This window comes from Balearica regulorum, chromosome 3, assembly GCF_011004875.1.
Source record: "Balearica regulorum gibbericeps isolate bBalReg1 chromosome 3, bBalReg1.pri, whole genome shotgun sequence".
Taxonomy (NCBI): Eukaryota; Metazoa; Chordata; class Aves; order Gruiformes; family Gruidae; genus Balearica; species Balearica regulorum.
Genome location: NC_046186.1, coordinates 42822286 through 43110643, shown reverse-complemented (window position 1 = coordinate 43110643; position 288358 = coordinate 42822286). Strand labels below are relative to the sequence as shown.

Below are 288358 nucleotides of genomic sequence, written 5' to 3'. Positions count from 1 at the left end.
CTTTGATTGCTTAAGCATTCTGTAGACCTTCTGTATGTAAGACAGTATATTATTTTATTAATCATTAGCATTAATATAGGATTAGATCCAACAAAGGACCAAGGCACCAAATGTTGCCTAATCACCCCCTCTTCTCCAGATGAAACAAATTGAGTTCAAATAGGCAAGGTGTTACAACTAATTGTGACCAGGAAAGAAACCATCATTTAGCCTAATCATTGCAAAAGAAACATACAGAAAGAAATAAACAGAAGTTTTTCTGAAGGAGGTAGAAGTATGAAGCAAGGATAATGAATGTGGAAATGGATATGATTTGCATTCTGAATTAACAGCCCATGTTAAGAGTATGCTTGCAGTTTGTTCAAGGAGGTTTAATCAGAAAAGCAAACTGTAAGCAAACCATGAAGAAATTTATTTCTGTGTTCCCTCTAAGAATCAAAACCTTTTGTTTATGAAACAGGTTTTTAAAAAGAAAAAGGGGAAAATCTAGATTTTAAAGAAAAGAGGGACATCTGAAGTGTTGCATGTTGAGGAATAGCTAATAAAAGAGATGTAAAAAGGACCTCTGAATTGTTTTCAATTTACAAGGAAGATAACTCAATCAAGTGATCTTGGCCTAGAAACTTCAGTTATGTTAATTTATCCTTTAGCTTGGGAACATCTCATGAATTAAAATATTTAATATTCCTGTTTCAGATTGATTCAAATCAGATACTCATTGGCAATAAAAATACATAAATTGAATACTTTTTTATTCTACTGCCCCCATAAAGAAACTACATCACAAACATTTCAGTATTTTTAAAAAATAAGGTAATCAATATATTCTAAACTTTATGAATTCTAAAAACCATTAATTCATTACAAACATGTTTCAATATTGATGTGATTTTTAATCAGATAAAAAATGCTGTACACTTTAAATATTATACTTTTTAAGTTTTCCTTCATTTTTAAGAAAGAATGAGAATGTAAATAGGAGTGAGCATTTGTGCATATGCTTACCTTTTACTTCAGTCTAAAAAGCAGCTCTTTCTCATTGGACTTTTTGGTTGAACATTGTTTAAGAATAAAATACAAGCTTTATTATCAAGGGGAAAATAATGCACATTTCAAAAGTCTTTATAGGTTAATACCTTATTTGACAAGAAGATAAAGGTTATTTCATCATGTACAAAAAAATACCCTCCCTTATTGTACTGTAAATTTCAGGTATTATGAAGTTTTCATATTCAGAAATCAAAGGAACATTAAAGTATAAATTTGCTAGCCAGTGAAAACTGTATTAAGTTTTGGGCTCTCAATGACTTTAAATGGAAAGTTAAGACTAAAATATCACATAATACTTTTCAATTTACTTTATGGAATAGGATTTCTGATAGTTATTTTATTACAAAGACGTTTTGTCAGTCTTCTGTCCTTAGTTGCTTTCCTGCACTGTCCCGGAAGCTAGAAATTTTGCACTTCCTCCAAACAAGTTATATTTTAGGGAGCAAAATAGAGACTTAAGTATCCAGTGAAAACACTTAGACATCTAGGAGATGGTCAAAGTGCACAAATGGAAATACAGAAAACTCCACTTAAAAGAAAGAAAAAAACCCACAACAAAACAACCCACCATTGTGAGGGTCATCAAACACTGGAACAGGCTGTCCAGAGATGTGCTTGTGGAGTCTACATCCTTGCACATATATAGATAAATTCCCCTTGCTACTGTACAAATCAATTCTTTACTTTTTAATCCCTATGGACACAGAGAACAGGCTATTTCCTTAAGCAATTTTATTACATATTTGTCTGTTGTCATTCCTCCTCTCATATCAAGACTTAATGATTCCCTCCCTTCAGGTTTTCTTCCTGTACCTTGTCTTTTCTAAACTTCTGATCATTCTCACAATCCTCTGGATTATGCCTAATTAAGACCATTTGTGGGCAGTGGAAGGATTATTTTATTTCTTACATATAACTGGCCTATTTATATATCACCGAGTAATATTGGTTTTCGCAACCGTGTGACATTGTACCTCCCAGATTACATTCTGCAGAACTATCTGGACAATGATTCCAGATTACAGGTGCAGATTATTCTTACTAGATGTAGTACCTTGCCCTGTTACTTACTAATTTGTTTCCTGTTTTTCAAGCATGTGTACAGCTTGTCATGATCATTTTGAATGATATTCCTGCCCTCCAAAGTACTTGTAACTTTTCCAGCTTGTTATCATTAAATAAATGTACTCCCAATTATTGTTAAAAAAAGAAATGGTATAAAACCCAGAACAGACATCTGCACAATCCAGCTTCATAAAGTCTTTGATAGCAAACAACACACAACTATACTTTCTTTTCTGGTGCTCTGTCCACCCACTTAACAATAGTTTCATCCATACCATATTTAACCTACTTTGATTATGATGTCAATTAAAACTGTATTAGGAACCTTAGAGCAGCCAAGAAAAACTATATATTTCACTTTTTTTCTCTTCCACAAGGAATAGTTGGAAATTGTATTGATTTAACATGATGGTTCTTAACAAATCTATGTTGGCTGTTAGTTACTGCCTTATTATCTTCTAAATGCTTACAAATAGATTGTTTGATTTTTATTCTTAAGACTGGAATTCAGTATATACATTTCATTTTACCATCTGAGGTTAGGCACCATATCTTTTTCCAGTTCTCTGATGTTTCAGTTGTCCTTCTTCATTTCCCAAAGATGACTATTAACTAGTCTGAAATTATTTCAAGTAATTCCCTAAAGGCAAAGTCAACTCAAACTCTAGTTTATCTAAGATGACTTTAACCTATAATTTTTCCTATTATAACCTGAATTTTCACCTTTATGTAATAGGTGCAAATTGTTAGTCGGATGCCACGGTTAAACTTTATGAGAGAAAAAATTTCAAAAGACAACAGCACTTCTGGTGTTCTCAGTATTTTTTTTCTTATTAGCTTTCCAACCTTCTAATTGACCAATTGCCCTTACTGCTGATGTACTGACTCAAAATATTTTTATCTTCCTTTAAAATTCTGGTAAGCTGTAACTTGCAATTTCCAAGTGCATTTCCATTTTTGATTTGAGCTTTTCCTCCTCCTGGATAAAAGACCCCCTGGAGTCCACAGTTCTGTGTTGCTCCATTAAAATCAGTGAAAGGATGCAGATTTAGTCCATAACATCATATTAATGTCACCTAACATTAGCTTTTGAGAAAGTCAGGCTACTCTAGGATAGTTCCATATGTTCTTCCTACAATAAATGATGAGAAGTAGATTGAGATGAGGAGATAATCTTATGACACATCCTGTCCTAAATTTGTTCTCCGAAATAGGGAGGATAAATTGTCCTTTGGAAATATTCATCACTGTTGCTAGTCACAAACTGTGCTCATCACACCCACGACATGGTTTTGAACTTCAGGAAATGTGAGGGATCCAAATCCAGTGTTTTATTTCTGCACTAGCCGTGTAACTCTCATGAAATTATCTTAAACTGCCTTACAAATATTAGTTAACTTAGGTCACAATATCTCTGTGTAAGAAGGAAATAAAGACTAAAGAACCCATCTGTTCTCCATCATAAAACAATGCTATTCAGCACTTTAGGACAAGAAATATTTTGCATCTGACTCAATATGTAAACAGAATACAGAATAAGGAGAGATGGTCAGAAAACGAGAGCACAAGTCTTATGGGGAGTAGCTGAGGGACCTGGGGTTGTTTAGCCTGGAGAAAAGGAGTCCGAGGGGAGACTTGATCGCTCTCTGCAACTACCTGAAAAGGGGTTGTAGCCAGGTGGGTGTTGGTCTCTTCTCCCAAGTAACAAGTGACAGGACAAGAGGAAATGACCTCAAGTTGTGCCAGGGGAGGTTTAGATTGGATATTAGGAAAAGTTTCTTCACCAAAAGGGTCGTCAAGCACTGGAACAGGCTGCCAAAGGAAGTGGTGGAGTCACCATCCGTGGAAGTATTTAAAAGATACGTAGATGTGCTTAGGGACATGGTTTAGTGGTGGATTTGGCAGTATTAGGTTAATGGTTGGACTCGTTGACCTTAAAGGTCTTTTCCAACCTAAATGATTCTATGATTCTATGATTCTATGGCTTGAAATAAAATGAGAAAAGCCTGAAATAAAAAGTAATTAAGATTTAAACCTTAACTACTCTGTTCTGAAATATGTAGTCTGTGATTTCTAATGCAAAACTACTTTTGGGAGTTTGTTTTTCTGCTGCTTCTTCAGCTAAGCAGTTCTAGCACTCCACAAGTACCTGGTATTCTTTTTAAAAAGTATTTTTATTTTAATGCCTGTATTTTCATAGTTACTGACTCTACATCACTAGTAAAGTGGTTAGAAATTAACTGCTTTGGTGAATGTCTCTTCTTGGTTCATGAAGATATGGGAAGATGTGCATACTATACCAACAGTATAAATTTTTGCCATGCATGGATGACCTTTATGGGACCTTCACTCTTCAGACATCACATTTTACTTTTTCATAAACAAAGAAACAGAAAAACGAAAGATTATATGTCTGTTCCCACCATTTCTGAATGGTCACTAGTAAAGATACATGACACATAATTCCCTAAACAGGTAATTACAAAGTGTGGCAGAGTACAAAATCAGTGGTTTCCAAGTGTAGAACAATGTATTTTCTGCTGAGTGCTATGATGAAACTTGTGATATGAGGACCTCGTTGTTGACATAGCTGTCTTATCTAAACTAAGGCTTTATTAAAATATGTTACTTTTGTCAGTTCTACTGATTAATGATGTTTTTGAAGGCTTCATGCTTAGGAACTGGATATTTACAATCGAAAGATGTGCATATATAATCTATAAGCTATACAAAATTCTATAACCTATTTAAAATATTTCACGGCAGAGGCCTCTGGCTATTTTCTCACGACATATCCAAATCCCTTCTTCTCCTCCAGATACCTGAGTCCAAGGACAGTTGGTGGGAAGGAAGGGTAAGCATCTGATATTGTTGAAAGCACAACTCTGGCTGTAGGATGTCTTAGAAAAAGAGAACCTTGAGACGTTATGAAGGGTAACTCAGCTCAGTCCAAATGCAGATCAAATCCACAAAAATTTGTATTGTTTTCAGGAGGATGGTGAGATTAAGGAAGAGGAAAATGGTCTTACAATCTCCTGGACTTCATCCTCAGTTAGGAAAAAGAAAATTCTTCATGTTGTCAGCTTGGGGCACAATTTAGTAGGGTGGGTATCTTCCATAGTGTACAGAACAGTCCTAGCCTTTGAATTATCCATACAAGGGGACCAACTGTAGCTTACTCTAGCTTTCCCCACCCCTTGCCCATGTACCTTGGTTTCATTTGCTGATATTTCACCCAGGCACAAGGCAGAAGCAGACACATACAACGGCCACTGGCACTGACTGTATATATTTATTTAGGTATTAGCACAAATCAACAGTGAATATCTGAATTACTGTAGATAAATGCATTAGAACTCATGAGTCAAAACTTTCCATTTCCACTCTGTAAAATGAGACTATAAAACTTTTGTTTCTGATATCTTATATGAGGCTCAGTTGGTGTTTGCAAAGTGGTTTGAGATACTATGATCTCAGTGAATTTTCTTTAGTTTTATGTATAGGAATATTTTCTTACAGTCCTGGCACAAAATATAAAGAAAAACCCAGATCAGATATAATAAACTTTTAAAAATATAAACTGCAGTGGGTGTTCAGAACATCAAATGATGACAGAAGTTAGACTCTTCAGCTTGAAGCTGATAAACATATGTACAGATTTTTAGAACGAGGCTTCATATATCAGAAAGAAATGCTTATATATCAAGCCCAAACAAACAGAAAACACAGTTAAGTGATCCACATGCTGCAATGGTGGATCTGAAATGGTATGTGTCTGTCCACCCACTATTGTACAGGCACTCAAGATACTAGTCATGAAACTATTTTTGCCATCATGAGCTTGGTCTTTTAACCACCCACATTTGTCTTTTAGGTTCTCACCTGTCAAGGATGTAATTCACACCTTTACTTATAGCCCTGACCTAAAGCCAAGAATAATATGAAAGTAACAACATTTTTTTATTTCATTATTTCTCCTTATGATTTATTAAATGATTCTCCTGTGTATTTTTCTAGATTGTTTATATGAAATTATTCTTGTAACAGCATTCTTAAGAAAACCCAGAATTCTGAGAAAAAGAAGAAGTAGTTATATTTAAAATATTCCTTAGGAAGTAAACTGAGTAAACTTTCTTTTGCGTTGCAGAATGAAAGCAAGCAGATCATTTTTTATTCCTGTTTACAGCATGGTTCCTACTTTGCGCTGATTCTGCATGGGGACTCTTCAAGAATGAAAGTAGCTGCTTTGCCCTGAAGAGTGTCCATCTACTTTTCAGTGCATGGTAACTACCAGGATCCTTTGTTCACCTGTCCAAATTAATTTGCTTTCCAACTGATCCATTTTCCAAGTCTCTAGAGAACCTTTTATAATTCTGTATGTTCAGTCATCCTTTTCATAGCTCTTCATCTATCCTTCAAGTGGATCAAATCCATTAGCTCAGGGGTAGGAAATTTTGTTAACATTTACACAAAGGGATCATTAATTAGGACAGAGTTTTCTTGGAGAAAAGGCTACTTGACAACTGCCCCCTAATTATACTCTTGAACTTTATCCTAGCCTTTCTGTCCTTAGCACTGATATTCACAGATTATGATACCATAAAGAACCACTGAGATTATACAGTCTGGCCTTAAGGCAGGAGTCTTCCATGAGTTAATTTTTGAACTAGGACAGCAGGAAGTAACTGTAGTCTGAAAAGTGGTAATGGTCAACAAGGCTAAATCACGCCATTTAAAGATGATTCTCAGGCCATATACAGTATATGCAGAAAAATAAATTTATATATAGTAACATACTATAATAGAAAAAAAGACCTGTTACTTGGCTATAAAAGCTCACTAACTTCTGAAGGACAGTTAAAAAAAAAAAAAAAAAAAAAGCCTTGCTTTAAAAATTCAGTCATGCAGCATCTACCCTAAAATTGAGAAAGTTAATGCACTAGTCAGTTACTGCATTGATTATTCTGCCGCTGTCACTGTTAAAAAACTTTGTCTTGTTTCTAGTATAAATGCACATAGTTTAAACTTCCAACCATAGGCAAAAATCCCTAGTGATTTTTAATTATGTTAAATGTAGCAATCAGCTATGAGTATGTTCTTATATCTCAAAGGAGTTAATTCAGGTGTTCCAACTGAGTATGTGCCATCTTCATTTTTGCTGAGTACATGGGTAGCTTGTGTAGAACTCTTACATTTATCTCATTAATTTCTCTTACTATAAAACATTCGTAAGAGATTCTTTTCAGCTACTGTGAAGATACAGAATTGTGACTGCTACAAACTGCTTCAGAAAAGCATATTACAGAAGAAGTTGTCATCAGGATTAACAGTCTGCGCTGTGGGTTCATAGCCTTCACAATGGGTTGTAGGCTCCATTGCTTGGTTAAATACATGCATAACAAGCATTACATATCTTTGCCCTCCTATCCAATGTGTGCTAATTCTATGGTGAATTCAAGCCATTATGATCACTTTCCACATTGTACAAGATGTCCTCTTACCATGCCTAGCCTTGGGTTGAGTGACACCTATGAGAAACAACTCTTAACTATATTATTTAGGCAGGAAACAACTCAGTTGCAATCCTGCAATTGCCAGGCACATCATCGCTTTAAGAGTGGACAGCAATGTGTCATAATACTAAGGCATTTCTGATAATACCTGTGCAGCCATTGAAGAGCTACATTTACTAATAGCAGCACAAGCACTTTGTCAATCACTGCACACAGAGCCATCCACAAATCTTGATGGTTCCATGTCAACAACGCTCCTTCAGGAAGGACACGTACAGATTTGCTGTCACCATAAAAACACTTTTGCATGAATTACAAGCTATATGCTTACTTACCAGTCATTCAATGTTGTCAGGTGATTTGAGAAGTCTGTCCTTTAAGTCTGACATGTGAAATATGAATACAGAAGGGAATAGCCCTAGAGAGAGTGTACAAACATGAATCTCACATGCTGTGAGTCCTCTACATGAGGGGTTTTGATCTCGATCCATGCATGCTTATGTTATAGATAATGTAGTGCAGGTGAAATGTGATGTGTTGGATTCAGTGCCTCAATAGCCTGATATTTTTGGCTTTTAAAAGTAAGAAGCAAGTTCAATATCCCATTGGAAAAATTAACATTTCCACATTTTACAACCACACAACAATCCACTTCTAACACCACAAAATGACAAGACACTGAAATGACATGTTACACTTTTTCCACAAGCCATACCTCACCTAGCACACAATCTTATTCAGGTCTAAGGACAGTGCAAGCAAGTTGCATTTAAAACCTCATGAAAATATGTCCAAATATTTTAAATATGCCCGCTTACTCTATAAATGGGAGCTCTAATAATATACAATTATCTTGACGTATATAGTTACTTATTTTGATTTCCTCCAAGCCTATTAATTACCTCTCAGCTTTCAAATGCCTCACAGCTTCCCACGAAACTTTGCAGTCTCTCTATAGCACACTGCAGCATGAATGTCTCCTTTGGCACTTTCTTCATCTTCACCCTGGAGCTCCTAGCCTGCTGCTGCTGAGATTTCTGCTGGAAAACACTCCTCTTTCTTCATGGTCTGCCTCTGCCAGGAACTCAGCCTAGGATTTAGTTCACCGACCTTTGACTAAAGTAACATCTACTCTAACTTAGTCAATAAAGATCCTTCTAAAGTCAATGGGTCATGTAATCTTTCTAATTAAGACAGTGATATTAAGTCAGCTTGAACCACCTACTGGCAATGCCTAGCTCTATTGACATGAGAAAGAGACTAGATGAGGAAGTTAAGACTACATGTATGTCAGTAAAAAAACCAGGACATGGACTGTTTTCTGGCCCAACTGGTATGGCACAGTTTTGAGTCCTCCATTCAATTACACACAACCTCTTGCCTGCCAAAACAGGGGGGCTACACCCAAGCTGCTGCTGGAATGATACCTCACATAGGCTGTCCTCCAGCAATGCCTGGATATTGTCTGGGAAAGCAACAGTCAGCATGGGAAAAAACTGCCAGGATCTGTGCTTACAGCCAGATGCTATGGATGATTGATTGCATGTCGGTGGCAAGGTCTTCTATGGTTTACCAGTATAGGTGTAACCTCAGTACATGTAAGTAGCTAACTTCTACACAGCTAAAAATGAATCAACCTAATATACATTTTGGTCTTGAATATCTTCTGTATTAAAAGAGTGAATTATGGTAAAGGTAGCAATTTTTTTGGCATGTAAGAAAAAGAATTATTGGAACCTCACTAACCAATTCAGCCACTGTGCTAAAGACATCACTTACAGTGCATTTAGCCAAAAGCTACAATCCTGAGTACTGTCTACACCAGAAGAGCCTCTGCCACTGTAATCATGCCAGCTACCAAGATCGACACTGGTGCTACAGTAACTCTTTAATGTAGACCTGGCTTTACTGACAGGCAAGCACTAAAAATAAAATGCTATATCCCAGACAAAATCAAGAAAGTTCCTCTTATAGATGATCAAACAGAAGTAGGCTGTTTGAATCTGCATAGGGATTCTTACTTGAAAAATTAAAATAAATTTGAAGATAGATGTGCATGCAAAGGACAATTAAGATACACCACGGTTTATTTATATGTTGTAACAAAATAAATGGGTTTATTATATGATTTAAATTTTTCTCATACACACCTACAGTTTGAATCTTTTATCTTTTCTTCTTGACACCGTTATAGATCCTTTTTTGAATAACTATTATGAAAATGATATTGTCTGATTAACAGCTGTGTAGCTTCCCAATAACCTAAGAGCTCATTCTGTAATCACAGAAATAGTCTTTCTGAGTGCAATGGGGCTATTTGCATGAATAAAGACTTGCAGCCTCAGTCCCTAAATTTGTATTTATAGTATCTTTAAGTATAATAAAATTAAATTACAAATGAGTCACTGATTAAGTGTCCTTTCAAGTACTATAAAATCTTGCATTGAGCTGGAGCTCCCTACTGTTCCTGTGATAAATAAGTGTTCAGAAAGATAACACTGGAGGGTTTGGTAGGCATGCAGATCGTGAGATCTGCTTTATCCCAGTTTTTGATAGAAAATGGCTTTTCAGGTTTACATATCATCTGAAAAGATATCCAGGGGCACCAAACCTCATTCCAGTTCCTCTTCAGACACTGCAACTACAGCTTTGGAAATGGAGGCTGGAAGTATTTGAAGAGATGAATTCTCCTCTGGCACTAAACAAGAGACAGTTGGCCAAGCCACCAGCCCCACATAAACAACAGGCTTTTGTCAGGACACTTTAGTTACAATTAGTTACAAAGAAATCTGGTAAGAAAAGAAAACTCCAAGGAGATTTGAATGCTGTTGTGAAAACATCCAAACAGAAAAACATGAAGTAGGCAGCAAGGACCATGATGTTATGCTGGAAGAGCTGCTGTCAGTAGTGGATTTGGTTAAAGCACAGGTGCTCCTTAGTTTCATCGTTCCGTCCTATCAACTTTCTCCCTTCTAGTATCTCTGTAGTTCCTGCTCTGAAAATAGTCACCCGTTCATCCCATGTCTGAGACACTGCATGTCTCTCATTTCTTTTGTCCCACTCCAAAATATCTTTCTTTTCCCTCTCACCTAGTGGAAGGTATGGAGAGATGGGTTTCCCAGCTGCACCCGCCATTACCACCCACCTTTTTTCCCTGGCCTCCATCCAAAGCAGACTTTGGAGAGGAAGCATGCTTGAAGAGAAGGAGGAATGAAGTGTGTTTCATTCTTTTTACCCCCTGCCTTCTCCTGATGGTTGAACGTCTGTCCCACACCCTCTAGATAGTTCCCAGCTGAGAAAACACTGATCAGTTTTTTAAGTGGTACTTTTTTAAGTAATTTAACCAAAACCTGTACGGTTCTAATTTTTGTAACCTTAAACTGCGTATCTGATTTGATCTTGTGTTCAAAATGTATCATGTTCTATATAGGAAAATGGAAAAATGCCAGTTGCTCAGGGTCTCAGTTTGTCCATAAGACGACAAAAAAAAAACCCCAAAAAAAACCACACCCACAACTTTTTTCAGTGAATTATGAAAAAACAAAAATCAATATCAGAAAAGTTTCTCATATTAATTGAAATGTTGAATGTTTCTCATATTAATTGAAAAAACAAACACAAACAAACACACAACCTGTTTCAAAGGTTGAATGTTGAGGAAAATATTTCCACAATATAGAAAGTATACACAATGCATGCATAGGAAACATGCATAAATCAAGATAGAATCTTCTCCCCCTTCTGTTTGGAATCTTGCAGCTTGAAAAACATACTATCCTGAAATCTGTAACTGTGATTTCTGGTTGGAGAGGAAGGCATTAGGCACACAAAAACTTATGAAGCTCTTTAGTAAGAATCTGATTCAAGGCCTGTCATTACCTTTCAGAGCCTGTCAGGAATTTCAGTGGTATTCATGCTACAAGAACAAAAATACTGTATTTACTTAGTTCATTCAGGTTGTTGTGGAAGATCACTCCTTGGATTGTACTAATTCTGCTAGATAAATATATATATGTGTGTGTGTGTGTATATAAAACCATCTTATCTCAGAAAAGATCATGCAAGTGAATAGTCATTACTTGCTGAAGAAGTCTGACTGCCTTAAAAATGCCTTCTGTAGTAGCAAAACCCTGAGATATGAAGGGGCTACTCTCTAAGGCTAGCAGGACTTAGCACTTTGCCATTTTTTAACTGGAAAAGGTAAGCAGGGAAGTTTCAAAAATTACTTTCCTGTGACTGATAAGTGCTTTGCACTCCCAAAACTGAAGCAAGGTAAAAATTAGAGTGAAGGCTGGTCAACATCTCACCTTAAATTTTACCTTAAATCTCACCTCACTCCATCTTGGGGTTGACATATGAGCACAAGTAGATTGAATTTGTCTGGCTGAAGCAGCTATTTCCTGTTGTTATTCACTTTGCCTCTTGCAGAGGTGGCCACTCGCAGCTGGGAAAGCTGGTCCAACTCTAATGTTATTTCTCGAACAGCTTACCACTAGCGCAGTAAGGCAAAAGGCCAGCTGTAAAATGATGCCATTCAGGAGCAGCCCCATGTGGAGCCAGCTGTCCTAGCCATGGGGACAGCACCCACAGGGAAAAGGGTAAGGCACTCCAGAGAGCTCCTAGATGCTTCAGCCACCTGAGTTTAATCGTCCTGTGAGTCAACACCCTCGATCACCCTGAATATCCTTTGGAGTTGCTGCTCTTATTACTTCATTTACACACTAAGCCATTTTCTATGTCCTGCTCTGAAACCCCTTGCACATGCAATTTCTCTGGTGTTTCCACTTTCAGGCTTAGCAGAGACCACAAAATTTACTCTCTGTTATTTAGCACCTCAAGCTAGACAGCAACTTGGCCGTAGAAAGGAACAGTCAGTGTTTTATTCACCATTAAACACAGACACCTCTTAAACTGTTCACAGTGCATTTTTATTAAACAAAAGGCATATTATTGGCCTAGAGCCATTTCACATAAATATTTCTTGCTCAAGATCTAATAATGTAAAACATCCTGAAAAACATTAAAAGAATCATATAACAAGATTTGTATGTCAGATCACATAAAACTGAGAAATTTAAGGTTGATTAGTTGGAAATTATTGTACTGTATGAACTGAATGTTGCTGAAATCTATAAAAAATATAACATGAAGGTCTGATATCTATTCCAGAGGTATCATTTTAGTCTGGTTTCTTGGTGTAGTAAGGCTTATGCTACCATGCTGTCTGTCCTACAAATAACTTTTGAAGTCATTCACCAATTTCAACCAATTTAATAAAAAATTTAACTTTTCAAAATGCATATGATAATTGAAATCTGGATAGAGGAAAGAGCCCCAAATTATGGTCTTTCCTGAGGGAAAAGCAAATACAACTTATCCCTTTGCCTCCTTTGAGAGGAATTGAACATCTGCCCATTCAGCATCTGTGTATTGGCAAGCAATCATCACAAACATGACATCAAATCAGCTATAACAAGTAATAAAAAGCTGCCTAAATGAAATTGAGGAGGAGGGAAATTCTGTTTGTGGCAAGAAGAAAGGATAAGATTCACAGGACAAAATTCAAAGAAAAGAAGGCTTTGCTACTTCCACTATCTGTTGAATAACCTTTTCCTTCAAAACATTTTTGTCTTTTTTTTTTCTTTTGTTAAGCCCCATTAGCATCTCTCACATTTTTTGTGAGGATAAAGAGTTTTCATTTACAGGCTAGTAAACAGCAACCATCAAATAAGATGTACAAGATTAGGGCTTTTTTGTGTGTGTGTGTTTATATGGCTTGCTATGAGTTATGGAAGATCTTAACATATTAAATTACACAGTATTAGAGATGCAAGCTAGAATGAGGTTCAGGATGTATATATGGATATGATGGATATATGGAAACAGAATTTTAACTTGATTGAATCTATCATGGTTTGCTGGATCAAAATGTCAGGTTGACCAAGTTAAATTATGGAATATTTTTCTCATAAAGATTAAGAAAGGGCCAGCCTTTTCAGTCTTTTGAGGACAAACACTGAAAATGTTTGTTCCAGGTTTGGGATACTTCCATGAATCACTCTTTGAAGTGATTAACAGCAGTCTCCATCTCTTCAGTGGCACAGGTATTTAGTTGCTTTCTATATTCGCCAGAAAATATTGGGTACTTACTGGGTTTCATATGCTTCTAGCAATAGCTGATCTCCTCCATCTCCAGTCCTAGTAAAAGGCCTCAATAGAAAAGGAAGTGAAATGGGCTGCAAAGCAGGAAGTGAGTCACTGGCCACCAAATGACTTGATTTTCCTCAAGGGCTATGCTCCAAGGTAAAAATAATGCTGGAAGCTGTGCTGGAGAACAGAATGAAGTAGGTACTGTGTGTACCTACACGTAGACAGTTAGGGAAGTTAAGAGAAATAATTAACTGCATAGTAGGATGTGAATTTAAAACACATCAGCATGTCACACAAACATTCAGTGTAGACCTTTAAACTATATCTATATTATTAAATTCAGCCATGCCTGGGAATGTTTCCAGATGCTGGAACACAATTGTGTCTATGAGTAAATGCTTCACTGTTCCTTGGCACTAATTTGGCTCATGCCAACTAGCACGGTCCAGACCATGCCCAGAGACAATTCATGAGCTTGTACAGGCTAGCTCAGTTCCAATAAACAGTTTACATGCAACACCCTGTTCTGCAGCAAAGAGAGTTTGCTACCAGAGACGTGGGTAGCATCATGCCCGTTGGCTTCAGTACCCAAAAGTGTTCTCATATATATGTAATTCACTAGTATAAACACAGCATTAGTGAGAACTACGAATAATGTGTGTAGTAGCTACACCGTCTTGAATAGTGAATAGTTGGTCCCAGACAGAGAACCATTGTGTATATCCATAGTAGGAATTAATGAAGAACAAATATTATTCCCGTGCTTGATTCTTGCTCTGTGACTCTTCTGTGTGTACAGGCCCTAAATAGTGATGTCAGTGTACACAATTTAAAGCATACATTGCTATGCAATTTCTCATATTTCAAGAGAAAAGTGGTAATCAAGGAATTCTACAGTAGCTTTTTAATGAAAACTGGAATATTCATTTAAAAATGTTCTTCTCACTAGCAATCAGTAAACATGAAAAAATAAGGTTCATCCAGTAAATTAGTCAGTACAAATTATTCTTCCACTCTGGTATTAATGACTCAACATCAGCTTGGCAGAGGATATTAAGCTGGGTCTCTCAGGGATCTATTCTGGCTTCAATATCATTCAATATTTTCATTAATGACTTGGAGGCTAAAGTTGGGAATATGTTAATTGCATTTGTAGATAAATACACTGCTGAAAGTAATCAAAATATCGCAGTGGTGCAAGTCAGATGTAAATGGCAGAGCCTGTGTCTACCTCATCAGTATAGAGTATGGCAGAAGCCTGATAAGCATGACCAGGGATTCTGGATATGACCATCCTACCAATAATAAAAAATCATTTTAATGATGCTAAATAGGATATAATTCCTGAAAAAGAATACAGAATCCAATGAGATTACATAAAGTATTCCTGATAAGAAGAAACACCCAGATGCACACATATAAAATATGAGAATCAGTATCTTCACAGTTAGAGAGAAGGATCTAGGTACTTTAGCAGATGATGAATTAAATGAGTCAACAACATGACATATTTCAAATACCGTAAATGCTATCTGGGTTGTATTATTAGGAGTGTCATGTTAAACAAGCTAGGCAATTATGCTGCATTGCTTAGCAGTACATCAGTGCACTTTAGAGTACTATTTTCAGTTCCAGTTACTCCTCAGAAAAATGCAGGAAAAAAAAGGAGAAAAATTGCAGCAGTTTTCCTAAGCAACGATTTAATCAAATTTGGAAGAAAGTCTCAAGTGGAAGAGTTTGAAAAACAGTAAAATATGCATATTTTATAAATGTTAAGTTAAATAAATTGATTCTGTAAATACTATATGGCTTAACTATCTTTGCATATTAACCAGAACTAAACATAATGTTATAGGATTAAATTTAAGGATTAAGATAGAAATCTGAGCATAAATATTTTGCAAAGCTTTGGTTGGCAATGAAAACAACTGCCATTTGAGTCAATGAAAACACCAATCGGTGTGAGAAAATAGGCACATTATGTGGGGTTAATGGGAAAATTATTCCTTTTCTACAGGGTTTGGGAATGCCAGGACCATCAGCCAGATATATGTCTTTTGTGAAGAAGCCACAGCCGTTCCCAGCAAAAGGGCTAGAAACTGTATTACCCATGAATCTCATTGCTACTGGAAGTGTCCCTGGAGGAAGTGTATTAAGTGGTATAGTGAAAGAGATTTCCAGCCAAAACGCATAGAGAAAATGTTTACATGACCAGCAAAGAAGGTGGAACGGAGGCCGAGCAACCCAGAGGACCACAAATAAATAAATAGATAAATAAATAAGAACAGTTTCAGGAAATTTAATCCACAGTATAGAAGCAGATTAGTGCTTCATGTAGGATCAGAAGAAAGCGTAGATGATAAACAGGGATAAGAGGCAGTTTGAGAGAGGTGGCTGAATACACCAAATCCTATGAGAAATTCCACTGACGTGAGTTTCAGGAGCAGGGGCTATGGGGAAGGGAAGAGATAGTGCAGCACTGCAGGACTGGAGACGATCCCTAGCACAGGAAAAAAAAAAAAAATTGCATGAGGAACCTAAGTGTAATGTTGCCATATGACAGATACTTCAAGTCGGGACATGGGGAAGGATTCAGATAGTGTGCCTGTGTATTATATTTCTACGGGGCTATGTGACCCATTGCAATTACAAATCTTTCTACCTCACTATATAGAACAAGGAGCTGCAGAACAAATGATCATGTGGTCTATTGCAATGCAAAATAATGGGTGTAAGTTCACTTCTTTTATCTTGCATCTGTTTTGAACACTATTCCACTAAGACTGAAATCTCTCTCTTTTTTTTTTGCTGTCTACCAATTAGTTATCTATTGTTAGTCAATTGTTTGAATCTCTCTCTAGTCAGCAAAGGAAAATATATTCTCAGAGGACCTTCCCTTTCTCAGTCTCTTTTTCTCTCTTTCCCTCCTCCCTTCTTTACTGCTTTTCTCTCTTTCTTTTCTTTCTTCCTTTCTACCTTTCTGTCTTTCTTATTTGGAATAGTTTTCTGCAAACTTTTTGTATTGAACTGGCTCCAGAGGGATCTGATGAACGCCATAGTTGGGTGCAGTTGCTGAGTGAGAGGTGAAGAAAAATGGATATGCATCTGTCAGTGGTGTCGAGCTGTCAAGAGTCCACTGATAGCTACCCAACAGAAACTAATGTCTAAGTAAAAGCTACTGGGTTTTTTCTTCAAATACTTACTGAACACTTCCCAAAACCACAACATACCCCACCACGCTGTCTCCTCATTAATGAGAAAAGCCCATTCATTGTTTTTTTCTAATAAATAGCTTCATTATGCTTTCTCTCTTTTTTTTTTTTTTTTTTTCCATGCTGTCCTCTGCATATCATTCTCCCTAGACTGGAAACTTGCTATCATAGACAGTTCACTAGGTTGCACATGGGAAAGTCTTGCACACATAATTATATGTTTTAATTAGTACTAAAGGGAATTACATGTCTAAATACCACATACTTTTGGAACTCTGTTTAATGCAAAGCTGGAAGGTTACTGAACTTCTCCTCTATTAAAACAAATGAACTATTTCAAGAGCAAAAGGAAGACATGTTTTACTTTAATGTTAACAATTTTTACCTCTTGGTTACAGCCCCTAATCTAACAATCTGTACTAAAGTAACGATTCTATGAGAAGAAAGGGACTCAGCTTCTCTCAAGAACAGGTTATATTTTTGCATTTCTTATCAAATGATGAATGATTTCTTTATATCCATTTCAAAAAAGCCATAGAAAAAATCTGATTTACGAAGTGAATAAACATGTACTTGAAAAATCCTTACGCTTTCTGAGAATTTTTATTGTTCTTATTCATTGCAATCAGAAACATCATTTATTGCTCATAGTATTTAGAGGTCATGATATGGGAGAAGGAGACAAAAGCAAGTTGACAGAAACACCAATGTATCCAGAACACAATGGCAGTCTTGTGTACCATACACTAACAGAAATGATTAATTAATTATCCCATACCATTTGAAATCTTGTTTGCTCTACATAGAAAAGCATAATAATAACAGGAAGAAAAATATAACTGTAAACAACGTATGTGATGAATAATAGGAAGCAATTTAGTTCTTCAGTGATATGTGATCACTCATTTGGAAAAAACTGTTAAAATTCCCAAAGGAAAAAGAATCCTTATATCTTTTGTGGTTGTTTTTTTACAGTTAGAAATTGAATATTAATCAGAAACATAAGTATCTTTAATAATTGGCAAATTCAGATGCTTAACAGAACTTTCATGAACAATCTGAATAGAGGAAAATACTTATATGATTTAGGAACAAAACTTACAAAATCTCCTCTTACAAGTTTCTGAAAGAAAACAAGTCCTTTCATGACTTATTATACCTTGGGATCTCTTAACAAGCAGCTACTGAAAGTAATTGATGTTGTAAACTAACTTTTTTGCATGTATCCCATAATCTGCAAAAGGAAGTGCTTGGATATATCACAAAAAGATCAAATCTACCAAGCTGTAGATGCATTGTTAACTTTAATCACAGTACTTAAATACACAAATGTTTGCAAGATCAACACTCAATTAAATATTTAAGACTACAAGGACTGAAGCCATACGATTTTCAAACACTAATTACTTTTCCATTTACAACTGCGGAATCCACACGCAATATTTTCTCAATTAATGTGGATAACTCATTACACTAGGAAAAAAAAAAAAAGAATTTATTTGAAATGTCTTTCTCTTGTTGAAAGAAATATGAAGGAATTCAGCCCTGGAATTTCACTGAGCTTAATAGATAAGTGACTTGGTTAACTCACACCTGTCATTTTACAGACGAAAGGATTTGCCAGTATGTGAATTGCAACTATAAATCTTCTATATATGAATAGGATAGTAGACAGTCTCAGGTTCGGTTTTTTAAGCCATGATTTGTTGACAGTAATGGCCCTGATAATTAGCAGCAAGTTTTTATAATATTTAAGCAGCAAACTTTGAGGGTCACTGCTTTTAAATCAAACCTCAGGGTTATTTGAGTTACCTTGTGTTGCAGAATCAGAAGGCCGGCACCTCATAAATCGTCTTGTATTCTTAACTGGTATTGACAGGTCTCTGTTGCAGCATTACATGACTTCTGATTTATTTTGTATGGGAAATGCAGTACTTGCTGTGGAAGTATTGCAATACTGGAAATTCTCAGAGGGTGGCTTTACTGTATTAATAGAGCAATACAAATAGATTTTAAATTGTCTGTTGTTCCATAACCTGCAAAAAAGGAGCCTGAAAGGGTACTAAATGTTTCTTTATGCCAAACACGGAAGAAAGCTTATTTTTATGACTACAATCTGACAGCTAGATCCTGCATTATGAAAGCTACCCTTACAGTAGATCAGTACCAAGTCAGGCAATAAGAACTTTTTTCCTTCGATGTTCGATCTGCCAGGAACTGCTTCCTCCTACAGTCTTCTCACAGGGGCCTAGGTTCATCCATCTTAGCCTCAGAGAGAAAGCAGCCATTTCCAGAATGAAATAAATAGCTCTTTGATGATGCCTCTTCCTACACTGGGTATAAAGGGAGCCTGGATTTACTTTATAAAAGTAGGATAAGATGACCTCAAGCAAAAATGTAAGGGCTGCCAGGCTTAGACTGAAGCTTTATCTAACTGACATTGTCATTCCCAACAGTATATGCTAATAAGACCTATAAAATATTTGGAGTAACTATGCTACCAATTGCCACCGAAGAGGGAAATCTTATTGAACTTCTGATGTACATGTGTAGGTGGCAGAGGTCCTCCTGGTATATGGAAGAATGGCGCTGGCAACATTGGCGACACCTGGACTAGGTAGTGGGTACGTGTGGGCCCATACTGCCTGATGTCTGACACACAACATTCCTCATCCTCTGTTCCAGAAAATGAGCAACACCTTGAATCTCTTGATCCCTTCCTCCCTCAGGCAAGCCTTGCAGGAGAGTGGCCTCCAGGCACACGTGACTCTTGGCTACGCAGGTGTCCTTATTGGCTTTCTGCCCTTGTATACCTTTCCAGACAGCATGAGCGCAGCACAACCCTACATGAGCAGGTCTGATGACATGTAGCTGCTCCGTCACTGTCTCTGCACTGTGAAAACACTTCCTTACACACGTAATCCTTTCACTCTGTTTCATTGATTTTGTGCCCCATTAGACACTAATTGATGGGCTTGTTAACTATCAATGGGGTAAGATATGCCTGTGGGACAGCATACTCCACATTTCACTGCAAATAAATGGAAAACTGTCCACACGTGAACATCTTCATGGACACGGAGCAATTCTTGGTGTCCCATGTGTTTCTTGCAGTGAGAGGACCTCCTGGCGCAAAAGTACACCATGTACACCAGCTGCAGTCCCTCTCCCACCTCCTCAAGAACCCCTTACTGATATTACCTTTTTATCCTTTTCCTTTTATTTATACCTGTGAGGCTTGAGGCCCCGCTATGTCCCAGGGGGCCACCTCACCTTCCTGCTGGCCATGGCCATTCCTGGCACCAGGAAAAGGAAGGTGCACAGCGAAAGAGGACAACTGCAGACTCTATTTCTGTTGCCTTATCCTGTCACAGCTCCACACATCACATCAGTGGGCAGCACCCATCTGCTCCTTGGAGGATACTTTCAAAGAGCAATGAGTGCTTTTGGAGGACTCTGGTTGGTGTCCCCAGCCATTTTCCTGCCGTTATGTTTGTAACCTTTTAATTTTTACCCTTCTCCCTTTTCCATTTATTATTTTCCTGCAGTCATTTTTCTCACTCCAGAGGAGTTTTTTTTCACTGTCTTCCCTTTGGGAACAGGATGTGGGTTTTGGTGGAAGATCTTTTGGCTGAGCATGACCCTGTCCATAACAAAAAGAACCAATAAGAGCACCAGCTGCTAATTTATGTTAAAGGAAGAACATAAGAATAAGGTATACATCAGCTTTCTTCTGGTGCTCTTATTTTCCTCTTTTCATACAATCCTAGAATGGGCTAGGTTGGAAGGGACCTCAAAGATCATCTAGTTCCAACCCTCCTGCCATGGGCAGGGACACCCTCCACTAGACCACATTGCCCAAAGCCCCATCCAACCTGGTCTTAAACACTTCCAGGGATGGGGCAGCCACAACCTCTCTGGGCAACCTGTGCCAGTGCCTCACCACTCTCACAGTAAAGAATTTCTTCCTAATATCTAATCTAAATCGACCCTCCTTCAGCTTGAACCCATTATCCCTTGTCCTGTCACTACACTCCCTGATAAACAGTCCCTCTCCATCTTTCCTGTAGGCTCCCTTCAGAAACTGGAAAGCTGCAATTAGATCTCCCTGGAGCCACCTTTTCTCCAGACTGAACAACTCCGACTCTCTCAGCCTGTCCTCATAGGAGAGGTGCTCCAGCCCTCTGATCAGCTTCGTGGCCCTCCTCTGGACTGTCTCCAACCTTTCTCCCTAAGTTGCCTCTTCTACCTCCTACCTGGATTCTGGCAGCCATCAGTTAGGGATTTTCAGATTTAACATCTATGCCAACGGGATGAAAACTGTCACTTGACCTCTTCTCCATTAACTTGTCTTAACCCCATTTTGACCAACCTTACACTTCAGCTGTACAACTCTATATTACAAAAACTAATGCAATGTAACAATATTTCATGTGGAAAACAATCAGTCTTCCTATTCTTTGCTTTATACTTGCTATTTGATAATTTCATTGGATTGTCCTTAGCTGCTGCATTGTGAGACTCAGTGAATAATAGTTCCTGATTTGCTTTTCCTATACCATGTATGATTTTATAGGCCTCTTTTACTTATATTTCTTTATATACCATCCTCAGTTCCCATAATTTGCCTTGCAAATGAGAAGTTAAAAAGTATTTATTTTATTTCATACGTTATTGATAGCTCAGATGGAACATTTATTTTTTGTTTTTCTTTATTTTTTTCCAGATGGGATGATGCTAGAAATGAATGTGGTGTTCAGTTTGGAGTCTTGTTATTCATTTTTGCAATACATGATGTTTCCTGTTTATTTTCTTCCCTTCTCTGAATAATTACCCCCTTCTCATTCTAGCCTTTTCCCGAATCATTTCAATCACTGTTAACTCCTTGATTAATGTGAAGAGAGATGACCTTTGCGTATAATCACTGTCCTATTGGTAGTGGTGGGCTAACTCTCCTCTGTAATTATGGTAAAATTATAAACAAAATAATTCTGTGCCAGTGAGATATACTTCTTTGCCTTTCGAGGCATTACCAAAAATCTTTTTTACCTTCTTGTTGGTATTTTTTCTTCTTCCATTCACTTCTTTATGTTCTTATTTCATATATTATCTCATTTGTTTCTATTTGCTTATGGCCATATTTTGCACATTTGCTCATAGTGAGTACTTGTACTGAGTAAAAAGTTATTTCTCAATACTGCTAATTTGTTTCATTGGAGCACACAGGTGAGCATTCAAATAATGTCATTTGGTCCCTGCATTGTAAGTTCATAGACTCAAAGAAAATATCTTACTCTATTTTTATTAAGTATTTAATCAGTTGTCAGGACTGTAAGAAATAATAAACAGTATAGTTTTAAAAAATCACATCATTTTATAAATAGAAATAAAAGCCAATAGAATCATTAGTCCTTATCCTGATGGTCTAAAGAAAACAGCTTAAAACAAAACCATGATTTCTTTCTCTCACAAACCAAAAATTCATGAAGCAGTATGCTGCATCTCCTGAAAGAGTTTAGGAACGGTTGCTTTCCTCTGGGGCATTGCAACTTCATACCACTTTCTTCCTCTGAGCTGTGCCTAAGTGGAATAATTGAACCCATAATTTGCAGTTACACTAGCGGGAATACAATTATAAAGATTCTCACTCCTAAAACATGTCTTTTTTTCATTTGATTTAGGCACTTAGGAGTCTAATTTCTATTGACTTTCAAATGTGATTTAGCCTCTTGTGCCAGATTTGTAAAGGTATTTAGGTTCCTAATTCCTGTAATCAATGGAAGATAGTAGCCTTTAAAAATCTGGCCCTGAGGTGCATAATTTCTATTGACTTTCCTAAGTGTCTAAGCCACTTTCAAACTTCTGAGTCACGCAGGTGTTTTTGAAAAGTCACTAAATAGTGTCTACCAGAACACCCTCTCCAGTCACTGGGTGAGTAGTAACTGCAGTTACAGTGTGAATACTCTTAGCCTTTTATGGAGGGAGCTGACACTGCCTGCAGTTGGAGAGATGGCACAGAAATAAGTGATTCATTGATTGGATGCAATTACTATATAAGGCACGACTCCCAGACTTATCTTGCTCACATACCATGATCACCATTATTGCTATGGCAGCTAATGGCATTCATGTAAGCAACAACTTTTACCCTTGTCTATACAGGAAACAGAACTGGACTTTTAAGGCATCAGTCATATTTTGCTCTGGTAAATTTAGTTCTTTGTCAGCAGTTTATTTGATGCAAAAATGTTAGTTATTATTCTCTCTGAATGCTCAGTTAAAACACAACTAAATCTTTCTCAGTAGTGATCCAGATTAAAATAAAGAATATAAAAAAAGACATTTGGTAATTAAATTTATTACATTTTGCAGCTGGTGGAAGTAAAAAGCATAGGCTCTGTGTGTGTGTGTGTGTGTGTGTTATGAAAAGTGTGGGCGGAACACTTATTTTCCCCAAACTGTGGACCATATGCTAGTTTTAGTGCGTGTACTTCCACTGATGTCAAGCGGATTTTCTGATTCATATCTGAAGATATGTCTGGCTCTTTATATGCAAATAAGGATACACATTGTCCATTTTTTATATAAATTATGCCCAGATTGAGTCGGTATGCTTTGAAACCATATGTGTCTTCAGGCATTGATGTACAGGCACATATTCCATAGCAATATGTTGGCAGGGGTCTATACAGAGTGGTGGCATGGATGGAAGGTGAGGCTATAAGGCTTAATAGGCTTTAACTGATTGTGTTAAACATTTTATCATAAATGTGTCTCTGAAACCTGAATAAAAATTTTATGTTTCAGGCACATATTTCTCTTTTCTCAAATGAATAAAAAACAAACAAACAAACAAACAAAACCCCATGCACACATGCACCAGAAAACAGCTGTGATTTTTATAATGAAATTTTGCAGGCAATTAGCCTGGAATGTAGAATAATCAGTTTAAGTAATTTAAATTGGGCAAGATGTTGTGGTTTTAAACCAACTACTGCGCATTCTCAGAAGCTACTTGCCATTGGGATGTTTACTTTGCATTGAGTACTGCAAGTTCATAATACACAATCTGTACTATTGTTACAACACAGTGTGTCCATGTTCACAGGAGCCATTACCTTAGTGCTGCAAAGTAACAAAAGTAGTGTTTGCTTTTTGTATATATAAAACAAAAGATACTGATGTTGGAAAAGTGTTCAGTGAGCTTGCTTTGTAACTGTGGTAGGAGCTTCAGAGCCCCTATAACTATTTTAAATTATTGTGCATACACGTTGATACTACATGTGATAACGACCCTTGGGAAGAGCATGAAAGATATAGCTCCATGTTATATTGAAGAAGCCTGCAAACCCAATGCATTGTAACAGAACATCGTTGCGTCTTTTTTTTTTTTTTTTAAATTTCCATGATAAAATAGATAAAATAAACAATAAGGAATTACCGTAAAACCACATTGACACGTATGATACATTTCCAGCACAAGACGGAAAATAAAAAAGACACAATTTATTTTAATTGGCTGCTTTCATAGTTAACTATTCTGATTATACTAAGGCTGCCATATGTACAGGTTTTTCCTGCCATGTCTTCTTTTTCCTCCCGGAAATGGTGTCCAGGTGGAATTTGAGTATTTTAGACATTTTTTTGAGAATTCCAGATGCCTGGCAGCTCAGTTGGAGGAGCAGCACAGACATATCGGCTACATATGGGCAGGTCAATGCATCTGATTTTATGCGCACATGCAGACCATCTGTACAGCTCAGGTGCAGCAAGCCCAGTGCTTTCTGGATGTATTTCTTCTGGGAAATCCTGCAAATAAATAAGGTAAACCTATAAACTATTCAGGCTGAAAGCATGTCTCCATTTATACTCAGGTAGAGAACTTCAGAATGAAGGACTCAGTCCCAAGCAATGCTCGGGACCACTGCCATACTATGGAGATCTTCATAAAATAAAGTTGCAATTGTCGTCTCCTGCAGTGCTGTCTCTGCAGCGCTGTTGAGGTGCTTACAAAAAGATGAAGAGCGTAGTGCAGGGACAAAAAAGTTGACCTGTGTAAAGCAATGGATGCCCTTTGAAAGCCATCACATCACAAGGACACAGCTCAGATAGCACCCTATCAGACACACCTGAGAGCATATCCTTAACTGGTAATTCACTGGTTAGCTGTTTCGCTGTACTGAGGCATTATAGCAAAGACTGAATACAACATACTACTATTCAAGACCACTCCAGCACTCAGTCACAACAGTGTGAGACAATTCTTTATAAAATATAGTATCTTCTGCCCCAAAGAAATCTAAGTCAGGTTATAGATAAAGCTAGGAATGTCTTTATTCACCACTGACACCCTCTCCCAAATCTAATCTGAACTTTAACGTTCCTCACTGTAGTGGGTTAAGTTAACACCAGCTTAACACAACTTTTTTAACTTAGTGATTTAATAATGCATGGGGTCTTCAGCTCCAAAATTAGTAACAGATGGTGAGGCGGGATTCATTCCCAGTCCTGAGGAGCACTTTGCTGTACTTTCTTTTGCTCCAAAATGTTTGAGAATGCAGCCCAGAAATGTAGGTGTGCAGATTGCTTCTCACGGGGAAAGTCTGGTTTGTGCAGAATCCCCTTAACCATTGCTGTGCCTCACTGTTTTCTAATATGTAAATCCAAGCTCAGTAAAGTTATGGATGAAAATTAATGAGATGATTTCAAGAAATGTTATACACTCCAATATTTCTAGCTACTTCTGTGTCAGTAACATACATTCTCAGGGCAGCCACAGCGCTCTGAAAAATGTTTTAGCACATTGCTATGAGTAAATCTTTTTTTTAAGAATTACCTGGCTGTGTGTTATATATAAATGAGTGGGAAGTAAAATTTAGTATTTTTTACTTTTTTTTTTCTTTTTTTGCAGAATTTCTCCAAAACACTTCATACAAGAAAATTGTTACAACCCAAGACAATATTTTAAGGTAATCTGTGTTTGAAGAAAAAATAAATATATATACATAATTTTGAACTAGTATCCATATGGAATATTATCTGATAAAACACAACATGACTTCCTACCTACCCTTCTTTCCACTATCCTGTCTCAGAAGCCCCTTTCTTCTGTTCACCTTTGGAATGATAGGTACCCTCCAATCCCATAAGCCTGTTGTTCATTTTTATTCCTTCCTGTTATCCACAAGCTCTCAATTCCATTTTATTTTTCTCCTAATGACACAAACATTAATCTTTCTACTATTAAAAAAAAAAATCAATCATCTCACTTTCTTCTGCTTTTGAGTTAATTGATCACTGTTTATAAAATTTTTCTTAATTTTTTCTCTAACTTATACTATTTTCCAGCTTTTCTTTTTATGTACAGTGAAGCAATTCTTACTCTAGTTTCTAATTACTCTTCTTTTGCCAGACCTCGTTCTATCTTAATCTGTCAGCTGTGTTTGATACTACTGACCTTTCCTCAAATCTTGTCTCACTTTGCTTCCGTGATGTTTTCCTGGGTCCTCTCCTAACAGCTGTCCTTTCGGTATGTTAGTCAAAGGAGAAACCTCAGTATGGTGGATCTACACACCGTGTTCTAGACCACCTTCTTTTTCTTTTTCATTCTCTCTCTACAAGTAATTTTATCTTCAGATGCAAACTGGTTTTATTCTTTCTCTGCTATGACAAATCACAGTTCTACTTTGGCCAAACCTGTCTTCCGTAGAAATCAAAATACTGTTTAATTTCTCATACATTCTTGAAGAAATCTAGTCATCAGCTCAGACTCCATATGCCTAAAATAGGATCTTGTTCTTCCTCTTAAAGACTTCCTCCATTTTTTTTCCTTTCTGATGAAAAAAGTAACCAAAGACCTATCTGTCAATCAGATCTATCTCCTAACCATCACAGACACCAGTATGAACAATTAAAGCTGATCAGTCATTTAGACTCTAGATCTTTGTTTGCAGACTGTGTCCAAATATTTTGAAATATCTCATGGTTGTAGCCTTTTCTATCCTTTCTATCTGAGCTGATTCCTGTCATGTGGCATTTCAGTTAGCATAACATCCTTCTCCCAGGCCTGAAGACAGGTAATCTTTCTCTTTCGATACATTCGAAATTGTTCTGTAAAGATCTTTTTGATAACTTGGCACTTTTTGACTAACTCAACCCATCCCTTTGTGTCTTTCTCTTGGCTTTCCCTTCTTGCACTGAACTCTGGCTACCTGCTTTCACATTCCAGTAAGGGCCTTTCATGGCTTACCTTAGCCTTTGTCATTCTGCTAAATGCAGTTTTTTAATTTTGCTGTCAGGTCTTTTATGGTTTTTTCTCTCTTTTTTTTTTTTTTTCCTTTACTCACATTTGGAAAGGTACCCTTGTGAACATCTGCAATCCTAATTCACTATCTTTAAATCTTAAACCTCTTCTTTTTCTTGATGCCTTCAAAACCCTCCAACTATCTGTCTGCTCTTGCTGAGCCAACTGCCTCCAATGCTGACCAGTATGCCTTATTGTTTCTTTAATTTTCTATTGTAAAAATCCAAGCCTGAATATTTTCCTTAATGGTGAGTTCATTTGTTCAAAGTGGTCAAAAATTCATAAAACAATATAACCACTGTTTGAGGGAAGTGGTATGAAAGTGGGGAAAAAATTATTCAAATTACAAGGAATTTTAATAAAGCTTAGCCCCTATGTGAAGATTTGGCTTATTCAATACACAAATTATAAGACTGATAAATCAATGAAGTTCAACTAATATTACAAAAAAAACCCCAAAACCAAGGTGTCAATATTGAATTAAATAGTCTGGAATAGTATATTCCATCTGTAACCTCACTTCTCAAATCTTTGAAAAACCAATCTTTTCCTGTTGAATGGACTCAGTAGTGAGACTGGGGAAAAAAAAAAGATACTATTACTGTTGTTATTGTTATTGTTATTGTTATCACCATTGTGATCAGGACTCTTCCATTAAGCACTCAAGATCAGCAGGATATCCACACTAAGGACACCTGACCAGTGGTCCACATAGTTACAAACACAGAAAAAGAGAGATATTCATCCTCTTTCATTCCTTCAGCATATTTCTGTGTTTTCCTCAGATTATATTTATTGCTGTCCTTCCTTTTCTCACTTTCTTCCTTTCTGCTTCTCAATCCTGAGAGCAATCATGATGGCAACAGAAGTGGAATGGCCCAGATGTTTCAGCCTAGCCTCAGCAAGAGCAATGAAGGAGATGGACCTGGCTAGATCAGTCATACAATATCCTTGAGTAGCTAATGAGAGTCTGGAGCAGAAACTGTGCTATTAGAACTGATTGATCCTCTTGAAAATATCTTGTGAAGACAGACCTCTAAAAGATCTATTACACCCAATTTTTACTGTCTCATCTCTATTTTCATGTGTGTCTTTTTAAAATGGGAAAACAGGAATTATCACACTGATTAATTCAAAATTCACCAGCAGAGGTAGTACTATGTTTTCCACCATGAGAGAATGAGGTAACATCTAACTTGCTGAAGGTATTCACCCCAGAGAGCAATTCATGACCTGCAAGCCAAGTCATGCAGAGTGCCTCACGTCCACCCTGCTCAAAGCTAGCTTCCTCTAGCATAAACTAGTCTTGTTCACATAGCATAACACTTAGCCTGAATTTCCTGTGGGTCCTATTTGGTATACCTCAGAATGAACAGTGAAAAAGGCCTTTTTTTTTTTTTTTTTTTTCTGTGGGGTTGGGTTGCTCTTTGTTGTTCGGAGTTTTTGATTTTGGTTTTGCTTATTTTTCTGGCTCAAAGAGCTTCAAACAATGTAAAAGCCGTATGGCACTTGTGATTTTAATAATATAAACAAACACTGTGTTAGGTCTTTCCTAAACATTAGCTGCTTGTTAGTGACTGGATTATGTTAAAATACTTGATTTTCTGAGCCCATTCATTCCTTTGAAATGAAACCAATTACTCCAGTGGGTATTATTTGCTCTTCCTTGGTTCTAGAATATAGACTATAGGTCTTTGAGGCACAGACTTTCACATATGAACATGCAGTGCCTTCCCATGGATGTCTTGCTCCACAATAATAATAATAATGATTGTTACAAATAGCAGTTAACGCTAGTGTCCAGGCTTGTTTATTCTGCTACAGGATTAATGTTATTGGCATTGTGGGAACGACTTTCAATTACAATCATAGTCTGTGTGTTTTGTTCTTTACAAACAGCCCCAAATCTCACCACAGAGAGCCAATGCCTTCTTCCCTGATGGAAAGGTCCCTCGACCTCTCCCCAACAGGCAGAGACACATATACAAAGCCAAGGCTACAAAGGAATGAGCTGAAATAACTCTCGAGTTAAGCAGCCCCAGGTTAAGGAACAGGTGTTTCCAGGAATTAGGAGTTTGGGAATGGAGGAAGAGGTGAGCTCATTTCCATGAAGAGAGCTTGCCCCAGGCAGTCCTGTAACTCACTGTTGAAGGCTTTCTCAGGGACTTGCCATCTGTCTAAGGTTGACCTACAGACTGAATAAGTCAGTCTGCCACTGAGCCATGTCTGTAGCCGTTGAGGGCTTGCTTGTATAACCCGAAATATATTGCTGCATTTGACTCATCGGATTCCTTTTCCACAGGAAAAGTGAAATTTTAGTTTCCAGATCACTTTGAAGCGAAATAATAGAAAAGGCCATCATTATTTCATGTATTGCCAAAGGCAGATAAATCTATTAAGCAGCTCTCAAACATGTGATTATGTTGCTATGTTTATTATATATCTTGATTTTATAACATTGAGAATAATGTTAGGTAGTTTGTATAGTTAATTCAGTGATAGTATAATCACATTTCAGAGACAAATTAACACTTAGTGTTCTCTAAAAGCACAAATATTACCTTTAGGGCTCTTGGTAGTCTTTTCCTCTTACCATCTTCATTGTTCTAGAAGAATGTAAGTTCCCCAGTCACTTAGAGCTATCTTTTTCTACAGCTTTTTTAAATTATTGCACATTGTATAAATAATTAGCTGCTCACTAGGCCACAGAGAAAAAATGGAAGTAAGTCCAGGACCTGCTAGAAGAGGAGACACCCCGGCAGGGATTTCTATCACCCATCTTTGGCCTACTTCCATAAAGACTAGTTTTAGGTAATAATCTAAACCTCCTTTACCATCAGCAGAGAAAGACTCACAGCCCAAACTAATCCTTAGATAGGTCTTAAAACTGCTTTTCTGACCTGACTGACTATAGAAGGATCCTAGAAGATGATTTAAACAAAATGACTAGTGTTTAGCTGTTTAAAACTAAGCCACATAAAACTTGCTCTTAAATTTTAGCTTGTGCCTTGATAATTTCAGTGCTATACACAAAACAGAAAAACTATAATGTGGGAGACTGGAGGAAGAGCAGTGCATTCCCAATATCCACAGAATTTGTGGTTCTGCTTCAATTCAAAGAGAAAATACACCAAAATTGTGGCCTCCTAGGTCCCAGAGAGTGCTTCAGCAGTAGGGTTACCAGAAGCAACTATCACAACTTCTGCCTTGAAGGGCATCTTCTTGATTTTCTGAATAGTGCTCACACCAAAAAAATTTAGCGTCAGGAATGCTGAACTGGACTATTATGGTGTCTCTTTTTCTCCTTTTATTCTTTTTTCATTTTTTTGCTTCAGCAAAAACTATTTGTTAAACTTAATCCCAGTTCAAATGTTTTCCAATGCCCTAAAGTTTTACCTTTTTGTTAGAAAAATGATCCACTAAAATATTTTACCTAGCTCTGAAAATAAGTGTGCTGAATATAGCTGAAAGAGGACCAAAAATATGTTCTGTCTTGGAGACCTTCCACTGTCCAAGTAAAAATTGGAGATAATATCTAAGGTTGTATCTCTGTTCCCCTCCCCTTAGCAAAAATTATTTCCCCTTAGTCTGATGCAAACTGGTAGCATTTTGTTGGTTTGTACTCTTCCTTACCTTTTGACCCATAGGAGCTTTTAAAACCCTTTGATTCCCTTGTCTCTTGTCCATGAAAGAGCTTGAATTATTCCCTATGACTTCTTCCTTGGACAAAAGGCTTGCTGATGGCATATCTGATAGATGGACTAAAACGCTGGACAGTGCTAATAGAAAGTGCAGTCTGAACACAAGTCAGTTTAATCATCCTCAGGAGAAGCAGACCATGCTTTGAGCCCTGCTCAGTGACCATTAGCTCAGCAATCCCAAATTTGGAATACCTTCTAAACTGTAGGCCTCCATCCTAATGTTCTCATGATCCTGCCATAATCCATCACAGCTAATTATATTAACTTTCTCAATTTCATGCCATATGCTTCACTATTTCTGTGAGAGAAGTTGAGATTTCCAAAGGACAGCCTCTTATTTAAGGTTGAATGTACTCAAATTTTTTTATTATTATTTTATCATTGTATCCCACTTAGCTTATCCATTTAATGACATAGGCACATTACCATCAGCAGATAACAAGAAAACTATTTTTCTCTGGCTTTTTCTTTGTCTTCCTTCTGTAAAACTCAGTTAAACAGTGCTCTCCCTTTCATAGCTGAGAACCCTGTCCAATGACACGGCTGAAGTTAAAACTAGTTGAAAGGGAGTGCGAGCTTTTGTTGGGATCTGGCTGGAAATTGTCGCTTAGTGGAAGGCAAAAGTGTTCCTACTTTTTCCACAAACACTTTACAAGGCATGGAACTTTAAAGAGGAATGACAGCAAAAACTATTGGAAGATTAATGAGGATCCCTGCAGCCTGGTCTTTTATGGATCACCAGCTTTTCTTTCATCAGCTATATTTACTCAGCAAGTAAATCTACTGCTAAAAAATATGAAAAGCTCTTCCACAAGCCTGCTTTAAAGGTAAGAGACCCTAAACAAAAGAGTTAACAGCATTCTACCAACAAAGAAAGCCCTGAGGGCGGGGAGGGGGGGAAAAAAACCCTTAGGGAAACCTTCATTTTGCCTGTCAATTAGTCATTTTGCTATTCACTGCCGTGCAGCTCCTGAACTATCTTTTCTCACAAATGGAAAGAAAGCAACACAGGGTGGTTAATCATATTACTGCATTGATCTTTTATTAAGCAATATGCTGAACCTCTTGGATTGTTATTAAAACCAAAATGCATTTATGGCATACAGCATGTATATCTAGCTTTTTGGATCAAAGTGTCTCCTGGCACTGTCACATACTAATGAGGGGAGTCGAGCCTAGCAAACTTTACATTTATCAGGGGAAACAAAACTGTGTGTATTATACATTTTTAATGACTTGTCTCAGTCCTGATGTTAACTCATAATAAATTACATTTGTAACTTATTACAGCTAATGCAATTTGTAATGATACAAAATAGTCCATGGAAATAGCATTCTATTGACAGAATTTTCTCATGCGTTTTTGCTATATTCTTGATGACATAGTGGTGATTCACACCCTATTAAAAATGATCATTCAAAACAGACCACTCCTATTTCAGGCCAAAAGCTCTTTCCTGTGTTCTGCTCATTAGCAGTGAAGCTCCCCAAGATGAGAAAAGCTCTCTAATCGCTGAGGATCAAGACCAGCAGGTAAATTAAGCTCCTACAAAAATTTTAGCAGAAAGCTAGTCCCTTTGCTACATCTTTTCTAAGGAACTAAGCAGGACCAGGACACGGCTTTAGGCAGGGAGCTGTGACCATCTACACTCTATCCCATCTGCACTCATAATTAATTGCCAGGTGGGCTCTGAGATGGGGCCGCTCGGGGTGGCCAGCGCTACCTCCGGTGGGTGACAAGGTGGTAAGGGCTGTTTGCAGGAGCCACTAAGGACTCCTTCTTTTAGGAGGGAGGGCATGCAAACCATAATGTGCCACTTGATTTCAGGAGTAAAGAACAGGCCGTGGCCCGTTTTATTTATTAGTGTGGATGTAGCTTTTGTTTGTTTTCTGCCATTCCTAGAAGTTACATATATATTTGGTGATGTTGCCTCACTGTTTAAATAATGTTTATACCTATTTAGCCATTCCTTTTGCAATATTTTCCCCATAATAATGCTCAATATATAATTAGAATTGGTTAGGGGATTTTTTTAAATAAAACTTCTTTATAAAAGTAAATAAATAAACAGATAAAGAGTTTCTACCTATGGTATTTCTCTGAGAAAAAAAAAAATATCTGATTTTATTGTTCTCATTTCATCTTGAAAGAAAACAAAATCCCACCCATCAAAACCTTTCAAATATAAAAATATTTTCATTTTTACTTTTGAGTTTTCCTACAGAAAATATGAGAAAACCAAAAATTGAAGTTTTCAACACAAACCAAAGCTTCATTTTTATGCACAACCATCAGCCAGGTGTCTTACGAGGCAGAAAATCCTGCAGAGTACCACGTTCCCTACAAATATACCACCAGAAGATACAAAAGCTATGTTTGTGTTTAGGTCCCATGGTCTGTTACGGAGCACAGGCTATGATACTAGCAGAAAATCAGACAATGTGAGGTAATCAAACCAGCAGAGTTTATACTGTAACATTTTCGTTTTCATCGTGTGGCTGGTGAGATGCATGGAAAAGCTGTGGCGATTTAAACATTTTTTGTTGTTCAAAACATGCAACAGAATGTACAATTGGAGAATCTTCTGTATTTTCTTCAAAGGCACGTCAGAGCTTCTATCTCTTTTTTTTTTTAAACTGCCTTCAGCCTGCACCGTACAGCACTGTATCCACAGATAGGCACAAGTGTGCATACAGGAGAAGAGTGGCAAATCAAGCACAGCCTGCTAGTTACGCATCAAAATCAGCTGAAACCCAACAACCGCACAAGCCAATATCATGCTTTCCTATCATCCCGAGCTACCCTATAGGGCTGTTTCCATTCGTTTTGCTCCTAACTTCAGTCCTATTCACAGGCAAGAAATCCTTTCACATACATTCATTGATGCTTTCAGTTTGAGGCAGCGAGCCTGAGAAATAATACAGGCAAAAATTCAAATGAAGACAAGTCAGCAGCTACTCATACAACCAGGCTGGGGACAACACACTCAAATGTGGTCAAGTCTGCTGAATCTCCAGGGTCTTGTAATTTTTTTCTGTATGTCTATAAGAAAAAAAGCAATTTCTACATCAATATTTTGAGTGTGCTTACGTTTCCATCCCCAAAGACTTACTTACTATCACAGACACTGAGTACTGGGCCAGCCCTGACAACTTGCATGCTATTGCTATATAATATACACCTTCAGTCAAGCTAGGCTGATACAAAAAGAGTAGTTCAAATGCAGTATATTCAAATGAACTCTGCAGTGAAAGAATGAGCCAACTGACCTTTTTGATAACATTTGTGGGTGAGTCATTAAGCAGCTGCAATGCTTAGGAGGAACATTGCTCAGTAATTCCTCTTCATTTCTGCTGATTAGTCTGTTGGTTAACAATACTCCACAAACAGTGAGGTATGTTTTGACTAATGAATCACTGACCGCTTTTGTTAAAGTTTGGGTGGATCAATAATTTTCAGGCCAGAAGTGATGTGTGTGAACCTCACCCGTGTTATGAAGTTATTTCTATTAGTCAATATTGTCAGTAAGTAAGTGGCTGGTCACCTATGTCCCACAGTATTGATTCTAGTCCATGACAGACACAGTTGAACTAACAGAATAAAAGGAAATAATCCTCTTTTTAGGAATACTTATATATGTTAAAATATATGTAACTTTTGAAATCAGTAAGGATCTGCACAAATAACCTTTACATTTTTCACATATCACATCTTCCAGTCTCAGAAATCATCAACAATCACAAGTTAGTATACATTTACCTGTGAATGTTTATGAAAATTTAGTAGTTTGACTACTCTACTTCTGGTTAGCCCCAAAAACACAGAAGACATCCACTGCATACTGCAGACAGGCCTGTACTCCAATTTTAACTTTTACAGATGTTCCGCAAGTTTATCTTCCTAATAAAATACCACTGTTTAAATGTCCAGAAAAGAAGAGAATACTCGCTAAAGAACATTCTATTAAATACTTATTGGTCTGTTCACTTGACCCACTTCCCCTTATCGCCATTTTATTTGCTTTCACCCTTTTTCGATTTAGTTTTCATATTCTCAGATGACAGCATCATATTTTAGTTTCTACTGTCCTCAGATGGCCAATGTTGTATAAATACAATGAAACAGCAAATGAGAAAAAAATAACACAACATAATTACTCTCCACTTGCAAAGAAACTGAAATATGAAGTAACTTACTCCTGAACAAAATAGAAAGTTTTATTTTCTATTTCTTCACAATATCTTAAGCCTCAACTGTCCAAATGAACCAAGTTATCAGCCTAGTCTTTAGCTGTCACAAATACTGTTCCATAAATAAAGTAAAAAGCAAGATCATACACTTTGTTCTTCACATCTTCTGTCTTCTACAAAAGCAATAGGTTTGCAATTTTCAGCACAACAATAATGCCATCAATAATAATGTCATTGTATTTTTAATATCTTCCTTCTGTGAGCATTCTTTTTTTTTTTTTTTTAATTACTTATTCAATTTTAGTTTCTTGGTAGTTCAGCTTGAGTTTTGGCTCTACAGTTCCTATTTCTCATCAGCCAGGCAAATTTGCCAAGGAAGAGGAAGCAAGGGGTGTGTTTAGTGGAAGCATGTGACATATTGCTGTACACATAAATCACACAGGCCAGCCTCTTGGTCACTGAAAGGACTGTTGGGTTCACTTCCAGTAGTTGGTGGGTTCGTTTGCTAGGTGGTAGGCAGTGATCTTTAGCATGTGCCTATTCCAAGGCTACTACTGCAAAAACCCACAAATTTTCAGCAGTAGTGGATGAAAGAGTGTCTTATTCTTATCTTACGAAAGCACATCCAGGACAGCCAGAGAAATAATGAAGCTCTCCCGAAACAGTGTCTTTGCCTGTTAATATTCCAGGAATTTGTTAGGAATACGATGTGCTGATATCAGTGTATGTCTATGCACTGGTCATTCAAGGTTACCAGCTCCAGAGGTAACGTGGCCTTTGTCAACTTGAAGGTCTGGCCCTCTGAAGCTGGATTCCCCCATTTGGTACTGGCAAACTTCACCTTGATTGCAGATTTCAGTTCAGTCTAAATCAACCGCTAGCTGTCTTGTCAGTTTGAATGGCCTCAAAGTCTATGCCTGTAGTAGTAAATAAAACAGCATTGGGGAATGTTGCCAAACACTGATTATTTGTGCTGTTAGAGCAGAATCTGACCAGACCAACTAGCACTTTCTGAAATGATTCCTAGGCATGGGCAGGTGCAATTTCCCATGGGCAGCCTGAATGTGGCTGCCTGAGTTGGTGATTCAGCCAGCTGAGGAGTGTGATACAGAAACTCCTCTACCAGACAACCAGTGGCAGACAACAGTCACAGACATGTCTTACCAAGAGAGGCTCGGTCAAAGTGGCTAAAAAACCTGCCAGACCCCAGAAAACTAGGATCTCCTTATTGTTTTCTCCATTTTGTAGAATCATAGAATAGTTTGTGTTGGAAGGGACCCTTAAAGGTCAACTAGTCCAACACCAATGCAATAGACAGGGACATCTTCTATTAGGTTAGGTTGCTCAGAGCCCCATCCAATCTGACCTTGAATGTTTCCATAGATGGGGCATCTACCACGTCTCTGGGCAGTCTGTTCCATTGTTTCACCACCCACATCATAAAAAATTTCTTCCTCCCCTCCTCAGCAGGACAAGGAGGGGAGAAATATAAGATGGAAAAAACTCATGTGTCAAGATAAAGGCACTTAAATAAAGCAAAAGGTCCCACACAGAAGCAAAGGAAAACAAAAGATTTCTTCTCTATGTCCCATCAGCAGGTGATATCCGGCCACTTCCTGGGAAGCAGGGCTTCAGTATGTGTAGTGGTTGCTCCGGAAGACAAACATCATATATAATGAATGCCCCACCTTCCTCCTCCTTTCCCTTAGCTTTTATTGCTGAGCAGACGTCACATGGTATGGAATATCCCTTTGGTCAGTTTGGGTCAGCTGTCCTGGCTGTGTCCCCTCCCAAGATCTTGCCCACCCCCAGCCTACTGGTGGGGAGGTGGAATGTTGGAGAGACAGCCTTGGTGCTGTGCCGGCACTGCTCAGCAGCAGCCCAAACCCTGGTGTGTTACCAACACCTTGCTAGCGACCGATACACAGCACAGCACTGTGAGGGCGGCTGTGGGGAGAATTAACTCCACCTCAGCCAGAGCCAATACAGATAAAAAAAGTTAATTTAATCAAACCATCAAGGACTGCTAACCTTAGTTCTGATCATCAGTTCTGCAGAAATAATAGACTCTGCTTCAAAGTCCAATGCAATCCCAGTGGCAGAACGTGTTCTGGGCTAACATAAATTTGGGTCAGCTGGAAAACAGGTGTCAAATCCTTGATTAATAATGAAATTGGAAGAAATAACCCAAAGAAGTTAGAAGGCTGAGCAGAGAATTTCAGCAGCCCTATTACAAGCTGAACTTACACTAAAATGAGTGATCCTTTCAGGGACAGAAGAAAAACCAAACCAAACCAAACCAAAACAAACAAGTTAGACCGTTTATGCCTTTGAATCATAGTTCTCCTGATCTATTACACTGTGTCCTTTTTAAAAGTTATACTAACAAGTCATTCCAAACTTCTCACTTCTGGTCCCTTTGCAGCCATCCAACTCAAAAAAGGTAAAATGGATTTTCTTAAAGTTTTGTAAGGAAAATGTGATCCCATAGTGGACCATGTGAACACCAAATATCATCCCAGACTTAATTTTTATAGCCCATTTATAAATCTTTGAAATATAGGTTTGTAATGGAAATACTGACAGACCCTTAGCAATAGTGCTGCTATAATAAGATTTGTCATTTGTGATTAATTGAGGACAGTCTTAAAACATCTTTTTTCTAAAAGCATCTTCTTTCCATCTGCTTTATTTCCCATAGAGCTTTATCATAAAAATAAGTTCCCCAATTTTGTCAAGTGCCAGAGACATTCTGCTTATTTATCCTTAATGATAATAAAAGCTTCTGACATGTAATAATTTCCTGTGTGTCACTTCAATCAAACTGATTTTACTGAAAACCTACAAAAGCAGGGTCTAAGAATCTGCAGTGTTTTTAATAATGTATTTCAAATTGCCATATTGTTTTTAAATGTGTGAAATACAAATGGATTTAAAATAGATGTGTGCCTAATTATATGATTGAACTAAGAATATAAACCAAAAAAGAATGGCTAGCCAAAGACTATTTAAAAAAATGTTTCATTCTAAATGTTTCACTTAGTGCATTAATACCACTTTGTGAACGCAGTTCGTTTACTCTAGTGCAATTGAATTTGCTTGTTAATCTGTTTCCAAAAGGTGTTTAGAGATACAGCTGTACAAGCAAATGGAATCTTACAAAAATGAATATTGATGAAGATCCAGATTTCCTTATTCCCTAAGGAATGTTAAAATTTTACTCTAAATCTTTAAAAAGATTTTTTATCTTGCTTCTTGCGTATATTAGTGATGTGGGCTGCTTATTAATCAATGTTTAACAATGTAATTACAGCTGGTTTTAGTCTTACCAGATAACACAGATTAATAAATGACCTGCAACTAGTGAAGTGTGTAGAAAGGGTAATGAATTCCTTCCATCAGCACATTAATTTATTAGTAATAAACAAAGAGTATGATGAATTAGAAGAATTTGTTGAGTTTCTGAATATTGCAATGAAATTTCCAGATGAAAACATTTAATCATGCAGTTTTCATTCATTTATTTCACTTTGTGTGCTATACTGTGCTGGGATTTGCTTTTCCGAGCTGCATTAAGCAGTCCATTGAAAGCTAAGTTTCCAGATTTTTATATCAGTTCACATTGATTCAGTTCATACTGCTACACACCAACTTTACCTGCTGTAACTTTGACGTGAACAAATTAAATTCTTTCCATATAGCAAAACAATGCAGCTGAGCAAAGTTCTGTTGAATTATCCATGTCTCGACACTGGCCGTAACTGTGTGAAACTCCTTTGGAGAATGATATGCAGTTACGGGTAGAAAGAAGCAGTTGTAGAAGTAGCCTGATTAATGTGACCTAACTGTCAGTTAAGTGAGGTTATCACACATATCTCCATGCTAGGGAGACATAACAGTTAAAACCATAAGCAAACGTCTTTTTAAAATAATCTTGTTATTTTAGCCTCCTTATGAACTCTTCTGGCTTTCCATCATTTGGATACAGACAGACACCTTTTGAAATCAGTTACACCTTTCTGAGAATTGGATAATTCCCCTAGGAATAGCAAAACTGAAGGTAAGAAAAGAAGGTAAGGCATGGGTAATACACCATACTCGATGGCATCATCAGAAATTACATCAAACAGTAACAAAACTGTTCAGGTGACTATCACAGTATCCACAGTGATAACCCAGTACATCCCTCTGCACGGCACAGCACAGCAGCCTCCCCTTTTTGTGGCTTTACTCCTGTTACTCTCCTTCCTTGAGCTGTCCCTCTCCTCAATTCAGCAGAGAGAAGGTGGAGGTGGAGGCAAGCTGTACTCTTCATCTACTCTCACTCCTTGTTTCTCCAGCAGTCTTGAAATAAAACCAGAACAGTAAGCAAGTGGAGTCACGTAGATCTGCCGTGCCCTTAGGTGAGAGAAGCTGCTTCACAGGAACGGGCAGTACTATACATCTGAAGAAGGATGTGCAGAAGGCAGCTAACATCTCCAATCCCACTGTAGGATACTGTCTCAGCTGCATGGCAGATTTCCTCAGGAACAAGTCCCAGCCTCCTAGCAAAATCAGACCAGTGGGGGAAGCTAATGGGAGAAGAGGTGGAGAGAGTTTTCCATTCCCACAAAACCCAACAGAATTCTTGTTCAAAAACCCCCCTAATATTACCCAGATACTTGATATTATAGTTCTATATATATATACACACACATACACACACAAAAAACCACAATTTGAAAGCTTTAAATGGTACAAGTCATCATAAGGTAGAAATCTTAACAGGTGCATAAAAACATTAACTCCAGGGGCTCGCATCAGGTGAGGCTCAGGCTCAGAGTGCTTGGAAGCATATGCAGAAGACTATTAGAAGAGCTCAGAATCTACCGTGCTTTGACCAACATCCAGCCCTATTACCTATGTGCATCTAAATGCTGCACTGACTTCTATGAGAACTGCATAGATGGAAGAATTGCAGCGGTGACTCTCAAAGTGACACAGTGACAGGAGCATATCCAGGGGGAATCTGAGAGCATGTCTAAAGGGAATTCGCAAGCAGAAATCACTGGGACTGTACAAGCTATGCCTAAAAATATGCATAGATTTCAGTGGGTTAGAATATGCTGTAATGAATTATGTAACTGGCATGAATTCTTGCCAAAAGTCCCCAACTAGCATAATGTTGTTGCAATTATGTCAATTCACAGGAGATAAGGGACTGGCCCTCTGTATACACTATTGCGTGCATAAAACTATATTATCTCTACATTCCATTTACCTATGACGAATTTATGAGGAAATTATGTATGTAGACACATACATATGCATATTTGACAAATAAATGTACTGAAAAGTCTCAGTCTGAGCAGATACAGTACAGTACTTGTTTTGAAAGAAAAGTATCTTAAATTAATCTAGCGAATCCAAATTCAGATGAAGCTTTTGCTAGCTGACAGCAGTTACTCACAGGTACAGTAGAGGCAGTGCAGACTTGAAGCTATGCACTGATTTCAGCTGGAAGGAATGTGACCAACTATGTTATTTTGCTGAGCCTGATTAAGCACCTAAAATCTAGCTTAATTATGCTACAGCTGGTCCTATGCGAGACACATTATAGGGCTGGACAAAGAGGCTGGAATAGCATTAAAGCCCTACAAATCACTGTCTGAGAGAGGAAAGCCTTTGCACAGGCATGCTAGAAGACAGCCTTCAAAGCACTGTCTTGCAAATCGTAGCAAGGGGCAAAGCTAGGGGCAAGCTGGGGGGAAGGAAGAGTGGGCTGCAGAAAGCAGAGATTGAAACTGGTCCTGCAGCGTACCAGGCAGTCTTAGGAGTGTGCCATAATTTTACAGGCCCCCAGAGCACTTCTGGATACACTGAGGACATTTTCAGCTTGCCAGATCTGAAGGGCAGGAAGGTGACTTAATGCTCTCTCAGCCTGCCATGCCCCTTGACTGTAAATTGCAAGAGGCGCACTATGGTTTTGTTGGGGGTTTTTTTGTGTGGCAACATTCATTGAGAACTCTGTGCCCATTTTGGGGAAAAACAAACTCCCACTACCCATATGGGATGATTAGGAAGATATATGTTAGCACTGAAGAAAGAAAAAGTAGTGCAGAGGTTTTTTTCCTAGATTCAGGAAGCTGATTTCTGCCGAAATGTCCTTGGCAGATGGTCTGATCTGGAAGACTACCTATTTTCTTTTTTTTTCTTAACACTGGAAGTTCAATTAGGTAAGTTGATTTCTTACTGTGGGGCTTACTACTGTAAAACAGCAATTATAGAAATTTGCCTGGTAGTTTGTGTACTAATAAAATACGTGAAAAAAAGTACAAAATCATATTACCTCACAGAAAGCATAAATCTGAATTTTTTGTTTTTAAAGTTCAGTCTGCCAGCTATACTAATTCATTTCCTTTTATGTAATGTTATTTGAATATTTGGTTATATTTGAAAATGGGATAAAGAACAAAATTAAAACACAAAGGGAAACAGAGGATGTTGTTAATTCATGTATTACAGTTGCCTTTTATTTTAATGTTTTGGATCATATTATTAAAAAGAGGAAAAAAAATAAATAAAATTATACAAGATAGTCTGTTGAGTGTCCCCTAAGATGACTGTTAAGACCTAAATAATTACAGAGTGCGAGGCAGATATCTGTCAAGAATTGCAGTCTAGCTATGAGATGAAAAACAAAGTGCATTAACAAATAAATGGTTGATTTCATCATAAACCCAAGCAAATTATAGGATGCTGTAAGATACGTACTATAAGTAGCACAGTTTAATATATTTATTACCTATTGTATGAGTCGTAGACAGTGATGTGGCAAAAAGATTATTCAAGTTACCCAGGATTAAGAAAAGTTATGCAGTGGATTAGAAACCCTACCTCTAAGCAACTGGGCAACGCAATGACAGATGAATTACTGTAGACAGATGCCATGTTATTCACCAGAAAGAAGGAAAAAAAAAAAAAAAAACCAAACATTCAATCACATTGATGGGCTTTAAATTTATTGCAACCACTTAAGAGAAAGATGTAGACATCACTGGCAACACTACAGCTCAGTGACAACTGCTTATTGTGCCATCATTGGGGAAAAAAATAAAAAAAAAACCCAACAAACAAAACAATCACAAACAAACAAAAAAACCCAAGAAAGCCCTACGCCAACAAAAAAAAAAAAATCAAAGTTATTGTTTTGAAAAAAATTAATGTGCAAAAAAGCACCTCCCTCTGCATCAGTTAACTCTGCTTACAGTTAAAATCACCTCCTCAAGAAAAACATGTACAAAAGGACAAATAAAGGATTTCTTGAAATGAAGTGTTTTCCATCTGAAGGAGCTTTAAAGATACTTAGTGTTTCCCTAAGAGTGTCACTCTCATTCAGCTGGAGTAGCACCTAACTCTCACCTAGATCAATGGAACCACTTACAAGAGGAAAACATTATCTCAACAGAGGCTTTAGACAGGAGACAACTAAGAAATTGCTTGGTAAATGTACATGAAATAACAATAATTAAAAGAAAAGAACCCACTCAGTGGCGACTGGGGTGAAATTATCCATTTTGTGGTGCACATTATCGTGGGGACAGAGATAGCTAATCTGGTGGCATGAGGGACAGGAGGGGTCCAGAGGCAGTGCTGCAATACTGTAGTTTATATCTCAGTCTGCATTCAGGCAGGTGTTAGCTTGCCCTTTAGGGTCAAATATAGCAAAACCTTCTTTCTTCATTGTACAGTCATATTGCTTAATTTTACAGAGGATTTGCATCATCCTTGCATTTCTATTACAAGACTATTACTCTAGATAAACCAGAGTTGACTATATAAAGACAGTTTGTTAGGTACTTCTATTAACCTTTGTCACAGTAAAGTAAACACTAAAGAAATCACATCCTGAAACTACAGTTAGAAAATTCAAGCCAAACGTAAACGTGTTCTGAATAAAGCATTACTTACCCTTGAAACTCACTATCATCACATGAACTTCCACATTTGAAGGAGATAAAGTATGTAAGGTCGTGTGATTTAACATCTCTGCTAAGCATCAACTATCTCAGGGTAAAACAAACTTCTACAAATTGATATTACTTGTCAGAAATCTGTTTTACCTGCAGTGGATAATGAGAGATCAGTTTTGGGGGGAGGTAGATCTGCAGACCAGGATAGAAGTGGCAGTATATGGGCATGGAAACTTGACAGAGTAGGAGAATATGTGAAAGATGGCAAAGAGGGAAATCTGCAGAGAGTTGTACTCCTGAAGGATGCAATTCTTAAATTATTCTACTTCAAAGAACACCTTCTCCCATACACTTTGGCAGCTTTCCTGTCAGTAGTGATGCTCCACATCACTACGCTTCCTGGATCTAGAGGTGAAAGCACTGGAACTCCTGCCATTGCAATCTGTAGTTTATCTTTCAGAACTAAATAAGGGTTATTGCATCTGTTCTTTTATCCTTCCCCCCTCCTACCTCCTAACACAGAAGAGGGATTGAGAACAGAGACTTTTTAATTATTTTTTTTCACTTCCATCCTCTTTCACAGAACCATAAGGAAATTGCGAGATTGAGACTGACTGTAAGAGGAGGTAATATATGGAAACAGGAAATCTACTGGGTCTGATTTTTCACCTCAGCTGGGCTGAAAGAGGAATCTAGGACTGTCACAGATGGAAGTGATCAGATGTCACTTCTACTGAGGAAGAACAGGAAGATACTAGCCTCAGTGGAGCATATTGCTAGAGTTTATCTACTACTTACAACTAATTAACTAAAATAAGAATTAGCTACCCTTATGATCAGACTCTTCTGTGTGCAATTTTTAGTATGACAAACATCCTAGGAAAATTGAAACTTTGAATCTTATAGAGTATTGAAGTCAACAATGTGCTTATGTATGTCGTTACTTCTTGTTGCACCTGGGCACAAAGGCATTTCCTTAATTCATAGGTGAGCTGTGGAAATCATCTCCTTTCAGAATATCTCCAGATGCTATTGCAGGATAATAGCACTGGCTTGCCCTGCTCGGGCTTCCCAGGGGAAAGTCCACAGCACAATGAGATATACTAACAGACTCTGAGGAGTGATCAACATAGAGACAGTATATTCTCCACAGGCTCTTGTTCCTCAGTAAAACAGTTTTCAAATTCAGATTTATCAGGGGAAGCAGTCTTACAGGACCCAGATGCAGCATATTTTTAGACCCTGTACAATTCTTTGCTACTGTTCCTTGGGAAAGGCAGAGGCATTTCATGTTCAAATATATATTTAATGTGAATTGAATTTGTATTGTTCTATAGAATGTATTTCATTTCCATTAAATGGCAAGATGGCACACTATCTTACCTCTATTTCTGGACAGTGTTTTTCAAGTGTATTGAAAATTCATAGATTTGGAAAACAGAATCTAAGTATCTATTTAGCACAGTGTATACCTTTAAATCTCTCAAGAGAAAATTTGACAGTGAATTGTTATTACCATTCTGATGTATGTGAAGACTTTCAAGTGTGAAGCTTTATAGCACTATTTTTGATTTGTGCTAACTAAAATAGTTTTAAAAAACCCTAAACAACTGAAATTTCAACTATAGAAAGGACTTTTTGTATAAGCATGCTTGTCAAACAAGCCAGTCCCAATTCTCTACAATTTCTTTATGAACCAGTAATATTTATTTAATGCATTGCCTTCTTTACGATAATAGAGCTACTTTGACTTATAAATCCACCAGAAGATCTGAAATTGACACCATACGGAGAATTCATCTCAGGTCCAGATTTGGAATGTAAGTGCCATTACATCTGGAATACGAAATGAAAAGTCTAATATAATGATTTATTATGCACATATTACTTTAAAATAAAATTTCATTAACTCACTGATTTTTATATTAGAAATTCTACAAAAATTCAACAAAAATTGTACAAAAATCTGTACTGCATATTTCATAGAAAAACTTGTGCATAGGTAAAGGATTGCTCAGGGATTGCTTAGATTATGACCACAAATGACCAAATTCAGGGTTTAAAAAATCATCTTCTGTTACTTAAGCCTAATTTCTAGTTTTACTACTGTAAAACACAGTTCAATTTTATTTTTTTTTCTTTCATCAAAAAAACAGTTTTAAGGATCATTCTTGTGTGGACAGAACCAAGACTCAATATCATTTTCATAAACTATGTCTGAAGCTGACCTTCAACACCTTTTTGAAGGTATTGAAATTTTGCCTCAGCCCTGCACTGAGTAGCCAACAAAGAATGTTTGAAGCCTGCAAAACAGTAATTTGTGAAAACAGAATTTTATAATTACTTTCAAACCACGCTCACTTCCTTACCTATATTTGTATAGCCTTAGAATTCATCCCATATTTCTTGTATCACAATTTCAGATTGAGTTTTGTGGTGAAGATAGAGTTAGCCAATTTTAAGGAGAAAATTCTTTAAATATTTCTCCAAAGTCTGCTTAGACCATTGCAACTCATTCATTATAGGGAAGCTCAGCTAGTGTCAAGCTAGTATCAGTATATGGAAGCTAGGTAACATCAAGAAAACCATTCTAACTACACACAAGTTTAAATAAAAGGCAGAATCTGGCCTACAGATTTTGAGTAAGAAAAAAGGACAAAACAGAATGAAGCAAAAAAGCAACATTAATATCTTTGATTAGATTGCTCCGTTCCAGTTAACCATTTACTTTGATGGTGTCTGAATTGTAATACATTGAGTTGAATTAAGTTGCCAGTAGCTTGCTTCTTTCTTTTTCTTTCTTTCTTTCTCTCTTTCTCTCTTTCTCTCTTTTTTTTTTCTTCTTCTCTCAGAGATTTTCATCCCAAATCTGAGGGTTTCAGTCCATCTAGCTTGAGTATTTTGGTTCAGTTGTAATATTTCTGGTTTTGTTCACAGAAGATCCAACGCTCAGCTGGATGACATGCGATACAGGCTATGCACCCTACAGAATACAATGAAGTATTAGAAAACACTACAAAGAGCAGAGGAAAAGGAAAAATTCACTAAAAAGGATTTCCAATTCTGAATCAATTTCACAAAGATTTAATGTGTAAGAAGCACAATTAAAAAAAAAATATACAGTGGATATGGATTGTTTTGGTGTAACTGTGAATATATCCAATTAAGGAAGCTGTACATATAATATGTCATCTTTAGCTCAGTTTACAACTATCAGGAAGACAGGGCATTTAAAATGAGTTGATCAGGAAGAGAAATATACAGCTTTTTTAAAAAAAAAAATCTCTTAATTTCTTTATACATTCAGTCATGTGCAGATATATCCTTTGTCTGGTTAATATATTTACATATTTTTAAGTATCCTTATATGTGTGCAGACCCTATACACATATTATACACATACAACATTAGATTGCTACAATATAGTACCATATAGACTGTATAAATGCAGGTAATGAGGAAAATAAGTGTCTGGCCTAATACTGTATGCTGGACATGTATATATCTCATTACCATTTGAGCTTTTCTCCCGTCAATTTGCTCATTTAGTAAGTTCCTGCGTATTAATGAACATAGTCATTCAAAGTATCAATACAAATAACTTTTTTTTTTTAATACATTTTGTAGGTTAAAAATTGTCTTTTTGGGTTAATGATGTTGTAGTGAAATGCCTGCACTTAATGCTAGGAAACTGTAGAGGACTAACTAGCTTAAGGACTTCCTACATCTGCTTTAATCACTGTTATAACATATGCCACATGAAAACTAATTTTACCTATGAAAATTTGCAAGGAAATTACAAAATACTTGCATGTAAGTATCTAAAACAAAATAGTCTTTTTAAAAGAAGATAAGCAAACTCACTGTTCCGTACAGCTCCCCTTCCCAAGTACGCATGTATGAGGATGGGAATGACAGATGAGAGAGGACAAGAGAATCAAGAGCACGTACTTTGCCTACACTCATCGTGATATCCAGAGTATCAAAAGAGCATTCTGAATGAAACGCAAACAGTGTCATATTCTAAGCTGTGAGTATTAATTATTCAGCAAGTGAAAGGAATACAGTGCATTTTTGAGGCTACCTTCACATCATTCTCAGAAGTAATGAGGAGACCGCAGGGAAAGTGCTCAAAGCCCAGAGTATGGTGGCTGTTTATCCGACAATGCTGAGCATATTACGATGATTATTATTATGTTATTATGATTATTATTATTTTATAATATTTTTTCTTTATCTACCTAAAGATCCCCCTCACAATTTACATTTCTTGTATCAGCGTCCCCATTTGCGCAAGGATTGTTTCAGATTCTTGCATCATCTTGCCACCGAATTGCAATTACACCCCCTGCGCTTCTCTTCGCCTCCTTCCAAGACAATAATCACTTATCCCGTTTACACGGCATTTGTATCCTCCGAAAGCACACGGCGATGCACTTTTAACAGAGCTGTACAAAACCCGTTCCGAGCCGCACAGCATCAGCCCCGGCAAAGGTGCGTTGGGAAGAGTTAGAGGTAGGGACCGGCCAGGGGCTCCGCTGGGGTCGCGGAACGGGGAGCGCGGAACCGGGAGCGCAGCCGGGGCCGCCGCCTCCGGCCACGGGGGGCTGCGCGGTCCCGGCCCCGGCCCCGGCCCCGGCCCCTGCCCCAGCCCCGCCGCCGCCGGGGAGAGGAGCGGTCCCACCGTGCCCGTCGCACCAGCCTCCGCTCTGCAGCGTCGCTGAGGGCACGGTAAGTTTTTGTGTCGCCCCGTTGTTTCACTCACGGAAGGGCCAAGGGTGCGTCTGGGGAAGGGAAAACGGAGCGGTGGGGGCACGACGCATCCCCAGGAAAAGCACTCCCGGCCCGTAAGGTGAGCGCTGACTAAAGAGATTTGGCAAGTTCCAATCCCCCTTCGGTTTTGCTTTTTTTTTTACTTTTCTTTTTTTCCTTTTTTTTTTTTTTGGTCTTTTCTCCCCCTCCTATTTAAATTGTCTCATTGTTAGCGGATTACCCGCGCTTCAGGTTACGCCCGACGGGGAGGGGGGGAAACAACCGCCTCTTCCCCTCCAAAATAAGATCTACATCGTCATTAACCTGTTCTTCGTATTTGGGGAAAATCGGAGACGGAGGAGGGAAAACCCAAACAAAACAAAGGGAAGGGAGCCCAGCTGATGTCAGCCCTCAGGAACTTCACTTTTGGCAGAGGACTGTCTCGGGGCACCATCCCGCAGCTCCTCCCGAAGTTTCCCTTTCGGTGGCAGCAGCCCAGGTGCACGCTCGGCCCGGCCACGGCCGGGCACCGCGCCCGGGGCAGCGCCGGGACCCGCCGGCGGCAGCTGGGGCTGGGGCTGGGCCCTGGCCGGGACCCCCCTCCTTCCCTCCCTACCCTAGCAGCCGCGGCACGGGGCGAGTAGACGGAGCACCGGGGGCCAGCCGCCCCGCTCGCTCGGAGAATAAGCCGGCCGGCCGCCTCCAGGCGTGCGGGGCAGCCCCCAGGTGCCGTCCGGGCCCTGCGCCCCGCTCCCGGCTCGGCCCCTCCGTCCCGCCGCCTTCGCCCCGCTCACAGCCCGCGGCTCCCCAGCACCGGCGGCAACCCGACACCGCCGCACGCTCATTGGGCGGCACCGCCGACCCCGCCCCCCCAGCCGCGACGACTCAGGCGCCGGCTCGGCCCGCTGGGCGCCGAGAATCGTTGCCGTTTGGTCAGCGGTGGCCGTCAGTCAGGTTGAGGGACGGGCCGCCCTGCCGCTGCGGTCCCGCCCCCTCGCCCCGATTGATATTATCGGAGCGCGGCGCGGGCGGCCGGGCTGCAGTCGGGGCTGGCGGGCGGCCGGCCCGGTGCGGGAGCCGGGCAGCGGCGCGGAGGAGGCGAAGGAGAAGGAAAAGGAGGAGGAGAAAGAGAAAGGCAAAGGCAGCCGGGAGGGAGGGAGCGCCGAGCCAGAGACTAGCAGAGCAAATTCTCCACCGTCCTCTAGCACCCACCAAGCGGCGGCAGCGGCAGTGTCTAGAAATATATAGCTAGAAATATAAAATCACCCCGCTCCTGCACCATGGTTTTCCAAAGTAGGCTCCCTTCTTGGATTATTTTGTGCTCCGTCTGGCTGTTCCGCTTTGCACACACGGGGGAGGCACAGGCTGCGAAAGAAGGTAAGGTGATGCGGAAAACAAAAGTTTGGGCTTATTTATTGCTTTTGCACACGAAGTCTGTGCGGTGGCTTAGCGGAGGACCTGCCTGCCACTGCGAGCTGCTTGTCAGCCCCCCCTTTAAAAAAAAATTAAAAAAGAGATTTTTTTTAGTCGAGGTGGGAGGGAGAAAAGAGCAAGGCATTCACTGGGGGGTGTGCGTGTGTACGTGTGAGAGACCGGGACAACTGCCTTCGCTCTCCGGATTGAGGTTTGCGAGGCATTTGCACGTGATGAAAAGGCATGGGGCTGGGGAGACAGCCCCCGGCCCGGCGCTCCGTGCGGGGGAGCCTCATGCCTTCATCCTCCCGGCGAGGTGCGGGGAGGGCGGGTTACCTCGCTGCACCCCGGGCGGGGGATGCAGGGGCTGGGGGCCGAGATTCAAGGCTTGGGACGTTTCGGGGAAGGCACGGCGCGGGGCTGAGGCTGCGGGGCAGCTCCGCGCCACTGCCCGTCGGGGGCCTGCAGCGCTCCGGCTCCCCGGGGCCGTGCACAGACCGTGGGAAGGAGCATCGGGGTGCAGTTTTGCACCTCCCGGCCATACAGGCTGGGCATGCACGTAGAGGGTACATACATCCTGGCGTCATGTCGGTAAAACGTGTGTGCTCTCCCCCAGCTTCGCTGGAAAGAAGGAGAGGTTTAGGGATGGATGTTGTACGCGATGTATGTATCACAACGGGGCTTCCCGATTCCCATCCATCCAACACTGGTATCTGTGTAAGGCGAACCCCGGACATTTGTTTCCCCCACGCACAGACAGAAAACAGGCGGTTTTCTCGCAGAGACTGGTGAAGGTGTATGAAATCAATTCGCAAAGTCCATTTGGGAATCTCTTTTTCTCACGCTGAGAAAATCCTAAATGATTCAAAGGAGCGCCCTGCTCGCGTTTGACAGCCAAAGGCGAAGGTCCGTCTCCATCTTCGGGGGGGGGGGGGGAAGAGGGGTGAACGACAGAGAAGAGGGAGTCAGGGGCTTTTTCGGTATGTCTGCATATGTATGCGTTTGAAGGTTCCCCCCCGCTCATCTGGATACGTCAATATTTTTCATCAAACCGTTGGCATGCAGTAAAATACCATTTCGAGGTTGTAACTGGAGCTTAAAAAAATCCTTCAATTAAAATGTTCTTTGCCCCTAAGAGAAGGCGGCGATGGCGAGGTTAGAGAGGGAAAGAGGAGAGAGCCTTTCCCTAGCAGCATTTGGAAAGTTTATCTGGAGGGGTTGTAAAGCACAGAGACCCCCACAAAGGGAGTACTAATGCGTGGCCGTGGGGTGGGGAGAGGAGAAGGGCCGGGCAGGCAGGGAAGCAGGCAGGGAGGGTGCGGGCTGCCTGTCCCGCTCTGCCCTGCGGATTGCGCCGCGATCGGGGCTGCGCCGGTGCCTCCCGGTGGTATCCTGCCTCGTGCTTGTGTGTGTAATACGTGTATGGATGTGCACATATATATATATGCATCTATACATATAAGTGTGTGTGTATAACGTGCGTATGTGGGCAAAATCAACCTAGCCAAAGGAGGGTCAGGAGGGGGCGAGCGGCAGACAGGGATTGATAGCGGCTACCTGCTGCAAGCGCAGAAAGCTCCCGCGGAAGAAAGAAAGAGTGGGGGAAAAAAAAAAAAAAAAAGTAACTTTGCAGCTTCACCCCCGGCCTCGCCGAAGGGCCGGTGGCGGCAGCAGCCCCGCGGGGTTTCCCACCGCTCCCCGCTGGGTACAGAAGAGGGATGAGAGTGTGAGAGACTGAAAAGTTTTCCGAGTTTCCTTTCTGTAGCTAAATAAAAGCCGCGATGAGATGCCGAAGAAGAGCGGGGCAGGGTCCGCCTGGCTCTCCAAGCGAGGGGGTGACCGAGTTACCTGCGGACCCCCCTGCCAGCGCCGCGGCCGGGACCCTCGCGGCGAGCAAAGGCGCGGGGGCGCTGCGCACCGCTGCCCCCGGGGGGGAGGTCCTCGCTTTCCGCCCTGTGGCTACGAGTCCTCGGGGCTCCGTCCCGGGGCTGCAGTCCCGGGCGCTGCCTCCCCAAGCCGGCGGCTGCCTGGCTGGGGGGGGGGGGTGGGGGGTGTGGGGTGTGGCGGGGCCGACCGCGGTACCAATGTTCCGCTGCTGCTCGGCCGCCAAGTCCCGCTCCTCGGCGCGGAGGGGCGGCCGCCTGCGCGCAGCCCCGCGTAGTACCCGGGGCGGGTGAGCGGCTGCGGGTCCCCGCGGAGGCGAGAGGCCGCTGCTCCCCGTCTGCGCGGCACCCCGCGGAGCCCCTTCCAGGCGGCCGCGCTCCCGCGCTTCGCCCGCCGGTTTTACGCCTCCTTTCGCTCTCTGTCCCGCCGCGCAGCCGAGAGGGGCCCCCGGCGGCGTCTCCCTCCGCGCTCGGAGCGCTGCCCACTGCGCCCCCGCGGAGGGTCCGTGACCGGGGTCTCCGTGTGCTCCGTGCGCGGGAGGCTGCGCATCCTTGCGCGGCTGCTGGCGGAGTGCGCGGAGCACCGCGCAGTCGTCCCCGTCCGTCCGTTCCCCCCCCCCTCCATCGCTTCCCAGCGCTGCACGACCCGGGCTGGGAGCAGCGCAGCAGCCGCTCGCCTGGAAATCTCTTCCCCAGTAACTTTCGGTACCACACGGAAATGCACCGTTTTCTTTGCAAGGGGTGTTTGCGGAGCAGGGCTTTATGCTTGTTTGTTTGTTTGCTTGTTGTCTTTTCTTTCTGGGATGTGCCCGCCCGTTGCTATGTGATGGAGCATTGCTGCCAAGTAAAAAGTATAATGAATGGCAGCCATGGGACGCTGTGCTGGTGCTGAAATGGTTAAATTTTTCGTGGTACCTTTTTTTCCAGGACCATTATAAATGCTCTTGTTTAACAAACCACCACATACACCACCTGCTTTTCTATAGAAAGTGTTACAAAGTAAAGCCCCTTGAATCCAAGCTTAATGAAATAAGCAGATAATCTTTCTAGAGAGAGACTATCAAACTTCCTTAATGAGTAGCTCCACTTTATTACTGAAATAAAGGCCTGGAAGCTACCATTTTGTGTTCAGCTAACTTTCCAGATATTACTCTATGAACCTTTAAATAGTTTTTAAAGTCACATCATCTTTCTAGTAATTCATTGAAATTTTGTGTTAAATTCTACTAGGACAAAGGGCCGAAGCTAGAATTATAATCGTTTCAAAAGACCCGACAGAAGTTGCTTCAAGTTATAGCCTTAAATCATGTATTGAAATATCAGTACTTAAATGCTGCATATAAAGTTATAAATAGCTTTATAGCTAAAAATATACTGAATAGTTTTAAATTAGAAATGTTACTTTTTATTTAATCAAATAGAAGCATGAACTTAAACGTGCAGCTTTGAAAAAGTAATCTTCAAAGTGTATCAAACCTAGATATATGGTTGATCACTCTACAGCTTTGCTGTTTGAAAGAAGGTATTACAGCAAATTATTTCTTTTTTTTTTTTTTTTTTGACATGATAGGTTAACATGTGTATCATTTGAAGGTATTACGGAAACTTATATGCTAAGAAAGAAGCTTATAGCTATAATTGAAATATAAAATATATAGAGAAATGTATGTTTGGAGGTAACAGAACATCCATAATACAACCTCCAATATGTACTGTAAAATATGAAGAGTTGGTTTATTAGGCTGTGATTAACTGCTTTTGGAGACGGGGTTACCTTTAGCTGAAAATAAGTGTGGTGCTACAAGAACTCATGTCTTTTTGTACAGAAGTGTCACTGGGGTATATTTTGTGTATACAAAGTGTGAGGTAATTGCAGAGTCCTTTATTTTCTGTATTCCTGGTTGTCATTTGTTTATAGAATTACTGCTTTATCACCTAAGGGACATATTTTTTTTCTTTCAAACTCAAAAAGACCATTGCTTTTGCAGTGCAACTCCTGGTAAGGTGTAGACTATTCCTGTCTAAATCAGTTTGGAAAAGCGTTGAAATGTTGGTGTATGTTTGTTTGTTTGTTTAAAGCTCATTGTAATAATGAGCATATGGGAAATGTCCTTCTTATGACAAAGGAGATGAAGGGAGCATGCATCTTAATCACTGATTAGTAACACTTTAAAGCACTAAGAAAAACAATAGACTTTGATTTAAGCAATGAAATTGTTAAGATTAATGGATATCTGCTTATATGTGGTTGGTACATAATCATTTAATCATCTCTTTGCAAGTAAATGCATGGTTGTTGTTGCAGATTTTTTTTTAATAGTATGAAGAAAAAAATTCTTTTTTACAAAAATATATTATTTTTATCACTTTTTTATTCAGACTTTGTTCTTTGGTTTTATACTGCCACTTACTATATTTAACAAACAGTGGAAATTCTTTTTCTTTTTCTTTTTTAGTAATATTGCTGGACTCTAAAGCACAACAGACAGAGTTGGAATGGATTTCCTCTCCTCCCAATGGGGTAAGTACTCCAGGCAAAAATTAAGTTCGTAAAGATGAGTAGTTATTTTACCAAAGCAATTGAAAGGCTTACTTTAAACTAGCTCCCCCTCATATTTCTCTCAGTAATCGTACCAAGTGTTTACAGCTTTTTCATTTTTAGAATGGCAAGAAGCGTACCTCAGGTTACAGCGTACAAATGTACAAGCTGATTAAAAGGAAGAGTCTCTTTAGAAACTCACCTAAATGTTCTCAGTAGTTTTATGTTTTGTAGTATAATCCTTTATGCTGTACCAGAAAGCTCTGTATATTTATAACATGGTATTTTAAGTCACTTTTTCTTTCTTCTTTTAGAAACAGCAGATTTACTTCTGTGTGGAAACTTTCTAAAAATATGTTTTTAATTTTCTGTATAATGGGTGATCATAAATTTGTTTACGATGTTTTCTTTGTAATTGAATAGCACAGATTGAAGTGCTCTAAAATAAAAACATTTATACTGCAGATGTGTTTGAAATGACATTCCAAACTTGAAACATCCCCGGTCTTGAGGAGCTTGATATCTGGAACTAGGCACGAATTATGTGGTTAGGGCCATCTCCAGCTTGCTTACAAATTAATCTCATGGTACTCCATGAAATGTACCATTGTATCATTATAAAAAATGAGAGGTTTAGAAACATCAGTGTTATTGTCTTATTTATTATATACGTAAAGTTGAGAAATGCTGCTTTCAATCTGACTGAAAAGTGGTATAAACCCCCTTCTTCCTCAAGCCTTGAGAAAGAACATTTTCAGAAGGATATTATGGGTATATTGTCCTACCTTAGCTCAGTCCTACCTTAACTCAATCTGACAAATCATAAATTATATGGACAGTTCTTACTCATGGAAGCAGTCTTGCTGAACTCGTTGTGACTCCTTGCATGAACAAGGACTTGGGGGATCAGGCCCTTAATCTTCAGCGTATTAAGAAATCTGGAGCCAGAAGAGCGTGAAGTGTGAGTGGGGATATAAAAGTGTAACAAATCCTTTAAATAAGAAGAATGAAAATCTGAAAGTGTCTTTCTTTGAAAGCAAGATCGTAAAATCAATACAAGCATAAACTGGAAACGAAGCTGAGGACTTCAGAAAGAATGTAACGCGAGCTCAACACGTATGATGGCTAATAACCTCGGCATTAGCGTTTTGCACTGATTGAAGCTTTTACCAGAGGTGTTTGAAAGATTAGCTTGGTGGCAATTATATTAGGCTAACCTGTAGATAATGAAAGACATGTCAACACATGTTACACATGTCAGCATACGGAAAGATGAAAGTAGAGTCAAATTCAACAAATAGTAAAAGGCGACTTTCAGAGGTAGAAGCCAATTTTAATCAGGAATTAAAAATGAATCAAAACTAATGGCTGGATTTGTATGCGTGAAAATGTTCAGAAATAGTTGCTTGTAAATTAACATAAAAGTACCATTTTAATAATGTAATTTTGAAAATAAATGTTTTTCTAGTTTTAATTACTAGATTTTCTACTATGCAATAAAGACTTCATCGGAATAAACACAGAAAATCTTGTGGAGAGAAACTACTGCATCATCACAGTACAGAATATATCACCCAGCCACTCGTTAAATGCCTCATTCAACTGCAAATGTTACATCTAACAACGATCTCGAACATTGTTAAGATAACTAAGAAGTTAAAATACCATACATTCAAACCAATAGAACAGGATGCATTCAAATGGAATTACATGTGTATCACCATATGTTGCAGCAGGACAAAAAAAAGTTGAATTTTCTTGCTGTAAAAACTATCGTGGAACTGATCACTTTAAAAAGACTTAAATGAAACATGACCTCAGATGGCATAGGTGAAAATATATCCTGAAGTACTGATGTATTTTTTTTTTCCTCTCGGAGAAGCAGGTACATCTCCAATTGACTATTTGAAATAATAGCTCTGTGACTACATAATTGAATCATAAGTCATGTTATCTTAATTTTTTAGGAAAATCATATTCCGTGGCTTTGGGAAAATATGGAAAGATAGATTTCAGTGTTTAATGCTAGGGATACTGTAAAGTAGGATTTCTTATCTGAATTTAGTGTTTTGTATTGTTTTCCTCGACTGTAGCGTAAGAATCTCTCTGATACTAGCTAGTCTCATGTAGTGGGTTTTTGACTCCAAGAAGGCTCATTTGTGTTGTATTCCAGAAAAATGGTTTGATTTTGTTAAATGTAGTTTGTTTGTTTGTTTTGCTTTCTGGTTTTTTGTTTGTTTGTTTTAGGGGGTGGGGATTTGTTTTGATGGAGCAGTCCACATCAAAACCTGAGGAGTCAGATTCTGTTGTGTGGTGCATTAGAGTTACTTTCACTTCAAAGATACAATACGTCATCTAAGTGGAATATCTCATTGCAGAACTTGGCTTGGTGTTTTGAGGGAGGACTGCTTACACAAGATAAAAAATAAAACGAAGAAAAAATCCAAACCAGCTAAAACCAAAAAAATCCCAACACTACCTGAGTGAAACTGAGAATATAAAAATTAGTAAAATCTTAGACTTCATGCCTTTTTTGTCATTTTTGTGGTGTTTGATTTTTTTTGTCTTTGTTTGTTTGTTTTGGGGTGTTTCTGGTTTTGTTTTTGTTTGTGGGGGCTTTTTCGTTTGTTTTTGGTTTTTTCCCAATGTGGCAGAGCCAAAAGCCTCAGTCCAGGGGCCCTTTTTTACTTTTCCTTGTTTGTACTAGTTCTTATGGGGGGGGGGGGGGGGGGGATCTTACTCATTCAGATCTAATAAATCTATTATTAAGATAGACTTTCTTCTGATATTAATACAGTTCCACATGCAATCAGTTCACTTAACTCCATGAGCATTTAATAATACATTTCAATCATTTAATACCAGATGCATATATAATACCATTCATACCACATCTATATTAACTGTAGGTCTTTGAAATGCGCTTTGATATTTACAACTTCTGTGCATTTCAGCATCTGCAGCCGTGATATATTTTGTGGTGATAACTTCCAGCATCAATTCAGCCACATCTGCTTTTTCTTGGAGCAGTACACCAACATGAAAATGTTCTCATTTGCTGTCAAACAGGCTTGCGAAGTACTGTATACTGCGTGGCTCCTAGTCTGGGAAACCAATGCCTTCCGTACTTGGTTACGAGTGTAGGGAAAGTCAGTGGTTGCTCCATCCTGCAGAGGTGCCCTAGTCCCATAAAGCACTTAAGCACATGCTTACCATTAAGCTCATAAGTACTGTCATTGATCTTAAGCGTGAGCTTAAGTGCATTATTGACACAGGGCCAGAGGGCTAAGTGCCATACAGAGAAGTCATGGTTGCCTGTATCGTCGGGTGAGGATAGCTCACCCCCCTGCCCCTAATTTATTACAGCTGCAGTTTCTGCAGTGAATTAAATGTTACAAGAAATGTGAAAAAAGGTGAGGCAGATATTGTTTAGGTTACACCTGGGCAGATCCGCCCAGTTGCTTTCAGTGGAAGGTTTGCCATTGCGGGAGGTGCGAATTCCCACGCCACTAAAGGCTGTTAAAGACTGCTGGGCTGTTACAGGCTTACTGGTTTGTTACATAGTTGGTGTCCTAAAGAGGGAACAACAACAAAAACCAGGCTTTGAACCCGTGAACTTTCGGTCATGTGGGTTGTTCTTAATTACATATGTAATCTCATGGTTCATTTGAACTCCCAACTAAATGAAGTTTGCTCCTTTAAACATGGATGCAGCCACTGAACAAAATGTGAGGTGAGGAGCTCCCGCTTACCTTCTTTGATTTGTAAGTAGAACAGGAGGCAGACGGAACAAAAAGAGGACCACCAAAATGTTTTCATGCTTTCAGATCTTTAATTCTGTCTGTTTTCTCTTGCCCTCTCTCTCTCTGCCACTTTCATCGTATAGGAGTCTGACTCACGAGTTTCAGGACCTGGTCCCGTGCTTTCCGTACAACTGAAAGTTCCGCTGGAGGTTTTATGTACACAAGTTTTATGTACTGTAACTCTAGGCACTTTCAGTCTCTAAGACTTCACCGATTTTAGGTTTCTCTGGAAGCGAAGCTGCCTCCCTCCTTTTGGTCTTTGCTTACCCAAAACTGTCATGACTTTAATGAAATGTGGGAGAGCCCAATGTGTACTCAGAACTCGGTGTGTTGAACAGCCTTCTCTGAAGCTTCCCCTTTACAACGCTGCCCATGATATGACGATGATTTTTAGAAGTTATTTATATGTGGGAAAGACGTTGAGGGAGAGAGAGCCTGCAGCTGCATTAATATGTATTTTCTTCATTTGGGTGTTTATAACCTGTTTTTTGTGAAGCCATACTGTTAAAAAGGAGGGAGACTCGAGCTGTGTGAAGCCTTTTAAAATACACAGTAGTTACATCTGGTGGCATACTTGTTTTGTATTACTAACTGTTTGTTATTGTTTTAGTGGGAAGAAATTAGTGGACTGGATGAAAACTACACTCCTATACGAACATACCAGGTATGCCAGGTGATGGAATCAAACCAAAACAACTGGCTTCGGACTAACTGGATTGCAAAAAGCAATGCACAAAGGATTTTTGTAGAACTGAAATTCACTCTGAGGGATTGTAACAGTCTTCCTGGAGTTCTGGGGACTTGTAAAGAAACTTTTAACTTGTATTATTATGAAACAGACTACGACACTGGCAGGAATATCCGAGAAAACCAATATGTAAAAATAGACACTATTGCAGCAGATGAAAGTTTTACCCAGGGTGATCTTGGGGAGAGAAAAATGAAACTTAACACAGAGGTGAGAGAAATTGGACCTTTGTCCAAGAAAGGATTCTATCTTGCGTTTCAGGATGTAGGGGCCTGCATTGCTTTGGTCTCTGTCAAAGTCTACTACAAGAAGTGCTGGTCCATCATTGAGAACTTAGCTATTTTTCCTGACACAGTGACTGGCTCAGAGTTTTCCTCTTTAGTTGAAGTACGAGGAACTTGCGTCAGCAGTGCGGAAGAGGAGGCGGAGAACTCGCCGAAGATGCACTGCAGTGCGGAGGGAGAATGGTTAGTGCCTATTGGAAAATGTATCTGCAAAGCAGGATACCAGCAAAAAGGAGACACGTGTGAACGTAAGTAAACATACAACTTGCTGTAATATGTACATCATAGGTCATTGTCTACCAGCTTTTTTTTCTTCCCACCCCAAAAAAAAGAAATACATCATGAGTCTGCTTTTAAAGTTTTCAGATCCTCAGTCTGTAAACTTCACACTGGCTAATCTAAAGCACTCTCAGCCCTTCTGGATATGGAAATCAGTGGATGCATGCTGCATTTTTAAATTTAAACAGGAAAAGTTAAAGTTGTATGAAGTGTAAATATAGATTCAGGACTAGCATTTTAAACTGGTTAAGGTGATGTTCCTTGTACCTCTTGGTCACGCTCAGCAAGTAATACCTATCACAGAACATTGTATCGATAATCTCAGGTATTAAACAATTTGTTCTTTCACATGATCTGTGACAGAGTTATAAGGAAACTAAAACTGAGGAAGTAAACTTAGAATGAGGTGCGGTTAATAACGTGAAGAATACACACACAATAAAAACCGAGTTAGAGGTTTGTGTTGAGTGTGTAAAAAATCAAACACAAGATAGATCTTTCAAACAGAATATCAAGTTTTCAGAATAAAGTATGTTTTCCTTTCTACAATATCTTTTTGCACAAAACTAACTCTAAACTTTTGGCTTTCCATGGGATCATGATGATTAGTTTAAAATACTAGCAAATCAGAGACTAGTGAGTTTTACTTTCTAATTCACACTGATTTAGTTACCCTTATTCTTAGAATGATACTTAACCTTAGCATTGCTGTCACTGAGGCTACATGTGCAAGACATTTCTGCTTAGTGCGAGAAAGGACATTTCATTGTCTTTGCTTACAGTAAAAGAAGAGGTGGTTTGTTTGAAGACAGGTATTTTCGTGTACATTTAACACAAGGTGTATCATTTTTATCATGGGATAACACGAGTTATATATCACCATATTTTTATTGTAAAATAGGTGAGAAATGCTGTAAGTCAAAAACTGGGAAAAACCCCACAAATCTGCACAGAGAATCTCAAAAACAAAGCTGGCAGCAGTCACTAAGTCTGAGATGTCTGTTTGAGGACTTCAACATCTGTAGAGGATTAGGAACACCCTAAAACAAAATAAATGAGTCTTCTTATTAATAATTTGTCCTCAGGAAAAAAAAAAAAACATGATTGTGTTCTTGATGAGTTTTTATGAAGAAATTTGGTACAAGGTGAAGTGAGTGGAGTTGATCTGAGGCCTTTGTAGCCTTACACAAATCTTTCATTGTTCTGTTGGGAAGGGATGAGGGCTTATACACTGCAGAGGGTGATCTCATTAGGAGTAATTGTAATGTGAAAAACTGCCCCCACGAAACCATTCAGCAGACTGTATTAAGGCTCTGTTAAAAAAATTAAGCGCTGTGTCCCATAGAAGCCTATTTTGAGGTTTTTGAGAGGGGTTTTTTTTGAGCGACTGACTTTTTTCCTTTTCTTAGTTAACTTACTCTTGATTACAGACCTAGCCATGGCTGATATAATTAATATACTAATTTTATTTGACTTTCAGTAAAGGAGAGAAAGTATCTGAAAAAGAAAGCAGTGTATGTTGGGAAGTGGGTGGGGGACAGGAGCTAAGTGAGTGTGGGGAGGATGGATAGAGAAGAAATTGGTTGTTTGGTAACTGGAATTCAAGTAACCTGTTTATTAAACAGGCTTCTTAATTTCTAACTGTGCTGATGTTGACAAAAGAATTAAATGATAACTTGTACTTGAGTATAGTAGCGTGCTCATTTGCAAGAACACTTCCCATTTTTGGCTTGCTTCCAAAGCAATCGCTATGAGAATACGCTACTCTGGAAACAGTCCAGAGGATCATTTATGGTATTTTTCCTCTTTTCTTTCAGTGATCCTGTTAAGAGTTTCAAAACAAACTCTGGCTCCATATTGAGGCAAGTTAATGTATTTGAGAGGGAAAAGGTGGGAGGCAGGCACTCGCCGAACGCGCGCCGTTGGCAGCTCTGAGTCAGAACGATCCGGGCGACTGCGGCGCACAATAGTAATTGCCGTCTGTGATACTTGTTAGCCGTGTCTGTGCTCGAGGATGTTATTAAGTATGATCAACTATGTAGTGACCGATAATACAGCTGGCACACTGATACGGCGTCTGTTTTTTGTGACAGATATTGAGAGAAACTTATCTGAACATTGACACTAATGCAACTGGCTATCTGTTACTGTCAAGCTGTGTAACAGATCAAGCAGAAGCAAGTTGGCGTGTGCTTCCTTAACCCAGAGCTTTTATAGCCCTGTCTGAGGGCTCACTTCTGCAAATACTTTGTACCTGGCATGCTGCGTGACTTCTTTGGGACTACTCATGGCAGAAAGCATTGTGCTCTGGATGGGCAGAAGTCTGTGATTCCTCTCTCGCACTTGCTATAGCTCAGCTGAATTAACTTAACACAATAGGAAGGTCTTTTAAAGATACAGAATAATACCTTATCTGGCTGCGTTGTAGCAAAGGTAGGAGTAGATGGCCACATTGTAGTTCCAAATAGCTCTTCAGCCTGTAACTCAGTGGGGATTTTCATTTGTGTTATGCTAGCTTGATTGGCTGGCTGTGATTGAAGAATGTGTGCCTTTTGCATACAGCTTCTCTCCTGTGTGTGAAATTTATTGAGTTCAGGTACTAAAACAATTGAATTTTGATTTATACACAACTCTGCACTGGAAGTGTTGCCAGAAGATTTTTTTGCTGCATGAACGTAAGTGGTAATGCTGGGAAGGATAAGGAAGAAACAGTTATGAGCAGTGAAACACATAACCTGGAAAATGAGCTCCCATGTGTTCCTTCTTCAGTGCTCAATCTTTCAAGCTGATTTTTTTTTTTCCCCCCTTTTCTTGGATGTACACTGATTACTTCTCACTATAGGTGTGCCAAGGAGTCCATGCCACCTCAGTGATCTATCATGATAACACACATACATAAGAAAGCCGAATTCCAGAGAGCTCACAATCGTCATTTAAAACAAAATCTTAAAGCTTGGTGAAACAAACATGAGAAAACTAGATGAGCCTCTGAACTTTGAATTGCAGATTCTTTTGCTGATGTGCAAGGACACTATCTTCTCAGTGTTGCTCTTATGCCTGCTGGTGTGTGGCACTAGGCTTAGGTGTGGAAGTCGTGCATTTTAAAGGATCGTATAGAAAGGTACCTAGCAAAGGTACTAGAAAGGTACTTAGAAACAGTCACTTCTTCCAACATCATTTATTGCATCTGTTCTGGCCAAAAAAAAACTCAAACAGAAAAAAACAATTAAATTCTCACTAACTGAAGTGGACTCCCAATAGGTCTAACTTCAATTTTTTTTCTCACAGTGGAGTCCAGTCGATATGTTGTGCGTGTAAGGATCACACTGCGATCTGTGATTGGTATTTGAAGGAGAAAATAATTCTTTGAGAACTTGTAGTGTAATGTATTTTCCATCTGTTTCATGATAGTTGGAGTTGGGGAGGGAGAGAATTACATTTATTCAGTCAGAGCAGTAGAGTGATATTTCAGAAGGTAAGCAGCATCTCTTAATATTACTGCACTGAGAAATTACATAGTTGATTTGGCATGAAGTCCAAAAAAATCAGAATTCTAGGGAAAGCCAAATGGGTGCATTTTACTGTTAAACATTTTACAATACCATATGCATTAACAGTTGTTTTATTGACCCCCAAATGGGGAGGGGATTACAGCTATTTGTATATTTTGTCTTGGTGAGGTAAAAAGGGAGATACAGGCTTTTCCTTCCAAACTTTGTCACGTGCTGTATGCTGTTCCAGACTGCAAGCTGCATCTGTTCCTTCTTTTTTTCTTCCTGGGATAAACTTTTATCTCTTGACTTTTTGAAATATTACTTGATAACAGATCCAGAAACCAAATTTTCCTTATGCTTGGCATATTTGTGGTAAAGTATGTATGGTTGTGTTTTTTGTTTGGTATTTTTTTGTTTTGTTCTTCAATATTACTTCACTTAGGAGTTGATGTGCCACAAGTTTACTAGTAGAGGGCAATGAATTAAGGGGGGAATGTGAATAAGTTGTCATTAAAAAAATATTACCATGCTTCTAAAAAGCCCAGGTTGCACATATAGTGAATCGACTGTCGAGTTTAGCCCAGGTAGTGTGTCCCAAAAGCTGTGGGTGACCTGCAGCTTGAGTGACCTATGCTGACATTCATGGGTTTTCAACTTGATTTTTTTTGCTTTGTGGAGAAGGGACAAAATGGTAGAAAACTTTCTCAATGGCGTTTTTATCATCAAGAATTTAAATGTTTACTTTTTTTGAAGAAGACTTACCTTTCTTCCATTTGCCTCCAAAATTACTCTAGGGGAGAGAATGTAATTATTCTCAGCAAACTGAAACAGAGCAGAGAATGAGGATATCTCTGTCAGTCTTGCCATTTTCTCTGAAGCCAGTGGAAGTTCAACAGGAGAGTGTCTACCTCCTTCCCTTTTTATCCCCTTAACATATTAAATAATTTTTCTGATCCTTTTTAAATAAATGTCAATGTGATCTGGTATCAGGTCCCAGATACAGCTGCACGGGATATATTTGATTTAAAAAAAAAAAAAAAAATCATATAATTATCTTACCAAAGGACCCTAGCAGGGTTCAGAAAAATATATCAGATACTTTTAAGGTGAAAGTAAGACCTTCTAGCTAGATAGTCAAGAATACTGAAGGTGTTTCTATTATGCAATGCAGAGCTATGATTTCTGCTTCCAGCCCCCTTCGGAGTTTCTAGAAAGTTGAATGTCTTGGCTCTCTCTCGCCCTGGAGTCTTCTGACTGCCCTTCTTGTCAGAGAGATGTGGTAGCAAGATATATTTTCTTGCTATATCTTTCTTTCAGAACAGCCCAGTGTTCATCAAGAGGATGATTTTCATAAATTTGTCAGTGTCCCTAAGTTATTCTGGTTTCTTTGATCTACTTTGTGTCCCTCGGCCTTTTGGATGTGTCAACACAGAGAAGAGAAGGGGAGAGGAACTACATCTACTGTTAAACACCTCCTTTTTGAAGAGTGTTTTCCAGATTAAATTATAGAAAATTGCTTGTGTCCTCAGTGGTCAGGGCTAGCCATCACCTGAAGAAACTAGTGTCTTTACGCTTCACAGCATTTGTTCCAGGTCTCCTCAGGGCTGCCTTCTGGCCCTAAAAAACAATTTTTTTTTTGGGTCATGTTCCTTTGCCTGAAGTGTCTGAATTAGTTTGATTAGTATGATTACAGACCATCATAGTTTTGGTGATACAGCAGCCTCTCTCAAGTGTGACATGAAGATATATGAGATGTAACGTGTTGTTAAGTTGAAGTGATCAAGAACCAGTCAAAACTGGCTCATCCATAATGCCATCAGAGTGATCCCTGAAATTAACTGCAGAGCTCCTGACTGGTTTAGTTTCCAATGAACTAGTTGTTTTCTCCAGAAGAGTTGTCAGGAGTGAAATAGCACATGCAGGTGGGCAATCAAAAGCCCAGATCCTAGAACTGAAATTGTTGGATAGAGTAGTTGAATGTAGAGCTCTTTCCCTTCTCTGACCTTTCTTCTTTCCACTGCTCTGTTCCTCTTCCCAGATTCTTTCTCTCCAGGAATTAATTTTATTTTTGCATTTTGCTAGCGTTTTGCTTAATATCAATTTCTTAAACTAAATTTGTTGTACTTTTTTTTTTTTTTTGTCAGATTCATTACTGTGCAGAGATTTTGAAAACAAAACAAAGCCAGCAGTGAAATCTAGCAGAATCTTAGTAATTTCTCCTTTAGTTACAGAGGAAGCACTAAAGCTGTCTTTTTACGGGTCTGGGATGCCACTGCTGAATTAGCTACGATTGCTCAACAGCTGGGCTGTTAACTCCTTAGCCATAAAGTCTAACTTCTGTTTGTTCTAAATGAAGCTTTAGTTGGTATTTAGAAATGGAATCTCATAATGTCATCTGTTGCCCAAAACCATACATCTTGCTTCTGAAACAAACTTTTCTGCCCAGAAAACTTTTGTGAACGGTGCAAAAGGCATGTAATAATTTTGTTATCATTTTCTAAGTATGAAAGATATTCATCTATGAAAAAGCAACTGGCTTGCTGGGAAATTCTGTGGGGTTTTGTTGGTTTGTTTGTGTTTGTTTGTGGGTTTGATTGTTTGTTTGTTTGGTTTTTTCCCCTGGTTTGTGTTAACCTCTGAGAATTAAGCCAATAAAAATAAATCAAAATATTCTTTAATTTATGAGTACAAATAGGAGAAGTAACACATATAACCATTGTTAGGAGAATCTCAAGTGTACATGCCTTCCATTAAATATGAATTAGTTTAAAAAACCAAACAAACAAACAAAAAACCCCAACAAAAAAACCAACAAAAAACCCAGAAAAGAACCAACTAGAAAACAAGGTTCCAGGAACTGGGAAAAAAAAAGGAGAGTTGGTAGGTTACGGAGAAACTGAAAGCAGAGATTTTTGAATGGAAAAACTAATCACAGAGAAGAGAGGAACATGTAAATAAACATGTTTAACTAATCTACTTTATGTATCCGTAAGACATCTATTATATGGATGGTGAAATGCTGTTCAAAGTTATTGAAGCAAACTGTGCAGTTTGAAGCAGAAATTGTTCTCTGAAAACAAAAAGAGCCTCAGAGTGGAGGTTCTTATTCGAGAAGTGAGACAAACATACAGAGAGCTCCATGTTTGGTACTGAAGTTGAAAGAAAATAAAAATTATGTGAACAAAATGTTTGCTTAACTAGATTAGCTTTTGACTTTTGCTGCATCCCAAACTTCCTCTGTTATCATGAAAATATGCGCCCCCTGTGCCCCCAACAGGTCATATATATTAAGCAGTATTAAATCTTTAAGAATATCTGTCTGTTTTTACTTGGGAAACTTTTGGGTTTTCAGTTAGTATCATGCTTATTACCACTTGAACTACAGTATAAAAATTAATTGTCCTTTCTTGACTTCTTGGCGTTAAATCTCGGTGTTTTCCCTGTACTGTGCAAGCTCTGTCTGCAATACTAATTTAGTTATTAAAAAAAAATTAGCTGTACACAGCTTGTGGGTTAACACTTTTTAAATTGAAAACAGGTAAAAAGTTTTCAGATTAGTATCTGGAAAGACAAAATAGATCTTCCAAAGTGTACTTAATACATATACTTCGTTTACATCATGATTTTATATTTGGTTCTCCTCCCCCTGCCCCAGCCCCAGAAATACTGTAAGTACTACTTTGTTAATAAAAGCTTAAGGCTGGAACCAAGTTAAGAATAGAACAATTTCTAAGGGGTTTCCTTAAAAGAATTAGAAAAGTATGTTCAAGAAGCTTATTAAAAGCCAAACATGGTTCACATGACAGGAAAAGTAAATGTTTTCTACTGCAAAAAAGTTTACAGTAAAAAAGTTTACTGTAAAAAAGTAAATGTTTTCTACTTGCGGTGCCAAGAAGAAAAAAAAAAAAAAACAAACAAACAGGTTCACTGTTTAATTCATCTTTAATTTCTTAAAAAATAACCTTTCTTTACAGGATTATGTATCTAATTTCTTTTATAACCTTGCATTATTGAGAAAACAACATCAATAGCAAATATATTTATAACATTTTTATGAACAGTATTCTCCTTACTTACAGAAGCTTTTGTCTCTACACACTTCCTATTCTTTCTGTTGCCTGTATCTGTCACTGTGTCCCTAATGTTAATGAAAGCTATATTTTATATGTGAAAGTGAATAGTATCCTAGTTAAGAGTTCACAGCAGAAACTTTCTTTTCTGTGGGAATCTCGTATTTCATTTCTTGTTCTCAGACATATCAGCAGTATGTCCAGTGTCTCTGGTGAAGGAGTGCTCTTGTATTGTTTTCCATTAATGACTGTTTCTGACTTCATCAAGTCTCCCTAATAAACACAGCATACCAACATACTGGAGAGTGACTGTTCAGGATTTAATGCTTTTTTACTTCTATTTTTCTTCATTAAGAAGAGATTTTTTCTTTTAGGAAAAAATATTTTTTAGAAGTTATATACATTTCAGGGAATTTGGCTTAATATTGAGCTAATTTGTAAGAATAATACAGAGTAGCAGAGGCTACCAAGTATAAAACTTGTATGAGAGAAGAATTGGGCTCAATTATTATACCTCTAGAGTTCTGGTCCCATCAATGCATGTACCTGTATAGCTTTATTTAGCTGGGTGGCCCTGCTGCCTGTCCTAAGGAAGATAAAGTTACTCACATCTGTAAGAAACATCAGGGGGTTTTACCCAAGGTAAATTGATACTTTAACTTCTTATTTTTTATGGTTCGGATTAGTTACATGTGACTCTTGGCAAGACATGGCTCTCCTACAATAATAATATCAAGCATTTTTCTAATAAAAGTCTATTTAACTGCAGTTAGTAGTATTTTCTGACACCTGACATACCTCAAATGTGTGTGATTGGTGGATAAAAAGGAAGTACATGATTAAGAAATATAATTACTATTATTATTTTGCAATGTATTTAATATATATAAATGCAAAGATTATTTCTTGCTGTAATTGTGAAATAAGTTAAGGGTTCAGTTTTGAGAAGCTGGTGCAAATCTAGAGTCCTGGCTTGCTGGTTGGCTACTGACTTTTTCTTTTGGGACAAAAAAATTTCTGATAGTATGTATTACCATAAATAAACATGCTGTGGAAAGTGTAAAAATGGGGCTCTTACTTTTCAGTAAACAAGTTATGACTATTGAAGGAAGTAATGCCTAACACAGAAAACTGTAGGATTGTGGGCTGAGGCATCATCCCTAGAACTTAATGGCAAAAACGCCATTAACTCAATGTGGTAATATTTTCCTACTGAGGGAAGTGTTAAAGTTTTAAGTAACTGTAGGCATATACATAAACTGAAAACTTTTATGTTGATGAAACATATTTAAATGCATGTTTGATTAGATGTCTTTTTCTGACTTGTGGGTATTGTGCTGGTATAAATGTGTACAGAGAAGTGAATATAAATGTGACTCAAAAATTCCACTGATGGTATAGGAGATGTATAATCTCTAGCATAATTAGTGGCTATAACTTGTTATTATTCTTTCCTTACATTTAGTGATTGTGAAATATCACTCAGCCTAGATGACTGATGTTCATTTTTCCAGTAGATTGAACACAGTGGATTAAACTAGGGTAGCCCTTGAAAATGATACTTGGAGATCTTCTGGCAGGTAACTAATATGGAAGCCTCAGGTAACCATATCCCTGTGACTTGCTGTGTGTTGCCTTCACCTTACTGGATATGTCCTCATGATGTGACTAAATTGCAAGTGTTCCCTGATGCTTGATAGAGCTTATTTTTCTCAAATGACCATGTATATGCTTTTGTTCTAATCTTATGACATAGCGTACATCCTCATATTTCTCTATAGAAGTCTAACCCCCTGTGTAGGAGAGGGACAGGATGTCAGAGTTCTCCATCCACTTTTGATGGACAATCAAGGAAAAACTCAGGAGTTGTGTGGAGCTTGGATTAATGACCTGATCCACTTCACCTGAAAAGCTAGTACTGCCTGTGGCCTCCAACCCTCCAAATCCCTCAGTTTCTCAGCTCACTACCTAATCTTCATTAATGAGTAGTAAACATAGTATTCTTTGAACCTCCTGAATGTACCATCTTTTTTTACACTAAACTATTGTATGGGTAGAATTTGAGAACAAATGATACATTTCATGAATGTCTATGTGAAGAATGTTGGCAACTGAGATTCTGTAAGTAAAGTTTATTGTATTCCTAAAAGTTTGGCAGTTTGTGTGCCAAACAGCTCAGCTCTGTTGATGCTGGAACAAATTACATGTTCAAAAATTTGTCTGTGGAACACAGTCTGAGTGGGCAACATGTGGCTGTGATCACTGATCATATTTACATGATCTCATTCAACTCAAGTTTTCCAGACTTAGGTCAATTATTTTTCTTGCTGAGGAGAATTTGAACTCAGATCTCTTGCTCCAAATAGGGCATGCCTATTAACCAACATGCAGTCACTGTTAGAAGGTTTTATTAGCCCCTGCTGAAACTTGCTCTTCCCATAGTCTAGCAGTTAGAACCATTCATATAAAGTGATGGGTTCCAGTTTCTTAAGTTCTGAGCTTACATATATATATTAAAAATATATAAAATACACACACATATATAAAATAGAAAACATTTAATCTTGTATGTTTGAGCTCTTGTGTTTCACAGTGTTAACATATTTTTGTCTTGATCAATTTATTTGCACTATATGTATGTATATGTTTCTGAGGTGAATGATAGAACTGGAGAAAATGTTCTACTGATTTTTCATTTGTTTATAAGGGTGATTTGTTTCTATGTCAAAGCAAATGGAGACGTATTGATCTTTTTTCTTGTTTCTGTTAGACCATAAAGTTTTGTTTGAAGTCTTAAAATATCAAATAAGAAAACATAATTAGAAAGAAAAGGATTGCATGAAACAGATTTTTTTTTTTTTTTTAAGATCATCTTTGGTATTTCTTTTTTAATTGCTGCATAGAGATAACTTGGGAATGTGATTGGAATCCTATTGAAGAGACGGTATTCTTACTTGATTTTGTTGTGTTGGATCAGGCCCATGTTACAGTCACTTAGATGAAATAAACACCGAATTTTGGATGTTTGATTTCTCATGTTTCAAAATGTCAACATATTTTTTTATTAATTTATTTGCACAGTAAATAAATTAGATAACTCTCCTTTTTCATTTTTGTCCAACTTATTGAAAAGTTTTGTTTCATATCAGTAACTCTTCAGTAAAAATTCACATTCATTATTTCTTTCTTGAAATTATAATTGTGACATTGTTTTGTGCTGATGGTGTAAGGACAATATGTTTATACAGACAAATGGACAACTTTCAAAATATGGGCAGATTTATTGGCACTAACTAGAGAAAAAAGTACTGATAAAGTTTCCCCAAATGATACCTAAAGGAAATGGACATTGTTATAACTATTAGCAAATCCCAAGGCTCCACATTGTCACCTAATTATCTCACCTATGGAAGTCTCAGCCAGATTTAATCTGCGGCCTGCTGCTGGAAAATGTAAAAGTATCGTGTACTTAAAATCGTAAGCAGGGTTGAAAATCATGTCCTCCAGTGCAGATTGAGTAGAATATTCAGTCTGTGATCTGTGACTGTCTCTTCTGTTCACTTTCACTTATCATTAGTTGCGTATCACTTACTTACTTAATTTTCTGATTAAAAGGGGCAATTCTTTGGCTTTACAATGCGTATGCTTGTCTGTCTTCTTTAGTTTGTCAGTTGAAACAAGTCTCTATTTGGCCTATTATTAAAAAAAGTCTTGTCAGTGGAATTGCTAGTGAATAATTCCAGTAAACAAGGGAGAGAAATAACATCTTTTTAAAACACACCTTTTCTTTTTCCTGGATGAGTGTGACAGAGAAAGAGACAATGACATGCCTACTTTTGGTCTTTTATCTTAAAGATATGTCAAATGTCGAGCTACACAGTCACTGTATTGTGTATTCCTGCTGTAAAAATCATGTATCCAGGAACATAAGATTCAGAATTGCATGACACAAGTAGACGAGTGGTTTTTAGAAAATAAAGCACATGTCGATAGTACAAATAATGTGCAATCTCTAAATGAGGAATTCTATTTCTCTCCTTCATACATGGACTAAATGAAAATACAATCCCTGTTCTCACAGAACAAACCCCATTTTTTAAATTCCACCATTTAAAGACATTTTGTTTATTTAAGCAGTGACAAGGGTATTCATTATTAATTAACATTCAGGAGATAACTGACTGTCAGTTGCCAGTCAAAGTGGAGCTTGGAAGAATGTTGACATTGATTGATGGACGTGTTCTGGGACTATGCACAAACAGGCTGCTCAGGTCATCTGAACACATAAAAACATTACAGATCAGCTCCACATACATAAAAAGATCTTTTGCTTGGGCTGTCCTTTTTAAAAGGAGGATATCCTTCCATGTATCCTAGGTTTAATTGATTTGTAAGTTAAACCTTAGCTTTCTAGCACTGTGGTCATCAGTGAAGAAGAATCTCGTTTGATCTGGTAAATATGGGTAACATCATCATGCTGTTTCTAGCTGTGAGTGGTTGAGGTGCTTAAGCATTCAGGTTGAAACAATATTTCTGGATGGTGCTATATGCACTTACCTAATGGATATATACTGATGTAATTTCTTCTTTAGGAGGAAGAAAATCCCCAAACCCTAATTTATATTACATTGAAATGCAGAGATGGAAGAGGCTTTTCAATCTCGCAATCCCTACAATCTCTTCAGAAGTGAGTTTTAAATATATGCGGTCATACCAGTTGTCCCCAGTTTCCTGAGTCAGTAGTGTATTTATACTCAGTGAAATGAGGATCTAGCTTGTGGCACCGTCACACCTCCTTTTCAAGGAGATCATAACAAGACCTTTGTGTGTCACATACAAATTACACTTACCCTAGACTGGGTAGCCTTTGCCCCATGGGAACAGTGGCTCAGCTCCTCCTGCTTCTTGTGGTGGGCACCTGATTGTACAACAGTGGTAGCAGTTAGCTAAAGAAACACAATATGGTGGTTTATGGACAGTATAGCCCGTATAGAGAGATGGTATTTTCCTGTATAGGTGAACAGCCTGGTCACCTTCAGCATATGATAAGCGCCTGCTTCACAGGTACTTATTTCTCATAATTTGTCTTCATTTCAATTTTCAGAACATGCTTACAAATGTATCATGCTTGACTTGGATTTGTTAACTAAAAGAGTTGGAGGGCTGTTCATTCGGGTGATGGAAAAGGAGAATATCTTCTGACTGGAGCCCTTTTCCTGTGATTATCCATGGGGGTAAAACCTCCTGTGCTGTATTACAAGTCTCTGTAGGTTAACAAATGTATTTGTCTTGTCCTCTTTAAAATTCCCCTAGCTTTCTGCTCTGGGAGACACTATAATTCCACCTAGTCCAGATGGAAGTAGCATGCTGCTGGGGATCCCTTGCCAATCTTCATCCCTGATAGCAGTTTCTGAAGCATATTGGGGAAATCTGTTGAGAGCTGTCACCATTTCATACTTATGTGACAGTTCTCCCTCTCCTTGTTCTTTCCAAGTACCTTCAACTGGAGTAGTTCCTCAACGCTTCCTTCAGGGCTGGCAGGGTGCGCCAAAGAGGCAGAGCTCCCTACTTTTACCCAGTGGAAAACAGGACCACAAACGTTTTTGTTGCAAAACTGCTTATTTTCCCTTGGGTAAATCTTGCTTGCTTTATTCATTAAAAAAAAAAAAAATTAAAAAAAATTAGTCCCTTGGGACTGCTTGTGAGTGTAAGAAAAACAGGAATTGGCCCCATGTCATAACCATCTGTTATTAACACAAAGAGCAAGGGCCCAGTCTTGCAGCCCTTGCTAAAAGCAGTTTGTTTAATAGGAGTTACTACAAATATGAAAAATGTGTGTTTTCCTCATTACTGTGGCAATATTCCCTACCAGTAGTGTAAAAAAAGAAAAAAAAATAATCATGAGCCTTGGTGTACAATCGCACAATTGCGTTATTTTATATTGCAGTAGGCTGTATGCAATAAACATCTCATTCTAAGAAATATATGTATTGCTATATTTTCAAAAATCACTTCAGCTACTTTCACGTATATTTTTTCACAGTACATCTTTTCATTTTATGAGTGAATTATGACTGGTTTTTCTTTTCTACTGTTTTTATGACTGAGGTAAACTTCCTTTTTGATTTCAACTAGTTTGAAAATGGTGCCATTTTTCCCTTTCCTCCAGCAGAATATATTTGCCTTTTTATTTGATGACTCCCCCTATTCCTTCCAACACCCTCCCTCAATTATAACTACAAGCATTATTGGAAAACTGGAATTATTTGATCCATCCTGCCACACTACGTCATGGCGGAGAGGTAGTTTTGGTGTCTGATACTTCCATTCACTTTTATAGGCTGAACTGCCAGGTTGGATTACCTTTTTTTCCCCACCTTTGTGACCTCCCCTGTATTTGGCATTTCTACCTTAATATTTGAGAGAATTACTTCATAATATTTACTACAAACCCCATAGCTCTGTAAAAAAACCTGTTTTGGTGCCCCTCTGCTCTTTTTTTTTTTTTTTAGTCAGTTTTTATGTGCATGGTTTTTAGATCATCCTTAGTTCTGAGAGTTGTGCCAGTCCCTGCTAGATAACTTGAGCCATGGGTTTTAATAGGGGCGTTTAATCCACGCTCCCTCGCTGCTGGCTATAAACCTATGTCAGGCAGAGCAAGGGTTGTTATAATCCTGTTGATTGTACCTCAGTAGGAGACCAGTCCTCTGGCTAGCTATAATGCCTTTAAGGGTGGCTTTGCACAATCAGTCTGGCATAGAGCACATGCAGTGCCGCCCAGAATCTGGGAAAATACATAAATTATGATAGGACGCTGGGTGTTTCCATGGTGTATGCGAAAAGCAGGAATTGCTGTATTGCATCAAACAAGTGGCTTGTCAAATCCATTACTCTTTTGCCAGCAATGTCCGGTAGCAGATGTTTTAAAAAAAAAAAGATAAAAGAACATCAATTTTGTTTTTCTTCAACCCGAAAACATTCTATACAGCTCTGTTACATTTCCTTTATGCCCTTTCTCCAGTCATTCTGTCATTCAAATTTTAAAAGATGTCTGATTGTTTTCATTCTGTGTAATAGATATGTTCTAATCCATTTAAGCTCTTAATGTATTTTTGTGATTTTTATTAAGTTTGTGGCTTAGACTGGAAATTCTACAGATGCTTACATTATTAACTATTCCAGCCTTGTTATTTATAAGATGTATACTTTGAACTTGACTAAAAAGCCCCTTGAGGATCTGACATAGAAGCATACACAGTAACAACACTAAACTGATTTCTGTTTGTATTTCAAATAGTTTGATCGGAAAAAGTAATTCATCATTTATGAACTATGTGCAGGACAAACGTGCTAGAATTTTAGTACAGCAAGGTTACAGCAACTTCTTTTCCCGCATGTATAGACACTTGGAGCCATTGAAGGGTTAAATCCCCCCAGGCAAAAAGCGTATCACTTTCCTTAAAATGCCATTGGGAAACTGAGATAAATGGTGAAGCATTTTCTGTGTTGACATGATGTTCGCCTGTCCGACTGCATCCTTCCCAACAGACAGCAGAGAAGCAATTACAAAAAAAGACATCTGTGCCAAGGTTTGGCTAGCCAGGGAGGGCAAGCTCTTGTGTTTAAGAGGTAGAGAATCCAATCGATGAAAATGTCTGGGCCTGTTAGCACCAATAAAGCTGAAGGCCACTGGGAAGCTCGGAGAGGGTCTTTTGTTGTGGAGATAGAAAAGAGGCCGAAGCTGTGACACTTGGGGAGGAATAGGGTCAGCTAGTACGATCATCCATCTTCCTCAATGGCAGCTTTCTGTCAGTTTTTAACCCTGCTCAGCAGAGGATCTAAACCTCTATTGTTGGCACCAGCCAATTCTCAGCCAAGTGTAAATGAAGTTAATATTCACTGACCTTATGCATAGCCAATGAAGGCCCTTGATGTCATCCTGGAAATAATGTTATCTGACACTTCAAAAAGCAGATGTTGGCAGGTTGTTTGTGTTTTTTTTGCTGAGCCAGTACGCAAAGACGCATTGTTTAGCCACCTCACATTTAAACTGATTTCCATAATAACCACAAATAGGCCTTTTTGACCTTAAATTGACATAGTTATGGTTTTAGTTTGCATATCATTATACGCTGCTCACAAAGCCTGGCTAACCTGCACTAAATGATCTGGGAGAAGTAGCTTCGTTCACTTAGATAAAAAATATATGGGTCAGTGAGCAAATTTTATTTATGCTGATAAAACAGTGAGTAATTAAAATAGTTTAAATAGTTCAAAGCAGACATTTTTAGAACACAATGAAGAATGGTGTCTATTTTGCAACATACCTTCATGAAAGGAAATACATTACAGAAGTGAAAAAAAAAATTATTAGTTTCATGGGTATGGTTTTCATTTTGAAAGGCATATTACAAGCAATGGTTAAGGTCTTCCTTTGTCTCCAGTAATATTTTGTCATGGTGAAACATGATTATTCTTATATTGTTTTAATTACAGAAAGTTAAACAGTTTTCATAGGTTCCACGTTGCCAGAAGTTTATCTAAGACAGAAGAGTACTGATGATAACTGCATATTTACACAGTGCATTTCATCCAGATAGATCCCTCAACCTGCCACAGACTTTCACTAACAGAACGCATCCGCACTCCTGTTGCGTAAAAGCCAGTGTCAAGCATCTGTTATAGCTCTGGGGAGACACACTATGGCTCTTTTTAAGGCACAGTGGGGTTTCTCAGCAGCCTGTGGTTCTGATTCAAGGAAGCACATAAGCATGTACCACGCATGGGAGGTGAAAAGTAGTTTGACTTGGATTTTTTTTTTTTCTTCTAGATTAGCTGTAATTCTGGCTCACGTGCCCTTACCTTATGCGAGATGAGCATAATGGCTTATGGTAATAAAGTGCAGATGCAGGATGAGTAGTCATTATTAATTAAAATTTTCAGCTGTAGCCAGCAATGAACTTCGCACAACCATGTTTTTCCCTGCTGTGTACAGAACACAGCAGCAGGTAATAGAAAACTAGAAAGCTCTCTCTTATGCCACAGTAGTGGTTTTAGAAATATGTTTGAATGATGATTGTAGTATAGTTAGCACCTCTCAGGCTGCAATCCATACCTGTCCTTTTGAAAAAGAACGCAGTGCCATGTTTTTTTGTTTGTGGGTTTTTTTTTTTTGGTTTTTTTTTTTGGTCAAAGAATGAGTTAATTGTTGAAATGAGAAAGTCTGATCACTGGAGTTGCTTGGGAGGCAATTATGTGACAAGCTGGCAAAGATGAGAAATACCAGAACAGATCTGCATCTAATTGAAATCACTCAGATCTGATCTTAAGATAAACAGTCCTAGGATTTTTGGAAACTATTTTATTGATTGTGTTCTTCCCATCAGTTGTGTTTGTTTGTACCTGTTAAAGATGTGAACATGTTTCCTGTAGTAACAGATTTACTTAGCAATTCATCAGCTAGAGATTTCTCTGTATGCCTTTGCTTGATATTAACTCACATCAGATGTGATTTAAAAAAAAGAGAAATAAATTCACTAGGTTTCTGGATGAAATTTTAAAAAATCAGTGATTGATTTTGTTTGAAGTATAGCACCGTATTTCATCAGCTTCTGGTTATTTGTGTGCTGGCTGTGACATATGACAGCTCAGTCATGTAGCTCAGGTGATTAAAAGGCTACTTTTAGTTTGGACCTATTTTAATGGGGTATGTGATAGGTCTAATTTGTCCAGATAGATTAACTCAGATTCCCCCTCCTGTCCATATTCAGTCCATTCTACAATCATTCTGAAATTAAAAGAAAATTTCTGAAATATAGAATTACAGCCAGCTACTGAACGGTGTGGAAAGAGCAATGAGCCAGAGAGCATTGAAAGCAATGAGGCACCTTAGTGGGCCTTCAACAAGCCCTCAGTCTGCTACGCAAGCAAATTAATTTGTTTAAGACTTTACAAAGACCCATTTCTTCTGTAAGTTATATTGAGTAATAACCAGATTGAGTCACATTTTTATTTTACTACACTGCTGTAAATCGATTCATTTCTGGCTCAGTTTTGATAGTCTGTCCCTTTGTCAGGCTTTATCCTATCAAAAGTATAGAATGGCAAAAAAACTCACCAAACTGACCCAACTCTGCCCTCTCCTCCAGCAGAAATGGATACTGGAGTACAGAAGTTTATTTCCCATTTCTGGGATGAGACTGAAAGAGAAATTTGGCTTTGTGAATTAAGCCATGGGCAGATTGATTCATTTCATGCTGTCGGTATTGAATATTGTTCCTCTTTTAGTTGAAAGTTTGTAAAATGCTAGCTTTCCATGGGCAGACCACTGAGGAATTGATCCAAAAATAATATAAATTGAAAGTGTTTGGTTTAATGTACTTTTCTGTTTGTTTGTGGGTTGTTTTGGTTTGGGGTTTTTTGTTTGTTTGTTTGTTTCTGTTTTTTTTTTTTCCCTTTAAACACAACAGAACAGAACAAAAGGTGCTTTGGACTAAATGTCAGCAGAAGATTCATTGGGGGGTAGTGACACAGCTAGCTGTGAGCTATGAGGTGATGGGGAGATGGCTGGTGGTGTCTCTCTTGCTGTCTGAAGGCAGGAATAAACCTGGCAGTACCAACAGCCGGTTTGCTGGTGACATCGTTGCCGTGTCTGGCTGCTCGTGTGGAGGAAGCCTAGCAGGTACTGGGAGTCTGATGTTCTTGCTTGGAGCTAGGCTGATGTTGCTCCTGATTAATGCGTAAGAGAAGAGGTCTTAAACAGCAGATTTTTTTTCACCAATTCTGTTGTTTAGAATAATAGATAATTTTCACCTCTGGACTCTGGGCCTCTGCAGAAATTGTATGGATCCGAGTTCATTCTGTATTGCATTGTCAGCATAGCTGTGATTTTCTTTGACAGTTACATCAGTAGGGAAGAGAAGAATGGAATTAGGTATGAAAAATCACTTTGTTTTCCAGAGTTTCTAGAAAAGGTCTTTGAAGCTGCAGCGTGAAATCTCTAGCACATCTGCAGATGATTTATACTAATAAAGACTAGCCAGCAAAACTGTGTTGGAGAAAATAATATTAGAAGAAAAAAGCACAAAAAATCAATTGTATGAGGAGATAGAATATTTACTACTGAGTCATCTTCCCTAATCAGTAGAAAAATGGATTATATGACTAATAAATAATCAACTCAAAGAGAACAGTTAAACCATGTACCATTTTGTTGGACTGATCAGAAATACTGTAAATAACCTACCAGTAATGAAATATGTGATTTTACAACAAACAAAATTTGCCATATGGGGAAATAAAATCTCAATTAAATGTACCACTTTATTCTTTTGTATACTAACAAGGCTATCCATTTGGCTTTTTTTTTTTTTTTATGTCAGTAATATAATTTACTCCACCCACGCAAAGCATTGAAATGCTTAAAGCACCTGCTGTCAAACTGGAGCCTGGGGATGTATCCTCTAGGAGAGGGAAGGGGAAGGTATGTTGGTGAGGAGGGACAGCGGGAAGGTGAGGAGATACAATCTGAGGCATGATTTTGGGCAGGGTCTGAGCTTGAGGATGGGCAGGCGCTGATCTCCTCCCTCTGGTGACCAGTGATAGAACCCGTGGGAACAGAATGAAGCTGCGACAGGGGAGGTTTAGGTTGGATATTAGGAAAAGGCTCTTCACTGAGAGGGTGGTTGGGCACTGGAACAGGCTCCCCAGGGAAGCGGTCACAGCACCGAGCTTGACTGAGTTCAAGAAGCGTCAGGACAACGCTCTCAGTCATATGCTCTGATTCGGCTGGTCCTGTGTGGGGCCAGGAGTTGGACTCGATAATCCTTATGGGTCCCTTCCAACTCAGGATATCCTACGATCCTATGATTCTAGGTGTTTCTCAGCCTCTACCTTGTATTTTAGAGTGCCAGGCAATGTCAACAGGTGACTACAAGTATAAAGCAGGAGTTTTCATCACTGTGGTAGACCTATCATTTAATGGTTTGCATACCACAGCAAAGTGGTATCTGAATGCTGTGCAAACAGCCAGTGTCTCTGCCAGCGTGTGGGGCTGGGAGCTGCCATCGCTAATGGCACAGGATCACGCAGGCATCCTTGGTTTGCACAGCAGAGTTCTTTACATAGGGCTTTGCTTTTGTTTCATAAAGTCAATAATGCAAATGCATGAGAATAAAGGTGAGGCCTGACCTTGTCCCCTTGAAGTGACTGGGGGATTCTTTGTCTTTCATAAGAGCTAAGGCCTACTTCCTGCTTCTGTATTGTTTTTTTCATAATAGTTTTCAAAGTGCCTTTCACACACACAAAAATAACCATTTTAATAGATTAAATACCAATGGTAAATGTTGTGGAAATAACTTTCATGAAAAATAAAAACAGAAGGGCCCATTTGTAAGTGTTGCCATATTCTTATTTAGTGGAGGAGGATAAGGTGTGTTCTTCCTCTTCCCTGCTGCGTGCTGCTCCCCTTTCTCCTCGAAGGGCAGAGGGTGTGACAGAGGTTAGATTTTTGTACTACCCGTACAAAAGGCTTCACTGTGGTTTTTCCACACAGCAAGAGAGGCAGAAACTGAGTAATATCACCTCTCTTCTCCTACGAAAACAGGCTGAGTTGGAATTGTTCAGCCCGGAGAAGAGAAGGCTCTGAGGAGACCTTATAGCAGCCTTCCAGTACCTGAAGGGGCCTACAGGAAAGCTGGAGAGGGACTGTTTACCAGGGCATATAGGGATAGGACAAGGGGTGATGGGTTTAAACTAAAAGAGGGTAGATTTAGATTAGATATAAGGAAGGAATTCTTTACTGTGAGGGTGGTGACGCACTGGAACAGGTTGTCCAGAGAGGTTGTGGATGTCCCATCCCTGGAAATGTTCAAGGCCAGGTTGGATGAGGCTTTGGGCAACGTGGTCTAGTGGAGGGTGTCCCTGCCCATGGCAGGGGGGTTGGAACTAGATGATCTTTGAGGTCCCTTCCAACCCAAACCAGTCTATGATTCTTGATTCTATGAATTTATTTAAAAAAAAATAAAATAAAAGAGAATTTAAATTTATGATCTCAACCTAAAGCAATTGAGTTCTGTTCTTCTCATTAAGCAAGTTGAAATGTGTCTTTTCTCTCTCCACCATCCCTAAGAGCCTGCAAAACTGGAAATCAAAAGATGAGTTCAGTAAAAGAAGAAGGGTTCTGAATCTGAGAATTTACTGGGTTGGTGGTTTTAGTTTCTTAACCTTTAGACAGGCTTGCATAGGTCATGTAGCTGAAATTAATTGGGTCCCCACAAAATCAGGAATGTCTGAAATCATTGTTCTTTAATCTCTGTGTATGCAGCTGTTCAGTCTCTGAAATGTAGTCGGTTCATCTTTTCAAACTATCTTCCACAACTACAAGAACTAGAAGTCATATTTTCCTTAAGCTAGAGTTTAGATGGTCATTCAGAAACAACAATAGCAACAAAACCATGTGATTCTTAGAACTTGAATTTAAAATATATTATCAATTGCTTTAGGATTAAGATTTTTTTTTTTTTTTAAAGGAATTGGCAACTTTACATACTCAAGCATACTTTCATTGTGAAGCCCACGTTAAAACCCTCAGTTAAAACAACTGCAAAGTTTTTTGTTCATATTCAGTCAGGTCAGTTTGGGATTCTTTTGCTGTATTTTTTAAAACATGCTTTTAGTTCTGATGAATCGATGTATCTCAAAAGAGTAAACCAAAGACCCTAGTTCACCTCATCCACCAGTGACAGGACTGCTTAGGAAGTTGTGATAGCATAATCATAATGACTTTGAGTAGCTTTTACCTGGATAAAACCATCAAAGGCAAAGTGTCTCAAAGTGTGGGAGAATGTATATTTGTTGCATAGGTGTAATCAGGGATGTAATTTAACTTGTGGAAACACTGTTACCATCAGTGCAGAATGGGAAGGAGGGAAGCCCCTTGGGGCTCTGAAAGTCAATAAGTAAAGACTGAGTTTGTGTGGATGGCAAAGAGCAAAAATATCCTTTTTCTTGTGAACTGTTATTTGCTGCATAACTCACCAAGCAGACCATAAGCATGGACTGCTGTCTGTCTCCCAGATGACTGTTTGTAGAGGCCCTTTTGGAGTGAAATCTTGCTACAGCCTGTGTCTGAAAATACCCTCAATGGCCAGACTGCAGAGGACATTGAGCACATGAGGTCCGACTCTTTTATAGCTCCTTGCATGCAGCGCATCAGGGAGCACAGGACTTGCATTCCAATGTCTGTGTAATTGGAGTCTCCCTATGGGCAAAATTTAGGTTAAGAGCAAGGAAATATTGTTCTACACTGAGCAGCAAAAGGTTTCTAGTCAGGGCACACCTGTTCCTTCATGCTGAAGAGTGCAGGATAAAATGGGAATTGTTGGTGAAGAACAAGCGTGTCAAGGGGAATCTAGGTTTAAAGGCGATCTAAAGTGAACAGGAGCAAGTCTTATTCTGTTTGCACGGATTTAATCAGGAACAACTGCATGTGAAGACTGCAGCGATCCTCAGCTTGCAAATCAGATGTTTAGCTATGAGTTGCCACGTCTGGTCTCTTTACCACTGACTGCTAAATGGGAATAAATTGTTGGATATGCAATCCAATCTCATTATTGCAGAACTATATTCCACTGCATTTTCTACTTTGCATGTAATTTTTCCTCCACATAAGTAACACACAGTGTTCTCAGTATACAGCCCTAGAAGTTTACAGCCTTGCTGCTGCTGCTCATTTATGTTATGACATCTAACCTTCCTGGAATGATCAACTCCTGCTCTGCTGTATGACCTAAAATGCTCTATCCTGATGATGTTCCATCATTCACTGAATTCCTTCGCAACACTGGGGAAAAATAGAGAGAGTAACTTTTAATTCTGTGCTAAAAAATAAAGTGCAGGAATTCAGTCAAGTTATGCTGGACAATAAAATAAGTCTGAATTTGCCTCATTGTGTGAAGTGCCTCTTGCCAGCTCTTGTAGTGTTATCACGAGCTTTATGCCTACTTGCTGCTGTACAGTATCAGCTCCTGCAGAAATATATTTCAGTTTTCATTTCTTGAATTTTTTAAAGGGTAAGCTGTCAAACACAAGAAGTGTTTGACAAATGCTATGTAGTTCAGGATACTAAAAGAAGATAATAAGTGATAAGGCATAATAAAAAAAGGAAAATGGAAATGGTCATATTTTAAAGTCTCCAGCACAAATAAGCAGAGATCAACCTCCTGTTGTTAAGCTTTCTGTGTGGCCATCGTTCATTAGGCAGGGAGTTTAAAGTTTTTTGTTGAGAGGTGTTTTTTAGATGTGGGCTATTTGTTTGGGGCTGTGCGAGAGTCCGAAGTAATCTGCTTGCTCTGGAGGAAGAAAGTAATGCCTTCTAGGGAGTATTCTTTTAGGACCGAGAGAATGTCTTTCTATTTTTGTCACAAAGCTATCACCTACAGTGCACTTCAGGCCTGAAGGGGATCATCTTGATGGAGGAAAAAATGGTTACTCTTTTATTAATAAAACACAGAGTATTATGTTTGTGCCTGTCCTTGCTGCTGCATAGAGGCATCCCATTTAAAGTCATTAAAAACTCGTTGATACATTTATTCTCGCCACAATGCACTAATAGCATTCAAAGCCATTAGTAGCTGGCTATTGTGTATTTGCAAAAAGTTGCAGTGCTAGGTCAGCACACATGCTACTTTTCTGTGATAAATGAGCAATATTAACATATCAGGCCAGAAACAGATTAAAAATATTTATAGCGTCAGCTTTCTGTCTTACATTTCACTTTTTTTTCCCTCTTGTTACAATTCTGAGATAGGTGCTAATTAGTGTATCATATGGGTATAGTAATTTTACATTATTATTTTCAATTTGAACTAATGATTAAACATAGTTTGACAAACTTACAAAATGAAGTAATGTAGTAAAAAATAACATTGCCTCAACATGAGCCGGCAGTGTGCGCTTGCAGCCCAGAAAGCCAACCGTGTCCTGGGCTGCATCAAAAGAAGTGTTGCCAGCAGGTCAAGGGAGGTGATTCTCCCCCCCTCTACTCTGCTCTTGTGAGACCCCACCTGGAGTACTGCGTCCAGCTCTGTACAGGAGTACAGGAGAGACATGGAGCTGTTGGAGGGAGTCCAGAGGAGGGCCACGAAGCTGATTGGAGGGATGGAGCACCTCTCCTATGAGGACAGGCTGAGGGAGTTGGGGTTGTTCAGCCTGGAGAAGAGAAGGCTCCAGGGAGACATTATAGCAGCCTTCCAGTACCTAAAGGGCCCCTCTGGAGAGGGACTGTTTATAAGGGCATGTAGTGACAGGATAAGGGGTCATGGGTTTAAACTGAAGAAGAGTAGATTTAGATTAGGTATTAGGAAGCAATTCTCCACTGTGAGGGTGGTGATGCACTGGCACAGGTTGGATGGGGCTTTGGGCAATGTGGTCTAGTGGAGGGTGTCCCTGCCCACAGCAGGGGGGTTGGAACTAGATGATCTTTGAGGTCCCTTCCAACCCAGACCATTCTGTGATTCTATGATTCTAACATGTTCAAAAGTTTCATACTCCTCCTTTCTGCCTCAATAAGCACAAAGAGTTAATATAATTGTACAGCGCATTGCTAGAAATTCAGAACAAAACAAAATTATGTGTAATTTGGTGACAAACAAAATACTTTTCTGCCTATTTGTAGAATGACCCCTTTTAATTTGGCCATGGGGACAACTAATAAGTTCTAAAATCATAAGCTTTCTCTGGAAAACATCCCTTTCTACAAAATATTCCAATGTATGCATGTTTTTCTGCCCCCACAGCTTATTTGCATGAGATAGGTTCATCCATGTTTCCATGAGAATGAATGCCAAGCCTCCTGCTGAATTTATTTATCAAATGTTGCATAAAAACTGGATGCCATGTTCTGTTCAGCTCTTCCCACTGGGTTTTTGTTGGCGGAATTTAAAAGGTAAAATTTTCGCCTTGCTGAAATGAATGGCATGAATCTTAGTTCAATTCAACCAGGAGTTGGCCCAAAGTTTTTTGCTTATTATCTCATATTCATTTCCATGACAGCTAATTGTGATGTCACAAAGCAGAAATATTTTGGGCAAGACAGATATCAAGAGGAAGTACATTTCTAAGCAACATAGATAATAATTTATTTTGAAGATGTCCTATAGTAAAAGAAAATAATTGGTGGAAAATCAGTGATGTTTAAAGGTATTTCACAACTTGCTATTAGAAAACATTGATATTTTTATTAGGTAGAGGTGAAAATGAGAAGGAAGATGATCAATTTCTTCATGAATTTTAGCATTATTGTCATGAATATCTATCTTTGCTATACTAAATTTTGATCTGAACAATGTGTAGAACACTGACCAATACAGGATCGAGGTTTCTCTTTCTATTTTGATTCCAAAAGTATTGTCCACTGTCACAGGAGAAGTGAAGTTAATCAGACGTGACTTGACTTTACATCTGAGCAGGAGGTTATCACATGTAAAAGGGTAGACTTGTGAATGAAACCTTTGTCTTCAGCTTCCTTGTAATCCTGCAGTACAGTTGAGCGTGTTAGCTCAGTTGGAATAATGTGCTGATTTTCTAAAGACGAAAAAGAATTTTAACCCCTTTCCTTTTTTTAAATTCTCAATTCCATACTTCCTTAGATTTCACGCTACCTGCTTTGATTTTAGCAACTCTGCTTTCAGTCTGTCACCTTCCCTGGCTAAATATAAAAAATGATACGCTCCTCTCCTTGAAGGAGAATATTCAAGAAATGCAATCCCGGTGAGAGAGCTGTTTTGTAGCAGCAGGGATTCTTTTTTCCTGTCATTTTCTTAATTCGGTCTCTGTTTCAAATCTTATCAGCACCTGTCTTTTTAAGGAAACAGATTAAAATGTCTGAGGGTAAATGGAGGATTGATTTGGTGTGAATGTACAGCTTCTGTGTTTTTACAATACATGCAGTTATGAACAGGGATACCACATGCTTTAACATTCTTACTGACTCTAACTGCTTTGCTTCCTTGCTTTTGTGCACACTGATTTTAGATCTCCTTGCACCATATTAGGCATAAATTAAATGTACTTTTGAAAAGAAATTTTTTTATTTTTATTTTGAAAAGGTAGCATGTGAGGCTGTTGTATGAAATGTTGGATCTGCCAGTCAGTGCTGGAGAGGGGTTATCTGTTAGGAAACCATGGAGGTATACAAGGAGTAAATACTAAAGATATTTGGTTTAATAAAATGATAACAATATTCTGAAATATTACAGAATATATTGCTGTAGCTCAAATATATTGATGACTGTCTGACTAGGTTAGAGATAAAAGCAGTAGACATGCATTTGCTCTGTTTGCTCTCATTTAATTTCATCATAGTGAGTCACATAGGCATCAAGATTTATATGCGTCTGATAAGTAGTCGGGATAGAGAGTGCTAATGATGGTTGTAATGCTTTCTAGAATTCTATTTCTTCTGACTTTGGTTGACATTGTGACTCTAAATACTGCAGACTCTGTAAATTAGAAAGTGGAAGACAGAGGAGGGGAGAACCTGCCTCAGAATTCACACCATATTCATCAATATTTAGTCATCCATAGGTTGATTTTTTTAAATTTTTTTTTCTCTTTTTTTCCCCTGTGTGTCTGGACAGGCAGACTGCATGGAGCTCCTCAGGGAATATTTATCAGATTGGAGTGTGCATTTATCAGGAGAAATTCAGGGAAAGTAAGGCATAAAATATGCTGTGGGCTTTTTTGTACATACAAGGAATTTATAACATTTATCCTTCAACTGAAAGAAAATCCTTTTCATCAGTGATCAGTGCAGAATGGAGAGAATTGGCTGAGTCTTACTGATTCACATGGGACAACTGTCTCTAACACAATCTGTTTATGCTGATGGCCCTAGCACTGACACGACAGATGCTTGGAAAGCTGCTGTCTCTGCTGCCGCTGTTGTTGACACCATTGCAAATTCTTAAAGGAAAGTTGCAATGAGTCTTACTCTGGTTGAAAAAAAGACCCACAGTGAAAACAAAGCAGTCTTTTACAGCCTGATCCTATGGGATCTCTCTTGTCATCATGTGCTTTTGGATTGTCTTAACTGTAGGTGTTGTGGGTTGAAGGTCTTCACCTCTTAAGGTGACTGTGGTGTTGATTAATAGGAGAATTTTGGAATATACACATCTCTTACCATCTTCATTTATATGACTTCAGCGTCTGCTGCTGTTGTAGCAGTGGCCCTTGGAGGAACTGCTTTTCCAGGACATGAACAAAGACAGGAGTGACAGTATTGCAGCCAGAAAACACATGGAAAAAGATAGCTATGGGCAATTTCCACAGCTCTTAATAAGTACCAGGAGGAAGTATAGCACACAAAATCAATAAAAGACCCTTGTCTATCTACTCTCTTACCTCCACAACCTTCTCCTAAAATCCACAAGCAAAAAGATGCAGGAATAAAGCGTTTATCTTGAATGTGCCTGTCTGTTAGGTATATCCTATGGCTGACAGCAAGGTTCTTTTCCACTTTGTCATTTCATGCTTGTTTGAATGGAGGTGTAGAGAAGATAGTCAGTTCTTCCATTTAATTCTATTGGCTGTTAGAAAGTATTCTCTACCCTAGTCATATTTTTCTTTGAGCAGTTTAAAATCTTCCGAAATTGCACAGATTTTACTGAAGGCTATTGTCACTGTTTAGTGTATTAATGCCTACATGTTTCAACCAGACTCAAGAGACGAATCAGTTGAATCTGAGGTGCTGCTGTCTGTACACTGAACTGTATCCTCCTTTGCTCCTATTGTTCATTATTTAACCAGAGAAGATAGAGAAAAGAAGATAAATGAAGTGAGCTGGCTATGGTCACAAAGCTTTTAAGTGCCAATGTGGGCAATGGATCTCAAATGCAAATTTCAACTTAGTACTTTTGTTACTGAGCAATGCTACTTCTAAATAATTTTCTTCTGTGGAATCGGGTGTGGATTTAGTCCACTTCCACTTCTACTTTATACCTCTGTGTAGAACAGATCAGAGGCCATAAAACCTAAATTTTCAGGCTGTACCGTACCTTATCATGACTAATGAGAGTTGAAACAGAGTAGGGTATCCACCTTTCTGCAGCTCTTCCTATGAAATCTACTTCTAGTTTGATGGTTATCATTGCAGAGAGAAGTATATAAAAATGGACATTAGGCTTATAGACATTTGAATAAATAAATTTTGAAGAAAAGCCAGTATTTTGAGTTTTGCTCTTATTTAAACATACGCAACCAGCTGGAACAATGTGTGAAAAGAGTGACTAAACTTCTCTTTTTAAACACTTTTCATGATGTGACATAAGGGCATTGTACATATCTTGTTGTGAACTCAGTCGCTTCAGAGTAAGGGCCTACGGTGAAGACTGACCCAGTGAAAAAGTTTGTTATGTTCCCTACTGAGAGAATAGTCATTTAAAATTGGCAGACAGGGTCAGTGTACTCAGTGCCGGGATGTCAGGCTGAAGAAGACAAGGCAGTAAGATGCTGGAAAGCCTGGAAGAACAGTATACAGATTCTCTGATATAAAAATGAGAAGCTAGAACTAAGATGAACTATCATGATGATGAGTTACTGTGGTCATCTTCTTTCAAGGAATAAGTACTTCAATGGAAAATTCACCCAAGTTCATTGAAAATGTAAAATAATTTTATTTAAAGAAATGGAGAATAAAGAAAATTACTGCAGTTTTAATCTGGTTTTGATGCAAAGGGAAAATTAAGGAGATAATGCAGATGTATAGGTTGCCAAATGTTACGTTTTTCTTTTATGCAGAAAAATTGCCTTTTCCCATCCCACGGAAGTATTTAAGTCTTTACTTAATAAAGTAAACCTCAAAACCACTGAATTAAGGTAACTCTCCAGAAATTTAGGAACTAAAAGCAGCAGAAGTTTGCATCACCTGTTTGACCTTCGTGAGAACGGCAGTGCAATTAATCTTCTAAGCTTAACAGAACCGGTATAAAGCTTGAGAAGGAGACATAAATTTTGCTGCATATGCAAAGAGCTGCATGTAAATGGACTATATACCTGTCGAATCTTTAGCTGAACAATATAGATTGAGATAATACCAAAAGGCAATCCCTTCCTCAAGTTTTGTGTTATTGGATTTGATTTACTGGTAAAACCACACAAACCCTACCTAATATTCTTGCATTCCGAGTCTGTCTGAGTTTTTTCTTTGTCCCCTGTTCTCTTCTGATTTTCTCATCTGAAAGAGGTGCTTCACTTTTTTATATTGGTGGGAGCTATTCATCTACCAGCATGACTTGGCATTTGTTGTCTTCGTAAGGTTATGATATTTTGGGGGTTTTTTGGGGGGGTTGTTTTGTTGGGGTTTTTTTAAGCAGGGCTGAAAACATGAACTCTTTTATTTCCACGCAAAATCTTAAGTCTGCCAACTTGTTTCAGAGTGTTACAAAGAGAAAAAGGAGTATTTTATTTTCATATGTCAGTGGACGTAAATAAAATGCTATGTGCTTAAGCACTGTCAGGAACAATTTATATTAAGTTTTAGGACAATTACTATACGATCGATTAGACTACAGGCTTTGCTGCCAAAGAATGTTGCAGAAATATCATCATGGAAAAGGTCAAGAATCTGTATTTTTAAATTGTACAGTGGTAGCCCTTAATTCTGCAAACCAGCTATGGCTGACGGAAGATTTTATAGCAGCTTCACTGCAAATAAAAAGCAGAAACTAAGTGAATTCAGTATTAAATAAAAAAAAAGAAGGGAAAAAAAAGGGAAAAAAAAGAAAAAGCAATCAGTACAGCAACCCTAGCATTACCTATTTTCACATTAAATTCTATTTCTTCTTCCACTAGCTCCCATTTTCACACTTTGATGAAACAGTTTTTTTGATTGCTAATCCACAATACGTGTTATGTTCGGGACTGAAGGAGGATGAGTGAAAATCCGACACTAAGTACAGGCTGTTTGAAACCTCTGGTACTACTGGAAAAGCATAAGTGCAGAGGACAGATGAGAGGATATATTTGTTTAAGTCCATCCAGAGGTACTTGTTGGGAACCTTACTGGTGGAAACCCAGTATGCCTGCAGTGATACACATTTGGGTTCATTTTTGAAAATAGTCACCCTATGTGACACTGATTGTCAAATGTGTGGGGTACACATAGTCAAAAGCTCTCCCTGCATTTGAGGAAGATTCCAGTGAGCTTTGTGTTCCTTTTACATCTTGGAACTCTTTGCTCTGAACAGAATTTTGTTTTATTTTGACAAAGTTCTCAGTAATTATCAAATATCTTAAAAGCTGCAGGTTAAATACAGAATAGAGTTTTGACCACTTATGGGCCTTATACGACAAGGAAACCAAAAGGGCACAAAAATGTAGAAAAGTGCATTATTAATTCAACATAAGAATTAGTGGATGGGCAATGGTGTGGGAAGTAGAATGTTAATTAAGGATTCCGTAGTGTCCGTAACTAACGCTTGTTGTAGCTTCATGCATATAGTGGCAAAAAGCCCAATATATGGCTTTTGCATCTGCTTATTTTAGTGATGTCATATGTTAGTTTGTTCTCAAAGTTTGAAGAAAGAATGAGATACGGAAAGACAAATAGAGGATTTTTTTCTTCTTTTAAGAATCAATGTATACTTGATAAAGTCGTTAATAACTCAGCTTTCCGCAGTCACTAAAAATGGAGCATGTTTACTTGTTCTTGGCTTCACCCAAAGTATTTGCTACTCCTACCATTTATTTTTGGATGCATAATAGGCCAGTAGAGAGGGTTATTTCATTGACATGTGAATGCTCGTGAAGCATGCACATGTATACACACATGCCCGCAAACATAGACATGCTCACGTTGTTCGTGTAGAATTAAGATTCTTCAAATGTGTGTTCTATCTACACTGCTGCTGTAATGCAGTTAAATTGCCAGCTAACATTTGCATTCATATCAAATTAATTTTCCTCATCTTGCACATAAATGTCGTAGTAGCCTAAGATAATCATAAACAACTTAACTTCATCACTATTTTATTTTTAATTTAGATAACTAGCTACAGTACACCAGTTCTCTAAGGCTCAGATATGCCAGCCTCAGCTTGATATCTCATTCCCTGTAGGCATACATTACTCATTTCAGTTCAGTCACTGAGACTTTGTGTGACAAGCTATAAAAAGCTCTACAACGCTATGTGTATGGATCTATTTGGTACTTGATAGAGGCAGATCTGATAGTGAATTGTGGATAATCTACTGTTCTCATTTCTCATCACTACTCACCTATCACAGGATGCTAGATAAACTGCTTGCATATGAAAACAGGAGATATTTTATGAGGCTATGCAGTTGGGTGCCATTTGAGAATTACTAGTAATTCTTATGACTAGATGCTTTGTATGTTGGCATGCCAGGACAAGTAACTGAGAGCAGGATTTATTTTGAAGCTGTTGCCTGGAGAGCCATTCCACTGACCATTTGCAAGAGGCTGGGGTTGGGTTCATAAACATTGTTTGTCTGGTCTTGTTTGAGACAGTATATGGTATTAAAGATGTCTGTATGGTGTGGCAGGCATGATACAGGAGTCACAGAAGACCTAGACTCTTTTGGACCATTAGCTGGGGAACTGGCAGGACAGTCCTTCTCAGACTGAACTGGGCAATTGCATTTAGGCAGCTCAGAATAGAGCCCTGGGTCTCCATAGACTCCAGTGAGAACTTAGCAACTCATTACACATGTAAGCACTAACATACTGACACTGAAATTTAGGTATTGTAATCCTGGGAGAAATCACAACCTGAATATTTAATCTGTGGCCTGTTGTCAGCTAGACAGTGGAGATCAAGAGATTAATTTAGACGACGACTTCACTAAAAATATTCCCGGTTTGTATCACATTGCTGCAGTTTCTGTTGATGTTTCCCTCCCAACAATCCCTTTTTTCCTGCTGAAGTCCTCAAGGCAGACTAAGGACGCCCAGGTCCTGATCTAACTTTGAATTGAAATCCAGTGTCAGAGTTGGCCAACCTTTTTCCTTTGTGTAGCTTTCCTGTCACTGTCTCAGAGGAGACCCATTTGAGATCAGTAGGTCTGTTGGACTAGTGTGCTTGCTGGTGATAAGGAGCTGGTTTATGTAATGGAAATTCATCTGGCTGAGCAATTAGAAAAAGCTGGGAAGAGAAGGGGAGGAACTGAGCCCCGAGTGAGGACTGCATGCCTGTTTTGTTTCCTATTGCTCAGCCCCATTCCTTGATTCCTGGTGGACCTCCACAGCCACTCTACTCTCTGACTTTGTTCCACTTTTGTTTTTCTTATAAAATTAACTTTAATTAAAGTTTAACTATATTTGTGTTTTTATCATTCAAAAAAACTATTAATGTTTAACACAGAAAATTGCAAGAATGGGGAAGAAGGACAGTGGTACTGGAGGACCAGTATGCTTTTGGGTAACGTAGCAGAACTGAAGATGGAAATGTATTAGAGCCCAGGGAGATACCAGGGAATGCTTTCTATCAGTGACAATACCTGCTGTCCCCTGGGCCACTGCCATGACTTTCACGCCTTCTTGAGATATGTTTTATTTCTTCCTTGGCAGTCCATCCTTTTGAGAATGAATGAATGATTTTTGAATAGAGCTACCTAATTGAAAGTCTTAAATTCCATCCTAAGTGGAAAACAGAATTCTGCCATGGGCTGTGAGAACACTTCCCTAACATGGAGAGTATTTCTTCTGGAAGCTGCATACACATTATGTGAGAATAAACAGATCCCCATTGCCTGTTATTGAACTACATATAAATTTATTTTTTGTTCCTTACATTTCTGTAAACTAGCTTTTATTTTCTTTGGTTTTCTTTCTTTTTTTTTTTTTTTTCCTGATTTCTTTTTATGTTTGTGACAATAACAACTTGATTCCTCCATTGTTTCTCTTTCAGTATCTTGCTCTTTTTCAAAGAATTGTGTAGTTTTCTGAGCACTGAGGAACCCACATCTATAAATTCGTCTTTCTAACAAGCTGCACAAAGCTGTTTGAAGAATTACTTGCACAGAAAAAAAATCATTTGAGTTACAAATTGTTCACAATTAGGACGCTGAGTCAGTTCTACGTGTGTTAGATAATTTATGTGCTGATTTGTCAATCAAAGTTAACAATTAAAGCTTCTCCAAATAAAGAATTCATGTTTTCCCCTCATGATGGTGTCACTAGCAAGGAGCATGAACAATAGGAGTGAACCTGTAAAGCAAAGCAGTTAGTCCTGAGGACTTGATGTCCACACTAAATAAAATTCTGGGGTTTTTTTTGGGGGGGGGTAGGTCTAGTCTGATCCAATTGTGATTGAAGTGCATTAGTTTCATTCTTGGAGCACATCTTCTGGTTATTTTCCTCTGAAAGTAAACGAGTTTCACATGCTCTGAGATTACTATGATGTGAAACCAAAATATGGTAAGCAGGGATTGACCGTGGAAATTACTTCAAAGGTGCGCTCTGGATCCAAACAAAGTGCTAACGTGGACACATTCATGTTATATTAAGCATTGTTTCTATTCCCTTTCCATTTTTAAAAGTTGAACCAAGACACAAATAAATAGTGATAATAAAAAAACAGAAGTAGGAATTCTAAGTTTCCAAATCCTTAAAAGTTTTGTAAATGCCTTGGAATATGGTATTTCTTGGAAATACACTTGACAGACTGGTGAGATGCAATGGAGATTGTTCACGTGTCCGTACTGCAGTCTTTGCTATGACATATCTGAGCTGGCTATGTAGTCAGTGACACCTGCACATAGCCCCTGTAATGGTCCATGTTTAGAACATGCTATTTATGCAGCTTCTGGGGCTTTTGAAAGCCACACAGAGTGATCTGCTGCTGTCACATTACTGTCAGCATTACCCAGATTCAGTGTTGGTGTGGCTGTATCTGTGCAAGCTACAGCTATGGAAGGAATTGTGTGGAAACATGCACTGCGTATACTTTCTTCTAAGAAATAGAACATGCTTTAACATTCAAGTAAGTAGTCACTTGGATGAACTCTGGTAGTTTATGAAAATAGTTTGATAAATTCTGGAAAGCAAAGTTTATCAGGGTTTTTTTTAAGCAAAGAGATGGAGATGGCTGATAGCTCATGATTTGCTAGCACATGGTGTTGGATGCAGGTCCTCTCTGCCCTGCTCATGCTTTCCTTTTGTAAAGATCTGGCATAGGTCACAGCCAGAAACAAGCCAGTGATCTAAGTGGACCATCGATCTTCTTCATTTGCCTTTATTGCATGATTCAGGCATATATTGTTCAAGACACCACATTACTTCAGTGGGTTTGGATCAAGCCCCTGAGGAGTGTAATTGCTCAGCTGAGTAATGCCACTAAGTGTTCAGAAATTGCAGAGAACTATGATTGCACACAGCTCCAGTGACCCTGGGCATTGTACGTGCAAGCAGAGCTGTGTTCTCTTTAGGGGGTTTAAAGGATTAAATGTAATAGTAGTGTACACTGAAACAGAAAGTGTGATAATCTTAGTTAAAGAGCTTGATTAGGTGGCAGAAGCAGCGTGGAGTTCACAGCGGTTTTCAGTGAAAAAAAATCTTTTGTATGGTTAGATGAATGTCCTCTTGTCTTCTCTAACAAAAAGCAAGTTCATGTTTTAAGATTACTCCATGCTGGCTCCCATAAAGCTTCCTCGGGTATCTAGCTCCTTTGTTTTTGCAGTGGGTGGTTTAATCACTTGCAGAAAATGCTTGTTGTATCATACACTCTTCAACCATGCACATTATCCCTTAATTATATACGACTAAGCCCCTCTTGACTATAAGACATGTTGTTTGTTCAAACGCACTTACAAATCCATTTTCTTATCAGTTCTTTACTGAACATTTACACAACGGGGTACTGTTTAAATATGAAAATAAACCTTTTTTTTAAAAAAAAAATGTTTGACACCACCCCCTGGCCTCCATCTGTGATAGTTCTGTCTCTGCAATCTGTTGTCTGCTTTTCCTCAGGTGTTCTTTATCTTTTTGGATGGCTGCTATCTTTGAGCGGCTTTATTGCCCCTCCCTATTTTCTCTGTGCTTAGTAGAAAGTGACATTTCCAAATCATAAGGATCAGCCAGGCAGATTTTGATACGCTCTCTGCTATAAAACACACTTCTGCTCAGAGTATGCAATTAGTAAAGACAACTTCATTTCACAGTATCACAACTCATGCTATACTATTTGGAATTAAAGCATTGTGTGAATCTGGGAAGTTTTCTCATAAAAACTTGTAGCAGATAAATCTGTCAGAGTTAGCAATGTTTTTTCTTACCATGGACTTACTGAAGCAAATCCAGAAAAAGTTTCTTCATGTTTTATTCCAGTTCAGTTTCATATCAATGAATTGCTATGGTAATGCTTTTCCTTTATATTTTTATTTTTATTTTATCATTAAAGGGAGCTGTGTGTTGTAATCTCTTAATAAACAGATACTCTAATCTTTAGCTAAAAAGGTTAAATCCATTTTTATTTTGAAGATTATAGTTAAATACTTACACAGACAGTTTTAAATTTCCAGTCTATGCACTGATAAAAATTTTATTGGCTTCAGTGAACCTGGAAGGGAATCCCTTTTTAAAGAAATTAGAGTGTATTTTTTGTTTCCTTTTCAGAAGTATTTCTATTTCTTCCCATTCCAAGCCAAATGTAACGGTGGAGAACAGTTGCTTTTCTTGCTCTAAAAGCACAACAATGGATTGATAGGCATAAGCATATTTTTCTGAGTAAGTAGGACAATCAACATTAAACATAGGAATATCTGAGACCAGGATATGCAACTAAGGTTATTTTTAGACTCTGTAGCCACTGTTGTGCAGAAGTGGAGTAATTTCTCTCTTGTGGATTCTTAGAAGCTGGTCTTTGTTTGGATGTATAATGATGGCCTTGAGAAATGTGTTACAGAAACCTGTGGAAAAATTTCTTCTGGATTGAGGCCTGGAATGATAATGGTAGGTCATTGTCCAAAGGAAACCAAAATGTGTTATTAAGTTATTTTAATTTCATTTGAATTGGGAAAGCTTATAGAGATGCCTGCTTCTGTTCTATTTTATGAGTAAGACCTCCAGATTCATTTCTTGCCAGCCAATTATTAAGCACCATTACAGTTAAATTAAATTAAACATCCGCATCAAGTTGTCTCAAAGCTTCAGGAAGTCTACAGCAACAGATCTATTTGCACTTCCTTTACAGAGAACTTTATCCTTCAACCATATGATCTAAGATTCCACCAAAAGACCTCTGTTATTTCACAGGGGACAAAATGATTTTATGAAAGGATTTATAAATCTGAGGCCTTCACAGGAAACTCTCCCATTATATTTGTATCTGGACAGTTGTTGTAAGGCAGGAGTTTGGGGCATCAGGAGGGAGTCATCTGTGTGAAGAGGGAATCTATGACATAAAGATAGACAGAATGAGTAAACCTAGTACTGTTCTCTCCACAGAAGTACTAGAAGCTACTCTAGTTATATTTTTACTAACTTTAAATTTTATTACTGCATCAATTAAGCATTGCTGCTGAAAGAAGTGGATCTACTATTTCTCAGCCCCCTGCTCCTATACGGTGCCTTTACAGACATTTAGTGGCTGTAGAGTGAACTGGATTGAGGAACCAATAAAACTAACAGCACAAAGTTAGTTTTACAATAGTACATCAGAAAGTTCTGTAAATAAGGCTTTAGTGACATGTGAATGATCGTGCCTGTATAATAAAATATTTTTTATGTCTTGCAGAAGTAGATTGCTGTTGGGGTTGCTTTGTCAGCATAAGTGCATCTACCTTATATTTTGGACATCAGTGTTGAGCCTTTAAGCAAAACCAGACTGGCTGAGTGTCCAGGCTTTGAGAGACAAGTGTTAGGTGAACTTCGTGGCATCCTGGGAAGGAAAACTTGGCCTGGTATCCTCCAGCTGGCCTGAGCCAACACTCTCCCACCCATGCTTGCCTATGGTTGGGGTAAGGCAGGCAGGTCAACATACAGACTGTCCAGGAAAGTCTGAGAGGCAGATGCACTCTGTAGGCAGCCTGAGAAGTACCTAGCTGCAAGCATCTGCTCTTCCTAGGCAGTGTAAGCCATCTGTCCCCCAGGGCCATGGGACTTGTCCCCTGAGGAATGGCTGTGAAGGATGAAAGTCAGATTAGAAACTTCAGTCTCTGCATACCTAGATCTCTTCGGCTGGCAGATCTGGCTGACATGTCTATGATAGACCAAAACTTACCGTATGTCCATTCTCCCTCTGATGATAATTTAGAAACAACTCTACCAGAAAAGTTATCACTAGTCTTCTCTTCACCAGTTCAAGTTTCTTCTCCTAGAAGTTTCTTGATATTTCTCCCAGGAAGGGAGAAAAGGGACAGCCAGGGAGCAAGAGGGTTTTTGCAGGTATTTGGAAACTGCTTTTGTGGGTTTGGTGAAAAAAAAAAAGTGACTTCCTGATCAGAGAACTCTGACAGCCAAACTGGCAAGACTACGGCTGTTCATTTGGCAAGGGAGATGAGAGCCCTTTGGGGGACTTAATAGGCATTAGAGATGTTCATGTCAGGGAACAGTCCACTGCTCTGTATAAAAGGTCATCGTCTCATAGTTGTGTTGCAGTGGTGCTGTGTAGTTGAGGTTGCTATTTTGAGTAAGAAGGTCTTTTTTGTTTGTTTGATTTTAGGTAATGAGGGTAAAAGATTCTAAAACAATGGAGTTGCTTAAAAAAAATCAGTAAAAGAGAAAAAAATCCAAGTCTGACCTAGTAACCGATACTTTCGGATTCCACTGTACATTTCTACCTTTAATATCATAGAATCATAGAATCATTTTGGTTGGAAAAGACCTTTAAGATCAGTCGAGTCCAACCATAAACCTAGCACTGCCAAGTCCACCACTAAACCATGTCCCTAAGCACCACATTCTGTGGGTCTTTTAATACCTCCAGGGATAGTGACTTCATCGCTTCCCTGGGCAGGCTGTTCCAATGATCGACAACCCTTTCAGTGAAGAAATTTTTCCTAATATCTAATCTAAAACCTCCCCTGGTGCAAACTTGAGGCCATTTCCTCTTGTCCTATCACTTGTTACTTGGGAGAAAAGACCAACACCCACCTGGCTACAAACCTCCTTTCAGGTAGCTGTAGAGTGTGATAGTGTCTCCGTCAGCCTCCTTTTCTCCAGGCTAAACAACCCCAGTTCCCTCAGCCGCTCCTCATAAGACTTGTGCTCCAGACACTTCACCAGCTTTGTTGTTCTTCTCTGGACACGCTCCAGCACCTCAATGTCTTTCTGGTAGTGAGGGGCCCAAAACTGAAACACAGTATTCAAGCTTAAAGATTTTTTTCATTAAACTCTACATTGGAAGTCAGGTAAGAAGACCATGGGTATCCTCATTGGCTTTAAATTCAAAGATATTTTTTCAAATTATTTTTATTTTTCCCAAATGATTTATCAATGATCAGTTTTTACTGTATTTTATTTAGAAAACAAACAAACCCAAAATACACCACGCACACCCACCCTTCCTAATTACATTATTTTCATTAATGCTTGAAGCTTTTTTGATGTATGCTGCTATCTCTAGAAAACAACAGGAAACCTTCCCTAAGACATGTTGGCAATCACAAAACCCAAACGTGCATTAAACACCACAAAGGAGTTATTTGTGTATGGCTGTACAGAACCTGTATGACATCAGAGGAGCTGAATCATAACATTGCCACTGTCAGAGTCCCTACTGAACTCAGTAATCTCAGTTTTTTATTTAAGTGGCAACACTGTATAAGGCAAGCTAGCTACATTGTAGACTATAAGGAAATTTTTGGTGCTTCATTGTTTGAGCAACACCCCAAGAACAGGGAAGAAAAAAGTTGAAGAAAAAGCTCATTAAAACAATCTATTATATTAATTTAATCACCAGTATTTTTTTCCTTATGGCTGTTAGAGTTGAATTTGTAAGTTTGGTTTTTTTTTAAAAAATAAAGGAGAGACGAAGACATTAATACAGGAATGTGACAAATTTAGCATAATTTTTTCATGCATCTGTTTAGAAACAAAAACACCACTTACGCTGTAGTTTACATAGCAATTTCTTTTTGTTGCAACAATGTTTGTTGTCTGCTGATGTATCTAAAAGTGATGTGTTATTCCTCTCAGTTAGATAATCATACAACTTTCCTATCAGAACATCATAACTTCCATAACGGGTTGGTGAATTAGATTTGCTGAAGTAGAAGATTTTTACTGTAGTAAAAATTAGTAAAAATTAAAAAAGGTTTATAATTAAATATTACCAAGTCAATAAAAGAGGAGAAAACAAAACCCAAAACCCAAAGATGCAGAAGCTGTGAGCAAATCAAGTGCATTTTCCCCCTTAATTCTCCGATGAGGAAGACAGATAAAATTTCTACTGCTGACAAAACTTCAGGCATGGATTCTTTTTTTTTTTTTTTGGTGATGAACCTACACCATGTCCTGCAAAGTGTGGAGTGTTTGCTCCCAATCTGGCTAATCAGTCGAGCCGCCACTCAACTCTGTGAAGAAGCTACTCAAGCACCTTGCAAACCTAATCTTGAAGGAAGGGCATGGTGGAAGAAAAGGAAAGAAAAAAAAAAAAAAAAAAGAAAAGAACATGCCCAAGTCCTTGCAAAGTCTGAAAATGTAGAGAAACATTATGTCATAGCCTCAATGTGCAAATTTCAAATTACCCAGTTAATTAATTCTGCTCAGACTATGCTAGAGTTTCTTTAATTGCCATTTAAACACAGTCTTTTATGTACTTATTCAGAATCATTAGATTCAAAGTATTTTGCTGTTACAGTATTGGGTATTCTTTGATTTGTGGGATATGTTCTTCAACCTGATTACCTTGTCCTTGTGTATAAATTAGCCAGGAAAACACCAGAGTATTTCTTTGTGCCTGTGATAAAAAGGCATACATGATGACATGCTCCGTAATTTTTTAAGCAGATTTGTAGAGAGGTAAAGGTTTCACTTAATTCAGTGGTAAAATCTGAATAAGTTGCTATTACTAGCAAGCAGTCTATTTCTGGATCCCTATTTGTGTGAACAGCATTCTGTGAACATCTCTCAAAAGACATTAGCAGGACTTTGGACAACAAGGGCATATTAGGCTTGGGAAATTAATACGAGGTCTGAGAGATTCCTGACAAGCAACAGCAAACATTCACTGGATGATGGTATGCAGCCACGGGACAGCCCTATTTAGATATGTCATTCACACTATAGCTGAGGCACCATTAAGAGTCTTAAGTTTACTCTGGCTAAACCATACAACATAATTCCTTAGTTGAAACATGAATAATCTTTAGATGCTATTGCAGTTGAAAAATCAAGCTAAAATAAACATCTTTTTCAGCTAGACATTTATCATTGCATAGTAGTTAGACAAATAAAATACTACAGTCTAAGCTCCTTATAAAACAATATATATTAGGTGCCAGAGAAGGCATAACAGATGCCATCTCTCACTATAAAAGTAATTTACAGTTTCAAACATAGTCATGACTTGTACGTACACAAATTATTGGAAAAGGGGATCAGAGGTTATAAAGTCTCCTTTTGTTACTGGATTTCTTATGTCTAATATTTCACATTGAAATCCACATTTGGGAATTATTTTATAATGGTCTGCTTTCAGTTTATCTAAACTTTTCAGATATGTTGGCTAAAAAGTGCGTGTGGATGATGTTGTGATCTACCAGCCAAGTATCTCGTAAGAGAACAATGCCCCCCTAAATTATTTCGAAAATTTTATTTTTGATACTGTGGAAGATTAAACATTCTGGATTTCTGGTGTCTCCTATGCCAAATTGTCATATGTTTGTAGCAGGTTAATACAGAAGGGAGTTGACAAATCTTGCTATAATCACTACCCCATGTTGTTTTCATCCTCCTTGTCTGCTGCTCATTTTCGTTGTGAAAAACCCTAATATATCGGTGACAGGAGGTCTGGATTTGTGGCCGACTGTTATAATTACTCCCACTGAGGCACTGTCAATAGGATTAAAATAAAGATTCTGGATCTGTCCATCGTAGATGAGGTCAGCAACACTAGCAGTGGGAGTACTGTTTCTGCAAGCTGTGCTTTCAGTCCTGAGTTATGGAACCATAGACATTAATATGAAGCAAATATTTGAAAGCTCCAGTGGAGAAAGACCAGCCTTATTTCTGCATTAGCTAAAATATCCATCTGTAATAAATAATCTAACAGCATCCATCTATGTCCTGACCATACATATATGTATGTTAATTTCCAAATGTATCAGAGCCCCAGAGAGTTTCAATTACAAAACAATCCATTTTGCATTTTATAATTAATAAAGTCTTTGCAGCTGCATAACTTCATCCAGGAAACATCTGCACAAACTCCTTGTGTATATATAATTTCTGTGAAAAGGGGGTTAGCTGAATTGTCTTTAATGTTCGCAGGCTTGGGGAGGGTAGAAATGTAGGGAGTTGATTAAGATAACACAAAACAAATCACAAGAATGGAGGCTTATGTCCACACAGATATAAAACAAATTCTAGCCACCGCCTGTAGGAAAAAATACAATGTATAGGTCAACTTACTTTATTCAAGTGAAGAGGAGGGAGGAACCCAGGGGAAAACTTGAGCTCTCCTGAGGTGGGCAGTCATTTTGCTGTGGTTCTCAGTGGGAGCAGGCTGTTACCCCAAGTTCATAAGTAATACGCTGTCATTGAAACTTTGTGATTACTCCTTTGCCATCCTTCGACACTGACTTTGAAAAAGTATTGATTTTTAAATGTTAGTTTCATCTTCTTCAGTGTACATGAAACTATGGCATGTACACCACTAAAATGTACTCATGGTGGCAAACTCAGGGAAAGATGAGCAAACCAGAATAAACAGACATGTTCCCTTGCTCTACTAGCACAGTATGTCATCTTTATTTTTCTCCCCTCACACCAGTCTACTTTTTATAATGGGATCAAACAGTAATTAGTGCAGTCACCTCCTTGCAACTAATTATGTTTCATTATTTTCATATAAACTCAAAAATTATTATCAAAAGCCATGTTCAATCAAGTGTCTAACATGCTGAAACAATTGCGTGCCCTTTCGGTCTTAAGCTGATATGCCACCTGGAAGCCTTGCACTTCTCAAAGTGGAGATTTCTTTCCTTTTAATTTGTTTGTAATATTGTAGTAGCAGATACTTTTCTTGATTAATATGTCACTGCCTTGCAATGTTTACTCTTTCTCCTTTGGTTATATAAACGTTGGTTGCTACACATGTCACTCATAGCCCTTACCATATTTCCATCATCCCTCCCAGTGTAAGTTTCCTAGCTCTCCTAGAAGCAAAATGAATCTCTACAGTGTTTATAGTCAAAAGATGACATCAAAATGAACAGTACTTAACACATCCCTTTTTTCCTTTTTCCTGTCCCACAAGTGGGACTCCAGACTGCTGTGTGCTGCTGTCTACATCTGCCTTCATTCCCCCTTCCAAAGTTTCCTGGGATTTTTTTTTTTTTTATAAATATGAAAAGAAAAATATACATTATTTGATCTCTACCAGGCCGCTAAGGCATGTGATGAGCTCACAGCAGAGAAGCTGTTATTTTTCTACATAAGCTACAGTCAGCACCTCTAGTTAAGACCAGCTAATGCTTTGTCGTGCCACAGATGTGGCGTTATAGTTCTTAGCAGTGTGTGTTAATTCCTCAGTATTTACTTGTGGCTTTGCAATATTCCATTATTTACAGTATTTGTACAGGCCCTTAAAAGATACCAAACACATTGGCTCAAAGTGTTTGTGATTGCACTGACCGCAGTGGCATATGCTAAATGCGTATTCGAATAAGTACCATGCACTGACGCTGCAGCCTTGCCCAGCCATCTACCAGACCCTACTGTCACCATACATCCTTGTTATGGCTAAGTGCTACTGGATGTACAAGAAGAAAGCAACTCAGTCCAGTCCAAGAAAGACTGCTAGTGTCATCTTCACCAGGGTCTTGCATTATATACAGACAGAATAGTGTACCACTTTATCTAGGGCTTCCAGGCAAGGAAGTTTAAATATGAAATGACAATACCCTGCTCAGTTTCAAACTGCAGCTTCACGGCGTAAGGAGGATATCTCATCCGAGGACTGTTTGCATCGCCTTTGTATTTCGCAGTGGAACTCTGCCAGCTTCCCAAGAAGAGAAACCTCCTTGCTTTGCAGAGGAGATGAGAAGATTTGCTCTGAGGAGCAGCCATAGCTATCGCAGACAAGTAAACAAATCCAAGGTGCTGGGCAGCCCTGGGGGCATCACTGATGGTCAGTCCCTAACAGTTTTGAGGCTAAGATACTAAGCAGAGAATTGTGCCTTGGCTGAAGCATAGCTTTCTTCTGTACTTATTGTTAATTTTGTAGTAAATGGGGGAAGAATTAGCAACTAATTTTTGTGTTATTTGAAGACTGGTTTAGGTTAGGCTGGTTGGTGTTATTCTGTGTCTTTGTGCTGTCAGTAAAGTTGACTGCTCTTGGTTTGAAACCCTTTCCTGGAACGTATAAGGCTTTGGAGCAGCTGTTTGAACAAAATAGGAGCTTCATCTGGGAAGAACTGTTCTATTAAATTACCAGCTGTAAATGACACACCACAGTGAATGGAAGTAAATTTATTCTGTGCTGGCTTTCTTCCCTTTTCCCCCCACCCTGCCATCTTTTCCAGTACCCCAGAAGCCCTTCAGTAGCAAAATTGCTCCTGGATCTTAGTAAGATCAAATGAGGTCACATTTTATTCACATCAACAATAATGAAGATTATGGCTACAACATCAGACTGCTGCCTTGCCAGTTATACCCTCCTCCATATCTCCCATCATTGCTTGAGTTCTATGCCTTGATTTACAGTATAGGCTCCCTTTATAGGGAAGAAGTGCTGCACTGATGAATTGAAATATGAAAATGGATGTGATCAAATGCAATTTGAGTTGTCTCAAGCTTTGCCATGAGATTCTTTTGTGGGACAGTACCTGTATTTATCACCTTTAGATTTACATGTATAGAGCTCCAAGTAATATTTAGTTAATGTGTTGGAGGTTTTTTTACAATCAGCATCTTTTCACTGTTGCTCATGGAGGTAGTGTCAGTGGGGATCTTATACCACCTGTCCCTGTGATCTTAAAAATATTGCATAAAGAACTAAATTGAATCAAAATAGGTGGATTTAGAATAGATCAGAACAAAACAATGTATTTAAGTTACTTTTAATATTAAAAAAAAAAAAATCACCATGGCAATTTCATGAGATAGAACAAAAGAGAGAGAAAAGGGAGTCAAAAAGTATTTTTGAATGGTTCTTTCCCATCTGTGATAAGTAATAGATCACTGGCAAGTCATCACACCTTGGTAAGTGGTGCATGCAACAGCCTGTCTTGGTAGAGATTTTAGTTGGAAGTTTCTTGGCAAAGACAATGATATATGTTAAAACAGATAAAGATTCATAGCTCCCAGATTTTTGAGCAATAGCAGTATTCCACTGCTTGGCTGAAAAAAGAAGAGATTTTTTGACAAATTTAAATTTATGAATAAAAATGGGAAAATAATATAGTTGTATTACTCCAATGAGTACTATTAATTATGATATATACCACTCCATACCCTGCTTTCTAAAGAATTAAAAAGTTTTAAAAAATCCTTTTTAAAAGCACTCTTTCCATACTGTTAAAAATTTCATTGCTGGAATATTCTGCCCTTTATATTTATGGGGTGTATATGTTGAAGGGATGGTTATTAAATGCCATCACAAGCCTCTTATTGGAAAAAAAGCTAATGGAATGGTAGCATGGTATGAGCGCCCGAACTTGCTGCCTGTGGTAAGCTGTGCAGGAGAATAAATGGCTTTCAGTCATGTAAACTAGTCACAGACATTCAGATCCTTTGAACTCTAATAAGAAATGCACACTTACTTTAAATGGTAAGTGACTAGGCATACAAATGCCTTGATCAAGTCATCAGAAAAAAATGGAAAGGGGTTTTCTGTTTACGTTTTGTTATTTCTGTCTGAAATCTCTATTTTACCCTCTGCGTCTTTGCTTTGTAATGTTCCCTGCTGAGAAGGACAGACTGGAAACACAGTAGGGATCTTTGCCTTTCAAGTTGCTCTTTGCTTTGCAGAGGGCTGCGTGCTGGAAGACCCAGCGTATTTGTCCAGTGTTTTGCTCGGTATGAGAGGAACATGACTATTTAAGAAAGGCAGGAAACTATTATCTGGTAATTTTAGCTACATTTCACTTGCAAGTACTGAAAGAGCAGACAAAAGTTTAAATATATGTCTTAAGGTACAGGCATACAAATCAGTTCAGCTTTTGTGCTCTTTGTCTTTGGTCAGGAAATTGTGAAACAATCTTGAATGAAGGTGTAAAAGCATAATTCTGAGTTAAATTTGGCACAATTATGAATTCACGGGTCATACTTATCCAAAGTGTTTCTCCAAAATTCTTTCTGTCTTCTTTTCTAAATAGCATATGTAAAAGGTACTGTGGTAGAATTAAACTATAGCATGTTTTACAAGCAGTGCTAGATTTTCTTCTAGTGCAAACTCGTACCCCTTTGTCAAAGTCAAAAGATACATGTTTTGCATGCTAATTTTCTCTGCCAGGTAATTTAGATTCCATCCACTGTTTTTTTTCAGGATAACAAACTCTAAATGTTATGGCAATTTCTGTCCTTTAGGCATATTTTTCTTTAGAAAGCTAGTGTATTGACAGAAATAGAGGGCCAGAATTTCCTATCATTTTATATTGGTAATTATCCACTGTTTATTTACATAATTCATCAACTTTAATCTACTGCTGTCTTAAGTATTACCACTATTTTTTTTTCTCTGAGTTGTATAAAAATCATCAGATTAATAAGAGTCATGTCACTGTAGCTACACTGTGGGTCCAGTCCAAGGGCTATTAATAAGTCAAAGACACTCCTCACTGACTTCAGTGAGATTTGGATAAAGCTCATTGTTTTCATGCTCTTTCCATCACTGCAGTGCCAGACAACTTAAATAACTGTTCCAAATATCAGTGTCTTTGGATACTTTGCATTTCTGTTCTGAGAAAATATTCAGGCAAATACGAATAGAACCAAAGTAAATTCTCTCTCTCTGAATTCAGAATGACTATTTAACTAGCTTTAATATTTTGATACCCAATACTAAGTTTCACTCGTTGTCCCTTTTCTTTGCATACAGGTGATGGCTTAAGAAGGTTAGACTGTCTGTTAGGATTGGGAAAAAAAAAAAAAGAATAAAATAGTGTGGTTGAAAAAGCCTCTGCTTTTTTAGAAAGTTCTGGAGGACTTTTGTGTTCTGTTTTTCATGTTGACAGTGTTTGTAAGTTTGCCCATAACCTCAGTGCTGAAATGGAGTTGTAATCTGTTTCCAGTTTCAGCATTGTCTGATCCCCACTTCCATCTTCCTCATCCCCAACAGCTCTCATACTTTATCCATTCTTAAGCTGGCTCTCTAGGTTGCAGTTCTCTGCTTGAAAGTGTCATTATAGGTGTGTTTTATGGGTGTTTCTGCTTTGGGAACTGTGGCAGTAGCCAAAAGAAGTATTTCTAAACATCAGTTTTGGAACACAACGTATTTTTTTACTTCCATGGGTTCACAGCGGGCAAACCAAAGTATGAAATGATCTTACATGCGTAGTTCCAATTATTGACCTTTTAACTTTCCCTTGAAAGTTTTAGTAAATTCATTTCAGCCTAGTTGTCTCTCTCCATGAATCTGGAAAAAAAAATATGCAGCTTACGCTGCCGGCCCTCCTCCTCTTTCTGCTTGTTCCTACCAACATCATCTGTCCAGCAAGTGTCCATGCCTCATTCTTTCGTCGGGATCAGGGTTCACCAGTGGATTACAGCTTCTTTGGGTTTCTCAGATCAGGGAAGAGTAACCTTTGCTCCAATAATTCAAAATCAACTAGTTCAGATTCCAGAAACACTTCAGTGGCCTTAGAGCAGAGCTTCTCCAGACTGTTTTCCCCTTATTTAGGCTATTGCAGACATCCAGCTGTTTCACACCATTATTGTACTCTTCTTTGGTGAAAAACAGATGCTTGTTATATTTCTGTGGCCCTCTGTTGAGGTATTTGTAGTGTATGCTTGAACTCATAAAAATGCCACAAAATCACTAACAGCATCAACTGAAGCAAAAGAAATTGTGAGCATAATATCTTGCTTGCTGCCAACATAACAGAATGGGTAGTTTAGACATTTACAGGAATGTGTGCCTCACGTGACAGACAAAAAAGATCAGAACAGCAGTCCACGCAAATCTAAACCTTAATTTGTTTTGTTCTACCTTAGCTTGTGGCCGTGGGTTCTACAAATCCTCCTCACAAGATCTGCAGTGCTCCCGCTGCCCTACTCACAGCTTCTCTGACAAGGAAGGATCTTCAAGATGCGATTGTGAAGATAGCTATTATAGAGCACCTTCTGATCCACCATATGTCGCATGCACAAGTGAGTCAGTCATGAATTTAATAGTAAAGGACGTTGCTTAACCAACCAGGTGCAGCCACCTGTAGCTAGTAGTTTCGGTTGGCTTTTCCTATGTTTGAAAAGTACATTTGCAACAGTAAATGAAATTGAAAGGCAGAGGGGAAAAAAAGTTGACAGTGAATATAGAATCAGCATAAATATAATTTTCATGTTTGCTTGGCATAACATTGGAAAACATTGCATGTTGTGTAAGTGTGCAACTCATTGTAATAGATAGAATACAGGCATAGTTTTCCCATGGTTGTAAAACTGTTGAAGACAATGTGCTTTATGTGATATAATACCAAAATGAGTAACATGAAAAATGAAAAGTAACCTGTGTGGATCTGAGCTTTGATTGAACTGTAATTGGATCTGGCTTAACCTTCTAACTGCAAATAGACTAGCCTACACAGACTGGTGATTCAAATAGTGGAAGTCTCCTAACTCCAAAGCAGCACCGAACACCTCTGTAAATCACATCAGAGCTGATAACAGAGGACTAGGTGCAGTTGGTGCAGTATGTTTAGAAGAGACAAACAAAAGCCATACTTGGGAAAACTATAAAAGGCAACCTTTAAGGTACATTAACCAATCCTTTTAATTGCAGAAGAGAAACAGCTAAAGTCAGTTGCAGTAAATATACAGACAATTGTTATTCTGATGCCTTAATGGAAAATAAATAAAGTTCTTGCCAAGTGAGTTCAAGGAAGCTTTTATGCAGCTTGTACTAAAAATAATGAAATGTTTATGTGAAGAAAAATGCTTCAACTGTTTTCTGTCTCAGTAATTAAAATGCTAGCTACATGTCCCACCGTGGTTCTGTGCAATTATCTTGGCCTTTTTTGTGTGTTACGTAGGACCTCCATCTGCACCACAGAACCTCATTTTCAATATCAACCAGACTACCGTGAGTTTGGAGTGGAGTCCTCCTGCTGACAACGGGGGAAGAAATGATGTGACCTACCGCATTTTGTGCAAGAGGTGCAGCTGGGAGCAGGGCGAATGTGTTCCCTGTGGGAGTAACATTGGATATATGCCCCAGCAAACCGGATTAGTAGATAACTATGTCACTGTCATGGACCTGCTAGCTCATGCTAACTACACGTTTGAAGTTGAAGCTGTGAATGGGGTTTCTGATTTAAGTCGTTCCCAGAGGCTTTTTGCAGCTGTCAGTATTACCACCGGTCAAGCAGGTAAGTTTTCATCACTTATGAATCTCAACACTGTGAGACTGAGAGAAATTGGGAACATGCAAACTACAGATGCAGTAAATCAGGAGCATGCTTGGTGTGTTCTGGCTCATTAATCTCTTCACCTTGCCAACTAGTTGAGCTTATACTATTTCATGATAACCTTTCCTGTGTCTTGGCCTCAGGATTGCTTTCAGAAAGCATTCATGAAAGACTTAAAGGAGACATACGGTTTTATTATTAAATAGATTTTCTTAACCACAACTTTTTTTTTCTTTTCTTTCTTACGTCATTGTAGGTCGTTCCCTAGTATTTGAAGATAAAAAAAAGTAGATGTGACAGTCCAGTGCAGGCTTCCTTTCTGAATTTTTTAAACCTGTATGGGAGTCCTGGGTCACTGGAAGATGATTTAGATATCTGATGGTGTTTTCAGAGTTAATGTTTTTCCTCAGGATGTTTCTAATTTATCTTATATTTCCAGATATTTGATTATGAGATTCAGTGAGAATGTGATGATTATTCTTTGTTTCTTCTACTTATCATAATCTGACAGGTGAAAAGTCAGGGAAAATAAAATCAAACTAGCATATCACCCCAGGGGAAAAAAGGGCTTTAGTTGTCTGCATGCTGAATGAAAAAAAGAATTCTCTGATTTAGGTTTCTGAAATGATGTGTTGCATGTTGATAAAAATTATAGGCCTCTGAATCTACAATAGTGCACTGTGGACATTAAGAGAGGATTGTAAAACTAACCTTTTATACATTGAACAAAAGATATTAAACCAAACATTAATTGCAAGATCTGGCTTCCGAAGAAATGCCTTAAAAAAAAAAATGACATGAATAACTGATGCTTGCTGTAAGAACAGCTAACCAATGTTTTAAAGGATACTTCATACTTAGATCTTGGAGGAAATTTTAATGACCATGATCAAGCTATTCTTTTGTAGTGCAGTAGAAATAATCCCCTGCAGTAATGCTTTGAACTGAGGACAAACTCACCGTACAGGGCAATGAACAAATAGGAAAAACTGTAGTCATTTTGCTCTTTAAAGATCTCAAAAACCCAAAACAAACAAACAAACAAACAAACAAATGAAAAAAAAGACAAGAGATTTACTTCAAAACCTTCCCTTCTCCCACACCTAGGACAGTTCATGTAGTTGTTAAAGTTAGCAGGAATATTTATGGGTTATTTAATTTCCCCATAGTGCTTTCCTGGATACCATTTTATATTATTTTGGAACCATCCCTGTGACTGAAAGGATTGGTCTCTGTGCTCGTTCAGTTCTTGGAGTTTATGATGAGATTTTGAGCACAGAGAACTTAGCCTGAAACTATTTTTGCACCACAGATTGTGTTATTTTGGCACCTTGATTTTTCATCTTTAAAATAATTCTCTATAATTCTTCAAACATGCACAGGTGGACAGTGTTCTGCTCTCTGTAGATGTCTGTACAGAACCACCACATGAAGAAGAGGATTTGGATTTTTTCCCATTTAGCTAAATAAAATTGGCTTTACTTTATGTGCTTTGATGGTTCAGTGGCACACAGGGTAAAGAAAGAGACAGTGCAATTTGGTGGCTAGTACCACATCTCAGGAAGATGAAAAAGCCTTAATCAGAAGTTTGTTGTGTTACTCCCAGGATAATTCATTATAGTTTATCCTCTCGTGTTCTCAGAGTCATAAATTTATAGGGTTTTTCAGGTCAGAAGATATGATACGGTTATCCCACGTTAGCTGTGACACAAGCTGTATGATTTTATGGAACGATCCTCACATCAAGCCTAGAGATGTTACTGAACCTATGGCTTGCATATGTATTAGAGACAACATCTAGACTTCACCTAGTGATTTCAAGTAATGAAAAATCCTCTGTCATCCTAGACAAGTTTTGTAAGAGCATGCAGCAGGAAGCAGGAGACCTGACTCGGTTCCTCCCCTGCTCTCCAGTTTGCTGTGGGATTATGCACAGGCGACCGTCGCCCAGTGCTACAGAATCTGACCCTGTCACTGTTGAGAGAAAGGGTACTCGTGCAACTGAAGCTTTGTCCGTTTAGCACTTCTGAATATCAGGATTTAAAGGCTTCCAGTTGGGTGTCTAAAAGGAATATACATAGGAGACAGATTGGGGGCGGGGGGAAGAAGATTTTAAGCTCTCATTGTTGCAGTTTTCTCTGTCTGTGAAATGAAGGTAACCCTTACCTTTCCTTACCAAGCTCTTCAAGATTTTCTGATTAAAAGTGCCATATAAATGCAGCATTTTTTTTTTTTTTCCACTCAGATTACAAAATGCATGTTAAAGAAAATACAGTCTTTCAGAACAAATGCTTTTACCAAAAGGAAACACCTCTTTTACATTATTTTTGCAACAGCATGTTTTGGATCCTAATACTGATTTCTTTGGTTTTTCAAGGAGGAAAATATTTTAGGTGGAACAGATTGATGACTATAATTGAACAGAAAGAGGCTGGTTGCTCAAAGGAGACTGTTATGCTTCTGTGCTCCTATTTTATTTTACCATGGAGAGAAAGAAAATGTTGGATTTATTTATAGCCAAGTAAACCAGGATTCATGCAGCTTTCATTTGTTACTGTGTGACTGCTCTATACTTTTGGCAAAAATTACTTTTTCTATGCCCATATTGCTTTTTATGTGTGTAAATGTGTCTAACTAAACCTTCTTCACATGTTATAATGCTATCACAATAGGTGGCTATATGTAATTACTGGGTTCACCAGTTGCACAGAGGCTTGCAGTGAGATTTTCCCTTTGTAGTTTTGGTTTAATTGAGTTGATCCTTTGTGGCCATATTCACAAAATTCAAATCATTGTGTAATGATAACAGGAAATTATTGATAAAAGAATAGGGTTATGGAATATATTCAGCGTTTCTTCACCCACATATAACAAGCTTCTGATGAGACAAAGAGAGCAGAAAAGAGCCAGGTGGTTGATAAAAAACTATTTATATTTGTGGAAATAACACAATGAAATGACTGCAAGTGGGTAGGTAGCATTTGACTTTGCTCACATATATACATATGACACATCGCTATTCATTCCTTGTGTTAAAAAGACTGTGACTAGACTATCAGTTGTCATATTGCATATTTTTTATGCTGCAGCCAAGAACCATGAGGCTTTTTGTATTGCTTTGTTTTGTTTTTTGACAAAAGCATGAAAGAACTGAGCCAGAATCAGAGGTAAAAGATTAAGTGCACTAAGTCCCCCAGGAATAAACCATCTTGTTTCATATCTTGCCTATCCAGTGTCATATAAAGAATACAGGATGTCATCCCAGTACTGCAAGCTGATCTATGTGAACCCCTGCATCCTTGTAGAATTCAGATTTAAATGTGACTAAGCGCCAGTTACAATAGGTGAATGTACTGAAGAGCTGCAGCTGGCAAACAGCTGACAAACACTACCTTTGCAAGCTTATTGAATGGTTGTTTACCAAAGATAAAATTTACCGCTTCCCTAATAAGACAGTCACCTTTCGGTGGTACTGGAAGTTCCTTTTGATCCGTCAAACTCCTTTCCAAATTTTACGTTTTTTCCATACAATATTGAAAAGGCTAATGGAATCAGGTAGGTTTCACAGCAGATGAATATTTGTCAGATTTTGGCTTTTATGCACTTTCAAACCTTTAAAAAAATATATGTTTCAATAACAAATATGTAATTTTTCTGTTGACGCTTTTGCAAAGATAGTGTGTTTATAAAACTATGTTTCTATGTCCTTTCCTCTGGAATTTATCTGAATGGACAATGGACTGGTCTCTGATAAAGGGTGATATTCACCCAACCTATCCTGACATTGAAACAACTTAAGGTTGGTTGGATGAAACCCAAAATTTATCAGGGTTTGAGAAAATTTAAGTATCTGTCCTGAGCCAGTTTGAGTTGTCTTTATAGTCGTTGGAAAGAAAAAAATCACATCCAAGCGGACATTCATCATGTCTTATTAACCTAACCAAACATGACAAACAAAAGTTAAAATGTAATGCTAATATCTGTTCCTAAATGTACTCCTTTCTTATGCAGGGAGCACTTGCTAATGCTCACTGCTTCTTCACAGCAAGAGAAAGGTGCCCCGCAGAACTCTTAGGTCATGCTGTACCTTAATGCTGACAACTTGAAGAGGTTAAAAACCCCTGATTCTGTTCCATAATCAAGGCTTACTCTTGAAAAAGATTTTTGGTAACAATTTATTTTGTATATGTTGATTTACTTTTCCTTTTTTTTTACATCTTAAAGATCAATTTTCAGACCTTTTCCTACAAAAAAACAGATCCAAAAATTTACAGTTTAAAAAAAAAAAGGATGGGGGGGAGGAACTGAATTTTTCAAAGTTGCATTATCCCAGAAACTTGTACAGAAAAAACACTACATGCTATAAAATCATAATTATTAGCAGCAGTACCATTGATTTACGTGGCAAGAAGAAATGATTGAATGCATAAAGGAAACAAGCCATCTCTTATGTAAAGCTGTGTGATGTGCTCTGCCTTTCTTAATACTTCCTAAGTCTTACTAAACAGGAGAGACACTTGGCATTCTCCCCTGTTCTACATTCTCCTTTCGTTGTTGCTGCTCATCATTTTTCTCTTCTTTGCTTCTCTTTGCATTTTCCCCAGCTCTCAATTATCTCTTCTCATTTTTTAAAGTCTCCTCTTTCACAGTCTCTGCACTATTGACCATCTATTTGTTTCCTGTTTCCTGTCAGTCTCACTTAAACCTGACTTTTCTTCAGCGATGAGCTGTCTCCCAGCAGAGACAACAATCAAGAAGATTTATGCCTCTGGCTTTCCCAGTTGCTTTGACCTCGCCGTTCTAGTTCTATTCTCACTTTTCTCCTTTCCCCAGACCATTTTGATGTCTTCCCATTCTGCCACCAAGTTGTTTTAATTTACCTTCATCTACATCTTCCATCCAATGTTCACTTCTAGTGATACATGACATCTTATTACAGATAACTTCAGTGTTCAACTGAACATTGCTTCTATGTACTCCCCTTGCAATGAACTTCCTTTAGCTTTGGGTTTCAGTTGATATTTCCTGCTAGTGACTTTACTTTTTGAGCTATGCTTCATCTTCTAGCCTTCAACCGTAGATCAGCTTTCCCACATTGATATGGCTACATCATCTGTACATATATTTAAAAACAATGCTTCATGTAGAAAGAATTTCTATTATAAAAATAATTTTTTTTCTTTTCTTTTTGCTAAACTTGTTTCACCTGTTGAGCTGGAAGAATTATTTTATATAAAAGTCATTTTTTTCAAAATTAACAGTGCCTAACCGCTTTCATTAAGCTGTCATTTTTAGAAACATATGTGTTATGATGACTGTACTTTGGGTTACCATTTTGCTTGGTTTATTTAATGGGAGCTACAAAGATGTTAGTGCTTATTATTAATAGTATTTAAGATATATTTTAATCTGGTTTAATGTTTTTCTAGACCAGTAGACAGATAGTATAGTTCTGGAAGTGTTCTGTACTCCATGGCCACCACCTGAAAAGGGTAAATCTAGAGTAGAAATTAATTACATGTGGTAGTTATTATTCTTCTAGGTTTTTTACGTGTCTTTTCAGTACATTTAAAAATTGATTGGGTTATTTCTGTGGAGCTAAAACTGCCTATTGATCTGCAATCACATTACCCTGGACTAATATCACAGATATTTTTTCAGGAGGCAGTAACTGAATTTATGCCTGAATTAAACAGATGGATAAAAAATTGATAAGAATTTCAGTCTCCATATAGCAAATACCATCAGATCAGGGAAAGCAGTTTGTTCATCACTGATTGTATCAGATCATTAATGTAGTGAAATCCACAAGGTTATAGAGATACTGTAGAATTGCTAGGCTGGGGCATTATTGTAAGATTGCTAAATGTTAAATTTCTTCTAGGATTTTCACAAAGAAGGACTCATCTATATAGGATATAATATGGTATGACATATATGATATTTGACAGTTTTGGTAATATTTTATATACATATATAGAGTATATATATATTTGAAATGAAAAGCAATGTTTTATAAGAAAACTTACCACAGAATAGCCAATTGATAGTAATTATTTTTTTCTAATATTTAGTTTTAATTTGCTCTAATATTTTTCACTGAAAGATAAGAGAGAAAGCAAGAAAGCAGATGTTAGCTGTGTTGCTTAGGGTCTGATCCTGCACCGCTGAAGTCAATGGAAGTTTTGTCATTGACTTCAATAGGAGCAGGATTTGAACCTTATGCTCTATCAGAACACACAGGAACCAAAGCAATGGGCACTCTGTCATCCTGAAAGGAAACTTTAACTTCATATCACATTTTGATTCTGACTGTAGCAGGTTTTTTACATCAGTTTGTGGCTGAATGTAATTTGATATTTATTTTTTTTAGTATACTAAAAATATGATTTTTTTTTCCCAAATGGATATCAGAACTCTTGCCTGTCCAACTTTACGATAAAAGCTTCTCAGAAATAGATGTAATCATTTTTGCTAAGAAACTAAGTAATTTTTTTTTTCCTGGTAGAAACTGTGTGAATTTTACATTATTTAGAAATAAAAATAGTGGGAAGCTACACTCTAGTGTAGCTACATGAAGACAAAGTAAAGCTTCAGCTTCACAGAAGCAAAGCTCTGAATTAGAAATGGTCAGATTAAGCTTCTATGTATGTTAGATGTTTGGTAGCAACCTGCTAGGAGAAGTACGACAGTAACAGGGCTGTTAACTTTCCCATGCACTGAGCTATTGAAATAGCAGGTTATGTCACCACAGTCAAATGTACACTACAAAACTATAATTTCACCAGCTACACAACAAATAACTATGTACTTGAGGAAGAAAATGAGTAATATAAAGTACAGTTTAGCCAAACAAAGGAGAGATTAATTTGTTAATGTGACACAAAGGGACTAAGAGCCACTTTTTTTTCTAATGTTACAAACACGGGCCAGATATCTCCTCAATGTTTATGAGTTACAACAATTGTCTTCTTAAAAGTAGTGATGAAAAATTAATCCTGACCTTGAAAAGAAAATATGGGCGTTAACATCACATTTTCTACGACTAATCACAGAAAAGTTTGTAAAAAAAGAGTCCTACTTATGGCTCCTGCTGGGTTTTTAGCCCCTCATAAATATGCCTGGCTGCTTCTTTCACTTCATCCATAATCAGATTATTTCTCATGGCCATAAGTCCTTTTGAACAGAGCAGAAACTAAATAGTACTTTTTGAGCTTTATTATACTCTTTGGGGACTCTTATACATAAATCTGCGAAGACCAGGCCAACCTCAAAGACTTTCAAGATACCTGCAATACAAAAACAAGAAATCACTTGGTACATTTATACATGGTGATATACAGTCTAGTGTAGCTAATTAACTCATGTGCAAAAAAACAACAATACCATAGACCTTTTATTTTGGCAGCAGAACTGTACCTCCAGATATTCCTTTTTCTGCTTCCTGTGAACTGTAATAGGACCTAGATAAGTGCTGGACACCATCGGCAGGATCTCATGAACTCAATGGTATTTGTTTGGTATATTGGTCACATGTATCACTGTCTTACCAGAATAATGTCATAATGATCATTATGAAATGTAGGCAAATATTTGTCCAGAAACTTTACAATTTCCATAGGAAATAATTTTAGGTGAAACACTGTCATGGCTATGTTGAGACCTAAGAGTAAAGAAGAAATACAGTGGGGAAACTAGCAAAAAGAAAGGCCTGTTCTGATTCTGTCATAAAATTTCTCAATGATATCTTTTGTTTGGTTGGCTGAGCTTCCTGTTTCTTATTTGTATCTAATAACAACACATAGCTGGCTTCATAAAAGCACAAGGAAGAATTGAGTTTCAGTATTTACAAAACAGATTTGAACCCCTTCAATGAACAAAACTGTGAAACACTGATATTGGTAGGACAGAATAATACATAGTGTCTGACTTAATATAGCCAAAATCCACTGCACTCATGAGTTCTGAGATCTTACTTCAGTACAGTGTAATTTATTATTAAGGTGTTTCATTTCTATGTTATTTTGCCTAGAAAGAACAAAATTCAAAGAAAAAGAGTATGATCGTATTTGTAGCCAAAATAAGACATTAGAGGTTTTGTTCCTGAATTTCCAGACATTTGATGGTTTGTTTCAGACCTTTTGAAGAATTCAAGTACCATTGTCATAAGAACAAACAAAACCCTCTAAGTGCACAGATGCTTTTTCGATGAGAAATGAGCATCACTACTGCAAGGCACTGTTCAAGTGCATAAGCATCACCAAATGTGAAATGTTAATTGAGGCAGTATGTAGTAAATTAAAAAATTCTTTAACTGTAACTTCTCTATAGAGTGAAGCATTTGATGACAGCATGGCATGGAGCCAGCCTACTGTAGTGACTCCTGTGGAAATCTTTAAAAGAGAGGAGATAGCTTATACAGGGAGAGCTAAAGAGAAGTTTCTCCATTAAGTTTAAATGATAGACTACCTAAACATGCAACTTCTAGATGGGAGATTTTACTCACACTAGTGCCTACTTAATAGCTGGAAGACCATCATGGTGAGTCTGTCACAGCTAGTGCAGTTTGTATGCCAAAAATGCACTGCAGGGAGGAACAAAGAATGTCTTGAATTAAGAGCTTTCTTAAAGGAAGGTTCAGTCCACCATTTAGGGATGAAATTCAGTCTCATAATTAACTGTCTAGAAAGACACGCCATGTAGATTTGTCCAGCACTTTAGGACAGTGTATTTCCAGATTGCTTTATATATGTATTCAGAGATTCTGCTGCTGCTCTTTTGGAACAGATCATATTTTATTCAACTACTTATTTTTTATTTGCTTCATGTGCCAGCAAGCCTGCATTTTTTAGCAGGAAAAATGGAGTTTTGGCTAAATGGGCCCTCAGGTGAAAAATACAAATCTTCCCCTTCTGGCAGTTTAGGGACTATTAATGGCCCAGGGATGAATGGTTCACTTCTGGCAGGTAAGGGTGAAGATAGCTGAGATGGGTTGGAAAGTTGGGGCAAAATAAAGGTCTGTGAAGAGCTAGGCTTGATCTTTCTGATGCTACTGGGGTAATAAGAAGGGAAGACATCTTCCCTAATAGCAGTAGCCATTACTGACTTACCCACTATGACAGCTACATGGGTGGCAGTACATCTTTCAGGTTCTAGAAGAGTCCAGATAATTGATATATCTGGACAGTTTTTGCCATCTCTGGCATGTTGCTGCCCTATGTAGTTTCTTCTGCTTTGCATGTGATAGAACCAGCCCTCACTCCATAGGGCATATTCCTAATTGAACAGTTATATCTACTACTATTTAGTGTATGCATTGTTTTGTACAGTTTGTCATTTCTGTAGTCTTTCCCCGTTATAGTCAAAATATATCATTGGATCTATTTCTAGCGGAAATTCTCAGGGCAATTTACTGAGGAAGCCATGGTTGAAGGCTGCAAATTGACAACAATAAAAGTGTTATCCTGAGTTCAATAGTTAATGTTAAGATAGGAGATGCTGATTATCTTTTTCTTTGCTTCGTTAGTGATGAATGGAAGCAAATTTGATGCAGACAGCAATCTGGTGGAATGATGCAGAGCTATCTATGAAAACATCTGTACTAATCCACCAATGCAGTAAATTATAGCTACAAGCAAAAGACATTGATCCAAGAGGATCATTAACAGCTTTAACCAACTGATCCAAGTAATAGGGTAAATGAGAGAACATTATCAAGATCTGATTTTTACAGCTGTCAACTACAATTGCTAAAACATGGTAACCACTTTTTCTCAATTTCAACCATTTTATGACTTAAGTTTAGTGTAGTTTATTGTAGGCAGCCAACAAGGATCAATTAAGTGGTAAAATACGCAGGAAAAAATTGCCCAACTATCATGCACTCCATTTACCAGGAGGTCAGTCACAAAGGGAGAGATAATTGCTGCAAGCCAGCAAAATTAATCGGGGATGAGCCAGAAAGGATGATGTATGTTCTGTGACAAAGTACGTGACAGAGATGTACGCATAAACCTGTAGCTGCTCGCCTTGTTGAGGACACAAGGACAAGAGAAGGAGACCTGTGAAAAACAATTAGCATGGCTTCAGAGTGAGCAATTCTTAATTATCCATAACATGTCGACATCAGATAATTAGTGTCCCAATTTTTAACAATATTTGGTCATTAACTACAGTAGAATAGGGAAGATCAAGAACAGAGCCATTTGTCTGAACTAAGTGTTACATAACGGTGTCTGCATGCGAACATAAGTCAACTAAATCACACTCATGATAATGACACAGAAATCTTATTGTGTGACCAATATAAATGTCCTAACTTTGAGCTTATAACAAGCTGCATTTTATGTTTCCATAAGGTAGGTTGTTTGTGATAGCAGTCCACAAAATAAACCAGGCTTTAATGACAGCTGTAGTTTAAACACCCTAACTTGCTGCTTTTTCATCTGTACATTTGAATTTTCACAGCAGGCAGCATAAGTCATATGACTCAGGCTATTTTAGTATTAATACTAATTAAGAAAAGGTTCTTTTTAGCTCCATTTTCTAAACATACAAGGCTACATGACAGTGCTAAATGTGTATCTCTTTGGACAATTTTCTTTCAGCTCCTTTGTCCTCTTTCAACAGTTTTTGACCACTTTTAATTATGTTTGACAGAGAGGTAGAAATCTTAAACTCCTACATGAAGTCAACAGGCCAATGAAGACCTGTACCTTACTCAATGAGCTAAAGCATGTGCCAGACATAAGAGAATCTACGTGCACAGAAACAGAGAAAACTGTAAGAAAAATTATTCACAGAACTACTGGTATTTTTCTAATGTTAATGAAAGAAAGCCCAAGAGTGCAGAATGGGGTGTTTCATATTTTGCTTTCGTCTGGTTTCTGCCATATACAGGCACAGAGAAAGGAAAGGAGAGAGAGATGAACACAAATGCACACACACATACACACACACATGCATACATGTAGCTTAACCTCTTTTTAAATCGCTTGCTTCTAGCCTGTTAGTGTATTTTTCAGAATTTTTAAGCCAGATCTCACTTCCTCTGAAGTAAGCTTAAGACTCTAGGAATGAGGTTCTGTCACTGTGATTTTTAGCTTTTCTTTTTAAAGATGATTCTCCTAAACTCTTACATGTAAAATTGTGTGCTTCTTGCACACAATTATGTATTGAATCCAGGGTCACCTCTCACATGTATGCATTTGCAGCAGCAGACCCTTTGTTTTCTGTATCTCCCATCTCATACCTGCTGATGGATCTATTTACCATCTCTCCTTTTGACCTTTTCTGTCTGTCTGTCATCTAAGGATTTCTCTTCTTTGAGTACCCCATTTCCTAATGCATCACGGAGCGCTCATTTCTTTCAGTAGCACCCAAGCTCCTTTCAGGCAGTAGCAGCTGAGTCAGCAGGCGAGATTCAGAGCTAGTAAACCCTGATGCTTATGTGCAGAAATGCCATTTACTTTGCTAAAGAGTCTATTTAAGTTCATAGAGCCTCTAATCATGGCTGTGAAATGAGGAATTGGATGTTAATATTTCAGAGCCAATACTCTAATGATCTGTCTCTGTGGACCTCCTGTGGAATTATTCCAAATATTCCCTTGTGTAGCTGAGATCAAAATTTCACCCTTAGTTCTAATTTTTTGTATTGCAGCTTAACTGGTAATGAAGAAGGAAAAGTGTCATTGCTCTTTATATTATGTAGAGTTAATCACATGAAGCATTTTAGGGCTAAACAGTCTGCTCTTTGATGTTGGCATTAAACATTAGCATTTAAATCTTTGGTGGATATTTACATTGTTGTAGTCAGTGGAGATTGATAGGTTTCTTTAGGGAGTGATTTGGAACAGGAGCCAAATTTAGGAATTGTGCATTGACTCGTCCTTAATTACAGAGGAAGCTTTAGATTACCTTCCCTATTTAGCCACCTAAATTAACTGCCAGAAGTTGATGACATGAATGCCCTCTTCCTCCCACCCCCACATATGAAAATGTTATTTTCTGCCACAATGTTAACATTAAATATTTACATGCTTCTATTTATATTCAAGAAAATACTAAACAAGTAAGCAAATTTAAAAATAATTTCTTGTCTTCAGGATTTTAAAACTTCTTAATTTGCTAGTCCTATTAGTAATTCATGTTATTAAGACCCTTTGAAGCCTTTTACCACTGACTGAATTAACTATGATGCTTAGTGAGAATGTGCATATACAGCTATGTCTTAAAAATAGAGATATTTCACTTGCTTGTAGTTTATAGCATTAATGTTAAAAATATAAAATACTTATTCTATGCTTTCTCTTTATTTTAATGCTAGTTAAGAGTTCCCATTAGGAGGGCTGCAAGTACCTTACAGTTTATCTTGCCTACAATAATGCAGTAATGACCACTCATCAGTGTTATATACTTTTGTGTAAGCAATAAATTAACTCAGCTATGGAGCAGCACAGAACAATTACAAACAGATAACCTTCAATGAGCAATAAATAGAGCAAGTGAACTCCTTCACCATCCTCCTGGGAGCCGTTTCTCAACCTTTGCCCTAGCAGGTACCCCAGGGTCTCAGAATATTATCACATCCATGATGCTTTGGAGAGTAATTTCTAGATGCCAAAGAGGAAACTACCTTTCACACCTCTGCTGACTACAGCAGGGGTAAAGGATGAAGATGATCTCTCAGGCAGACAAGTCTCATCCCATTTAGAAATCTATAGATCTAAATCAATAGCTTGAACTCCACTTGGATAGTAGCTGGCAGTCAGTGAGACTCTAAAGAAGCTAATGTGTGTTCCCGGTTTACCAAAGCTATGCCTACACGAAAGGGATCAGGGTCCATCCTCTCTTCCTGACATGTCAGGGCTTGCACTTGCAAATTTAAACGTCTTTGTTTCCCAAAACAGCATGCCCACATTAAGATTGCCACAACTATGCCCAACTCGCTAACCATGCTAATGAATTAATGGTATGACATTCATACTCCATCCTCAATTCCACCACAGTTTACTTTACTAGATTCAGTTTACTAAGTTTACTGAGCTATATTTATAGATTGGGAGGTCTATAAAATTTGACTTCATGGAAAATATTGTAACAGGCTAATCTCAAAGTGATAAAAGTATATACAAAATCAGCAAAACTCCTTTTTCTAGGGGAAATGCCACAGCTGCCAGCTGTGGTGAAGTTGGTAAACTAGTACCATGTCTCTTTTGTCACATGACCGTGTAAACTTCTGTGAATATAGAACAGTCCCTTGAACCAGGAACAGTCATGGCCGGTGTCATAAATTCTCCTTTGAAAAGGGTTACACTTTCCATTAGGCACACAGAAAGGGCTTCACTTTGGAGTTCATGTTTTTGAAGTTTACATCACTTTTCAGAACTCACTTAAATTTTCATTTCCTGTACTTACTATGAAGCCTAGGGAAGGGAAAAACATTCAGAGGGTGTGGAAAACAGTTTTGAAGTTATTTATAAAAAATACAGAACTGTTGTTTAAAATGTGGGATAACCTGAAGTATATTTTTGGGAGAAGAAACTAAGTAAAGCATTTAAATAAAAAAAATCTTCTTGCCTATTTATGCTCTGATTCAAAGTCAGTAGTAAGTTTTCCTTTAACCCTGGTAGCTATCTAAGCCCTTGAAAGTGGCTATTTACTATTATTAAAGACAAAAAGGGTAGCATAAAGTTGTTTTCCATTTAAATTCCACTGAATAGTGAGAATTATCCTAACATAACAACCTAGAGAGTTAGCACACATAAAAAACAAAAAACCCCCACCCAACACTGAGAGAAAGTGGTAATTATTCAACTATCCATTTTCATACATTTTAATAATCAGATGTTACATCCAAAATAAGGTAATTCTGAAATTTTCTATAAAAATCTGGGATCTGGGAAATGCTTACCCATGTAAATAGCTCATTTTTTTTTCAAGTAGGGAGTAAATACTTATGAATTTGCATAAGCTAGCTGTAAAAAATGACTTGATCCTCATTTTTTTTCTGTGTTCAGAAATGCATTTAGTCGAAAGTTTTGAACTTAATCAGTACATCTCAAGGGGAGCTTTGGTGTAAAAGGTGTGCAGTTTGACCCCTGTAGCTGTAGAAAGTGAGAGTCAGTGGTCTCCATTAGACTGTATATCCCGCTGGGTAGTATCAGTTGCCCTTTTGTTATTGTGAGTTCTTTCTCTTACTTTTACTGTTTAAATAAATAAATACATTGAAGCTAAAGAGTTAATGACAAATTCAGGAAGTCTTGACTTAACGGTGATGAAGTGAGACGCATTTTGTGCCATTCAATGTACACAATTTATAACGCCGTTTGATTACCACAGCATGTCCTCCGCCTATAAGGATTGCACCCGCGGGACTAGTCAACTTATTAATTCATCACTTGCCACCTTTTACGGTTGCAATACCCCTCTATGGCATACAAGCAGAGAGATCTAGTCATCTGAAGGCTGTCAGCTGACTGGTTCCACTCTAGCTGGCCCTTTGTCCACAGGCACAATGCTGATGATAACTTTTCTCCAGGTTCCTCTTTCTCGGAGGCTGCGTTACCCTCCCACCTTTTGTCTTATAATAGGAACAAGCAGCTGCAGTTACCGCGACTTCCAGGGAGGAACGGCCTTCCACAAGTTAACCTGTAGCTTTTTTAAGTGCCTTTTGATTTATCTGTCACCTGATCCATCAGCAATGAATAATTTTCATGGAAGGTGCACTTTAATTACCTTCCCATTTGACTAGCATTATCATGCCCTATCTAGGTAATTAATCTCACGAAGTATCCAATTTCAGTCTTTATTGCTGGCAGGCAGGCCTTCTGAATTATATGTGCTTGAATGGGCATTGGGTCTGTTGTTAAACCAAATAGGCCATGAAACAAATTTTGGGTCCCTCTTTTTTTTTTTTTTTCTTTTTTTTTTTTTTTGTTTTTAAATGTGTCTGTAAGGATGTTGTGGTCTAGTCGCTTTGGTTGACATAGCTGAGATTTGTACAACGTGAAGCAGGAAAGGGAAATGGTAGTAAATGGTGACTGATACAAAAATAATTAAAATAACACAGGTCATAAAAATGAATCAGTCTCTGAAGAAACAGTTACCAGGTTGTGAAACTAGGTATTGAAAATAATAATTTTTTGCTCTTGAATAATGTATAGCTTTTACAGTATGAACTCTGTATGTCAAAGAGTCACTTTGTAGAGCTGATACATTCAGAGGATAAATTAGTAGTCCTCCTCCCAATATCAGATTAGGGATTTGCAATTGTATTCAGTTTTGTGTTTCATTACTCTGTGGGAGAAAGATAGATCTTTAAAATGTACTGTAGAACTAGCAGATTAAATAGCATGGTAATAAATTTGTAGGAGAGATTATTCTTTTTTCTTGTCTCTGTCTCATTAAAAATGGTGAAGAGTTAAGATATTTGGAAAGCTGAACAAAAGTGCTTTCTTGGTGCGTAAAAGTAAGTAATAGCATAGTGCGCATCTTTCATACAGTTGCCTACACTTTAGACATACTATGTCTATTTTGAAAATTCCTTTGTAATTTTTCTGAAAGTGTTTTTTCTTTTCTGTTTCCTCTCAATTCCCTTCCCATTCTCCAAAGAAAAATTTTAACACATTAAATTTTACAAAGGCTTTGACAGAAACCTCTTACCTCAGATACAGCTGAGAATTCCTTGAGAATTTTCACAAGTCCATTTCCTGGAAATAAATTCACTCACTTCATCACTGAAGCTGACGAGAGTGTTTATGTTAGTTCAGTTTTGTGTTCTGAGTACAGAACAGAATTTTTGGATTAGAAAAAAAAAACTTTTTTAAAAGAATTAAGAAAGTATGAACATTTGTGAAGGAAATTATGGAATCTTAAGATCACAGATTTTTTGTTTTCATCATTTTTAAGTTAGCCAAAGCAGGCTGTTTGATACCCTTAACTAAAAACCCTTGAAATAAGCAGACTGTTTTACAAAGGCACAAATGAACGTGTAACACTTTTTTCTTTACTGTTTGCAGGACTTCTTTAATATCAAAATTTAATTATCTGCCAGAAGATTATTTTCTTATTTAGTGGAGGTACTTTTTTTTTTTTTTTTTTTTTTTTAAGTCAGAAGTTCTCTATACACAAGAAAATCTGGTTTAATTGTGGTTTATGCTTAGAATAATTTTAAAGGAAAAAACCTGAAAATATTTAAAAGGCTGAAAAGTGGAGGCAACTGTGTTTAACCCTGTAACTCTTCATTCTACCACTTTGAACTTCAGAAAATGGGAACAATGAACAGCATGAAGATTGATCCTGGAATGCAGAATCTTTCACCTTTAGGTCACCATTCAAATTCAGTCAACCCAAGCAATGATGAAAAATTGTTACCATATGAAAGTTGTTTGTGAACTGTGTGGCATTTAAATTATGATCTCAGTTCATTTTCTTTTTTCATAAACATCATCATAAGCAGCACTTATTTTAATTAATTTGAATCTTTAGAGGCAGATACCGACCCAGTGTGTTAGGATGCTCCTGCAGCTTGAACTGCATTCAAACTGAAACTATTCATTGAATATAAACAGAAAGCAATCATCAACTTTTTTTTTTTTTTTTTTTTTTTTTTTTTAAAGCAGCTTTACCAAATGATAAACTGATCTCTTCAGTTTTGTTTGCAGTTTGCCAGGAAAGAACATATTTTTGTACTTACCGAACGGCTCCTGACATCTATTCAGACTCATATATTGCTAGTATACTAGCTGTTTTCAGTCACAGGAATATAAAAAGCCTTGAAAACAACCTGTAAAGGACTTTATTAAAGTATGGACATTTGCAGAGCATGAAGGATCGTTGCCAGCTGCCAAGCTGCTGAGCTTTATCTTTGCTGCTAACTTTGAAGAGAAATGTAATATTTGGTCTGAAAAGTATTTGTTCCCAAGTTTCACAGCTGATGTTGAGACAAGATGCAGGGTGCTTAATTAGGCTTTCTCAAAGACTGTTGCTTTAATGACTTTCTTTAGAATGGTGATAGAGCAAAAAGCATGTAAAAAATAGCCATTTTGAAAGTTCATTTAAGGTACTGTACAGCAGCTCTTGTCTGTTGAGAAGAGAATGGTCTACTGGTTCAAGCACTGGACTGGGGCTCTGGAGATCCATGATAAATTACATAGTCATTCCCATAGGCATCTTGTGTTACTTTGGATAATGACTTAATCTCTCTATGATGCTGTTCTTCATGAGAAGAATGAGGATAATAGGACTTCCTTGCATCAAAGGAGCACTGTGAAGAAAAATCCATTAGTGATTGTGAGGCGTTTAGATACTATTTTGCTAGTGGCTCTATAAGTACTAAGATAGGTTAAAGCTATCTGTCTTCCTGTGGTTTGGTTAGGGTTTTTTTGGGTTTGGTTTTTTTCGTTTTTTTTTTTTTCCTTTTCTTGTTAAAATACGTAATAGAATTAAGCCCTTGTTTTCACGTTAATCTAGAACTGTTGGTCGTCTTTGTTCAGTAACAGCCAAATTCTTCTCGACTGGAATTCCTGTAAACCTCCCTTAACAGGCTTTTTTATCCCTCTATATTTTCACTGAGATCTGTAATGCAAGAGAGATTGTAAACAGGACCAGTCCAGTATATCACCAGCTTTTTAAGAAAGCTCTGGTCTCCTGTAGCTCTGCTGGATGCACTGGGTAACTGCCAGCATTGCATATGAAAGAGAAATGTCACCAGGAATCTCCAAGTTCTCAGACAGTGAGCAGGTAGCAGGGTTAGCCCTTAAGGAAATTTTAATAGTACATTTGCTCATTAAAAAAAAAAAAAAAAAAAATCCTGAGATTGTGACCTTTCTGAAATAGTTTGTTCTTGCTGGAATTTTGCTTTTAATCACTAATCATTGTGACATTTTTTTGGCAACCTAACTCTTGTGAATCTTTCTGCAGTGTTTTAGGTGAGTCTCCCATGGGACAAAAGCAGGTCTTTAATATAGCAGTTTTTAAACTGTAACATTGATGCATTCCTCCATTCCTAATTGCACCTGGGAAGCTCTGGTTCTTGTTGCAGTTAATAAGCTGTTTACCCAGTACTCTAAAATAACAAGATTGGTCACATTAAAGTGCTCTTTCACAGCTCATGTTTTTTCTCACCCCACTACTCCAAATGAGAGGAATAATTTTATGGAGACCAGCACTATTACTCTTTATCTTTTGTGAGGAAAGATCTTAGGTTTGTGTTATATTGGAAGTGTTCTAAAACTTAGGTGTCACCTTTCTGCCACATTACAACATCATTAAAGCTCAAGAGGTTGTTCAGACATATGGGCATAAGTTTTTTAGCTTCTGTTCTAAAGGCTCTAGGGCAGGCGATTTTAAATCTCATGGTCTTTTAAGATCACGCAAAAGTAGGTGTAAAGGACAACAGAGGATACTAAACTTTGGGGATCAATTTTGTTATTTTTGTTTTGAAATATAGTTTAAAGTAATTTATAGTCCAGAAATAAAATTGCAGACCTTCAGCAAATTCAAACCATTAATAAGGAGGTAATCACAGAGTAAGTTCTAGGTACAAACACAGAGGACAATTTCCCACAGCTCCCGATGATGGTGAGCAAAGGCAGAACCATCAAGCCTTGGCCTCCTGGTTCCTCTTCCACACTTTCTCAAAGCCACCATCCCGCCTCAGACATTTCCAGTGTGACGCTGTGATCGCTTTGCCACCTTCTTGCTCCACATCATTACATTTTGTTGACCCAACCACAGGGGAAGAGAGAAGCTCAAATGCTTGGCTGAAGCTCTGAGAGTGCAGCCTTTCTGGTTGTGATGAAAGGACTCCCACTCAGTGGTATATTCCCCTGTTCTGGCCAAGCACTACCATTTTGCTTTTCTTCACTATCGAGTAACTTAAATGATTCTCACTAGGGGAAAGAGGGATCTTCAGAAAGCCATGTCTTTATTCATCTTGAATTTGAAAACTTTGGGTACAAGACTTAAGGGAAGGTAAAATGTGTACTACGGAAGAAAAAGTAAGCATTTTATCCATTTACAAATTTTGTTTCTGGATCCAAATTTATCTAGCACATTAAACAGATAATCCTACCTTAGTCTGTCAAATTCTTTACTGGCACTAAATAGAAGTGCTTACTTCTGTCTCAGTGACAGCGCTGTTCTCTGAAATAACAATGCGTCACCAGCGTTGCTGGCATTTTACAATTACTTAAGTCATTAATATCACTCAGAAGTTGAAACATCGTAGTCCACTTACAGGTCAAATTCCAAAGATTTTCAAAATGACTGTTATTGCAGTTGTAAATGAGGGTTTTAGCTGACACCTCTATCAATTAATACAGTTCATATTCTTGTAAAGCAGTTAGGATTTATATGAAATAAAGAGTTATATCTTCCTCACAGTTTTTGAAACACAGAGAATAGAACTTACCAGTCCAGTAAATACCACATTTTCTAAAATTTTTACTACTGTAGTGAGAAAAGTCATTATTTTTTAAAAAGAAGACAGGAATTGTGGCCTCTTTATCTTTTCCTGTGCAGCACAAAAATGTATTCAGTTTAATGGAATGCCATAATGCACTCCTAAACTGTCAGATTTCTAAATATGAGCCATATATCATGACAGTGCAGAACAATGTATTTTGTACCAAAGCAGTTCTATTAGAGAAGGTGAAAATATGTTAATCCTACCTCAATCATCAGGGATCCATATGAATTTGCATTACTCTTTTAACCTTGAAGTGAGTAGGTGATATAATTTTTGAATTTTTTAAGAAGAATCTGTTCAACTATTAACAATATTTTTTTGCTTGACAATATTATTATTGACTTCATAGACATCAATAATTATTATTTTCACATATGCAAAATATTAAAAATCCCAGATAATGTTTTGTTACACCTTTTAATTTTGGGGTTTTTTTCCAGGGGAATTCTCTGAGGGTTTTCATTTTTTTGCTTGTAATTTGTATCCATTTCAAGTTAGAATGGTAATTGTTTTATTGTACTCTGTAAAGTCTGGACATAAAACTGCTCACAGTTTTTGTTGCCCACAGATTGCACTGAAATGCAGACTAGCACTGGAAAATCTGGACACAGTTCTATTATACAGATTTATAGATTATGGCATTGAGTGTCTCAAATGTAATTTCATAGTAGGAACATCAGAAATTACCATTCTAAAATATATTTTAACCGTTCAGGAAATGATCATGTTAGGTTACTAGTGCTAATTGTATTATTAAATCCCTTTTGGGGGTGGGGTATGAAGAAAAAAGTAGTAAGGTAAGGTGATTACATACTTAATTTTTTGTTGGAGTTTATAAATTTGCAGTACTGTCAGACAGATCTCATACTGCAAAATATGAAAGTAGTTAGATTTTGGTAACTGGTTGTGAATTAAATGAAATCCACTCTTATGTCCCCATCACATGAAACGTCTTGGGGAATTTGGATTTGTTGGTTTGTTTTTTTTTTTTTGGTTGTTTGTTTTTGTCATGAACATACATACAACAGAAAAGCTCAAGATAAATATGGCTGTGATACAGATTTAATATAGTGTAATATCTGCAGAGATTAACTGTGATAAAAAATGAAACAGAAGAGGCTCAGACTCCTGTAAGAGTTGAAAGCAAATTCTTCACTTTTGTGGCATTAGGTGCTGTATTGTTGATATGCTTTGTTGTCTTCAGCTGATCTCAAAAGAATAAAAAGCAGTTTGAAACGAGAAGCTTGGTAATGGCTGTATGATTAATGACAATGAACTGCAGATCAGTTTTTAAAAATAGGCATGAAACCATTTATACTTTAGAATTTGTTTCAAAAAATTAGATTTGGTTTCTTTTTAATAAGTATGAAGTCATTTATATTTTAGAGTTTAACAAAATTATTTGCTTCTGAAAAGTCCAAGAGTGGCCACTTGGAAAATAAGACTTAGTCTTCAGTATGAGTACAATGGTCTTCAGTATGAGTACGATGTGAACTCCAGAAAACCTATCCAGAGGTGAGTGTGCCAGTATTCATGATTTTTTTTTGAGGAAAAAACAGGCTCTGTCTTCTGTTAAAATGTGGTGCTATGGCTCAGAAATGCTGCTCCGACATTATGCTGTAGGATGTGAAATGGGAGAGTCAGGTTCAGTTCCCTTCTTTAATTGATGAGTTTAACTGTGTTTTTTCCATTTCTCTAGGAATATCCTAATTTTTAAGCCACAGAGTCATGTGTATGTGTAGTGCGTAATTTTCTTCCTCTCCTGTTGCCTTTCTTTCACATGACAGAGATTCAACAAGAACAACAGAGAAAGACTCCTTGCTGCTGCAAATCTCACTAGTATTCAGAAATACAGTGTGAGGGAATGTGGGGAAAAAATCACAAATGAAATGCCAACTTAATGGAATGACAAGTACTGATGTGAAAAAAAAAAAGGTTGATTTTGTAACATGAGATATTTAGGCTGGAAATTATAAGTTTTCTAGATATCAGACCAGTGAGATTCTGGAGCAGCCTTGTGATGGCAGTGGTGGAAGACATAATTTTATTTTAAGACGGAGCTTGGTCATTCTTTTGAAAGGAATGACATCACATAGTTGCCTTAGATGGCAGGTGACTGGACACCCTTCCACCCCTACCTTCTTAATTAGGAAAATATATTTTGTTACTTTCTCTGGTTTCTCAGAAACATTTCACCTGTAATTTGATGGTGGTACTTTTTATTGCTTAAGAGAAGTTGGACATAGAAAAGAAAAATCTTTGTTGAGATTGCAGAAGTCTGGTAATTGATATGTGAACTGGAGATGATGAAATAGCTGCATGCAGGGTAAGAAACAAGGAGGACACTGTTCACATTGAAATGGCTGGAAGGGATGCATAAACAATTATGGCAGTTTGTGTAGCTGTTTTAATATTGATGTCAAGACTGATAAAGCATAGAGTAAGTGTTTCATTGGAGAGCATAAATTTAGAAGGCGAGCAAATACTTATCCCGAGTTTGTTTACTTTTAAATGAATGTTGCATTTGTTAACCTTTTAGGATCTGTAAATTTTGCATTAGTGATACGAAAAATACATTTGACTGTATTCTGACTTCACCACTTTTTAATCAAAACTTTTTTTTTTTTTTTTTTGGTAACTTGTGGGAGGACAAATCATGTTGTAGTCAGTAAAAGGAGTACTCTAAAATAATACTTTACATTGGTACTACAGTTAAATGAGTTAAAATCAGATTTTTTTTTTTAAATTATATTATGCCATCAATGTTTCAAACCCAGAAGACAAATTTACGATCCTTAATAGTAACTGATTCTTATGATGCATTTTAAACAAGTTTTGCCTTACTTTGCATTGCACAAAAGCTAGATGCTAAAAGGCTTTCCTGCTACGGTTAATAATAGTATAGTCTTACGTAGTGCCTAAGTTTAAGGGACTCTTTGGAAGATTGTGTTTATCCTATCCTTGTTAATGTTACCTATCTAACATTGGAAAAGCTTCTGCTTTCATATGTTGTGCTGCTAATGACTCAGCACCTTACTGGCAGTGAAACAAGAAGCATGTCATTCATAATCAAGGTGCTAAAATGAAGTTTTGAATCCCATTATAAGGAGGTACTTTGCAACGGGTCATTAACTTGCTCTATGGCGTGAAACCTCTGGAGGAGGGTCTTTAATGTTACAGATTATAAGTAATGACATAATTGCCTGTTGATGTAGAAATACGACCAAGGTTTTAAAATGTGGTTTCTCTGAATGCTCCAGGTGCTGAATGCCCACTGACTAATGCCCATGGCCTGATTTTCAGCTGTGATTACTGTGGGGACCTGTTCCTTTCGAAGGCTCAGGAAGGAAAACGTGGTGATAGGACACAAGTTCACCTTGCACCGAGTTGCTCAGTCGGGTTTCAGGGACACAACAAAGCAGACACCTGCCAGACTCCTTGGCAGGAGTATTTACTGCATAATTGAAGTGCCACTGGCCTTGTAGGCAATTAGCATCTCTAGAAATCATGATATGAGTTACAAAAAACAAAGGAATTGAAAAGTAGAGGCTACTTCTGAAAAATTTGGGCATTGCTATGAATTGCTTGGGTACACTTTTTTTTTTTATTATATATCATTATTTGAAGCTTAGATAGAAAAGAAAATGGATTTCTCCATTGCTGATCATAGTTAATTTATCAAAAAAGTAGAGCTCTGAAAGGAATTGCTTTTTAAAACATTGTGGGGTTTAAATCCATTTTTCTTCCTTTAACAGATTGATCTGTCGTTCTTGAAAGATCAGCAAAATCCCACAAAGACGTAGTAGTTTTTTTACAGCTTTTGAACATCATAAAATTGATTCTTTTATATGTGTGAGAGTGTGTACATTTATATGGGTTTTAATAACCTGCATTCATCTACTTACCACTCTTGTTTAACCTTAAAGTAACAACCTAGAAATTTTCCAGGATATTTTCTCCAGTGTTTAGTTCACTATGTGTTGTTATTTAGTTTGTTAGTTAGTTGGCAAAGTTAAATTACATGAATATTTGGCTCATGCTCACTGTAGCTATGATTCTTTAAGCTGTTTCTCTTCACCTGTCAGACTGAGTGAGGGTATACTGGGGAGTATTATTACTTGAATGGGGTACCTGCAGTGAGAATCCAGATGTTGAAAGATGTGCTAAGAATTATTCAGAAGACAGTTCTTTCTCACTGTATTATGCCAAACTCATTGTCCCTTGTGGGAAAAAGAATTTTGCAATTGGATTTGTTGCTTTTCAAATGAAATAAAAAAACCTGAAGTCCTGTCAGCTGTAGCCTTGGCACAATTTGCAAGAGGTGTTAACCTCAGGATCCTGAGCAAATTCCAGTTTGAATAATTATGTCTCACATCCCTGTCATTCCCCCTGTAGCTTCAGTTGAATTAGCTATTCATTTCCTGTCCCAAACCTTTGTGTAGCATTTCCATGTGCTCTATAACAGTTTCCACATTTCACCCTAGAGCTAACTGTAATCATCTTTCTTTGTCTGTCCCCACATACAGACACAGAATAATTGTGAAACTCTTTGCAGGCTCGTAGAGAAGCTAGCCAAAGGCCAACTGCATTAACTAAATTAAGATAAAATTCTAGATCCAGCACAATCTGAATTTAAACCAGGACATGAAATGGCCTTACTGGCATGTGTAATAGGTAATCTGCTCCTGTCAGTGGAGAGAGGACAGACATCTATTCTCATCACTTTAGACATATCTGAATCATTTAACACAGTTGATCATGAGATGATAGTACTTTCTTGCTTGAGAGAGGTAGCAGGATCCAAAGTAATACACTAAAATGGTTGGCATTCTTCCCAGACAAACACAGCCAACAAGTAGTCAGGGCAGACTGCCTTTCTGTTCTTCATTCTGGTGTCCTTCAAGGATCAGTTTTATTGCTGGCTCTTTTTGGCATCTATACTCAGCTACTATGTGAACAGGTCGGATGGTATGCTCAAGAAATATGCAGATCGTGTACATTTCCTTTTGTACTTTGCGACCTGTAACCATTCCAGTTTCACTGCAGAGGCAACTGATTGCAAGAAAACAGCAAGAGATGAAGAACAGTTTGTTGAAACTGAACCTAAATGAGGCAGAGATTATACTAGCAAGAAGATGACAAGTCAATGAATTTCCAGGTCCAATATAGTAGCTTCTGGTGAAAGTTATACATTGTGTTTTGATCAGTCCATTCCATAATTTAGGAGTACTCTGTATTCTGTGTTGACACTAAAGCTGCCAGAGAGTGACATCTGGTAAATAAAACTGTCCATCTTTCCTCTTTGGGTAAGAGAGTCTACCTCATCCTTCTGGATGTTGAACCGGCTGCAGTCATTCGTGTATTTACTGCTTCTCCTTTGGATGACAGCAACACTGTATACCTGAGCATAAAGCTCTTACTAGGTAGGGAAAGTTATCTAATACAAAAGGTTACAGCAACTCAGACTACCACGAGCACATCAGACTGCCTTACATTGGCTTTTCAGAGATTTAGGCTTAACTTCAGTCTCTGCTCTTATCTTCAAGACTCTCTGGCCTGGATCCAGATATCTAAAAGGCTATCTCAAGCCCCAGTGCTTGATAGCTTCACTGCTGGAAGTTCTCCAGTACATTTCTTCACTGTAAATATAAGGCTCATCTGTAGGAGAGAGCATACAGCAGTCCAGTTTGCATCAAAGTCTCTGAGTAAATTCCCAAGGAATCTGATGACTATCAAGATATTGCCTTATTTCTCTGTGATGCAAATTTCTTGGACTTGCCTCTATCTTGATATAGTTACACAGAAACAGCCGCAGTAGAACAAAAAGGCACTTTCCAGCTTAGATGTTCAGTTACTCTTTCCTCTATTCTTTGAGAAAGGATGAGAAATATATATTTATAGGCTTCTGTGTTTGTAAAGATCCCTAGCTTTATAAACTAGTACAGCTCAAAGAACTACAGAGAAAATATGCCAAATTATAAGAGATTAATATATAGATGGGAAATCATAATTACAAGAATTTACTGGATTATATGGCTCAGAAACTTTTCTTCTAAAAAAAAAAAGCTTCTAGACTACTTTTTATTCTGTTGTAAATCACAGACATAGATAACAATGCCATATCTACACTGAAACTAAATACTAAAATAATGAAATAAATGCTATGACATATGATTATTTTTTAAATATTATTCCTTCCTGTTAACCAGTAGCCAGAGATGCTGGCTACTGAAAAATAGAAAGCTCAATTTATTTTTGTACAATTCTGGATATTGATCTTATTTTTTAAATTCTTCATACTTTTGTTTATTTTAAAAAAACATGTTCCACTCAGTTATTCTCTGACTGATGCCAATAGTACTTCTGGAGAACTTGAAAATGCAGAAGATAGTAGAGTGGGCTATGTATATATGCCTCTGCACATAACTTCATAACATTTGGCTTATTTCTGGAACACACATCTCACAATTTGTTTTATTACTGAGATTCTTTGCAATATTTCTTAAGTCAAAAACGTGAAGTGAAAGACAGATATTTATTTTTCACAGTTTAATTGTATTAACCTGTTAGATACAACCACACTAAGTATCAGATTGCAATGTGTTCATTAGTAAGAACTGTTAGGTGATAAATGTGCTCAATATAACATAATACAATACATTTTTCTAGCCCAAACTCTTTTTCTACTGATACATTTGTATTCATGCAGATAGACAAGGCATTGCTGGGTGAACCAGAAAGGATAATATGTACAAAATTTCTTTATGCGGAATTTGGATACCTTTCTCATGACTTTTAATTTGTATTATTTAATTTCAGCGGTTGGAACAGCTTTCTGGGTTTCCTATGTACTAGACTTTGGTAGAAAGAATAAACTCAGAATGAAATCATGAGAAAGCTTATCAAAAAGGCTTAAGTCTCTGGTGTGGAGTTTAAACTGTTAATTGCTTGCCACACCTACTTAAAGCACATTCCTGAGTGACATATTCTGATTTAGAAGAAATCATTAGATGTAGCAAGATTTTTGTTTTCATGCATTGTTGTAAGTAACATATATAACAGAATAAAATAAGGTGTAATATCCAAAATACAATTTAACTTTCTAAACCAGAAATGTATTCAGTTATTAAGGAGTACTATGGAGCTAAATGGGTCTGACGTCTCTTTAGTATGAAAATGTTGGCATTACTTCATTCACTTCAATAAAATTACTCTTGGCTTTCAGGAACATAAGTTACAGAAACATCACACCTTTTCAACCTTTTTGAGTTCCCACTAGGATGTCTTTGAATTTCAAACCATGGTATAGTCTATTCATCCATTGTTTTGCTCTTTTCTTCCTTCTTATATCACTGCAACTGTTTGAAGGTCCTAACTGGGGTGGGGAGCTGTTCTCTTTTTGCTTTTAAGATGACACTGTACAAAACAAATACCATTCTGAATCAGCTGGTCTTTCAAGTTAAATAGACTTGTATCCATTATTTTCAAAGTGTTGTTCATGAAGGTGTAAGATTATCTCAGGACTCTGGCATGTGCACTTGACTCTCAGAAGGAGCAATTTACAGGCCCTAGCAGGTATAGCAGGAAAAAAATGCTTCAGCTTCTTGTGGCTAGGATTAGTCTTCTCCTTCTGCTCAGCCATTGTGCTATCCCTGTTTCACAACGGCCGCTCAGGCTTTCACGGTGACAGAATTGGGGCTGCCCCACACCTTCTGTCGAGTTCCCAGCAGGGGAGTGGAAAGTGAAAAAAAAAAAAAAAAGCACTTGCTTAGTGCAATTTAAACCTCGATTCTTGTTCAGACTTGGTATATTAGGGTTATTGCCCTAGCACCATGGCAGGTACTGTTTCTAGTGCCCTCTCATTACCACGCTGAACTTCTAACATGATTTTGACAGTTTAAGCAAGAGCCACATTCACACTGTTGCTTTGCCTTTTCTTGAGGACTTTTATTTCTTTGCTTAAGAAGATGTGAATGTTCAAATACAAAAAGAGGAGATTAACAGTAGTGAGCCAGACCTTCAATCTGATACAAAGGCATGTACACAGCTATCACTTCAGCATGTGTTACACGTGTGGAAGTCAATTCAGACTAGTAGTACACCTAGGACTCCAGCAGGACGTTGGCTTCACTGCATCCTATAGATGCCCCTTTTGCTCACAAAAAAGGGGCATCTCTTGCTTTCATAAAAGGCTCTGAAACAATGCAGCCGTCATCCCAGGTTACTGAAGTAACTCAATTGCAACTCTGGGTTTGCAGCTGCAGCGCTTTGGGAGCAGGCTGGTAAACCCCGCGGCCTTGCCTGCCTCTGGGGTGGGGCAGAGGAACCGGGACCTATTTATAGCTGCTGCTGCACATCGGACAGGTCGCACAGTCACGTAGGCATTTGCGGGGGCTCTGCAAGAGACAAAATGAAGGTTTATCAGCTGTGGATTTCTGCTTCATTTATCTGTTCTTTTTGCACCAAATTCCTTCCATTGGATTTTGTGGGTTTGGAGGCAGACTATAAATAGCTGGTTTTGTTTTCTTCTATATATATTCATCAGAGGAACAGGAAAGTGAAGGGCCACCTGGAGTTAAGATTTTTATTTCAGTTGTTACAAACCAACTCCAAAAACAATATTTTTTTTCCTCGGCAGATTTGGTGTGAAAATGTTTAGTTGAGCAGATGGAGCCACAGCTGGTAGTGTACATGTTTATCGGGATGGTTGGCATTTAGCTGCATCCAAAACTGATGTCAGGCTCAAAGATGCTAAAAAGCAGGAATGACTGGAACCTGAGATGGTACTTCATTAGATCAACTAGGAGCAAATTTCTTTAATTTTGGTACTTTGTCCTCATAAGAGTAATTTTAATCCAGCGGGAAGTTAAACATTTAAAACTAAGACTAAAAAATATGTCAAAATAGGTAAACATTTGCTATGACTATGCTTTAATAAATAGCCTGAGGAGTGCAGAACATAACCCATAATGTATTGATGTTTAAGGCCTAGTTAGCAAATAACACACATCTGCTGATGTTTAATTATCATGTATGCTTTGCTGGCAGATTTCAGAATCTGCATAGTTCATATTTACCAACGTAGTCTCTTGTTTCACGGAGAACATTCAGCTGGAAGTTTGAGAGAGGAGAGGGCACATGAATAATAGTGAAGAACCAAAGAAACAGAACAGATACGTGTAGATGATACTGATTTTACAGTTGTGTCTACTGCACACAGTGAGGTTCGATGTCCCATTGTGTCAGGCACTGTACAAACAGTGGGGGAGAGTCCCTCTGCCAGGGAGTCTAAAGGAAGATGACAGATTCGGACACTGAAAACTTCATTTCAAACAAGGATTTCAACTTAAAGCTCCTTAGGGCAATCTTAATACGAGCAAGGGACAGAAGTGTACTTTTTCTCTGGCTCAGGCCATGCAGCAGTCTTATGACAATGTGGGATATTACTCTGTTTAGGTAGATAATATTGCATACATTTATATCAGGGATGAATTTGGACCCCTGATGTCAACAGTATTTCTGGAATTAGATTTCTAAAAGGATGAACAGTTTCATAATTATTTTTTTTCTTCCCCATATTATTATTTTTCCCAGTACAATTGTTCTTAGTTTGCAACTTTTTTCCCAAATACCGTAGATGCATCCCGGACTCCAAAGTAAAATGGAATGTGTTTGCCTCCATGATACACAGCATTTGATAGCGCTGGCGTGGTAGAGGTCTGTTCCAGTGACACTCCTGTACAGATGGGGTAACTTACAGGAAGTGAGATTTATTCACATGAGTATCTATCCTGTAGGCGGCAAGGAATTCTTGCCTCATTTTTGGCATGTGGTGTTCTGAAGCAGACTCCTTCGTTTGTTGTCATTGCACAGGTAGCAGAGAAAAGTGTCTCTCCGGGCGCATAAAATGGCTGCACTATAAATGACAGTCTAAAGGGAACCAAACTGCTTTACTAGATGACCAGTGATGCCTGTCACCTCTTTGCCGGTGGGTTGTGAAAGCACAGTGTACTAAAATGTAACGGTGCCTTCGATAACAAAATAACAGCACGCGGCATTGTGCAAACTCTGAGCAATTCAGCTTACCTTAGGGCATCCTTGGAGTCTGCCATAATACAGAAAGCCCCCATCAGCTGTCATCTCCTGGGGCCCGTTCCAATTTCCATCATAGTCCAGCCTGGGAAACACGAAAAAGTGCCAGAAAGGCATCTTAATCCTACATTTCACTGAACTGGGCTTCTTGAAAATACACGCTTCTACAGATTTCAAGTGCTGTGTTTCTTCCTTGTTGGAAAGTTGCATAATAAAATAATTGTGTAGCAGCATTTAAACATGTTTCAAATATGGACTGTACCTGCAAAAAAAAATAGTTAAACATTCAAATTGGTGATGTCCCTTTTAAAAGCACAGCAATGTCTCTTTTTAAAGCACATAGGCACTCATGCACTCCAATGCACTCACCCAATGGCAGGGCGGTAGCATAAAATGAAGTTATAATTATGCAAGCTTAATGATGGTGAAACAATAGTACTTTATGAGATAAACAGCCATGATGTTTTATAAGGCAATAGGTTTGAAACACATATTTGACTCTTGCTAATTCCACAGGATGGAAAATACAGTTTCCATAATACGGTGTGCAGAGACACATGGAACCCCTTTCAAAAGAGATTATTTCCTAGCTATGTCCAGATTCTTTTGGGGACATATGAGTCAGTAAGCTTATTCTTATCTCACCTTTTAGCTTTTTAATGCTATCTCAGGGCTTTGCTAATTGTGTTGGACCATATTGGCTCCAGAGCACCAAGGACTACCACAAGTATGTAATCTTTGGTCAAAAAGTATTTTTAGACTGGCATTTATGCAGGTTAGGGTATTATAGATAAATCTGATAACTGGAAGGGATATCCCACTTATTTTCTTTCTATTATTTTTCAGTTTGAGGTTTATATTGATTTTTCAAGATCATATAGCCATCGTAACACCTAATTATGAAAATTATATTATATGACATCTAATTAAAATGAAAATTTAAGGGTTGTGTTCTTACCTTGTGTAATGAACTTGGACGAAAATCCTTTGTATACTAATGGCTGCACTCCTTTACAAAAACCTAATACGACTAGTCTTCATTCCCAGGGTATAGCATAGAAATATAAAGCTCATCTTTTGGAATTCCTTTTTCAATGGGGAAAATGATAACATACATGCATTTTCACTAAAAGTAATATATACTTTGACTAAAATTTCACTATATTCAAACAAACTTGCTCTTAATTTCTAATGAAACTCAGCATTTAATAAACCAATATTTTTTAAGGCCAGATGTAAAAAAAAGGATTTTTTAGTCTCAGCTGCATCTCTTTATTTTATTTTCATGGCAGATCATGGCATACATCAAACTGAAATTTAACGGAAGGACTTTCCACTAAATCCATATGCAGTTTTTGACAACTGGTGGTAAATATGTAAATAGATAAGAAAATATATATATCTGAGATTTAGGACCATATCTTGCTTCATAAGAGTTTTTGTATACAGTATGCCAGCAGGATTTAGCCTTTTCAATAAGGTACCATAATCAGATGTGTATTCCAAAATAGTACATAACAGAGAATAAGAATTAGGAATCATAGAATCATAGAATCATAGAACGGTTTCGGTTGGAAAGGACCTCAAAGATCATCTAGTTCCAACCCCCCTGCTGCGGGTAGGGACACCCTCCACTAGACCACGTTGCCCAAAGCCCCATCCAACCTGGCCTTGAACACTTCCAGGGATGGGGCCTCCACAACCTCTCTGGGCAACCTGTGCCAGTGCCTCACCACTCTCACAGGAAAGAATTTCTTTCTAACATCTAATCTAAATCGACCCTCCTTCAGCTTGAACCCATTACCCCTTGTCCTGTCACTACACTCCCTGATAAACAGTCCCTCACCATCTTTCCTGTAGGCCCCCATCAGGTACTGGAAAGCCACAATTAGATCTTCCCGGAGCCGCCTTTTCTCCAGGCTGAACAATCCCAACTCTCTCAGCCTGTCCTCACAGGAGAGGTACTCCAGCCCTCTGATCAGCTTCGTGGCCCTCCTCTGGACTCACTCCAATAGCTCCATGTCTCTCCTGTACTGGGGCCCCATATGAATATGGCCATATTTCTCTTAGGTTCTATAAATAGGCAAAAATGTTGGACTACTAGTGAGAAAAATAGACTGGAATGGTGGAAGGTTTAGCTATTATAAACAGGGAAACAATAAAAGTCCTTGCATAATCTGTTTGTTATGATTAGGAACTGAAAATTAAAATTTAATATAGCAATGTGTAAAGAAATGAATATGAATGTATTCTGAGGAAGAAAATGTTTTACATAAAAAATATTATTGCAAGGGATGTTGTAGTCCTGGTGTAGACATAGCAATTTATTTTACTTTTACAAATGTATACTGATATTCTTGACTTACCATTACTATGGGGACATTAATGATACAACAATGGGCTATACCTGGAAAAAAACAGTGAAAGTCAGTGGATAAAGTAAACCAGTGTGCTAATTAAAAGTCTTAATGTATATCTGAACAAGTTGCCAATAAAACAGAGACCACACATTTTCCTCTTGTTGCCTGAACCTTGAGACACTGTTGTCTCCATATACTCTGCTTTCTCCAAAGCAACCAGAGTTTGAGTGTACTTCTGAATGCAGGAGATACAGGCAAGTGCAGATTAGAGTTACTGTGCACGGCTGCCTTCACATTTTGACTTGCTTATAAAGGCAAGACGATGGCTAGTTTGCAGTGTTTGTTTGTGGTTTGGGAAGCCAAAGTCATAGACAGTTTTAGTAAATTTGATCCTTCATATTACTGTTTTGTTTGCTTATTATGGTGGTTTTTTTTTTTTTCATTCTTCATCACTTCTCTGTGTTTACCAAATCAAACCAACTTATTTATCTACTTTTATTTGTTGTGAAGAAGAAATAGTCATCAATAACATAATGAATGGAAAGTCTTTGTTGTGTTTATTTTTTGTTGTACAAAAAGAATAAGTCATTTTAAAGGTATTTTAAACTAGTGTTCCTATGTCTTGTTTCTTCATTCCTGGTCCTGGTCATTCACTCCAGACTAAGGAATATTGATTTTCTCATAGTAATTTTATTGGATTGAATTTCATACACAGTATCTCTTGCTGTTGTTGTACATGTCAGCACACTCAGTTGTAACATAAAACATATCCATCTACATAAAATGAAAAGTTAACGGATATTTGAGTAAGTTGGGAAAAAATTGAAGGAAGCTGCTTCTGCACCCTGGTTAGTCTAGTTTGTTTTGTCTTGATAAACAAAGATTTTTATAATAGTAAACAGCCTTTTCACAACCTACCAATCATGGCCTGATGGATTCATTCATTTGCAGATTCTGGAACCAGCTGCTCCTATCTACTGCTGCTGCAATTAGAAAATCAGTCTGATAAAATATAATGAATTTAATAAATCTCAAGTTTTCAGATTTATGTATTTATTATCTACTAGTCATGATAGAACTAATGGCTAATATAGGTTTTTTTCAAACGCTAAATAATAATAATAAATAAATCGGAAGGATGTCTTGTATTACAAAGCAAGTCATTTTCGTGGTTGTCATCTCTGGGAGAGGAAAAAATGCTGGTGGGTGTAGAGAGGCAAGGATAATCTCACTACCTCACACACTGTTGCTAAATACAAATAACAGTAATAGTCTTATCTTTGCAAAAAGTTCTTATTAAATAGACACAGTAGGGTCAGTGAATGACCTTTCTGTTTAATGCAATAATTATATTATGTTTTCATAGAGATATGCCTTGTAGGGTTCATGTCCTAAGTACAGGAAAATCCCTAGTATTTTCTAATCTTCATATGCATCATAAATAAGGGTAAGAATACTTATCCAATGTTGCAGTAGAAATTTCTGATAGAGATATCAAGCGTTACTGAAGATTTGAAAGGAAATCATTGACAGAATGTAGAAAAGAATCCAAACATCTCAACTCCAAGTTTTCTTCCTTAATCATTTAATCATTCTGATTACTTAATGTGAGCTTTGTGGCTAATTTATTATGTAATTACTTTTTCTTATGGCATTGTCTGGTTAAACTACACATATAGACTGCATTTACCTGAACTGTTAGAAATAGGAAGGGAATCTGGCTGATATATGGTTCATGTTTTGAGCAGACATGTGGAAACGCCATACATTTTATTTCAGCAAAAATCCCTTCATCTCTATTCTTATTTTGTTTTCTTAATTTTATTCTCTATAATTTTTCTCACCTCTTCTGAATAGTCTAACTATTTCATCCTTCAAATAGTGGATCAAGAGCCACCTGACAGACAAGACCAAGAAGTTCAGGAAGGAAAAAAGTTACATGCACAGCCAAAGCAGCATTATCCCCTCTATCACTGCATTAATGTTGGCAGATGGTTGTTCTACTCATAGGGCAGATTCTCCAAGGGAAACTTTCAGTGCTTGAACTGAATTCAGGAGCAACCCAGTCACTTCAGCTCTGCAGCTGGCTTGCTATGCAGAAAAGGGAGTTATAATTTGCCCGGGTATATGTTACATCTCTGCACCATTGGAAAAGCCTGTGTTGCAATAATCCAAGGCAGTAAGAAGAGAAAAGGAGGGAGAGTGCATTCACTTCTTTGGCATGTGTTACTTTAAACTTGCCTTCAGCAGAACTATGTCTGTCAGTGGGTTGGCCAGAAAGCAGTTTTGTAAAAATACTTCTGTTTGGGCTATATCACATACCAGGTTTAGGTTTGGGTCTGGTAAAGGAGGTAGAGTTCAGGTTTTGCATTACACTGCTTCCTTCACTTCCTTCCCCTCCCATTGTCATTCCTACCTCCTACCCCATCACCACAGCACTTTCTGTGTCAGGCTTCCTATGCAACAGTTCTGTCCCGCTCAAATTTCTCTCCTACCTAAAAGATTGTTTAGTGATTCCTCCTTAAACATTTTAGGGATGTTAGATATATGCATTTTGCCTCACCTAAGTGAGGAGAAATAAAAATACCTAGCTTGTTTAGCAAGAGAAAGGCAGAAAGGAAATGCTCGTAAGTTAACAATGCATGCATCTCATTCTAGAACAATCTTCCAGTCAAAAAAAGCAGCAAGCACTCTGACATTTTGCATCTTGATATCCTTACTGCATAATGTTATCTACAATGTAGTTTACAGAGCATTAAGTTTTGTGACCCAGAGATCTCTTTCCAGTCATAGAAGCGCAATGATTTGTCAGATAGGATTTATTTATTTATTCCAAGAAATTCCCAAAATTGAACAACATATTACCAAGTAGAGGAAGGACAGAAAGGATCTAGGAAGTATGTCAGGAAAACAGACATATTTCCATATTATCTTAGCCTATTCCATTAGAGATGAAGAACTTCCCAAATCAGAATATGTAAATCAAGCTGTCACTGTGAATGGAAATGGCTTTTCTTAAAATGTGTATCCCTTGTGATCAGAAATGTCAATATTGCCTGGATTTTAAAGGACATTTAAAAAAAAGAAAGAAAAAAAAGGGTAGAGTAAAATAAATATATTTTTAATTTAGACATCCAGCATTTCAAAGGAAATAGTTTATGATGAAGAATTAACCGAAGATTGATAAGCACGTTATTGGTCAGGCTATGTGAACATGATAGCAAGAAAGGCAAATTCATGCCTTCTGTCAAAAAGAATACGAAATGCTCACTCTTTAGAAACTATATAGTTCAACAGAAGCTTCTGAGACTTCTTTTTTAACAACTCCTGATCTAAGGGACGGTTTCTCAAGAAATAAAAGAGAGGGTGGAGAAACTCAAAGTCCTGGTGTGTTAAAATCCTGTATCAGCAGCAGCCAGGAGATAATACAGTTGTAGTTGTTTTGAAGCACTATCTGGTTCAACATCTTTTGAGCAGGCATTCTAGCTTCTCAGAAGTACCAGACTCTATGAGAAATTTAACTCGGATAGCCTTTCTTTCTTTCTTTCTTTTTTTTTTTTTTTAAAGTATTGTTTCATCCCTTGCACTTGAGCTTTGTCCCATAAGTAACCATAATTGTAGTTACCTTCTTCTGTCCATGTTAATTTTAGCAGAGCGTTGCCACTGTTTTGGGGCTCTGAGGTGTGATCTCAGCTACTCTTCAGTTTAAGTTCTCCAGCTAAAATACTCGCTCCCTCCAAAGTGGCAGACAAGTTCCATTCCAGAGATGGAAAAACAGTATCTGACATGAGCTTCCTCATTTTTTCTTCCTTTATTCCTATTTAGTTTGAGGGTGGAGAGAGAATCTCTGGTAGTTTAAGAGAGAAGATGACTAAAGAAAGGAATGAGTATCAAATAAGTCTTTTTACCAGATAGCTGCAAGATAATAAAGAAGGGAATCAGAGCACAATGGGCAGTCCTTAGTTAGCAGAGGAAACCAGGGCTTGCCAGGGGGAATAGATTCACAAAGAGAAGATAGTACATATGCCTCAAGGGTCACTTTCACACAGATTTAAACTTCAGATAACACCATCAATTTACATTTGCTATGACATAATAGAAAAGACAAATTTAAAGAATTCTCTGTTAAAGAATTCTATTTCCTCTAACCCCAAACTAAAATAAGCTCAATATGTCTATATTCTTATAAGGAGGATCTTAAATGTTCCTTGCTTTTTTTTTCCCCTTCCCAGCATCAGAGTAGTATATTTAATAGTCTTTTTCTGTGCTGTCTAATTCTTTTCTTCATTTAAAGTCTGTTTACTCCATAGATAATTTTTATTGGCCATCACAGCAAAATAACTTTGTTCCCAACAATATCCTGAGAACATTATGATCAAATATCAGAGGGCTCCAGTTGTAATAAGGAACTTTTTTTTCTGATATGCAACCATTCATCCTTCCTATACAAATGTAGCAATTTAAAGGATGGAACAACACGATTGCTTCTTCAAATGTTTGCATTATGTGCAGCTTCTTGAGCTAATAGTGCAGAAATTTTTAACAATTTTGGTTTTGGTATACTATCTGAACCTGCATCATGAGAAGGGAGGCTGAGTGGTCTTCATTTGTAGAAGAGCTTAGTGGAGGAAGACAAGGAACATGCACTTTCTGCTGCAAAGGAGTTGTTAATGCATTTCATGGAGTGCCACAGAGAGCTGACGTATGGGTGTCATTTCCTCTATTCAATAATCTTAGCTTTTTAAATGTCTCTGTGGCTCTTCTTTGTACCATTCACATTTCTTATGAAGCAGAATCCTTGTTAGAGATGTTGCAGCTATGACCACTCCATGTTTCCTGAGGCTAAAGAGGGAATGATAGTCAGAGTCAAGAGAAGCTTAGCAAATTTTTATTTCATCCCTCATAACATTCTGGGGACATTGAGGAGGAGGGGTAAAGAACAGTTAATTAGAAGTGAATAACTAGATCTGTGTAAGTGTTTAGCTAGTTCAGCTTGTGACTCATGTCTGCTGCGTGCAAACAAATGAGGACTCATCTTGCGAGGGGAGACCTAGTATTTTAGTAGTTGAGCTTTTTCCTGTGAGAAGCACAGAACAAAGGATTTTAACAATTGAATTACTTCTTGAATTTCTTCTATTTCCCTCAAGAAGAAAGATGAGAGAATTTAAAGATCGGTCTGAATCTTTAAATGAACTCAGTCAAGCAGTTCTCAGGGGTGGTAGCCCTGTTATATCTAGACAGGGTCCTCTTACATGCCATGTACACTGAATTAATAAAACAATAGCCTGCTACTTCAGGAATGTTCCTGTGCCTGTACTTATTCCCTTCTGAGTCTGAATGTCAGTTATGACTTTTGGTTTCTTCAGGTTACTCAGAATAAAAACCCTTAAGACTATGACAGTGAAAGGGTAATTTCACATCATAAAAAATTGTAGTGTTGATTTAATAAAATTGAGTACAATATTTTAACTATTAAACTCAAAACATTAGTAACAGTTACAATCATGGGGCCTTCTTATGATCAGGACTTTGTTGCATATCTTGTCGGGGACAGAGAATGTCATGCTGCCAGAATCTGTTGGCTACACCATGGCACAGAGGTCAGCCCATGCAGGCTTGATTAGAGCTTTTTAAAAAAGCTAAACCCCTCAAAATTACCAGTCAGATCCTCTGGGAGTTTGTCATGAGAACTTAGACAACACATTATACATTTTCTTCAACCATATTTGAAGTATTGTGCTTGATGCAATTTCACATCTAAAAAATCTGCATAGTCAAGGAAAAGGAAAGGAAAAAGAGAATTAATTTGATCACACATTTGTGGAGTGTAAACCCAGGAATCCCAAAGATATGCTTAGAATACAAGACTAACCCATAAGATCTTCATGGCATGGATCTGTTCTTATAACTAATACTTTATGTTGATGAGCACTTGTATAAGTATACGTCCCATTGCAAATATTGTAAAAGAAGCTTTCTTAGTGTAACTTCAACTGAATGGAATCAAAATAGGTTTTATTTAAACCAAGACAACTGTTGGCATCACTGACGTAAGACCAGTTTGATGTTGTTTGGGTTTTTTTTTTTTTTTTGGTGGTGGTGATGGTTTTGTGTCTTTAAATATATTGAGACATCTTGAGAACTCTTCTTCCTTCCAAGGCCCGAGGCTTGAAAGGGAGAGCTAAGGAAGGACAAACCACATGAAAATTCCCCTTGAAGTTAATGTGCCAACACGTGTATCCATTTCGAGATGGATTCCCTCCATACCATTCCCTCTGCAACATGTACGAGACTGATGAGTCATGAAGCAAAGTGCAAGAAATGGACTCTGAAAGGAAGAAATGCAGCAAAGCCCAGAAGTGCCAGGCAGAGATCTTTCCACCAAGTGCTCTGGTATCTGTGTATAAACCCAGAGTAACTTAACTGAGAATTTGCCTAAGCACAGTTTGCCTTATGCTTATTACACATAGTTAAAATAAAGTTTTTAATCCTTTATGTGTAAAAGATTCAAATATAAAAGACTATATCTGCTTTGTGTTCATTCATCTTAAATGTAGTGAGAGTGTGGGAATGTAGTGGAACAGATTTAAAGCAGGCAATTGGCTATGGGTGGGTTATTTAGTTTGGACTTGATCCCACAAAATACCCCTTTTAGCAGAATAGGTAAGCAAAAGTCAGCATATTCTTAAATCTCATTGACTTTAATTGGTTGAACTTTTAAGCACAGGTTTTCAGAATTTACAGAGCTGAAGCTTGTCAGATGGGCTGGTTAAAAATATGTTTACCTCTCCTACCTATTTCTTGCATCAGATTACATTAAATTTCAGAAAAGGAAAATATTTGTTTAGAATGGGATAACTTCTAAATATATGATTTATTTTCTATCAGTGCTATCCTTCAGGAAGAAAATGGCAAGAAAGAAAAAAAAAATCAAAAAAAGAAAACCCTTTCTGAGACTTTGTGACTCATTTCAGGTAAATGATTGATTCACAGTAGCTCAGAATCAAATCTAGTATTACCCAGAGTTGTATTAGGGTGAATTTAAGTATAAAGTTTTGCTCATTCCTGGAAGCATGAGTAGCAAAGCACTGATTCAACAAACAATCTCTGTGATAGTTTGTATAAGAATTCGCATTTCAGCAATGTAACAAGGTTTTTATAGAAAAAGGGTGGTTTGGAGTTTGTTTATTTATTTATTTGTTCATTCATTTTTTTGCCCAATCTGAGAGACCTGGGAGTGTAAAGCATCTTTCTCTTTGCGTATTCACTCTCAATTCATTTGTTGAAATACAAAGCTAAAGCTGCTTTTTGGAGCAGCCCATACTTTAGCATATTAAAGACTTTCAGAAATTAAAGCTTTTCAGAATGTAATCTCTTCCAGGAGGCAGGGAGGGAAAGAATCTTGCCAGACGTTCATCTTGTTAAAGAATGACTGAGTGATTTATAAAGTAACATTCAAGCTGATTTCATTGTTGAGGCTGCAACAGATCACATCCTGAATTTATTGCAGATTGGGCTACATTAATCTACAGGCTAACACTTCCCAGCTACGAGCTTTGCTGATTCCACCTCTTTTTCTATCATCTCTTTTCCTCCTCTTCCATTGCCTCTTTCCCCTTCCCCTTCCCTTTCCCCTATATTTTTTTTTTTTCTCCTCAGCTTCAAAATAAAGTGAATTAATTCTGATTTAGTTCGAAGGGATAATGGAAGTCACATTTTTCTTTCTAAAGCTTCCTGCTCATAAAGGACAGTGCTTGGATATTTCTTTCTTTGGGTCTATTCAAAGCTCTCGCACTTGCCAGAGCAGGTGATGAAGAGGGCATGTGAGTTCAATTCAGTGAGCCGTTGAGAAATGGATTGTAGTTTTCAGGAGCAATAAAGGTTTGGCGTGGGTAGATCCTGAGATGGAGCTTTGAGTTATCATATGGCACATCACTCATTAGTGATTAAGCCTCAAAGGCTTCAAAACAGTGACCATTTCATGGAAGATAAAGAATATATTGTATACTTGCACCCCTTCAACTTTCTTTGTGCTTTCAATCCTGTTTTCTTCTCTCTCCTTTAAAACAGTATCTTTAGAAAGCTTTTCTCTCACTTTGCTCATTTATGCTGTCTGAAATTAGATCCTCCCCCCCTCCAAAAAAAAAAAATCCTCTTCAACTTTCATACGGAAAAATGCTGAAATTTAAGAACTACCAAAAGGTTTTCAACATTTTCATATGAATACAAAGAATCTTCATCCTCTTTACAAAAAAGTGTTCTCCTTCCCATCTGTCAAAGTACATAAACCTGCTCTCCAGAAAGCATATCCCTGATGGTAGACACCAGAAAACTAGTTAGAAACTATGTGTATCTTTTTACTGGAGTAATTGTACAATGTTTGCTAGAGTTGACTAGCATGACATTTCATTTCAACTAACAATCTGGACGTGCCATGCAAAACTTAATAAAGTTTACACATTTAATGTTACTGTAGATAATTTAATTTTTGATACCTTGACACATATGGCTTTCCTTCTCTTAGAGTCTTGCTTGTAATATTGGAAGCTCAGAGAAATCTTGAAAATTTATCATATTTGAAGTGTCTAAGTACAGTGAAGATGCAATAATGCATTTGCATTGTAAAAAATTGTTTTTTGTTTTCCCAATGTTGTGCTGTTCCCTAGATGTCATCCTGAGGTAAGGAGTAGGAGTGATCATTTAATCCCCTCTGCAAACAACTGTATTCTGCTCTAGGAGCACACGTACCTTCAATAGGTATATTACCAGAAGAAGGCAGAAAACAGGACGGTGGCCTACTTGGCAGCCCAGGATCTGGGGCTCCCGTTCCTGCCCCCCTGTTTGCACGTGGAGGCAGCCAGACCACTGAGCTGCAGCATGCTCTAAAGGCTGATTAAGCATTCCCCTTCTTCACTGTGCTCCACCTGTCTACACTATGGAGTCAAAACAGAGCATTTGTGCAGAAGTTTTGGCAGATGTAAAAATCCAAATCTTTCACCCCAGCTTCAAAGCCTGGAAGGAGAGAGGGAGACGTTGTTCCACAGAGAGCCACAGTGCTCCTTAAGAGAACTGCTGGGGCATTTCCAGATTTCTCTTTGTTTAAAACTATGCTGGCATTTGAAATCTAGTTAATGTGAAGAGAATTCATAAACCGATAGCACGCAGTGCTTCCCTTGTTAAGGGTTAATTATTATGCGTCTTTCCTTGCACCATATGGTGGACTTTTGTTTGCTCTAAAATACCTCTCCTTTCAACAAGTCTGCAGATTAGGAAGTAAAGCTCATTAGCTAACGAACGCTATCATTTTTACTTGAGCTTTACATTGTTTTATATAATTTTACATACACTTGACTCATTGTCAAGTATAACTAGATCCAGTTAATGAAAATTGATATTTATTTTTAATATTTTTTTTTTTAAATCATGGATCTTTTTCTTTCTTTCTTTCTTTCTTTCTTTCTTTCTTTCTTTCTTTCTTTCTTTCTTTCTTTCTTTCTTTCTTTCTTTCTTTCTTTTTCTATTACTCTCTGTACTAAGAAGAAAGGTTTTTCTTTCTGTACCTAATCATTGTGTTTACAATTAAGTATGACCATGGATGTATATACTCCTTAAATGACAAAAATTTAACTCACTTGTCACTACAGGATCAATGCCAGGCAGCTCTGAGTAAAACTGGTTTTATGAAGACAAAGCTGCCTTAAACATATTTAGTTTCATGATAGTCCTAGCCTAGATGTGAGTACAGATAGAACAAAGAGAAAGCAAAGTCAATTAGGCTTATATTTGTTTAAGCATTTCCATTCCAGGTCTTAATTTCTGGCTAATTTTTTTCAGACTGATGGAATTTCTGGTTTTTTGATTAGTAGTTTGTGGAAGAAGAAAACTGGACTTTCGAAATAAAATATTAATCTTTTGTACTAAGTGAAAAGTGAAAGGATGGATTTTTTTTTTTTTAATTAATTACTTATATAAGTGTATTTATTTGAACCACACTCGCAGCAAAATAGCCAAGAACAGTGAGTTGAAATTTTGGCAAGGAAATGGTGTTTATTGATTTATTTTGTTTTCTTTTTATTATTCTGATGAAATTCAGTTTTTATCTGGCATAATCAAAAGTTTTTGGACAGTACACATTTTACATACACCTTTTATGGGGGTATGCCGTATTGAGTGTTATGCAGATGTTAATGAACATTCATTATCACAGGATAATGGAAAAAAATTTAAATATTGCACATATGTTACCATGCCCTTTATATTCTTGATATAATATTAAACACATTTTAGGAGGTACTGGAAACAAACATTATTGTAATGTTAAAATGTTTTTTCCATTGCTATTGCCATTACCATGCACTACTGGTAATATCACTGTCTGGATATACCACTGACATTATTGATTATTAATGGCAGAATAAGAAAGGGAATTCTGCCAGTGCATTATAAATATTGAGAGAAATGGAGTATGAATTCTCATAGCATACTTGTAGTACACAGTTTTGGAAAGTATGCCGTTATCGGAACTAGATTTAAATGATTGTTTATCCCATTTGCTGCTCCATTTTAAATATTTTTCTAGATATTTTTATGCTTTTTCTCCTTGTGACCCATCTTTTCCTGATTTATTGTTCAAAGACTTTTTACTCCAAAATCTGTGATAAGACCTGTTACACTGAACATTATTTGTGATGTCACAAATCAATTTTATGATTTTTGTTCGGAACTGAGTCCTGCAAACCAAGATGGAAATAGAGGTAGCCTGTCTTGTTTCATACAGCTATTTCTGATAAAGGAAGAGAATGGCAAGGAGTGATGTATAAAGCAAGGGAAAGTAGACATAATTCTGTTATTTTTCTGCTGTGAATGTGCCTTATTAAATCCATGGAATCACTGGATTTTTCACCTTATTTTTTGAAATATACTTAAAATTATCTCTCATCTTCAGGGCCATATAAAATTTTTCTACCAAACTAGCTGAAAGACAGTGTCATTATCAGGGATTTTTTGCATACTCTTTTTTCTTTTCTTTTAGAATAGTGTTGAAAGGCTCCCATCAGACTTGGGACTGACTATGCTCGTCATTAAGTACACATATAAAAATGCGTTCTCTAACCCAAAAAGCTTTCACTCTTACTAACAATGGCATGCTTTGCCAAGGACAAGGTGAAATGCTAATGTCCTGTTTACCACTCGTTCCAACGTACTGCTTGATGAAGTAGACAAATGTCCTTACTCTGAAGGACAGCTTTATGATTCTAATTTCTGGAACTTCCTGAGCAATTAGGACATGCTCATTTATTATGCCAATTTACAATGGTTTTGTCTGGGAAACAATACGGATTCTTCAAATTTCTTTCCACCATTTTAGATGAAAATCTTTATCTGCTGGTTGAACACACATTTCCCATGTCTTCTTTTCTAAATCTCTGCCTTAGAATTTTATTTTTTTTTCTTACGCATGACAGAGAAAATGTTACCCAGCTTTTGAACTTTAGATTAGGAAAAGCAGTCAAAAGTTACTTGAGTGTCTGCAGGTTTGTTTGAGGTGGATTTGATGTATGTCTTCTGTGAAATTTCTGGGACGTGGTAAAGTTTAATCCAGCACATTTTTGTGATCTAGAGTAGTTAACATATCACTTCTCTGGAAGACTGATGAAGTACTATATTGGGTCTGATTTAATTGAGTTAATTCTCCCCACAGCCGCCCTCACAGTGCTGTGCTGTGTATCGGTCGCTAGCAAGGTGTTGGTAACACACCAGGGTTTGGGCTGCTGCTGAGCAGTGCCGGCACAGCACCAAGGCTGTCTCTCCAACATTCCACCTCCCCACCAGTAGGCTGGGGGTGGGCAAGATCTTGGGAGGGGACACAGCCAGAACAGCTGACCCAAACTGACCAAAGGGATATTCCATACCATGTGACGTCTGCTCAGCAATAAAAGCTAAGGTAGAGGAGGAAGTGCAGGATAATTTTTATTTATTATATTTATGATGTTTGTCTTCTGGAGCAACCACTATGCTTACTGAAGCCCTGCTTCCTGGGAAGTGGCCGGACATCATCTGCTGATGGAAAGTAGAGCATAAATCATTTGATTTTCCTTTGCTTCCGTACATGGCCTTTTGCTGTATTAAACTACCTTTATCTTGACCCACAAGTTTTTTTCATCTTATTTTTCTCCCCTGACTTTTCTGCTGAGGAGGGGAGTGATAGAGCAGCTTGGTGGGCACCTGGCATCCAGTCAAGGACAATCCTCCACATTTAACCACACTTCAGGGTAAAAACCTTACAGTAATAAAAAAGAAAAATATATTTGTTCTTTCTAAACAAGTCATTATGTTAGTATTTTTTATTGGTGTAGCTTTTAAAGAAACAGGGTTTTTTTGGGGGTTTTTTTTTGTTTTTTTTAAAGAAGAGATGAATGGAGTTGTGGTGAATGGAGTTAAAACCAGTTGGTGGCCAGTCACAAGCAGTGTTCCCCTTGGCTCAGTCTTGGGGCCAGTGTTGTTTATATCTTTATTAGTGATCTGGATGAGGGGATCAAATGCACACTCACTAAGTTTGCAGATGATGCCAAGTTGTGCGGGAGTATTCATCTGCTGGAAGGTAGGAAGGCTCTACAGAGGGATCTGGACAGGCTGGATCGATGGGCCAAGGCCAACTGTATGAGGTTTAACAAGACCAAGTTCCACGTCCTGCACTTGGGTCACAACAACCCCAGGCAATGCTACAGTCTTGGGGAAGAGTGGCTGGAAAGCTGCCTGATGGAAATAGACCTGATGGTATGGGTCGATAGCCAGCTTAATGCGAGCCAGCAGTGTGCCCAGGTGGCCAAGAAGGCCAACAGCATCCTGGCTTGTATCAGGAATAGTGTGGCCAGCAGGACTAGGGAGGTGATTGTCCCCCTGTTCTCGGCACTGGTGAGGCCGCACCTCGAGTACTGTGTTCAGTTTTGGGCCCCTCACTACAATAAAGACATTGAAGTGCTGGAGCGTGTCCAAAGAACAACGAAGTGGTGAAGGGTCTTACGATGAGTGGCTGAGGGAACTGAGGTTGTTTAGTCTGGAGAAAAGGAGGCTGAGGGGAGACACTATCACACTCTACAACTACCTGAAAGGAGGTTGTAGCCAGGTGGGTGTTGGTCTCTTCTCCCAAGTAACAAGCAATAGGACAAGAGGAAATGGCCTCAACTTGTGCCAGGGGAGGTTTAGATTGGATATTAGGAAAAATTTCTTCACTGAAAGGGTTGTCAAGCATTGGAACAGGCTGCCCGGGGAAGTGGTTGAGTGACCATCTCTGGACGTATTTAAGAGACGTGTAGATGTGGTGCTTAGGGACAGGGTTTAGTGGTTGGACTTGGCAGTGTTAGGTTAATGGTTGGACTTGATGGTCTTAAAGGTCTTTTCCAACCAAAATGATTCTATCATTCTATGATCCTATGATTCTAATATTAGAAAAATTTATAATATTAAAATAGTAGAAATAATTACCAGGGAAATATTTTCATAACAATGAGAACTTTGCTGAAAACAGATATATTGCAAAGGACTGAATGATATTCTTGCTTTTGATTTTCTTGTGTGGGTTTTTTTGAGGGACATCTAAACCCACATAAATAAATAAGTAAATGAAACAAATAAATGAGTAATAGAGGGTTTTGTCAATATATTTGTAACTAGGTTATTCATTCCTGTATTTTAAAGATATATTATTCATTACATATATATGCATTATAAATTCCAAGTTATATTTTACAGAGACAATAATATAATATATATTAGAATAGATATTCATTGCTATACGATTATCTTCTATAGTGCTGATTTTTTAATCTTAGTATTATGAACCATTTGACTTATATTGGTACAGAATTTTATTTTCAAAGAATATCTTGGTGTTTCCATGTATCCATGTGTAAGAGATGTGTGCCTTATTAACCAAACACACTGAGTTAACTTCTGAAGAGGTTAAGAGGTTTAAGTTATATTACTGTTTTGGGGTTTTTTAAATTATTTTTATTCATATTGTAATGTAGAAAAACAAATCTTATGTGTAACTTCAGAACATGTGAACTTAAGTTCTGGTCTGAATTAGTCATTCAAGGAAGTTGTATAACAGTGGGCTTAATTTTGTTCACTGTGCAGAAAACCGAAACGATTTACAGATGTAAATGTATCCCCATGGCAAAGGTCTATATTTTTAAAAAAGAGCAGAAAAAGTATCCCTTAAGTCATCACTTTTAAAATAAAATGATGGCAGCCACTTTTTCTTCTGCCTCAGAAAGTCTCTTCTGTATCAGTTGGCTGAATCTCAAGATCAAGATTCATTTTTGGTGAATAAAGAGAGTTGTAATGACTGAACTAAGGGAAGGTATTTCATACAGAGCTGTGATATGGAAGTGTCAGGGCATCTTGCCCACCCACTCACTCATTTCCTAGATGTACCAGCTCCTCACGCTTGCTGTCCACTGGTCCTTTCTTTTATAGAGTAATTCTCACAGGCAGTACCAGTAGTTGCTAAAACATGTCATAAGTTTTCTTTGCAATGCAGGACTTGTAGTGATTTTACTATGAATTTTCTTTAACCTGTAAAAGGAAACAGCAAGAATAAATGAGTGTAATTAATAAGGAAAACTGAGCATTTAATATTCAGCATTGTGTAAGCTAAAACCATACAAGCAGTAAGTGTTTGACATTTCTGAGACAGTTTTCTTTGAATGGCAGGAGCATTTTCTCCTTGAGCTGTGGCCAAGCCCTAGATTTACAGAAGAGAAACCTATTTGGAAGAGCTATACAGCCAGCGCACGATCATGTTTTCCTGCATTTTGTTAGCATACATCACTGGATTGATGTTTACACTTGAACAGACCAAGCTTTTAGCAAGAACAGCATTGTGAATTGAGTGCCCTGAATTCTCCTCTCACCTTGTTTTAGAAAGGGATGCCATCATTTCCACAGTTAAGAATGAAGGAGTAAGGAAATAAAAAATTGAGCCCCTAAACACTGTTAATTCCAGTCTGAGATGTCTTTTTGTTAGGTTGGTGTTCAATGTTTTGTTTTGCTTTGTTTTCTCCCATTCGCTAGCTTTGCTGACCTTTGTGGCAAACTTTGGCTACCTGAGATTGGAATTACACAGTAGATCATATTTTGATCAAAAACCTGCTTTTCTGGACTCCCATGGGAGAATATATCTGTGTAAGTTCAGTCACATACACTTACTAGATAAGGACTCAGGCCTAGTTTTAATCTTTTTCAGTTTAGCACCTAACCAGAAGTTGTTTTGTTTTTTTTTTTTAAAAAAAAAACCTGTCCTAAATCCAACAGCAAGATATAGGGATGCTAGACGGGAACGTGTCTTTACTCTTAGGAGTCTTGGAGACTTTATTTTTAACTTCGGTGTGCCACTTAGTGCCTAAAATTGCATGATGATGAACCTGGGTTTTCTGGTCTGACATCACTGTTAGAGAATGAGGCACTCAGACACGTTCCAGTCACTGGTGCGGATGCTGATGATTAAGTTACTGCAGTTCCTCAGCTCTATTTAAGATGGAAATCTATAACATCTAAGAAGGTTGTATGTCTTTTAGTACTGAAGTTTCTTGCTTCCTGTACTTTTTTTAATCAACATGCTTCAAAAGTAATATTTCAAATAATATTTTAAGAAATGTTAATAAGCAAAGCATATTTTAAGTGTAATTATGACTAAGAAAATTTAGATCATTAAATGAGATAACCTATTTAAAATCGATTAATACTGGATATCATAGCATCTGGTTACTGTAAAATCTGTATTGCAAAACTCAGGCTTGCCTTCACATGGGCATATTAACTTTTTTGTTTTGGTTTGGTTTGGTTTAGTTTGGTTTGTTTTGGGGTTTTTTTGTTGCCAGGGAAAAATAATGTAGTGATTTATATTATTATCAGCATCACTTCAGTGAATTTTGGTTCTGTTTGGTTTGTGATATAAATTTTTGGTGGGTTTGGGGATTATAATTATCCCAGAAAAATCAATTAGCTCTTTCTCATTAATAAAAGAACATTAAAATGAAAAATTACACTGTTTTCCCAAGAACATCTCTATGTGTAATCAGAGATCTCTGTCTAGTTCAAGAAAGAATAATATTGTCTCAGGATACAAAGATTCATTAATTGGCACAAATCAATGTCCTGGCAATATAAAAGTCCAAGAGCATTTATAAATATGCTGTCATTGCCTCAGTAAAGATATGACAATTAGAGGGTCATCAGTTTAGCACTTTTTTGTTTCTTTTATGTCATTAATGCACAAGTCATTTGTAGTATTGATTGTATCTGGTAAGCAGAATTATTTAGCTAGTGAGCAGTTAAAGCAAAGCAGGTGTATTAGCTTCTATTTGTGGCTGATGTTCCAATGAATCAGATGATAGGCCAGAAAATAAATAAACCAACCAAACAAAAAAAAAGTGCCAGGTGATATGTCTTGAATGAAAGCCCATAGCACAGCATTCATTGTGCAGAGAGTTTGAGTTAAAAAGCTGAGTGCTGATATACATAGGTGAGGTTGTTGTTTACGTTAGGGCTGTGAAAGAATGCAACAATAAAAAAAACTTAGAAAGTTAAGAAGAAAGATGAAACACCAAGTCAGTAAATAAAAGTTTGTGTCTAAGAGAGAAATAGTTTTACAGAGTGCATTAAATAAACCATTGTTAAGGCTGGCAATTTCAAAAGAAACTACCTTGAAAAAACAAATCTTTTGAGAATTTGAAAAAAGTGAAAAAAGACACAAGTTTTATATGGAAGAAAACTGTGTTTGAATACTATGACAAAAGAGTCAGGAAGAAAAAGAATGAGGACAAAAATGAATTTCGTTAAGATCTCTTTCATTCTAGTCACGTAATTTTCTTTTTTTTTCCTATTTTCTTTTTTTTTTTTTTTTATTTATCTGTGATTTAACACAAGCCTGCATGATTCCAGTGATTAAAAGACATAATTTGTTTTTCCAGCCCTTGGCAGCGTTCTACTCTTGGGGCCTCTCTCTCAAGTGGCACACACCACCTACCTTCCAGTCCCTTGGGGGATACAGGCTAGTAGTACAGATGTTATCTACTGGCTAGATTTAGGTCATTCTTCCAAAACTGAGAGGGATGGAGAAGGGTACTGTGTCCTATTTATTATTTTAAAGTTAATTTACCATTTGCAATTAAAAGGATAAAAGATAATTGTAGTATGTAAAAAAGAGCCCACTTTGGACAATATCTGTTCAAATACAGTTGTCTTTTAAATGAACCACTCAATATCAGTACATCCCCATTTTACTTATGTAACTTTTAATCCTCTTCTTCATCTGCCATGGGTAAACATTACAGAGAAGTCTTCTGTAGAAAGAGTTTCTGTAGTAAGTAAAAGTTTAAGATGGGTAAGTTTCAGTTAAGTTACAATTAAGTAAAAGTTTTCTGTAGTAATATTAGAGGAGACCTCGAAGTATAATTTCCTGAGGTTGCTCTAAACTATATGTAAATTTAGTTCGCCTCTCATACCCATCCTTCCAGTGGCTTGATATAGCATTCCTTACAATGCCTTTATTTTGCTATATTTAAGAATTTCATCTTTTCCATGCTCTTTGGTTCTTCTACAGTAAAGACACTTAAAGTCTTTGTCCCCACTTCATATTGTAAATTCTGTGGAATTTAGGTTTCATTAAGCTCTACCATTTTCTTATTCAAGCTCCACAACTTTATTTTAAAAATTTGAGTGCATTTAAGTGCATGAAACATACATAAATGATAGTTGAGTCAATGCTGGAAACACTTTGTCATTGTTTTTACTTTTCAATACAGACAAAACAAGAGAAGTGAATACAGGAAGTCTATAGAGAAGAAAATTCAGATCATTCCTATCAGGCATTCATAGTTGAAGCAAAAATAGCATTCTTGTGAACTTGCCACTATCTGGAAAACCAGCGACAATGTGGAAACCTGTATCTGTAGCAAATGGTAACACTGTTGACCCACCTTTCACTCTGCTGAGGTGTTTGTATTAGGCTTAATAGCCTTATTAAGAGGGTAGTGTGTTCCATTTGTTATAACCTGAGTGTTGCAGTGTCATGTTCTAAAGTGCCAGTGATTACACTATTCTTCATTTCAGCTTAAAAATAATACTACTGGATTTTTTAAAAAACATTAAGTGCTTCTGTCGCCATTTCATTTGTATTTTCTGCCTTTGAGCTTTATTCTTTTAGGTCTACCATTAAAAATTAGTCACCTGTTAATGTGCTGAAGGCTTTAGGTACCTAGATGATTCTTTGAAAAGAACTAAAGAACACCTGCAATGTCTTAAGGTAATAACCGTCAAACTGTCAGAGGCGAAAGTAACAAGCAAAAATATTTGCAACACAAGAAAGAAGAAGATAGCCGTTGGAAAGGGAAACAAAATATATTTATAAAGCAGGTTGTAAAAGCGGTTAATGCTAAACATGTGATGTTTATGCCAATAGAATGAGTCAGTTATGCTTCAAGTGAAATACTGTATTTTGAGCTGCCTAATGTCACCAGCGCCTGCAGGGACAGTTTGCTAACTCTCCATAAACACACAGCCAGCTCTTCAAAGTAATTTCCATTATGCAACAGTGGAGCTTTAAAGACATCCTTCCTTATTGATCTTGTTTTGCATGATTCAACTTGTTAAGAACAAGATAAAGTTCCTCTGATAAACATTGATATTCTATAGGTAAGGAGAATTTCTTTAGTCTAACGTTTTTATTGTCATTGTTTGTATCTATGCAGACAGCTTAACCTGCTCTGAGACTCTGTTAAGTCATTAAAAAGGCTTTTTTTTTTTTTTTTTTTTTTTTAAAAAGTTAAGCTTCCTTTAAACTCTAGCCAACTGCTTGCATTCCTGACCTTCTGGAAGTACTGAGCCAGTACTCGAGACCAATCACGGCGTTTCACTTGCTGTTATACAGTCAGGGCTGGGCAAGAACTTTTTCAGATTTCACTTGCTTCATGTTAAAGTCAATGAGGCAGATGCAGTTATTTGATTTCTGAGAAAGAAAGCACTGATTGAAAAAAAACACATCCCTCGCCTCGCCTTCCCTCGCCTTCCCTTCCCTTCCCTTCCCTTCCCTTCCCTTCCCTTCCCTTCCCTTCCCTTCCCTTCCCTTCCCTTCCCTTCCCTTCCCTTCCCTTCCCTTCCCTTCCCTTCCCTTCCCTTCCCTTCCCTTCCCTTCCCTTCCCTTCCCTTCCCTTCCCTTCCCTTCCCTTCCCTTCCCTCCCCTCCCCTCCCCTCCCCTCCCCTCCCTCCCCTCCCCTTCCCTTCCCTCCCCTTCCCTTCCCTTCCCTTCCCTTCCCTTCCCTTCCCTTCCCTTCCCTTCCCTTCCCTTCCCTTCCCTTCCCTTCCCTTCCCTTCCCTTCCCTTCCCTTCCCTTCCCTTCCCTTCCCTTCCCTCCCTTCCCTTCCCTTTCCTCTTGCTTTTGTGTCATATTCCCTGAGCTATGGACTAGTATGAAAACTAAAGGAAAGGAGAAAATAGGATGAATTCACACCAATTGAATCCATCTTTTTTTTTGGAGGGGGTTTGGGATTTGAGACCTAGCTCGTTATTAAATATATATACATATAAAAATATATTCTGAGTATCTTAAAATACCATATTGATGTTCTCTTTTATTTTTTTAAATTTTTTTTGCCAGCAGTTTATCACAGAGTTGAAAAGGGGAGGAGAAGTACGTACTTGACACTAGAGTATGTCATCTGGATAGACTGACTGTACAGTTAAATGTAGGGTTTTAGCACAATTTTGTATGATCCTGTAACTTCAGTCCAAGCTCAGTCATTTAAGACATATATTTGGCTGTTGTGCTGTAGGTCAGCTGGCTAGCTGTTTGCATGTTGCCCCTTACATCTGCATTAGTCACAATCCTAATTTATCATGTATATCTATGAATCTTTTATGTAAGTGTGTTCAATAGAATACAATCCAGGGGGTGAGAGTGGTTTCTAGGAATCCTGGAGAAAAGTTAATGACTGCAGCAGAAAGGTGGGTAGGTGGTAGACTCCATCTGCCAAACTTTGCTGTCTATTGTGTATCGACACAAATTTTAATCTCTGAGTAAACAAGAATCCTTAAAAGACATGCCTCGTTTACCTCTTGAAGAGTGGCAGATGCTTCCGAGGTCCCTCAGAGGGAAGTCCTGCCTCCCTAGCAGGGTGCCTGAGCTGTACCAGATAGGATGTCTCTCTGGAAGCCTTTTAGGACAGCCCTTTTCCTTGATTAGATTTCTTCTTGGGAGAGTTTTTCACTAGGCATCCACTGCATAGACTCAAGAATTTAAATTAGACAGACTAGTTGCCAGTTATGGGTAATAAATTGATAAAAATACCAGAAATTAGTATCTCTGTATTTCTATCACAGAAAACAAATATTAGACTAACCATTTAAAACTGAATAATGATAATAAAATAATAAAAGAACCTCAAACTTTACAAACGATATAGCATGAAAAAACAGTCCTACCAGTCAAGTAATGTAGGTTCCATCTCAGGATACACCTGGAGCAACAAAATGTAACTTAAAGGCCCACCTAAGACTTGCTTACCATAAGATCTAAATGACCAGTAGGATCTCTTTCTCCACTAACTGAAAGGACCTTAAGGAGGTATGGTGGGTTGACCTTAGCTGGAGACCAGGTGCTCACCAAAACCACCCTATCGCTCTCCTCCTCAAATGGACAGGGGAGAGAAAATATGACAAAAGGTTTGTGGGTTGAGATAAGGACAGGGAGAGGTCACTCACCAATTACTGTCATGGACAAAACAGACTCAACTTGGGAAATTAGTTTAATGTGCTACCAATCAAATCAGAGCAGAATAATGAGAAATAAATCTAAATCTTAAAAACACCTTCCCTCACCTCTCCCTTCTTCCCAGGCTTAACTTTAGTCCCATTTTCTCTCCCTCCTCCCCCCCAGCAGCACAGGGGGACGGGGAATGGGGGTTGTGGTCAGTTCATCACATGTTGTCTCTGCTGCTCCTTCCTCATCAGGGGGAGGACTCCTCACACTCTTCCCCTGCTCCAGTGTGGGGTCCCTCCCATGGGAGACAGTCCTCCACCAACTTCTTCAATGTGAGTCCTTCCCATGGGCTACAGTTCTTCATGAACTGCTCCAGTCTGGGTCCCTTCCACAGGGTGCAGTCCTTCAGGAACAGAATGCTCCAGCGTGGGCCCCCAATGGGGTCACAAGTCCTGCCAGCAAACCTGCTCCAGCATGGGCTCCTCTCTCCATGGGACCACAGGTTCTGCCAGGAACCCGCTCCAGTGCGGGCTTCCCACAGGATCACGGCCTCCTTCAGGTGCCTCCAACTGATCTGGTGTAGGGTCCTCCCTGGGCTGCAAGTGGAATCTCTACACCCCCTCATCCTCCCTCCATGGGCTGCAGGGGGACAGCCTGCCTCACCATGGTCTTCTCCAGGGTCTGCAGGGGAATCTCTGCTCCTGTGCCTGGAGCACCTCCTCCCCCTCCTTTTTCACTGACCTTGGTGTCTGCAGGGTTGTCCCTCTCACATATTCTCACTCCTCTCTCCAACTGCAGTTGCTGTTGGACAGCAGGCTTTTTTCCCCCCTTTCTTAACTACATTACCCCGGAGGTGCTACTACTGTGGCTGATGGTCTCGGCCTTGGCCAGCGGCGGGTCCATCTTGGAGCCGGCTGGCATTGGCTCTATCAGACATGGGGGAAGCTTCTAGCAGCTTTTCACAGAAGCCACCCCTGTAGCCCCGCTGCTACCAAAACCTGGCCATGCAAACCCAATACAGGAAGATAGACTTGCCTTTTAATATCTCAGGTGCAAAATTAAATGGGATCAGTCCAGGCAGGTGTTGCACACTTGGGAAAAGGGTGAAATTTGTCTTCAGATAAGAATTGTATTTATTGATAAATTGTACACTACCTTAAACATTGCAAGGTAAGCAGCCAGTATATGGTAAACGTTCTTTGAATAAAGATAAGCCTGTTGGATGTTCCACTCCTAAAATCAGTTTGCAGTCATGTCTGTTTGAAGGTATCTATTCTATTTAATCTGCACACTTACTGCATGTATGAAGCTCTGATTGATTCCCATGGGACACAAATGTTATTATAAAAGTGCCATGAGTCTTTATATTATCTGACTTTACATGCGTATTTTATAAACCTTTAATTTAGTTTGGATTAGAGAAATTACAAGGTTAAAAAAAAGAAAACCCCTTCAAGTAAAGATTAAAAATAAGACATGCCCTTATCATTGCCAGCTTTATTTTATGACTAATTCAACCACTGTTGGGTAATCAGAACAAGGGGGGATTTTTTTTTTTTTTTTTTGCTTTTTTTATTATCCCTGAGCATGTGTACAGTACAGCTTTGATTAGTTAAGTAACCTCTCTACTATTCCACCATTTTCAGTGGGACTCATGTAAAGCACTACAGAAACTCATATCTAGGTAATGAGGAGATTGAGTATTTTTATCATTGAATGATCATGAGAGGAGTTTCTAAGTGTTTTAGCATTGCTGTTTTCCAAGGCAGGGGTTTACATGCACATTTAAGGGAAAGCAATGAACATTCAATATATTTATTATCATGGGAAATTCCAGTACCAATATTTTTTTTTTTAATTTCATACAGTAAGCAGTGCTGAGACCATATATATTAAGGAAACAAGCTATAGATGTTCACAATTCTGATGTATATGCATCTTAATATGCATATTATAATACATTCATGAGTATAAATAATTACACTGGAGCTTTTTCAAATGAATAAGGCAATAGTTTCAGAGAATATAGCCCTATTTCTGTTTTTGTTTACATACTGTGCAACCTTGCACATTCTGGTATTTAATACACTATTGGTCTAAATGATGTCATATTGTTTGGCTAATCAAAATATGAACCATATTGTACACCGTGTTCACTCATGTAAATTGAGTTGCTTTACTGGTGATGTGCCTTGGAATCACTAAATTTAAGTCTTTAGCTGTTGGTGGTGAATACAACCTTTGTGCTGTATATACATGTAGGTAGCAATAATTTCTACTGTAGACTTGGAGCCTCTCATGGAAAATAGTAATTGAAAAATTGTCTACACAGTCTGTGTAGGAAAATAGTAATTTTCTTTAAAACATAGAATAGTACTGTGGTTATGACTCAAGTTTAATTTCTTTTGTGACACTCCCATTTTACTGTCTTTTTACTGTATCCTTTACAACCTGGAAGGACTTGTAAGATGTGTAGACACCATTTTTCCATACTTTTATGTAACAGGGCAGCATATGTTGCATGCAGTCTGAATGAGAGACCAACCCTGCACTCTCTCAATACCTTCACTGTGAGTGAGAGAATGAAGAATCAGATCTCAAGTTTATTATTTAGGATAAATAGAACCATAATAAACTATTCAAAGATGCTTATGGAATTTTGCTTATTTTTTCCAATATATTGAATAATTCTGAAATAAACCAGAACCAGCTTTGTATCTTTCTTTTAAGTTTAACCTTTCTGACTAAATATTGCGTGGTTTTCTGTTACTGCGAAGAGCTCCATTTTCATCATCTCCTTCATCCTGGGTATTGATTAAAGTTCAACATCAGGATGCAGGGACTCAGTGCAGTCACTACTTATTCACACCATTAAAAATTGAAAGAGAATTAGACTCAGAAGCTGTTGTTCTGGTTTTGTTGTTTTGTGGGGTTTTTTTCTTATAAAAATGTTCGTTCACACTTCAATTCTACTTAGGAATATTGTCAGCATTAAATTGATTCCCTACAATTGTGAACTTGAAGTTATGAAGTAGTTACAGTATTTAGCTATCAGCTTTCTAAAATACCTCTAAGCTCATCAAGAATTACACTTATACTATTGTATGTAGAAACCTGAATCCTACAAGATTTGCAAGGGAGGTAAGTCAGAGCAGACTCCAGACTAATTACCATGAGGTGCCTTAAAGATCGAAGAATACACCTCCTTAATTTCACAAGGAAAATTTGGGAGATAGCAAGACATTCTAAATAGTGTGAGGAAGACAGGGTCTGCCTCACCTAAAAAGTATGTAAATGTTATGTATCAGGTTTATTTGATGTGCCAGGTCATCTGTTTCTCCTAAAATCAGTGCCTAAATTCACTATATGTAGTCAATGGAGAAAGTTTTTCTAAGGCCTTAAAATGAAGATGTTTCCACATTTATCCATCTCAGGCAGGATCTCTTTCTGGATCTTTCCAATGCACTTACCTCTGTGTCACAGGGAGCAAAGATATTTGGGGGAACTTAAGCACTTAATGTAGGAGAGCTGTAGTCTCCTAAAGGGTAGGTGCACCCAGGTGCCTAAGTTGGATCCCATCCAGAACTATTTCTGAAATAAAAGAGCAAAAAAATATCTCTGTGAAATTGGCAAAGAAATTTTAATCTTTTTGTTTAAAAAAAAAAAAAAAATGTAACCAATTAATGATGTAGCTACATTGCATGATCAGTTGTGGTAATTAAATTTTTAATTACTTTACCCTTAGGACCTGATTCTGATCTTATTTCCATCGGTATAAAGCAAGGATAACTTCAATAAAATCAATGCAGCTAAACTAAAATATAATTGATGAGAGGTCAGAATTGAGCCCTAAATGCTATGCTAAAAGTAGGACTAATCAGAAAGCTAAATGGGTTTATAATTCGTGCAATTGACATTTTTGCAATCTAAATCTCCATGAAGTTAACCTTTGGATACAGAACTTGGGTTTCCCTTAGAGCCTCATAGCATTCAGGGAAGTGAAGCCTCTAGAAAGTCTGTAAAAAGATGATGATTCTGTACAGCTTTTAAAACCATGTAGTAAATTCCTTCATTAAATGATTGATGTCTTTCCAGTTTAATATGTTTCTGCATCAGATGAGTCTTTGTGAAAGGTTTTCTGGTGAGCAGGCATTGGAGAAGCATTGAACCATAGCATGTTCTCAAATAACAAAAAAATCCCCCCAAATCTAAGGCTATTTTAAAAAAGAGAGAGATTTAGGAAACAATGTCTACTCAAAGTCAAGAATATTTAAAGTCTTTTGGAAATTACGTTTAGAGTTTACTTTTTGTGTAATAGATGGTAGGGATACATTTTTTAAAAAAATCATGCCAATTTATCATATATAGTTGCATAAACCCTAGAAATGTGTTATTCCTGTTACAAGTTTTAATATTATTGGTTGGAAAAAAAAAAAAACAAACCCAAAAACCAAACAACCAAAAACTCAAACTGAAAGTATTTTCATAGATTTTTTATGTATTTTATTATTAAGTAAATATCTGCATTATCTCTAAAGTAATTATTGCTGTTTAATAAGCAGGTGTTAATTTATGTTGTATATTTAAATCAAACAACTAGAATCACTTTATAAAATATGTTCCCCCTAAGATAATGGGTTTTCCTTCTGCTTTTGCATGACAGTATATTTTTAACAGCTCGTGAACACTCCCTAAATTATTTCATTCGGGACAATCAACATTGCATCAAATGGATTTTTTCTCAGTTGTTGGAATGTACGTGAATTTTTGTACTTCAAGGGAAATTTTGAATATTGTATTTATGTCAGTGGCAGTTCTCGGCAGCAGTGACCGCACTCTGGTCACTAAACTGCTTCTTCCACAAGCCCTGACCGAGGGAGACATAGGCTGACTGCTGTGCCTGACCTTCCTCGCATGGACATGACCTTCACTCCTGTGCATAGGCACTGACTTCAGGCTTGTTGCTTCTGATGTTTGTCACTGTAGCAGAGATTCTCAGACAGATATTTATCTATCATCTCCTTAAATTCTAGATATTTAATGCTCTTTGGGAGAAATACAGGTTCATAACATGAAAAAAAAAAAAAAGCGAGCCATTTTTGCAAGGAATTCTTCCTGCGTTCCCTGGGAATACCACCCATGCTGCTTTCAGAAATATGCCCATCGTTAGCAGTGCCATTATAATGCATTTCACAGGAATTTGGAAGGCTGGAACAGAAGTTGTACACATTTTAGGAATGTTAGTAGAGTAATGTTTTTTCCCCACTGAACAATTATGTCTTTGAAAGCATCAGTTTGATCAAACCTCTGGCATACTGATAATTATTGTTTTGTGCTGACATCTTTATAGAATATTTATATGCTTTTCTGTTAATATTTGATCAAATGTTTTTATTTTTTGGCATGGCACTTTCTTTCCACATTTTTGTTGGCTATGTCTGAAACAAAATGCTTTGTTATGGGGCTGGAATTCATTCAATTGTCTCTTGGATGTGCTATGCTAAATAAACATAATTTTACTAGTCTGCAGGCCCCCCAAAGCCACAGCTCTAATCACCTCATATCCTCCAGCAAAAGCAACTTTTACTTTTAGACAAGTCAAACTAGGATGGCAATATTAGCTATACTGTAGCAATGAGAATGTATTAAGGGGTTTTGGTTTTGGTGTTTTGTTTTGTGTTGGGGTTTTTTTTTTTTTTTTTTTTTTTTTTTTTTTTCCCATGAATAGCATCCTTGAAGCTGACATCTTTTTGTGACTGAATAGATGACAGCATGAAATTCAATTACAGCAAGCAGTCTCAGTCATTACACCTGTCTGCTTCCAGAGGAAAGTATTTGTAAATTGTGCTTTATCCTTCCGTTCCCTAAAACCTGTGTCTGTAATTGACACTTGCCAGCAGAGATGACTGGAGACAGAAGGAGAACATAATGTGTCTGAGTAGGCCACCAGGGAAAAGAGTATCCTCATCTTTGGGAGTTTTGTGGTGTTTTGTTTTCTTTAATGAAGAATAATACCTGTGTGCCAAGGATTTACTGCAAAGCTGGTGGCAGATGTTTCTGCTGAAAAAAAAAAAAAGAAAAAGAAAAAGAGTTATGAAAGATGAATCGCAAAAGAAGGCAGGACAAAAGAAAAATCTAATTAACATAGAAATATTTCTTCTGCAAAGGAAAACAAATGCTTCAGGAGAACAAAAGCCATTCCCTGTTATTTGTAATGCTGGTTTGTTACTGTAACACATTTGTAAGAATCAAGTTTGTGCCTGACATGTCAAAACTTATTCACAAAGCAAGAGTTGTGGATACCTTGGGAGTCCATGTTGTCACTTGTTACGCAACTCAGCATCCGTTCAGCACTGATTGATGCCCAAGTTGCCAGTTTTGGAAGAAATGGCATACAGACATGACAATAATATTTGTACCAAATGTCAGGCAGGAGAAACAGGGGAGTTCACAGTATGGGTCTAGATGTAGACTCTGACCAGAAAAAAAACCCAAAACATGATAGACAAACTGTCAGCCCTGATCTTTCTAAATTGTTTCATCTCTTTCTGGTAAGTTTTTTTTTCTTTATTTTTATTGGTTTCCCTCCCCAGAATTTTGCCAGAGTAGACAGCATATAAAACGGACCCAGCTGGTGAGTTTTGAGCTTGATGAAGGAAATACCAAACCATTATCTATTTTAAATGCATCAGATATATAAAAGATATGAACAATCAGTAGATCATTACATATTTTGATAAGAATGCTAGTTGAGCATAAGCTTTCTTAGAACTCCCCTAATAATATCAGGGGAGATCAGAATACATTTATTGGTTCTCCTCATTTTTTTAATTTAGAGGTATTCATTGATTTGCAAAAGTATTCAGGTACCTACTGTTTCTGTTCCTCTGTGTAGATCAGCAGGTACTTTGAGAGTTTCTCAATCACAAAAGCAATGGCAAAAAATGTAACGGAGTAATGCAATCAAGTATTACTTGACTACGTTGCCTGTTACCCTGCGCTCAGGACATCCCCAAGTGGCCCAGAGAGCTGTGTGTGCCTCTGCTCACGGCTTACAGAGCATTGTAAGCACTCTGTGTTATATTTATGAGCCGGAAAGTAAAGTGTGTCAGAGAGGAAGTTAAAATGGCTTCTCTGTAGGATATTGTTAGTGTAAAATATCTGATTTATTTGGGTCTCTTTTTGAATGCTGCAGCTTGTAAACACAGTGGGGAATTTCTCTGTCATTGATCCAAAGCAATGGGTACTAATGGCATAATACAGTGGTACTCAATAACCTTTTATCATGGGTTGCTTTGTCATGTGGAGACTTAACTGAGGGGAGAGAAATACACTGTAACAAAAAAGGAAGTCTTATGAATTTCCATCTATCCATTTAACAATGTTCAGTTTAAGAGCTCTCCTGTTCTTTTCTGGTTTTGTTTTGGGTTTTTTATGAACTATCATAAAGAGTAACATGAAAATTATTGTACATATTAGTGTAAACATGAAGAGAAATGTAGACAATTTTCCCAAGAATTGAAAGGACAAGCAGTGACAGATGTCTATCATGGCTTGAGTAGCACTGCCGTATTACAGTGCCCTAAAATTTTCATATCTTCTTCCCCCACCCCCCCCCCCAAAGCCTTTGTATATTTATGGGAAATAGAATATACAAATAAGGGAAATGTCTATATAGTAAAGTCTAAAAGTTTGCCCAGTACCTGCAAACACTTTTGTCCAGGTACTTGCTTCAGACCAGCATGCAAACCACTGTGGTGCCACATGCTGGCCCCAGGCCCCTGACAGTGGCAGCTGCAATTCCTCAAGGTGCATAATCTGTTTGCCTACCACTCTCATTTGGTAATTTCGGCAATTCTGATGCCTAAGTTTCCCTTCAGAGCAAACCAGAGCATGGTGGGAGGCCAGGTTATGACTTCATTTCCAGACTTTCTCTTGGGAGCAAATTAACACACAAGCCAGTGGAGAAGGGTGCCATTTGGGTAATCTCGGTGCAGGACTGTTAATAGAGTACAGAGAGTTTTGTATTCTCTTCCTGAACAACGAGTTCAGAGCTAACAACAGTATAATTTTCTGCTACTATTTTCATATATATATACATGGGTTCATTTGGTGTTCATTGTTGGTAAGACACCAGATTCCAGTCTCCCTTAAAATAGTCATAGAGTCAAAGCAATGCTGTTATCTAAAGATTTCTGCCAAGAAAGGAGACAGCAAAGACATTTTATAAAGAAATAATAGAGTAGGTTATAACCGTTGGGATCCGTTTTTCCATGGTTTGCATCTGTTAGCAATGTTCCCTTCAGGCTGATGCTCAAAACATCCCCAACTGCCATAGAACACTTGCAGAAAAAGAGTGTTAATGCCTCAAGTAACGTAAAAGTTACGTTGGCCCTAAGATACAGTTTTACAGGAATGTAAAAATTGATCTCTGCTGCTGTATGAAAAGCCAGTGGTTTTGAGTGGTTGCTGCATATCTTTGTGGTATGAAAAGAAAAGAGGCAAAAAGCCAAGTTTTTGTTCTTCGGGCAGTGCTGTAAGGGTCCCATGCTATTAAAGTGAGGGTGTTGCTGTTGATTTCAGCTCTGATTATCCTAAGCACATTATTGCTATTATAAAATAAAGGAAAAAAAAATTAGTTAAGGAAGGCTGATAGCCGATTCATTCATTAGTCTTCGTATAACAAATGATGAAACTGGAGTTGGAAACATAGATTTTGGTAGCAGTTATTGCTATGGGATTGGTCCTGCGTTGGGAGCATTCACTCATGTTCGTTTGTGAAACTTTCTGCATGAAGTGGGACTGTAGGACCGAAACCATTATTTCTGAGGATTTTTAATAGATTTTTATACACATGAACTACTAAACACCGGGAATGCTGCTTCTAGAGAATCTTTTAAAAAAGTATCGAATTCAAAGTCCCCATGACTGATGCTGTTGATGGAATTGAGACACATTCAGATGCAGGGCTTTAAGAGATCTCAGAGAAATGGCTAGGTATGTTTCTTTTGCTGAGTTATCTTTTTTCAATAAAAGGTGTTACAGTTGATTTTGTGCGAGCAGTTGGTGCATTATGCCTATTTCCTCTTATATATGAAAGTCTAGCTTCACATGTTTTCATTTTTTCAGTTTTTCTTGGTTTGGTTTAGTATCTTTCACTTTTTTTCAGGTTTTTTTTTTTTTTTTTTTTTTGATATAAAGTGCAAAAGATATAATTTGCAATCAGTCTTTTCTTTGGAAAGTACACTGCAGATCAAGGGAAATGTTAGGCATGAGAACCAGAGAATAGCTAAGGATAGAGATTAAAGGCATGAGAAATATTATGTTATAACATTTTCAGAAGACTCTGTACTAAAAGCAATGCCTTCCAAATTAATCACCACAGTTTTCTATACCTAAATATTTGCACATATTAATAATATACCATATGCTTGGCTTAGCAGTATGGATGTAACACATCAGTCTACCAGATGCAATATTCCCTCTGGAACAGAATATTTCCTTGGAATACCCTGCTCTTTTTGACACCTCAGTTTTAACTTTTTCTATAACTTGATGTGAAAATGATGACCAGCTTGAAATCTATATAACTTGAAGGCTTTATCAGTAAAGCCCAGCAGAGTTATATTTCTCTGTGGCTGTGATGTTGAAACCTGGTGAAAAATCAATTTTTCCTTTTGCTGAATGGTATATTTGAAGCATTTAAAAAAGGTGAATGAGTGTGCTGAGGGCCTGTCATTCTCGAAGTACTTTCTTATGCAGCATGTGTAGGTACATCTGCCTGTTAGCCCTGAGAGGCTGTGTGTGTTTGATGCATTAGATGTTGTGTCAGCAGGAAGGAGAAAAAGAAGAGATGAGGTATATCAGAAAGAAAGTTGATAGCAAATGGTGTTTTGAACAGCCTGTATCCCCCAGTGTAATATATTATGGAAATAATGATTCTGACAAGTGATGCGTCTTTGTAACCTGAAGTGATACAGTAGGGATTATGCATGCTCAAGTCATTCAGGACTGGGTACTTAGTTGTCTAGAAATGCTGTAAGAAGTGTCTTCATCACCAATAACTTTGTTATAGATGCAGTGGCAAGAACTAGATTACTAAAGAAAGAAAGAAAAAAAAAAACCAAAAAACAAATCTGAAATTGTTGGATGATTATTATTACTATTATGATTGTTGTTGATGATAATGTTATTTTTATTATTATTGTTGTTATTGTTTAGCTAGCAATGGGAACAAAAATGATATATGTAATTCTGTTTTTAGAAACTTATCTTTTTTAACATGATTTAATACTATATTTTATCTTGTATTTAGGGATGAATTGTAAGATTTAACTCATTTTCAAGCTCGCTCAAACATAGTTGTTTCAAAACCATAAATAGGTTTTTAATTAACATGGATAGGCAATGAGAAGTGGGCTAAAGGTTTAAAAGGAGGTGTCAGGAAGCCAGAACAAATAAAACATCAATGCAAAACAACCTGTAAGAAAGGCACAGAGAGAATACGGAGGAAATGATTATACTAGAATAAAGAACAAAATGCTTCTGGCCTGTACACTCTCATTAAGCACAGATCAAGAAATGCAATCCAAAAGGCAGGATAAAGATAGCATATACATCTAGCCTCTCACGTCAATAGATTGGCTTACATGGTTGCTCTAGTTTATAGAGCTTTCCTTGCAGTAACAACAGACTACTGTACCTTGCCAGAGGAGGATACTCTGGCTTCAACCAATTCGATGAGTCCCTTCTTCCCCCGACAAGCATGGGGACACAAAATAAGCTTAGGTAACTTACTGCATTTTAGGAATATCATGTGGTATGGGAATTATATACAACATAATTGTCTTCAAAGCTACCAACACATACAATCTGCAGGGTTGGCCTCTCTCTTCTTCCTCATGTGGTTCTTCTACCAACGAAAAGTAGCACAATGTTTTTAGTTTAGCCAAAACACAACCAATCCCTGCCCCCCAAAAAAACCCCAAAACCAACCCACCAAACCCAAGACCAGCTTTTAATCTGACCATTCTTGAATGAAAAGAATATTCATTGACAGGAAATATATTTAAGAGTGCATTTATTTAAGAGTTTTGAATGCTATCTTGCAATGTTGATATATCACAGAGATTTCGATTTGAATGGAAATTCCTTAAGAATGGAATATGCCTGTTTGAACAAATATTAACTAGGAATCTCACATAGTGTGTTTCATTTCTCTGCTTAAAATCTTTCCCCTTCTCTGTTCCTTCCCCACATACACAGAGTTAACTAATACAGAGGAAGCGAGTTCATTTTGCTTCACTGCTTAAAAAAAAATGAGTGCTATGACCAATGGAATGAAAAAATTTGATAAGCTAAAACAAAAGGCAGCAAATGTTGAGAACAAACTCCAGTGACCTAGGTAATATACAATTGTTTCATGATAAGTATGAACATTAACAATTTTGGACATCTAAAAATGTAAAATTAGCAATTTGAAAACATTTATCTGGATGAGATAGAACATTATACATGAAACATAATGACGTCTCTGAAATTCAGCCAGGATGCTATGGTACTCATTTAGACAAAGACGACAACTAGGTAATCACAGCAAAGAAAACTAGACAGAGTAAATTAGTTTGCTGCATTCCAGATTCTTAGCTACGAAAAAGAATATATTCCACTAATTAGAGAGTGAAAATACTCTGAGCTTTTAGACAGAGAATGCAAGAAGAGTGAAAGAGAGTGATCCTGGCTTTGGAATGGTGTATCAAACCATGGTGTTTGCACGATACAATTTTATGATTTTGTGAGTTAGGCAGCCTACATTAAAGGGTCTTCAACTTTGATTATATTGATTATATACAACATAATAGTTCATAATGAAAATTATCACGCATGGCTTCAATCCTTAATTTTCATGGACTCTTGGAGTCTCTAATGAAATGTAAATAAATTTAATTTAAAAACCTGCATGAATATACATGTTATAATAAGGCTAGAAACTTTCACAATTAAAATAAGACGTTAAGAAGTTAACAATCAAATTTTAAGTTTTTTATAGGATTATTGTCTTGATTGTGCTACATATATTTCTACTTTATCATTATATTTTTATCCTTAATGATACAAGAGTGTGCATTCTAGATGTTTTATTTCTATGTTCTTTAAATTGAGGAAAGTGTGTGTACTAAAGAATATTAGAATGGGAATTACTCTAATTAGACTCAAGGTGAATGGTAAAAGAGAAAGTGAAATTCACCTGCTTATTGCATGGGATAAGAATCTTGTTTTATCTGAAGACTGTACATCATTTTACAGAGTGAAAGCTTTATATACAATTCTGAAATAAGATTGTTCTTTTTGTTACCTAAAAGAAGATTTTAAATTTTCACAATTTTTGTTGAAACAAACATTCAAGCATAAAATCAGTAGTAGATTCTATACCTGAAAGGATATAAACAAACTTATCTCTAATTTTCATTTCCTTTCCTGTGTCTGAATGTGGTCTCTAAATACGACCAAGTTCCTGTATACGTAAATGTCATTCTGCTTTTGACTGCAGGGGCCTGAGGATCAGGCTCTCTCTTTATCTATCTTTTACATGAGCGGTGTTACACCCTTGAACTACTTCCGTGGAACTGAAAGAGAACAAGATCAAGTTCTGCATGATTCCAATGCCGTAATTGTTTTTTGAAATATCTATGGTTTTACAGGACTTCTGTGATACATTCATATAGGCAGTATGTACATTTGAGGAAAAGTGGGATGTTGGGCTTCCTTTGGAACTGCACCTCAGCAGAAAATCTGCCGTCTTTCTTTTTTGATAAACATGAGATAAGCTGATAAAGCAATTTACTTTTTCAGTTTCTCACATTTTATTACATTATCTCTTAAACATTTTTAAGTGACAGTCAATGGCTCTATAATGCTTGTACATTGTTGTTTGGGGTTTTTTTATTTCAAAAGGTGCTTGTTTGTGAGTGAAGTTTATTAGGAAACTGTGTGTACGTGTGCATGTGTGCAAGTGTGCGTGTGTGTATGTCTCTGTAGAGTGAGGTGGAGGAAGATGGTGTCTTCTTTCTTTCATAAGATCTACTTCTTAAATTGTCGCACACTTTCAAAAAATGCCAAGACCAAATATGGAAACTTCAGCTCTAAAGAGAGAATGTCCTGGAAAGGTTTGAACTAATGAAAAGGCCGGGGGGTGGTGGTGGGGTGGGGTGTGTGTGTTTTAGTCTCTTAACAAAGCTCTTTTCATCACCAAGTCATGCCATAATCAGATAGTGCGACAGATTATTTTTTAAGCAGAATTGGAATCAGTTATATGAAATCAGCCTAAAATGTGATTTTGTTTCTAAAACATTATTTCCCTCTTTATGCGCATTTCAGAAACATATGCAACAAATATTTAGACTCTTAATCAATCTAAAAATCTACCTCACTATCTTAATCAGAATTAATTTGCTTAATTGTTATTCCTATCCCATCAATCTCAGTTTTGCACTAACTTGAATAATGCCACTTTTTGCTGTTTGCACTTTAATTCGATTTCCATTCTAAGTTTATGAACAGTAATAGGGTCTTGCTTGAATATTCATTAGCTTTGAATTGTGAGCTATGAAAAGGTGCTTTCTTTTACCTTAATGAAAGTGGCTCAGCATGGGGCAGATCGGTAATGACATTTGATTTTAGGCATCCAACAAATTTGCTTTTTATTTATTGACACATCTTGTCCAAACAGCTCCCTCGCAAGTTAGTGGAGTAATGAAAGAGAGAGTGCTGCAGAGGAGCGTGGAGCTTTCCTGGCAGGAACCAGAACATCCCAATGGAGTCATTACTGAATATGAAATCAAGTATTATGAGAAAGTAAGTGCTAAGATTATCTGTAATGTACAGCAGTGTGCTGTTTGCTTCACGTTGGCTTGCTGTGCTGTGGAACAATGTTAAAGCCATCAGCTATCAACTAACCTGTCTCTTCAAAGTCACAGTGATTTTACTAGTTTTTCATAACTAGAGAAAGCCTGCAATTATTATTGCTATCATATGTCCCATATATTGTATTTTGGTATCCTAAAAAGGAAATATCCACTTGAAATCTGCCACCTTTTCTACTTTTTAAAATTTTATTATTAAGTTGGACTTAGATATTTTACCATGATATTTGTCATTCTCCTGTCTCTTCTACATTGCTTATAAAGCTTGTTTCATTTCCTTCTGTGCCACTGTAATTCCAGTCTTGAGATGATATATCAAATACAACTCTTGACTGCATTTGGTATTTCCTTATGAGGTGGGCCACTTCGACTTGATGTCTGAAAACTTCCAAAACACTTCCTACAGTTTCAGCTGATAAATATTCCTTATTTGTCCTTTTAAAAAGTCCCAGCATTGTGAGATTTATTTTTCACTTGTTCTCTCAACACAATAATGAATCGAGGGCTGCTTTTCAATAGCAGATGAAGTGATCTCTGTTTATGGTAGAGTGAAATTGCAATCTTATTGATGTCAGTCAGAGTTTTGCCATTCATTTCAGTGTGTCTAGGGCTTCGTTCATGATAACTTTGAAGTACTCCAGAATAAAAAAATTCTGACAAGCATATAAGTAGGGCCACATGCAACCGTAAGCTGGATGAAAGCAGAGTGAAGGCAGATTGTCCAGCTAGCTATGTTTGTCATGGGACCCAGATTAAGTGTGGCTCTTCCAGATTCCCTGGGAAATTTACCTCAGCATGTAACATATTCCTAATTTTTATAAAACAACAGAAAAAAGAGATAGAATTAAAATGCAAAGAAGGGAACAAAGGAGCTCCTTTGTGATCACTTGTGAAGATATTTCATCTCTGCAAACAAGGTAATAGTACCTCTATATCAAAAAGAGCAAGTCAGTTTACTAGGTAACATAGAATTAGGTAAATTCAAACCAGATTGGATCTAATATCAAGTGTCACATCTAATTTTCAATACTGAATTACACAAATATACTTATCAGAAGATCTTTATGTGATTTGGGAAGGGAATTAAACGTTTATTTGTTGATGCTAACTCCCAGTTTAAGTTGTTAATGTTAATGACTCTTACAACAAAATTTACCAGATATATACAGATAGCTAAATATTTTTTTAAAGTCATTTTACTAATTTTAGCAGATGATTTTTCTTCTTCAAGCATGTGTTTGTGCACACACACACACACACATAAGGTCCATACATTAAAAAAACCCCAAAACCAGTTTACATATTTACCAAAGGCAAAACTGTTCACACAAAAAAACCCAACTCAAAACCCCAAACTACAAACTGCAGAGTAATTTCTAATCTGTTAAAATGAAATAAGTAAATAGGAAATACCTGTTAAATAGGTAGTGGAAGATGACAGAAAAATGCACAAGATACTAGACTTTTCATAAAATTACAACTTTTAGAATGTAGGTTTTATTATTTTCCCTATACATTCATATTACTTTAAAAAAAGCAGCAGAATTTCATTGCCAGTTTCCTATGTTTGCAAAGACAAGAACTGATGTTAAACTTCTTTTTTAATGGAAGGAAACCTACCAGTCTTATACAACAAAATTAATAAAAGAGAATAAGAAACTCATGCTATGGAGAGTCACAGACAAACTGAACTATATACCTTTAATTCAGTGAGAGAATTTTAGCACAAATACTTAAATGCTTGCCTTCCTTCCAAAATAATGCAGTTAGTTTGAAAAGTACTTCATAAGTTTCTTGCTCAGAACAAGAGAGGTAGTTTAAGGTTTTTTTCTATTAATTTAAAAAAAAAAATAAAAAATCTGAACTTTCAGCTCCTTTTAGAGCCAAATTAAATCAAACATTTTTGTGGTTCTGAAATATTCTGATAAGTGGTTTTTTCACCTCTCACTTCTGGCTAGGGCTGGAATGGAAACTGCATGAAATCTCCCAAGTAAGCCTGTCCTGTGAGATTTCTAGCACACATTATTTTTATTTCTTTGTTATTTATTTATTTTGAATGCAAGAACTGTTGGCAATTCAAATAAGCCTCATTTATTCATCAAAACCCAAACTCTGAAATTCCACTGTGGCTTACAGTCCCGAACCTGACTGTTTACGCTTTTCTTACACTTGTTTCTCATCTCTTAAGCATTCCTATTATTTCTCACATACCAGCATACATTCCACCATGGTCCTCACTTTTAGAGATAATTTAAATCCTCTTGGAGAAGATGCGAAAAATTGTTGCTCGCTGAGCTGGTGGGCTTGCTCAAATGACAGACTGGGCAAGACCCAGGAGAAGCCATTACTGAATCTCAGAAAAGAAATCATGTATGTTGTATTTAACCCTGTATTTCAGGAAAAGCCTTTGCTGCTTTACTGACTGAGGAGGCGAAGGTTCTCCATCATTTTTAGCTGGTGAAGTGTTATTGAAATGAGTTAACAGATTTATTCCTTCCCTCTGTATCCATCTCATTAGCACTGCCTCGTACGGCTCATGCCTCTCTGGTCATGTGGTGTATTCAGATGGTTGGTTAATTCATCTCTTCTGCCCTTCAAATCAGGGTTGCATCTGCCACCGAAAATCAACCGGGCTGCACATATCTATGCTGAAAGATAATGTGGATCAGTAAATGTGATGAATAAGTAGAGCTTTGAATGCTGTAATGACCTGTGATACAGCTTTCATAGTATTTGAAAGTGCGCTATTACTCATAGGGTTTGTAATCTTACAGCTTCAAATTTGGGGGTATCATACTAGACTTCTTTCCCTGGGTTCTTGTTGATTCCACAGGGTCAAAACCTGAGAAAAGACTAAAAGCCAGAGGAAAAAAAACTAAGTGAAAACTGAGTTAAGGACCTCAGAATTTGGTGCAAAATACAGCCAGTTATACATTGGCAGTATTGTATTTTTCAAAGGTGTTGGAAAGTAACAAGGGAAGGTGTCCAGACCATGAAAAACAGGTTTGCCTGTCCTTGAACTGTTTAGACCCTGCAAATCCCCCATGAAAGCTGTGGTCAAGCTATTTTCTCATCAAAATTTCAGAAAATGTAATCAGAGCCAAAGAAGCAATCATTTTATGTCTGGATGTTTTATGAGTAACAACATGAACATCCCATTTGAATTTTATGTTACACTCAGAGCTCCTCATTGCATTGACAGTGTTTTGTAATACTCCACAGAGTATGCTTTATTTTTTATGTTGAGAAAAAACACATTCAACAAATTGAAATAAACTACCCAGGCTGGCTGTCACTCACTGATGTGCAACCATGATAAAATCTGACCTGTAAATGTCATTTAATATTTTGTCTTATTGTTTCCAGGATCAAAGGGAGAGGACCTATTCAACAGTGAAAACCAAGTCCACTTCAGCTTCTATTAATAACTTAAAGCCAGGAACAGTGTATGTTTTCCAGATTCGTGCTTTTACTGCTGCTGGTTATGGAAATTACAGCCCCAGACTGGATGTTGCCACACTTGAAGAAGCCACAGGTAAACGATTACTATTATAGGAAATGAATGCTTTCAGTAAAAGTTGCAAGTAAAGCAAGAAAGGAGAGTCATAGGCAATATTATTAAAACTAGAAAGAATGAAGTTCTACATGAAGGTGGATTTTTGTTACTTTATTTTGCAGGATGAGCTTCAATAAGTTGTTTTGCCATAGAGCTACAAATCACACTATTATAATTAGCTAGAGAAGATTTGTAACTTATCAGGGTCTTTTCCTCTGATGTCCTTCTAACACAAAGAAAATTTTTCTTTTTCATTCAAATACACACCTCTTTCCCTCCACAAGAGAAATGAGTACTGGTGAGCTGAGTAACTCCACTAGATTTTTCTGTAATGGGGGAAAAGGAGATTTCAGCCCACAGAGGCTTCTTCAGGTCATTTTTCCCCCTGTTTGATTTCCTTAAAAATCTCTTTATAATTTCGTTTATGTGTGTGCCTTGTTTAAGCTGTATGTCCATCCTTAGTCTCTTTTGAGTTCATTGGCTAGTTTCAACTTTGTTTAGTAAAGAAACAGAGGTCTCAAAGATACTAGATTTCTTTAAGGCAAACATAATATGTTGTAAGATGTGAAAAGAAAAAACAGCCTCTCAAAAACCCTCACAATGGACAGTACAAAGCTGAAGTACAAGCTCTCAATACATTACATCAGAGAATCTGGCTGTGACATCTTAGCAGAGGAGTAACATTTTGGGAGAGCTTGCTCTTTCCTTGATGCTAAAACCAGTCTTGTGCCCTTATTTGTCTAAAAATCACACTGATACCTTTTTTCCTCACCAATGTAGATATGTGCATGCACACTTAGAGAAAATGTTCCACATTTTTGGTCTTCAGAAAGAAACTCTTCCATCACTGAGACCTGGCATCCGTGAGCCCATTCATGGGAACTGCCTGTGTCCCTGGCAGCTTCACAGACCCAAATTTGGTTACTCTGTTTTGGGTCATTTGCTTCAGGTTGACCTACCTGACAGCAGGTCAGTCAGATTTGGAGCTGAGAATACATACCCTACAGGTTCAAAGGGTAGGGATGCCAACTCTGCTCTCTGCACTCTGTGCAGCATATCTAAGGTGCGGACACACACTATTGCATCTTATTAATTGCAGCCAGGTGTCACCTGAACAATTTGTAGGTTTTCTTAAAACACAGTAGTTAGGTCTTGATGCCACCTTGGTTCCACACAGAATATGAAAACTATCAATCATGAATAATACCACATATCTAATAGACATAATTGAAATTGTAATTATCATAAAAGCAGCAGTAAACTGTTACTATTAATAGGTGTCTGATACCATACTTGCCATCTGTAGAGTTCTGCTTTAGAAAGAGTCGGTAGCAGAATCCCCATTTTGCAGAATGGGAACCTGAGGTACAGCCAGAAGTAATTCCTTTTTTTGTGTAGATTTCTGGAAAACAAATTAAAATTCTGTCATAAATTTCTGCTGATTAGTTAATTTATTGTCCAAAGTGGTTTAAAATTAGTAGACCAAAATGTTTCCCCAACAATTCCGCAATTACCTGAGTATTTTCTATATACTGAATGTAAGCATATTGGTAGCCGCTAAGATTAGATATTTTCAGAAGTAAACAGTCTTGACTGGAGTTTGGTCAACATATGGAAGATTAAGACATCCTAGAATAAATGCATCACTGACTGTGCTCATGTACCCTTTTTCTGACTCAGGTGAAGAAAAACTGCATATAAACCAGTGACATACTTGGCCAGTATGCACAGCAGATTTTTCTCTTGTCACAGGCCAGTTTTGTGTTTTGACATGCCGTGTAAAATGTCTTGTGATTTCATTAAAGCAAATGTTAAAAGTGGCATATTTTCCATTATCTTGAGAGGACATTATAGAATATAATTACCATCAAGGATAAGCATCCACAACTTTCCAGTTTTCAGAAATAATTAAAATGTTGGTTAAAAAAATAGTAAATTCCATTAAATTATTCTAGAATTGTTTTACACAAAAAATTTTTGTTTCTCGTATTTTATTTATAGTTTTCTCAGAACTTGCAAGCTAATAAAATTAGTCTTTTGTTAACATTTTAAAGGAAGACCTTTATTGGTTCATTATTAGGAAATATACCTCAGGTGAAGTACTCTACAGGTGAGCAGTAAACCAGTGTTATGCTACAGTTTAGAGGCACTGGCTTCTCATTATGCCAGTGGATTTCAGAATGCAGCTTTTAAATATATCAGAGCATTGTAAGAATATATATATATAGTGAGAGTATATATATATATTTATGTAAGAATATATATAGGGACCATCACAGTCAGCTAGTCATGTTGCCTACCTGACTTTCTCTTGGCACTTTAACTGGCTGGCACCTTGTGGTAGGTGCTGTTGATTAAGTACATTTTTGTATTATGCTCTGGTTTCTGAATTGGGACAGAAACTGCAAGGCCACTTTTCAATATTTGAGGAACTATATCGATTATATTAATAGTATCTGATATGTGAAATATACATATTTTATACCTGTATTTGCACATATCATGCATGTTGGGCATTGCATACATATTTATATAAAAATTTCAAAATTATGAAGTAAAAATGCTTTGTAAAGGCAAAATATTTCTATTCTATACTGTTTGCCACAGATCAAAGTACTTCAATCATTGTAATTTTTTAATTTTTTTTTTTTAACCACTGATGGTTAATAGAGACAAAAGTCCCTCAGGAAGAAAATATAAATGCATAGAATATCACTTAAATAGTAATTTTATCTTTTGATTCACTGAAGTATTTAAAATTTATGTTCAATGACTTGTAGCCAGTGGATCTAAAGATGATCCTGTGCTTTTTGTAATTGAAGGGGATTTTGCCACTTGTTACAGCTCTCACTGTTAAAGTAAAAGATCTCAGCACAACATGGTATGAAGACTTTGCTTTTTCCGTTTGCCATGAATCAGTTTAAATCAAGCAAGGTTAAAGTAAAATGCAGGTGTAAAATTTATTCCTAATGTCTGAAATATCACTACTACAAATTTTTATAGAAGACATAAAGTGTAATATTTAAGAAAGTAATATTCGGCCTACATTAATCGAATTTATCATTAATGCTTTCATAGTAGACTTCATCAGAAATACTTTTCTGATTTCAAATCGTACATTTCAGGTAGCTTGCATGAGAAAATGTTGCTGGAGGAGCAGCACAGCTTTTACAGCTGATCTCCTTTTTCTAAATCATAGAATCACAGAATCATAGAATGGTTTGGGTTGGAAGGGACCTTAAAGATCATCTAGTTCCAACCCCCCTGCTGCGGGCAGGGACACCCTCCACTAGACCACGTTGCCCAAAGCCCCATCCAACCTGGCCTTGAACACTTCCAGGGATGGGGCCTCCACAACCTCTCTGGGCAACCTGTTCCAGTGCCTCACCACTCTAACAGGAAAGAATTAGACCCATGTGCAGGACCTTTCACTTGGCCTTGCTGAACTTCATGCGGTTCGCGCAGGCGATGATATCAGTTGCCTTATCCACCGATGCTGTAACCCCATCATAGAAGGCCACCAAGTTTATCAGGCACAATTTGCCCTTAGTGAAGCTGTGTTGGCTGTCGCCAATCGCTTCCTTATTTTCCATGTGCCTGAGCATAGTCTCCAGGAGGGTCTGCTCCATAATCTTGCCAGGCACGGAGGTGAGACTGACTGGCCTGTAGTTCCCTGGGTCTTCCTTTTTTTCCCTTCTTAAAAATGAGGGTTATATTTCCCCTTTTCCAGTCGGTGGGAACTTTGACGGACTGCCAGGACTTCTCAAATATGATGGAGAGTGGCTTGGCCACTTCATCCACCAGTTCCCTCAAGACCCGCAGATGCATCTCATCAGGTCCCATGGACTTGTGCACCTTCAGGTTCCTTAGATATTCTCGAACCTGATCTTCTCCTACAGTGGGTGGTTCTGCATTCTCGCAGTCCCTGCCTTCTGTGACCTGGGCAGCGTGGTTAAGGGATTTGACAGTGCAGACTGAGGCAAAGAAGTCGTTGAGTACCTCAGCCTTCTCCATATCCTGGGTAACCAGCTCACCCATTTCATTCCGGAGGGGACCCACATTTTCCCTCATCCTCCTTTTATCACTAACATACCTATAGAAACTTTTCTTGTTGTCCTTGACATCCCTGGCCAGACTAATTTCTATCAGGGCTTTGGTTTTCCTACCCTGCTCCCTGGCTGCTTGGACAGTTTCTCTGTATTCCTCCCAGGCTACCTGCCCTTGCTTCCACTCTCTCTAGGCTTCCTTTTTTTGTTTGACTTTGCCCAGGAGCTCCTTGTTCATCCACGGGGGCCTCTTGGTGTTTTTGCTTGTCTTCCTCTTTGCTGGGATGCATCGTTCCTGAGCTTGGAGGACTTGACCCTTGAATATTAGCCAGCTGTCTTGGGGCCCTCTTCCTTCCAGGGTTTTGTCCCATGGTATTCTACCAAGCAGATCCCTGAAGAGGCCAAAGTCTGCTCTCCTGAAGTCCGGCGTAGTGAGCTTGCTGTGCACCCTCCTCGCTGCCCTGAGGATCTTGAATTCCACCATTTCATGGTCACTGCAGCCAAGGCTGCCCTTGAGCTTGACATCCCCTACCAGGCCTTCCTTATTGGTGAGAATAAGGTCCAGCATGGCACCTCTCCTCGTGGGCTCCTCTATCACTTGGAGGAGAAAGTTGTCATCGACACGTTCCAGGAACTTCCTGGGTTGCTTGTACTCTGCTGCGTTGTCCCTCCAACAGATGTCAGGGTGGTTGAAGTCCCCCATAAGGACCAGGGCTTGTGAATATGAGGCTGCTCCTATCTGCCTATAGAGGGCTTCATCTGCTCGGTCCCCCGGTCAGGTGACCTGCAGCAGACCCCCCCTATGATGTCCCTTGCCCCAGCCCTCCCTTTAATGCTGACCCATAGGCTCTTGGTCGGCTCCTCATCCATCCCCAGGAGCTCCATGCACTCCAGCTGGTCATTGACATAGAGGGTGCCACCACCTCCTCGTCTGCCTTGTCTGTCCTTCCTAAAAGGCCTGTACCCTTCCATCCCAACACTCCAGTCATGGGAGCTATCCCACCACGTCTCTGTAATGCCAATGAGGTCATAGCCTTGCAGGCGCACACACGTCTCCAGCTCCTCTGGTTTATTCCCCATGCTCTGTGCGTTCACGTAGAGACATTTCAGTTGTGCCCCCGATGAGGCTGACTTATTGGCTGGAGTGGCTGGAATTCTTTTGATGTGTCTTCCCAGTGTTACCCCGTTGGTTCCTGTTGCATCCGGAGCCCCTGGCTCGTCTCCTCTAGGCTTCAAGCATGCTGTAGTGCATCCAGCACATCTCTGAGCAGTAGGCCAAGGGGCCTCACCAGCACACCGTCCCTCAAACCTGGGCACATCATCCCACAACATGTCACTGGCAAGCCTGATGTTATCCCCCTCCCCGTTCGAGCCTAGTTTAAAGCTCTGTCTATGAACCCTGCTAGTTCCTGGGCAAAGACCCTCTTCCCCATTTGAGAGAGATGAATCCCATCAGGGTTCATCAGGCCTGGTGCCGTGTAGGCCGTCCCATTGTCAAAGAACCCAAAGTTGTGGCGTTGACACCAGCCATGGAGCCATGCATTTATGGACTGTGTCCACCTGTTCTTCCCAGCATTGCTGCCCTTAACTGGAAAGAGGGAGGAGAATATTACCTGTGCTCCCGAATCCTTCAGTGACTGTCCTAAGAGCCTGAAGTCCCTTTTGATCGTTTTTGTGGTACGTGTCTCTGCTTCATCCCCACCCACATGGAGGAGCAGCAGTGGGTAATAGTCAGAGGGCTGTACCAGGCTGGGGAGTTTCCTAGCGATGTCCTTGACACAGGCCCCGGGGAGGCAGCAGACTTCTCTGAGAGGAGGGTCTGCCCTGTGTATTTGGGCCCTCTGTACCCTTCAGAAGGGAGTCCCCCACAACTATAACCCTCCTTTTCTTCTTTGTGGGGGTGGTTACGACACAAGGCATGGGCTTTTTGGGCCTAGGTGCTGCCTCTGGTGTAGCTTGACTGTCCTCTATATCCTCCAGAGTGTTTCGATATCCATTCCCCATACCTACAACCATGCATTTAAAAGGTAGTTTTAACTCCTTTAAATCAAGCATTGCCTCATTCATTTGGATATGCCAATATCATAACATCAGATTAGGTATCAGCTGTAGCTGGTAGCCCAAGTACCAGGTCCCTGTCTCGCTCTCTGATCCTGAGCACAGTATAAGCAGAAGTAAGGGCGGACTTCCCTGTCCTGCTGGTGGTTCCCTACTGTCACCATTGTGGCAGCACCACTGACAGGTAACCATGCCACGCACCCCCTGAAAGGATCATCTGTGCCCCAAAATCATTCCTCTAAGAACACATTAGCATCTTCATTTCTGCCAAGCCGCAGTGATCATTCCAGAAGCTGGGTTCTGATTCACCCTTACACTAACAGACTGAGTTCATCACACAGAAGAGAGAAGCAGCACTGAGTACCTGAACAGAGGCAGATGTCTTAGACTGCGGTCACTGAATTCAATATGTCATACATTGCATACTACCTGTCTTACCAGTTGGCCAGCGTACTATGTCCCCAACGTTTTCCAGAGTCCAAATAACATCCTTGGCTTGCTTCCAGAATGTTCCAGTGCCCAATGAGGCAGTTATGCAGAGCAACCCACTCACATATGTCAGCCTCTATGCACTCAGCTTGGTTTCTAGATTAGGTGGCAGGCTGGGTGGGTATTTTTCCAAACTCTGTTAGATGGATGCAGCTTCACACCTTGGCCATTGTGACAGAATGCTGCCTCTTCTTAACTTCCAAGTGAGGTTTGCACTGAAGTTCAAAGAGAGAATGGAACAGTTTTAGGAAATGCTATATTTTACATAAATTTGACATTGTTTGGGATTGCCTGTTTTGATGGCCTGGTGATGTTACAGGGACTGATTTGTATTACTTATACCCCTACATTCTTGCACGAGATAGTGACCACTGATTTCCTAAAAGTTCCACAAGTGGGATATATGCAGGCCTGAAGTAGCATCTTTCTGACCTGGGTATCTCAGAAACTTATAGTTACTCAAAGATAAGCATTTGTTCTTTTCAGTTAAAGACTGATGTGAATAATGAGATCTTTCTCACCTGCATTAGGTAGGAACATAGAAAAATGGCAAAGTTTCTTTAGGAAATACCTTGCAGTCCCAGTGCAGATTATTCTATATCTGTGTAGTATAACAAGGGGTTTGTTATTTTGTGGGGGAAGCAGTTGGTACAGGTCAGTGTCAGTGACAAAATAAATCATTTTGATTGGCTCACTTCTCCCAAGACACAGCAAAGACAAGACTGGTTTATTTGTTTCTATGGGAACCTCTGAGGTCTGCAACAGGAACCTGATTCTGTGGAATTCATAAAATCCTCGTGTAGACATTCCTGTTCAGTTACCACTACCAGCAGTTAACCATATTAACATATCATCTACAGTTTAGTTACTCAGCTATCAGTTGGGTTTCCTTTTTTTTTTTTTCTCTTTTATCTCTCTGCTGCTTCCAGATGAGCCACACTTTTACAGTCCCTTGCTCAGCATCACTGCCTGATATCACCTCCTTTATTCTCAGTTTCTTGGGCTAAATCCTCACTGTAACAAACCAGCATAGCTCCGTAGAGTTCAGCAGAGCTGTGCTCATTTAATTTGACTGAGCGTACATGGCCACCCTCATTAGATGTCGGGCAAGCAATGTATTTAACAAACCTTGAGGTTTCTCAGGCTAAGTATTTACATCCTCAGTTTACATTAATGTGACATGCATACATTTGCATATATTAATAGTATCGGCATATCTGAATAAAAAGAGCGATAATGTGTGGATATTTTACCATGTAAATTCTCTGAAGCATGGAGAATTCAATTTTGTATATGTGGAAGCACATTTTTGTTGCTAACAGAAACAAATGATAAGTAATAATAGCAATTTGCAATGATTAATAGCAGTAAGAGATAGAAATATGCTAACTATGAAATCTGTGTTAATAGTATTTCATCTCAAACATTTTTCTTATATTTAAGACACTATTTCCTTGAGTACCATCAAAGTCATATCAACAAGTTTTAGAGGAGAGGCTAGAAGCAGAGCTCTTCAGGGATTATTTTCCCACTGTCCCCCCTTACAGGGATATCCAGGTCTTCCCTTCTAGGAAAGAGTCAACCACTGAAGAAAACAGAAGGCAGCGCAGCAGTAGGAGGAAGTGGAGGTGGCTGGTGCTGGTGCTGGCTTTCAGCTAACAGCTGTAGCACTTTGGCCGAGTCAGTTCCAGTATAGCTCCTTTTTATTCCCTGTAGACGATCATTAACTAATCCAGCATTTGGATAAATTTCCAATGGAAGCCCTTCTTTGGACTGACTTTACCAATGTAATAGTTTCAGGCAAAGATAAACTAACAGTCTGCAATTCATGATGGTTGACTTACTTAGTTTTCTGCAGTTCCTTTGTAGGGAATAATTTTAAACTAATCTCTGCTCTGTGCTCCATTTGCAGCCACAGCTGTTTCCAGTGAACAGAATCCTGTTATTATCATAGCTGTGGTTGCTGTGGCAGGAACCATCATTCTGGTCTTCATGGTGTTTGGATTCATCATCGGGCGAAGGTATTGCACCTTGCATAGGCATAAATACATCTGACCCCACTCTTGTAAACTCTAATCTGGGATAGTAGTTTGCAAAACTGAAACGGAAGTCATTTTTAGTAAGGACAATTTTCACTGAAATCCCATTATCAGTTTTACAGTTTGTCCTCTTACTTTGGCAAGACACACTTAAATCAAGATGTTCTTTTTGTCCTATGTAAATGTGCTGTTAAAAGGAACCCCTAGCAGGTCCTTTACCTGTACTCCTGAAAGTCCCTCTTTTGGTTCAGTTTTCTCACGGGGAGAAGTCTGACACTTTATCTGATAAGCATTCAAATGACTTTACATTCAAGAAAAAGAGGCACAGCAATAAGTTTAAGAATACCCCCATGTAAAACAGTGTTCTACTTTCAAGTTCTTTAATCCTCCGTTTTATCCGTAGAAGCTTTTCACCAGAACTAGAATTTTCTCTTTAGGACCTGTCCCAACTGGTATTTGATACAAAAGCCTTTTGATTGCAACTGTTCATGATTTATTTACAACTCTGATGTCAAGAGAATTATAGCTGAAAATTTCAAAGGGCCTACAGGAGTTAGGTGCTCAGTGCCTGAAAATCCCAGCCTGTAGAACTGATGTTGTCAGGACTTTGAATGCAAGGAAGTAAATCATTATTTACCAGTAAAACCGATGTCTTTCTTTTCAGGCATTGTGGCTATAGCAAAGCTGATCAAGAGGGGGATGAAGAACTTTACTTTCATTGTAAGTGTTTTGCTTTCTTTTCCCCCTTTCAAAAATTCCCAACTACAATAGTGTAGACAATACTAAAACAACACTTCATGAAAGACAAAGCCATAAGAAATTAAAAAAAATGCTGTGTAAATAGCAAGTGGGAAGTTAAACACTGTAAAAATGTGACCTACACAAAAAGAATGCAGATTAAAGTCAACATTGCTCACACAGACAGTTTTATTTCTATACACGTGTATGATATACTGTTGTTTTCATTCTGCTTTTTTTTTTTTCCTTTTTCTTTTGATTGCTTTGAATACATGTTTCACACTGTCCTAATGATCCCTCTGAGGTGCAGTATTTGAGAGACCTTTGGCTACGTGACTATATGATCTTTACCTCAGGCATACTTCAGATTAAGAAAGTGTGGGTCACTGCATCACTCTAATAATGAAACTGTTCTGCTCAAAAGCTGTTTTCTGCTACTGTGAATAATGTTGCATCAATATTTAACAAAACACAATGTCCTTAAAAATAGAGTATTTACTATGAAAAGAAAGATCAGCTACTTCATTATTATTCTCTGTTCTAGAATCATTGCCTGTCTAAGAGTAGCACCTAAAGCCTCTCTTATTAAAATCACAGTTACCATCTGAACTTACGCTAGAACCTTGGGAAAATTCAATAACATACATCTTTCTTGGGTTAATGACAATTGAAAATTTAAGGGGAGAGAAAGGATTATGCAAGAATAGTTTCAGTTTTATCTAAATATTGTTTAAAAAACTTTCTTATTTTAGCCCTTTCTCATTTCAGTTGTAATATCATTTTGACACGAGAAATTAAAAGTATTTTCATTTCTTTTAGAATCAGTCATTAACTCAGGAAGCATGGTAAAACTAACTTGCAAAATTATTTTGAGCATCCAAAATTGCAAAATCACATGATAGAATTAAACTGAATATAAGTTCTGACACAGAGCAATGCCTGGGTTTCTAGTCTTCTCCCATGCCTGATAACTTCCACATCAGGAGAACTTGCCATTTAGTCATGCTATGCTGTATGTAGCCTTTGCTGTCTAACAATAATGGCAGCTGTACCTTAAATCCATCAGATTTATATCTTAAAATCATGAGTTATTATGAGAATGTAATGTCACATGGAGAATGAAGTAGCCACTAGTCACAAATTCGTAGCATCTTCTCAATGCATACCTCTTTAAATGAGTAGTTGTAGCCAAAGCTCTACTCAAAATCAGATCATAGTTTTCTACTCAAAATCAGATCAGCTGGAATTTGTTCATGCTTCCTGAGTTTGGGCATGTTGCTACCTAAATCATTTCAATTAAATGCAGTGAGTATCAAACTAAGTAGTGACAGCATTGCAGCTTTAGTCAATCAATTCATAATCTACGTATGAAAGGTGGAAAATAATAATGGGATAAGAATTATTTATCATGCACTTTGCAGTGCAACTGATTTTAAAGAATTCGTCAAAAATCTGATGTTACTTAAATGTTACTATTCTGGGAGTGACGGATTTGAAATTTGCCTCTTGTAGATGCATTATAAGCTTTTCGTGTCTTCAGAAGAGCTACTGCTTTCACTTTTAAAATCCCCATTATGTCCTTGAAGGAAAAGATCAACTATGTATTCTTGTATGTCAGTGTATAAACAAAAGAAATATACTAGCTAAATAATTCTTTTCTTCATTTCCATTGTCAGTGGCATTTTTGGTTTCAGTGAAAGTGTAAATGAGTTATAGGACAGCTGCTACTTAATGGTTAATAGTTGATCCAGAAATGGTGAGACTTTATATGTGTTCATTACCCTCATTTTACTTTCAAGAAATCTGGTTATCCAGCAGATTAGTCAGCACAGTTAGCATACACAGTCTTTTTAAACTCATAGCACCAAATATAAATCGGTTTTTGCCAAGCTAGTTTTTCATTGTCTGTTGATTGAAGGTTTAATGTTTAATTTTATTTGATAACCATGTACAGAATGTGACGTAACCCAGTGCTGTGGTCACCAGCTTGGTCATAGAGCTGTGAATATCAGTTTGGTGTCCTTTTGCTCTATAACATCTAGACAATCACTCTCTGTGCTAAGGTACCAGATTGGATTTTCAAAAATGTAACGTACAACAAACACTTACTTAACACTAAAGCTTTCAAGTAACCATTTTTTTTAAAGCAGGTTTTAAAGCACTGTGTTTAATAGAGTATTTATTTAATTTAATATATTTTGTTTCAGTCCCCCTCAACTCTCTGTGACATCAAGTGCTACACTTGAAGATAGGAGTGCAATGGAGAAGTTTAGTCAAGCAGTTCAGAATTATATTTGGTTTCCTCGTACCATTTTCTTCTAACAATGTCCTTAAATCCAAGCCAGCATTACTTCACATTGGTATGCCAGGATAGCCTTGGCCTGTCAAAATGTTTTATGACAGCTTGAATAAAGAACCAACAGAAGCCCATTTGAGATTCAGAGATCCACTTGAGATGGATGGGGCTTTGAGCAACCTGGTCTAATGGAGAGTGTCCTTGCCAATGGTAGCTGGATTTGAACTAGATGATCTTTAAGGTCCCTTCCAACCCAAACCATTCTATAGTTCTATGATTCTGTGATTCACAAGGTTACCTCCATTCCAGGCCCCCTATCCCAAACACAAGAGGATGACTCCTTCTCCATCTCCTTGTCTGAAAGCACTATTATGTTGTTAACCTATTGCTTTCTTCTCATTTTCTCTAGTTATTTTTGGTTTAAAGAAATAAATATTTATCATTTTAAAAATTTGTAGCATTATCAATAAAACTGGAAGAACATCTATTTAAATACATAGTATGGCAGATAGTAGTACCTGGGTAACATTTCAAATAATTTCTCTGGATGTAAATTCATTAGATTACTCAATTTCTCTAGCTTTTTCCTTCTTATGAGGGTTTGGGGCATTTTTGGTGAGTAATACCATCTCAAACGTAAATACACATGATTACTAAGCTATTTTTCAATATAGTTTCAAATTTAAAATATTTTATGTTCAATTAAAAGATTACAGAGCAACCATAAATTATATATGTTTCATATTGACTTTTGATCTTATTCTTGTATATCAGTATATGAATTAGCAGAGGAACATCCTTGCATTTTCTTATTGAACTTTAATTCACTGATTTAATTAAAGCTCAGGACTGTAATCCTTGTGAGCTAAATTTATTTCATAAAAAAAAAGCTTGATTAATAGATTTCCAGGGTTGCTCTACTTTCACCAGAAGTTTCTACTTTCACCAGAAGAGCAAAAAATAATTTTCCTGAATCAGCAGCAAACTAAGGGAAAAAACTACATGCTGGCCAGAGCTCTACGCTGCCTGAGTTGCACTAAGTGTTATCCTGGAAAAAGAGGGAGCAAACCCCAAACTGCTGCATATTCTTGACTTAGCTGCTTGAGAGAGGGAATAATTGTGCCACAGAGCCCACTTTCCCTTCTTATGCCTTTACAAGTTGACTAAAAGTGTTTCTCATGTTCATATTCTAGTGTGAGAAACATACCTAAGAATATAAATTCTAAGTGCTGTGAATAATTTAGCTTGGGTATTGCCATAGTCTGTAAATAACATTATATTCAGTAGTTTAAGCAAATTGAAGTAGGTGGAGGAGCCTTTCAAATCCTGCCAGAAGACAGAGACAACATAAAGGAATGCTGTTTATGCAACCTGGGAAAAGAGGATAAGTTGTCCTTACACAGAAAAGAAAGTTTCACCTCCTCCACTGGTCTTATACCCCTGCTCTATATATATATATATAAACCCCTTCCCCTGCTTTATTTTTACTACCCTTAACTCTTGAATTTATTCCATTGAGTGCTATTGAATATTTATTACTTCTTTCACTTCAAGGTGGAGATGCAGATACTAATGTTAGTCATTTTTAGAGATGGGATTGTGTACTTGTGTCAGCATGCTTGCAGATAATGCCTAAAACTAAGGTTGCCTCTCAGAGCGACTCTGACTCAGGCAGCGTGGAAGCAGGTTCACTCTTCCAAGGAGCACTCTGCATAATGAAATTCCTGGGCTGACTGCACAATAAGTGCTTTTGCTTCATCACAGTCATGCTTTCTTACATCATTACAGTTAAATTTCCAGGCACCAAAACCTACATTGACCCTGAAACCTACGAGGACCCAAATAGAGCTGTCCATCAATTCGCCAAGGAGCTAGATGCCTCTTGTATTAAAATTGAGCGTGTGATTGGTGCAGGTAAGGCTGCTGTGGCTTCCTAATTCAACTGTTCCATTTAGCTGGGATCGAAACTCATACATCATAATGACAGGCAAATAATTATATCTCAAGTGTAGAAGAACTTTTTGCATTTGCCAGAGTGGTTAAGAGCAATGAAGCTGCACTTGCTTCTAAAATGTAAAAACAAACGGGGGGGGGGGGGGGGGGGGAGGGGGGGGGAAAAACAACAAAAACCCCAAATAAATAAGTAAATGAAAGAGTCTTGCTGACATTGAAAGCTTGTGGGTTTCTAATGCTGTATCTGCTGTTAAAAATGTAATTGGAGGGAGGGGGGCACTTTTGCTGCCTATTATTTACTGTCAGAGTAAAGGTGTTAGGCATGAGTGCAAATTCTGCTTGCTTTCCTTTTGCAAGAAGGCTTTTTGCCCCCTGAATTTTTGTTCATGTGAGTAAGGAAAACTGGCTGCAGCACAAAATCTTAAATAGAGACTAGGAAGTTTTTGTTTCTGTATAACAAAATCTTCCCTAAGGCTGTTTTTTGTTCTACTATTTTTCTTTTTGATATTTTATGAATACAAAAAGTTATTGTTTAACTTCTCATGACTGATTGTAATTGCACCAGCATTACATTGCTTTTCTTCCTCTTGAACTGTCTACCACCTACTTAAGACATGGTGTTCATGCTCTAAAAAGGCAGTTTCATTTGTTTGCATTAATAAGATATGTGACATTTTTATTGCACTACTCCATGTAGTGAAATTAAGTTTCTGTGGGTAAGAAAAATATCAAATACTTTGGATTCCTGGAGGAAATGTTCTTTTGCTTTCCTGTTGTTTTATAAAAGTATTAGTAGAAAACTTTTAAAATCACCCTGTACTTTGGCATGCACTGTAAATTACATGCTGTGGTATTTTTAGAAAAGAGAAGAAATATCTCTAAAATAAGCTGATTTACCTGTTAAAAAAATCTTTACACTTAGAATTCACAATGCCTCTTTAAAGTAACCTCACTCATGTTGAATCATGTCTTAATCAACGAGTAATACCATTGAAATTAACAAGACTGCTTAACAAATTATTCCTTCAGATGAGTAAGAGCATAGGAATCCAGCCCTTGCTAACTAGTAATATTTGTGATGCTAGAATTGCAGCATCTCTTCTAATAAATACACAATATACAAGATTTAAATTCAAGATTAGCCTGTAAAAATGAATGAGCTTTATCTTTTGCTTTGAGTTAAAAAAACTATCAGCATAGCAACAGTTCAGAGCACGAAGATATACTCAGTTGGACTTTGCCGATGCCTTCCGAGCAAAATGCTGAAAACACTGCAGTTGCAGAGTATACAGTTTAAAACATATTTTCACTGTTATGACAGACTAATTCCAGAAGGCTAATTTTGTTGACTGCAGATGAATTTATTCTTGATTTTAATGAGTATAACTGATGGCAAAAAAACTAACGTGTGTCAGTAGTCATTCTGAAGAAAGTTAATTAGAAGTGCTATGCTGAAAGCATATTGAGTATGGGGTTTAGCTATGGCTTTAACCTGTTGATGTAGACAGCAAACAGGAGTGAAATGAAATGCAGTCCAGGAACACCAGAATGTTAAAGACCCAAAGAAGCAGCTGAAACTCATACATCAAAGAAGAATATAGAATTTCTGCTAGTGACAGCACCAGAAAAGCCACTTAGCAGTCTCAATATGCATCAGCTATGCTGGCCACGTCAACTATTGAGTAGTGCCATGTCTCTCAGATGAACAGGGTGCAAGTATGCTTGTGCTCAATTTGGCATGAGGGATATGTGCTTTCCTTGCCAACATTTTCATTACCATCCCGCTGCGGCCACCTGTCAGACACAGAATATGGTGTCCACTATGCTGAGTCCTTGTTCGTACCACACATCCTTTGTTTTAAGCCTCTTCCTTGTTGACATGCTGAGCTAGTGGCTGTGCGGCTGTGCAGTATTCCCACTCTTGTTGCCTTATTTTCTGGATCATTTTTGGGCATCATTTCAGCTGAATATACTATTTTCTTGGGGAATAAAGTAGTTCATTGGCTAGCATCCTGGTCTGAAATGCGTAACATACAAGTTCAAGTTTCTGGTTTGCCTGGGTGAGAGTGATCTACTTTTGGAAATCATTCCAAATCAGATCACAGAGAGCTGGAAAGGAGTTAAGCCTTAGTGTCTCCTGTGCCAGTTATCCTAATTACCTGTCTCTGAAGTATCACATACGCTTGTACTCAGGTCTTGTTTTCGGCATGGAACAAAAATAATTTTGGAAGGTACTGCTAGAGAAAATTGTTATCCTTTAGTAAGATCTTGTGGCTAGGAGCTGTGAGTGAGGTGAGTGGTGAATTCATTAATAGTCATCCATACTGCTAATGAAGTGCGGGAGGAAGGTTAAGGCACCAAGGCAAGGGTGGGAGCAGCTAGTTGTTATGTATGTAACAGCTATGCCTCATGGTATTTATAGCTATGACATGGATATTCAGACCGTGGCTCCAGTGCCCAAGGATGGTTGAAGTCAATGCCTCAGCTGTGCAAGCAGGAACAGTTGTACTCTGTCTGGCCAATTAGCTCAGGTACAGCACGATGTTAACAGAGGTATATGGAGTTGCTCAGAGCTAACCTTAATTCAGTTAACATAGATGGGAGGGAGAGGAATTCAATTCTGTATGCAGTCATCTCCTATGAGATTGGTAAAATGAGCCATACTGAGTGGAGATTTGTTCAAACACGTCAGCTGGAAATATTAAGGTCCAGTCAAAGTTCTACCCTTCTGGCTGGAGAACTGTGAAGCTGAGGCCCAGGTACTGCTTTTTTTACTTCTCTAAGCTCTGCTGTTGGGGGTGACAATAGAACAGTTGTGTTGGAACGGTGACAGTGTCCTAAACAAGATTTCTCAGAACCCATCCATTAGGACACTTCAACATCTAGCTCTTCAGGCATTCAGCCCCATTTCCAAGCATACCTCTCTCCACTGCCAGCCAGACGTCTTGCAGTGTGTATGTGCACTTAAGTCCTGATCCCACCAGGTTTCTCAGGACCTCAGGCTATGTCCCAAAGAGATTCTCTAATCAAACTCTGTGTGTTAGTCTCCCCTAATTCAAACATCTTTTTCGGCACTTACCCTAAAACATGTCTTGGATGTAGGTGTGTCTGCATATTTGTCTATACTCAATAGCTTAATGTTAAGGCACTCCACAGGTATGCAGGAGATAAATTTCAGGCTTGATTTGATTTGGAGGAGGGACTTGGATCTATATCTCCCATACTCCAGATAAATTTCCAAAGTACCAGATTATTAAATATTTTTGCAATTAATCTTTCTCTTTTTAAAGAGATGTTCCCCTTTATTCAGTTAAAGATATGTTACTACCCTTTTCTCCTATATACTCCAAGAGATTTTTCTTCCTGGCTACAGAATAGGGGGTGTCTCTTTCTCTCTCTGCTGACATGCCTGTGAGGCAAGGGACAATCCTCAAATCTTTCACAATCTCAATAATTGTGAGGCAGATGTTTTGCCATTCAGCTCCACATCTCGTGTGCTTCCATCCTCTTTCCTGTCCAACGGAGTTCAATTACTTCTCTCCCAAATTATGGTTGTTGAGGCTTTTTTTGTTTTGGTTTGTTTTTTTGTATTCTTGCTAGCTGTTTGGCCATTTTTTTCACATGCTTCTTCAAGTTCCAATTATTTGTTAGTTTAGAAGCTTTTACAAACTTCCAGCATTTCCTTGTGTTTGTTTAGTGTAACAAAATTATTATAAGTCACACCTTTCATTTCATAATCTGCGAAGTAAATTATCCTGCTTGAAGGTAATAATGTAGTGCTTCATTTAACACCATAACGATGTTAAATTAAAAGCAGCTCTGAAAGAGCCTTTTGAAAGAAAAAAAACCATGGAATCTAAAGATAGCGAGGAAACCATGTAGAACAGAATGACTTCTTCACTTAGAAATGGTATTACTATTTCTGTAATAGTATTTTCTTATGAAAGCTATTTCATATTTATTTCCTATTTATGAAACAATGTAACAAGTTACTAACAAATCTTTTAAAAGATTCAGAGACCTGTAGATTGGCTTAATGTGAAGTGTTTACTCCATAAGGTACCTAGTCACCAATTCATTTAAAGCATGTGCCTGTCTTTGTGTTCCATTTCAATATGAACATCCACATGTTAAATTTAAACACACACTTAGGTGGCTAGTTGAATCAAAGCCTAAAAAGAATATTGACATTATAGTCAGACTAATTCAGCCTTGATCTACTTCATTTTAGGAGAGTTTGGTGAAGTGTGCAGTGGGCGTCTAAGCTTCCTGGCAAGAGAGATGTCGCAGTAGCCATTAAAAACTCTGAAAGTTGGCTACACTGAAAAGCAAAGGAGGGATTTCTTGTGTGAAGCAAGCATCATGGGACAGTTTGACCACCCCAATGTTGTTCACTTAGAAGGGGTCGTTACCAGAGGTAAGCAGCGGCTGAATCCGTCAGTCAAATAACAACATAATGGCAGAAATTACTTTAGCTTATTCATGGTCAAAGATTCAAATTATAAACAGGCTGCACAGTCCTAATGGATTTTCTCCTGATGCGTAACTAACTAAAACAATACTTACTTTATGCTACAACCTGAGGAAAAAAATTAAGATGCACACATGATTAAAAGATGAAGTACTTTTTGAAATATGTTCTTTTTCTAGTTTCATTTAGCCTCAAAGACCATGCAGAGAGATAAGGTTTCTTATGTCCTTTCATATTATCTGAAGTGTCATTATTCCAGAGTCCTGTTCACACAGCAGGAGTTAGGAGAACACACTGACATTTCGATTTGTATGGTTTAATTTTGTGAATCATGACCACGTTTCATGCAGACATTTAAGAACTTATTAGAGATCAGTAACAGTGCTGGAGGCCTCAGAAATGTTCATTGTCTCAATGATTCAGTCCTTCAAAGGAATAACATGTGTTTTGTCAAAAAAAGGCACTCCATCTGTGTTACAGTTTCTCAGACAAAATCTGTCGTCTTTTCTTTCAGGGAAACCAGTCATGATCGTAATAGAATACATGGAGAATGGGGCCTTAGATGCATTTCTTAGGGTGAGTACCAAAATGGAAACATATAAAAATATATTTGAAGTGACAAATATTATGTTATATTATATATTGTTACTTTTAAAAATATGGGTTTATATATGTGCATATATATACATGCATGATATTTGTATAATTAAAATGGTTTTCAGGCTGAAATGGAGTTTGATAAATATGAGCTGTTCTCTACGTTATTTCAGCAAAACCAAATCAGAAATGAGACGATCAGACTGGATCACATAGGAACATTCTAGGAATTTAAGTGATCTAATGTGGCATAGACATGGCGGGTTTTATTATTGCCACCAGCTGAAGTTAAAACTGCTGATACATGAAGCCAAATCTTCTGCCTTTAGGGAACAGAATTTTGTGTCAGCATGGTGGAAATCAGTGTACAAGAATCCCTAAATGAACTATGGTTGTGTGTAAGAGAAGAACAAAAGAAAAAGAAGTGCAAGTTCACAATGATTTAGCATTTTTTGAATGTGTGTTCTGAACTGGCCAGTTCTGACTCCTTACCAGGTGTACAAGACAGTGTGAGATGATGTATGAACACTCTGTAGAGAATAGAAAGATTATGTTTGTTTGATAAACTCCAAGCTATGAATAAAATTATCAGTAGCTAGGGTTCCAAGAGGAGATAGTTCTTATTTCCTTGAAACAAATAATTATGTTGAGAGATGAAGAGCATAGAAGTACATCAGGTAATCTCTCTTAGAAGAGACTTTCCATGCCTTAGCCAGAAATTTATAGTGATTAGCAAGTTTTGTTACTTCTAGTACATTAACTACTCACATTTCTTAACTGGATGTACTGCTTTATAGCTGAAGAAAATAAAACTTGTGTTTGAAGTGAGTTTCTTTGCCCCAGGATGAATTGCCACAGAAGTAGTAAATAAGTAGAAAGCTAAAGTTGTAAAACTAATTCTTATTTCTCTTCTCAGCTGTACTAACAAGAATTGCTGCTCCTTTCTTCCCTCCAGAAACATGATGGGCAATTTACAGTCATTCAGCTAGTGGGAATGTTGAGAGGAATTGCTGCTGGAATGAGATATTTGGCCGATATGGGATATGTACACAGGGATCTTGCAGCACGCAATATTCTTGTCAACAGCAACCTTGTTTGTAAAGTGTCAGACTTTGGCCTTTCCAGAGTTATAGAAGATGATCCAGAGGCTGTCTACACTACTACCGTAAGAGAAATCGATGGGTTTTAGTAGTTTTGAGATGTAGTTACTAAGAAGCAGCATATCTTCTGGAGAATATAGATAAGAGAAATACATTACTATATTGAGAAATATTAACCAGTCAAAAGAGTCTGCAAAAATCTGTCTCTAATTAGGGAGTAATATTTTTGTAAGAACATACATTTTTGTTTGGTAAAGTTCTAAAAATTTTGCACAGTATCTTCATTATTCCTTTCCTCTGTCTTCATTGTTCCCTTCCTCATTATCTTCTGTTTGAACAAATACAGAAGTTTTACCCATAAAAAAATTAATCATCTCATTTACTATGAGTCAATTAAAATATTTGTAGGCTATTACTATTTTTCAGACTAGATTTTATCTCAACAAAAAGTTGACTAGCTTGAGGCTAGACTGTGACAAAGCTCAACTCCTGTATTTTCCCTTGCTTTTGGGTGGGACGCTTTTCTTAAATAAGCATTCATCGGGCACACTATGCTCTTTATTCTTTTGTTGAGCCAGCTCCACTTTCCCACCCATGGGGCCTCACTGTACCTATTTTCTCATGCTGAGGGAAGGAGGGGCCCCTGGAATCCGCTCCGACAGGCGCAGGGATCCGGGCAACTGCACCGGTGTTCTCGGCTGTCACTCCTGCCGCTGGGCTCTAAGTAGGAGCCTGGTTTAAAAATGTCAGACCGAGATTTCAGAGGACCGTATGACAAGTCAACAGGATTTATATACACAGGATGAAATTCCCCTCACCTAGCTTCAGCCAGCCAGGAGTTAAAGGACCAGCGTATATCAGACTTCTAAGCAGCCCCTTAAAATCAGTGAAGAGATAAGCACTTGCAGAGAAATGCATCCAACTTAGCTTAGACAGGTGTCTAGGTTTCTATGGTCCAAGTGTTTTAAGAGCCTAAACTTCCTTAGACTCCTTTGAAAATTCTGCAATCAGTCAACTATAGTAGATGATATAAATGTTGCTTTTGATGTTGATGGAAAGAATTATAAATGTAGTCTATGTTAAATTTTGTGGAGAAAAGAGAAAACGTTCTGCTTTTTTATTTTTTTCATAGGGTGGAAAAATTCCAGTGAGATGGACAGCTCCAGAGGCCATCCAGTACCGCAAATTTACATCAGCCAGTGATGTGTGGAGTTATGGAATAGTTATGTGGGAAGTAATGTCTTACGGAGAACGGCCTTACTGGGACATGTCAAATCAAGATGTAGGTTATACTTTGTGAGTGTGAGTGTGAGTGTGTGTGTGTGTGTTATAAAAACAAAAATTACATACTGTGAACACATACATATGTGTTTCACAATACATGCGTCAACTGTTGGCTTAGAAATGAGACTTATGAAAATACTGTAGGGTTCTCACAAAATAAAAAAGTCACAGAGCTTTCACTTTTTACCTAAATGTCTACATTGTTCTTCTGTCATGTGGATATTGTAGGTGTCTGTCCCGAGTATCAAGTAAAATTGGAACATCAAAAATAGTAATATATGCTCTGTACTTCATTACACTTAAGCATGGAAGGAATTAATATTTTTTCCAATAAGAAATAATTCTGAGGTTTCTGACCTCAGAGCAATGATTAATCAGTTGAAAAAAGTTGTTAAAAATCTGAGTGGCAGTTAATGACCTACTTTGGCTTTTTCAAGTTAATTATGCTGATTTAACAATACCCTTGTTTGCATAAAATATGACCCAGAGCAACAGGTCAGCAGTAATAGAACAGATGGGTTTTAATCTTGATTTCTGACAAGACTATCTATTAATATAGAAAGTACACAGGAAAAAGCCAGGCAGGTGAGAAAGATGTCAGAAAAAGTCTCATTTAAAGTTCTTCAGGTCAGGGGCTTGAGTGGTTTTTTTATTATTATTTTATTTTTTGATTGAATGATCGACATCAAAGTTGAAAAAAAAGAAGATAAAAGTGTAAATGATGAGTCAGTTTGGCACAGTGAAAAGTTGTTAATATTTGACAGGTCTCAGTGTCAAAGATTTCATGGACTGTCAAAATATGGGCAAACAAGTCCTTGGGGCAGAGAAAGAGAAATATTTACATTCCCTAGACACCCAGTGGAGTTTCATTTCTTTTGACACCTTCCTTCTGTACTAGATTCAAACATAAAAGAAGTCTGACAGGAATATAAGATGCCTCAAAGGCAAACCTTACCTATCTTTCAGGGAACAATACAGAAAAACTTTTAAATAGGGGAGAAATTTTGGTATCTTCATGTTTCTTGTTGGATTTTGAAAAGTATTGCCTCTGTTGAAAACTGCAAGTAAAGCGCATGAATGAATCTTTTTCATAAAACAGTTAATTACCACTTCTTGCAGTTTCATCTCTTTTTAGCATCTTGCATGATAGTCTTCAATAGCACATAATTAAAAGATACATCAATTGCTTGGTAAAATAATTTCAAATATTATTGTATGCTGTGATCTTCAAGCATGTCTTCCCAAAACATATACACATCCTACCAATCCCATAGATAAATCTGTGATGCAAAAATTTAGAATCATGATTAGTTATTTATTCTCCTTCACAGTTACCAATGGGAGTATTTAACTGGAACAAAAAATGCTAAATGTGCCTCTTCTAACTTTGCATAAACACTCAGGCAGTTTATATATCTTAAGCGTATCATTTTGCCTAAAAGTGGATGTGGGTGTAGTCATAGACCAGATCAGATCTCCTAAAAATTATGTCTCCCTTACTCTGGATCTTTAGATGGCATTTCTTTAATTCTGCCCCTCTTCCTTTAAGTCATTGTTTTAGATTGATGTAGGATACAAATTTGTGTCGCAATCTCTTTTTAAGCAAAGTCGTTCTTTAGCAGCAAACATGGAGCTAGGGTTTACCAGAAGAATGCTTATCCTACAAGCTCCCCACAGAGGCACAGAGGGCTGAGCACAGATGATCCACAGAGTCCCCCCAACTCCTCTGAGCAGTGGGCTCCTCTCAGCCTAATCCTCGCTGGTAACAGTAGCCCTCAAACTGCTGCACTTTACCCTATCCCCCTATTAGACTGCTGGGGTTTGCTAGTTGGTGCTTTCATGCGGTTACTGACCCAAGTGCAGATTAGTTCTTCAGAAAAGGGCAAGAGCTTAGCCTTAGATCTCTTTTTTCTTTGCTGTACTCCTGGATTTATTACCATAATTGTGTTTATTCTTTTGTATTATTATTATATACCCTGAAGCAGAGTCCTAATATTACATTGTCCAGTTACCTGTATTTAATACTTTGTTGGCAGCCAGTATATACAGTGAACAGACCTGGCCCTCTTCTAATCTACTTTACATCCTCAGATAGCCTGATTATGATAAAAAGCATACTTGACTCTTAACAGTATTCCCTTTTTCTCTTTTTGCAGAAAAAGCAGAATTTGAAAAACAAATTGTGAGAAGTGTAAATAATATAAATCAATTCTATTAGTAAGAACTCCAGCTGTGGTCTCTTTGTAGCTTTGTTTATCTAAAAAAAAAAAAAAAAAAAAAAAGTAAAAAAATCCTGCATCTATTTCATTATCTCTGAGTACTGATTTTTGGAACCCCACCCCCACCTTTCTTATCAGAGTAGACACTTGTAGTACCCTTCAAAGTGCCTGAGTTTTGTATATATTTCTTTTAAAAAAAAGGAACTTATCATTTTTTTAGAATATTTTTTTCAATATTTTGGATATTCCCAGCAATTCCATCCATCTCTAGCTAACTCATTATTTTATGTTTCCTAGTTCATCCTTCTTGCTCAGAATACACATCAAAGAAGCTGATTCTGCAGTATCTCCAAAGTATTTTAAAAATAATATCATCATCTTGATTCCCATCTCTCTTCAGGTTTCTCTGCAGATCATAGTGAACATGGAAAAATCCTGGTCATGATACTTTCATCTGTGTTTTCACTACCCCTTACACTCTTGGATATAGTCTTATCTAGATGGTTTGCCAGTTCTAAGAGTCTTAGATATTTTGCAACAATTTGCTGTTACCTACTTTTTCATTCCTCATTGATTGTCTGCATTCTGACCTCTTAAGCAACTTTTGTTTGTAGTAAAACATATGTAGTATGCACAAAGGGTTTAATACCTTTAACCTTTTAGAAGGTCAGAAATTTCTGCATTACTTTTCGCAGCACACCAGTTCTATACACACTGTAGCTTATTTTTTATTTTTATGCCACTGCTACTTCTTAGCATAAGGAGCTGTTCTTTTGGTTTTCCTCTTAATATTGCTCTAAAAGATCTTACATTTTCTTCTAATGTTTTCTTTCCTGTACAGTAGCATTCTTCCAATTTCCCTGTTCCGCAGAAATCCTCTCTCCCCACCCTGTCTGACAGATAAATTCACTCTCTCTAAAAGGTCACCGCACTCATTCTTCAAGGTGTGGATGTTACTGCAGGAATTGAATATTTCTCAGTCATTTTTGAGTTGTAGGACAGTACTGTCATTCTAAATGTTCAGATAGAAAGCTGAGGCCCAGGGAGATGAGGCAACTTCCCTGAGGTCAGAAGGACATTCTGTGACACAAACCTGCAGTAAGTGCCCTACCACTGGGCTATACCTCCTCTTTTCACAAAACTTTTCTGCAAAAGGTTTTGATACAAACATGGATTTCGGCCAGCTTTTTGAAGGTCATTTTGTATTCTTTGCAGTTCTCTACTTTGCAGTCCACTGCTTTTGAATTTTCTCACTCAACCTATGGAATATTTTCTGTCTGAGGTTATTATTTTCACTGAACCCTGGATATTCACCAACTTTATTTATCATACCAGATCTACTTCCTAGGGCTACATCCAGAACAGCTTCTGATCTTGCTTTCTGTACAAACCGAGGAAGAAGACAGTCCTATGCACTACCCTTCAGGAACAAGCACCCTTCCTTAGCAATTCTAATACTGCTATGTCAGTCAATGTCAGTATACTTGAAATCCCCCATGAACAGTGTTTTAGCCCTTTTTCACAATCCTTTCTTATCTGGCTCGCTTCCTGATGTGCTTTCTTATCCTGCCCTCAAGGTTTATAGCAGTTTCCTGTGACTTTACGTTACCCATTTTTATTTTTTCCTTAAATCCAAATGGACTTGGCTAAGGAAGTCAATGGGTGGGTGTAATTCTTGGTTCAGACATCTATGCTCTCCTTCGATCATATCATCATCTAGCACCATCTCTTATTAAATCTAACTTTCTGTTTAGGTGATATATTAAAATACCATTCAGCCAGGTCTTCCTCTCTCGTGTGGCACATTTCTGCTACTTTATCATTAATATAACATGGCTAGATATAGAATACAACTTTTTTTCCCTACCAATTTCTGTCTGCTGAACATTTTTCTTGGATCCTTTTATAATATCTCCAGGCTGTTCGTATTTTATATGTGCATGCACAGATCCCTATCCCTTTACAAGTCTGTTGCTTCTACCACACACTTTCATAAAAGCCTTGGGGCAAGTAATAATGCTTTCTGAAATAACTCCATTTATCAATCTATCTGTTGCTCCCTTGGTGAATTTAATTGTTGTTCCCCGCTGCTCACTTGACTAGGTAATATAGCTATGTTCTGCACATATAGAACAATATGTTTAATAAGCCCGAAGATAAAGTCGAGGAAATTATTTGAAAACATGAAGGCCAGTGTCAAAACAACAGACTTATATTTTTGCAACATTGATGGCAAATTATAGTTTATTGAATTTTTCTTTATTTTTTATCCTTTTATTTCTTGAACTGGGTAGCAATATATATTCCTTAAATATCCCTTGATGAAAAATGATTAACTGTGTTGGCTGCTAGGTTATAAAAGCAATCGAAGAAGGCTATCGTTTGCCAGCACCCATGGATTGCCCAGCAGGACTGCACCAGCTGATGCTAGATTGTTGGCAGAAGGAACGCGGTGAAAGGCCAAAGTTTGAGCAGATAGTTGGTATTCTGGACAAAATGATTAGAAATCCAAACAGCTTGAAAACCCCATTGGGAACCTGTAGCAGGTAAGAAAAATTTTAGTGTGTGTTCTTATGATGGTGCATGTGGCTGGGTTCTGGATGTTCTATTTGGTGGCTGGTTCCAGTTCACAGTTAACTCACGTGTCTCTCAGTTCCTCCTTCCTTCTGTTCCCTGTTCTTCTCTTCCCTCATTTGGCCTCCTTTTTTACCCTGCTGAACAAAGTCAGAAAGGACTTTCTTAAAAAAATAACCAAAATAAAGAAAGTAAATATCATGGAACTAACACATTTCTCAGTAAACTTCTGCCCGCTTGTTACTCTTTCCACACTCTCACCACTAACAGTCTTTGGTTTCCTTGTTTCTTAAAATTGTGAAGTCTGGAGGGCAAGGATCATCATCTATTGTAGTTTTATATGATGCATCCCTTGCCCTAGGAACTGCTACGGTAGAAATAGTAATTAATAGTACTCATGCTTGGTCAATGTACTTTGACATGCTACACACTAGATTTTTACCTTTCATTTTCTGGCTTTAACTCCTTTCAGTGATTGCATCTCATTGTATTTCATGGTGTAGCGTTTAATGGCTTCTTCATACTTTTCAGGTGAATTATTTAATTGTGGTAATCTTTTGACCTGCTAGCTAGATCACTGCACTAGGGAATCAACTGGCCTGTGTTCTGCTCCCAGTTCTTCCACTGACTGATTTACTGTGTGACCTTAAGCAACTTACTTTGTGTCTCTGCTCTTTCCTTGTCTTTGTTTTGTCCCATCCAATTGAATAATGGGAATAGCTACAACTATATTTTCTTAGATGCTTAAAAGAATAGCATCTTTATTTTACTCAGCAACTTTAGTTGCAGCTGCTGTCATGCTAGGTAATAACATTGATTTTCTGTTGGTAACAATAGTCCATTAGGCTGATTTTGCTCACTCTGGCCTTTCATCTTTTACATGAATAAGCTTAGGAAGTACATATTGTGAGCTACAGAGCAGTCAAGAGCTATTCACAGAATAATCTAAATTGTGTGTAAAGCCCTATTACTTTCTACTCTTGACATTTTTAATACCCCAAACTTATTTGACACTCACCTTGCTAAATACTCCCTGATGTTTTACTCTCTTTGGAAGCAACTTACTTTCCTTTTTCCTTCTCCGTAGACCAATTAGCCCTCTTCTGGACCAGAACACTCCCGATTTTACCACTTTCTGCTCCGTAGGCGAATGGTTACAAGCTATTAAGATGGAAAGATATAAGGATAATTTCACAGCAGCAGGCTACAACTCTCTTGAATCAGTTGCCAGGATGACTATTGAGTAAGTTAGTACTGGGCATGTTTAACTTGCATTTAGGAATTTCTAGGTAAAATAATACACAATGTTCAACTCCAAAACTTTACCCTGAGTACAAACATGGTACTTGGGGTTAAATCAGCTGATTTAACAGCTGATGATGTCATATTAGAGCATCCCATGACAGGGAAAATACCCTGCTACCTATGTGTGGCATTACTTTTTTCCTGCTTTTGAGACCAATTGAAATAACACCAAGGGGCTAGAATTTGAGGGAGAATGTGGCCCATTTCAAAGTATGTATGTATAGGAGAATAACCCCTTTGCCTCCATTACCTAATTGGTACCTTTTTCCAGATGTGGAATAGGAAGATGTGTAATTTTCTTTTAATTGGCTGGGGGCTGTGTCCTGCAAGAAATGACTTTGCATCAAGATAAAAGTCTATAGAAGCAAAACAATTTTCTGAAGGCAAGCATGGCCTGTATTGGTACTGCCATCTTAAACAGGTCTTCCTGGCACCCTGCAAACAGCATTCTTGTCCTGGTGGTTGCCAAACACATGTAATTCCTCTTACTGAGAGCAGTGGTTTTCTAAACAAGTTTCTAATAATATTCTCAAGTTTGCAACCATACTCTTATCTGACTGGTATCCTTAGGGGCCTCAGCCTATAGCTTGGGAACTGTCATCAAAGCCTATAAGCTTCTACTACATCAGCAGCACTAGTAGCTGTGGAATTGAAACAGCTGCTCTTCTTCCATTTGCATGATGGGTATGGGTCAATATGCAAAGGGTTTCTCTAGGCATCTCTTTAGGAAGTAGAATGTGATCCCCAAAATCTTGTATTTATACATAACATAGTCCTGAAAGCCACCTGTATTTTACAAGAGAAGTGTCTCTTTCCCTGGGTGTCCTTGAAAGCCACAATAAAAGATTATCACAGTGCAAAACATACTGGCCTCATTCTCAGATGTGTAGACACATGCAGTGTAATTACATGACACTTGCCATGTAATTGCACTCCTCGCTGAGAAGTTGAACAGTGCCTATATGAACTTCACAGTACTGAGCTGAGGTTCCAGTGTAGCTTCAATGTCAGAAACCTGTAGCCCAGACCACTACGTAGCTTTGACTCACAGTTGAATACCATACAATAGCAGTCTAAGTTGAAAAATTAACAATGTACGCATTTATCTTCCCCAGGGATGTGATGAGTTTAGGGATCACGTTGGTTGGTCATCAAAAGAAAATCATGAGCAGCATTCAGACTATGAGAGCACAAATGCTACATTTACACGGCACTGGCATCCAAGTGTGATAGACATTTCTCCCTTATGAGGGAGGTGACAGACTGAGAGAACAGCACTGGCCTTCAGTATATATGAAGTGCTGCTAGAAGACACTTGATTTCCTGGGTCCTTCCTGCAGTGAATAGAAGAGCTACAAGAAGCACCTACAGACTTGAACTCCTAAGTGCCACCAGAATTTATGAAAAGGGAATTAGGATCCACCAGTGGTGGCAAGGAAAACAGCAGTGACAATAAACAAAGTACTACCTGAATAAACATACAAACACCTTGAGCTCTCTAACCTCCTTTTTATCTAATAGACTTTTTAAATGTACATAAAAATTTAAAAAAAGAATATATTTGTCAGATAAAATCATGATATTATTGTTAAATTCAACAAAATATTTTCCTTAAATCTGTGATTTCTGAATCTTTTTTTAATCATTTGTGTTTATTCTTCATAAAGACTTTCTTTTAGTATGATGTTTATATCTTTGGACCTTTTTAGTGCTAATTCTATGACACATTACTACACTGGGTACCTCTGAAGGATTATTTGAGTTCCTAGAGATTTAAAAGAAGCATGACCAAGCAATGTATATCTGTCCAAACTTTGGTATCCTTTTGTGCCATTTACTTTTGTTAAATCAGCACCGTATTGACATGGCTAGCTAATTGGCAGGGAGTCAGGAAAATGCAAGTTGCCAAGAGCTCTGATATTTTTTAAAGAATTTTTTAAGGTTACACATATACTATCTTTTAAAAGAAAATAAAATAAAAAAAAATAAAAAGAAAAGAAAAAAAAAGAAAAGCAATAATGACCCCTAAGTAGTTCTAGGCACTTTTAGCAAATTGTTTGCAAGACGATTTTAATGGACTAGAGTTAAAGTGAGATATATTCTAAGATGTAGATCTACAACTGTAAACCTGCTGAGACACTGCATTGAATGGACAAGTGATTGTAGGAGTGTCTCGGAACACAGGTGCAGTTCTCCAGTGTTACCTAAATCATTTAATCTGAGCACATCACATTTTTTTTCAATACTCTGCATTAGCAAATCTGAGAGAAATGGCTGGCGTATATTTTATATAAGTTTAAGCCGTTATGCAGTCCAGCTGTCAGAAAAAGGACATAGATTTTATATGAGAACTGTAGAGCATGAAGCAAGGGGCAGTTCAAAATTTTCAAGTTTTTTACAAGCTTTTGCTGCTCTGAACAAACATGCGTGTACGTGCTCACACAGACACAACAGTCATTCATCAGCAACACAGATGTAAGAGTAGTTGCTCTATGGAATATCTTTTTTACACCATTTACTTGTATATTAATTTTGTTTGATTAAAATATTTAACTACCATAAGCAATAATGAAAAGGTGTCTTTACAGATATTGCAGGAATGTATATGAACCAGAGATAAATGCTTTAAAAAAAAAAATCTGAAAATTGTGAACTACCCCAGCAATGAAATGCTGTACTTCCAAAGAGAATTGGGCTGCTTCTATTGATTTTGATAGAGAAAGATCCCAGGGATCAGTCATAAATTGGTCTTGTTTGATAATGTGGGCATCCACACAAAAAAAATAAAAACAAAAGAAAAACCCTGTAAATGTTCCTTTGTAAAACTTGTAAATTTTATTTATACTGTCTTGTTTTGTACACACATTTATGTGTAGTGAGCTCTGAATACATTGAAAATGCACTATATTTTTCTATTTTACTTGCAGAGCATCACAAACAAACATGTATATTCAGTGCTACATAATGTGTTTTCCCACATTTAGGACCAAAGATAGTTATCAAAAACTTAAATGCATCATTTTCCCCCTCCTTTTTTCTCCCCCTTTTTAGATCACTGTACAGTGTTATATTTGTCATTTTATTTATTTGTTTCATTAGAAAAATCAGTTTGGTTATACTAATTTTTTGTCCCCCCTGCCTTTGTTGAAGAAAATCTGTAAAAAGCTTTTAACTAGCATAATCCCGTTACATAGACACTTCCATTTGTAATCTTTGTAATAGACTGTAAATATATTTTTGGAACTATAATGCAATGTGCATAAGGGTTATTTTTCAGTGTCCATATATGATTGTTTATACAATTCACAGCACTTTACAGTCATGCTGAGAAGCCTAATTTATTGCCTGGATTTGGGCAGAGTAAGAAAAAAAGGTGAATAGTCTTATTTCGTATTAGATGATTGTCATTCGGTAGAAATGGAGTTATTTTCATGTATGCAGCTCAAGATGGTTTTTTAACTATTAAAATTAATTTTCTAGAAATGCTGTAGAAGTAAGACGCAGAGTAGACTGCATGCCCAACATTGAAATTAGTGCGCGCAAGCACTCAGCCAAGGCACTTCGAGTAGCCATTGGAACGCTCTTCGTTAATAAACATCCGTTTTGTGTTATAACAAACGCTAAGTGCCTCACTACTGCAGTGAGCATCTGTGGGCAACTGCACAGGGTGCTTGTCAGTTTTGCTGCTGCTTTAGGCACCCAGCTATGAATTTAGGAGTCTAAGTTCAGACACCTGCTCCCTTATAAATCTTGGCAATTGTTTCTAAGGGCTTGGTGATTAAAGGTGCGATGCAGCAATGCTGGTATTGCTGAGAACCCGCAAACCCTAAATGCAAGAGAGTTGAGGCCAGGCTTCTCCTTTAGGATTTGTTCAATATTCCGAAGCTCAGAGGCCTCAAAACATGTGTGGTGACCTGGGCTTACACATGTAAAAGTGAGGGCCCTAATGATATTTCTTCCTTATTTTTCCTTGTTTGATTTAAGCCATCTTCTATGAACAGTAAATATATTTTAGCATTCATCTATATACCTTGACTGCCTTAATGTTGCCACAGATTTTTACACATTTGAAAGTGGTAGAGTAGACCCAGAAAGCACAATCGCTATCAATACTCCTATCGTATCTATCTGTTCGGAACATTACTGCAATTTAGAGCACATGCACGTAAATGGATTTGTAACTGGTAGAGCAGCAACATATTGACGTTGGTTGCAGTTCCCCAGGTTCCAGGAAAATATAGTCCAGTGTAAGAAAAGTAAAGTACCAGAGAAAGTTGATGTCAATGGGAGGAACTGAAGAAAAAGTTGGGTCAGAGGGAGAATTAAAGGCTAAATGATGAAACAAAGAAATTATCTCAGTTCTGGTTTAATGTCATTGAATTTGGAAATTGTGCATCGCTACAGACAGATTATCAGGCTGTCAGTGAGGCTGATCTTTCTTGACTTTGTCCATCTACAAACATCTAAAAAAGAGATGCCTAAGACAAGCAGGATGAATCTCCCTCTGGGAATGCTTATCTCCATTACCTGTAGAGGGAACCCAGATGATTAGCTTAAATTAGGTGTCTAATGTCTAGGTAGTTAAAGTTAGGTGAGGTGATTCCTACCCTGTATGTCCTTGGCTGCTACAGTTTCCCTTGCAAGCTGAGTGTCGTAGAAAGGCAGCTCCTCCACTACTAGTATGTCCCAGAATGTATTTAAACTGGGCCTTATCACAGAGAGAGGTGATTTTTTCTTAATTATTTTTTTTGTTTTAATATTCAGAGATTTGTAACAGATCATCTAAAGACTTTTTGTATATGGGTATTAATTCTTGAAAAAATTGTGATTGTTCTGAGGAAGACCTGCCTAGTAAATTACAGTTATTTAATATTTGAAATAATCAGAAATATTTGCTGACATACTGCTTCAGTCCAGAGGTTATGTGATCAGATATGATAGCTGCTGTTTGCAAAACCATGTTTATCTAAAGCCTTGTCATGTAAAAATCTCCAGGAGGCAAAGATGCTTAAATGTATCTCAAATTGAATGTTGCCCTTAATATCTCAATAACTGAGCTCTGTCTGTATTATTCTCCATTTAAAATGAGGTTTTTATATTTGTTTAAGCTGGAGATATCTGGCATCCACTGAGGGAGTTTGAAAAAATGATTTTAAATTAAATTTGCTTTTCTCCACTAATAGTAATATACGGTAAATAGTTTCCACTGTTTTGAATGTTACAAAAACTATTGCTTTAATGTGGGGAATGAAGGGGTTTATTTTTGTTTTGTTGTTGATATTTTTTTACATTTATTGGTTAGTAGTTGAAATAAAAAAATAATAATTTGTCCTTAACTTTCTAAATAATTTATATATAGCAATTTTGAGAATGATTTAAATTCTATGACTTTCGGGTTATTACTGAGACGGTGGTCATGCCACTACAGCTATAATACCAAGCGATGCCGAGACACCCTGCCAAAAGGGCGGGTTCAGCTGGCATTCTGTTGTCCAGTAATGGCATGAAGCAGTCCACTGGCTGTGCACGAGGAGTGAAGGCCAACTCAGCCAAAAAAAAGGGTCATTTCAAAAAATATCTATACAACATGTTAGAGCTAACACATCCTTAACGCATTACTTCCCTGCAGGCAGATAGAAATTGATATGCTCATGGTATGCATTTGGGGTTTGGTGGTTTGTGTTTGTTTGTTTTATTTTAAACAAGTGACATTTGGGGTGCTTGTGGAAGAGAACAGTTCCCAGACAACATGACGAGCCCAGTTTAAGAAAAATACAATATAAATTCTTGCCTAACAGTAATTCTGGCAGCAGGTGCTGCAGGGGTATTCAGGCAGTTGGTGCTATGATTTGCTCAGCAATTAGCACAGCAGAGTTTCTGCATGTCCAGGACCTGTTCGGATCATACTTCTGATGAATTAACTGATATGTAGAAACAGGAGAATTTTTCCCCCCACTAACTTGGAATGGAATGGACTTACAGATGGTAGATTTGGGATTCACAAGACTACTCAAAAGTCTTAGCCTCAAACTAATTTCTAGTAAAACAAGAAATTCTGGGCAGCAGCCTATATTTTCTCTCCTATTCCCTTAAGGGTTGTCAAACATAGCCAACAATTACTTTTAAACAGAGATCTTTATTGTTTGCATAGTATAGCCTTCTGTTTACTTGGGAGTAGGCAGTTCTGTAATTAAATTTCCTGCAAAAGGGATTGGAGAGGGGTGGGGGAGGGGAGAAGGAATACCAAAGTTGGGAAAAAAACCCCACGAGAACAAAGAAAGAAAAACTTATTCCAACAAATGACCTGTGAAACCCAAAGTATGACTGAGTTCACAATTTTTATAACACATTCCATACAGGAATTTGAAAAATATAAGAGATTAAACCATAGGCATAAAATCTACAATATCCTTACAAAAGAGTAGTGGCAGAATGCAAGCTAGGTTTCTGGGAGTTTTTTCTCTCAGGATTTTTCTTTTCTTTTTCTTTTTCTTTTTTTTTTAAGATTTTTAAGTTAGAATAATTAACACACACCTTTAGACTAAAATCTTGGGACAAGCTATGGGACAAAATTAGCTTGTCTATAATATCCATGAAATTCTCAGTATACTTTCAGGGTGCGTAAGGGTTAGGCTGTTTGAAAGTGAAGGGAATCATGTGGGGTTTATAGTCTGTACAGACCATGTGGGTTATGTCCAGCAAGATTATGAAAAGTTAAAAGTTAAAGAGGAAAACCCTCACTTTTGCACCTGCTGAAAAGTCAGAAGATGGGAAGGAATGGAAAGAGGGGGGTGCTAAGCCATTCAGGATGTGTGAGTCTAAGTTGTAGGGCTCTGCAAGACGCTGCTGGCAGGGGAGTTAAGGAGTGTCGAGATTTTTTGTTCAAGTAAAGAGACACTGTTAATAAAATATACCTAATAATCTAATGTGAAGTGGTTTCAGTACTCTGATTTTTCCTCAGGCCAGATTGGAATTTGTCAAAGAGACTAAATTGAGACAGATGGGAAAGCAACTGGTAATACACAGCTCATTCAAGCAGACTTGAAAGAGACATAAAGGAGAATTTTACATTAAAAGCCTGAAAATAAAACATGAACTCTGATGATATTTACTCTCAGAAGGTTTTTGAGTAGTTTTCTTTAAGTCTAGGGTAACGATAGCAGATTTTAGCACTGATACTATACAAATTGGGTGAAATTAATATCTAATTAGAGTGACCAAAAAAGAACCACAAGTGAAAAAATAGTTGATGTCTTGATAGACTGTGAAAAAAAGACACAATACAGCCATGCGAAACTTGTGTAGCCAGCCAAATGAATCTTGGACAAAACAAGACATAATGCCTAGTGCCAGAAGAGCTAAATCAGGAACAGAAAATCTATTCATCCATGGACCAAGGGTTCTGTATTTAATTGAACCAAATAACCAACTGTAGAACTGTGCTGCTAATAATAATTAATACTAATAATGAAAAACTACAATTCAGAGGTCATTTGATGAATCATATATGGCTAACACTGAATAACACAGTGCTTAAGCCATAGCTGTGCCCAAAGACTTAAGGGAGTTCCATGTCTCTGAGTATTTCAAGTCATTAATAAACCAGAGACATTAGAGCCCCAAGTCCATAACTAAAGCCTTCCCCTTTTGTGCCAAAAAAAACCCCCAAAGGAATGCTGAGGAGTCTGTAATGTCTATCAAGTACCAAAGATATTATCTTCTGATTATTTCCTTAGAATTACCAAGAAAACCATGAGTTTACCGCCCACATTTAGGAACAAACTCCCTGCTCCAAAGATGCCATCTCACTGAGAAGAAAAATCATCTGTTAGTTTTACTAGGACATCCAAATCTGGCTTGAAAGAGGCTAGGCTGAAGAATGACAGATAGAATGTATCCACGTTGATCCCTTGCATTTCATGTTCGTAGAAACATTACTCAGGCAATTTCTTGACTATCATTCAACCTGTCTTACTATGCCAGCTTCCACTGGCTTTCTGAAGGGCTGCATGTCCATTTTTAAGATGTCTGCTGGAAAACATGTTTCAATTTCGTTTCCTCAGGGACCAACTGGTCTATGCCAAGAATGCATGTGTAGCTTAAGAGTAAAAAGGTGCAGAAATCTCAGACTGGTTCTCTCCAGGATGTTCTTTTCAGTCATAGTCGTAAATGAAATGTGTTCTCCCACTGAAGTTGCACATAGTAAATTGCATGAGAAATCTGATTTGCCTGAAATAAACTTAGTAAAATCATCCAGATATACCTCCTGAAGGCCACTCAGAAATGGCAGGTTTTAAGTGATGGTTAGGATTTTGTTCAGAAAGTGAAAGAGTAGGGTCTATGGGAAGTCTGCGTGTGCAGTTTTCACACTCTGTAAAACACTCCACTTACCAAAGTATGGAGCTTTCTGGATAGCAGGTATCCTGTCACTGTCACTGAAACTAGACCACAAATGCAAAATCTATTTATAAGAATAAACAAATAAAGAAGTAATTCTGTAACAGAATTAGACCAAGTCTTCACAATTTATTGTTTTGTCTTGGCAGCACTGGTGCTTTCATGTGTGGTCGGTGGAAGAGCGAGAGGGGTCCAGACAATAGAAGAGGAGAATGGGATTGGGTGGAGTGAAGGGACTCTCGGGGTGGGAAAGGAGAGGCTGAGAGGAGGTGCTGGACCTGTGCATGGCTTTGAGCAATCTTTGTGTTTTTCCTTCAGGATCTTCGTGGTGCAGAGCCCTTGCGCTCAGCCCATTTCATCCCAGGTCTCCTGGCTCTTTTACTTGAGTGGCCCCTTAAGTCCTCCCTTATATTACTCTGTACAAAATAGCAATGTCTTCTTCCCCAGTAGCCAATGTTTGTACCATCATGGGCTACTGAAGAAGACAAGATTAGATTCAAATCCAGACCAATATGCCTACAGAAAGAAACTGGACCAGGAGGGCACTGAGAGGGTTTCCTAATGAGGATTTTTCTTTAATATTCATGGGCCTCGGTACCATGAACAAGTGATTGATTGCTGTTGTGGAGAGAAAGGCTGCACCTTACTATATAGCTTCCCTACACACTCCAGTTCATCCACTGCTAAGAGCAGGAAGGGGGGGTCATGAAAGAGAAAAATAAAAGCTTTCAAGCATATCTTTGTAGTGATCTTTTGAAGAGAAATAATTACCTACATTACCTAAACTTACAAGACACAAATCCTCTTTGATGTTTCCTACTTGCTGGCAAAAGCATCCCAGATAGACTGTGTGCTGTCTGTTGCAAATCTCAGTCACCAGCTGCCTCCCATCCCATGAAACTGCTTGCCTAACATCGGGGTGTCTCCCAAATGGTACCTTCTTGCAGTAGTTACTTGAGTATCACAAGACCGAAGTCCCTCTGCAGGTGTCCATCTTTGTTTCCTTGTACAGAGGTGCCTTTGGCTTTTGAGGGATAGTTCCCCATCCATGAGAAGGGAAACTATTTTTTTGCACTATTTCTCCCCAGCTGGCATTAGTCATTCATACTTACCTAGCAGCACCCGTGCTTCACTGGGGGGCTAAAAGCGGAAGACAACAGTGAGGAAGGAACATTTAGTACCCCAGGAACAACAAATGCAACATCTATGACCAAGAAATTATGGGTCAGGGAGATTGCTCCAAGTGATCTGCAGTCTAAGTGCAGAAGTCATTAGTCAATGCAAAGCAAAACAAAAGTGTGTATGGGGGAAGGGCGGTGTTGAATACAGAAGAGCTGAATCAGCCAGGCTTACGTGTGAACTGCCCAGTAACACCAATGATACAAGCTAATTCAGTATGTTTAAAATCATATCCAAATCTTTCTATTGGCAGTACAATTTAAGAGGGAGCTGAATGACAGAAATCAAAACACCTGGTGAGGGGACTATTTCAGGGGAGTGGGAGGAAATACTTACCTTCTGTGGTTTTATACCCCTCATAATGAATGTAGGAAAAGTCTCTTATTTTTTTCTACTACTATAAACCTAATTCTTATGGATTTTATGAAATGAATATAGCTGGATTAATGAAAATCATATGGAAACTAATGCTTTACCTGTGTTATCTGCTTCTGAATTATTTGCTGCAAAAAGAATGAAGATATTCTCTAGAAATATTATCTGCTTTCAGTATAGCAAAGTATCTTAATAATTACAGAAAAGAAAAAAAAATCTTATAAAGTAAGCCTTCAAAGCAGCTAATACTATTTTTACACTTGTATTTTCAAATAGGATTGGCTAAAGCTGAATTTATTTTTTTTAAAACATCAGATGCTGTCAAGATATTTAAATTTAAAATCCTAGAGGAATGGATATTATATATTTCATAATGCTTTTACAAGTGGTTGAATGATATTTAAGGTTGAATTTTCAGGTCTAAATTAACAGTGCTTCTACTTTAGCTACCAGGGAAACAGAAACCACATAGCATACAGTTATGCATCTTCATGTCCATCATTGAGCCATCACAGCACACTTTCGCAAAACAGAATATTATATTTGGCAGAACCATAAGTTCTATTGTGTTGTTGCTATTGTTTTTGTATTTAAGGCCTTTTGGTGATGGAAGCCCTTGTTAGCTAAGGTCAGTGAACATTAGTAAGCAGATGAATATGATGTAAATTGGTAGAAGCCATTTGCTGAAGGTATGGAGATACCTCACAGAGGTGATGTACAGCTGTTACTGAGCTCACTCTCTCTCCTTGTCTAGTGTAAACGCCAGAACAAGCCAACAGACTGATTCCTCTCATGCTTATTGACAGCTGAATCGTGGCTACCCATAGTTCAGAACACATAGCTGATGGAAATGTAACAACTGTCTGGCATCCTTTTACCTCTGTTTCCAGGAAGGCTCATCTTATTTTTTGTGATCTGATGAATGGCCTACTTCTTTTCTGAGAACATATGGAGAGTTTACATATCTCTTAGGGGAGAAATGCACAGAAAGAGTAAGACTGACTCTACATCTTTGGGCTGTGGGAAGGTATTACAAGGCCAACATGATACTTTCAACCTCTATGTGGGAAGGGAGAGCCTGTAGATATTCATATATTGCCAAACACTTTGAGCTGCAGCTGCTTGTCTGGAAAAAGCCTAATCCAAAATTACCTCCAAAATTCCTCCCTGCACTATACAATTTCTTCCCTCCTGAGGCACCTTTCCCTTCCAGAAATCCCCTTCCTCTTACTCTGAAATTGATGCTTAGGCCACTTCTCTGGGAATGAGGAGATTGTTATTCTGAGTAAAATGGAGTTTTTTCATGGAAGAGGTTGAGTGGTCTGCCATGTCCCAGAAGAGCTAATATCTTGGTCTGCAGGCACCTCCCTTTCCCATATGATTCTACCATCGCTCAACTGTTAGATAAAATGCATGAGATCTCTTTGATCCTTCTTTTACATGTGTTTCCTCTTGAAAGGAATCTACTTGCAGAGAAGGTTTGGGGCTGTGAATCCCTGAAAATAGTTTCCTCAGGACACATCCAGATTTACTGCTGGGATACACGATGGCACACCCAGGACCCTCTGAGAACTAGTTCTCACTGGGTTTCCTTTCTGTGGAAGTTACAATGTGTGTGGTAACTCGTGTGTGTGATAGTTTTGTTCCATTATTGACTACAGGTATGGCCTTTGCATGCATCGGAGACTGGGTAAATGAGTACTAAATCCGACCATACACATATCCCAACCAAGAACTGAAGCCCTATCCTCACCTCAGCAGGGCTTGTCAGGCAGTTTCTCCACTGTCTGACTGGCCTTCAGTTTCTCCAAATCATTTTAGGTTTCTGTCTCTTTCCTGGCGAGATGGAGTACCTAATTCAGGTCTGGAATGACATTGGACAGCAGGGAAGCAGAAATGAAGCATTATGATAATGAATAGCTAGGTCATACAGATGCAAGGAAATTATCAAATCGATTTGCCATGTGTCACACAGGGATCTTTGTCTCCCATTTGTTGATGTTTCATACTTGTTAGCTTGCACCTGGTCTCTGCTCTGGTGGAATCAGTACTTGGCAGTGAGAAGCAGGTGCAGCCCAGAGTAAAACCATGCCACAGTCAGGAGTATATGTACGCTAGCTCATGAATCTCTTGATCTGGAGACCTTCGTGCTGGTGCTGACCAACAAAGGTCATTAGAGACAGAGTCAATATAAATGTAACCTGAGGTTTTAAATACCTATGCATCTAAGCGCTATTTGTGACTACCATTTGCCTTTAGCTCTGAATAAATTCACATGTCAATCATTTTTACTAATTCAAAGACTGACTTCCCTTCAAAATAGTAAAAAGAAACTATCACAGTCAAAAAAGTCTTTCTTTTGGAAAGGATTTCTCCTCAGAGTTCTTTTTTGCTGCATTCTTTTCTCATGCATTCCTTGCATTACTGGGGTTTCAAAGGACAGGTGGAAAAAAAACTAATAGTAGTGAGATTTAGCTTAGTTAATACCTTCCCTTCATGTAAAATTAGTGCCTAGGACACTACCATACAGAAAAAAACATTCTGTCCCTCCATCAGATTGCTTCCTCTAGCTTTTTTTTTTTTTTTTTTTTTTTTTTTTTTAACTAAGCCTCAGACATTATGGCTATTAATATTGTCAGATCCTCTTCTCAGCTTATCATAAAACATCTGCTCCCATTTTGTCCAGTTTGGTGACAGAGATGTATGGCATGCTACAATGTATTAATAATGCTCTTCTCCTGAATGAGTGTATTCCCTTTGATTCACACTGTTAAATAATCTAATCCATGTGCTGGAATGACAGATAATACTTTGGAATCAACTGTAAGAATATTGGTTCATATGGCAGGGGGACATTCCTCTGCTGGTTTATTTTTCTTTAGTATTAGCGTTACATTGGCTTGTCTCAACATTTGTAATAAATTGCTTTTCTCCCAAGAATTTTCAAATAATTTAGTTAAGAGATTGCTAACCATATGTAAAATAATTTCTATTCAGTCCTGGCCTACATCCATTAGTCCTAAAGCTATATTGTTTTAGAGATTTCATATGGCTAGCCTGTCACTAAATGTACAATAAAATCCACATCTTTTTCTTTCCTTTTTTAATCACTGGGTTGTGGGGGTTTTGGCAACACAACTAACATAAACATTGTCTTGGGGTGCCTAATATCATGTAACGACTGAGACAAGTCAGTTAAAATGCTTTATAAGATTCTTCAGCAATCCGGAGAGCTTCTGATAATATCAGCTAGGCTAAAGGAGAGTCTATTATTGATTTATATGCTAGAATCTACCTACCATGTGTATGCTTTTTTAATTAAGCAGAGTTTAAATCGAACACACCCATTCCACCCTTTTCCTGCTTCTCTGTTTTAAAGAGTTATCGACGTCTTTTCCCAGTCTTTAATTTTATATCCAAACACCCATCTGAAAAACTGCACCTCATTCATTTATTTCCTTTATTTCCAATACTGAAATTGTCAAGTATAACCCTGTGGCTCATTGAGATCCAACGTGAAACACAACTACATTTTCTTCATGTTAGAGGTGTTTACTTGGGAATCTTTGCTTTTATTGATGTTTACCTAGCTAGTCGATGAGAATTTTTGTCGAGTAGTGGTGTATACATGGCAATGACAATGATAGTGTAATTTGCCTCTATTACTTCCTGATATCAGGATTCTGCTGCACTGCCAATTTCATATCTGTTGTTATTATTTGTTTGACAGAACCAAAAACATGCCAGGTGCTTTGCAAAACAGAGAACAAGAAAAATCCCTTTCCAGAAGAGATGACAGCCTGAATAGAAATGACATAATGGCAGGAGACAAAGGAAGCAGAAAGGGGAAGCAAAACAAGAGTTATAACCATAAGATCATGAGATTGGTTTGGAGGCACAGTGAACGCTATGAGGCTTTTTTTTAAAGCACATAAGGACTGTAGTTGGGAGTAGAGAATGGAAATGTAGAAAAGAAGCGTGGAAAGGAATGGAGAAGAAGGGAGGAACAGACTGGCAACAGCAGGAAGAGTAAACAGAGGTGTATGGGAGAGGCCAGAGCACACACCTGACAAACTGAGGATTATGACTAATGCCAAGAATGAAAGACCACATCTGAAGAGCATGATGATTTCAGGAAGATGGCGAAGCAGGACATGGCGATGCTGCTAGGGAGAGAAGAGCCAGCAAAGCTGCCCTGGAAGCCTGCCCTGGAAGCTCCTCACTCTAATATAACCCTGCTTCCCCATCTTCTTTCTAGCTCCCCTCTTATACACAAAATATGTATATAGAAGAGCAAAGGAGAAGGAGAAGCAGCTAAATCAAACATTTCCAAAGATCCTGCTGGGGAAGAAGTTTAAACTGGGATGATACAGATTTACTCCTACTGATGCTCCTGCTGGTAGCAAGCAGTAGAGAGCATCCTGCTAGCCTTTCTTATGCAGACAAATCAATGGGAGTCTTTGCCACTACTTACAAATAGGCCTTGCTGAGAAATACTCAGCAAAATTATAATACTCCAGCCAATCCGGGACATTTTAAAATGTCCTTTCATTCTAGATCAGAAAGAAGCAGAAATTATAACATTCAGAGCGAAATGGAAACAGGGAAGAAAAATATTTATGCAGTTTCTTTTAAAGCTGAAAATAACCATTTTCAGTAACACAGAAAAATATAAGGGGAATTTTGCTCATTGAAAAAAAAATACATTTCATAACTTTTCATGAAAATTTCTGATAAAATTGGGAATTATTTTCATGATATTGGATTGGCTTTTTTAATTTTCTTCTAGAAAATTGGTGTTGTTTTTAGAAGGAAACTGGAAAATTGCCATATTCAGTCTGTCAGACATTTTAAACTACACTTATTTCCAAGGTAAGAATTCTTCAGGAGTAAGAAAGCTGCAAAGTGGCCAGTCTAATCTCTTCCTCACTTCCTTCTCCTCTGCTTCGGTGATCAGACATGTCTAATGATTAGGCTGCAAAGAGCAAAACCAGTTTCTATGTCTCTCTGAGAAAAGGCATTTTGCCAACTTCTTTAAGAATTATTAACTAGATCTGCTTACAGGAAGTCACATCTTTGCTGCAGACTATGTCTCCATTTAAATCCTCCTCACAGCTATTCCATTTTGTCTGGGAAAGTTTATCAGAAAGCACACTGGAAAGGCTCAGATCTTTCTGTCTCCAGTGAAACTGTTTCTAGACACAGTTATAGCTTGGCAGATGTACTGGTATGACAGTTGAGATACTACTGCTGGTAAAGGAGTGTTCTATTTGGCATATATATACACTTTTTGCTTGGTACTTCTGACCACAAAGTATTGATGTTTAGGGTACTATAGGTAGTTACCCATTGTACTTTTTCTTATAAGTTTTAGAGGACAGCGCTGGATATATTTTTCTTCTCCTTCAGGGTAACAGAGCTTTGCATGAGTCATTCACCTTGAACGTACACCAGAGTGATATCAAGTTAGTTGTTGTGACACCTTATCAATATGATGCCCATTTTTAGTCTCTTAGCAGTGGAATGATTTAAGTATTGTCTAGTGGAGACAACGGCCTCATTTAAGAACATCTTGGTGACTCTAGATAGGATTCAAATAATTCGTCTAGGTGAGGAGGAGACAATTGAAAGTCATAGCTGAAATATTACCAGGAATCCTTAAGTGGTTGCGTTTGTCCATCATTTGCTTGAAGATTTTGGTAAATGGTGGCTTACGGGATTCTCAAATGGCAAGAATGGCCAAGTAACTTTTTTTTTTTTTATTGTCTGCAATTGGAACTTTACTTAAGTTAATTAAACTCTTGTCACCTCAGGGTACCATTTTAGCAATGAGTTTTACAGGACCTACTCTGTCAATGTAGAAACTTCATCAACTAAAAAACATACCAGGTATAGAGAGTTAACACAATGCTCAGCAGTGCTGGAGGAATCAGGCCCACCTCAGTAATTTCTCTCCAACATTGTTGAAGTACTGGATTTAAATCATATACCCATGGTGTCATCTTACAAAAATCTACCCTGTTTAAATTCCTCTTAAAATCAAATGCAGCTCAAAGCTCTATAACAGTCCACGTGTCATTAAACAAGAGATAGCAAAGCAGTGTCATAGTATCTCCCCATAATACAGAATTTTTTACTTATCATTTTTACATATTTGAAAGAACCCTATTAACTCAGTTGCACACAACTTTTTGCAATAATAGACTCAGCGTAAAGCAATATCAAAACATAGTTAATATTTCTACTAATTAATTTAGCCAAGCTTAAGATTTTGCATAATTTTGCCCCTGCTTCTGACATGATAGGAGATATGGAAAACTTGTGTACCTATCTTTTGGCCCTGAGAGAAGATTCTGCTGTGTGCAACTTCTCACCTTCTTGAAAAAAAAAGATCTTTTCAATTGGGAAAGGTGATATAACCTCTGAAAACTGCAGTTTGACCTACCTTCTGAGTTCAGACACTGAACGGGACGCGTGGCGTGGGAAGGGATTTAATACCAGCTACCTCAGTCGTCACGTGGTGTTAAAGAAAAAAGGCTGAAGAAAGGAGTATATAATGTATCCTGAGAGCAAAGGACAGCATGGTTATTTTGCCTATAATTTTATTTATTTTTTTTTTAACCTTGTCTTTACTTTTCCTGCCAATCCTCTCCTATTGTTATCTATCAGCTTTTCCAAGAAGACACTTTGTGGTGCATAAAGAATAGCTGCACTGACTGAAACCACAAGCCTACATAGCCCTGTGTACCTGGCGGGTGCCCTGCCTTGGTAGGGGCACAGTCCTGTTGTTATAAGGCCTCCACCGTTCCCTGCAAATTAGGGACACCTTCAGCTGTTGACTTCCAGACATCTTCAGGGCTCTGTATCCAATATGTACAGTTCCAATGCTTCCTAAATCAGGGGGTGCGCTATGTTTAATAGTCTGAATTTGTCCTAGATCCTGTGAATTTACTTTCTCCTTCTGTCTCTCTCTCTCTCTCTCTCTTGCCCTTCTTTCTTCTGAAATAGAATGACCAGGGCTGCATGAATTATTCAACATGAGTGTATGATGTATTTATACAGTGATATATATATATATATGTTTTCTATTTGGTTTATAGTTTCTTAATCATCCAAATATCCTGTTTCACATTTTACTTGATACTGAGTGCTTGACTTGATGTTTTCAGAAAGATGTCTAATATTAATTCATTTTTCTTCTTCTCAAGCAATAGTTAATTTGTAGTCTCTGCCTGTGTATGTATAGTTAGACTTATTTTTCCCTTGTCCATTTCTTTCTGCTTTATCAAATTTCATCACCACTTTATTGCCATTGGCATTCAAAATTGTGAAATCGTTTTGCAGTTCCTTACAGGCAGCTTCTGATTTAACTTTTAGAAATAATTTTGTATCAAACTTTCTCATCTGACAGTTCTTAGTTATCACATTTCCCTTTACTACTAATAAAAGTACTTTTGCTTAAATGTTTTGTTTTAATTCATGCCTCAATCCAGGAACCTTTGCACACACTTAAGTGCTCAGTTTCTATAATTCACTTCTGCATCTTTCAGGATGGGGGACGGAGGCCTTCCAGATATTTTCATTTAAGTTTTGTTAATAGGACACTTTAAAAGTAGAATTTAGACCTTCTCATTGCCTACCGGTTCTGATAGAGTGGTTATACAACCTTCAGAGTGAAAAATTGCTAAGGGCTAGAAGCATAAAGTGCATTTAGGAATTGCCTTTAGCCTCTTAGCTGTCCTGCCTCCTCACAGAAGCTATAAACCCAGATTAGACACATCCCTCTACACTGAGAGAGGACAGCTGGGTGTTTAGCTACAGCCTCCACCAACTCTGACATACCGAGCAGGAAACAGTCTGAGTGAACTGGAGAAGCCAGATGGGGGAAATAAAGCAAGTGCATGGTGTGCTGATATCGGTATCTTTTTCAACACTTCCTAACTCATGGGACTACAGAGTGTTGCAAGGTGAGACTCTCAGCATCGCTCCCACAGTAGCTGTTCAGCTTCTTTATCCCACTGTTACCTGCAGTGAGCTCTAGCATCAAACTACAACGCTGAGGTGCCAATCCCTCTCTTTCTCTCTACCCCAGTAAATATTGAACTTTCAGGGTTAGGCAAAAACTGAGTGGATTTTGGGGAACTACCCTGTCAGTGTGAGCACCCAAAGCTGCATTTAGCCGCTTCTGTTTCATTGCAGGTCTAAGCTGGGCTCTGTGTTATAATACCAGCGAAAGCAGTGAGAATAATTTGAACGCTGACTGAGCAAATCTGTTAAACTTGCTTGTGAGAGAAGGAATCACTGTTTGTCCTGTATCTTAATTTCACTGAAATGACATTTTAGTAATTCTCCAAAACCTATTCTCTGTCTACAGAAGGGTTATGCTATGACCTGTGTTACCTTTTGTGAATACTAAGAGGGTGCAATTGTAGACATGTGAGCAGACCCAATGAGTTATTAGTATTCATAACATACCAGAAATCTTACATAGTGGGGAAAACAAGTGGGTGATACAAGTGGGTGATGACTGACATTTAGTGTTTCTCAAGCTGAGTTGCATCTTGGATATTTGAGAGGAGGAATGAAGATATTTATTTATTTATCTATTTATTTATTTATTTATTTATTTATTTATTTGAAACATCTCCACTTGCCTATATTAAAAAAAAATACAGAAATATGTAGTACTGTGTTTATTTTTCTGTAGTTATAAAAGTAATTATTTCAAAAGCTATAGCTATACTCAGCTGGTCAGTGACGAAAGAGAACTAGCTGTCAGAAGAGATTTGTGATGTTCCCAGAGAAAGTGTTATGAATTTCCATCTGTTCCATTACAGTGTATATGCCTGTAAATCTTCCTCTGAATCAGCAGAACTTTGCGAACTAATAAGCTAACAATGAAGAGACTCCACAAACTATCAAATCAAACTGTCATGCAATGTTTTAAAAATGAATAAGCCCTGAATGACTGCTATCTCTATTATCTATATCTAAGTATCTATATTGATATAAGCTAGTTCCTACATTTATAATTAATTTCTTACTTTCTCAGTTATTAGACATATATGTTGGCCCAGTCTCTCTACTGCTTCACCATTTTTTTGTATTGCTGTTGTTAACTTCAACAGGTTCTGCTTTTTAATTGACAGATGTCAATTGAGTAACAATGGCAGGAAGCAATACAACAAAAGAGAGTGATCAGAAATCTGAGATTAGAGGAAAACTCATAATGAATCCCAGGTCAGCCAATCTTTCCTGGTATGTACTGGGCGGGTTCAGGTCTTTTTATACACAATGCAAAATGGCAAAGAAAGTAGATTTTTCTGCACTGATGCCAAATAACAGTAAAGCTGTTGTTTCTAGGAGATCTAATATACTCAGTGACACAAAGGAAGGAACTGGTAGAGAGGCTGCAGCTTTAACCTTGGTAAAAAAAATTCTAAGTACGAACTTCAAGTTAATAAAATTTCGCCAGTTCTGTCATTGTGTGTTCACACCAGGTCTTTTAGGAATGCTCACTTCTTGTTCATAGCCCATCTCATCAGCCCTTTCCAGCTCTTTGCTTTCTACGTAGACAGGGATCAAAGACTGGATGTCCACACCATTTTCAGTACTATCTCTAGCCCTTCTTTTACCTTCACTTGGACATGTTCTTGCATCACTTCATTGGTGGTTGGCCTCAAGTTTATTCAAGATTTTTCTGTCTTTTTAGTTGCATTTTGAATGTAAACTCTACTTACATTATTGAAATATGGACTTAATTCAATGTTCTGTTCTAATATAAACCCTCAGAATTTAGGAAGTGAGAAATGATTGATTATTTAGAGAAAAAAAAAAATCTTCTCTAGTTCTGTGAAATCAAAACTTTTCCTGTAACATAAATTTGCACCAAGGTTTCCAAAAATTTGGGACTTTATTTGAAACCCTTTATGGAAATCTAAATTTTTAAATTACTGATTTCCAAACCTCTGAAATGCAGGAATTCTCAGTTTATTATAAACTGCAGAAATATATTTTAAAAGAAATTAAAAAAGTATTTAAAATAAAAGGAACAGCCTAAATCAATGCCTTTTTTTGACATTTAGGGCCTTAATTTATTTTATGCTCAAGGTCTGTCTTTGTTATGCATATATATCTGAGTAGCCAGGGCAGTCTCTCCACTTTAATACTGCAAATGAACTTTTAACCAGTGGACAGAAATTCTTATCAAAGCTGAAGTATCAAGGAAAACAAATTGAGATGGTCAGTTTGGAGGCAGGTTTTCTAATAAATACAAGGAGTTGGTTATATGCTTCATTAAATATTTCAGTTAAGTGAAAAAGAAAAAAAGAACATGCACTGTTGTCAACCATAATTAATACTAATTTGGACAAAAATATTTCAAACCCCGCTGTAGTTGACCCTTGAAGTAACTATCCCCAGAACAATCGCACCATTTCATAATTGTATCATCTCATTAACTAGACCCAGCAGAAATTTCTTCAGGCAATTTAAAATCTACATTTTTCTTACTGCAAAGTATTTATATGGTCAAGAATTTGCCAATTAATCTGTAAAAATACATGGAACACATTCTTTCTGAAAACTTCATGCTGTAGTGTTTTCTAACATCTGTTGAAAACACAGTTTAAGCATAATTTATAGAAACAATAGGGAAGGCTCACAGCAAAAGAAAAGAGAACACTTTTGTAGAGGAATCAAATTAAGTGTAAAGCTAGAACAACATGTTAACATTATCTCTACCAAATAAAAATGTAGGAATTGTCATACTAGTCCATTCAACATAATATTTTATCTGTACAATGACCAACTGCATATCAATTTTGATGGCTGAACAGGAAGGAAAAAAAAAAAAAAAGGATTTAGATACCTGTGTCTTCATACCCTAATTATCACTAAAGCTGTGCATAAACCCTATGGATTTTGCCAAATTCTTTGGCAAAAGCTAAAAAGGTTTTGCTCTAAGTTTACCAGAAATTTTCTCTACCTACCCACAGATGCACACAGATAGTCAAACACACATGCACAAATAGATGTACAGAGGCCAGTCAAAAGGTCTTATCTTTGTCTCTACTCAGGAACTAGAGGCATGTTCAGAATTGAACAACTTTTAAAGGACGACTTTGCCTTTGCGTGATATCTGAATTGAAACTGCACAGAAACCTTCATGTGTATAAAGATGTAATTTTCTGAAATCCAACAAAAACAAGCACTCTTTCATTCTTGCTTGCCTATCTGTGTGTCCATCTTTTGCTTTTATTTTGAGAACATCTTTGTTTTCCACCCCCTCACTCCCATGCTTTTGGAGAAGATTAACAGAATCACTGACTAACTGCATTCCCCCAAGGGACCCAGGAAAAAAAACTCAAAATTATGTGTACTGTAAAGTAATGAAAGAGTCCCTCTGCCACCCATGAAAACAGGGCCACTACTTTCCCCACTTCTTTCCCTCCAGGCTGCCTTCTTATATGCATTTTTATACTGAAGTATTCCCAAGGGAGAAAGCAGTGCAGAAGTTCTGATACTTTTTTTTTTTTTTTTTTTTTTTTTTTTAATCACGATTGCCAGTGGGAATGGATTTGGTAATGTAAATGTAACCAGGATTAAAAATATCAGGTGCTATTAGGTGGCATTAAATGTAATGAAATCTCAAGGTCAGCTGCCTCTCCTTATCTCTCTGACACATAGCACTGTATCTCAGTAGCTGCCACCAACATCTACCATCAGAAGGCTTGGTGTGATCTCATCCAGTCTGACTATTGAACCTGAGTACAGCAACAAAAAAGGAAACGGGAAACTCTTAGCAACTGTGTGTGTTTAGTCCACTTATTTTCAGCAGTGTTATGTGCCTGCAGTTCACACCTTCGTTATGCTACACTAATAGGCATGTTTGAATTTGAATGGTTTTGGTAGTTACTCATTTAGGAATAATTTGTAGCACTAAGAAGCCCGACATTTAACTACCAGCCAAATAATCCAATCAAATGTTAAAAGATAAGATTTCTTAGCAGTTCAACAGCATTAAGAAAGGGAAAAAGCTTTTTAATATAATTCCCAATCATGTATCCTTTCTCCTCAGTAACCATTTCGGCACAGAAAGTACCCATCACAGCTGAATGAAGCCAGAGAGCATCTCATTGCTGGGGTCTGATCCAGCAAAGCTCACCTAGAATACGTGTACAAGAATATCCCATCAAAGTTACTGTGATCACCCACATGATTAAAGTTACACAAATGTAGGTGCTTTTCTGGATTAGGGTCTGAGGAATGAGGCATTTAAGATCAGCCTTTCATGTAGTAAAAATATTTACAAATCTCTTTAAGAGATGACATATCAATAAAAATTATTATCTTGCCTTTTGACTGCTAGACTCAGGACAGCTTCATATGTGAAAATCCTACACATCAAATGATCACTTTATTCCCAAACTAAGCAGCCGTCTGAAATGGCAATCATAAAGTGCTAATCTGTGCTACCAATAAACAAAAGTAAATCACTGCAGAAAACTCGTTTATGTGCAGTAATCTCCAGGGGATTAGCATTTCAAGGGATCAGATTTCCTAAACCTCCTCTTTCCTGATAACAGCCTCTGCTGTGAGGTGACACACCAATAGGCATAAATTATCTAGAGCTGCAGATAAGCAGAGGCCATTTGGGGGTTCGGAGTGCAATATAAATAGATGCAAAACAGTAGGGAAACTGGTGCTCATCACAAACCTCAAAAGGATTAGCAGTTCAAGCTCTGATTTCCTTGCTGTTGTTAGCTGTGATTTATCATCAGACAGTGACTGAGAGTCTGTCTTATCTGTGATAATTTAATGGCTTAATGGCAGTCCCTTTATCTGGGGGTCATAATTAAGCTTGTTTGATCAGTTTCCTAACAAGCACCTCGCCTGTATTTTTAGCTATGCCTATTTTTTCTCCGGGTGTAGGAGCTTTTTTTGCTAATTAGTATTAACAATATTATTGTTAACAATTACTGCTAATGATAACAATCTCGTAAAAGGTTAGCATTTATCTGGAGGAAAAATGCAAGCCAAAAAAAGATGCCAGACTCTTTGAATTTAAATACATTTACAGGAGATTTTAACTGCAGTGTCTCAGCAACTGGTTTGTCTGCTTCAAATCTAACAAAAATACATAACTGAAAATGAAAAACCACTGCATAAAATAATTTTCAATTGAATCATTTTCTCTGGTACAAAATTAATATAAATTTGAAAGTAAAGATGACTGCTATTTTACACTGCATTTACTGTCCCTCTCTATCATCCTACTAATGAGCTGTTTCTTCCACTGTCATGAGAATTTTCTCAACAAAAGATGAACTTTAAGACCTTATTATGGCTGTTTAAGAACACAGGTGTCATCAAAATTAATTTAGTGACAATTTATCCATTAACATCACTACAAAAACAAAATATGAGATATTTGAAAGGAAAACTTTCCAAGATTTTATTTTATTTTTTTTAATACAATATAGTGACAAACTATATAGTGACAAAACAAGTTTTTTGGGTTTTTTTTTTGTTTGTTTGTTTGGTTGGTTGTTTTTTTTTAAGGAAGATCAAATAAAAAAGGAAACAAATTCAAACTGAGCATGTTACTTTCTTAATCATTGATGTCATCTTTGTAATGAACTACCTAGGAGGCCACAAGGAGAGGTGAATGAGTTGCTTAGTCATATTTAGGGAAATAGAATGACTGGCTATAGAAAGACATCTAAAAAACCTGACCACATATATATAGACACAGGAGGTATTGGTGAAATACATGTGTACATATGTATATAAATCTATGCATATGAGCATTTACGTGTATTTGCACATCTATGTATATGTTTATATATTATATATTTTATGTTTACATGTACTTTTAGACACATACATAAATTTATACATTCACAGATTTACTCTCACAGTTTGTCTTTAGAATAGGTCTTATTTCTCTTTTGAAGAAAAAATTAATAGTGGGACAGAGAATCTATGTGTCTAGCCTAAATTAATTATTTAGGTACTATAATTAATGCAGAAAGACAAGGTTCATTAGGGAGTGAGTCATTGACTTACTTGAGTTGCTTGTTTTAGAATTGGATGCATTGCTTTTCTCTCTCGTGGCTATAGATAAAACCTAGGTGACGTGGCTGAGCTTGTAGATGGCTGAAGATTAGATGAAATGAATTCCACCCACATGTATGAAAGAAGCAGTAAATTTCACAATGAGAATTCCCAATACTTTCTTAAGAATGTTACCTCCCTGTTCTTTGCAAATGGAAAGACCGTCACAGAAGAAGTATTATATATGTGTGTATCTGTAAATAAGTTTCCTGTCTCATGGAGAACAAGGCTCACCTGAGACCCTTGAACATACCAACCTTTCCCTCTGGATATTATCAAGTATCTGAAAGTAGTAAGTAGTTGATTAAATAGATGAAGACTTTCAGGCAGCAGCAAAGAAAAACAAAACCAAAAAACTACACATCTGTTCACTCTCCAGTCCTAGTGATGTAATGTTACTGATTTTGCTGAGTTTTGCAGGTGGATCAGAAATGGTTTGTATTCAGCTGTTTGGGTCTGGCAAGCAGGAATTTGATTTTAACTTGGTATCTGACCAAGAGTGTGGCAAAGGAGTTTACTGGGAGTATTACAGAAGACAGTCTCGAATAAGCTTTGCTCCACACAAAAACCTTGATCCAGATCTTGATGAAATCAATGAGAAACTTTCCATTGACTGTGGTGGGATCAGGGTGAAGGTGCCAGCCGTATTGCAGCAGCAGCTGGCAGTTGCCTGGGAAGCTGAAATTTTACTGAGATATGAAACAAGCAAAATGTGTGAAAGACAGAAATGACAAGGTGTAAGGGAGATTGCAATATAACACGCTGAAATCCTTGCCCAGTATCTGCGGTTAAGGCCATTGACACTTGGGTGCTGAGCTGACTCTGGGAGGCCTCCATGAGATAAGCCCACACAATCACCAAGACGTCTGCTTTACACATCTAACTTCTCAGATAACTTTCCAAAACTAACAAGATGGAAACATTTCTTGATGAATATTATTTTTGTTGTTGTCAGTGTGTGACAAGTTTAGTAGATCTTTCTCCGCCAGTAGAACAAATTGCTAAGAATACATAAAATAGGAATCTTTGCCCAGCTCACAGTGAGAACAGAGACAGCATCGTGCAGCCACCACTGTGCTACGTTGTTAGCTGTTCACCAGATAGTGCCAGATATAATATAGCCAAATAAATATCCAAGAACAAAAACATCACGAACCTTATGAAATGCTGAAACTTTAGTTTTAAGTTCACCAAAGGTTTCAGTGGATCTTGCTGTTGTCAGTATAGAAAACAATAAATATCCTTGCTTTAATTTTGGCCATTACTTGCAGAACTAATGCTCTTTCTTAAAAGAAATCATAGCTATTATGAAACAACTACTCACATATCTGAAAACTGAAATAAGTTTTCAGTTGAAATAATGCATCTTATTGGTTTCTGTCTCTGGGTTCATGGTCAGGATTACAGCTGGATTAAATTTGCCATTTTGATTTTGTGTAGTTTTGCATGAAAGTTATCATTGTCTGGTAACATTTTCAGTCCCATTGTTCTTCCTGTATTTGTAGCTTTAATAACATGACTTTATTTGCTATAGGTATGTATAAATATATTGCTATACATATACATAGATATGGATCTATAAAACCATAAATTCTGACTTGTTCTTTGATGTACAAACAGTTTTCAAGAATCTATTTTCACCCACAAACACACATGTTATTACTGGAAAACAGTCCTAAATGTGATTTGAATACTTCCATCACAAAGATAAATTTTGTTCCCAGTAGCATCTAAAAGTTTTTTTCACTAGATTGGATCCAATTATATAACTATAACAAACAATCTCCTTGATATTTAAGACATTTTTTACTTCATTATGAAAATTTTGCATGATACGGTCTTCTTATCCAAACTCTTGAATTCTATTTTCAGGTCTTCCACTGATTTACTGTTTTATTATAGATAAACCCTTTAATCTCTCAAAACTTCAGGTCACTCATTTGAAGTAGACGCAGAGACAAGTGTGATTTAATTGATGTTTATAAAGCACTTTGAGACCTTGTAATGAAAAATAAGACAGTGATAAATATTCTTAAAGGTATACTCTTTATCTTTGCTCCAGTTTTTCCCAAAAATCTATATATTATTGATAAATTTAGGACTATCTTTCAACTCTTTTTACAGTCAAAATTGTTCACAAAGTTACAGCATGATGTATTGTCACACTCAAATCACCATTTTCACAAAAATGTAAAATATTGTGGGTATGGTGTGGTTCTTAAAAAGTGAGTCTTTTTCGTGAAATATTTCCTGTAATTTCATGATGCTCTTATTAAATTCCAAAATTTACAATTCCTTGTGCATTGATAGACTGCTGTATACATATGGAATCCCAGTAGTATATGGCTCAAAGGGTTTAGCAGAGAAATCTATTCAAAATTCAGTTGTGGCGTAGGCAATGCAATAAGAATGAACCTGATAATAACATAAACCAGCATCCTATAATCTGTATACACATGAATAAATATTTATATATAAACCCCAAGATATATAACAATCTGTCTACATATATGTACAACAAAGGGTTGGGTTTTTTTTCTTTAAAAAAGTAATAATCACATTGCAATGTGCTTACATCTATTTGTGATTATTCATTCAATGTCACAAGGTGTTTGGTAGTGAACTAGCAATACAAATTCAAATTTTTCTTTGGATTTGGTGGTCTCTAGAAAAGCAGAGCAGCTAGTGACATATTTGCAGTTTTGATCTCACCATTCCAGAGGAACAGGAAGTGTTGGGTCTATTCTGGGTCTATTTTATATACTGGAATAGAATTTCTCCTGCAATGACCTAGTTGCATTGTTGCAGAATACCTCAGCCATTGGTGCTGATGACCAATATCTAATACTGGAACATAAGAATGGACAGATCAATGAGGTAGATCAAAACCTGGTCTCTCATTCTTATAAATGGCCCACAAAACCTGCTTCCTTGAGGAAAAATTATGTAGAGTTTTCTTCTGTAATAGCTCTTCAGACCCAATGGGGGTCCTAACAAGGCGAGGGGGAGGACACATTAACTCATTTTATGGTCAGAGGTTTTCTTAGACTTGAAGCAATATCTTACTGTTAAGGAACACCATATAAAAGACAATACCATCCACAACTGTATTGTTATTTCCTTACAATTTCTGTTGTGCTGATGGGAGAAGCAGTATCTCTCTCAGGAACTGAGGGAGATGACAAATTGGAGAGGGTTATTAATTACTAGTTACTATTCATGGGGTTTCTGTTTAAATAGGCAGGAATATGAGATTGGGATGTGAAATCAAGCTCATATCTCCCAGGCAGCTGTGCAGAGCAGTATCACTGGAAATACATAATTTAGAGCACTTCTAACTTCAAGGTCTTGCATGCCATTTTAATGGCTCATTTGACAAAATTATGCAGGGGGAAGAACAAAAATGTTAACTCCTCCCAGATGAGAATCTGAAAAAGAGACCATTCCTCTTTTCATAAAGTTGTGCAGGGATACTGTTCTGAAAAAAAATGAAGGAGAGTGCAAGTTGTAGGTACTAAGTAAAAAATAAGTCACTATAGTTACCTTAGTCAGTGTCAGCTACTCTGTGCAGCACATAAAACCATGCTGACCTTTAAGTTCCTGAGCAGACTAGGGAAGGTCAGCAGCAGTTATTCACATGCTTACAAATCTGAACCTACCACTGGCAAAGAGAATCTCTATATGATTTCTGTGACAAGTGAAATATTTTTCCTGTCTTCACCACTGCAATTGCAATAGGTGGGAAACTGTTTTCATATTGCAAATCTTGACGTTTTGCTTAGAAAATGTCCTGCCAGGGACAATGTGTGAAGCTTTGTAACTTACATTTTGAAAAAAAACAGATCCTCAGGGAGAAGTGATGAAACTTCACTCTCATCAGGATTCTCCCCTGAACACAAGAAAGCTGATACACTGCTCTGAAGAACCATGGTTATACGTTAAAAGCAGGCCACCACAAAGGGTCACAAAAACAACACACAGAGGCCAAATGCTTGCTGTTCTTGAAAGTAGTTAAGGTCTTACCAAACCTTGGTACAATGTATACGTAGAGCTGGCATAAAAATAAAAGATTCCTCCAGTTGTGAAAAGATGATAAAAATTAGCCTTTACTGAGAAGCCTCCCTTTGTAGTACTGGGGAAAAACCCAAACAACTCCTTTATAATTCAACTTTACTTATCTCATTGACCCTTTTCTTACTGGTGTTATGTCAGTGGGTGTACCTTTTTCTAATTAACAAATATCTCTAGCTTAATACTATTATTTAATTAATGATAACAGCTTTAGAATGCTCAGCTAGGCCTGTTCTTCACCTCCTTTGAACTATTATAGTTTCTTGTAAGTAGATAAGTCACTGTTAGTGCCATAGAATGTTGATTTGGGTCTCAATTTATCCTTTTCCATGGACAAAATAACTCAGAAAGAATATCAGAATTCATGTAGATATGCAGTTTCTCTTGCATTCATTGACTGAGAAGCATAATTATCTCTTCCTTCTGTGCAAAGTTACTTCCCCTCCACCCCCCAAAAAAACCCCAAAAACTATAGGTCTCCTGAAAGAAACCAAACACCTATTGCTTGGCCATGTTGGTTCATTACCTTTACTGCACGCACGTCAGGTTGGAGACATGTTTTCGGAGGCTTTTTCTCACATTCCTAACAAAGTGGGAAACGATCTAAAATTATTGAAGACCAGTGACAAAAATTGGTGATAGTTTGTGTTTTGGTGTGAAGGGAAAATACTGAGATCTACAAGCTCCTTTCATTTTTTTTGAGCTCAGATTTTTAATCCAATGTAAACAAGTAGTTCATCCCTACAGAATTAGGACAAAATTTTATCATATCAACAGCATTTTCCTCTCCTGTGCAAGAAAGGAATTGTTAATACCAAATAGTAGTATGGGTGTGAGTTGGCTATGAAGTTCTCTGCAGTTGTTTCTCAGGCAATGTACTTCAGCGGCAATTTTGCCTGCATAGAGACCATAGCATCATACGTAAGAGAACAAGCCCTCTGGTCAGTTTTTAAAGTTAATATTGTTGCATACGTTGCTGTTAAAATGTACACTTTTACTCTGTTTCTTCCTTTTCTATGCTTGCATTACCAGTATTTGACAGCACAACTAAAAACAAAACAGACATGGTCTGTACTAAAAATGTTCTATAATCTGAAGAGCTTCCAAAGTGGTTAAAGGAGAACCTGCTTGTGGTCTGCTGAGGACTGATTGGTCCAAGTTCTCCTCCATTGTAATTAGAGAAATTTCATTTAATTTGACAGGAATCATACTTCCTCTTGTTTTCAGATGTTGTCACAATAAAGAAAGCTCAAAACCCATCAGAAACATTTGTCAGTATTGTTTTCACTTTTAGAAATCTGTGCAGCAATCCCAGTACTATGATTTGTGGACAACTAGAAGAAGGGAAGTGAGTCAATCCAGAAATTGTGACAGATGGAGCCATTCTGAAGACAATCTTTTATCAAACAGGAGAGATAATTTCAAAAATTCTTGAAATGCTCTGCATTTTTTTTTTTTTTTGAAATTGTCTTTTCAGCTATAGGAAGTCATGATTTATGGCTGATCTTTCAGCAGTTGTCCTTTCTTGTTGAAATAGTTTGGAGAAAGGAGAGGACAGGAGAGGACGGGACGGGACGGGATGGGACGGAAAGGAAAGGAAAGGAAAGGAAAGGAAAGGAAAGGAAAGGAAAGGAAAGGAAAGGAAAGGAAAGGAAAGGAAAGGAAAGGAAAGGAAAGGAAAGGAAAGGAAAGGAAAGGAAAGGAAAGGAAAGGAAAGGAAAGGAAAGGAAAGGAAAGGAAAGGAAAGGAAAGGAAAGGAAAGGAAAGGAAAGAGTGATACTTTGAGCATTTGAAATATCATCGCAGAATCAAATGCCATCAAAATAAAGAGACACAAATGACTTGTAAAATGGCCCATTTTTTGTAATTACAGGATTAGATACATTCAGTGTCACTGATCTCTTCAGATACATGTGTAGGTCTATTGATCACGAATCTGCCTTACTGTTATACTAACAGATGCACAGTTATTAATCTTGGAGAGAATCCACATCCCCTTTTCAGAAAGATCAGAGAAGCCAATTAAGGATGACATGGCATCTTGTATGCAGGAACCCCTCTGCCCTTCCTATAAATGGGCAAAAATTATTCCAGAACCTGTAAGAAAAAAAAAAAAATGTGCCATACATCATAATCTTTCCATTCTTCTCTGCCATTTTAAAGCAGTATCTAAGATTACATGTTTGGTGTAACAAGTGCAGCTCTGCAAATGCATGACACCTGCTAACTGTTCTCCTTCTCTTCTCAACCTTCTCATTTACCAGCCTTTGTTAAGTGATCCAGTGGGTTGACACAGCAAAATAAATGCCAAAAAATGCTCTCTACAAGAGCACTAATAGCTCAACAGTCTAAGCCAGGGTTATTAAACCACATCCTAAGCGGTGTCTGGGCTATTTGGAAATATAAATAAATAATGAGGAAAATACAGGAAATCTGTACTCAGAAGAAATAAGTATTCAGATTGTTGGGGTTCAGTTAGTGCCAGGAGCTATATGATTTACAAAACATACTATTTGTATATTCATTTTGCAAGATAAAATCTTAGATCTATTAGCAGACTTGCCTTGGTGAAGAATACTGAAATGACATACTTTATAAATAAACCAAATCAAAGATCATATCGCCTTTCTTGTCTGCTTTTGAGATTTTGACCTATACTATTCAAATGGGTTATTTTTTTACCATACTTATACATGTTAAAACTGCTTTAATATGTGGTTCATGTACTTCCTTGGAGATAACTCCTTCAGACAAGTGTCTGGCAAGACAAGTCATTGACAACAAAATAACTAGATTTGCACTGAGTGAACAAGAAGATCCCCTATGAAAGGAACATAAGGGCAGTTTTTACCATCATTTTTGTCATTTAAATGTTGATAATATTCACATTTTTTTCTTTCCCTTTTTCTCTGATAACTAGGACAAACTTTAAGAATATGGAGGTAAGTGATTTCTTGGACTTCCAAAGATCCAAGGATGCTCTTCCCATGAACTTCCTCTTTCTCTGTAGGATATCTGAAGGAGCTTACTCCTCCTTCCTGAAATGGTAAGGATTTCAAATCATCTAGCATGTGTCACAAGGTCAAAGAGACATTACACAAATTATTCTCATGACACAACTGCTGTAGTTACATTTTTAGAAAGACAACAGTGCCCTACATTGCTTTTTCAACAACCGAGCTTATGAAATTCCCAGGGGAGATCAATGACATTTGTATGGTAGACCCTTTAAGACATCTGGATACATGGTTAAGGAGGTAAGTAGAGGAAGTGTAGTGGCTACAAGGTTGGAGTCCTGAAGTGGGGAGGTAAAAAGTACAGTAGGATGGCAAAGACATAATCACAACATCGGAGATCAGAACTGTAAAATGAGTTCTCAGAAAGAACAACAGAGGAAATGCAGACATTACAGGATAAATTAGCGCTTGCCTTCTCAATTTTACTTGTAGTCTTTATTTGCCTAAGGTTGATAATGTTAAACTTAAATCACAATAATTTAAAAAAATGAGAGAGGAATGAGGGACTATGGCTATAAGGGAATACAACTTGGGTGCCAATGCTGGCTCTGAAGTGTTTGTTTCAACACTCAGCCCTGAAGAGGATGGTAAGTGATTTTGCCCTTAGAATCCATGTTCCTAATTCCGTTTTACTTAGATCAAAGCATTATAAATTCTCACAGCAGTTTGTTTTGTTTTGCTGGGAAGTAGAAGGAAAAGAGGAAGAAGTAAAGGAGGGGGAGCATGTAAGGCAAGATTGATTTTGGAGTCTGTAATGGCAGGTTTATTGATTCTGACTCATGAAGTATGAAGTTATAGATTTCTGTGATGTTACAAAGCCAGCTAAAACAGCTACATAATGTCACACACTACCCAAGTACTGGTCAATTAGATTCTTGCTTTATATCTTTTGGCTATTTATGATACATTGTAGACATGATTTAACAGCTGGATCAACCATCCAGTTTTTCTTTTTTAGTAGCAAACAATATTGTGCACTCTACAAAAATAGAGGCAAAAGAGCTGTATGATTCTTCTAACACCAAAATTAAGAAGAAACATGGCAGTGGCATTTACACATTTTTAAACATTTTTAGTTAAATGCAAATCATTCTGTATTGAATAAAATTTTTACTTTATTATAAATAAAAAAATAATTGTACTATTATTTCTTGTGCATAACAGTGATTTACCTGGGAAGATTAAATCTCAGGAACTGGGCATCTGTCAGTGTGCCAGCTAATATGAGTCACTCCATAACCAGATTATTAAGAAATAACTTCAAACAAAACTCGAAAAGTCCTTATGCAGGAAGAAAAGGTGTCACAGGCAGTATTTAGTCTTCCAGAGGTGTTTCAGTTCAGCATCGTGATGAGAGGCTTCCGGGGGAAAAATTCTTTCAGCTTAGCTTATCTACTGAGTCTAGAGTCAGTGGAGAGAACAGCAGTGATATTTAATTCAGACTCCCAAATTAAGCTATTTCCTCTTTGCTCAATTTAGATTTTGAATGTTTTTCTTTTCATTGACAGTAGAGCTGGCCAGGTATCCAAATATTAGCCAAGCAATCAAAAATTCTCATTCTTAATTTGACTTAGGGTGCAAAAGTATCTGTCATGTTTGTATTTGACACCTCTAGAACGTTGTATTAATACAGTCACTATTTTTGTAACTATGGTGGCTGAAGGGAAAATTGTTTTCAAAGACAAACAAGAAAATAAACAGTCTTCAAAATATATAATATTTTTTCTACTATTTTTGTCTAAAGCAAATACAATGCCATTAGAAGAGTATATGGTTCCATAAACATGTAGGGATGAATCTATATAAGGCGTTTAAGAAATCTATATGCATGATTGGGCATCACTGCACAAGTCTGTAACATGTTCAGCTTGATAACATGGATCTAGCTAATGCAGCCGGAGCAGTGACTGTCAGTAAATAAGCAGTTTTTACAATTGGACAAAAAATATTTATTCTCATACTAGTAATATTTCTATCTATTTCTAAAATAGAACACACACACACATATGCACACTTCTCTGGATACAAAAACCTTAAGGTAACCATTTAAATACAGAGAAAACACAAAACTGAAAGCTATTACTGCTATTCCTATTTCTGGATTGAACCTGGAAACATTAAGAGATTACAATTACGTAATTGGTGTTTCACAGCAAATCTGAACAATTAGAACTAACTATTCTATGTCCTTGTCTGGTGGATTTGAGATTTTCATTTATCTCCAAATTACAGGAACAATCATAGAAACTTTCCTGATGGATCAGGCTGGCTGTTTCCATGAGGACTGGCCTAGAACATACCAAAGCCTTGTATATTCAGGTTTCTTTCTTGCGACAGCCGGGATATAGAAAGAGGGTTTGTGACATGGCCAGAACATGCACCATGAGCTCAGGTGCACTTGTAGCTCCCCCAGTTCAGACATGGTCCAGAAATCATCCTTTCCGGATGTTCTGTTCATGGTCTAGCAGGAAAAAATTATATTTCAAGGAAAAGAAACTCCAGAGATTGCAATCAGTATGATTACATTCAAACTACTACTTGACATATAGGTCATAAGAAAATTGGTTTTGTTTACAAATACATTCCAGAAGTATTATTTCATTTAGCTGTGTGAACTCCATAGCTCTCAATGTGAAAATATACATGCAAATTGTTCTCTATTCCAACAGATTAATGTGAAGATTCATACTCACATATATTGATTTTTTTGCCCAGTGCAATCCCTTTTTTTAGAGTAAAACTAATAAGAAGTACTTCCCAGCAGAGTTTTCCCACAATAATAAAATGAAGAAATGCTATGATTTTGTAGAGCGATCGTATGGACAAGTTGACTGATTTGGAACAACAGATTTTCTAGTTGTCTTAATTCTAATACGGCAAAGTGGAACACACAAGAAGCCCCAGAATCTTCAAAAATATATTTTACAAATGAGATCTGGCCTGATACCTGTCTAATTTGCTTCAATTTGTCTCAAGAAAACATGGATGGGAATTTATGAACTCCTATCTCTGCATCTTATATTTGTTTCATTAGGCTTCAGTGCTCCTGAACTACAAGTATGTGCTTCTGTAAGTGTTCCTTTCAAGTGGATCCAAAAACAGTGAGTAGTTTCAGAGTAAATTTTATGCAATCAGTTCCTCAGTTAATGGATTTGGGGTCCCTCCTGCTTTTCACTGCCATCTAATGAACAAATGTACATGCTCCTCATTTCAATTTAATAAAGGAGTTATTGCCATGTAACTTTTACATAGAAGCACAGCAAAAACAATATTTCCATGATGTTCCACAAAATAAAATTTGCTCACACCAGCTGTTGAACTTGTCTCTAGCTGTTAGCTACAACAACATAGCCTAATGTAGAGAAAGAGATGCCCCACAGGAAAAAAACAAACCAAACCAAACCAAAACAAAAAGCCCAACAAAAGAAAAAAAAACCAGGAAATTTTCAGATGACTTTTTTTTTTTTTTTGGACAGCTGAATGAGTTAAATAAATGTCATGGACGAGACCCACAGCTTGTGGAAATCAGCTCCACTCCATTGATTTCAGTTCAGCTGAGAATCTGGCCCAGTAATTTTTAAGTCAAACAACATAATCTGATTTGCATGAAATGTTACATGCAAGATTGAACTGGGAAACATGATGTGGGATCCTTATATTCAGCTTTTTAATTACTTTTCCATAATTCTACAAGGTGGAGATTATTACATTCGGAGGACAATGTTTGATCCCCTTTGGTTAATTTAAATCTCATTTACAAGTTCCTGTGGGACGGTTTTGGATCAGAATGTCTGACACCACAACTGTGTTTATACCAACTGCAGTAGAAACATTCAAGACATACAAGAAAAAATAAACAAATCCTGTTTAAAAATCAGAATACTTTTCAACATCAAGCTACACACACATATTTACTAATTTTCCTCATGCAACTCTTATGAGGCGAATAAATACTTATCTCCAAATTACATATGGGAAAGCTCAGAGAGGGAAAGTGAATTGCCCACTGCTACAGCAAAGTCATTTTCAGATGCAGGTTTGAATCTTGGGAGTTTTTGGCTATTAGATTTTGTGTCCTTCTTCTAATCAGCTAGAGGTTGGTTTTTCAGGGTTTTTTGTTTTGTTGTTTCTTTCAATTAGCAAAAGAGAAGAAAAAAAATTTCCTCCATTCTTTCACTTTCTCAGCATTCCTACATTACTACTCTACACATCATTCTTTAGCTGTATCTCCGTTTCTGGTAGATTCCTCTCCCTCACCTGTACATCTTCTCCCTCTTCTACTGCACACAAAAAAAGATTGTTTATGATCTATTTTCAAAAATAAATGAGAATACTTCCTTCCTGTTTACACATATGCAACAAAGATAAGAAAACTTTATAACTGTTTGAAGACTAACAGGATCATTACAGATATATTTTAAAATGTTTAAGTCTTCTTTAGATAGTCGATGTCTTGTTATCACACATAACTTTTTTTTTTAATTATTTTTTAAAAAAGATTTTATATACTGGAGTAAGAGCATGGGCACCTTGGAATTAATTTGTTTGTTCTAAGGTATGTGCAGACATATTCCTAAAACTGCTCAACTTTTGTCAGACCTCCAGGCTCTCCCCTCTCTTGCACTTGTCATCCACTTTATCTTATTTATCTTTTGATGTAGTTCCTTTGCTTACAAATTTTTATATCCAGGTTACCTTTTTTTTTTTTTTAGTGTTGGAGGATGACCAGAAGAGTCCTTTAAAATATGTGACATGACTGAATAATACGTGACTTACTTACCCATTTTGGCAGCTGTATCTTCCCAAATAGTTTTAGCTATATGGTCTTATAATTAGCCAAAGATTACCATTATGCTCAGGTATGTCTCGAGAAGAATCATTAGAAGCCAGACTTCTATAATATATTGTCTGAATAGTTGAAGCACATAGGTACTTTGAAAGCAGCCCCATAGGCAAGTCAAAACTCAGAAGAGCTGACAAAATAACAGTGGACAAAAAGAGGAAAATGGAACCTTTGGAAATATTTTTAATACCTGTAAGAATACTATAAGAATATGACAGCATTTTTGTGAGCAACTTGACTCTTACTAAAGGTTGCTACAGCTGATAATTTTCCACAGAGAATAAAAAAAAAAAATAAAAATAATACATTGAGCAGATAAGCTAGCATGGCTGGTGCCCAGGAACCCATTGTGAGATCCTTTGACTTCATGCATGTCCTGGTGTTCAACCAAGAAAGGATTCACACAGGACAGCCAAGAGCTATATTACCCAGCAGATTTGGAGATCACTCAGAAACCTTAGGTGGTCAGCTAAACAGAAAATGCTGTGCAGGACAGCTCTGCCAGCAGCCAGCAGGACAAAGCTGCATAGGGGAGCTCTATTAATGACACTCATTCTTTTATCATGATTCAACAACAAAGACGAGACAAACAATTTGTATCTGTGTACTGGATATCCAATGCCATCACTTAGTCAAGGAAGAACCTCTGTGGGTGGGACTCAGTTTTAGACTAAGACACCTAAATCTAGGTGACTATCCTAAGGTCTCTATATCACCTGTAGACCACAAGACTGTATCACACTCAATGAAAATCTCATCAGTATACTTAGTGGAGCTGAATGATTCTGCTAAGTTTAGATTAGATTCCTAGGTATTGCTAAAACACAGGTGTCTGGAGGCACTTCAGGAGCACTGAAATACCTAATATCCATCCAGGAAGATGATAATCCATAGGTCTCGTGTCGTATCTGCCAGCCCATGCAAATGCATTGGACTTGTCGTACACTAATACTTTCTTATACCTGAGACATTTACATGTGCTGGCAGATCTAACGCAGAATCCATGGGAGACGTGCTTTCCTGCGGCAGTGGATGGAAGCCAGCTAGGAGCAAAAATATGGCTTCTCAAATGGTTCTGGATGCTTGTCTGCAGGAAAGTACGTTGGACTCTTTCGGCTGGCTATCATCGCATTTGCCCATTTTTTGCAGCTGTCAACATGTACGGTGGCATTCCCACCAACGATGGCAGGAATGCAGGGCAGGGGGGCAATGGCAATGTGAATCATTATTCTGAGGAACAGGTCCATGATTTTGTGCTGCTTTGTCTCCACCACAATGCCTTCCCTGGCTATGCATTTGCTTTTTGAGGTGTGTCGTCCTTCCTGGTCTATTAAAAATGTGTCAGAAAACCATTCTTCTATAGGTCTACCTTCCAGTCTCTCTGCTAGGATAGATAGCTGACTCATGAATAAATCTTTCACATTTTTTTAAAAAAAGAAATTCATCAGGCTGTCTATGACTAGGAACAATTACATAACACTCAACAATTGTATAGAGCTTTACAACCATCAGCTAAATAATCATCCTGATATCACTGTGCAGATATAATTAAGAACTCTACAACATATGTGCAAGAGTATTTCTTATTCTAAATATAAGCACCACCTTCTAGTTACTATAAGTAATTTCTTTTTTTTTTTATTATTTTTATGTTTTATTTCATTATTCTTGTTTTTAAAAGTGAAGACAGACAAGGAGACAGCAAAGTATATAAAACGGCTTTCTGTGTTAGTGGGAACACATCATTCAAGTCAAGGGCTTTTTTTTTTTTTGGCTTTTTTTTTTTTCTTCCCATGTTCACAGGTTCCCTGTCACTGATTTACTGGAAGATCAGTATGTCTGAAAAATAGCATAGATTTCACAAGAGGCATTGAAAAATTGAAGAACTTAAATCTAAAAACTTGTTAATGTATTTCTTTTAGTATTTTTCCCCATAGTAAAAAGCTAGCTAACTGAAAATATATTTAAAAAAAAAAAAAAAAAAAAAAAGCCCAGCTCCAGTCAAAAAGCATATGATTACATACTAAAAAAAACGAGATCTAAATAAAGCTTTTTCCTTTAGGATCACATAACTCTAGTGTTAACGTTGGAATTTATTTTACTACTCTTATTCAAACATGAAAAAAAGATAATTAAAGTGAAAATTAGGTAATAAATACTGAATGAAGGATGAAAAATACAGTAAAATTACCTATTTAGACTTAAATGGAGCACAATTCTACCTTTTCATTCAGCAAAGGATATCAAAAGCACATAAGTGAAAGAAAAGCATATTAAGAATGAAAACAATTTTTCTACCTAAAATTAGCAGCTAGAGAGTTAGAACTTGGCCTAGTATTAGCAAATTGTTTATTGGTTTTAGCACTAGTGATAGTCCCAGAGCATCAACTGTAATCAGAGATCTGTTTGCAAACGTAATTCATTCAATTTATTCTTTTCTTCCTCTCCTCATAAAAAGTAAAAGCTTTCTCTATCACTGCTCCTAAGTCTTACTCTTATAAAAATGCAACTGGGGAAAAAAAAGAAAAAAGAAAAAAGAAAAAAGAAAAAAGAAAAAAAAAAGAAAAGAAAAGAAGAACATCGACTTTTTTAAACTGATTAAATTTTATTACAAACCTCACAGCTGACAATTATTTCCAAGTCTAAAGGGACTTAAGAGTATTATTCCATTACAAGTTCACCACAGAATTATTTGGACAAAACATGTAAAAAGCAATTTCATAACACCAAAATGAGCAGGTAGCATTGTGGGAGTAAGTATTCCCATGTTCTGTCCCCATTCTCCGCTCTTATCACACTTTTAACTGCTTGTACGGTCAAGGATTCCTAAGCTCAACATTAAAATAAACTGCAAGAGCTAGTATGCCATCAGAACACATATGAAAATATCTGTCCAACAGTCATGAAGGGAAAAGCAAGTTAACAGCAGGGAACTGGATTAAGGCCAATGCTACACATAATGAAGAAATGGTATCCCATATACGGGCATCAAGGAGTTTTTAACTTTTCGAGTGAGCTGTGAAGGCATGCTTACGAATGTGTGTGACACACTTATCATTTAAGGTCCAAAGTGCATAGCTGTTATCATGACTTGCAGTGAAATAGGAAACTGCAGTGCTTTTCCCCACAGACTTCCCTACATTTGACTGCTTCCAGGCTGGAAAGCAGAAGCTGTGCATCTAGAACTTCCGTTACCCCCAGCCTGTAGTAAAAAAGCCAGCAAAGCCAAGGGCACAATGACGGCACATGGCTTGATGAGGGAGGCGTGACTAAGATGCTGTGGAGCAGTGTCTATGCACTGGCTGCTGACTGATCTGCTTGAAACATTGGCTTCAACATCATCTCACTTGGTTGACAGCAAAGACCAAGTTTTTTCTGAGATGAGAGTACCAGCCCGGTGGCTTAGTGTGCTTTCAGTTCATGTATTTAATAAATCTATTCCCTCTGTCCCTTGGTATTTGCGCAAACAAGATCTTCAAGAAAGGACGTAGCACGTTGGAGTTCACCAAAATCTAGCTCAGTAGCTAAGGTGAGGCAGGTAGAGGGGCAGTTCAGAGTGATACCTGACCCAACTTCCATATATACACATACACACACACATAATATATATGTATATATGCAACCTTCAAAGGTAAAGGTGCAGCTTATTTTTTAGATCCATTTCTGCATTCTATGTCCAAGACAAGTCTGTCAGATGAAAGGAAGAATAATTCACAGCCTTTTAGCTGGTCTTACAGGGAATTTCTTTCTTCCATTTGAATGTCTAGTGATTGGTGAACAAGCCTCTGCAGCTCAGCAGAGAATCCTCGAGTGGCTTCTGGTGTTATTTTGATGGTATTAAGACAATGGTGCATTATAGCATGATATGCCGGGCTTTTTCCTCTGAGCTCTTCCTTTCCTTCTGAAGGAATGCTCATGTTTTCTAAATTGGAATAAGTCTTTTAACTTAGAATAGAACCTGTCGAAAGGAATCTCTCTCATTTTTTCAGCTTTGAAACTAAAAGTGCATTAAATGGAATGTAGTAATTTTCAGTGATTGCAGATTTGGGATTATACATTTTTCTTTCAGAGAAAGCAAACCACTTTTCATCAAAGACATTTGCACAGTAGTATATTAAACACTAAATTGGACTATTTGTTTCAAGTAATTCAACTGTTTTCAGATTTGACTTCATAATAATGTTCAATAACAAAACTGGAGACTGTCAGCAATATCTTCTTTAAATAAATATATAAGACAACATGTTATTTATCTAAGATAGAAACATATGACTTGAAACAAAAAGACTAAATGTGTTTAATTAAATAAAAGGTTTAAAATTGAAACTAGAGGATTACTCTAAACAACATTCCTAATAATACAGTGATATAAGTGTCAGAGAAAGATATATATTTTCCCCCCACAGCTGTGGGCAACATTTTCAGAAGGTAAGATGTGAAAAAAGGCTATAAAGTGAGAATGGTGTGTCTAGGTCCAAATTTATGATCCTGGAAACCCACATTCAACTGATACTTGACTGTTGGAGTGCCAAAGCATATAGACACGTTAGTGCTTGAAATGAACATTCCTCAGGTGCCTCTGCATTCCCAGAACAGGTTCTATTTTTACGTGCCAGAGCAGCTTTACATCTTAAATCCAATCAAAATCTAGAGAGTAAGTTTTTTTTCTCCACTCGAGTCCCCTGTACACCTATATTAGGAAACCTGCACTACAGAGAATGAAGTGGCTGCCATTTTCTTTTAAAACCTATCCATGGGAGGAGAAACCCAAGGAAATCATCCTTTTACAATAATTTTCTTCTGCACAGTAGCCAAGGCATAAATCTGAATATGACTATGAAAACATTAGAGAGACTACTTTAGTGGGGTAAGGAATGGAAAGTAGTGACTTAAATTTTAACATCTATTTAAGGAATCATTATTTTCTTACATTACACACTCATTCTTTGAAATATATACATGTTCTTTGAAAATGAGTTGGAGTCCAGGTGTCCCTAACCTGGATCAAGTGCCTTAACGATCAGAGTACCAGCCACACGCGTTGTCTTGCTCTCTGAATCACTAATTCATGCAGTCTTTCCCCAGAGCAGCTCAGGTTCAACAGGGAGATGTAGGTGAAGCTGGTCCTGCCCAGCCTGTTATTCAGTGCTTAAATCCCTCTCCTGGTTGCAGGAGCTGTAGCTCTGACACCCCCTCCTAGGGCTGAAACTCTAGTACCCATCTGCATCCATATCTTCTGGGTAAGCATTTGAATTATCAGAATTATTTGCAGTAAGATTCTTCATCTGGCTCTAGCTTTTAATTAAAACTCTAGACTGTCTGAGTATATTGTCTTGCTAAGATCATATCTTTCACATTGGGAATTCCAAATGAGTAGCTGTTTCCCAGCCCATCTGTGAATCATAAAGGGGGTTAGGTGGGAACCAGGTGCTACTTTCTAACATATGTTAGAGCTTAGGTTTAAGCACATTACGAACTTTATCTTCCAAAACAAAGGTGTCCAGATTTTCACACCACCAGCTCAGGTGGAATGGATCAGTCTTAGACATAAATACTTTAACTTCTATCTGAGTATCAGGTCAGAGGGAATTAGGCAGTCTGAGTGTCAACCTGCATGATAAATAATGGGTTTTTAAGCTTTAAATTTCACCACACAAGGGAAATATTTTTCGTTTTGAATCACTTTCAGACTTCTTTCTTTTTAATTTTGCATCAGCCAGCAACCAAAATAATAAATAAATAAATAAATACGTACTGCCTTACTGGTCCATTCCAAAATCAATTAAATATTTCTCTAATCAATCAGCTGTGCATTCAATGAAAGATGTGAGAATGGTACTGAGAGGTTAGATGCAGGTGAAAATCTGCAATCCTCTTCACCTGCAACCTTGTAAACCTCTACAAATCTGTACACCTCTTTCCTCCTATGTGAGAGAAAATGGAAAAAGTGAAGGAGAATCTATGTTAATTTGTGAATGACTGCACATATATCATTTGTAAGTGGGTGTTGGTTAAGTCTAGAAATAGCATCAGCTTAGCCTTGATCCAGCCCCATGCTTAGGATGTTACTTTCAGGTGTATTACTTTGCAATTTGTGTTTAACGTTGGCTTTATGGAGGGCTTAATGCATTCCTTCTTCTAAAAAAGATTAACCTTCTTCGTTAGAGGTGTCAGAATTCAAACTTATTGGCAATCTTTAACTGTAGAATCATGATATTTATGTGACTGTGTTGCATACAAATGAGGAATAATATAATCTAAATAAATGGCCAGAGAATGTTTCTTTTCTATAGTAAGCTGCAGCTGACTCTCATGACAGAGCAAATGAATATACAAATGAAGGTTTTGTCTCTGTTTCACAGTGACTGTACGATAAATACTGCCCTGGAAATGTTCAGTGTCAACAGGCATGAATTTTCTATCAAATTATTGTTTCATTTTTATGGAAGACATTGCCTCCTCTAAGTTTATAGAAATTGTCACAGTGTATCTGCTTGCTTTCTTTCCTCCCCCCTCCCCTTCCCCTTCCCCCTCTTTTTTTTCTTTTTTTTCCCCCTTTTATATTCAACTACATTTGGGAAAGTTGTAAGATGAAATATTAATAAAAGATTATGAGATTTTGCTGTAACTATGTAAGTTTAGAGCACGTTCTTTCTCTCTCTCTTCCTCTCTACACACATACCACACACATACATATATATGCAAAGATAACAACCTTATAAATAGCAGATAGAATTTAGATAAAAACATATATAAACTGTGGCCTGGTGACAATTCCTAGAAGCACTGGTTGTATCTATATAGATATACCATAAAGCTGTGAGCCTGTTTTCAGGTTTCAAGTGCAAGAAATTTATCTCCACACTATATATGTTACTGTCAAAAGGCTAGATGTTTTTCTATTGATCACAACAATTTTGTGTCTAGTTAAAATGCACAGTGATACATCTAACCTATTAAGTGAACTTTGTCTCCACTGTGAAGTGGTAAAAAAAAACTTACAAGCCTATTAAATTTTATTACCTTTTGTAACTCCTTCAAGAAGACAGCACAACCTTTTAACTAAGGTCACATAAGGTACATTTCCTCCTGTTTGTTCTTACACTCATTATTTTTGTATCACATTCTTGGATATGATTGGCAAATATCTAGATGTGGGAGACTATGCAGTCTTTCAGCAGACACTTGGAAAGTTTATGAGGACAGGTAGCTCCAGTTCTCCCTGGCCACTGTCAGCAGACACACTTGCCAATGAAACAAGAATGAATAATGAGTTGCTATTACATGTCAGGGGTTTGGAGATGCGTCCAAAGAGAAAAGTTTTAGGAAGAGGATATTTTTTGCCTTGTTAAAACTGAGCAAAGTCAACGGGGACAAACGGCAAAACAATTTGTTTATTAAAATTTGGCTTCTAAAAATGAGTGCTGTGAAATTGACTGGGAGATACTTCTTGTCTGGTCTGACTCTTGGCAACTTTTTACCTGCATATGGTATGATTAGCAAATAAGGACTGTCTGCCAGTATTCCTGGAGAATTTGAAGTGAGCTTCAGGCTTTTGTGTTTGGACACAGATCATACATAAGTCTTTAGGACAGGTTAAGTTGTCTCCAGGCAACCTGCTGAAATGGATAGAGACAATCAGGAACTCATTACATGTGTGCACTAATAATAGTAATAGGAAATACCTTGCAAACCACATTCCCTTCTTCTCCTACCCCTCCTCCCAATCTTTATTCACTGAGTTTCTATTCTCAAAATCTACCAGCAAGATGTTATTCAACCTGCTCTCACTTTTTATTCAGACTTATTTATCATGGACCTCATCTTGTTCTTAAAAGACCAATTATGTTAATCAAAATGCAAGCAATAATAATGCATTCACTCTTAAGTGAAAACGATATTCTAATATCATACACACATCCAAAAATATGGATGTTTCCTTAGGAAATGCACAGTGCTCTGTATTCAACAAAGTAGGGAAATCATAACATTCTCCAATAAGCCTGAAAGCAGTGATGACATATTTCAAAGTGCTTTGCAGAAATTGAACATATATAACTATTTAATCATGACTGAAAAACAGGTACGTATGTGGTAGAAGTAAGTACTTAGAAAAAGTTGGTAACTCTGGAGAATGAAGTATAATGTATAGTTTAACTAAATTTTCAGATGAGTGTATTTACATTTACCTCCAATTTTTTTTCCATTTTTTTGGTGAAGTTATTTTTTAATATACAATATTCTTTTTTAAATTAGATTCAAAAATAGAAAATTTGTTCATGACCTTGGAACATTAAGAACCATTTCAAAACCCACTTCAATAAGTTTTGGACCAAAGCTGCCAATGAAACAATGGGAAAAGACTGAAAAATAAAGCTCATTCAGACTGGGGTGAGGAAATTCTGTTTTGACAATGAAAGATATTTTTCACGCCAAGAGCTCTCACTTTTTTCCATGTGTATATTTGCAACCAGAAGCAGAATAAAAGATGTTGATACGCATTGCCAAGTATTGTCCATCTATCAAATGCCATTGAAATGCAGGAATTCTAACAATGCTTTTACATTGTTAGATGAAAGCCTAGTAATGGTATACTTCAACACAGAAATGTTAATCTGAAGCTGTTTTCAAGATACCAACCTATGGGTCTGATATAGAATCAGACCCACAGGGGAAAAAAAGACTTGAAAAATAGATTACAAGTATTACTGCTATTCTACAAGAAAAAATAAACAAAGTAATATTTTATAACTGTCTTCATGCTCTATCTTTGAACAACCACAATACACATATACCCAGCATATGGCTATGTTGTTACCTCATTGTGTGATGCTTTACTTCAAGGAATAGCAAGCTGGAATGTCAGAAACTAGAATTTTCAATGCAGTTACATCAGCAGCAGAGTTACTCTTCCTCATTAACAATATGTGTTCAGAGGTGTAGATAATTTAACAAATCAAAGACCTGGGCAGGAAATGTTATCACTTTTATTAATATTTGAACCACAAAAACATGAATTGTGTGGCTCTGTTTTCTGAGATCAAGACCTAGTAAGTCCTAATTTGATGAGCATTTTGATGGAAATGGAATTTTGAAAAGGCCTACCTTGTAGGTAATCAAAAATAAAATCTCTTTTACAAAAGCAGTACAGTAAAACCATACTTTGTTTTGGTTGATTTTTTGGGGGTTGTTTTTTGTTGGGTTTTTTTCTTTTTTTTTTTTTTTTTTTTTTTTTCTGTGAGAGCAGTTCTTGAGTGCATTGTTTGTATTTTTCATTATCTAAATAAAGACATACAAATAAAAATTTTGGAAAAAAATTGTGAAGTTTTAACGTATGTGTACATTTGGGTTGTTATGAGCACATTTTGTTTCTTCCTAATTTGATATGTCAGAGGCTTATGTAGTTATAAAACCAAACAGGTTCTCACAAATATTTATCATACTGGAAAGCATAATGCTTTCAAGAAGTCTTTGTTTCCTTCCCAGCTTTAAATAGATCTTGAAAGAATGAATCATTCTTCTCATTGGTAAATTGCTGTATTTGTAAATACAATGACCATGAAGCCAATGCATTACAAGCAATGAACCTGAAAATTAAATACCTCTGCCCAAGAAGTTGAATGATTAATATCAAATTATTTCAGTGTTGTATGATGAAATACCATTTCAAGTAGGGCATAATTCCACAAAAAACAAACCAACCAAAACAAAACAAAAGAACGAAAAAAAAAAAAAGGAAAAAAAAAAAAAAAAAGGAAATCCTATTTCCATAAGTATATCATAATAAAAAAGCTGAACTAATTTCTGCTGTCATTACATAAGTTTGGTAAAACCTGAATTTGTCCGAGATACCACTAATTTTAATAGGATCTCTGATGGAGAGGAAGTCTTCTCAATGTGAATCAAAATGATTAAATGTTATTAGAAATTGGGCTTTTGTTCCTGCAATTCCTTTTAAATAAACAGATAATGGTGAATGCTATTTAGCTAATCAGATTCCTTTATCATTTGTTTGGTGTTTTATTGTTCCCTAGATTTTATGTATGAGGCTTATTTGTTATGAGTACTAGAGTGCCTTGTGCACATTCAGTTGGGGTTGGCCGTATGCACAGAAGCACATGTGTTTGCATAAGGGCTGGACCAGCTTACATTTCGCTAACATTTTAAATCAGGATATGTGAGAATATTGCTTTTTCATTTTCTACAAAGATATTAAAGACAAAGTTTCCTTATTCAGCAACATTAAAATTGAATGTCACGTTATACTCATGATATTATCGGACATCAAGTATTCTGGTAAACAGCTGGCATAATCCTGGATTGCACATCTGGTAGGTGTGGATGGAATTCATTAGAATAAGTCTTCCATAAATAATGTGCCAAAGCTTTGATATAACAAGTGCTTATGCCTGATGGCAGCCATTTACTGATTGCCAGTTCAAATGTGCTTCCAGTGTTGGAATTCATCCACACTGGCACTTGAAATATTGAGAATGAGCTCACTACATTTTGGAGGTGAAAGTTGAAGTATGGGAGCCATATCCTCAGCTGCTATGAACTGCAGCAGCTCCAGGGAAGTGAGCAGAAGCACCCTACTTTGTAGCTGAATTTTTTGGCCTATATACTTCCACTTTTAGCCAGCTTAGTACTATTTAAGGGCAATTAATCATGGGGCATATCATTCTAGAGAAGTGACCTTGAATGGAGACGTCCCTTTAGAGAAAAGCCTAAAACAAGAGAGGAATGATATGTGTTATCATAGAACAATAGAAGGTAGATCTGGAAAGAACCTTGAGGAGTCACCTACACTACCTTTCTGTTCCAAATGCATTTACCCCATTCCTGATAGATGCTTGACTAATCTGTTCATTAAGAATTTATCATTAATCCCAGACCAACATCATCACCAGAAAGTCGTATACATAGCTCCCCCATGTCCCTTACTGCAGATGCAGGGAAACGTCTGACTCTTTTCTCTTGATAGGACATGTAAGCAAATGATTATCATCCTTTCTGTTTGCAGATGCAACAGAAGTGTTCAGCTGAAGTGCTGACAAGAGGTTGGAATATTTAAATTTGACCAAGAGGCTAGTGAAAGAAGGACCATAGATAACAATTCATGTATTTTAATTTGCGCTTCAGAGGATAGACTCATCTAAGGAGTCTATCGAAAGGAATCGATCGGAAGGAAACATCATTCCCTGCAGACATTTCATTATAATGCATTCTTCTTATGTGTATTTTATTTTAAACATGCTGCCTTTTATGTAAAAATCTGTTCTTTTATGCTGCCACATATACAAAAATTGGTTTCCAAGTATTATTAAAACTCTCTTATATTTGCCCTGGCAGTAACAAAAGGCTTATAGAATTCAGTACTTGGCTTTCAGTACGGGCGTACTAAAATAAAAGAAGCTGAACTGAAATGCATAACAAATACAGAAAAGGCACTTAATATACCTGGGTAACGTTTTCAGACGCACATAGGTTGTTTAGTAACATAAAGCAAGAGATTTAGGCTTGTAGATGATTTGGGCACTTCCAAAAAATTAAATTCACAGAAAAATCTTGAGAGAATAATTTTTCCCCTCAAATGAAATACTTAAATTAGATTTTAGCTGAATTATAATCAACGATCAAGGCCTTACCCAACTGATTGCTCTTCCTAAATAGATTGCATATTATCTATTTCTCTGCAGAATATTTTCTTTTTATGCCTTTATGCCCTATCGAGCCACAGCTGATCAGAACATCTTTACCTGTGTAAGTGAACTGTAAAGCATTAAAATGTCACCCTTCGTTACACCTTAAAAATAGATACAAGTAGCTCAATTTTTTTTCTTGTTGTTGTTGTTGTATTTTTATTGCTGTTGATAAGGATTCTGTATACATTTTATTCTTAAATTTCTCACTTTCGTATCACAACCTTTATCGGGATGAACTGCAACCAGAACTGATCTAAAGGCACACATTCGTTTAGCAAGATGAGAGCAGCAAAAAGCGTGTTCACGAACATAGAACAATTTTTACTCATTAGCAATAATTGCTTCTTATTAAAATTGGCAAGAATGATGAATCCAATGCTCCAAGAATTTTACTATGACATCAGAAAATTAATAGAGGACCACAGGAAAAAAATGCCTGGCCTAGAAAACAGGTGAAAGCCAGAGCTGTGTGGCATAGTAAGCATCTAATAAGAGTTGTCTATAACCTGAAGTTGAAAGGAATGGGGCAATGTTTATCTGTTGCCTTTATCATCAGTTATTAACTGTCTTTAAAAGCATTTGGATTTCTTGTCATGGTGACAAGCTTCCGTGTTATTAACTTTCCCACTGACTGCTAGGAGAACAGTAGAAAGGAGAGAAAAAGGTAAGGTGTGTTTGAGTTAGCGGTGCTAACTTCTCAGTCTCCCTCCACTTAAAACTCAGGGGAAAAGGAGACACTCCTCTGGTGCTTACAGTAATAGTGGTTTCAGTCTCAGAGAGGCAGTGTGGAATTACAGGTTTACATTTGTGCTTGCCATCATATCACCACTCTCTAGTTCCTTTTAATTCAATAAATGTTCTCATTTACGGTCAGTCATGGTTTCCCTCCAATACATTATTATCATTTAATACTATACGGTTCAAAAATAAGAAAGATTCTGCAGAACTGCTGCTTAAGATTATTAAAAGTGTTTGACATCAGCCTGAAGATACTGCCTATGATATCAATAGCACAACTTCAACTGATTTCAAATGAACCCCGTTTAGACCATTGCCATAACGTACTTTAGAAAATCCTGGGCATCGTGCTTTGTCTTCATCTTTTTTTGAATCCTCTGCACAGTGACTATGCTTACAAACACAGCGGAGGTTTAGCAAACCTAATGATGTGGCAAGTCAGCTGTAGCTCAAACTGTGATCTGATGTTGAATGTACATCTACACTGGAAGACTAAAGCAGTAATGAGGAGAGCAAGCATCTAGCATTTCACAAAATAAAAAAACCCCGTGACCTTGCTTGTATTGTGACTGTCTTTACTGTTACAGAAAATAATTGTCTGTAGATTACAGATAGAAAGACATTATATGTCGGCAAAGTTGCAGGATTTTCTGAATTTATTTTTGGTTTGGGGAAATCAAAACTCAGTTTTGTTCTATTACATCTACTGAAATAAAGTGTATATCCACATTTAAAAAAAAAAAAAAAAAAAGAAAAAGATGTTCATCTAGTTCAAGAAGATCCTTGTAATAAAATAAAAAATAGAACAACTTCTAGATGCATAACTTGATTTTTTTTTTCTTGAACAGATATATAACAGAATAAGAGATTAATAAAATTTAGGCCAGAGAGAACATTGGATCATCTAGCCTTACTCATTTATTATAGGACATTAAATTTCACCCTTTACCCCTGTACTGAAGCCAACAGTCCTTGTTTGACTAAAACATGCCTTGTATTTAGTAAAAGCATAGCTTCCAAAAAGCCAAAAAGGCATCCTCTCTTGATTTGAAGATGTTGAGAGACAGAGAATTCATTTCTCTGCTGGGTTGTATCATTCATTAATCATGGTCACTTGCTTTTAAAAAATGCTTTATTCCCAATTTGAAATTTTTTGCCTTTTTCTTGCAGCCATAAATCTTGTTATGGCTTTCTTTACTAGATTTTAAAATCCTCAGTACCCCATATTTTCCATCCATGATGATATCTGTAAGTTAAAAAAGCCATATAAAAAAAAAAAGTCAACACATGAAACTCTTTACATCACTCACTGAAAGACATTTTCTCTAGACTGCAAATAATTTCTATGGATTTAGCTACCTCATCTCCAACTCTTAACCTCTTTTCAAAGTCGTGAATACTGGAACTGCACACACAGTTTTCTAATATCTTATATATAATATCATATAGCCTTACTGATGCTATATGTGGCTATAAACCCTTAGAGAGTTGCATTTTCTATTTCTTTTCTTTTTTTATGTCAGTAAAAAAAATATCAAAAGAAGTAAAAAAATATTACTCTGTTCAGCAGTTTAGGCATTATAAAGCATAAAACTCGAACCCCTAAGAAACATTCCTAAGCAGACAGGTGGAAAACATCAAAATAGTCACAAAAGTCTGCCTTATTAGTTGCTAGATATCTGTTTAGAAGCATAAATTAATTCCTGTAGATTTTGTGAGGCAGAGCAAGTCTTTTAAGGAGAAGGTAGGCTGACGCCTACGCAGCTGCCACAGCTGCATTGTTCAGATACGCCTGCCCTGAGTTTGCCTTAGCTACCGGAAGAGTGTACAGAGAGAAATCATTCAGGTTAAGTTTCCTACTTTTCTCTAATATGTAGCTTCCTTGTCAGGCAGGTGAGGCCGAAGATAAAAAAAGGGAACCTAGCTTTGACTGGAGTTGAGTATGTATTTTTCTTGCAATAATTTAAGCAATGCAGTCATATTTTAGATGCTTTTCACTGTATGTAAAATGTGAGAATAGGGTGGATAACCCAACTGCTTTCATCACTGAAGGTGTTAGGTCAAAACATTGGCATTTATTCCCAGGTCAGAGGAAACATTTTCCTTTAAAGCTCTGACAGAGATGCTGAAACCTGCCTGAAAGGACAATTCCAGGGAATTAGCAGTAGGCTCTATTTTTTTAAATTAGTTATTTCTTCTCAGCTCTGGTATTGCTGCAATTAAGGTAGATAGCTGCGCCTCTGTAGAAAATAGTTTAGGCTTCTACCAGCCTTGGCCAGATTTTATCAGGTGACAAAGACAGAAGCTCTTTGTCTTGTTTTAAAATTCTATAGTGACTGAGTCTATTTAATTAAATGGAGGAAAAGAAGCAACCCCTCAACCTCCTCTCTCCCTCTCAAGTCCTGTTACAAGTCACATTTCTATAGTGAGGCACTGATGACATCATTCACAGCCATGAGACTGATGCAATAAAACAGACATATAATTTCAGTGTGGCAAAGAAGTGTAGCGTCTCTCTCCTTATTAACATCAGCTCGGTTTCTTGCTTCATCACAGGAAAAAAATCTCCCTTGTCAAAGAACTGCTGTAAGACTTGCAAATAACTGACTTCAAACTGAGAGAAGCTTAGCAGAGCTATTAGTGCAAGGCTCCCTTTTGACTCACTTGGTAAACCTGCTTTCTATACACCCCCAGGGTTCTGGTTCAAGGACTGGCTGAGTGCACACACAGCAAGTTCAGTTACCAGATTTAATCTGTCAGATGCAAACAGCTGTCCTATCCATCTGTGGGACATGCTGAAAGGGTAGAGAGATCAAAACCCGAGATTCCCTCTGAGTTTCCAGGATTAACAGTCCCTGAAGTACCAGACATCTAAATGAACAAATCTAAGTGAGCACAGGGTGAATCCAGGTAATTTGGCAGGTCTGAGACAGGCGTATGGCAGGAAATATTGCAGGGCAAGAATAACATTTAAGCTTTTCTTTCAAAAGCGATTGTGAAAAATGTTCATTTTCCCATTGTGCTTTCTGTTCACCTTTAACAACTGGCCAGGCAGTTGTCTCGGTGTCGCTGCTGTTGTGCTGCACCGTCCATAGGAATGCTCCTTGGCAGCATTCCTTTGACCATCTCTGACATTTTTGTCATAACGAATACCCAGTCCCTCCCTTCTGTTGCTAAGCTAATTCATGCAGCATGGGTAAGACTGAGATTTATCCTCTGCCTCATTTCCCTCATATCTGACTGCTGAGCTTTCAGCCCATCTTGTCAATATCTCAACTTGACTGCATGACTGAGTCGCTACCTTACAATTTTTACTGTGGGGAAGAAAGTATACATTGACATTCATTCAGAATTTGCATGCAGATGGACAATTTTTTTTTTTTTTTTTTTAATTTTCTTGACTTCAGATATGGCTGATTTAGTGCAGAATTTTTAAAAGATGAGTCACAGAGAATATTTTTTTAATTTATTTTCAGTTGTTGAAGGTCTCAAGTCTGCAATGAAGTAATAATATGCGTATATAGAGAGAGTCCTCAATAACTAAAGAGACAATCCTAGTTAAATTTATGTTTGGAGAGAAGGATCAACACTGTGTGTTTGTATAGCTGAGCTGCAGTTTCTCTGCAACTACTGACTAGATTTCAAACACCGCCAGTGCAAAAAGGGAAAAAAAAAATACATGTAGCCTGTCTTGTTTGAGATAATTGCCAAATATATTCATGTAAAGAAAAATGAAATGGGAAGAATTTACTTCATATTTGAAAACAAATTATTTTAAAGAGGTAACAGAGATCACATTTTGAAAAGTAACCCTTCTTTAATAGGCATTTCCATGACACTAGACATTGCACTATGAATACCACCCTAATCATATCAGTCTTTGCAAATGCATGAAACATGCTTGAATTTAACTGCAGGCCAACAAGAGAAAAGAAAAGAAAAGAAAAGAAAAGAAAAGAAAAGAAAAGAAAAGAAAAGAAAAGAAAAGAAAAGAAAAGAAAAGAAAAGAAAAGAAAAGAAAAGAAAAGAAAAGAAAAGAAAAGAAAAGAAAAGAAAAGAAAAGAAAAGAAAAGAAAAGAAAAGAAAAGAAAAGAAAAGAAAAGAAAAGAAAAGAAGAAAAGAAAAGAAAAGAAAAGAAAAGAAAAGAAAAGAAAAGAAAAGAAAAGAAAAGAAAAGAAAAGAAAAGAAAAGAAAAGAAAAGAAAAGAAAAGAAAAGAAAAGAAAAGAAAAGAAAAGAAAAGAAAAGAAAAGAAAAGAAAAGAAAAGAAAAGAAAAGAAAAGAAAAGAAGAAAAGAAAAGGAAAGAAAAAGAGCCTCTAAGCAAGGTCAAATGCTTCAACTGAGAAACTTCTAATAAATCAAAGCCATAATGTTTTAATCTTCAAGTATGCCCTGTTAGTTATTTGCAATCTTAATCAGTCTTATCTTTTAAAAAACTTTTGAAAGTTTTGAACAATGACACAAAATTAGGGCTGTGATGAGCAGTTCCCCAGAGTTTTGAGTTTAGTTCAGAAAGTCCTTCAAAACTTGCAATCTAATTAGAGCTCCTAAGGAAGCAGCATTCTTCTGTGGATAGTAATTGGAATATCAGTCACAAAAGCAAGGGTAATATATTACAAGCATAATCAAGTTAGCTTTAAACAGGGTAGTGCAAGCACCTCTAATAGTTTAACCACAGCAATAAAGAAGCTATTGTGAGCTTACAGCTATGATTTATTGGCAGTTTTGAAGCCCACACTTACTGTTGTGTTGATGTGTCTTCTAATGCTTTAACCAGTTTTAAACTAGTCAGTGAATATGGACTTGATTCTGCTGTGGCTTCAGACTTAGCCTTGAATAGCTCTGTTAGGTCTACCACCTGGACTTGAGAAATAATTGCTTTTCTCCGTGCCTCAGTTTTGACATTTGTAGACTAGGAACAATAATATCCCTTGTAAAATTGCTTTAAAGGCTATGGATATAAACTATGATAGAATATTCTCAGAAGGACTGAGGGGAAAATAAGATTTTGTAGCACGAGAAGCAAGCACAATTGGGCCTGGCCTATGTTCTGTGCATAAATTTCAACCAGTCACTGGTTAGTATCCTATCTAATCTGCCTTATTGCTTTAATTAGGTCTTGTTGAGAATAATGTAAAGTGCTCTGTAAGCATTCAAGACATTTTAGCCAGTTTAATTTCTCCAGTGTACAGCAGGCTCCTGATGCATAAGGCAATCCTGTCTAAGCCAAAAGATATTAACTGTGATTATGAAAAACCTGTATGAATAAAACGAGTTCTGAATCAGTCCTGTAAAACCACACAGTAACAAAACATTAGGTCATACATACCCTGTGCTTTGTGTACATATATGTTATGGATTTGAAAAGGAGTCACAAAAGACAAACACAGCACTTGTCAAGCAAGAATCTTACTCATTTTCATTGGCTTGATATCCAAGATTTCCTTCTCTTCTCTCATCTATCCTCAACCAACATAAACAAAAGGACAGACTAATATTTATGTTCCTCAGTTGCTCAAACAGACCAAACAAAAACCCCCAACCACCCCTGTGCAGACATTTTATAGAGCACAGCAGATGTCCAAAACAGCTGACAAGACAGGAAAATGTTAACGTTAACACTGTAACAAGTCGAGTAGAATTTTGCTGGTCACAGGCTGCTCAGCAAGCAAGTTCAGGGAGTTAACAGCAAAACTGCTGCATATATTTAAACTTTGTGCTGTGGGTCATGTAAACATTCCTTTCATGGAAACTGTGCTGGGAATGTAAAAACTCTCTGACCCTGCTCTGTCTTCCCTATAAGGTTTATCATAATGCTGTGACATAACTACATACTGTATCTGTCAAAAAGATGGCATCTTGCTGTTTAAGAAAACCAAGCTTGTGTTTATCAGTGGAATCTGGAGAAAAGCAATAATGCAGTCCTGTGCCATTGGAAACATTGCCATTGATTTTGACATTTTTTAAAACAAATTGCCATTTGAAAGTGAATGTAAACTATAAGACTGCAATGGTTCTTTTGTAATAGTAATAAAAGCAGGTATAGAATTGAATAGACATACATGGTCTTGAGGAGTTTAAATCTCAATTAAACTTCTCAGAGTGCTAGCACTTCGGCAGGAAAATACATCAGGAAAATAAACGGTAACATTTAATTGCATGTATCATCTCTTTGCCTTTTCTTATTTTTCAGAGCCAGGGAAGTTGGAGACTATACTACAGCATTCTGGTCATTTCACTGCAGCCCTAAAGCAATATGTCATTGTCAGACACTTTATCTGTCACTTGCACTATTGCCCGTAGACAGCAGTAGCCTTCTGGGAGATTTCATGGTGACTTTTTTTTTTTTTTTTTTCCAGGCTGCAGCAGGTGTGAAGTCACCACAACTCTATTAGCTCCACTGTGGCAATGAAAGCACATTATTATAATAGAATTGGATGTCTACTCATTACTAGGGAAGCGACTTGCTCCAGGACTTGCCCTTTTTCTATGTAAGGCCACACTTTCCTGCCAGCTCTTTTTCAGAAGAGGACTCAAAAATGAAGACATCAAACACTCAGCTGGAATCCAACTGCATTCCACCCTGCCATCCTCACAGACCGGACCTGAAAAGCCCATCTTCTCTTATTTCAGTCTTGACAAAAGCAGGACAATGGGTGGCTATTGGTAAAGTCTTTTTTTTGCAGTTAAGAGCCATAAGCATTATCCCAGGAATCTCCATTCACATGAAGATAATGCACAGTCACTCTCTCCTTGTTTAGACTACAGCTCAGCCTATCTCAGACCACCTCTTATTTTCTTTCTTGCTTTTTAATCCTTGGCTTTACCTACTGAGCTATCCAACAACTGAACAAACTAAATAGGAAAATAATTGTGGTAAGTCTAAGTGCATCGAAGCCTTAGACAAAGATGCCTTGCCTTTTCCCCCTCAGCTCCTAAGCTATATTGGTGGGAAGGAACTTCCAAACAGACATGTTTAAGACCACTGAATGAGCTTCTGGAGCCTGGAAGGGGTCAATGTATTCTGTGGAGAATCATCTATCCTTCAGGGGTAAATGGAGTCGATCACAAATCTGCTTAGCACTCAGCTTCTTAATGGGCTTTTTGCAAACTAGTCTGCATTTACACATGAGGTTATTATGATAAAAAAAAAATCCTTGTGTGTTGTTTAAGAATTTCAGCTCCTGGTGTTTTTTTGTTTTGGTTTTTAATAAGGGTGAAGAATATGTTAAGAGGTTCAGAAGCAAACTTTTCTGTTGCTGAGGCTCTCTCTAAAAGGGTGTCAGAGAAGGCATGGCTATGTTTAAGGAAAGATTGCTTGAAGAAAAGCTTTCTTTAGCAAAGATATAAACTACCTGGAGTGTACATGAAAGAGAATTCTTTTTTAGATATATGTTCGCATCTTTAAATTAAACAAATATCTCAGCCAGTAACGTTTTCTTTTACTGATTCTTCTGCTCCTTCCAGCCTCTATCCTGTCAGCAATAACAGCAGTAAACAAGTACTGAAAGGCTTGAAGTTTCATTTCCTATAGCAGTTTGGATCATATTCCAGGGAATAAACCCTGCAGAGGTTTATTTCCTTCCTCCCCTCCATTCTCTATGTTTCTGTGCCTTATACCTCTGCTTTGACAGGCTCCCGGTTGCCTGTCACCTGGATTTGACTAAGGCAAACCTTATTCACACCTGAAATAATCCTAGGACCTACCGGCGTTCCAAAGGCATCCACAGGATTCAGTAGCTGTTGAAACAATTAACTTTCTGAAAAGTTACCCAACGTTGTCTGTGATCCTAACTCCACCAAATTTCCAGTCTCACCCAGGGAATTATTCTCATACATCCTTACACCTGGCTATATATAAAGCCATTTACCATATACGCTTGGTTCAGATCACTGTTCAGTGCAGATAAATCATTAGAGCTGTTGTATCCTACTTAGGCAGTTACACAGACTTAGTACAATATCTGAGAAACTTCTATAAGTGCACTATGTTAGAAAACACCTTTGTTTCATCTGCTGCCTCTCAAAAACAAAACTATGTGGGAAAATTTTTCCCATTTATTAAGTATATTATCACTATGCATATTTATGATAAAATAGAGAAGGTTGAAGAAATGGGTTTTCTTTCCCATGGGAAGTTGTTCTAGTAAACTCCTTTTGAAGAATAATTACAGTAATTAACATGATCAGCTCTGTTAAAGTTATGTCTCTCTAGGAGAGGAGAGTTTTCTCTTTGGAGATTTTTGTCTGGACATGAGGATTAGAGTTGTCAGCAGTGATGTGCCTCTTGAAGAACAGCTATCCTGGTTACAGACCATTTAGCGTTTTAAAGGTATGAATTGAGGGCAAGATCCAAAACAAGATTTAGATCTCTAAGTCTGTAAAACCAACACTTATCCTGTTCAGGGAACATATTTTCACCTCACAAATTGCTTAGGCACTTAAGATTCTGCTACAAATCAGGCCCAGAAGCATTTGCCTCTTATCTGATGTGAGCATCTAGGTGAACACCAGCTGCTTAAGCCGCCTGAGATCTACAAGCTCTTCAGCCTTGTGCCCAGCACGCTCCCCGGGCTACCTGGACCAATGCACTCCAGCAACAGAAAATGCCACAGCCAGGGTCAAAACCACCAAAAGGAGAAGAAGAAGAGAAGGAAGCCCGATATCAGTGTAGGAGCTCTGTGTATCTCTCTAGCAGCTGGCATGCTCCTCTGGGAAGGAGGAATAAGTCAGTTCCCGTCTTGGCACATGGCGTTACAAATTCTCAACTTTCACTTTCAAAACGGTGCAAAAACTACATTAAAAAAAGTTACCAATATCCAATTTTATAGACCTTCCAAGCCTAGTTGGTATTTGACAGCTGTTTCACCTGTCTAAGTATAACCTAGTCCAGATGTGCTCCCTGTCAGGGCCCCGCAGAGGCTGGGGTCTCCCCAGGGGTTACCAGTCAGGACCTGTCCCACCACCCCAGCCAGAAGCAGGGCAGCTGGGGGCAATGGAGCAGCCACAGCCATAGTCACTGGGAACCTCCTTGGGGACAGAGATGGGCTGAAGCTGGGCTGGAACATGGACATGACATGGCTGGGCAGGGCAGGCCTGTGGGGAGCTGGAGATGGGCCCTGCTGTGGCATCACTGGGGAGACAGCCCAGGGTGGCTCAAATGGGGTCCTGGGCCACGGGCAGGGTGTGGGGAGCCCTTGAGAGAGGCTGGGCAGGGACAGTCGGTCCCATTTGTGCCCTTGCCTTGCGATATCTACAGCACAATGCATGCACAGGTAAGGCACAGCTTTTTAGGCTCAGGTTTCTTTGGTGAAGGAGAATTTCTGACAAATCTGAGAGGTCTCCCATCTCTGACATGAAAGTCTTGATTATAGGGATGTGGAGCTATGTCCTTCTCACTGTCTCCCATGATCCTTTCTTCCTTGGCTAGAGAGTTTTAGCAGGCAGTGCATAGGGTATGGTGAGCTAGGTAGTGTATACTAACTCATCCTTCTGCAGCTGGTTGCACATCCTCGGGCCAAGTAGCGTGTAATATTTCAATTCCCTGCTCTCACAGCAGTTTTTCTCTACACTCAACTATCAGGCAGTAGTTGTCACTCAACCACTCCCTTCTTTTCTCATACTATTTTTCCATAAAAAGTGTTAGCCAACTCTGCTCAGTGGCATGATTTAAGTGTCTAAGCTGAGAAGATATCTGCATTTTCAGTTTGCCATGGGTGTCTTACTGAAGGCTACAGCTGCAGAAAAGTCCAGCAAAGACAGAATTGGAGATGTGGCCTTACTGTCTAACCTGGTCATTTCTCTGCTTGACTTACGTGTTGGGTCTGCATGGCCAGGTTTTGGTAGCGGGGGGGGGGGGTGGGGGAGGCTGCCAGAAGCTTCTGACAGAGCCAATGCCAGCCGGCTCCAAGACGGACCCGCCGCTGGCCAAGGCTGCGCCCATCAGCACCTCTGTGATAACATATTTAAGGAAGAGAAAAAACAGTTAGGGGAGCTTTTTCAGCCGGAGAGAGGAGTGAGAAGATGTAAGAAAACTCTGCAGACGCCAAGGTCAGTGAAGAAGGAGGGGGAGGAGGTGCTCCAGGCACAGGAGCAGAGATCCCCCTGCAGCCCGTGGTGAAGACCATGGTGAAGCAGGCTGTCCCCCTGCAGCCCATGGAGGAAGGATGAGGGGGTGTAGAGATTCCACCTGCAGCCCATGGAGGACTCCACACCAGAGCAGGTGGAGGCACCTGAAGGAGGCTGTGGCCCCGTGGGAAGCCCACGCTGGAGCAAGCTCCTGGCAGGACCTGTGGATCCGTGGAGAGAGGAGCCCACACCAGAGCAGGTTTGCTGGCAGGACTTGTGACCCTGTGGGGGACCCACGCTGGAGCAGTCTGGTCCTGAAGGTCTGCACCCCATGGGAGAGACCCACACTGGAGCAGTTTGCTCCTGAAGGTCTGCACCCCGTGGGAGAGACCCACGCTGGAGCAGTTCATGAAGGACTGTAGCCCGTGGGAGAGACTCATGGCAGAGCAGTTCGTGAAGGACTGTCTCCCATGAGAGGGACTCCATGTTGGAGCAGGGGAACGATGAGAGGAGTCCTCCCCCTGAGGATGAAGAAGTGGCAGAAACACCGTGTGATGAACTGACCATAACCCCCACTCCCCGTCCCCCTGTGCCGCTGAGGGGGGCGGAGGTTGAAGCCGGGAGTGAAGTTGAGCCCAGGAAGATGGGAGGGGTGGGGGGGAGGTGTTTTAAGGTTTGATTTTATTTCTCATCCCTCTACTCTGCTTTGCTTAGTAATAAATTAGATGAATTTCCTCTCTAAGTTCAGTCTGTTTTGCTCGTGACGATAATTAGTGAGTGATCTCTCCCTGTCCTTATCTCGACCCACAAGCTTTTCGTTACACTTTTTCTCCCCTGTCTTGTGAACAAGCGGAGTGATAGAGCGGCTCTGGTGGGCACTTGGCCCCAGCCAGGGTCAACCCACCACAACTTATCATCAGTTGCGTGTTTCATTCTTAGGTACCAAGCAACAATCCTACAATACATAGCCAACTTGAGACCCTAAGTCGGTGTCAAGAATTTGAGACATTAAACTGTTAGGTGTCATGACTCTCAGCACTGACCAAAGATCTTTTTAAGCTGTCAATATTGAGACCTAACAACAGACAGGACATGTTTTGCTGTTTGTGTACCTGTTCTTCCATTTTTTATTATAATTATATGCTTACTGTTGACAGAAAATGGTAAAAGAAAACACATGATGCTACTTGCTTAGAATAGGCAAATTAGTTTTATATTCCAAATTAGTCTGGAATAAGTAAAACTCTCCTAATTTATTTATTTTTTTTAAAAAAAGAGACAGGAAAAGAATTTATCTAATATCACTGTGGAATACTAATAGACTGTGTATGTCATTAGGAACAATAACAAAAATAGAGAGGGGAAACATAATTGAATACACAGCAATCAAAAATGTTGTTCTAGCTTCCATTCTAAGTGTCCGTAGTTTATCATCTCAATGACCTAACTCTATAATAGCTGTCGCTTATGCCACTAAACAAAATGTTCATCAGATTAGCATTTTCCAGCAGTTTTAGTGTTATCTTTAGAAAGCAAAACTAAAACAAACCCTTGTAGCCATGGTTGAATATTGCAAGACATTTTTCATTAATGTTTGAATATCTGCAATTGCTCCCTTTCATTTGGTACTTTTTCTTCTTTGCAGTATGTTAGGCCATGATAATTAATCATAGAATCATAGAATCGTTTAGGTTGGAAAAGACCTTTAAGGTCATCAAGTCCAACCATTAACCTAGCACTGCCAAGTCCACCACTAAACCATGTCCCTAAGCACCACATCTACACGTGTTTTAAATACCTCCAGGGATGGTGACTCCACCACTTCCCTGGGCAGCCTGTTCCAAAGATTGACAGGCCTTCTGGTGAAAATTTTTTTCCTATCCAATCTAAACCTCCCCTGGCACAACCTGAGGCCATTTCCTCTTGTTCTGTTGCTTATTACTTGGGAGAAGAGACCAACACCCACCCCACTACAACCCCCTTTCAGGTAGTTGCAGAGAGTGATCAGGTCTCCCCTCAGCCTCCTTTTCTCCAGGCTAAACAACCCCAGTTCCCTCAGCTGCTCCCCATAAGACTTGTGCTCCAGACCCTTCACCTGCTTTCTTTCCCTTCTCTGGACACAGCCCAGCACCTCAATGTCTGTCTTGTAGTGAGGGGCCCAAAACTGAACACAGTACTCAAGGTGCAGCCTCACCAGTACTAAGTACAGGGGGACGATCACCTCCCTAGTCCTGCTGGCCACAGTGTTTCTGATACAAGCCAGGATGCTGTTGGCCTTCTTGGCCACCTGGACACACTGCTGACTCATATTCAGCTGGCTATTAACCCATACCATCAGGTCCTTTTCTGCCAGGCAGCTTTCCAGCCACTCTTCCACAAGCCTGTAGCGTTGCATGGGGTTGTTGTGACCCAAGTGCAGGACCTGGCACTGAGCCTTCTTCAGCCTCACACAGTTGGCTTCAGCCCATCAATCCAGCCTGTCCAGATCCCTCTGTAGAGCCTTTCTACCCTCCAGCAGATCAACACTCCCGCACAACTTGGTGTCATCTGCAAACTTACTGAGGGGGCACTCGATCCCCTCATCCAGATCATTGATAAAGATATTAAACAGAACTGGCCCCAGTACTGAGCCTTGGCTGGGGAACACCACTTGTGACCAGCCACCAACTGGATTTAACTCCATTCAGCACAACTCTTTGGGTCTGGCCATCTAGCCAGTTTTTCATCCAGCAAAGTGGCATGCCCGTCCAAGCCATGAACAGTCAGTTTCTCCAGGAGAATGCGGGCAGAAACAGTGTCAAAGGCTTTATTAAAGTTTAGGTAGACAACATCCACAGCCTTTCCCTCATCCACTAAGGGGGTCACCTTGTCATAGAAGGAGATCAGGTTGGTCAAACAGGACCTGCATTTCATAAATTCATGCTGACCGGGCCTGATCATCTGCTTGTCCTGTACATGTCACGTGATGACACTCAAGGTGACCTGTTCCATAACCTTCCCTGGCACTGAGGTCAGGCTGAGAGGCCTCTAGTTCCCCGGATCCTCTTTCTGGCCCTTCCTGTGGATGGACATCACATTGCTAACCTCCAATCAACTGGGACCTCCCCGGTTAGCCAGGACTGATGATAAGTGGTGGAAAGTGGCTTGGTGAGCACTTCCGCCAGCTCCCTCAGTACCCACATAGACTTGTGTGTGTCTAAGTGGTGTAGCAGGTCGCTAACCATTTCCCCCTGGATTATGGGGGGTTCATTCTTCTCCTCATCCCTGTCTTCCAGCTCAGGGGGCTGGGTACCCAGAGAACAACTGGTCTGACTGTCAAAGACTGAGGCAGAGAAAGTATCAATTACCTCACCCTTTTCCTTATCCTTTGTCACTATGCTTCCCCCTGCATCCAATAAAGGACTCTTTAGGTGGTCTGATTTCATCAGATTTATATAAAACAGTCAAAAACATGACATATAAGTAGTGTAGTCAGCAAAACTGTAAGCTACTAAATACTTCCAATTGAGTTAATTAGTGCTGGTTAAAACTGATGAATTTTTGAAATGTCAGCAATCTGTAAAATAAGTTTTAAAATGTGAAAGAGAAAACATATGAGAAAATCTTGATAACTTTCTCATGACCTTCTACCTCTTCTCTTTCTTCAGATATACAAAAGATGAGAATTCTTCAAGAGATTTGAAAAAGAAAGTCAATTAAGTTGAATTAACTGCAACTGATATTAGACTTTTGGGAATAATGGAAATAATCCATGAAATATTTTGTTTAATTTATGAAATTTAGCATAAGAAATATCTGAGAAGCAAAGTTATGAAGGATCTATGACTGAATAACTTCAGAAAGGATGTGTGTTGCTTACTAAAGGGCATTCATGATTCTACTTTGTCTCTCAGCAGACTGACAAGGAAATGAAACTAAGATCTGCATTCATAAAGATATGCCAGAGACATCGTGAGCAAAGACCCTGTTGCTTTCTACTTCAGTTCCATGATCTAGAATGACTTGGGATTTATTTCACCTGGTGGCATGAACTAGATAGGTAGAGAAGGGTGAAAAACCCACTATTTACACTATCCTGGAACAGTAGAAAGGTATATTGCTTCAACTAAAAATACTCTTCCTCCTTCAACATAATCTGGAAATGGTGGAATGCTTTATAGCATTGTATCCCCTTCATAGAGAAGGCAATCATCTGCTTCAGCAGTGCATATGCAAACCCTAGCAGCAGCTGGAATTAGAGAGCTGTATATTACAGTAGTCTCTTGTACAATATTTCTATAAAAATGAATATTCAGGAATGTTCCTGTCCCTGTCTTTCTAGTATATTTTTTCATCTTTACTGTTATTCATTTATCTACATTCTTTTCCTGTTTATAGTTCTTTCTTACTTCTGTCTTTTTTTTTTTTTTTTTTTTGGTTTAGTTCTTAGATTACTGTTGCTGGGTTTAAGGCACAAGAGGCATTTGCAAAAGTCATATTAATATTTACTGTTATAAAAGGATATAAATATTGAAAACATGGAAAGCAAAATTTCAAAGCAGTGAAGTAGTAGAAGTGTTTTAATTTTTCAAATAAAGACAAGCTGCTGTTTGCTAATATAGCCTATTACTTTGACATTACTACATTAAAAAATAAGGTAATTTTCATTTTAGTGAAATTGCATGAACATTACAAAAGTTTGATGTTAACATCTTCTTAACTTTTAATACTTTTGATGATCTTTTCACTTCACCTGAATGACTGACATCTGGATCTCAAAGCCATCAAGCATAATAATCTAGCAAATGTATCAGGCAAGAAACTGAAAGCTTCGTTAAAGAACCTGCTTAATTAACCTACACATCTACAGAACTGCTATGAACATTTTCAGATGACTCCAATGGATACAATTCTGTCATAGGCAAAGAACCATGCACAGCATTCAGGTAGGTCTGGGCCACCTTACGCAATTTCCAGCTTGCCCTCCTTCAGATCAGTGGCTGCTGGGGTATGCATAATTATCTATTTAATTCAGTGAAGTCAAATAACAGTGGCAGGATGACTGAGTTACTTTCATTTGCATGTGTAAAGGAAGTAACTATGTAAGTTTTTTTTTATAGAAAGCTTTCTTAATACCTTTGTGCTTTTAGTAGGTGTTCACATGTCTCCGTCATGTTAATCTGTGAAGACTTCATTAAAGTGACACGTCTTTAAAGAATCCCTTTGTTTGAAAGTAATTATTTCTTTGTAGTTATGGTTATTAAAATCAGTTATACCTATATCTACAGGTAAAATGAAATACACTGAAGAAAAAATGATAATTTTTGAATAAAGAATCTTGAGAAAAAATACAATATTGCCAGCAACAAATTACATTAATAACAGAATATTATATAACAATCCATTTGAAAATGGATTTTTATTTTGTTTAATTTGTTTGCAATGGATTAGAAATCCATTTCCTCCTAGTCTTTTTTTTTTTTTTTTAATGAAAAACCTGGCTTAATTTGAGAAAAGAAATGAATTTTAACAACATTAATACTCAGAGTCCTAAAGTACCCATGAGAAATATATGCTTGTTTAAGCAGTCAGAATTAAAATTGCGTGAAAAATTAGAAGTAGCCTTTCTCCTATTCATTGCCATCCCTCTTGGAAACATAAATGCAATATTTTCATCACCAGAAGATATGTTTCAAATCCATATTATTGCATATTGTTAATGTTTGTACAGGAATTTAAAAAAAAAAAAAAAGTTAAAAGTAACACCCTTCAAGCCATTCCTTGAATGCCACACTGGCAGGAATACAGTCTACTTTAGCATGGAACATCTTTTTACAAATAAATTCTGTAGTGCACTTTAGATGTAGTTTTTCAGTGTTTAATTAATTACAAAATATGTGCTGCAGTTTGCAGAACTTTGCCATTTTCATAATATTTCTTGAAGCTCAGCCATCCTGTGATAGTAAAGCTGTCATGAGGCCAGAAGTGGCTGCAGCTCACTGTTCCTGACAATTACTTGTGTAACACACAGAAATCAAATGAGTATGCAGAATTATCTGCTTCATATAAATTTAAGTAAAAATTTACATTTAAATTTATATTTTCAGCTTTAGACATCTCCCTTTGCAACAACAAAGGCAATGAGATACAACCATATTTCTCCACTAGTATTTGCCCTCTGAATATTTGTGGAAGCTCAGGTCTTAAATATTAACATAATTTTTTTTTTTTTTTTTTTTTTTGAGAGAGAACATGGATCAAATACTTCCCAAGGCTATTCCAGTTTCTTCCAAAATAATTCTGCTGCTATGAGTAGAATAATCTGTTCTAAATTCTGTTTTAACTGCGAGCACAATGGCCTCAGATGTTTAGCAATAAAGCCTTTCAGACTGTGCCTCCTCATGTAACGTATCTCCTATCCAAGACACATTTCTCTATCTCTAATACTCAGTTTCTTTACTTTGATTTAGAAAGAAAACGAACACAAAACCTAGCAGGATGAGTCTTCCTGACCTGAGCTCCCTTCCTCACCTTATACTTCCCAGTAACATGGAAATGCTCGCTTTGCAAAAGCTCAGCAAACCAGTAGCTAACAGAAAGTCCTTTCCACCCTTTCATCAGCCAGTATCATCAGACATCTCTAATACTTTTTCCTAATGTTACCTGAGGGTCATCAGGGTCTCACTGCCTGCGTCTGCATTCCTTGTTGTTCTAAACTGACAATATCAGACGTTCTGAATTAGTTAATACCACACAAATGGTATTTATGTTAATTTTCCATGCATGCACACACACATAGATAATAGCTAGGCAGCCGGTTTGCTGGTATGCATCACTGCTTATCATGCTGATTATAATCATCTCATTGCTACCTTATTCTTCCTCCATCTGTTTGTTGCATCCATCTGTTGTCTATCGTCTTATAATGAGATTGCAAGTTCTTTGTGGCGGGGAGAATTTCCTTGTTATTTGTTTGCGTGCAGTTAGGAAGAATGGTTTGATGCTATTCAAGGTGTTATTGTGGTTTAGATGATGGTAATAAGAATGATCTAAATAACTTTTCCTCTCAGAACAGTTTGTAGGAAAGATTCATAGACAGTCATTTTAACTTATTCATGTGGTAACATGGCTAATGACGAATTGTTTTTAGGAAAGATACTTTTGAAAAATGGCTCTTTTAAAATAATTTTCCCATCTTTTCAAGTTCGTGGACTTTCTAGGAAATAGGAAAATTTAGCATACAAATAAAACTTTTGAAATTCTTTGACTTCGGAGTCTGTGCAACAGATGTCTACTCAGATGATGCAAACAGATTTCAATTTTTTTTCTATTGTGGTAGCTGTGTTAAAGGAAAAGTAAAAACATTTATTATGTTGGTTAAATCCAATTTGCCTGGTTAGGATGATCTTTTTTATTATCATTATTTTATCCCTTTAAGCTGGTCTATAACGAAAAAGTGGGTTTGGACTTAAGGACATCTTGGAATAAAAAACCCGTAACTTATGTTGTAAACTTTTATTTCTTCATTTATTTGCTTTCAGCTCCTATATTTTTATCTAGAAATGTGGAAGTTGTTGCAAAGAAGTGAAACTCAGATGAACTGGACTCTCTGCCATTTCCTAAATTCTCTGCTCTTACCCTGCCTCAAGCACAAAATATAGTGAGTGAGAATCAAGCCAGACAGATTCACATATTGCCCTGAAAACACCTCTGAAGCATGTAGAGGACAGGTAACTTCCAATTTCCATGTAACTGCTTGCATTGGCCCAGACATAATTCTCACCTGCTCTGCTGTCAGTCTCAAACTAACATGTACATTATTTCCCCTTTAAAATTTCTTTTTCCCAGTAGAATGATATGAGAGTTAAAAAAAACAACAATATGTAAATGCCAGCAAGACTGCATCTTAATAAGGTATAAGAGCACACAGCAAATTTAAACCTTGTAGGTTATCAAGTGACAAGGACTTTTAAGCTTTTAAACAGCATTATGAATAAGCTGTTACAGATTTCACAAACTTTTCATTTTATTTTAGGATTAATTGTTCATGAGGAAAAGGTCATTTTTCTCATGTTAAAGTAGCTGCCTACTGCTGATACTGATGGATTTTATAAGGAATTCCAAAATCCTGTATAATTAGTTGATAAGAATCTATTAACTGCCTTTCATATCCTATTCATTAGCCCATGAAATAAAAACTTTTTACTTCATATCTATTATGATTTATTTAAGAGATCATGAGTTCAGTTTAAAAATATTAAATGAAAAAAAGCAAAAAAACATCACTTTAAGTTAAAATTACAGATGTTATACCTGATTGTCTTTCAGAGGTGGATAGATGGCTAGATAGATGGGAAGATATGGATTTTCCAGACTTCTTTGCTGTTATATTGATCTGAACCTGTGTGCTGATTTTGGCTGGGGTAGAGTTAATTTTTTTCATAGTATCTAGCATGGGGCTATGTTTTGGATTTGTGCTGGAAACAGTGTTGATAACACAGGGATGTTTTCGTTACTGCTGAGCAGTGCTGACACAGAGCCGAGGCCTCAGTTGGTTAGTGATGAGTAATCGTTTTTCATCAGCATCACTTGCCTTTCTTGGATTTTATTTCTCTCTCTTTTTATTATTTTACTTTTTCTTTATTACTATTACTACTACTACTACCACTACTACTACTATTACTATTATTATATTTTATTTCAGTTATTAAACTGTTCTTATCTCAACCCATGAGTTTTCTCACTTTTACTCTTCCAATTCTCTCTCCCACCCCACCGGGGGAAATGAGTGAGCAGCTGTGTGGGGCTTAGTTGCCAGCCAGGGTTAAACCATGACAACTTGTCTGTAATATATTGATCTCTGAAAATCACCACTATGTTATATGCTATTATCTTACCACAGAAACCAAGAGTAATTGGAAAATATGTGCAATACGGCATTATTGCAATATATCGATGGATATAGTGTCTATACTAAGGACCAAATTCAAGAGAATGTGTTTTGAGATCCCCTTTTCACATAGCTCTTATATTGACCCAGCCTATACTGCTAAATCCACAACAAGAAATTCAGACTGTGGGTGGGGAACCTTTGGAGTCCACATGGGGAGTGTGTGTGTTTGTGTGTCACTCATGCAGAGTGACACTTGTCATGTGAAATATCAGTCTAAGTTAAAGGAATATTATCACACATGACAGAGTGACCAAACTGCCCTTTGTCTTTAATGAAAGTTCTTTTTGGCTAAATTCAAGATTTTTCCTTCTGTATTGGTGCTTGTAGTACAAAATAGCAATACAGCTGGAGCTCTAGAGGACTGAGGGTGGTCAGCGGTGGTGGAGGAGGCTATAGCTAGGTGGGAGCAGCAGGCAGCTATCAGAGGAGGAGTGAACTGTCTGAAGTTGATCACCATTTAGGCAGGTTTGCAAGGAGAGTTCAGAGCCTGGTGGTCTGGATGTGTGTGTGTGTGTGTGTGTGTGTGAATTTTCAGGGGACTGCAGTAACCCCAGCTGGGTATTACGGATATGCTTTTCCCTCTTCTCAGCTCTCTAACCTAATTAATGCATTGGTTTTTAAAAAAAAATGACGACCATTTTCCAGAAAGTTGTTCTTATGCTAAAAAAAGACTGAAAGTTTACTTGAATACGTCTGAGTTTTGTTTGAGTGCATAGTGCATTTTACCCTTATACTTACATCCTGCCTTTGATCCACCAGAAAGGCTACAAAAGTGATTAAATATGAGTCAACTGGATTAAAATATGCAAACCTATGTGTGAATGGGTATGCTGTTCTGGCATCAATCTTCTTATATCTATAGTTTCTGTCTCTTTCATGTAAGAATAACAGAGCAAGTTAAGAAAGCAAAATTAAAAAGATATATAAATGCATTCTGTACATAGGCAAATAAAAAGATACATTCAATTTTTGGTTCTCCTAGTAATGTTGATGACTCCTGGAAGAAAATCTCGCTGCATTTCTGAAAGGAAATGCACCATAGTGTCTGCCTTTGTGTGAATGTTCAAATATACATTCACCTCATACTGGTGTTTGCTGCTAACCCTAAAATGGTGCATGTCCTATGGCTCATGAATACATTATTATATTTCATAAAAATGGAATTGATAGCAGCCTTGAAATTTGATCATCTGTTAATTCATCCAGCCATGATCACATTAAAGAACCAAAGTTTATTTTCACTTTCAAGTCCAAAATACCACTTGACCAAGAGTGCAAAAAGTTACAGAAGTTTGCATCTCAAACTGAAGAAATATAGAACCTACTCTTTAATCTCTGTGTAGACTAATACTACTAAGTTGACCGGGCTTTAGGCACTAAAAAATGAATGCCTACAGTCATGAAATTTAACAGGATATTGAGGCAGGAGAACTGAAACTTGAAACAAAAATCATTGTCAGACACTTAAATGTAGGCAATTCCTTCAGAAACGTGTTAGAACTCTACCAGTAATATGCCTTAACTGTACATAAAGTTTGTTTTTATTTTTTTTGTTCTTGTTAAGACATGATTTGGAATGAAAAGAAAAAAACTGTTCTGCAATTTATCACTACAACAACCAAGGTAGCTGATAAACAAGAACTTAATTTACACTGAAAGGGAACATTTTTAATTTGCAAAATCATAATCATTATTTGTTTGATACTTACAAATAGTGTGTTTAATCATACATTGTGTTCAAAGATGTATATTTTTCATGGGAAGTTGAGAACTGCATGAAGCAAGAAGTATAAATTAACAGAGTTGTAAAATCTCAAGCATTTTTTTTTCTGTGTTTTCAATCACTAAGAGCAAAAGTCTTACTGGAAAAAAAATTACAACTAATAACAGAAAGCCTTGACTTTCACTTGCATTTTGATGTGCATTTTCACATGACCTCTTTAGGGTAAAGCTACAGTCTAAGGAGTATTACAAACAAGGCAATCTAAAGAGAGATGTGCAAGAGTAAAGCAGAAGTATAAACAAGGGTGCAAGTGAGAGGAAGAGATTTGAATTTGAATGGTCAGTTAATGATTCAATTAGTTTTTCACTTTGTTAAACTATGATAATCCTTCTTTACTAGCTCTCCATATTGAAGCTTGTTGAAAGAAAGAATGCAAAGGATCTTAAGAAAATTCTAAGAAAAAAAGTAAAGCCTTTTGTAAACCATTGCTGATTCCCAACAAAATGCTGCTTATGAACAATAATGTGGATGCAAGGCAGATATTTTATTGAGTCCAAGATTCTGAACAGGCTTGGTCTGAATAAAAGCTATCAGTATGAAGTGATTCCTTCAGTTATGCAGGCTGATTGAAGTGCAAGTCTGGCTTCAGAATTGGTGAGAACCTAGTAAGTCATACATACTGTGACTTATCTCTTTATCCTTTCCTATTCTCATCACTTCATATTTGTCTTTCCGCTGTATAGTTTAACAACTTCTTTCCTTTTCCACTCTTTCTCCTGTCCACAACTTGGAAGCTTCCTTAATATAGGTTAGATACCTTCTCCATTTCTCCATAGTGCAGAGATACAGAGATACAGAGATACATGCTTTGAAAAATGCATGTACATAAACACATATCTGTATGTATGGACATATACGTATATGCATATATTACCATATGAAGGCTCTGCAAGATGGCATTATGGTTTGTGATTTCTAAAAGGCAGCTATGCAGATAGGTGATTGAAACTGTTTATTATTACTGATGCTAGCGTGTAAAAGGTACTGATTAAAATATACAATGACTGACATTTGGCACCGAGGCAGCATAGCGCTCCCCGCCCTTTGAAGTGTTGTGCTGAAATTAAGCGATGGTTACACAGAGTCAAATACCTGTTAAGTAATGGCTTACATTAGTGGATTACTTAAAAATCCTAAGAAGTTATCTGATTACTTTACAGGACAACAAATAATGCTATTTACTTAACTACTTTTCTTGGCAACCCTGTCATTCCCAACCACAGTGTGAATTATTATTAATGATACCATGGTAGTCATGGTATTCAGTATGGCCTCAGTCTCACTACATAATTTGAATGCCTCATGCAAACAGAGTTAGACACTTGTGATCTATTGCTTCTATGAGAAAGTAATCATGAGCAGACAATTGATTACCATTTTTGGATCCCGTAATTTATCTTAAACACTTTCAGCAAGAAACAAGATGATGTCTACACATAACCTTTTTCAGCAAGGGTAGATGTTTATGCTGGCATAGTGTAAGACTTCTGTGGGTTCCATGGGTTCCTCAAACTTAACCTGAACAAGAATTAATTCTGATAAGAGTTAGACAAACATGAGAAGGTCTGCCTCAGCATTTGTATCGCCCTAAGTAAATGCATTTTATACTGACTTGTGTTAATTACTTATAATGCTATTATGTAAACCAGAGATGGAAAAGAAAATGAGGGAGGAAGTTCCCTCACGGAGGGAGTGGGTTGAGCAGGCAGAGGTATGGGAACTACGCTCCCTCCCACCTCTGCTGGCCTTCCTGCTATTCGGCCTTGCCCAGGCACAGAGTCACAGGCTTCCATATCACGGTGTTTCACCTGACATAGCCATGTTAGTTGCCCCATGGACATGGACCTATCCTCCTTCACTCCTTTCAATTTTGCCTAGGGCTATAGCAACAAAATCTGACTCTCTGCTTTAGATGGGAGAGTCACATAAGCCACATATAATGGCTGTTAATGTTACCAGACCATAACAAAAATATTTTTCACCTATTAAGTGAATTTGCCCCTTTTTATATAGGGATGGAAAGGAAACTAGAACAAGAACTTTGTAAATATATTAAGATGAAACTAACATGGGAACAAAGCACTACACAATGCCCTTTTTAACACTTAAAATATGTATTAAAAAATGTGTGTGGGAGTTCTGCATCAGCTTGGTTTTCGTATTTTAAAAATTCCAAATGTCGGTAAAGCTATAATTATGTTCCAAAATACTTTTTTTTTGACATGACGCTTTGTGGTTTTAATACAATGTATCAAATATTCTCAATTAAATAACAAATGTATTATGCGATTGGTATTATTATGAAAGCTGATGGGTACATTCTACTACCCTTTGCAGGCAGAAACACTTTTCTTTAAAACAATAAGCATAACTTGTCACTTCTTTCAACTTGAAAAGTAAATGGCATGCTTTTTTTTCTTAAGACGTTAAACTTACATTTTAAACTTACAAACCACTGAAGGGGACATTTTTATTTAATTCAGCAATGCAATGAATCCAACTCATTGCATTACTGTAACATTACTAACATTTAAAAATAAGATTAATCATATTTTTATTTAATTTTGTTATCTGAGTCCTTATAATGTTTTTCAAATTTTGAGTGTAGTAACTTTTCTTGATTTCTTCAAATTAGAGAGAACATTGCTGACTTGGGATGACTGCAAGGCTTTAAGTTGATTCTGAGGAAATGAATACATTCTTTAAATTTCCTAGTATGAAAGTATTAGTACAGATGAGTAAAGATTCATGCGCACTTATATATATATATGCATGTATATGTTTGAAAGCTTTGTCTCCATATACCTGCTTAAAAGAAAAAATATCTAATCATACTTGAAGAAGTTGGTTTTTTTGGTTTGGTTTGTTTGGGTTTTCTTTGGTTTTTTTCTTTTTTTTTTTAAAAGAAGAAAAGGCAAGAGAGTGCTAGGTAAGAAGGAGACAAAAGGCATAGCTAGTTCTAAGGCCTCTGATTTCAGATCATACATTCTCAACAAATTCTCTTAATAATTATCTTTGTGCCTTTGTTGTTCAAATACTAATGTATGGTAGTATTTTTCACGCACATGGATGAACCATGTTCAAAAGTAAAAAAAAAAATTATTTATTAGTGACAATATTTTAGAGTTAAATACTTCTGTTCCTCGTTGCAAATAAATTCAGTCAATTGCCTACCACAGTTGTGAGCTATTACTCAATAAAACAACAACTACAACAACAAATAAAAGGAGTATAGGAAAACAGCAACTAGCCATTTCAGAGGGCCATCTGTGGCAATGTTTCAGAGTAATTTAAAAATATCTGTATGAGATCACAAGAAACCAAGTGTTCTTTTCTCTTCTGGTCTTTCTTAATTCTTCATTTGTCTGATATTATTCACAGCAATGGTGTACATGCAAATTGCAGATTTAAAATGTTAGAGAATAGAACTAAATGCTTCTGAGCCTTTTTTTTTTTTTAATGCCTTTTGGTGCAGTACAGCATAAATAATTTAGACTCAAGCTACTCTAAGTGCATACAATTAGATTTGATTTAGGTCAGTCACCCTACTATAGGCCAACTAATATTTTCACTTTAAATCAAACTGGAATTTTTCTGGTGCTAATGTTTTCAGAATGTGTAGAATATAACCCTTATGTTTATGGTACATAGAGATCTTGGATGTACCAACTCCCCTAGAACTTGTCAGAATTCAGTATTTACTGCAAAAATGCTTCTATGATTAAGATTTTCTCCCTTCCCTTCCCTTCCCTTCCCTTCCCTTCCCTTCCCTTCCCTTCCCTTCCCTTCCCTTCCCTTCCCTTCCCTTCCCTTCCCTTCCCTTCCCTTCCCTTCCCTTCCCTTCCCTTCCCTTCCCTTCCCTTCCCTTCCCTTCCCTTCCCTTCCCTCCTTCTTTCTTTCCCTTCTCTATAATCTTTCAGTTAAATCCTCAGGATCCTTGTCACTACTAAACTGGATTAAGGTTCTGTTTCCAAATGAGATTAAAAACTAAGAAGCTTGTGAATGTAAAGGTAACCAAGAAGATATTTTCTTTTCAGAAGGAGCAATGACGAAGCTTAAGCATGCAGAAAAGTGGGACAAATAGAATTTGATAACAGTTGCAGACTTGTATCATTGTATGTAAGCATAAAGGAGTCCTGGAATCTCAATAAAAGAAATAAATCTTTAAACTAATGTCTTGAACCATTTACATAGTACTGCTGGGTTTTTATCTTTTCCTCTTCCACAGGGATAGTGACTTGAATTCATGAGATTCCACAGAACTGGTAATTCAATTTATTCATTGCCATTAGTAGAGGGCAGAGAATGACTAGACTGTAGAGTCCTGATTTAATAGGAAAATAGTCTTTGATTTAACCCAGGAAACAGCTGAAATTTTTTTTAGGCCCCAAAAATGGATGCTTGAGGATGCTTGATCCACTAATGTTTTCAGAAGGTCAGATGTTCCCTCTCTTTCAGCTGTACTCCAAACTACTCCACAACTAAATACATGCAGACACCATATCAACTATACCAGACACAGAGTTCACAGGTATTTCATAGGATCATAGAATCATAGAATGGTCTGGGTTGGAAGGGACCTTAAAGATCAACTAGTTCCACCCCCCCCCGCCATGGGCAGGGACACCCTCCACTAGACCACGTTGCCCAAAGCCCCATCCAACCTGGCCTTGAACACCTCAAGAGATGAGGCATCCACAACTTCTGTGGGCAGACCTGTTTCAGTGTCTCGCCACCCTCACAGTGAAGACTTTCTTCCTAATAGCTAATTGAAATCTACCCTCCTTCAGCTTAAGACCATTACTCCTTATCCTCTCACTACATGCCCTTGTACAGTCCCTCTCCAGATTTCTTGGAGGCCCCATTCAGGTACTGGGAGGCCACTACAAGGTCTCCCCGGAGCCGCCTCTTCTCCAGACTGAACAACCCCGACTCTCTCAGCCTGTCCTCATAGGAGAGGTGCTCCAGCCCTCTGATCAGCTTCGTGGCCCTCCTCTGGACTTGCTCCAACAGCTCCATGTCTTTCTTGTACTGGGGACCCCAGAGCAGGACACAGCACTCCAGGTGAGGTCTCACAAGAGCAGAGTAGAGGAGGAGAATCATGCTTCTTTTGATGCAGCCCAGGACACGGCTGGCTTTCTGGGCTGCAAGTGTACACTTCCAGGTCATGTTGAGCTTCTCGTCCACCAACACCCCCCAAGTCCTTCTTCTCAGGGCTGCTCTCAATCCATTCTCTGCCCAGCCTGTAGTTGTGCTTGGGATTGCCCCAACCCATGTGCAGGACCTTGCACTTGGCCTTGCTGAACTTCATGAGTTTTGGATGAGCCCACCTCTCAAGCCTGTCGAGGTCCCTCTGGATGGCATCCCTTCCCTCCACCGTGTTGACCACACCACACAGCTTGGTGTTGTTGGCAAACTTGCTGAGGGTGCACTCGATCCCACTGTCCATGTTGCCAACAAAGATGTTTGTTAAACAGTACTGGTTCCAGTACTGACCCCTGAGGAACGCCAGTTGTTATTGGTTTCCACTTGTGTATTGAGCCAATTGAAAATTGAAAATGATTGATCATAAGCTTACATTGATCACTCATTCTAATATCTCATGGTTAAACTGCTATTTCTTTTCAGCCAAGAAGAAGCAAAACTAAGAACAATATCTTAAATACTATCCTATTACAAATTCATAATCAGTGGAGGGGAAAGTTGAAGAAAATAAAAAATTTTCTGGGAAATGTAGCAGAAGAACTAATCTGTTTTTTCTCCCTCGAACATATAATTGTTAACCTGAGGCAAACATTTATAGTATATTTTAAGTAATAAAATAAATAAAACAAAACAAAAAAATCCATCTGAAATACTAAATACTTAATGTGTAAATTTCCACTGTGTCTGAACATTTCAAATCTATTGGCATGTAGACCCTTGAAACTCCCAGTGATATAAAAACTATTTACTTAAATGGACACAAATTGTCAAATATTGGATTTTCACACTACCATTCAACCATTGGATTATTTTAATTCCGTAATCAAAACTCTTACTACATTTTCCTGAAACTATATATTTTAAACATAAACAAAATATTTGTAGCACCTTCTAGTTGCCATGGTGAGAGGGATAACTGAGTGACAGATACATGCCATTGGACATGAAAGAATACAATGTCCAAAGCACAGCGTAATACTAAGAAAGCTAGACACAGATGTTAGGAAGATAAACATTACAAGAGAGGCAAAAATAGCAATCCCCCTCCTGATTTCCTGAAATTGTTGCTCCATGCAAGAAAAATGGCTATGCGGGGGCAGAAAAAACAAGAACCACCAAAGCCGTTTTCACAGAAGTGATAACTCCTCAAATTAGAAATAGAGTAAAAAAGGAGAAATAAATTTGAGCATTCACATAATATAGCCACAGTGGTGGCTATATTTTGGTAAACAAAATAATGATCAACTCTCTTTTTTAGCCCTGAAATGCAGTGGCACAGCCTGACCATATTCACACAAGCTTAATAAAGTTTGACAAGACAGTGTCAGTGTGCAAACTGTCTGTTGGCAATTGTCTCCACTCCATGCTAACTTCTGAAAGGTGCCTGGAAATAGTTTGACAGATTTGGTTGTCCCAGGATACAAGCACACTAGGGATCATAGAGTAAATGACCAGATATTAGTATGATTCCAAAGCCAGGGAATAGTTCCTGGTACAATTTAATTTACTAACGATATTTAGCTAGGATGAAAGCAGTGAGGGAGTGGTAAATTCATGATCAGGGCATATGAAGTCTCCTTCAGGTTTCTACTGTGTTCTGGTATCCTCTTTTCCTCCTCTACCATATATGATATCCATTCAGCATCTCTATCAGTGTAATCAGTATAAGTCCTTTACTGAATGGGATTAATGTGCTGCCTATTCAGCAGGCTGTAGCCTCAGTTTCTTTCTTCATGCTTTTATTTTTTCCTCAGTGTGCTATTGAAAATAATAACAGCAATAAAAATATCCTCTGGTTCATATAAAATGTCTGATACGTATTTTATCATGGATCATTTTGGTGATTTTTAAAAAGAGGAATCTTCCCTCTGTGTTTTCAGAGAGAATTACTGATGAGAACTTTTTGGCTATTTCTGGAGAATATCTTTTGCATGTCAGTAGGACAACAGAGATATTTGGTTCTTTAAAGGTGGCTGTGAACATTCCCTTTCTCAGCTTTTTTTGCAAGACATTGTGAATGTTGAGCAAATAATTTAATCCTTTTGGTCTCAGCTTTTGGTCCATGAAATGAGAATAATAAAGATTTTGCACATCTCACTTGTGGCTGTCTAATTTTTCAAGCTACTAAAGGCCATTGCTGCCTTTACTGTTTGTAAATACCTTGCTCACTTTAGTATATGAGGGCTTTAATTTAGAGCACCTAGAGACTGTTATAAAAATACTGATATAACTGAGAAAGAAAAGAAAAATTGACAATAATAACTAAGGAAATGTGGAAGGTATTATGACTTTCTAAAATTATTGAAGTTGATATTTACTGTTTAATGTAATTCCTGGGCCATATAGATAATGCTTTAAAGTGGAACTGAATTTTGTTATTCTTTTTTTTACAGATGGGAAAAAGGGGATAGAACAATGAAATTATGAAGAAGTAAATAGATGAGACTACACTGGAACACATTTTTCTTTGGATTTTTGGAATGCCCATAAGTACTAAAGATATGATATTGCAGTAATTTCGATAATCAGAATGTATAAGGTTAGATAATTTACATACTTTAATATGTTTTAGCTTTTTTTTTTTTTCACCAGGGAAACCTGAATTGAAACAAGGTTAAATTTTAGGCCTCCATAATGCAATGTAGCAGGGATTTAGTGTTATTAAACCAATAGATCCATAACATTCAAGAGAAGAGAAAGGTCACATCATCTTGGGAAACAAGCTGTAACAACAACTAAGACTGGCCTGTGGATATCTTTTGTCTTAAAATAATTCAAATGTCTACTTGACAATAAAACATGTTTTTATGCACATCACAAAACCACTTAGAAATTGCAGTCTTGTATAGGTGGAATAAGATTGAAAAGCATTAGACATCAAAATTTATTTCAGGGTTATAGACCAAAAAGTTAAAGTCATATTTTTTTTCAAGGTAAATTATTGGTTTTTACTCTGATGGATAGAAACATGGCTTTATCACTGGAAGATACTATGTCAAGGTAAATTCATTAATAAATTAAGAGACCTCCTGTAAAATTAAATGAAGAGAGAATCCTACTGAACCACAGTCTGCACCTGTAACATACATTTTCTCATCAAGAAAATAAGGTAAAATACAAACTCCTGGTTAAATCTGGATTCAGTAAACTTAAAGCCATGGCTCAGATTCAAGACATAGTTTGAGTCATTTTTCACACTTAATAAGTAAGGTCAAAAGAACTTCGTCACATTATCAACCAACCATGTTCTTCAGTACTTTGTTTCAGATACTAAAAGTGATGGTCAGAACATTACATTTAGGAACTATTTCAAAAAGATGAGGGTAAAACCAAGGCTTGTCAAAAAGAAGGAAATGGCATGAAGCAATCCCTTCTTTTTTTAACATCAAATGCCTAATTTTGTATTGTCATGATTTACTAACACTATCTAACAGTCCTTATTTAAACTCAGTTCTCTTGGTACATATTAGAGAAACACTAGTACTATTTAAGCTATCTTTATTTTCCAGTTTTGAAGTTCATCCATGGTACAGGCTGCTCCTGTGCTGATGGTTCCAAATGTTGTTAAATAGAGACTTAATATTTTTCTTTTTCAAGTCTTAACACATTGCCATCCTACATTTAGGACATTACATCTATTAGTATAAAAGGAAAGAAAAATAAAGGCCAATCAAGTGATGATATAAATTGTACACATGAAATTCACCTGTCTTTCTTACCAAACTTTTTCATTTATTGAGGGGAACAGTATTTTTTTCTTAAGACTTGTTTCCCAAGGAACACCTTTCCGCCCCTTCTCCAACAAGAAGTGACTAGCAATTGTTTTGTAGCAAGAGTTGCCTTGTTAACTTTCATCGTCTAAATCAGTTATTACCATACATGTGGCAAAAATCCTACTTCTTAACACAAAAAGGAAGTGGATTTCTGTCATCATGCTATTTTTTTTCCCTGAGGAGTATCATCCAAATTAATAGAGTAGTGGAAAGTGAACTGAAATAACTTTACATACATATTTCAGTGAGTAGTGTCTCAGTCTTAAGTTCTGCATGTGTACCACTACTGGCAGAACCAATACCATAATAAGCTAGTGTGGATAAGAAAATGTTTTGTCTAATGAATAAATAATTTCTATCATCAACATTAGTCTTTGTGCAAAAGTTTTCATCAATAGCCTAAAGATTTATATGGCCTGTCTTAGTTTTAACACACTGATACATTCTGATGGTAAATACTGATGTTAAATAAATTTATTGCCATGTTTCTTCAATATAAGCATGTGTAATAATTGAAGCTGTTAAAAAGTAAATAACATTCCAAGCCATATATGTCAAATATAAATTAAATTTCAAGCTACCATATAGTATGTTTATGGTAGTTAATGCCTTTGAAACAGGCCATTTCTTTTTATTTAGATGCCTAATCTTCAGTTTTCAAGTGCGAAAATTCAGAGTCTCCAATTTAAAGAATGTGTATGGATTTACAAAGAGGTAAATGTTTTAATGCATTTAATAAACCACACTGGAAGAGTTTTCCTTAAACAAAGCATGCAAAATTCAAAACAATAGCAGATAAATTAAAGGATATATGGCAAGATAATGACCCATCAAACCCCCAGATTTCCAAATTTAAGTTTATTTGCAGGGAAAGATTTCTAGATTAATATGTGCATTTCTGCTAATAAACTCTTCTTGAGTTGTCTGTGTATATATCACTTCGACTTTACCTCACAATGCAGAAAAAAAGAGCAAAAAGCAGAGAAGGAATGCGTGTCCTACCTTTTCTTTGTTTTAAAACTTTCTACGTTAGAGCACCAAATCCCTTGGATACAAAATTCATCAGCATACACAAAAGCTATTTATATCTGCTCAAAATTTTCCCCCAAGAGGCATGTCTACCTCACACGGTGGAGTGTTGCGCAAGGACCTCTGTGCTGTCTTTGAGCAAGCTGGTGCATCCGCCCAGCAGCAAACAGCTCGGAGCTTGCCAGCCGTGCTATGTCATCGGTACATTACCTAGTGCAGACCTGCCCTGTGTTTGCTGTGTTATTCTCCTTGGGTTCGTGCCTCTCTGTGCAAACACCTCCACCCACCTACACTGATTTTCAGAACAAAAGACATCAAAATGACAGTAATCATGAATCAAAACCTGAAATTCACCTACCCTTTGGAAAGTCTCAGTTCAGATCAGTATTTGTGTCTGGCTCAGCTTGCCCTCTCTGTCACCAAAGCAAAACCTTGGACTGGACACATGCAGATGCCATAAACATTTGGATTTGAATCTAGAACCTAATAATTTTTGTGACTGGTGACACCATTCATTGAGTTCACAGGCCTAGTACAATTTGAAGTCTTGTGAGGAGTATTGAATTGGCTAAATCAGATTAAGTGACTGACTCAGATATTAAATACTTTGCAAACTGAGATAAAGCTGATCCTCAGTCATCAGCTTTTTCATCAGAGGGGCTCAGAGGAGCAGCTGAGTTGGAGGCTGTCCAGTTGCCCACACATGGGCATCCGGCACCATTTGGGATGGCTGCAGCTACTTTTCCAGAAGGTCTCTAATCTCCCACAGGTTTTGTGTCATATCTGTCCCTTCTGTGCAGATGTCTCAGATACCCTGAGAAATCTCAAATGACACTAGAAGCCTGCGTGTGGTCATCACAGACAACTGAATCATGGCCTAAGTGTCTACAATAAGCATCTGCCAAACCTGTAGACATCTGCAAGGATAAAATTTAATTCAAGATCAAGCCACCTAAAGTTAGGTGTCCACATGTGGGCACCTCAAATTACAGTAAATGACTACGTGTAGACAATTCAGCCAAACCTTCGTTGTTTTTCTGTCTGTTATTTCCATGAAATGCTCTCAATGTCCTGAATGTCACAATTGGTGCTCATAATTTTTTTCCTAAACTTGCAACAAATACAAGGATAATAACTTCTCTAAAATGTTAATCAGGTTTTTCTTCCCCTTGTGAAAGAATACTCTTAGTCCCACTCACTCCTTTGTTGAGATGAAATACGACTTGAGTATTCAGGCAGGATTTCCTCTTTCAGAAGGAGTGTGTGAATATGTGTGTAGGTGTTTTGGAAGGAGGGGGCAGTCAGAAGAGAACTGAAACACACCTTCATTAAGACAAAATACCGTTGAAATATGTTGTTCCACTTCATACCAATCTTAAAAGCAAAGATTAAAAAAGAATCCCGTGTTAAAATAAATAGACCAGAAGACTTTACCTAGTCCTGTGCAAGTAACTAAAATGGCTAACTGATGGTTCAGATTTGCAGTTTCTCAGGAACTAACATTAGTTGGGGTTTTTTGTTTTGTTTCTTTTTTTTTTTCTTTTCACATTTGTTACCATTGAGAATTGGATTTTTGTTAGCTAAGCACAAATATAAATCCACTAAATACAATTATAGTGCTATTAAAGGCATATGCAAGACAAATGTGGTATGTATTTTGATAGTGTATTTTTGTGATCTCAATAAATAAAAAGAATTAAAGAAACACCTCAATTTTTAGAAAAGCTTAAACTATATCCTCTCTAAAATTAATCAATGGAGATAGGTAAAAGAGGCATTGCTCAGTTGTGGGCTATATGTATTCTTTAACAAGGTGGCTTTGCTGCCTTTCTTCTTTTTTGGCTTTTCCTATGTAGAAACCACTCCTCGCTGAAGGTAAGGAGAGAGGCCAAAGAACTCGGATGAGGTTCTTACAGAGCAGATGATGGATTTCACATGATGACAAGGTTGTGCCCCCAGTAATGAGGGAAGTCAGTCTGTGACTGTCTGTGAGGGGTTACTGCAGTCATCCTTGGTTCCAGGTTTTGATCTGCTTCGCACTCTCCAGTGCAAGTGTAGATCAGCCCAAGGTGAGTGCACTGACTTTAAGCTTGCACTGAGGTCAGAATATGTCCCCATTTTTTAAACATTTCTGTCTCAAAAGAACTTTGAGCTGTTCGTTTTCATGGTTATTCTCCGTACTTTTCCTTATACATCTCTTCTAATATTTTCAGTTACATCAAATTCTGTTGCCTGTAAAACTGAAAGAGAACATGTGCAATCCACTCTATGCACTGTTTAAAACTTAGTTACCCAGATGATTTACCTTTCCAGCTTAAAGATCGGAATGTGAGGGTCAGAAGCGTAGCTTTTTTCCAGCCTTAGTCTGGTTCACTTCTCAGTGGAGTTCAAGGTAATGACCTCTTGTAGCCCTATTAACTGAAAGTAAGTTACTTGGATTCCATCCACCTTGTGTCAAGAGTTGCAGCTCCGTGGCATCAGTGAAGGAAGCTGACGGTACAACATTCCTAGTGAAAAATCTCCAGATGCTCAATATGGTGCCCTTCCTCACTGATCCTTTCAATCTTTGGTTTGTTATCCTTTCTGATTCACAAAGGAAATCCTTTTTTCTTTACTCTGTTCTTTATTTTGAGTCAGGTGGTTGAATTTGGAAAGGGTATGGTACTGTGGGGTTACATGCTGAAGTGATATAAGACTATTATGAAGTAGTATAGTACAAAGAAGAATAGGAATGAGAAGAACTCTTCACCATAAATTCTGAGTTGGGTACATGCAACCCAGAGCTGTGAGTGGGTACTCCTTAAAATAAATCATATCTAGGAATTATTAGAAAACATATGTTGCATTGGTGGCTTGTGCATTGAAAGGGCCTCTTCCAAATCTTGCTTTGTTGTGTTGAATGATTTAATATAAGCAGACTCTGGAAGTCAGATTCTTGAGCAGTGTGTTAACTGGTGTAACTTGGCCATGGGTGAGGATCCGGACTGAAGGTTGTTCCCATCTCCAGTTGGTTCTTTCTTTATGTGTTTCCAGAAGCTGCTGCTTCTCAGATGCTTGTCCCTAGTGAAAGTAAGCAGAGATTATGCAGAAGAGAGACACAGGGAGTCTCAGCAACTGCTGTACTGAGGGGAAAAAAAAGCCTCTGTGTGTGTATGTTGTGTGGAGGGGGACAACAGAGTGATAGGGAAGCCGCTCAGTTCTGAGGTTTCTTTTAACTTTAAAACACTCTTCTACTTTTAAAGGTTGGCCCATTTTGAAGGAATGATGCTGTTCACACTGATAATAGTTGGGTTACTGTTAACAATTATGTGGGAAATTTTGAGACAGAAAGATATGGCAAACAGTTTGAACTGTGACCATCATCATCTACCTTTGCTCCCTACCTAGATTGCTAATGAAAGACAGTGTTTACTGTCAAAACCCACTTTTGATTACAGTAAGTCATGGAAAGACACAAGGGAATTTCTTTTCATTTTTACTGTCTTTTTGACTGTCATTTACTGTCTCCATTCTTTGGAGGTAAAAAAATAAACGCCATTGGTTTCAATTTATACAAGGAATTTTTTCACACAACTCTCAAACTTATCTTGTGAACAAGGATGTTGTTCATTGAATGCTATGTGAAAGGCTTGGTCTTGAAGTGCTCTGAGTGCTCCTCTAAGGAAGAGACTGTAGCTGTGACTGTAGGTACTCGGTGCCTGGATGGATAACTCTCAGAGAGATTCTCACTCAAATAATAAACTGAGCTTATCAATTTCAGTAGGCACTTTGACAGTGGTTTCAGGTAGGCTAAGGATTTTATCTAGTGAGTCTATGGAGTCCCAGCTATGTTAGTATTTAACTCATAAGTCAGTTTACTCATATGGGCAACTATACAAGCCAGCTGGTACAAGTTTATGTTTTATACTTTAGAGTATTTAAGGTTGCAGGAACCCAATAAATCTTCTATATTAATCTATGGCATGTCGCAAGTTGTTAACTTTCACCCATATACTCCTTTTTGGGGCCATGCGACTTGAGCTAAACCAAGCATTTCAGTCCTCAGATGCCTGAAGTAGTAAATGTCACAGACTGGCACTAGCCAGCAAAGTGGTTGATGAAAAATAGTTGAGGAATGCACAAGGCGATTTTTGTACTATCCTTAAAAAAACCCAACAAACAAAACCCACAAGATTCCTGTCATCTGGATGTGGACAAAAATGTATCCCTATTCTCCCTATTCCCGAATTTTCTGATCCTTGAAGGCAAATAACTCTTGAAGAACACTGAGTAACATTTTTTATTTTTTTATAGTGTAGAATTTCATTAGTGGTGTATCGAGAACACCGAGGAACATACTTTTATCTTCATAGATCATGAACCTGGGATTTACGTGTATCACATAGCTTCTAAAGCCTGAGAAGACTACTCTGGTGGCCAGACTGACACCTGGATTACAGCAGATTGTTTGGGGTTTTTTTTAAAGAAAGTCAGATGTTTTTGGCCCTAGGTCGTGGTTGATCCATTGTTTTGCTAGAAAGTTGTTCCTGTATTTAATGCCTTAGTTAAATTTCTTAATTTCACTTTTAAATTTTGTCTAATTTCTGGTTTTAGCAATCAAATATTTTTATGTCATTATCAGTTCTCTTGTTGGGTCTGTAACCAGCA

At 37.7% G+C, this 288358-nt stretch overlaps 1 protein-coding gene across 1 annotated transcript; it reads left to right on the top strand.

The window, feature by feature from the left end:
• The first annotated feature begins 48923 nt into the window (after positions 1-48923).
• On the top strand, positions 48924-209812 carry EPHA7 (EPH receptor A7). The gene is given in 19 exon segments (XM_075747723.1): positions 48924-49266; positions 53642-53706; positions 58138-58807; positions 105740-105895; positions 106774-107109; positions 173562-173686; positions 177121-177289; positions 185816-185924; positions 186607-186662; positions 190765-190890; positions 195161-195187; positions 195190-195227; positions 195229-195346; positions 195915-195976; positions 196953-197162; positions 198230-198379; positions 202953-203146; positions 204262-204417; positions 205595-209812. Coding segments are annotated over 19 exon segments (2979 nt in total). The 5' UTR covers positions 48924-49169; the 3' UTR covers positions 205710-209812.
• Positions 209813-288358: the final 78546 nt, after the last annotated feature.